Source organism: Cervus elaphus, chromosome 7 (genome assembly GCF_910594005.1).
Source record: "Cervus elaphus chromosome 7, mCerEla1.1, whole genome shotgun sequence".
Taxonomy (NCBI): domain Eukaryota; kingdom Metazoa; phylum Chordata; class Mammalia; order Artiodactyla; family Cervidae; genus Cervus; species Cervus elaphus.
This window is the reverse complement of record NC_057821.1, coordinates 12,356,138-12,644,495: the sequence shown is the minus strand read 5'-3', so window position 1 is coordinate 12,644,495 and position 288,358 is coordinate 12,356,138. Positions and strand designations below refer to the sequence as shown.

Here is a 288,358-nt window from a genome sequence, read left to right as displayed (position 1 = left end):
GCTAGTGTTATAAGGAGGAAAACTAACCACTAAAATAACCAACCAACAAGATAAAGGAATGAAGAGGGAGGTGATGCTTTAGAAGAGTGATCAGGGAAGGCCTCTCTGAGAAGGCATCATCTGAGCCAAGCTTGAGAAATGAGAGAAAGCCCATTGCGTGGCCATCTGGGCACCAGCACTCCAGGTCAAGGTCACAGCCTTGAAAAGTCCTTGAGACAGGAATGAGCTTGGGGTACTTGGAAGAATGCGATAGTGGCTGAGAGGGATGGCAGGATAAATCCGAGAGGCAAGGCTACAGGTCCAGACCAATAGGCCTTGTGGGCCAGGGAAAGAAGTTAGATTTCATTCTAAATGCACTGGCAGCCCCTGGAAGATTTTAAGCAAGAAAGTGACACAAACTTATTTATATATATTTTTTTGTCTGGCTGCAGCATGCAGCGTGTGAAATCTCAGTTCCCCAACCAGGGACCGACCCATGGCCCCTGCAGTGGGAGTGCAGAATCTTAACCACTGGACCACCAGGGAAGTCCCCACAACCTTATTTAGATTTTAAAAGGTCATGTTAGCTGCCTTTCTAGAATTCATCCATCCATCCTTCTATCAATTCATTGACAACATTCACTGCACACCTACTGCGTGCCAGTCTGTGCCAGGCGCTGGTGGTTCGGAGTTGAGCAGGCCGTTACCCTCCCCTCGTGGAGTTCAGCTGGAGACAAAACGAACACAGATGTGCTTTAAAGGCAGGGTGGCAAGTGGCATGGTAGAGCTGCGTACAGGATTTGTCCCTAGAGGTATGGACTGGGGGTCTGGGGTTGGGAGCAGGAAAAGCTGTTTGTTAGAGCAGTGGTTCTCCAAGTTGAGTGGCATCAGAAACCACTGAGCCCTTGTTTAAAACAGATCGCTGCTGACGCACCCTCCCACCACTGATGCTGATGCGTTAACTCTGGGGTGCGGCCTGGGAATGTTCACTGCTAGCTACTTGCCAGGGGTACTGGTGCTCCTGGTCTAGGGACTGCACTTTGAGAACCCACTGGATAGGAGGCTGTCAGCTCCTGTGACCAAAAAATGCTAGTTCCCGGAATCCATTTCAGAACTGGAGGCCTGGACAGCTCCCAGCATCTCCGTTCAGTGTTTATCTTCTGGCCATGCCCGAGACAGGGGAACCCACTGAGGACAGCCATTTCCCCACCATCTCCCTCCATTCATTGCCCCGCTGGATTCCACTCACAGCCCCTCTTTCCCCTCTCCCTCCTTGGGAGGCACGTCTTCAAACTTTGTCCTGAAACTGAAGGAGCAATTTCACTCTCAGTTGCCTCCATTGATTCCTTTCAGGATGCAGAAGACCTGTTACCACTCATCCCAGCTCCCAGCCAGCCAACCAACAGCCCTCATCTCCCTCCTTCTCAACTCAGTGCCCTGGGTTGGGGAATTCCAAGTCCCTCAGCCTTCATCTGCTTGTTGCAGCCTTATTCACCTCACACCCCAGTAATTCTGCCCCCTGCCTTTCTCTGTGCCCTGAACGTCCCCTTCTCTCCCTCACCAGCCCCCACCTCCCTCACCCCTTTGCCTATCCCATCTGTGCTAAATTTGGCAAGCTCTCCCATGGAAACTTAAATTGCCAGGTTCCTGGTAACCTCAGCCCTTAGTCCCTCAAATGGATAGGGCTAAGGCTTCTAACGTCAATCAGAACCCCAAATTTCAAAATTTACAAAAAATTCCTCAGTTGGGGGTTTTCCCAACTATCCTTCAAGACCAGGGTTCTCCCTGGATTTTCAGCAATCAGCTGACCCCACTCCCCACTCCCCCTACCCCTAGGAGATTGTAAACTCCCCAAGAACAAGGAGCTTGGGTTGGCCACTCAACTCTGAGATAATATGCTCAGCACAGTACTCAGTAAACACTCAGGAAATAGCCCTGTTACCATTACCATTGCCGTGAGTGCATTGTTTGTTGTTTCTGTCACCTCCTCGCCTCGTGCCTTGCCCAATGCCTGGCACGCAGGGTCTCAAAGTCTTCCAGGTAAACATGTAACAGAATGCAGAGTTGTCATTCTCACCTCCCTGGTCTCACCTCCTACTGCTTCATTCATCTGTAATGGCTTCTCCCTCATTTGCCTTTTTTTTTTTTTTTTTTCTTTTCTTTTCTCACTGCCTCTGTGTTCTAAACTGGAGCCTTTGAATGATTTTTGTGCAATAACTCCCCACCCTCAACAGCCAGATTTTGGAGGCCTGAGAGATGAGTGTCAGGAGATTTTGGTGGGTAATGTGTTCCGGGCAGTAGAAAACGGCCCCCCTTACAGAGATGCAATTATACAGGTTACACTTCCTTAGCTTCAGACACAGCCACAGAACCCAGGAAACCTGACGTCAGCTCAGAGGGTGCATGGGGCCACATTATATGGAATATTCTCCACTTGTTGTAAAGCTGTTGACAAATACATAAGAAACAAGATGGTTCTCGTTTTCTTCTTTTTTTTCATCCCTTTTAGCCAAACACTGCAGGCCCTCGTGAGTCACAAAAGTTTTGAGATATTACTCAGGAATGTAGGAGGAAAACTCCATATTTTCCCCTGTCAAAGATTTGGTTTTCTTATTTATTTACTAGTGTGCCACTGGGTAAATTGAACTCTGAACAACATTAAAAGGAAATAAACATATCTCTCAGCTGCTCACGGACTTGGTGCTCGCCAGGGAGTTGGGTTATCAACAAGCCTCCCTAGCCAGGGATAAACTTGCAGCCTGGAGGTGGGGTGGGGGCCTGGGAGCATGCAAAGCGGGAGACCTTCCACTGCCCACTGCAGGCATGATGGAGCTCTTTTCCATCCATCGGCTGGCAAGACCCAAAACAAACACCTGCATTCAGCGCCCACAGTAGCTCTGGGCAGACAGAGCTGATTCCCTCTTATGGCCACCTTTCTAGATCTTGTGCTTCTCACCAACCTACTACACCACACACACACACACACACACACAGACACCAGCAATGACAAACAAGAACCACAGGAGGAATGTCATCTCAGAGTCACATCTGCATGGTTGAAATCAGAGGGTGGGATGCCTGAGAGCATTCTTATGACCTGTTTACAATTACCGAGAATTGATACTTACTTTTGGGAAAGAAAAAAAAAATATATATATATACACACATACACACATATATATATTTGTGGTGGATGGATGGATCCCTCTCACTCTGAAAGCCATGACAGATGAGTTTTGTTCACCTCTCTATGCATTTTAAAGGTGCCTTTAAACTCACGAAATTAGAATCTGGGTTGCTGTGGCACCCATCCAGCCCTGACCTGGCCTCCGCTCTTTCTTAGCGGGGTGGGGGCAGCCAACCAGGGCCGCATTCAGAATTCTATCTCGCCTGAGTGGTGTGACGGCTTCTCTCTCTGCTCAGTTTCCGTGATGAGAAAAGCTGGGTCCTCTCCCCAGGGGTGCAAGCTAGGCTAGGTGGGTCTACAGGGGTGAAGGCAGCAGCCCCACTGTCCCATGGTCTTCCCAGGCCCTGATCCCACCATAGCTGTGACTCAGGGCTGCTTGGGATCAGGGCAAGCGGCCCCCACAGGCTCCAGGACTAAAAAAATATAACACTCATTCTCCTGCTCAAGAACATGCAGTGGTTCCCATTTACCCACAGCAACTAAGTAGTCAGGGACTGCCTGAAGCTTTGGATTGAAAAGGACTCTAAGGCTGCTGTCAGATTCAGCAGGGAGAATGCAGTGATTGACTCGTGATGTCTGCTGTGAATGGAGGCAAGAGGTTGGAGGCACTCGTGCTGAAGAGCTGGCTTACAGAATAAAGTTCAAATACCTCTGCTGCTTGTCCACGTCTCTCCATCGTCAGGCTTCTCCAGCACCATTGCTTACCCCATCCAATAAGCCTAGTTACGCCAGGCTTCACAGCACACCTGGCATGTGCCACCTCGGTCCAGCCTCTGTGCATCAAGCTGGTACCCCTCCCCTCCTGCCCCTTCTCCATCTCTTGTGTATGAGTTTAATTTTTACTACTTCTTGAGGTTCAGCTCAAATCCTCCTCTCCCATTAAGCCCTCCCTCACAGGGACCACAGCCCCCTTCCCCTCTACACATATAGACCACAGCTGTTCTGCCCCGCCCTCCCCAGTGTGGCCACCACGAATGGTGATTACAAAGATTACGGGAAGATATCTGTGGCAAAGTTCAACGCAGAAAGCAGGCCACAGCTCAGCATGAGCAGGGAGAGCAGCATCGTGTAGGAAACGCTGGGAGACCACATCCAGTAGAGGCTGAGGGGACAGGCTCTGAAGCCAGACTGCCTGGGTTTAGACCTCAGCTCTGTCTCTTCTACCGTATGACCTCTACGTGTCATGTAACCTTCCAATGCCTCAGTTTCCCCTTCTGTAAAATAGAGATGACTAACATGAGTGCCCTTTCCAGTGAGTCAATCTTCAGAAAGCATTAAACACCATGCTTCATATCACTATGGATGCCACTGGGATGTAAGCTCTGAAAGGTACAGACTTCTGTGTCTTTTATTCACTGCTTTAGCCTGGCACCTAGGATAACATCCAGCACGTAGGAGGCATCAACAAGTGTGTGTGAATGAGTGAAGGGGGGGTGGGGGAACAACACATGGGCCAATCAGAGGCTGCCACACATCCACCCTGACAGGAGAGGCAAACACAATGTGACCGTCTACCCAAGTCTGTCCACATACACTGAGCGCTCAATGAGCACCGGCAGGAGCACAACACAGGGATGAAGGAGGCCAGGGCCCTGTGGCAGAGGTCGCTACTTACTGTCCTTCCATTCTTCCCTTCCTCCCTAGTCCTGGAACTTTTGACTGGCCACAGAGTCAAACAGAATAAAGACTACATTTCCCAGACTCCCTTGCAGCTAGACAGCCATGTGACTAAATTCTGACATATACAGTGTAAAGGGAAATGTCAAATGATGGCTTCCGGAATTCTCCTCAAGAGATAACTGATATTCACTCTTCCTCCAGTTGACTGGAAAGTGATGTAATGGCTGGAATAGGGGTAGCCATGTTAGACTGTGAGGTGACCTTGGTCATGAGAGCCCCCCATCATAGAGCCACAGGACAGTGGAAGCCTGAGTCCCAGAGGACCATACGGAGCAGAGCTATCCTATCAGCCCTGAACTCCGAAAGCTTCTAATGCTTAGGCCAGTATTTGGGAGTTTGCTGTCACCTGCAGACCATCTCAGTCCTAACTGATACTGACTCCATCACTGAAAACTCAGTCAGCTGGGTGTAGCACAGAAGGAAATAGACCTACTCTGCCAAGTGTGGCGGTAATAGCTCTACACAAGATACTGTAGGAAAAGGCTCAGAGGAGGGAGGACTAGGACCCAGCTGGGAGAGGTGTGTGCGGGAAGGGGATCCAAGAAGGCTTCCTGGAGGGAGTGACACCTACACTGAGATCCAGGGAATGGGGAGGGATTTTCAAGATGGTGGGATGTTGGGGGGGGTTGGTGAATGTGGCGAGAAAGACTTGGACAAACCAAGGCTGGGGGGAAGGGCGCTCCTGGCTGAGGCAGGGCAAGTGCAAAGGCAGAGGCTGTGGCTGAACGACAGGGGTGATCTGGTGCAGTCTAGGCACAGCGTGCGCAGGGCTGGGGCAGGAACGGCGAAGGAAGGAAGGTGAGTTACGAACGTCTTCATCCTTATGTGGACCAAGACTTGGAAGCCGGGCACAGATGCCGAGTGTGTACCGTGCACGCATGCGTATACAGTCGCTCAGTCGTGTCTGACTCTTTGCGACCACATGGACTGTAGCCCACCAGGCTCCTCTGTCTATGGAACTCTCCAGGCAAGAATACTGGTGGAGTGGGCTGCCACGCCTTCCTCCAGGGCATCTTCCCGACCCAGGGTTCGAAGCTGCATCTCATGACTTCTTCGTTGTCAGGCTTTACCACTAGCGCCACCCGGGTGGCTTAACCTCACAACAACGTGTGAGACAAGTACTCTCATAATCTCTTTTTGCAGATGCAGAAGCCAGGCACAGAGAGATTAAGCCTCTTGCCCCAGGCTTCACAGCAGGGAACGGCGGGGCTTGGACTGGAGGCTGGGCAGTGACCCCTCAGCCTGGGGCTCCCCTGGGCCCCTCTGCACTCTCAGCAGCATGGCTTTGCCGAAGCTACTCTCAGCCCTTTCCATCTACCTACCCTGACCCCCTCTCCCCTATTTGGTATCGTCTGCGGGCAATATTAGTGCCTGGCTGGCTTACAGCAATACTGTTGCAGTGGGCTCTTGTCTAACACTCGGAAATGAATTGTCCAAGGAGACATAAGTGCTGACAAAGCAAGAAACTTTATTGGGAAGGAGCGCCCGGGAGGAGAGCAGGAGGGTCAGGGAGCCCAGGAGAACTGCTCTGCCACAGTTCACAGTCTCAGGTTTTCTGGTGATGGGGTTAGTTTCCACGTTGTCTCTGGCCAATCATTCCGATCCAGGGTCTTCCCTAGTGGTATGCCCATCACTCAGCCAAGATGGATCCCAGTAATGAAGGACTCTGGGAGGTTGGTAGGACATATGGACGGATGTCTCCTATCTCCTTTCAACCTTCCTTGAATTCTTCCAGTTGGTGGTAGTTTTGCGTTCCTTAACTGATGCAGGTGGTTACTGTGGTGCCTGGACAGGGTGGGCTGTTTTGGATAATGGTTCCCCTAACAATACCAGGAGATTTTGATCTTGGTCCTGAGGTAAAGAGAATTGAAGGGGCTCCAGGGAGCAGAGAGAAAGTCCAGAGCAGCCAAAGAGAAAGGCACATCTGAAAAGGGGACCCCAGATTCATTCAGGCAGGGTCCTCCTTTCATTTTAGGGGAAAGATTTCCGTCAGGAAGCTTGTGTCTCTAATCCTGTGTCTATAATAAGGAAATAACCATCATCCACATATTACTGTTTTTCTCATGTTATCTTGGGGTTTTCCCGGTGGCTCACACAGTAAAGAATCTGTCAGCAGAGCAGGAGACCCAGGTTCAGTCCCTGGGTTGGAAAGATCCCCTGGAGAAGGGAATGGCAACCCACTCCAGTATTCTTGCCTGGAGAAGTCCAGGGACTGAGAAGTCTAGAGGGCTGCAGTCCATGGGGTCGCAAAGAGTCGGACACAACTGAGCAACTAAGGACCCATGCACGTATGTTATCTTATTTTTACCCTCCCATCAATCCCATGAGTGACACACTTCCCATCATTTTACAGATAAGACAAGGCACAGAAATGCTAAGTAACTTGCCTGGCTTTGCTCAGCTCATAAATGACAGGGCCGAGAACTGCCCCTGGTCTGCATGACGCCCAAGCCCACACCCACAGTCGCCTGGCTCTTCCAAGTCCTCAGTCAGAGATCTTTCTCTCCGTGACAGAATTCTGTTCAGACGCAGCTGCCTCTTCCCTCAGAAGCTCCCCTCCCCCTCCCATCCTGCTCCCACAATCTGTAGTCAACATATGCCTTGAAAAGGCGACAAAGCCACAGACGTCCTCAGAGGTTTTTTAAAATGTAGTATTATTATGCAAAGGCTGAGCGAATTGTTGCTAGAAACACCTCTTGCCTTACTAAGTCTGGGCACGTTCAGAAAACCCTTCCTAAGACATGAATCTGAGCGCCTTCGGGCACCAAAGACCTTGGACTGGTTCTCCTGCATCCCCTGCCTCCGGGAAGGAGGCCTCTTAAATGCTGCTCAGCTGGAGAAGGGCCTTTTCCGAGATGGAGATGTGGGCTTCCTTCCCTTTGGCCATGAGTCTGTAATAACCTCTCCACGGGCAGAGGCCACGCAGCACAACCCCAGGGGGCGCCGTCCCCATCGAGCACAGCGTGCTTCCGTCCCTGCGGTCGGCCCACCTCTTCAGCAACTGGCCTCGGCCTTCCAGCACCCCACTGCCCACGCCCTCAACCCTTCCGGGACATTGCGCTGGCCTGACGCCCGCCGGCTCCAGGCCCTGCGGCATCTTAAACCCCAAACTTGAGCCTGACTGATGGCTGGATGCTGGGCAGCCCGTGTGTCTGGAGTTCTTCCCGGGAGAAGCCCCAAATACAGCCCAGTAAATCAATAAACAAATTAATAAGCAAATACTGCTGTCTGCTGAGCCGGACTGGGACTCCTGGGCGAACAGATTTCAAATCAACAACAGACGGCCACAAGGCATGCCGGGAACCAGGGCACCATTTCTTGGTGGGATTTTCAAAGCCCCCCATGGCTCCCAGGACTAGAAGCAAGGTTGGGGGGCAGGGGCCAGCAGGGAGCAGTAGGCTGTTGTCAACGAAAACGCCTTTCTGTCCTCAGCGTCATCTTTCATCCTCACTTGCTCTAGCTCGCTCTTTCCTGCCGAGAGCAGGGCTTGGTGCACAGCTAGCAGGAGCTTTGATCTGGGTACCAGGAATGATGATGTGGGTGACAAAGGAGCCCCGAATCACAGAAGGCACCAAATAGGGGAGTTGGCCCTTTATCGCTGACTCGCAGCTACACGGCAGTAGCAACCCCGTAGCTGCTTCTGCTCCCTCGGTGGGTCGAGGGAGGCCAGTAGGGAACTGATCTCTGTGGATGCCACCCCCATCATCCCCTCAGCTCTGGGCAGCCGGCATCCGGTCCTCCAGGCCGGGAGACCCTGGCAGAAACCTCCCTGCCAGCCCCCTCTGCCCCCCACCCACTCAGGCATGCAGAGGCCCAGGGGCCAGGGTCAGATGCAAACAGAAGTGCCTGGCCGGCTGAAAATAGACCCAACCGGACCTCAGGAGAATCTCCAGCCAGGAGGCCTGCAGCGCCCTTTTCTGAAAGGGCCTCCTGAATGCCTGCGTTCTCTCTTTTGTGCTCACAAATGCCACCCAATCGCAGCAAGGCCACTGAAGCTGAATAAAAAGAGAGTGTCTGCCTGGGGCGCTGGGCTCTGGGCTGTCTGCCAGGGCTGTCAGGCTGCCCAGACTTCAATACCAACAGAGTGAAGGGACAAGGAAACAGCTCCGGTAAAGGCTTGGAAGTCGGGGAGGGAAATGACCTCTCTTGTGAGGCAGCAGAGTTCAGTTGCTCAGGGCTTTCTGGCACGAGGCTGTCGCGAGGCCCCACGCAGCCAGGCTCCTCTGGCGGGTGGGCACAGACGGTGCCCGTAGCCAGTGGGGCCCGCCCCGAAGCCCTGCCTGTCTGGCTGCCCGAGGCTCGCACGGCTAAGGAGCCTGGGCCCACCGTTTCCTTTCTGACCATCGGGAAGGGGGTCCTGTCAACTGTCACAGGTCTTGGCAAACACACTTCAGAAAGAGGGGATGATGCCTCCCCTCCCCAAATACCCCGGGACACCTGGAGAATTCTGGTCTTGAAATGCACGTGCTGAAAAACCTCTGATGGCCCACAGAACAACATCAGGACTCACGAGCATCCCTCTGTTCCTTTACTGGTTCAAACAATCCCCGGGTGCCTCTCCGTGCCAAGCACCTCTGAGGAAGGTGTCCAGCTGGTGACAGTCAGCAGGACAGACGTGGTTCCTACCCTCCCTGAGCTGGCAGGGGAAAGGGGAGCTGCTGCTGCTGCTGCTGCCAAGTCGCTTCAGCCGTGTCCGACTCTGTGCGACCCCATAGACGGCAGCCCACCATGCTCCGCCATCCCTGGGATTCTCCAGGCAAGAACACTGGAGTAGGTTGCCATTTGCTTCTCCAATGCGTGAAAGTGAAAAGGGAAAATGAAGTCACTCAGTTGTGTCCAACTCTCAGCGATCCCATGGACTGCAGCCTACCAGGCTCCTCTGTCCATGGGATTTTCCAGGCAAGAGTACTGGAGTGGGGTGCCATTGCCTTCTCCGGGAAAAGGGGAGCCTGGCTCTCAAACTCAAAAGGTGGGCTGGGGAGGCAGTGGGGAGATACTCCCTAGAGCAGTGGTCTCCTGACTCTGGGATCTAGTGCCTGATGACCTGAGGTGAAGCTGATATAACAATCATAGAAACAAAGTACACAATAAATCATCCCCAAACCATCACACATACACACACATACCCAATTTTCTGTGGGAAAACTGCCTTCCACAAAAATTGGTCCCTGGTACTAAAAATGTTGGGGACTGCTGTTCTGGAGGGAGGGTGAGATTTCAACTGGGCCTGGAAGGCCAGCTAGGCTGGGGGCCGGAGTGCATTGCAGAGGGTGGAGAGGGGATATTGGCTGGGGGCAGAGGTTGGGAGGAGCCAGTCAGCCAGGGACAGAGAAGAGGAGGCCCGCTGACTGGAGGCTGGAGGGCGAGGCTGGGGCAGACACGCACGCTGGGTGGCCGTGCAGAGGGCCCCGCCCCAGGCCTGACTCCGGCTTCTCAGGCCACTTGCTCTCAGGTGGCACCCCACTGCCAAGCCTCCCACAGACCACCGTCAACCACCACCAGCACATGAGAGGAAGAGAGAAGGCAGGTGGAGACAGTGAGAGAGAGAAAGAGACCGCTTCAGGGGCACAGGCCAGGCCCACTTCCTTCCTGGCCCCAGGGAGTATCTGAGAGAAGCCCCCACAGCCTCGGGCCAGAGCTCAGACCCTGGGGCCACATCCTGACTCTGCCTCTTCCTGGCCGTGTGGCCTCGGGTGGATCGCTTCCCCTCTTCATGCTCCTTGTGGCACTTCTTCTTTGGAAAAAGAAGGTAAAAATAGTATCAGTGTTCTGAGGGTTGTTGTGGGGATTAAAGGAGTTAATGCATATTAAGTGGCTGGAGCAGCTCCCAGTTCCCAGCAAGAGCCCTGTAAGCGTGACTCTATTATTACCCAAGAGAACAAGGTGTCGGCCTTCGCCAGAGGGAGGTGCCCCGGCCAGGCCACTTCAGCAGCGTGGGGACCCCGGGGACATGAGTGAGAGGAGCAGAAAGGGAGAGAAATGGCCCTGGAACAACAGGCCACTCTAGACTCCTGAGCAAACTGGAGAAAACTGGGAGCCCGCTGGGCCCAGAGGTGTGTGTGTGCGTGTGTGTGCGTGTGTGTGTGTGTGTGTGACTGACATGCAGGCAAATGCACTCATCTCTAAGTGTCCAGCTTGATCAGTTTTTACACATTTCCATCACCCCAGAATGTTCCTTCAGAGTCACTGGTCCCCCACACAGGCTGCATCACAGCAGGGAGCCTACACTCCAAGGGGGCGTGAAATAATCTTTTGGGGCTCTACTTCTATCTCTTGCATCTTATTCTTTTCAATTTCCCCTCTTGTATGTACTTTATAATGTACATAAGGTATTAGCTCAGTTGTGTGTGTTTAGAATTTATTAATAAATAAACTTACATTTGCTGGAGTTATGAACTTACTATTTCCTGCTTGTCCCCTCAGCCCACCTTCACCCGGTCCTGAGAATCCCTGCCCTAGGGTGTCAGGGAGGATTTGCCTAATGGGAGACTTAATGGGAAGAGGAAAGTGCAGTCAGGGGCTTTATTCCCAAGGCTCCCTCCCTGCAGGGTCACCCCAGGTGTCTGTGTCTCTCCAAACCCGGGTGCTTCACTCTCTCCCCTCCACTGTGGACCGAGGCATGGTCACAGCCCAGTACCATCCCTTGTAGCTTCTCTACACCCACAACTTTATAAAGAAGTTCTGGGGCTTCGCAGGTGGCACTAACGGTAAAGAACCTGCCTGCCAATGCAGGAGACATAAGAGACGTACCTTCGACCCCTGGGTTGGGAAGATTGCCTGGCGAAGGGCATGGCAACCCAGTCCAGTATTCTTGCCTGGAGAATCCCATGGACAGAGGAGCCTGGCGGGCTACAGTCCATGGGGTCACAAAGAGTCAGACATGACTAAAGTGAATTAGCACACACGGATGTAAATAAACTTGCTTGAATTACCCTAAGTTAAATAGGACATCTGTTTCCTGCTGGGACCCTGACTGATATACAGACACATCCTCAAAAATGTTTTACCCGCAGGGGTGTGTGATCAAGATATTTGGAGATCACTGTTTGCTGCCCAGCGTGATGCCTGTTTGTGGATCAGGTCCCATCGAAGTGGTCTTCTCCAGGCTTAGAAGCAGCAGGCATTCAGGTAGTCTGCTGTGTAGGTGGAGTTGACTGGACTCCCACTCCCAGCTCACCGGGGGTCCCACCCTCTCAGAGATGACGGCCAGGGGGTGACGGCAGCACCCTTTTGCTCAACCAGCCTGTCTCTCTCGGTTCCCGCCACTTCCTGCTGGGGATTCAGCTGTTTCTCAAGTGGCTGCTACTTGATTAGTTCAGGGTCTTGGGAGCAATGAGATGGCAGCCTCACCCCAAATGACATGAGGAGAGTTTAATAAAGAGCTTGTTTGCAAAGGTGGAGAATCAAGGCTTAGGGAAGCTGATAAGGGGTGCTGCAGTACCCAGGGCTGGCGAGTGTGGGGAGCCCCGGAGAGAGCTGCAGTGGAGGGAAGGGCTGCCTGGTAGTGGGTAACCGTGGGCAGAGGGACACGGCCAGCCCATGGTGACCTTGCGGGGAGGAAGCTGGGGTAATAGATTCCCCGGCCTCACTGCCTCCATTCCTGAAGCCCAGCCAGAAGCCAGAGGGCAAAGGAGCCCTTGCAGGTGTCCAGAGAGGCAGCAGTCATCCAGGCCAGGCAGCCGGGTGCTGTAAACTCACATCCCCGCAGGCAGAGCCAGGCAGGCAGCTAGCTAAGCCATGGTGTGGCTCACCCCAGGCTCCAGCCTCACCACTGCCGAAGGGAATCCAGGCAGGTGTTGGAAGGAGGGGTGCTCCAGCTCTCTGATTCCTTACAACCTCAAAGAGAGGAGGCGAGGGAGACGGGAGGCCGTAGATAAAAACACTGGTGCCTCCAGCAAAGCCGTTTAGGAAGAGCTTCCGTGAGCCTTTGTTCACCGCAATACACACAGATCAAGTTCTCGCTTCCTCAGGAGCGGCGGGGGCGGGGGGGGGGGGGGAGTCTGAGAGAGAGGGGAGGGGTTCTCTCCCTCATCCCTGGGAAAACTCAGCATCCTCAGACCCAGCTCTGCCCGTGTCTAACTGTAGCTCCAGGCAGGATCCCGTGTTTCTCTGGATCGCAGTGTCCTCCTCTGGAAAGTGGCAATAACAGCACCCGCTTCCTGGGGCTCCTGGAGAAGTGAGTGTGACAACACTTGGGGAAGCGTATGTTCCTCACCAGAAGAGACGTGGGATGGCGGGCACGTGCCATTTTATGGAATACCCAAAAGGAGTACTCATCTCTAAATGCATCTAGATGAAATGACAGAACCTTTCCCTCACCCCCAAGGGTCTACTGAACATCTTAACGGGCACACTGCCTTGCGGGCTCCTGGAGGGAAGGAGGGGGTGGGAAATCAAACACCGACATGAAACAACGGGAGAACTCTGGGCTAGCGACAGGCGGGGTTTCAAGGTAGTATAAGGAATTCTGAAAGAAATATTGTCCCTCAGTCGTGTCCGACTCTTTGTGACCCCATGGACTGTAGCCTCTCAGGTGGCTCTAATGTTAAAGAACTCGTGGAAGAGACTCGGGTTTGATCCCCGCATCAGGAAGATCCCCTGGAGGAGGAAATGGCAACCCACTCCAGTATTCTTGCCTGGAGAATCCCTTGGACAGAGGGGTCTGGTGGCTCCAGTCCATACTGTCACTTCAGTTGTGTCCAACTCTTTGCGACCCTTGCACTGTAGCCCGCTAGGGTCCTCTGTGGTCGAAGCAGGAGCCTGGAGCACCAACAACACCCGAGAGGGAGGCAGGGCATGGGTGCTCCGTGTACGCTTCCTATTCTTCCATCCTGCCATCCTCAATTATGTCTCCTCATGATACGAGGGGGCTGCGGCAGTTCCAAGCCTCGCATACATTCTCAACAGCTTCCCAAGTAGAACTGAAGGGGTCAGACAGAGAAAAATGTGGGTGGATTTCCCTGGTGGTTCAGATGGTGAAGTGTCTGCTTACAATGTGGGAGGCCCGCGTTCAATCCCTGGGTTGGGAAGATCTCCTGGAGAAGGAAATGGCAACACACTCCAGTATTCTTGCCTGGAAAATCCCATGGATGGAGGAACCTGGTGGGCTACAGTCCATGGGGTCGCAGAGAGTCAGACACGACTGAGCGACTTCACTTTCACTTTTCAGCGTAAGACAAGAGGATGACTTTCTTCTCACATAGGTCTCTTATGGAGGAAAAGAATTTGCTAGAAGTCCCTGCATATTATTTCTTATGTCTCATTGCATTAATGAGGCCACATGTCTACCCCTAAGCCAATTACTAGAAGAGGGAGATGGATGGTCATCATGGATTTGCACCAATCATGATTCAGCTGGGGGCTGGGCACATTGACTCCCGGAGAAAACAGAGCTCTCCTAGCAAAGGAGAAGGAATGCTGTGGGATAGGCGATGGACAGGGTCTGCCACGTCCATCCCAGCTCCCGCTGCGCCCCTCTTGGAGCACAAAGAAAACACACCACTTCAGGCTCCTTCAACCACCTGCCTGTCCTCCCACTTTATCTCTCATCCTTCCAGCTGCACCCTGGAGCCCAGCTCTCAGGACCACTGCTCCACAGAACTCACCAGTGTTCTTCCAAAACCTGCCACTCTGCTGATGGCTTTCCTGTTCCAGCAAATGGCAACACCATCCATCGGTCCGAGGCAGAAAGGTGGGGGGCTTCCTAGACTCTTCCCCCTTCCTGACTCTCCACGTTCCCTCTTTTCTTCATCTTGCCTGCTCTGGGTCTCTGTTGTCGTGCGCGAGCTTTCTCTAGTTGTAGTGTGCGGGCTTCTCATTGCAGTGGCGTCTCTTGTTGAGCACAGGCTCTAGGGTGTGTAGAGTAGTTGAGTCACAGGGGTTTAGTCGCCCAGGGGCAGGTGGAATCCTCCCAGACCAGGGCTAGAATCCATGTCCTTTGCGTTGGTAGATTTCTTAATCTCTGGACTACCGGGGAAGTCCCACATTCCCTCTTTAATCACCTCCTTCCTAGGTCTTCAGGATGTCACCCCTTCCCTTCCCTAGTGTGATTGCTTTGGCTCAGGCCCTGGGCCACTGCCACCCCCCTTAACCAGGTCCTGCCTCCAGTTTCATCCCCTTCCAGACCGGGGCTGAGAGTAAAGTGAGGCAAGCGAGGCACCTGGGGGGCAAGATGTTGTGTGGTAGCTCTGCTCCCTGCTGTCCTCCACACCGCAACCAACTGATGCTTCTAAAACACTTCTAAAATCTGACTGCAATGCCATTTATGCTCAGACCCGCCCGAGAACTCCTCTCTACCTTGGTAAGGAATCAGACTCCTTAGAACGGTCTTCACCCATCTTCTGTTCTCCCCTAACTCTTTTTTTTTTTTTTTTTTGAGATATTTAAGACCTACACAAAAGGTGCAAATCATAATAAAGTGAATACCCTTATACGGGCACCATCATTCAGCTTAAGAAACAAAATATTACCAACACAGTAGAAACCACTCGGGCACCTCTCCTCAGTCACATCCATCTCTCCAGTTACGGAGATAATCACTAGCCTGTTTTTTTTTTTTTTAAGTGCGGAGTCTTAATCACTGGACTGCCAGGGACGTCCCTAGCCTGCTTTTTTCTTCTTTTTAATAAATCTACTTTTAAAAATAATTCTACTTATTTATTTACTTTTGGCTGTGCTGGGTCTATCGTTGCTGCGAGGGCTTTTTCTCGAGTTGCGGTGAGCAGAAGCTACTCTCTAGTTGTGGTGCACAGACTTCTCCCTGCAGGGGCTTCTCTTGTTGCTGAATACAGGCTCTAGGGCACTCAGACTTCAGTAGTGCGGTTCCCCGGCTCTAGAGCACAGGCTCAGTAGTTGAGGCGTGCGGGCTTAGTTGCTCTGTGGCATGTGGAATCTTCCGGGATCAGAAAAGGAGCTCATGCGTCCTGATTGGCAGGCAGATTCTTTACCACTGAGCCACCAGGGAAGCCCCTCAGCCTGCTTTTGATGTTTGCTATTTAAACAGCATATGTTTGAGTAGTGAAGCAATGTATAGTATTATTTTGAATATTTTGCATGTTTTAAAACTTTAGGGAAATAGTATCATATGGCTTATGTTCCTCTGCAACTTGTTTTTTTCAAACAACATTACATTTGTGAGATTTATCCATGTTGATGTGTGTAGCTCTAGATCAGAGGTCGGCAGACTTTTCTGGAAGAGAGAGATAATAAATATTTTAAACTTTGTGGGCTGAACAATCTGCTGCAACTACTCAACTCTGCCACTATAATGTGAAAAAAGCCACAGACAATATGTAGATGGGCAAATGCAACTGTGTTCCTATACAAATGTAATTACAAAAGCTGTAATTTCAAAAAGAGCATCAAAAAGCAGGCTGGATTGGGTGTACCTTGCTAATCCCTGCTTCAGACCATCTTTGCTGTATAATTTTTCATTGTATGACTACACTGCAATTTATTGATCTTTTTATTCTGCTGATTGATATAGGCAATTGAATTATTTTCCCAACTCTTCCGTTCACAACTACATAAAACTATACATGCACATCCTTTGCCATACAGAGTGGATGGAGAACCTATCCCTACCCCATTAACTTTGAGTTTGGCCTAATGGAATTTAACCAATAGAATGTTAGAGACATGTGATGCAAACATCGCTTTAAGTGATTTAATTTGGTCTCTTGCAGTCCTGCCATTTGTCATGAGAAGAGCTTGCTCCCAGCAAACTGTTCGCCCTTCAGCCTGAGTCCCCAGATGAGAGATACAGGGAGCAGAGGCAAACATGGGCAGAATCGCCCCGGCAAACCTGAACTCCTGTGAGCAAGGAGCCCTCCCCGGGCTATGGCCCGCCCATGATGAAGGAAGGGGAGCCCGACGCCGCGTTTGAGGCCATTCTGGACACTGTGGATCCAAACAGGGACAGCCACGTCTCCCTGCACGAGTACCTGACCTTCATGATCAGCTGTGAGACCGAGAAGGGAAACCGAGAAGCTTCGAAGGGAAGCCTTATGTGACCCAGGGAGGAGCTGTACCAGAACCTAACTCGGGAATAAGCCGACTACTTCGTCTCCCACGTGAAGCCCTACATGGACGGCAAAGGCTGTGAACTCCCCACTGCCTTTGACTATGTCACGTGTATCCCCTCGCTCTGCATGAACTGATCCTCTGCTCCTAGGTGAGCCTGGCCCACGCTGCTCACCGTGCCGTGACCTTGATGCTTGTCTTCTCATCTCTGCGCTCTTAAGAAAAATACTCCCAGACAGTGATACTTTCCAACATAACCTTAACCTGCTTAGTTTGGGATAATATTTAGTAGAAAATGGTACTTGGATAAATTGGCTTCTGGTCTAGTCACCGTTGCTACGTTGCTGTGGGGACCCAATTCCTGTCTTAAAACCAGCTGCCCCTTTCCAACTGCGGGAAAATCTAAGCAGCTGGCTAGTTCCCCTTTTGTTCTCCCTCTCCCAATTTTCTGTTTTCATGTAAAAGGAAATGACTTGACTCCTCCCCCACAAAAGGAAGTAAATGTTGTTGTAAGTCACTGAGAATTATTTGTTACCCAGTATGATTACAGCAGTAGCTGATTAATACAATGGACATTTAAGTTGTTTTCAAATCTTTGCTATTACAACAAAGTACATGATTGTAATATGTCAACTGCTGCACCTTCAGCTTTTTTAGTTAACGCTGGTTTGTTTTCCATAGTTTTGTATCAACTTACACTCCACCAGCAGTGTATCAGAGTTTCCGTGATTCCACACCCTTGTCAGTGCTTGGTTTTGTCAGATGTCTGCTAATCTCATGGGTGTGAAATTGTATTCCCTGTCTAACTCTTACTCATCTTTCCTTTCCTCTGAGCCTATTCCCTAACTCCCCAGTGTGAACTAAGCCCAACATTCTCAACGAATTCATAGCTCCTTCTGCTGCAAGGCATGTGGGATCTTAGTTCCTGGACCAGGGATTGGACTTGTGCCCCCTGCATTGGAAATGCAGAGTCCTAACCGCTGGACCATGAGGGGAGTCTCAATCCATAGCTCCTTAAGCTTGCCTCTCTCACAGTGTTGGAGCATGGCGTTGTTATTTATCTTTTAGCCTGTCGCCACACAGAGATCCTGTGTCCCCCAGCCCCAGTGTAGAGCTCAGAATATAATAGGCACTTAATAAATAATTGTTGAATGAAGGTTTGATGAGAAACTTTAATCGGTCTGGTCAGCTCCTGTCCCAGGGGAGAGTACGAGCTGAGACAACAACTCATCACGGGTACAGCACACACATCAGGGTGTGTAAAAGGTCAGAGACTGATTACTTTTCATGTGGTATCTGACTTGGGCTTTGGATGCTACTTGTTTTTATGCTAAAAATGTGATCAGACCAAGGTGGATCTCAGGGGGCTAGCAGTAGCTAGAAAAGTGAGTGAAAGCTAAACCCTAAGGGTCTGGGAATGTTTTGTGAACAAATGCAATCTGAAAAAGCAAGTTGCTTGCATAGTAAATAACTAGCATTTGTTGCACACTATTTCAAGCACTCTATACATATATGGAATCTTATGATAACCCCATGAGAGTGAATATCAGAGAAGGAAACTGAGAAAAGTGATTTGCCCAAGGTATACAGCTAATGAGTGGAGATCGGGATTGATTTGAACTCAGACAGTCTGGCCTCAGTGCCTGAACTTTTAATCACCATCCTCTCCTGCTGTTATGGAAACATTCACACACACCCCCAAGGCAACTGCTCTAGAGATCAAGGGACTTGACACCTCCCAAAAACCCCTTCTCTGAACCATGAGAACGCCTTTGGATGGTATGGTTTCGTGTGGCATACCCAAAAGCCAGAGTTCTGAGAACTCCTTGGGAAGCATCTCTGCTGCCAGTCAATGTGATGGAAAGAACACAGGTCTGGGAGCCAGCAGACAGGTTTTAATCTGAGGTCAGCCACATTATTTTTTTGTTGTTGCAAGGAAAAAAAACAATAATTTCAAAATTTCCCAAATGAAGAGGGAAGATATAAAAGATGGACAAAGAAATAAAAAAAAAAAAAAAAGATGGACAGTGCTGATAGAACACCCACGGGTTGATCCAAGAGATGGACCGTGGATATGACCATGCATTCATTCTGTCCCTTTCTCTCTGGGCTGAGAATAGCATCACATTTCAGCATCACATTTCTGGGAGGTGAAATCTGATTGGCCCAGCTTCTGTCAGGTATCTGATTGTTTTCTTTTCTGGCCCAATCAGCTGTGACAAGGAAGGTGAGATCATATAAACTTCAGAAAAGGGGGGCTGCTATGAACTAGGCAGATGGCTCTAGGTGTCTAACAAAGTTACTAACTTACTGTAGACCTTAGGGAAGCCATCTTTCTTCCTGGGGCTCAGTTTTTCTCACTTGTAAAATGAGAGATTTGATCTGCATCTTGTTCACCATAACATCTACTATGCCTGACACATAGGAGATGTTTAGCAAATGTTTGTTGAATAAATGAATGGATCCTCATGATCTCTACATTACTTTTACTTTCTGATTCTTGTAGTGTCTGTCTTGTAGAATTCTTATTTGTGAGAGGTGTGGGTGCTGGGAGGAAGAAGAGGAAGAGGAGTGCAGATAAACATGTGCTGAAGGTGACCAGCGAAGCCAACTTAAGCAGTCTTTCCTCTGGGCATCTTTCTACTGCCAATCCTCTGTCCTCAGCAAGCTGTCTTCTGGACAGAATTTGGCTTCTCTAATGGACCTTGTCCCTGGAGTGAGAGTGCCCTTTACAAGCTGCTAAACTGGCTTCCTGAGAATAGCTAGCACAGAGCTGCTCGGTAACAAAATCCAAGGGAGAGAACCCTGGATTTGACTCCACTAGCTAGATTCCAGACTCTTCCACTTACTGTTTTTTTAACATTTATTTATTTATTTGGCTGCGAAGAGTCTTAGTTGCAGCATGCAAAATCTTTGTTGCATCGTGCAAAATCTTTCTCTGTGGCACACAGACTCTCTGGTTGTAGCATGTGGGCTCAATAGCTGTGGTATGGTGGCTTAGTTGCTCCACAGCATGTGGGATCTCTGTTCCCTGACCAGGAATGAAATATGTATCCCCTGCACTGCAAGCTGGATTCTTAGCCATTGGATCACCAGGGAAGTCCCCAGACGCTTCCACTTACTAGGTGCTAGGAATGGATCATTTAAGCCCTGCAAACATCAGGAGTCTTCATCAGCCAAACAGATATGAGAATATTTGTTCTGCTTCATTCATAGGCGTTCTCAAGGAACAGTACATGTAAAATTGTCCAAAATACTTGAACGACATTTATGGTGTGCTAATGAGGAACGAGGGCTTCCCTGGTAGCTCAGCTGGTAAAGAATCCGCCTGCAATGCAGGAGACCTAGGTTCGATCCCTGGGTTGGGAAGATCCCCTAGAAGAGGGCACAGTAACCCACTCCAGTATTCTTGCCTGGAGAATCCCATGGATAGAGGAGCCTGGCCAGCCATAGACCATGGGGTCACAGACAGTCGGACATGACTGAGTGGCTAAGCACAGCACAATGAGGCTTGAGGCACAGCATTAGGTGCTGAAATGGATTATTTTATATAATCTTCACAAGAATTTTATGAGATATCTACTATTTATTTTATCCTCACTTTACAGATGAGGCAATTGAGACTCAGAGGTTAAGTAACTTGCCCAAGGTCACACAGTTGACGAGCAGCCAAGTCAGTTGCCATGCCCTGAACCACCAGGCTCTACTGCCTTTGTTTATGTTCCAATGATAGACGCCTGACAGTGTGCTGGTAATTATTATTCTTACTTCCCAGGGCCCAAGCTCCCTCAGAGAAGCTAAACACTGAAATTTAAACATTGAGTGTCCAGAGGTATTAACATCCAGAAAAGCAGAACTTCAAGGTTCTTCCAGAAAGAGCAAACAAAAAAAACTCAGTCTACAAATTATATGAAGTAAGAAATTTCTGAGCAGTGAGTGAGAGAAACACAGCTCAAACTGGCTTACTCAAAAGGGGGGATGTGTTGGCCTCCATCTTTGCTGGCCTCCATCCTGGGAGAGGCAAGGGCGAGGCACCTGGAACCTCAGGTCCAAACATCCACAAGGCACCGTCTCTTTCACAGTCTCTCACTAGCTGCTGCTTTATGCACTCTGCCTGCCTCCCCTCATACCCCACAGGAACTTCTTTTCACGGAAGGCAGCACAACCAGTGGCAGTTCCAGGGTCACAACACAACAGCTCTGCAACCAAAACTGAGAGGTTTCATGTCCCAGCTAGAGATTAAAAATCTCAGTGAAGATCTCCTATTGGCCCAGCCTGAGTCATGAGTTCTCCCCTCTGAACCAATCACTGTGGCCAAGAGCATAGGGTTCTATGACTGGCTACCCTGCTCAGGGGGCTCCATGGCCCCCCATGTGACCAGTGGGAGTGGATTTGTTATCAAAAGGGGGAGGGGGCGGTAGAGATGGCAGCACAGATATGGACTCTGGAGGAATCTCTGAAGCCAATGGTCACCCCAATTTGTGTCCCTTCCAACTTTTCCTCTTTCTCAAGCCACACCTACTAGTAAAAAGTCACCTAGCGGGCTATTAGTTTCATATTCCCGTCTGCTTCTTCAGAAGGGTTCAGGCCATCTTCTATAGGGATGGAGGGGTGGGTCTGTCCTCTTCTTCAGGCCATTTATCCATGGATGTACCTCAGATTCTTTGTCTGCAAAGGGAGGGTGACCGAGCCTGCCCAACCTTCCTTACAGAGCTGTGTGAGGACCACAGAGCTAATGGATGTGAAAATTTGCCTTAGAAAGAACAAAGTGCCATATTTACAAACACAGGATGTATTTATTGATTTATTTATTCTCCTTTGTGTTCTAAAAAAGGATTTGCGGTAGTTTACCAAAATGTACACAATACAGTGGGATAAAAATAGATAAAGTGATAGAACAAAGGGAAAACAAGGGTAGAAAAAGAAAATAAAGCCAAGGAGAATGCTAGTACATGAAAATCTATGCTCAAAATCCCTGAACAAGTTCAGATCTGAGCTTTGTTGTGAGCGAAATAGTGAGAAATATCATCAGTTACAAAAGGTACAGTAGCCATGAGGTAAAATCCTATTAGCAAGCCAGGAAGGGCCACATAGCTTATCTTAGTGCTAATATCTGATAGAAATTTCATCTTATCAAGAAAACATTATGGAATTCCCTGGTAGTCCAGTGGTTAAGAACCCACCTGCCAATGCAGAGGACACAGGTTAGATCCCTGGTCGGGGAAGATTCAACAACTACTGAAGCCTGCTCACCCTAGAGCCTGTGCAGCACAACTAGAGGAAGGCTGCATTCAGCAACGAAGACCTGGCGTAGCCAAAAATAAATAAATTAGTTTTTAAAAATATTATGGGAAGGACCTGTCTGCATATTCAACAGTATTTAGATTCCTGCCCTTTTATTTTCGAGATGTCCCTTGACATCTGCTTCAGGGTGTCACGTGGGTTCATCATCTATTTATGATTTGGGTTAATTTAGCTAACATCATTGGATACCAACTAGGTAGAAAGCAAAAACATTTTTTTCATCTATTTTGCTTTTTTTTTCTATTTATGGGAAAATGAGGTTAGGTGCAGGAGTGGTATATGAGCTCCCCAGTGAAGTGTGGGACAAAAAAGTTTCGAACATCTTGGCTTAGCTGAAACGTATAAAAATCACTAAGACATAAAACTGATCCAAGCAGGCTATAAAGACACGGCTGCCTTTGCCTCAGAACCTGGGCTATAATCTCCTGTCCTGGAACAAAATTCAAACATAAATCAGCCTCCACTGTATTTTTAACCACCTACAAAATTCTTCATTTCCTGCCTGTGATACTTCTGACAATGAAAGATTTCATTCTCCCCCACTCCAGCTCTGAGAAGGTGCCCTTAGGGCAGTGGTAGGGGTCCAGGCCGGGGCCCTATGGGTCCGGCAAGCCCACGATGGGGCTAGGATGGAAGAATAGACCTAGGGGTCTCCATGACCAATTTGCCAGGGCTGTGGCTAGCCAATACAGTGCTTTTGTGCAGGGTTGAAAAGGGCATCCCCTGCACAGGAAACCCTTGGGTTCCCACCTGGAGTGCCGTCTCAACTTACCCAATCTCATTTATCCTCCAAGACCCATAGCCTCCACAAAGCCACCCCAAATATGCATGGCGTTCTTTTTTTACCCTGAGCTCCTAATGCATCAACAGTAAGTACCAGACAGCTGGCTTTTAATTATATGTTGTCTGGCATTCACTATTTCATGTTGTCAGTCTGTTTCTCTAACTAGATTGATAATATCTTGAGGGTAATGATTGCTTCTTGTTTTATATGTCCACCTTGCAGTCAACGAGGGTGCCTTATATCTGGGCACTTTACAAGTAACTAGGCCATTAAAAAAATAATCCTAGGGTGTCTAAGCTGTCTAGTCTCCCCAGTGAGCCCATTTCACAGACAAGAGAATTGAGAGCCAAAGAAGAGGCTTGACCTGCCCAAGGTCAGGAAGTGAGAACCTGACCTGGCCAGGAATGAATCCAGTTCTCCTATTTGCCAGTGTGGTGCTTGATTTCCGTTAAAAATTTAGCTACAAAATTCCCAAACAGACAGTTCAGGACCACAGCTCACTGGAGAACAAAGACAGACAGACGGCCGGCCAACGGTAATTCATCTGCATGTGGGCAGAATTTCTGGCACAAAGCCAGGCCAAGCTGCATTAGGCTCTGCAAACAGCCCCCATGGGAATCAAAGCTGGTCTTTGAACGTACCAGGGGGTGAAAGGACCTCAGTGGGTTACCTGGGGTTCTTTCAACCTCCCCAGCATCACCGTCTGCAATGTCTGGGCACACGAAACCCACAGTTGGTGATCTCAGCAGGAAGGATGAGTAGAGAGGTGAAGAGGGCATCTCCTCTCTGAACAGAGTGAACGTTAGTGGCTGCCTTTTGCAGTAAACTACACATCCTTAATAACAGGAAATAAACCTAAACTCCTAACAGCAGATGTTTAACAATAATATCAAAGTTGACAGAAACTAGTATCAAAACAATAGCAAAAAATATGAATGGCAACAACTGCTAAGCAAAACCCTATAGTGAAAAGCTGGCAGCAGGTGCCTTAGTCCTGCTATCTCTCCTGGTCACTCACAAACCACAGTTCTAACCACTTAGTATTTCTCACAACCCTATAAGTCTGACATGACGAGCTTGTTTTATAGTCATGGGAATCAAGGCTCAGCAAGTTTAAGTGTTTGCCCCCAAATCACACCACAGCTAAGTGGCAGAGCTGGGACTGGAATCCAGGTCAGCCTCACTCCAAAATTCCCCCTTTTACTACAACCCACGAAGGCTCTCATTCCAGCTTCAATTTAAGCATTTTGTCCCATTAGCAGATACGTGGGACAAGCTCTGGTTTGGAAAATCCAAGGCTCCTTGGGGAGAAGGATGACAGCTTGCCCATCAGTTCACCGGGAGTGGGGAAGAGAGACAAGGGACTGACATGAAGCACACCCATGGCTTTTTCTTGGTGCCAAACAAACACAGAAGGAATCACTTTTAAAAGAACACTGTGTTTTTCCTTCTCTTCTCACCTCCCCTGGGCCTGTGCCTATGATAATTGGGAAGCAGAGAGTCTGGTTTTTCTGGGATCAGAACCAAAGCTATGAAGAGTGTTCTGACAATAAATGCTGTTGATTGACAGTTGATGGACAGTGTTCTAGAGTAAATTTCTCCTGGGCTGGGTGTTAAGCTAAGAACTGCACTAAACAACTGCTCAACAGCCTGCTTCCTGTTCAGATAGAATTTACTACACTTTCCTGATGTGGGCCTCAGTCAGGCAGCCAAGCGAGATGGTATCTCAGGTTCCCTCCAGCTCCATCATTCAATGACTCTATCAAGAAGAGAAAACAGATCTGAAAAGACTTTTCCCCCCAAACACTGTCAAGGTTATTATTCACACACAGAAACACAGACTCCAACAGAGAGATAACTGTTCAGAAAATAAGAAGCTGCAATGCTGTTCTCATACTCTTTGACTCAATGATTCCACTTGTGCGAATTTATCTTAAAGAAATAATTCAGAAGGACAGACCTATGTACACAAAGATATTTGCTTTAGCATAATTTGGTGGTAATATCCAATAAAATAATGCAAGAATAAGATGCGTTCACTTGGTGGCCATATACCCCACTGCAAATGTTGATTTCAAAACATGGGGAATGGGACTACCTTGGTGGTTCAGTGGTTAAGAATCCCCCCGCCAATGCAGGGGACACAGTGGGGGAAGTGGGGGGAGGAGCGGGTTTGATTCCTGGTCCCAGAAGATTCCACATGCCACGGGATAACTAAACCCACGTGCCACAACTACTGAAGTCTACATACCCTGAAGCCTGTGTTCTGTAACAAGAGAAATCAATGCAATGAGAAGCCTGTGCACTATAACTAGAGAAAACCTGTGCTCAGCAATAAAGACCCACTCTAGCCAAAAATGAATATAAATTAAAAAAAATTTTTTTAAGCTTTAAAAAAAGCAGGTGGGAAAATATCTATTTCAAATATCCATTAATGAGTCACGAAATAAACTTAATAGGTGTCCTGCCACTAGGTTTTTTCAGTTGAACAGACTGGATTAGAAGACATTTGAGTGCATCATAGGTGGTAAAGGTGTTTATCAGAAAACATTAGTTTTGGTTATATGGGTAACTGGGTTACCATACAAAATTGAAGCCCAGTCAAAGCATTTCAAAGGACGTGGGTCTACAGCATACTGTATGGACAGGACTGAAAGTGAAAATCGGTCACCCGAGTCCAACTCTTTGTAATCTCAAGAACTGTAGCCTGCCAGGCTCCTCCGTCCATGAAAGTCTCCAGACAAGGGGCTGGAGTAGGTTGCCAATTCCTTCTCCAGGGGACCTTCCAGACCCAGGGATTGAACCGGGGTCTCCTGCATTGCAGGCAAATTCTTTACTGTTTGAGCCACCAGCGAGGTACGATAGGACTACAACAGCATAAAATATGATCCGAGACCAGGCCCGGACCAGAATACACGGAAACAAAGACAGGAACTGCACTGAGTGGTAGGATAAAGGAAGCTGCTTTTCACTTAAAAGTCTTCTGTGACGTTTGTAGGCTGTTGCTGTTACAATAAAACAAAAATAAGAACAGGACGAAAAGGAGGAATAACAACAGATCATTATCAGTTCCCAAACGACCAAGGGGCTCAAGATGGGGGCTTCGAGGTGAGGCAGTGCTTCAGTATGGGCCTTGAAGGTCCATAATGAAGAAATGACAGAATTGAAGGGATGGGAGCTGGCTTCCTCAAACAGGGCAAAGTGGTCCCTAAAAGGCTGAAGGGCACAGATGACGATGCGGTGAAAAAATAACGTCTCGAGTGCTGTAAAGTGGCTTTGAGTAAGAAAGGAATGGGATAGCTCCACCCCTAGGCGGGCCATCGTTCCTTCCGGACCAATCCAGGTACTCTCTCCCCACCGCCCTCTACCTGAGGCCACAAAGAAAAGTTGCCCCTCACAAACATGGCTGCACCAAGCTGGCCACGCCCCTCAGCTAGAGGGCGACCGCCAGTAGTCCCGCCTCCCGCCACCTCGGCGGCCAATGAGGGAGAAGCATGAGACTTTGCACATGCGTGGCGCCACCAGTGGGCGCGTCCAGTAATGACTCCGGGAACCCGTCGAGTAACATGACTAAAAAGAAGCGGGAGAATCTGGGCGTCGCTTTAGAGGTGAGGGGAGAAACGGGGGCTGCAGCAAGCCGTGAACTTCTCCCCGCGGCGGGTAGTGGGTCGGCCGGGCTACTGGTTGGAGGAGGGAGTTGGGGGAGGAAATGAGAGCGACGTGGGTTTGGGAGAGGGACGCGAGGGTGAGAGACGGCCCGCTGGGAGAATCGAAGGTTGCATCTGTGCTTGATTTTGAACCGAGGGGTCGTGAGAGGTGGGAAGAGAAGGTGAGGGGACTCCCGGAGGGGAAGAGGCTCGCGGGTAAGGGGAGCCCCAAAGAGGGCGCGGTACGGAGATTTGGAGGCCCTGAGAGGAAACGTTTAAGTGAAAGGGGGAACCCAAAAGGGGCGGGTACTCGGAAGTGAGGGGATCCCCAAGGCGTAGAAATCGGTAGATGAGAGGACCCCGAAGGTGAGGGACCCCATACTGTTTAGTATATTACTGGTGGCCTGAGATGGGGAATTTTTCTTCTGGGGTACTGAAGCATGAAGCTTGAAAAGTACTTTGTGGGAATCTGTAGAGGATTCTGGAATGGTGATGTTCACAAAGAGCTTACAAGTAACTGCATATGGAAGGGAAAGAAAATTGATCCCTGTCGAGCAACTGCTGTTTGTTACTTTATTTGCATTCCTGGTTAACCCTCAGTACAAGGCTGTGAGATTTTTACAGATGGGGAAACTGAAGTTTCAAGTAGAGCCTGAGCGGAAATGGTTGAGGGGCCCAAAATCAAGCACAGGTGATTTGCCTTCTGCGACATCTTGTTTCTCCCGTTTTATGGTACCCTTAGATCATCCTCCCAGTGGTTGCAGGAAAAGTACTGGGTACTTGTCTTGATGAGATGATGATGATGATGAGATGTCGCTCAGTCGTGTCCAACTCTTTGCGACCCCATGGACTGTAGCCTATCCTCAGTCCATGGGATTTTCCAGGCAAGAATACTGGGGTGGGTTGCCATTTCCTTCTTCTTGAACTTACTCCCAATTCAGTGGTTCTCAGTCTTAAGACTGCATTAAGGATCTTGTTAAAATGGGGAGTTGAATTATCCCCTATCCCAAGTAATTCAGTAGGACTTGGGTGTGTATTTTTAACAAAGAATGTATTTTTAACAAGCTACACCTATGCTTAATGCAGGAGATTTTAGTACCACTGCTTGAGAAATATTGGCCTACTCAGTAGGGAACAAGGTTGGTGGAAATGTGAATCTTCTTGTACTGGGATGGCCAAAAATTTTGTTCAAGTTTTTCTGGAAAAAAAAAAAAGTTTTTCTGTAAGATGTTGTGGAAAAACACAAACAAACTTTGGGGAGATTGGGTTCAATCCCTGAGTCGGGAAGATCTGCTGGAGAAGGAAATGATGACTCACTCCAGTATTCTTGCCTAGAGAATTCCACAGACAGAGGAGCCTGGCGGGATACAGTCCTTGGGGTTGCCAAGTGTCAGACACAACTGAGTGACTAACACACAATAAAATCAAATATAGATGCTAAAATGAGATGGCACTCTGAAATGGGAAGAGCCTAGACTTTATAGCCTGTATTAGGGCATGATAAGCTGGTGTAACAGAGAAATCCCCAAATTCGGGGTTTTGTTTGTTTATAAAGATCAGATAGTAAAGTTTTTGACTTTATGGGCTGTATGGTCTCTGTTGCAACTACAGTTGGCCCTCATTGTTCACAGATTACGTATTTGTGCATTTGTCTACTTGTTAAAATGTGCTTGTAACCCCCAAATCAATACTTGAAATGCTTCTGTAGTAATTACCAAACTGACTCAAAGCATTGAGATTTGATTCACCTGAGGCACACATGTCCAGTTACAGTCAAACAAGGTGATAGATAGTGTGTCTTATTTTTCGATCCTTCTGTGTGCTATGAACAAGTATCATTTTTCTGGTCTATTTAGTGCCAAGTTTCTTGCATTTTTGTGCTTTTTGTTGGTGATTTTGCGGTTTAAAATGGCCCTCAAGTGTAGGGCTGAAGTGCTATTTAGTCTTCCAAAGTGCAAGAAGGCTGAGACATGCCTTATGGAGAAAATGTGTGTGTTAGATTAGCTTTCTCAGGCATAGTTATAGTGCTGTTGGATGTGAGTTCAATGTTAACTAATCAACAATATATATTAAATCAGGTTTCTTTAGACACAAACACACAGGGTTTTGTATTGCTCAGCTGATAAAAATGTGACCAGAGGCTCTCTGGAACCTAACCTGGTTCGGTATTTGCTAATTTTTTGTTGGCAGCTTTATAGAACATAACTACCAAAATAATGAGACTCAGCTATACTTAAAAAAAAAAAAAACTAAGCACAAAAGCAGCCATAGGCAGTATGTAAACTAATGAGTGTTCCAATAAAACTTTATTTACAAAAATAAGTCATACATCCAATAAAACTTTTATTTACAGAAACAAATCGTGGACCCACAGGCCATTGTTTGCCAACTCCTGGTCTAGGGTACCAGGATAGTAGTGGTTCTACCATATTCCTTCCATCTTGTGGTTCTGTCCCCCGTGTTGTCACCTCATGAATGAAGCTAGGTTGCACCACATTGAAGTGTTCACAGGAAAGATAGAGTAGAGGAAGCACACTCACTGTCTTAAGAATACTGGACCCAAAGTGCCCTCTTCCCATTGGCAAAGATTGCAGCTAAGCTGCAAGGCCCTTCATCACCTAGGAGACCATGTGCCCAGCTAGGGCTCCATTGCTGTGGAAGAAGATGTACGTGTATTTTACTGGACAGCCTGGGTCTCCTCAGCAGACTACATCTTAACCTCACAGGGTAGTTTTGAGGATTAAATGAGAGAGTATTTGTAAAGTAGCACAGTGGATGATCAATAAACAAGGCTTTCTTATGTAGCCTTCCTTCCATTGTAACTAAGTTTGGACTTTGTAGTTTCCTAATTGGTAACATGAAGGACTTGAACATCACCAGGGGTTGCAGACTCAGTGACTGTGCTCCACATACAGATCATAGATGTTCATAGATGTCTTTTGTTTGTCTGACGTGGGTTTTATTTATTTATTAGAGATAATGCCTTTCTTTTTTTAATATTTATTTTTCTTTGTTTTGGCTGCTTACTTGTGACAGCTGGGATCTTACTTTGGGTCTTTCTTTCAACAGATGAGTTTTTTTTTTTTTTTTTTAAGTTGTGGCATGCAAACTCTTAGTTGCAGCATGTGGAATCTAGTTCCCTGACCAAAGATGGGACCTGGGCCCCCTACATTGGGAGCATGGAGTCTTAGCCACTGGACCACCAGGGAAGTCCCTGATTTGAGTTTTAAAAGTGTTCTGAATATGGTGATGTGCCTGCTGTCCTAGTGCCTTATACCAATCAGTTTTGCCTGTTTTTTATTAGCCTGTCAATGTCAATATAAGTATTTACCCTGGTCATCTTGATGAGGAGGTTACTTTTGTTTGGATATTCTAAGGTTTGAGCTCTGCAGCTGTGCGCATGAGAAAAAACTTAGCTTCTGGCTGTCTCCTCACCTTGCTCCTCCTTTGCCCCCTGCAGATCTGAGTATTGAATGTGCACTGGTGTTCAGGAGCAGCAGATATTGTCCTGTTATTAAAAGTCGTGTGCTCTGAGCCAGTGAAGCGGTGATTTAATAAAAAATGTTTGTTAATCTGACGAGTGCACTAAAACCGCCACGAGTGAGTGATTTCGGCACCTGCAAACAGTCTCCACTTGCTGTAACGAAGCAATCACTGAGCAGGCAGCACTCCCCCTGAGGGCTGGCTCGGGCCAGCTGGACTGGACAGTCACCTCCCAGGACACCAAGGCATCTCTCACCCTCCCCCACTAGTGGCTCCTTTCAAAGCCTTTTTATCCAACTCGTGTGCCATCTTATGAGATGTCAGATTTGGGGAAAAACTGGCTACTGAGTTTTATTCTGAATAACAAGAGAGAATTATATTTCAGATGAGAAATCACCAGCTCTGGTACTGATTTTCAAATTGTGTGGGAGGAGGGAAAGATTGTATTTCCATCTAAACTGATAGAAGGATTCTGGCTGAGGGAAAGGTTGCATTTCAGTCTCAATGAATAGGATTTTGGCTCACGTAAAACCTGTTTGTTTTTTAATTTCTGATAGTAATGACCTGTTATTTGGTCATTGTACTTTCCCGCCACAGCTGGACCATTCACCTTGGTATCTTTAAATGTTTCAACAGTCTTTTTTTTTTTTTCAACAATCTTAAGTTAACAGATGTGCAGTGTCTTGGCTGACATTTAGAGAGTTGGATCTGGTGCCCAGTACAAAAATCTATCAGTTTGGAAAACTTTTAAGCTACAAGTTACAGAAAACTGACCTCAGTGACCTAAAAAAGCAAGAATACACTTTTTTTCCTCCCATCACAAGAAATTTGGAGCTAGGTAGTTACTGACTTTGGTTCAAAAGGTCAGCTATGTCAGGGCTGCTGTTTCTGCATTTTCTTAGCTGTTTCCTCTATTCACAAGATAGCTGCCACAGCTCCAATCATCATATTCAACTTTAAGTCAGGGAAAAAAAGAAAGGAACTATAACGCTCTTTGTCCTTTTTATCAGTGAAGCTTAAGCTCTCTTGGGAGTCTCCCAGCTGACTTCCGGATCATCTCATTGCTTAGAACTGGAACATGACCACTTCTGGCTGCATAAGAGGCTGGAAAAGTATCTTTGAGCTTTTCTAACTTCTATGGTGGCATGCAAAGGAGGAGGGGCTGGGCATCAATGTTGTGTTGACCAACTAACAGTAACTGCTAGAGGGAATAAAAGTGAGTGGTAGTCATTTAAAATTCACTGGAATTCTTATCAGAAAAAGAGGCCAGGATCAGTGATGGTGAAAGACAGGTGGTAGGATAAGAGCAAAAATTGACCAAGGCAGGATGAGCACCAGGAGGAGAGAAGCCTGGACACTTGTGTGTGTGTAGTGTCAGCCGCCGCTGTGAACTCTCTGAGGGTAGTGAGAGACAGCAGCACTAAGTGTGGATGAAGACGGTCTCGGTTCTGGAACAGGCTGGGTACAAGGCTGATGGGAACCTACCAACTTCCTAAGACAAAGGTTAGAAGCAGCCTAGTGGGCCATCAATAAGTATTTACTGAATCGGCCTTGAGAGATAGAGGAGGCATTGAACTCTCCCCTCTGACTTCTGGGCCCAGTTGACTGGTTCATCGGTCAGAGGTCAGGAGGCCACAGTGGAGCAGGCAGCTGGACACCGCCTTGCTGGCTGCCGCCCAGCCAGGGGCTAGGAGAAAGGCTTGAGGTCTGTGGACACAGTTCAAGGGCAACTGACCATTAAATAAACTTCACCTGCTGCCAGGCACAAGCGACAGGTCGCCATTGGGGAGGTGATTTCTCTTGGGCAGACTGTGTCTGGCTCCACTCCACTTGACGGGGGTCAGGAGACTAAAACCTCATTACCTAACGCGGCTGGATGTCAGCGTGTGTGGAGTGGCTGTTTGCCAGCATCTTAATTAATGAATTCATAAGGCGCGGGGTGGATGCCAATTCTTAAAAAGGGCTCTGAGCCTTTCAGCGATGAAGAAGCTTTTGCTAATTTATCAAAAACTACATATTGGGGGAAAGAAGAGAAAACAAGGCTCAGACGGTGTTCTGGCCCAGGACAACCAAAGGCTTCAGGCACAGATTGACATGGCTCTGCTTGTGAGCTGCTCAAAGGCCAGGGGGTCCCGGAAGGCTTTAGAGCGCGCGAGGGCTTCAGCTGGGCCCCCAAGTTCCTGACCTGGGGCAGGGAGTGACTATGCAGAGAAATGACAAGCCCCTTAGCTCTCTGCTTTTCTTGAAAATTGTTCATTGATTAAAAACTGGGTGGGTTTGCTGTCATCTGCCCAGCCTAGAAGAGAAACTTCTGATGATTTGGGAGCAGTGGTGGAGGTTTTTGTTTTCTACCCTCAGAAAACAAAAGAGCCTCCTCCACAGAAAAACATCCCTTAGGGGCCATCAGGGTAATCTGTCCTCTGGGATTTGAGGCTGGTCACCTGGAAAATTAGGGCCCATGACCCTCGTGTGAGTTGGCCGTGTGGCCTCAAGGCCCCAGATGGGAAGCTGGAGACCATCTGGGCTGGCCGGCTGGCTTCTCTCCCCATCATAATACACGTCCTGGGGCTTCCCTGACGTGTGAGAATGAGTGGATTTCCAGAAATCCAGTTTCTGGATTACTGGGGCTGGAGATGAAACAGGTGGCCCCACTCTTCGGGCTGTGGGTTGTTAACAAGTAAGAAGAAAAGCTGTGGGGAAAGGAGGTTTTCAGGCCCAACTCGCCCACCTTTTTCCTTCTCAGACGCATGTTTGTTCTGTGCGCTTGTCAGGGTGCTTTGGCAGCATAGGTCATTTGGGGGAGGGTGCCTTGGCTGTCTGAAGCTCAGAGTTGGAAGGTAATAATTGCCTTCAGTGTGAGGACACGCTGGGCTCCCATCTCACTGTCTCCAGGCAAACAGATTTCAGTCAGGTTCTTCCCTCACAGCGAGTATCTGTTATGTGGACAGAAACCAAGCAAAGCCCTTGTACAAGATTATTCAGAGCAGAGAATCTGTTAAAGCCAGATCAACAAGCTTAGATGGGCTTCAACTGGGATGTGTAATGATTTTGTTCCACAGAACCCTTCTTTGTCATGAATGTTTTCATGAGGGATTTTGGTGAAAGAGCTTAAAGTGGTGGAAGGAGCATGAGCTCTGAAGCAGAAAAACACCGATTCAGACCCCAATTCTGCCACTTCCCAGCGCTATGACCTAGATCGGTTTGCATAAAGTGCAGGAGTTTGCTCCTCTGTAAAAAGGGGAAAGTCCCTTTCTTGCAGCGTCGATGCAGACTTTGGGGAGTATGCGGGAAGCTGCCCACAGACTGGCCCAGGGTGTAAGTGGAAGTTTCACCTGAGACCTGAAAGTGGCTCCAGGCTGGTGGCTCACAGCGCCGACTCCCACCACCCACTCCCTCGGGTGCCGGCTGTGTGACCCTGGACAGGTTACTTCAGCCCCGTGGCCCAGGTTTCCTCATCTGCAGGATGTGGATACTGACACTTCTCCTCACCGCCCAGGGTTATTGTGAGCGTCCTGTGAGGGAGCCGTATGAGGCGTTTAGAGCAGTGCCTGCCCCCGAAGTGTTGGCTGCTCCGGGATTACTGTGGACTCTGGGCTTCCAGGGGCTGCTCTGACTGGCGTGCTGCCATCCAGACACATGTAAGTCCACGATTTGAATTGGGCTCAGGTACCTTGACACCATGCTCGTTATTAAGTCTTGGTGCAGGGAGGATCTGGCCAGGCTGGTGCAGGATATGCCCCGTGACCGCTGCTTGACCCCTTAACTCATTCTCGGCCCCTTGTCACTCATAGCCCAGAAGCTCCTAAGAGCAAGGCCAGCAAGACCGGAAACGACTTCCTAAGCTGGAAAGCACAGTGGCTTGCCTGGCAGCGCCAAGCCCCAAAGGTGCCTCTGCCCTTTTCCAGCAAAAATCTGCCCTTTTCCAGAAGAACGTCTGGCCCTGGACAGTGGCTCCTTAGGAAGTGGGCGGGGGCCACCTCCTGGGCTGTCAGGATGCTTCTGGGAGCACCACTCAGCATCTTCAATAGGAGAATCTTCAGTGGGAGAGCGACAGCCTATAGCTCGTGCTTGTTGGCAGTCCTGGAACTGGCCGCCCGCGGGCTTGGCCTGACCAGGGTGCTGGGTGCTTATCCTTCCCTGCCCCCAAAGGGCCGCTTCAGGACCAGGAGGCACCACACTCCTGAAAAGATGCCCCCTGGGGATCCTGGGGGAATTTTACAGTTTCTCTTAACACAGTGGTTTTATGGCAAATAGGACCCCAGGGAGACTTCCCTAAAGCTGTGAGAATAGGGTGTTATTCCCCAAGTCAGGCGGCAGAGGTGGTTTTGCTTAATACTGAACTGCCTTTAGGGCGCCCAGAGCTGCTTCTGACAGAGGGGCCCTGGCCCAGACGCCGGCCAGCAGGGCTGGGGCCAACTTGGCTGGGGCTGGAGCCTCTTCTGACCTTAGCGTCAGTCTGCTTTCAGAACTCCGTGATCTGCTGCAGGAAACACCACCGCCTCTGGGGAGAATCCTTGGTCTTACAGTTCTCACTGAGCCTGCTCCTCTGCCCACTCTCCAAGCCACTGCCCAGCCTCCAATTCCCCAGCCCGAGTTTGGGTAAGAAGGCAGCAGTTCCTGTTCTGACTGTGGAGGAATCCCTCATGGGCCTTTCTGGTTAAAGTATTGAGTTGGCCAGAAAGTTCGTTCAGATCTTTTCATAAGATGTTACAGAAAAATCTGAGCAAACTTTTTGGCCAACATAATATAGACTTTCTGGCTCCTGTCTCCACGACCTTCTCTGGGGCCCTCAGCTCCCCCCTGCTGGAGAGATGCTCCCTCCCTTTCTCCCCCACCACTGCTCAGACTGGCAGTCTCCATGGGCCAGCTTTAGCCACTGCTGGTCTTGGGGTCAAGAGCAGACTTTACTGTCAGGACACACTGCCTGTTCACCACCTGTTTCCCGGCCCCCCAGCTGCTTGCACACAGGTTTACACAACACCCAGCGGGTGCTGGGCGCTGTGTGACGTGCCAGAAGGCAGACAGTGGTGTGGAGCTCACACCGCTGCCTCACTGACTCCTCGGACCCCTGTGCGGCCATGTCTCGCCTACTGACTTAGACACGCTGTTCTCTTCCCCTGTGTTAAAACGGACATTTGACCTTCTGAGTGTAAATGTAATGCGTGGACATTTCTCTCGTCTGTGTTACTGTCCTCCAGGGGCATCCACTCTCTGCCCCCACACAGCCTGAGTGAGCGCCTGCCTCAGTGCCCACCATAGCCGTTACTGTACCTCTGAGTCTCAGCCAGCAGTGCTGCCGCAGACCGCTCCAGGGAAGTCCAGAACTGAACCAGCGGGGCAGCCAGGCTCCTCCTGCCGAATGCCTACTCTCTGGCCTGCTGGGCAGGAGTCCCAGGAGTTGGTTGGATCTCTGATGGAGCCTCTTTCTACCTGAAGTCCTTCCTGGGCTTTGCATTCCTGCTTCCAGTTTGGCTGAGCACCCGGCCCCAGAGAGCCATGGCTTCAGTGATTGAACCTGGGTGCCAGCTGCCAGCCCCCACCTGCTATTCCGCATCTTCTCAGATGCCTGCCGGGACTCAGACCACACTTGAGTCTGTTCTGCCCCTAGCTGCTGCTCTTGGCCTCTTGACCTCGCTTCCACCAGGCCCAACCTTTACAACATGGCACCGGCTCCAGACCACCACAGATTCATCCCAGGGCAGGGTCATAAAGTCCCCAGCGTGCCGCGTCCCAAGCCAGCTGGGGAGGCTGTTCTGATGTCTGACCCTGCAGGCCCTGCTGACCCTCCGTGGATAGGACGGCCGTACCTGAGCCGGGGGGGCTCCCCTCCCGCCGCTGCCAGCCAGTGACCAACGGGGAGTTCGCTCCATTGCACCCCCGTTTCTCACTTCTCTTACTCTTGCCATAAATTAACTCAATTTTCTTTTTATTCCCTAAAGATCTAGTTGAAAACCATCCTCTAATAATAACAGACACTTGTTAACCCTTCACTGTGTGTGAGAGGCACTGTTCTAATATTAATACCTCGAATGTATTGCTTTGTATCATCTTCACAACTCTTGGAAATAGGAAACATTATTACCTTTGTTTTACACATGAGTAAACTGAGGCACCGAATTAAGGAAGTCACCTAGACATACAGCAAGTGACTGGTGAGCCTAGTCACCAGATTACAGCCCATACTCCCTATTACCACACTTCTCAGGAACTACAGCTTCAGGCCTCTGGGCACTTGGGCTTCCAACTGCTTGACTGCTTCCAGCTCTGACCCTTATGCTTCCAGAATCTTCTTGACATTTGTCTCCTTATTCTGGTCCTAACCCGTGTTATCTCTCCTGGTCCTAACTCTCTTGTCCTCTGTTGCCTTCAGCCTGGTTGCAGAGAGGAAGGAGGCTGATCAAAGACTATAGATTTGTTTGAGGGAATCTGCAAAGTGAGTTACCTGTGTGCTTGTCATTGCTGACTGAAAAACCAGAACAAGAGGCTGGTTTTCGGTTTGCGTCCTGGGTGCTCGCCCCTGTTTTCCGGTTCCGTCTTGCGGACCTAGGCCATCACCCCCTGACTCCAGTCACAACTTAAAAGGTGCATCTTGACCCTTCCTCCCAGCCTTATCGGCAGCCAGTAGGTCACCAGACTATTTATTTATTTATGGCTGTACGGGGTCTTCGTTGCAGTGAGTGAGGGCTACTCTTTGTCTCGATGTGCCGGCTTCTCATTGCGGTGGCTTAGTTGCCCCATGGCATGTGGAATCTTCCCAGACCAGGGACTGAACGTATGTCCCTGCATTGGCAGGCAGATTCTTAATCACTGGACCACCAGGGAAGTCCCTAGGTCACTAGAACTTTTGCACCCATTGTTATGGCTGCTTGAGAACTGGCTTCTGCTTCAGCAAGTGCGGCAGGGTGTTGGACTGCGGGGGCGGGGGGCACCTTCTGAGGATGGGTCTGTGGCCCTGAGGCTGAAGAGCCTCCCGACAGTCCCAGACTGCCCTCACTCTGCCCACAGCAGGCAGCTGGGTTTAAAAGAGAATTTGATGTTTAGAAGGGAATCAGAGAGAGCTGCAGCGGGACATAAATATTCATGGAGGGAGGTTAGAACTTGAGTCCCTAAAACCTTGATTTGTGTTAGTCTGTTTATGCTCATTAAAAAGTGGTAAGTGAAAGTGGGGTATTCATGGAACTGCAGATAAATTGGACTCGTTCAGATAAAGGCCTCCAGCTGCCAGCTCCACAGGCCCTGCCTAGAGCGTGACAGCAGACTGGTTTGCCCACTTGTGGTTTGCCAACCTCAATTTAAAGATTTTGCTTAGCATGATGAGTTCCTGGCCCCTGGTAGCCTTGTAGAGGTGTTTAGGGATGGAAAGCCCCGAAATTCCTCCGCAGAATGACATGCAAACCAGGGTCTGGCCAAAGGGTGGCAGGGAGAAATCTGACCTAGCAGTAATACTTGCCTGGGGTGGTCCACAAAGTATATCATCTTCGTGCATGTACCACTGCTTTTCCTAGCTTCTTTCCACTTCTGTGGGCACGAGGGGAGGGTTTCAGACTCCGGGTGCTACACGAGGCCCAGCCCCACTCATTCCTCCAAGGCTACAAACACAGGGACTGCAGCAGGCCAGGCCTTGTAGTAGCCACAGAGAGGAGACAGATGGCCACCACGCCTTCTGGGCAGGAGCTACACAGTCAGCCTTCCTTAGAGGCCAGGCATCACACACTTAAGTGGAGTGGGTTGATCTAGGTTAGACGTGACCCTGGGATGCAGATTTACATCATCTACCCAAGGGGCTCCCGGAGTTTGGCAAGATGAGATTTGGACACCCACAGCTGGATGACATAATATGCACTTGGCTTCATGAGAAAAGGATTGGCTAATCTGCCGTTCAGGGAAGAAGGCAGTACCTCTCCAGCCAAGGGCCGCAGAAAAGGCCTCATGGAGGAGAGAGTGCATCAAGAATTAAGCTTTGTGTGGGACCCAGCATAGAATTTGGTGCCCTGATTTTGGTTTCTGCACCAGGAAATGGAAACCAGAATTCTTAGGGCCCAAGGGGCGGCTGTGTGTGTTGGGGGTGCTGCTGTGACGGGCGGGCCTCACGGTGGCCTGTCACCTGTTCCTACTGGCTCCGTCTCCGCTAACCTTCACATCAGGCTGTTTCCATTCCCTGAGCCTGGCTCCCCGGCGCTGGTTTCCCTACAGTGCAGGCTCAGGACGCCCTTTGGCCTCCCCAGGCACAGGCCCCATCTCCTGCCTAGGGCTGTTCTCAGGACAGCCCTCCCTTTGGTACCCACTAGCAGGAAATGACACAATTAACCAAGCAATTAACTCAAAGCTCTGCAGTGGCTCCCTCCCACAGAGCCCCGCTTCCAGAGCTGGAGTTGGCGGCAGCTGGGGCTGCAGGGAAGCGGGTAGGTGGTGTGTCATTTGGGCTGAGCGCTGGGACAAGGGAAGAGGCTGACCCAGAAGGACTGGGGTAGGTGCGGGCCAGGAGGAGGGGCTGAAGGTCCAGAGTCTTCAAGGGCAACTCGACACTGTCCCCAGAACACCAGGGATGCCAGCATTGGTCTGCGCAGTCATTGATTTCTGTCTGTACAGGGGCCACTCCAGAAAGGACTGGAGCAGAGAACTGGCTGAGACCTTTAAGGAGAGGGGTGTTCTACCCTGACTTCTCAGTAAAGTCCTTCCATTTGGGGGACCCATTCTTCCATTTGTGAAATCGAAGTGGTATTTGCTATCCCTCCCAGGGTTGTGGTAACAGTGAGTGAGGTCATACGGAAAATCAAGCATGAGCTGAACCCAGGGCACTGTTCAGTCAGCTGCCGTGAGGGACACAGGGCCCTCTGCACTCCCACCCTAGGCTCCACCAGCAGGGCAGAGGCACAAGAAGCAGCAGGCCCAGACCCAAAAAGGTGGCCGATAAGACACCTGGAGACAGATGGAGACAGGTGAACTTTCAAAGCCCAATGCGTGACACCAGGACCCTGGACGATCCAGTCTAGTATTTCATAAAACATTTCCCCATAACAGATTATTTCCCCAAGAACACATCTCTGAAACTATAATCAAAATATATGGGAGAACTGGCACCTTTGGCATGTAGCCTTTCAGGAGCTTAACTATTCTACCACACAGTACAGCTGCCTTGATGCTGGTCAGTGCTTTTGCACAAAAACCAAGTCAGAAAGAAACTTTTGATCTGTACTTTCAGTAATTTTTATTGAATCTCATGGGAAAATGTGTATTATTACAAGTGGGGTTACTTAAATTGAAGTGTACCAATGTGAACAAATGCCTCTGCTTTTTGGCCCCTAGATGTCTAATCACGCGTGGAGTGCTTTGGAAAGGCAGAGACTTCCCATATCACCTCATTGATTCTAGGCTCCGCCTGTGTAGCAGAACCTGCCGCATTCAGGGCTCTGGTTGCTCCTGCTGTGGGGCCCAACTGGGGCCTGTGCTGGGGACACAGCTGACTGAGGGGCTGCTCCTGTCTGCCTCATCCCACGTGTGGCCCAGTGGGTCAGGGCAGCTCGGAGACCCTGAGCAACGCTCACAGGTGTTTCCAGCCGGGCTCAGGCTGTACCACGTGGAGGTAGAGAACAGCAAAGCGTAGGTTTGGGGTGTGGATGCTGTTCTAAGACTCCTGGAGACACCTTCCTCTTCATCCCAGAATCCCAGCTGTCTTGAAAACCGGAAGACTGTGCTACCCATCACTACCTGCTGGGTGTGCTGTGTCTTTCAGATCGATGGGCTGGAGAAGAAGCTGTCACAATGTCGGAGAGACCTGGAGGTCGTGAACTCCAAGCTGTGTGGGGTGGAGCTGAGCTCAGAGGCCAGGTGATGCTCCTTCCCAAGTCCTCCACCCCTTCGTATCTGTCCTGGTCCTGACCCTCAGCTTCCATCCCTCCCCTCCCCTGCTCCAGAGACCTGGGCCCTTGTTCCTCTTGTCCACCCTGCCCTGGCGTGCCCACTGCCCCTTAGGTGGGAAAAAGGCTCTCGCTATTTTGACTTCCCCCTCCACCCCCTCACCGCTCACAGGAGGTCTCTGGAGAAGGAGAAAAGCAGCCTGATGAACAAAGCCTCCAACTATGGTAAGAAAGCTCCTTCCCACTGCCAGCCCCACCCTCCAGTCCCAGGACCAGGAACCGGCAGACAGTCTGGGGAGCCCACAAAGCGATGGGGGTCAAGGGTGCACTTCAGGAGGGGGCCAGCCCTCAGGAGGCCACAGGGCCCCGCTGAAGGCCCAGCAGCCTAGGAGGGGAGCAGGGCTGCTCCTCTGTTCCAAGGGAGACGGCGAGGCCAGAGGGTCCATTCTGTCCTCCCCCGTGGGAGGGAGGGGGCGGCTGTAGCCAGGCTGAGATCCCTCCCACTCCCCCGACGTGGGGGGCCTGTTCTGGCCCTCTCCTTGCGGACCTCCATTACCTCCCAGGAAAACCTTGCGATGGGGGCGATGGTGGTAGGGTCTTTGGGGTCCAGGATGGACAATGAACCTCCCACGTGGGTGCCGTGCAGGGCTGCTGTGGGTGGAGCAATGCTGCCACCTTCTGGGTGCCAGGCACCACGCCAGGGGGAGCCCACACCCGGCTCAGCTGGAGGGTGGCTGCTGCCCCCCAGCACCCCGCTGCCACCCTGCCCTGCGGCCTGGGAGGTAAAGAGTCTGCAGAGGCTCCTCGGGCTCTGGTCTGTCCACCCCGGGGGGCCAGACCTGGCCCGGGATCAGCCCTAGAATAGTCTATACTCAGGGAACCTCCCGGAGGAATTTGAATCACTGTGAGCACAGTGCGGTCACATACCCCTGCCTGGGGCCTGTCTGGCCTGCCCAAGACTGGTTTGCACATATCCCCACTCCCTCACACAGGGAGAAATGAGACGTCAGTTTCCCCCTCAAAGCTGGTGGTTTTCACACAAAACTGTAGCATTTGTCACTCAGTTTAGCCCTCAGTACCAACCGCCTGTGTGTCATGAATGGACACAGTGTGGCTGTGGAATAGCTGGGCTGGCGTCCTCCAGCGGCAGCCTGACCACCCCGTGAGCACAGACGCTAGTTCCTGCTTAGCTGGGCATCCAGCAGAGGGCAGACTGGGGCGCGGCTTGTGAGGCTCTGCCTTGTACCTACTCCCCACGGAGGGCCCAGCTGCCCTATCTCTGCTTGACCAGATAGGACGCCCGGAGGGAGGCACACCACGGGGCCACCCAGGGACGAGCCGGAGGACCCTCCTGGGGAGGCCGCGCCACCACCTTGCTGGGCTTTCGGGTGTAGCCCTTTTGGTGACTCTCCCACACATGCTGTCTTCGGCTACATTTGGAGAGAAACAGCTGAGCAGCATTGGGGGTTGGGGCTTTTTTGGGCCCAGCACCTATAGCCAGAAGGTGGTGAGGATCTGGGCAGATGGAGGCAGAAAGATGTCCACCACCCTTTTTCCTCCCAGAGAAGGAGCTGAAGCTGCTTCGGCGGGAGAACCGCAAGAACACGCTGCTGTCTGTCGCCATCTTCCTCCTCCTGACCGTCGTCTACACCTACTGGGCCGCGTGAGGCTGCGGTTTCTCCCGTCAGCCCTGGCTTCCCCTCAGCTCCGTGATCACGGCCAAGTAGGCCCTTTGAGCCTCAAGAGGACCAAGGTACAAGGGCTGTTTCTCCCTGACCCAGACATTGGAGCAGGGCTTCCCATCAGCCTGGCCCCTCTCGCCTCCCATTCCCGCTGTGGGGCTTGGGGCTCCAGAAGGACTTTGTGCTTAGCCCAGGGGAAAGGCAATAAAGAACCTGTGTGCCGAGGAAATGTCATGACCCGATGGCAGTGGGGTGGCATTCAGGATTCCAGGGAGGAGAGGGGCTGTGAAGGTAAGCCCCCAGCCCAGGTGGGGAATAAGGCGGTGACAAAGCGCCTGCTCAGGCGGAACCACGGTGGGAGCGACGTCGAGAGCTTGGGCTGCTCTGCCTCCCATCAGTGCCGGCCTGTGATCACAGCAGAAAAAGTGTAGCCGGTGCGCTGAAGGGCAACCTGGGACTCCTGCTTGTGTGGTGGTCCCACGAGGGCAGAGTTAATCCATGATCTTCAAGAGGCAGCAGGCCTGGTGAGGCACGGCAGAGCCAGTGGGCATCCGGGGCCACGGTCACAACCAGACAGGCTCACAGTGAGTGGCCAGGAAACCTGGCGGGATTTGCAGGTGGGGCAAACGCAGGCCACCCCGCCCCTGCTCACAGCCTCTCCTCCAGCAGAGGCACGGGAGGCTGGAGCAAGGCCGAGGAGGGCAAGCAGCAGGATGCAGGGGCTTGGGAGCCGAGATCACACCAATTCAGTCAGAAAAGCAGGGAAAGGCATTGTCCTGGGCGCTCAGGCCGTGGAACGGGAAGGAAGGACCCAGGCGGTGTGTAGGCGGAACGCTCTAGGGGAAGACCTGCCGGGTGACAGGACCCGTGGAGAAACGTGCGCCTAGAGCAGAGGGGGCGAGGCGCCCGTGGCCTCCAGCGCAGACGCGGAGCCATGGCTCCCTCCCCGTCCGTGGCACTAATTGGTCTGACGCCTCTGTTGTTTTAGTCACACTGACCGATCCCGGGTTGTCACGGGCGCCGCTGGGAGTAGCTGAGTGACTGGTGTGAGGGGGCGGGGCCTCATTCTCCAGTCCCTGCTTCTCACAGGGGCCACAGCATTTCTGACTCTTCCTTGGGCCCCTCTTTGGCAGCAAGCAGCAGCCGTGGGAGCCCTGAGCTCGGACACGGCGCTGATTAAACCAACCCTCTCTTCCCCCCTCTTCACTGAGGAGAGCTTCCTCCCCTTCACCTCCAGCCCCAGCTGTTTCATCCAAGCCAGCCCCAGACCACAAAGCACAGAGGACACACAGCAGCAGCCCCAGCACAGAACCACACAGGCGTTAAAAATACGTTTGTCTTTAATGATCCAAGGTTCTGCAAGACACACTGATACCCAGAATTGGGTGGAAATACAGCATCTCAGCGGTGCTGCTGACAACCTGGGGGGAGGGGCTAGATGCTGGCTGGAGACCCCTGAGGTGGAGTCAGTTCCAACCTCACGGGAAGCCTCAGTGCCCTCTATCTCCATGGAAACCAGTCTAGTACTGGGATGAGGCCCTAGGGAGCCCCTGTGAGCATCTCCGAGAGGTATTTCCCATTAAAAATAACCACAGGTTCCCTCCCCCACCCAAAGCTACTGCCTAGCTTCCCCCTCCGCCCGCCAAGATAGAGGACATGGAGTGACCACATAAGGACAAACAAAAGCAACTGTGCCTCCTGCTGGGGAAGAAAACAAAGAGGGGGGGAGGGTGGCAAGGTGTCTGGGGCAACCAGGAGTGCCATGATCGCCAGAGGACTGGGTGCCACCAACCCTGGAGGACCCTGTTACGGGGGACCACCACTGCTGGCCACAGAAAACGCAGGTCTTCAAGGCTGCTTCCTCCCCTTCTAGAGCTGCCCAAGGTTTACACTGAGAGGGGTGGGGCACAGAAAGGCTCTACAACCCCAGGAAGCAGTCACACCCACCCCCGGACATGCCACCTGCATCCTATATAGTATCGGACGGAGTCCACATGCTTCCCTTCCCGGCCTGCAGGATGGTCAGAGGTGTGAGCTGGGAAGAACTCCAGGGAAGGCCAGGGCAGGGCAGGGGAGGAGGCAATCTTCTCCAACTTGGCATCAAAACAGAACAAGTTCAAAGAAACAAAGCTTTGATTTATATAGCAGCTGCTCCGGCCAGCCACAACAGTGGGCCTCCTCCCTCTCAGGGCTTGCCCAGTAAAAAGCTGGGCAAGGCAGGGGCACGGGTGCCCTCGGGCAATGCACAGAACTCAAAAAAGTGAGTGTGCGCTATAGGCGAGAACGGCAGAGCCCTGCTGCCCCCGACACATCCCCCACTGGCCCCAGGTGCCCTGGGCCCTGACCTTGACCTGCTGCAGAAGCTGACAGAGTCCTATCTTGCCAGGGCAGACAGTTCCCAGGCAGCACTCCAGGGAGGAAAGTTCAGAGTGTCCCACAGAAGGAACATGTGTCCTCTAAAGGCTCCAACTGAGCTCTTCAGAGGAGCTGGAGGGGCACCGCCCTCAAGGCCGGGCTCGGAAGGACAGGGCGTTGGGAAGGGTGGGCGCACCCCAGGCCCTCAGGCGCTGTGCGTCTGGATGAAGGAAAGGACATCCTCCTTGGACAGCTTGTCTGGGTCCTGGGGCTTCTGGGATTCGTGCACACGGATGCCATCCCCCCACTCCCAGAAGAGCCGGCCATAGTAGCAGATGCTGGGGGGAGAGGGGAGGTCAGAGGCCGCACCCCGGGGAACAGGACCAAGAGACCCCCCTGCCAAACCAGCACCTGTGATGGGAACGATTCCCTCTGGCAGCCAAAACATACCCAGGAAGCCCCACTCCTTCCTGCCTTCCAGAACCCGATTTTCCCAACACCACATAGCTTCTGCTGCTAACAGCATCCTACTGGATCCTCTCATTACTGATATTCCTGGCTTATCTGTCTCTGCTGCTCTAACAGAACAGTATTAGTGTGGTGACACTAATTACAGGCACATTAGGGCTACTGCTGCTGTTGAAACCTATGACCAAGAGTCTGGCAAACAGACACAGGGTCTGAGAGCAAGGCTGTGGGCCTGGCCACGTGCCCACACCCAGGACGCCCACCCAACCTTCACAGCCAGTTCTGACATCACCGCCCTCTCCCTGAGCTCACCACCCAGTCCCAGACACACCCTGCAGAGACCACCATCCCACCCATGGGGGAGGTCCCTGCCTGGGCCACAGTGGGTCTCAGGGCACAGGTGTGCCCCAGGAGCTGGCATCCAGGTAGGAGTTCCTGGGGCTGCTGAGGGGGCAGGGCTGGAGGAGGCCTACTTACTGAAATGGAGCAATGGCATCTGCAGGGAGGTCAAAGGTAGAGTTCTTGGTTTTCTTGTTGTGGAAGAACTTCCTCTTGAAGCTTTTACTGAATCCCATTGTCCATGGCTCTGATGGGAGGAAGGGGAAAGAGGCTCAGAAAGGACACACAAGACCCTTGGGGGATGGGTCAGGCCCTCCTCCCTGGTTCCTCCATGCCTCTTCCCCAAACAGCAGCAGAAAACAGCCTGGGAGGACACAGCCCTCATCATCAGCCCAAAGGGGCTCCAGGAGGACGCCTAAGATGACTACTTCTCAGCAACCCCACCTCCCTCCAGGGTACCATCTCTGGGACCCTGGCAGAGGGAACAGGATTCTGTTAGCCAGAGGGAAGAGGATTCAGCAGGAGATACAAATGGCCAGGTTTGTCTTTCTGGATCTGCCACTGCCGGTGGGGAAGGCCCTTCTCCTGCCATGAGGACACCAATGTACATATACAAGCTGGGCTTCACTCTCCAGCCCAACCCCCGGGACCACCAAAGACACAAGAGCTCAGGGAAGACAGTCCCCCTCAACATACACCTGGCTCTGCCCGCCTCAGTAGGAAGCCCTGAGCGCCAGCCCAGGTGGGGTGTGGGCCGGTCGCCCTGGCTGAGGGAGGGGTCAGGGAGAGGGGCGCATCACCCACCGTTCACCGTCCTGACGATGTAGAGGCCAGTGGGCACGAAGTGCCGGTCGTCACGCCCAGTGTAGCTGAGCTTCGGCGTGCCGCTGGAGCCCTTGATGATCTTCATCTCTAACCTTGATTTTCCCAAGCAGGTGTGCACACAGGAAGTGTGTGTGAGACAGACAGTCCTGACGTTAATCTCTGACTAATGTCAGAACCAACCAACCCAATACTTGAATCTCGGCTCAACATAAGAGAGACTGAGGCAGAGACTTGAGTTGCTCCAGGTCACACGGTGGGGTGCTGGGTTTAGAACTCAGCCTCTGAACTCCCAGCTGAGCCGTGGAAGCAGGGGAATGGCACACACCTCTGCTGTGTTGCTGTTTGCGGGGTGTCAGGGTGACACCAGCTGGGGTGAGATCTGAAACCCCAAGTGCTGCTGGGCCTTCAGTTCACCAGCCATGGTCTCAGCATGGCCACTGAAGAGTTAATTCGGGAGCAGTGAGACCAGGTCTGGCTCCAGTGGCCAGTGGGCACACCCAGGATGAGCCCCCCAGATGTGAGCACCCCGCACAACAGCTGAGAACACGAGGAAGCACTTAGACCCCTCCAACCCCCTGGCTCAACCCCTCTCGGCACTAGGGGCTTGGATTTATAGTGTTTCAGGCAGCTTGCGCTCTGCCTCGTCTGGACACTCGTAACTGTTACAGCATCAATGAGCCCGTATTTCTGCCTGACTTGCGCCCGCCCTGCTCCCCTCCTGACGGTGCTGAATCAGCTCAGCCGGGGACCTCTGGCTGCCATGCAGACAAAGGAGGTGGGGGTTAGAGGGACCATGGGGGCCACTCGGCACTGCGCCCCCAACCCATCTTACAGAAAGGCAGAGGAGGAGTCCTGGACGCTGCCACGCGCCCCACCCCAACTCCTTTCAAACTCACCTGACAAAAATCTTCTCCATCTCCTCCAGCCGATATACCTCCTTCACCCTGTGGGGAGAGGCGCAGAGATGACAGGGCTTCCCGGGGCACTTGTCTGAGCAGCAGGGGGAGGCAGGAGGCTGCGCCTACAGGCCCCGCACCACCCAGGCCACCACGAACATGGACCCAGCCTGGCACTGCGCCCACAGACAAGCCCTAGGGTTCACAGCTGAGCCTGGCCCGGGGCACCTGGGGAGCAGAGCCCCGGCTGGGGAGGACTGAGGAGGATGGGAGGGAGGGAGAGGAAGGGCTGGCGGCGACGTCCCATCAGTGTTCCAGCCCCACGTGGCCATCACTAGAGGCCAGGACACTAAGGACCAGGCCCTTGTCCAGGTCTGTCTACATGAATTTTAGGCTTTCGGGTAACAGTTACTTCCAAATCGTCCTAACAGGCCTATTTCCACCTCGGGTGAGGAGACCCCCTACCCAGCCCCCCAGCCCTGGATGCCGCTGAGCACGCCTTTGAGCCACTACTGGGTAAGCTGCCCAGAGACTGAGCAACCAGACCCCACACAACAGAGGCAGGGTCCCTGAAGCAGCTTCTCAGGACCTGGCAGACAGGACATTTTAAAGCACAAGAAGAAATTACTTTTTTAAGACTTTCAGAAGACTTCTATAAAGTGCATTCTTACTACTGGATTTAATTCTAAGTAAATTTGTATTAAAAAGAATAGTGAAAATTATTTTTTCAGTTTCTAGACACACGAAGCCCCAAAGATCATCACATCAGACCTTGGCCCAGACTGGAAAAGTCTCTTCTCCGTCCGTCTGCTGCCTGTTCCTATCCTCCTCGCCTCGCATGGGGCCTGGGCCTTTCATACCACCTCACATGGCAGCAAACCATGGCCTTCTTTCCATGCACCAAGGAGCCCATTACCTCAAACCACCCTTCTCTTTATCACGTTCAAAAACTCCCATTCCCTCAGCACCCTTTTCTTACCCGAAAAAAATGAAAAGGCCAGGATTGATATGCTAATGATACCCAAGCACGAATGTGTGGCTCACAGGTGTGTTAGCGCCCTCAGAAGCACGAGCATCTGAAATGAGGACACCTGAACCCCGAGGAATGAATCTCTCCTGTGGAGGTTGGCCTGCTGTGACAGGTGGGACGGGGAGGTACTCGGGGCCAAGCAGGCACCTCTCCAGGACCCCCAAGCACATCACTCATCAGGGCAGTCTGACCTCTAACGCTGGCCTGGCCTCCACTGAGCCCTCTCCCACCTCAGAGGACGGGGGCAGGCACTAGCCAGAAAGAAGCAACGGGGAAGGAGGATGGGGGGAGAGGTGATACGCTCACCTGATGGGATTCATGTCGGGCCGACTGGGCTTAGAAACAGCTTTCACAAATTTCTCAGCAAGCTGAATCCTACAATCCAATGGAGTCTCTCAGAGGCAAGTAAGGGTACCTCTATCAGGACCCCTGCCCCCAGAGCATCTTCATGGCACCAGTGGGAGGGCACTCCTGAATCTGCAGCAAAGCTGCTCTAAGAGGCGGCACCCGTGTCCCCCTGAAGGCCCCCTCCTGCCCTTCTCCACCAACGTCATCAGGGAGGCCCGCTCCCCCTCTCTGGATTCTGACCTCTAATTTTACATCTTGGTTGGTTTTCCTCAAGTGTAACTTTGGCTGTGCTCAGCCACCTCCAGCAGAACTTCAAGTATCATCTTTATTGTAAACGTCTGCTCCTTCACCCCAAACCACTGATCCCACAGTGCACCCACTCAGATGAGCCAGCTCAGGAGAGATGTCAGTGGCACGGTGGCGTAAGGGTGTTCTGTAACTCCCTTTAAACAACTGATTAAGCATCTGTGCACAAACGGAAGTGGGAGTTGTGGGACACCGGTGAACTGACACGTGGGGCCAGCCAGCACAGAACACATTCTTTGGGGAGAAGACCCGCCCTCTCCCCGTGAGGCCACCCTCTTGCTCAGCCTTAAGGCAAACATCACTCCTGATCTAAACGGTGGCAAGGTGGAGCCCTGGTGAATGAAAGTGCCAAGACCAACTTCTCACCGTGCCCTAGGAACCAGCTAGTGGGTAGAAGAGGGAAACTAAGAGTGTTCTTAAGCAGACAAGACCTGAGTGAGGAGCCAAGCCACAGAGGCCGCTGCCATAGCGCTGCCCTGGCCCACCTCCCCCTCTGTCCCCCAGGGCCCCGGTCAGACCGTTGGTTAAAGTGCTGCTCCCGCACGTCGCTGCCATTCAGCACGAGGACATCAAGGATGTGGATCGCACTTATCTTCCGCTGGGCCTTCCCCTAGAAGGACAAGGACACTGCCCACCCCGCCAGGCACTGGCCTGGGGCCCACTCCACCCAACGTGGCCTGCTGGCCTCCGTTCAAAGAGCTGGGGGAAGGGAGGTGCTCTGAACACATTTCCCTCACCTCCCTCCCAGTTGATGCTCAGCACCAGACTGGCCCAGGCTTCTGAGCAGACAAGAGATCTGAGGTGCTGGACCAGCCCCCTTAAATCTCAGACCCAGTGAGACTGCCATGGTGCTCTGGCAGAAGCTGGCTTCCCGCTCTGGCCCACTGCTCCCACTGACTGTTCTGACAGTTATGTGTATGGTGGTAATACCCAAAGCTCAGGGGAAATAACAAGTTGCTTCTTTCCCAAGGGATCCTTGGTCAGTAACAATATCTAAAAACTACACAGCAGGTTGACTAGGGCCTTTGCTACCCAGAGATGATCAAGATTTCCTGCACAGAAGGAGACTGTGAGCCTTCCCACCCGAACATAGTGTGGCTTAAAGCAACTACTGGAGGAGGAGGAATAATTACAAAGCCTTTGTTGGGCCCTGGGCCCCGTCAACAACCACATACACTGTAACCCAGTTAACTTGGGGTGTTGGGGGGGGCGGGGGTGGTGAAGGGCCAAGCCCAGCTGTGCCTCAGTTCCCTAGATGGCAGAGCCACAACACATGAGCAGAACCACCTCTGACCTCCCCTTTCAGCTCATGGACAATCTCCACGGAGAGCAGAGTATCCCGGGGTAGCTCTGTCTTCAGGTCCAGCTTGACCCAGCGGTCTGACTGGCGGCCATCCCACGTGTAGATCTGAGACTTCTACGGGCAGAGAGAGGAGGTTAGGTCAGGCAGAAGAGGGACTGAGCGGTCAGAGGCTCAGTTCTCAAAAAGGCTTTCAGTTGGTGGCTCCAGGGTGATGGGGCTGGAAATGGCAGAGGAAGAGGTCTGGAGAAAGGAGCTGGTGACACTTCATACACGAGCAGGACAGTGTTGTCCTCCGCTGCCTCGGCGGAAGAGGAGTGCTCTGACTTGGTCCCACCGGAGAGGGGGGAACGGGCTCAGGCACCATTCAGGAGGCCTGAGTCCATGATCAGTGGCCCTCAGGAAATATCCAGCTTGGTCTATGTGTGAAGAGGGTTTAGTGAAGGATCCAGAGAGCAGAGTGGAGACAGTGAAGAAAGAGAAAGAGAAAATGTGAGAGGACACAGAAAGGAAGTGAGGAAGACAGAGAACTATACAGGAAGACCAGTCAGAGTGGAAGGAGAGCGCGGTGAGGACTTTGCCCGGTTCAGACACAAAACTGCTCTCCCTCACCTCGTGTTAGACTCCAAAGGCACCAGAGTAAGGATAGGTGGTGTCTCTGCCAGACAGGGGTGACGGGGGTGGGGGCGGTGCTGCAAAGAAACGGCTGCCAGGACCCGAGCCGGCCAAGCCTGCTGACCACCCTGCTACCCAGGAGGCTCCACGTCACCAGGAAGGAGGCAGTGCTCCCTTCAGCAACGCACCAAAGTGAACAAGCAAATACATGAGTAAGTGAAAGAATGAATGACACATGGGTGACTCAGAGGAAGAAAGGAAGGGAAGTTTCAAGAAATACCTTCCCTGGATCAAAGCGCCAGCTCCTCAGTGCCAAACAAACACGCGCCAAGTGTGGCAGGCGGCTGTCCAGATTCCCACAGACAGACAGCACGGTTCCACCACCCAAGCCGGGGAGGGAAACAGCTGCAGGCTTACCCCCAGGCCGATGAGGAACTTCTGCTCGCTGCCAGACACCATGCAGCGGTAGTCGAGCACTGGGCGGATCTTCTCCAGGGTCTTGGCAGTAAGCAGCGTGGGCTTATAGCTGAAGATGTCAATCTCAGTGCCCTGCAGCCCCGGGTCAGAGAAAACACGGCTGGGTTGGGGAAGGCACAGGCGCTCAGTACGGGTGCCTGGGGGGTTGGGGGCAGAGGGTTAGGGCAGGCTGGGGGGCGGGGGGCGGGTGGGGACCAGAAGCACTTGCTCTCTGAAACATGCCCCCTGTTCTACCTAAGCAGGAACAAACTGGGATCTAATTCCACCTGCTTGGAGTGTTCCTTTAGGACCTATTAGAAGAGGCTGGAAAAGGAAAGAACACCGAGTCCCTGAGTACAGATCGATTTACCAGAGCTATAAGGAAATGTCACCAGAATATAAAAGCCTCCCCTTCAATAAAACTGAAAGCAAAGACTTGCAAGCAGTTGATTTGAAAGCAGTTAAGTGATCTCTCCACCTGTTTCAGAAAAATTTACACATGCTGTTTTTTTGAGGCCATCTTGAACCTCATTCTCCAGTCCCTGACCTGCACAACAGCTCAAGATTTGGGCCAGATTTAAATGAAGCCCAGGGAAAAGCCGGAATTCAGGTGGTAGGAAAACACAGGGCAGAAGAATTCTGGAGACCACTCACCAGAAACAGACCAGGGAGCCTAGGTCTGGGCCGCTCCACTGTGGAGCTCTCCTGCCACCCCCTCCTGACCCTCTGACCAGCTCCCGGCCTAAGATCACCTCACACTTCGTGTCTCCCCTGCAGCACAGGGCACCCTAAACTTGCCGGGGAGTAAGAGCCAGCACCACGCTTGGGGCAGCGGGAATGCTGATCACAACACATCTCAGGCCAAGAATCTTCAGGCGGCCTGGTGGGCTCTGTGGGAACTCAACACCCTCACCAAAAGTCCCCACCTGAGACCAGAAGGAGGTCTCAGCCCACCCCTGAAGCCCATGTGGTACTTGCACAAGCCCCCTGGAGGCCAGGCACCTGGGGGGTCTCAGTGATATCACCTCTTACCAGGCCTCTCTAACTCTTTATTTTTACCAGACACCAAGCTTACCTGGATGAGCTCGAAGAACTTAGATTTTGGATCTGTGGAAGAAGGAGCAACTCGAGCCTGGTCCGGGATCTGAAACAAGACAGCAAAGAACTTTGGTTTTCAAGCGCACTTTTGATCAAAGTTGTGTGTGGGCCTACACATAGGCTCAGACTGGGCAAGAAGAAATGGCACCCAAGGAAGCCGGAAAGGGGGGGCTGGGGTGGCCAATTCAGTCACTGCTCCCTTTCAGGCCTTGTGGTAACACTCCTTCAAAGCCATTTACCTTTCTCTGGGGCTCTCTGTGGTCAATACTGCTACCCAGGGCCACCAGCAGGAAACTGAGGCCCATTCACCCACCACCCTTGCCCTTTCTGACCAGTCTGCGGGGCTAAACGAGGAGTGAAAGAGCCAAGGAGGTGACTCCCAGCAGTGCTGAGACGTCCAACTCCTGAGTGCTGTGGGCTGGCCTGGCTGGGGGTCAGTCCCAGCCTTCTCGAGAGCTTCCTGCCCTGGAGCGAAACTGGGTCGGGGGGACACTCACCCCCCAGAGCTGGAGGCACTCTTTCCGGATCTCTGCCTGCCGAGGCTCGATCAGTGTCCTGGGAAAATGAAGCCAGTAAATGACTGAAACCTCTGGATAGGAGGAGTGTGCCTCCTGCACACCCATCAGAACCCCAAGAGAGGACGTCGTGTGAATGAACGTGTGCATGCCCACATGAGGCTAAGCCGTCATTACCCAAGGTGCTTATAACACTCACACGGCTCTGCCTCCGGGAGGTGAGGGCACAGGGGCACAGAAACCGAGATGATCTCCTTGCTCAACCACAAAGGGAAGGGAGGAGCCACCCTCCTGGCCACCCTGGATGGCAGGGTCCCCAAACACCCTTCTCCCAATTACCCATCAGAACACACCGGTTCCTTCCCTGACAGAGGCCACAGGAAGTCCATCCCGTGGACGTCACCATGCCCGAGAAAGCTGAGTTAGCTTCTGCTCACCCCCTACCAGAGGTGTTCCTTGACCAGTCCTCCCTCTCCTCACCTGATCACTCTTTATGTCCCCTGAACATTAGATATTCTACACATGCCCCTCTACATTCTCTGATGCACTGGTAACAACTTTTCCTGTATCCTTTGCCTGGGTTACTCTTATCTGTCCAAAGACAGATAAGCTTCTGAGGCCGAGGTTCATGCCATGTGCGTCTTTGGCATGCTTCAAAGAATACGGTAAAGTATGAGATAAAAAAGTAGGTATTTTTAAATGTTTGTAGAAATGAAGTAAAGAGCTCAGGTTGGGGGTGGGGGGTGGGGAACAAAACATAAAGATCTTCCCTTGAAATAGGTAGATTCTGGAAAGGGCAACACTCACGTATCTTGCACAAAGGCACGGATTTTGGCCAGAGCTTTGATCTGCAGACTGCAGTGGCTGGAATTTAAAAAAAAAAAAAGGATTTTATCTCAGAAGAATTACCAAAAAAGACAGCCTACAGTCATGAGGATAGAGAAGTTTAGCCAGAGCAGTGGCTATCTATGTTTGGGGACAGGGTTAAAGTCAAAAAAGAACCCCTTCAACCACAACCTTAAGGAACAGTTACGAGGACCTGATGAAGGCTTAGGGTGAAGCAGAACTGAGTCAAACCCTCCAGACCCTCAGATCCCAAGCCCAGCCATAAGGAAGGTTCTGATCTCATCCTTAAAAATTTGAGGACTTCCCTGTGGTACAGTGGATAAGAATCCGCCGGCCAACGCAGGGGACATGGGTTTGATTCCCCAGTCCAGGGATATCCCACATGCCGCAGAGCAGCTAAGCCTTTGCACCACAACCTCCAAACCCAAGCTCGAGACCCTGTGAGTCGCAACTACTGAAACCCGTGTGCCTAGAGCCCGTGCTCTGCAACAAGAGAAGCCACCGCAATGAGAAGCCCGAGCACCTCAACAAAGAGTAGCCCCCTCTCACCACAGCTAGAGAAGGCATGCTAGCAGCAACAAAGACCCAGAGCAACCAATAAATTATTTAAAAAAAAAAACAAAAAAACTGAAAGCCATAGTGAAATGATTTTTTTTTGGCTGCATTGTGCAGCTTGCAGGATCTCAGTTCCCCAAGCAGGGATCCCCAAACCTGCAACTTTTCAATTAAAGTCCTAACCACAGGACCACCAGGAATTCCCTGAACTGATTCTAAATGAAGCAACAACACAGTCCAGACCTAGTTCAAGCACACATTAAACTGACTACCTGCGCTAAGAGCCGCCCTTACTACCTTAGCCTCCACGACTCTTAGAGACAAATTTTTTCATTTAAAAAGCGAGACGTGATAAAGCTCTAAGAAAATGTGACCCACTGACAAGAGGGAAAACAGTCCAACAGAACAAGACCAAGAGATGATCCAAATGCTAAAATTATCAGACAAGACCTTTAAAATAACTGAAAAGTATGTTAAAGGATCTAGTGAAAAAGGTATAGTATACTTAAAAAGATGGAAAATACTGGCAGATATAACTATATTTTTCAAAAGCAAAAATTCTAGAAATGAAAAATATATTAGAGATAAATGGTATATTAGCGAATATGGTATAATAGCGAATTTATAGAAGTATAGTTGATTTACAATGTTAGTTGCAGGTATACAACATAATCAAATTTTTGTATATTATACTCTATTTAAAATTATTATAAAATACTGGCTATATATCCCTGCAGCTTATATATTTTACACATAATAGTTTGTACCTCTTAATCCCCTATCTTGCCCCTCCCCTCCTGCCTCTCCCCACTGGTAACCAGTAGTTTGTTCTCTAAATCTATCAGTCCATTTCTGTTTTATTATTCATTTTTTTGGATTCCACATATAAATGATAACTTATCTGTCTGACTGATTTCACTAAGATCCACTGCTCTAGGTCCATCCATATTGTTGCAAATATCAGAATTTCATTCTTTTTTTAAATGACTAATATTTCAGTCTGTGTGTGTACCATCAACAGTGTACTAGGGTTTCCTTTTTTCCACTTCCTCATCAACATTTGTTATCTGTAGACTTTTTGACGATGGTCCTTCTGACAGGTGCAAGGTGATCACATTTAATTTGCACTTCTCTGATTATTAGTGATGTTGAGCATTTTTTCATATACCTGTTGACCATCTACATGTCTTCCTTGGAAAAATGTCTATTCGAATCTTCTGCCCATTTTTTAATTGGGTTGTTATTGATGTTGAGTTATATGAATTATTTATATATTTTGCATATTAATTCTTTATCAGTCTTACCATTTGCAAATATGTCCTTCCATTGAGTAGGTTGTCTTTTCATTTTGTTGGTTTCCTTTGCTGTGCAAAAGTTTTTAACTTTAATTAGGTCTCATTTCTCTATTTTTGCTTTCTTTGCCTTAGGGCCTGATCCCTCCACCTCTAAAATTTCTACTCTTTATGTCAGAGTGTTCTGCCCTTGTTTTCTTCTAGATTTATGGTTTCTGGTCTTACATGTAGGTCTTTAATACATTTTGAGTTTATTTTTGTATATGGTGTGAGAAAATGCTTTAATTTCATTCTTTTACATGTAGCTCACCAGTTTTCCCAGCAACACTTATAGTCAGAGACACAAAGACACAGAGACTGTTTTTTCTCCAATGTATATTCTTACCTCCTGCGTCACAGATTAATTGACAAAATATAAACGGAAAACCCTGAAAGCAGTCAGAGGGAAAAGGACACGGACACACTGACGGAGTTATCCCTGTGACTAGTTTATCACTGTCACTAGTTTGCTAGTTTTTAATCATGAGTAGATGTCTAATTTTGTTGAATATTCTTTCTGTATCTATCAAAATTATTATTTTTCCTCTTTATTCCTTTAATACAGTGAAGTACAAAAAATGGTTTTCAAATGGTATACGAATCTTGCATTTTTAGATAAACTCCAGTTGGTCATGAGCATTACTCTTATACATTGCTGAATCTGATTTACTAATTTTTAAAAAATCTTACTTATTTTAAATTTTCGGCTGTGCTGGGTCTGTGCGGCTGCGCAGGATTCTCCCTAGCTCCGGAGAGCAGGGGACTGCCCTCCGGTGGCGGCTCCCGGGCCATACAGCACCGGCTCCGTCGGCGTGGCGCACCTGCTTAGTGGCTCCATGGCTTGTGGGATCTTCCCGGATCAGGGATCAAGCCCATGTCTCCTCCATTGGCAGGCAGATTCTTTACCACTGAGCCACCAAGGGAAGATTTTTATGTATAGGCTCATGAAGGGGATTAATCTATAAATGTGTAGTTTTTTGAAGTTTTGGTGAGACGGTTGGATGGCATCAACTCAATGGACATGAGTTTGAGCAAACTCTAGGAGACAGTGAAGGACAGGAAAGCCTGGCGTGCTGCAGTCCATGGGGTCGCAAAGAGTCCGACACGACTGAGTGACTGAACAACGACAACAAATATGTATATTTAAATGCTATAAATTTCCCTTTACTAATCCTTTTTTAATTCCTTTAAGTATATATATAAAGGAACATATATATTTATCTATTCATCTGTCAATGGACATTAAAAGACATTCAAATTGGAAAGGAAAGCAAAAAATTATTTATTTGCAGAAGATATGGTTATATATGTAAAAAATCTTAAGGAATATACCAAATTATTAGAACTAATAAGTAAATGAAGCATTCACACAAAATATGTAGTCAATATACAAAAATCAATTGTATTTCCATATACTAGTAATGAACAATTAGAAAATGAAAATTTTAAAATACCATTTACATACCCATAAAATTCTTAGAAATAAATTTAACAAAAGATGTGTAACATCTCTATACTGAAAACCATAAAACTGCTGAGAGACATTAAAGAACCTAAATAAAACTTCTAGATGAAACTTCTGACTGATATTCTAGTCAGAATATTTTCATTACTTTAGAACAGTGAAAGTCTTTTAGAGAGACAACAAGAATCACCAAAAAAAAAAACCTGATAAACTGGATTTCAGCATCAAAATTTACAACTTCTTGGCAATCAAACTGAAAAGGAAGAAGCAAAGTTATCTCAGTTTGCAGATCACATGATCTTTTATGCAAAAAATTCTAAAGATTCCACAAAAAACTGCTTTAATAATCAGTCACAAATTCTATATAACAACAACAAACAATCTGAAAATGAAGTTAACTACTCCATCTACAATAGCATCAAAAAGAATAAAGTGCTGAGGAATAAATTAAATCAAGAAGTGAAAGACTTGTACACTGAAAGCTGTGTAACACTGCTGAAAAAAATGAAAAGAGATAAAAATAAATGGAAGGGCATGCTGTGTTCATGGATTGGAACACTTAATATTGTTAACATGATGACACTACCCAAAGCAATCTACAGATTCAATGCAAACTCTACCAAAACTCCAATGGCAGTTTTTGCAGAAATAGAAAAACTCATCCTAAAAATCATACGGAAACTCAGGGGACCCCAAATAGCCAAAACAATATTGCAAATGAGGAACAAAGCTGGGGGCCTCATATATCCTGAGTTTAAAAAAACTTACTACAACACTACAGTAAAAAGTACGGTACTGGCATCAAGACCAATGGAACAGAATAGAGAGCTCAGAAATAAACCTTCACATGTATGATCAAATGATTTTCAACGAGAGTGCCAAGATCATTCCATGGGAAATGCATATAGATAGGCTTCAACAAATAATGTTGGGAAAACTCGATATCCACATGCAAAAGAATAAAGTTAGACACGTACTTCACATTACCTACAAAAATCAATTCAAAATGGATCAAAGACCTAAACATAAGAAATAAAACTATAAAACTTTTCTTTCTCTCAAAACAAAACACAAAGAAAAGCTTCATGACACTGGATTTAGCAATGGATTTCTTGAATGACACCAGAAGCACAGGCAATAAAAGAAAAAATAGATAAACTGGACTATATCAAAATATAAAACTTCTGTGCAAAGGGCATAATCAATACAGTAAAAAACAAAAACAAAACCCCACAGAATACAAGAAAATATTTTCAAATCATACATCTGATTAAGGATTAATACCCAGAATGTATTAAGAATTCCTATAACTAAACAACAAAAACCAAGCAAATCAATTTAACAATGGGCAAAGGGAGGTTTGTCCAAGATGGCACAGTAAGACCCTGGGCTCCCCTCTCACACGGGACACCAAACTACAGCACAGGAACCTGGAATGTCAGGTCCATGAGTCAAGGCAAACTGGAAGGGGTCAAACTGGAGATGGCAAGAGTGAATGTCGACATTTTAGCAATCAGTGAACTAAAATGGGCTGGAATGGGTGAATTTAACTCAGATGACCATTATATCTACTACTGTGGGCAAGAATCCCTTAGAAGAAATGGAGTAGCCATCATAGTCAACAAGAGTCCGAAATGCAGTACTTGGATGCAATCTCAAAAATGACAGGATGATCTCTGTTCGTTTCCAAGGCAAACCATTCAATATCAAAATCCAAGTCTATGCCCCAACCAGTAATGCTAAAGAAGCTGAAGTTGAACGGTTCTATGAAGACCTACAAGACCTTCTAGAACTAACACCCAAAACAGACGTCCTTTTCATAATAGGGGACTGGAATGCAAAAGTAGGAAGTCAAGAAACACCTGGAGTAACAGGCAAATTTGGCCTTGGGAGTACAGAATGAAGCAGGGCAAAGGCTCATAGAGTTTTGCCAAGAGAACGCACTGATCACAGCAAACACCCTCTTCCAACAACACAAGAGAAGACTCTACACATGGACATCACCAGATGGCCAACACTGAAATCAGAATGATTATATTCTTTGCAGCCAAAGATGGAGAAGCTCTATACAGTCAGCAAAAACAAGACTGGGAGCTGACTGTGGCTCAGGTCATGAACTCCTTATTGCCAAATTCAGACTTAAATTGAAGAAAGTAGACCATTCAGGTATGACCTAAATCAAATCCCTAACAATTATACAGCGGAAGTGAGAAATAGATTTAAGGGACTAGATCTGATAGAGTGCCTGATGAACTATGGATCGAGGTTCGTGACACTGTACAGGAGACAGGGAGCAAGACCATCCCCAAGAAAAAGAAATGCAAAAAAGCAAAATGGCTGTCTGAGGAGGTCTTAAAAATAGCTGTGAAAAGAAGAGAAGCAAAAAGCAAAGGAGAAAAGGAAAGATATACCCATTTGAATGCAGAGTTCCAAAGAATAGCCAGGAGAGATAAGAAAGCCTTCCTCAGTGATCAGTGCAAAGAAATAGAGGAAAACAACAGAATGGGAAAGACTAGTTCAAGAAAATTAGAGATACCAAGGGAACATTTCATGCAAAGGTGGGCACAATAAAGGACAGAAATGGTATGGACCTAACAGAAGCAGAAGACATTAAGAAGAGGTGACAAGAATACACAGAAGAACTGTACAAAGAAGATCGTCACGACCCAGATAATCACAATGGTGTGATCACTCACCAAGAGCCAGACATCCTGGAATATGAAGTCAAGTGGGCCTTAGGAAGCATCACTACGAACAAAGCTAGTGGAGGTGACAGAATTCCAGTTGAGCTATTTTAAATCCTAAAAGATGATGCTGTGAAAGTGCTGCACTCAATATGCCAGCAAATTTGGAAAACTCAGCAGTGGCCACAGGACCGGAAAAGGTCAGTTCTCATTCCAATCCCAAAGAAAGGCAATGCCAAAGAATGCTCAAACTATGAGCAAACTATGAGTGCACGATTGCACTCATCTCACACGCTAGCAAAGTAATGCTCAAAATTCTCCAAGCCAGGTTTCAGCAATATGTGAACCATTAACTTCCAGATGTTCAAGCTGGTTTTAAAAAAGTCAGAGGAACCAGAGATCAAATTGCCAATATTCGTTGGATCATCAAAAGAGCAACAGAGTTCCAGAAAAACATCTATTTCTGCTTTATTGATTATGCCAAAGCCCTTGACTGTGTGGATCATAATAAACTGGAAAATTCTGAAAAAGATGGGAATACCAGACCACCTGACCTGCCTCTTGAGAAACCTGTATGCAGGTCAGGAAGCAACAGTTAGAACTGGACATGGAACAACAGACTAGTTCCAAATAGGAAAAGGAGTACGTCAAGGCCGTATATTGTCACCCTGCTTATTTAACTTAGATGCAGAGTACATCATGATAAATGTTGGGCTGGATGAAGCACAAGCTGGAATCAAGATTGCCAGGAGAAATATCAATAACCTCAGATATACAGATGACACCACTCTTATGGCAGAAAGTGAAGAACTAAAGAGCCTCTTGATGAAAGTGAAAGAGGAGAGTGAAAAAGTTGGCTTAAAGCTCAACATTCAGAAAACAAAGATCATGGCATCTGGTCCCATTACTTCATGGCAAATATATGGAGAAACAGCAGAAACAGTGGCAGACTTATGTTTTTGGGCTCCAAAATCACTGCAGATGGTGACTGCAGCCATGAAATTAAAAGATGCTTATTCCTTGGAAGAAAAGTTATGACCAACCTAGATAGCATATTAAAAAGCAAAAAACAAACAAACAAAAAAAATAAACAAAAAAAAAAATAAAAAGCAGAGACATTACTTTGCCAACAAAGGTCCGTCTAGTCAAGGCTATGGTTTTTGCAGTAGTCATGTATGGATGTGAGAGTTGGACTATAAAGAAAGCTGAGCGCCAAATAATTGATGCTTTTGAACTGTGGTGTTGGAGAAGACTCTTGAGAGTCCCTTGGATAGCAAGGAGATCCAACCAGTCCATCCTAAAGGAAATCAACCCTGAATATTCACTGGAAGGACTGATGCTGAGTCTGAAACTCCAATACTTTGGCCACCTGATGGGAACAGCTGACTCACTGGAAAAGATCCTGATGCTGGGAAAGACTGAAGGCAGGAAGAGAAGGGGACAACAGAGGATGAGATGGTTGGATGGCATCACCAACTCAATAGGCATGAGTTTGAGTAAACTCCATGAGCTGGTGATGGACAGAGAGGCCTGGTGTGCTGCAGTCCATGGGGTCACAAAGAGTCGGACACGACTGAGCAACTGAACTAAACAGACCATCTATCTATGAGAACCATGTGAAAACTAGCAGAAAAGATTTCCCAGATATAAAAAAGAAATTACAATAAGATGGGTAGGAGGGGCAGAGATGAGGTATACACAACACCCACAACCCTGGGTGGGTAACTCACAAATGGAAAGAGAACCACAAATGCAGGGGTTCTCCCCAAGGACTGAGGCATCCAAGCCCTGGATGAGACTCCCCGGCCCAGGGACTTTGCACCAGGAAAACGAGCCTGGTAATGTCTGGCTTTGAAGGTCAGCAGGGCTTACTTACAAGAGAGCTGGAGGGCTGTAGGAAACAGACTCTTAAAGGGCACTTGCAAATTCTCACATACTCCCAAGTCCCAGTACTCAGATGGTAATTTGAAAGGAGTCTGGGTGAGACCCACCTGCTGATCTTTAAATTAGAGAGCCTCCCTGAGAGACAGGAGGCCACTGGGACTCCTCCTGGGGACATATGGTTGAAGAACTAAGATCCCATATGCCATGAGGTGAGGCTAAAAAAAAAAAGCAAAATTAATAAACTGAAATGTTACATTTCTATACACTAAAAACAAACTATCAGAAAGAGAAATTAAGAAAACAATACCATTTACAATTGCATCAAAAAGATAAAATACCTACAAATAAATCAAACTTAAGAGGTAAACCAAGAGGTAAAAGACCTGTACTCATAAAACTATAAGACACTGATTCATTCAAGAAACTGAAGATAACAAACACAAATGGAAAGATATACTAGAAGATACCAGAAGAATATTGTTAAAATGACCATACTACCTAAGGCAATCTACAGTCAATGCAAACCCTATCAAAATACCAATGGCATTTTTTACAGAACTAGAATAATTCTAAAATCTGTGTGAAACCATAAAAGACCCCAAATAGCCAAAATCATCTTCAGAAGAAGAACAAAGCTGGAAGTGTCATGCTCCCTAATTTCAAACTAGGAAATATGGGCGATTAAGCTATGACCAAGAGGCAAGAATATACACTGGGGAAAAGACAGCCTCTTCAATAAATGGTGTTGGGAAAACTGGAGAGCTACATGTGAAAGAATCAAACTGGCCTACTTTCTCACTCCTTATACAAAAATAAACCCAAAATGGATTTAAGACTTAAAAATAAGTAATACTTGAAACCATAAAACTTCCAGAAGAAAACCCAGGTAGTATGCTCTTTGATACCAAGCTCAGCAATTTTGGGGGACACATTTCCTCAGAGAAGGGAAACAAAAACAAAACTAAACAGATGGTACTACATCAAAAGCTAAAAAGCTTTTGCACAGCAAAGGAGACTACCAACAAAACAAAAAGGCAACCGACTGAATGGGAGGGAGACAGTTGCAAACAATATATCTGATAAGGGGTTACAATACAAAACATAAAAAGAACTCATACAACTCAACATAGAAAAAAACAAACACCCAGATAAATGAAGAAGATGTGGTGTGTGTGTAGGCACACACACAGACAATGGAATATCAGTCATAAAAAAGAATGCAATAGGGCTTCCCAGTGGCTCAGTAGTAAAGAATCTGCCTACCAATGCAGGAGATACGGATTCAATCCCTGGTCCAGGAAGAACCCAAATTCTGCGGAGCAACAAAGCCCACGCGCCCAGCTCCTAAGCCTGTGCAACTACGGAACCCTGCACGCCCGAGCCCTGTGCTCTGCAACAAGAGTAGCCACCACAATAAGGAGCCCACACACCGCAGTGAAGAGTAGCCCCCCTCACCACAATAAGAAGAGCCCACACAACAACAAAGATCTAGCACAGCCAAAAATAAATAAATTTTTTAAATTATTAAAAAGAAAAAAAACACATGGAAGGGAGAGGCTTCCCACACCAAGTGATTCTCTATAGACAACTTTAGAAAAGAATGAAATAATATTATTTGCAACAACATGAATGGGGCTAGAGATCATTATACTAAGTGAAGTAAGTCGGACAAAGACAAATATCACACAATATTACTTTGATGTGGAAACTAAAAAAATGATGCACAGGTACTTATTTACAAAATAGATTAATAGAAATTGACTCACAGTCATTGAAAACAAACATGGCTACCCAAGGGGGAAGAGGCAGAAAGTGATAAATTAGGAATTCGGGATTACCAAATACAAACTACTACATATAAAACAGATAAGCAATAAGGCCCTACTGTATAGCACAGGAAAGTATATTCAATACCTTGTAATAATGGAAAAGAATCTGAAAAATAATATATGCTGCTGCTGCTAAGTCACATCAGTCGTGTCCGACTCTGTGCGACCCCATAGACGGCAGCCCACCAGGCTCCCGTCCCTGGGGTTCTCCGAGCAAGAATGCTGGAGTGGGCTGCCATTTCCTTCTCCACATAAAACCGAATCACTTTGCTGTACACTAGAAACTAACACAGCATTGTAAATCAACTATATTTCAATTTAAAAAACACTGGATTAAACTATAATTTAAAAAACTGATTAAAGAATAGGCAGAGGATTTAAATATTTTTCTGTGGAAGACATACAGATGGTCAACAAACACGTGAAAAGATGTTCAACATCACTCATCTAATCAGGAAAATGCAAATCAAAACCACAGCATCACCTCCCCCTGTCAGAATAGCTATTATCAAAAAGACAACAAGTAACTGTTGGCAAGGACATAGAGAAAAAGGAACTCTCACGCAGTGTTGGTAGGGATGTAAACTGGTACAGCTACCATGGAAAACAGTATGAAGATTCCTCAAAAAATTAAAGACAGAACTACCATGTGCTGTGTTGTACTTAGTTGCTCAGTCGTGTCTGACTTTGTGACCCCATGGACTGCAGCCCACCAGGCTCCTCTGTCCATGGGATTCTCCAGGCAAGAATCCTCGAGTGGGTTGCCATGCCTTCCTCCAGGGGATCTTCCTAATCCAGGGCTTGAATCCAGGTCTCCTGCATTGCAGGTGGATTCTTTACAGTTTGAGCCATGAGGGAAGCCCAAGAAAACTGGAGTGGATAACCAGCCTATCCCTTCTCCAGGGGATCTTCCCCATCCAGGAATCAAACCAGGGTCTCCCGCACTGCAGGCGGATTCTTTACCAGCTGAGCAGTATACCAGGGAAGCCAGAATTACCATATGATCTACCAATTCCATTTCTGGCTATTTTTCTGACAAAAATAAGATATATGCACCCCAATGTTCACTTCAGTATTATTTACAATAGCCAATATATGGAAGCAATCTAAGTGTCCATCAATAGATAAATAAAGATGCAGTATATATACACAAAGGAATATTACTGAGCTATAAAAAAGAATGAAATCTTGTCATTTGCAACAATGTGAATGGACCTAGACAGTATTATGCTAAGTAAAACAAGTCCGAGAAAGATAAATACTATACAACTTCACTTATATGTGGAATCTAAAAATAAAACAAATGAACAAATATTAACAGAAGAAACAGATTCTTGGATATAGAGAACAAACTGGTGGTTGCCAGAGGGGAGGGGGATGGGGAGTATGAGTGAAATCACAGAGGGAGATTAAGAAGTACGAACCTCAAGTTATAAAATAAGTAAGTCACCAGGACGTAATGTACAGTACAGGGAATATAGTTAATAATATCTTAATAACTTTTTATATTGACGGATGGTAATCAGACTTTGGTGAACATTTTCTAATGTATAAAAATATCAAATTGGACTTTCTGGTAGTTCAGTGGTTAAGAATCCAACTGCCAATGCAGGGCACAAGGGTTCAATCCCCGGTCTGGAAAGATTCCACATGCCTTGGGACAACTAAGCCTGTGGGCCACAGCTGCTGCCTGAGAGTCCTAGAGCCTGTGCTCCACAACTAGAGAAGCCACCGCAACTAGAGGCCTGAGCACCCCAATTAGCCTCTGCTCGCTACAATGAGAGAAAAGCCCATGTGTAGCAATGAAGACCCAGCACAGCCAAAAATGAATAAATAATTTTAAACAATCAAATCATTATGCTGTATACCAAAAACTAATATGATACTGTAAGTCAATTATACTTCAATAAAAAATAAAATTTTTAAAATAAAAGAAAAATGGGCAAAGGACTTGAATATATTTCTTCAAAGAAGATATACAAATGGTCAATATGAAAACATACTCAACATTATTAGTCATCAGGGAAATGCAAACTAAAACTACAATGAGAGCCAGTTCAGACCCACTAGAATGGCTATTATGGGAAAAATAAAATAAAAAAATAACAAGTGTTGGTGAAGATGTGGAGAAATTGGAACCCTGGTGCATTGCTGGTCAGAAAGTAAAGGGCAGCAGCCCCACTTCCAGATGTATACCCAGGTAAAGTGAAAGGAGGGACACAGTCACTTTTCACACCCACATTCACAGCAGTGTTATTCTCAATAGCTAAAACGTGAGGAAAATCCACATGTCCACAGCTGAATGGATAAACAATATGTAGTATGCACACATAATGGATTATTACCTAGCCTTAAAAAAGGAATGAAATCCTGACACACACTACAACATGATGAATCTTAAAAGCATTATGCTAAGTGAGACAGCCAGAGGCAAAAGAACAAATACTGTATGAATGCATTTATATGAGGTACATGCAATAAGCGAATTCACAGAGAGAAAATAACAGAGGGTACCAATGGCTGGGGATAAGGGAAATAGGAGTTGTTATCTCACAGGTACAGAGTTTCTGCTTTGGATGATTAAAAAGCTCTGGAAATGCATTGTGGTGATGGTTGCAAAACAGTGTGAATATATTTAATGTCACTAAATTTCACATTTTAAGAAGAGTTAAAATGATAAACTTTGTTATGTGTGTTTTACACTTTAAAAATGGACTCAAAAAATTTTAACTTTTGCTTATCAAAAGACATCATTAAGACAATGAAGAGGCAAACCACATATTGGGGAAAAACATTCCCAATACATCAGACAAATCAATTTACCAGGCTGCTTAAACACTCTGCAACTGGGAGCTTTGAGAAGACCAGTTCTGCCATGCATCCACGCACACCCGTATGAAACTGCAGCATGGCTCAACAAAAAGAAGTCCAGTGACAAAGTGACAGTAACACTGTGACAAAGTGACAAAGCCTTGGCTTTGCTGATTTCCGGCCCCGGGCCTGCTTCCTCATCTACAACATGCTGAAACTTAGTACGGGCTCCACCTTGGTGTCGATTCTTACATCAAGATGAGAGAGCTTATGTAGCAGTACCACAGAATGGAAAGTTAAAATACTGAGAGATGATGGATAAAGACTTCCTCTCCTTCTATGTTTCCCTAGGGCCACCTATACATTCAACCTTCTCTGGGAGACGTGGGATTCCACTCTTAGAAATGACCTTTCCAGTACATGTTTGGCCCCCTAAGCAAGCACTTCTATTGATTCATTGCTACTATACAACTCTCCAAGTTTCCTCAGAAAACTGTCTGATGAGGTTTGCCCACTTAGAAAACTGAGCTAACTGTCACAACTTTAAATGATCACCATTAACAAGGAGGGGAAACAACTGATGAAGTTTAAAACAAAAACAAAACCAGCATTCAGATGGCCTAGTTGAGAAACTCATGGTCTGGCAAAAGTTTTGATTCCAGAAACTTCCAAAAGCATGTTATATACTTGTTTTCCAGCCATCTCTTGCTTCCATCTAAGGGACTTCATGGGACAGCAAACTATGATGGCCTTCTACAAATGGAAGCAATTAAAGGGAGATTATTCCTTCCTCCAAGGACACAAAACAAGTCTGCCCTCTAGCTTCACTGTCATACTCAGGCTCCCACGGGCAGGACGATGCCAGCCAGGCTCCCATCAGCCACCCTGTGACAGGGCATGGGAGCAGGATCAAAGTCCTCAAGGTGCCCAAAGACCTAGGGAGCCCTGGAGCAAGCAGACTGATCTCAGCTACCAATTCTTCAAAACGGACAAAGTGATACCAAGAGCCAGTCATTCAGTCCTTCATTCTCTTCATCCCTAGGGCTTTCCTGATACCCTAGGGATGCCAGCAAACAACAACAACAAAAAGAAACGAAGGAAAAAACACATTGGTCTGCTTACCCCTCGTTGGACCGTATCATGTAGTCAGTAAATTCATGGTCCCCCTTGATCACCTCCAAGGGGACCACAAGGTTGACGTCAGAATCAGTGTTCCGCAGCTGGTTGAGTTTAATGTTGACTGAGAAGAGGTAATCCCGCACTTCATCTATGCCCACCTTCAGGCCCTTGCACACCACATACCTGAGAGGAGAGACCCTGTCACTCCACTGAGCAACGGCTTCCCTGGCATAATTCCTCCTCCCCAAACCCCCTGCTGAGTCACAAAACCCCTGTCTACGTACCAAGAACAGAGTGCTGCAAAGTTCACCTCAAATCCTTCCTTTTTAGCTTGGGCTGTGTTTCTACCCTCTATGGCATTGGTTTCCAATTACCCTGTGCCAGGCTGGCTGAATCACCATCAGCTGGGGAAGTCTGTTAAGTTAAGGGCAATCAGACTCTCCAGGGATGGGGCCCAGAAATCTGTGTTTTTAAGAAGCCGCCTAGCAATTCGGATTGGCTGAATCTTCTCTCACAAGATGCACTGGCACTGTGTCCCACCTGGGATGCAAACAGTGACTCTGGCTGGCGGCCCATTTGTCCTTCAGGTAACCCTTCCTTGGTCTCCTTCACCCTCCTGGGCCAAGCCAAGGATCGCCCACAAAAGTGTGGTGAACAAGGTTGATGGAGGAGGGAGAAGCTGAATGGCACAAATCCTCTTGGCTCTAATCACTTTTTTTAAATCAGGGTTTTTTAATGTAGCTTGAGTGCTCATGCCAGAGATGTACCAGGTTTTCTTGTTCTGATATTTAGCCAACTAGTCTGATTCAAAGGGAGAGGAAAGCCTCACCTCTCTGAGTTGGCAGGACGGCTGGTAATCGGCTTAAAGAGACATACTCGTTCAAAGCAGCAGTAGAGCAGGTAGATGAGCCCCACGCTGAACGGTGTGAAGAGATCGAAGGTTTTACAGATGAAGTGGCCTCCTAGGTTAAGAGGAAACACCAACGATAGTCAGCAGCTTCCACTCCAGGAAGTGGGTTGGATCATCTCAGGGACTATGACAAAGTCAGGGCCCAGATACCTGGGCCCATTAAAAGCCACAGGCCACAGAAGGGAAAGAGTTGTAGAGGGGACTTTGGGGATTCCATAGCACTTTCCCCCCTAAATTCCTCATTCCGCCTCGTGTCATCTCATACAAGCAGACCATTATTTAACTTTCAAGCCAACCCCAATACATGTTCTTGTACAACAGGGCCTCTGGTGGGTCCTGGATGGGGAGACGGCAGAGAAGTGTCACCTGTCCGGACAACAGACAGCGCCATGAGGAACTGACAGAGCAGCAGCTGTTTGCTGAGGATCTCCTGCAGGTTCTCCTGTCCCTCCACTGAGAAGCCCTGAAACGAGAGCACAAGGATCAGAGTAGAAAAGAGAAGCGATGAGGACTGAAGAGAGTGCTCCTACCTCATCTTCCCTGAGATTTCTTCAGGTGTTTCCACTGATCTCCAGATTCTCTGGTGTGGTCACAGGGCTCACTGTGGTGAAGACAGCACCTGGGACCCGGGCCTGCCTACTGAGCCAGTGCTGTTTTCCTGCTCTATCGCTCCTGGGGATGGAACCAAATCTGCTCCTCCAAGGAGATGGTTCAGAAAATTTTAAAACTCATGCTGGAATCCAAGGGAAGGATACGGCAGAACAGAGGCAAAATACGCTAGTCACAAGCCAACTACAAGACAGGAAACTGAATGCCCTGGTGAGTCTAGTGAGACCCAGGGAGCACGTGTGGTAAATGGGCTCCCTCAGTCCTGGGCTTACCACTGAACAGGCCCCAGTCTGATGACAGGAGAAAGTCTACCTAACTCTGACCATCACAAGAATCTTTCTTTCTCTTCTAACCACAGATTTACTCACAAACCACCCCGCTCCTGTCCCAGGACCATGGAGCCTCTTCCTCCAGCTGGCTGCCTCTCTGGGCAGGCTGTGTGTATGAAGAATGTATGTTGCTGTTCTTGGAGTGGTCTCCCTCCCTGTGAGATCCCAGCAAGGAGCAGAGAGCCAAGCTCACAGGGGAGTGAGACGCCAAGGGCTGTGACGGGAAAAGAGGCAAGTTGTTGTTTAATGGACACAGTGTTTCAATTTTGCAAAATGGAAAAAGTTTTGGAGATCGGTTTCATGAAAGCATGATTATATTTAACATAACTGAACTGTAAACTTAAAAATGGCTGCAACAGTAAATTTTATGTTATGTGATTTTTATCACAATAATTAAGAGAAGCAAAGAGGCTGGCCTCCATTTAACTGGCCCCAGCCTGGTCTCCAGAAGTAAAAATGTTCAGTAATGTCTTCCAGATTTACAGATGCTTCTTAAAATGCACGGCTATTTATAGGGAGAGGGGAAACACACACACACCAAAAAACCCCACGTGGGTCACCAGTCCATGTTGCCTAAGTCAGAAGGACAATCCTTGAGTCTGCCACTCGAGTTGATGCCCTGTATGGCTGCCTCCCAAGCGTATCAGACTCCGACAGGCTCAGCGGAAGCGGCCCCTCCCTTCACTCAAGCCTATCTGTTGTCCCCTGCTAGGCACCAACCTTTGGGGACTGAGGGCACGCTCAGATCCTGCGCTGACATTCTAAACATTTCTTCACCTCTCCACACAGCTACTGCTTGAGAGGCTGCCCAAGGGGCTCCAGAAGCTTTCTGCAACTCTGGCCATTGACCCTGGAGCAACTGCCACGTTGTCTGACCCTTCTCTACACTAAGTTGTAGTTCACAACTTTTCTGGTAGTCCAGAAAAAGACTACCGGCAGCATCAGATTACCAGGGGAGAAAGCTGGGGGGGCTCGCCTCTATGCCTCAGACAACTGCCCAAGAAATGGGTAACTTAAATATCTTCTTCAGCCCAGCCACTGACAGAGCCTCTTGTGGAGTCTTAATATGGAGTCGTAATTAATATGAAGCTGCTGCATTTGGTTCCGTGGTTGCCTATCAGCTGCTCCCAAGGCTGAGGAGTGGCCGTGTACAGGCAGCCTCTGCCAAGTGCAGCACCTGGGTGACAAACAATGAAAATGTCCTTCCCATTGGCTCTGCTGAGTTCATCTTAGTCACGGTGCCCCCTCACCAGGCCTCTACCCTCACCCGAGGCCCATTGAGGAAGTGAGCTGGGAAGATCCACCTGCCCCAAGCAAAGATGCCCACAACAGCACAGCCTTGACAAAGTTACAAACTGAAAAGATGTACAAAAAGAATAAAAACATACATTATCACCCCACGAAGAGCAGGTCACCTACCCCATCGGCCATCAGAAAGTGGACACCCTTGTGATCGGTGTTATCCAGGACGAAATTCCGAAAAGCATTGATGTTCTCCGGGCGAGTGATGTCTCCGTCTCCATCGATCCCACCCTCACCTGACAGAGAGGACACAACGTTCACATTTAGCTCGTCTGCCCTGTGCATCCCTGGCACCAGGACACAATCTCGCCAGGGCTGTGAACACAGGTACCAGGCAGACCTCAAGGCCCAGGAGAAGACCCTCTGTGAGGAGCACCTCACTGAAGGGCCCGCCATACAAGGCTGCCCTGCAGTTATGGACCAGGAGGCAGAAACAGGGCCCTGCTACAGTAGAGGAGAGTTCAGGAGGCGTCAACCAGCCGTGAGCCATCAACTGACACAGAAGGTCTTCATGTTCAAGATCAAACGTGCGTTTAAAGCACCTACATTTAGGAAGCAATATCAATTTCTTAATAAGTTCTGTTAACAAAGGACTTGGGCTTTCCTGCCAAACCACAAAAAGCAAGACAGAGTGGAGGGAACTGCTAGGGGGTTGCTGAGCATCTGGCATACAGGGCTGAGGGTGAGTGTGGATTTGTTATTTGTTAATAACACTGCCAGTTCTCAGCCAGAGATCAAATGGTTTTATTATCTCCTGTCACCACAGAGAAGGAAGGAGAAATTAATATGGATCTGCTGAGAGTTTGCCTACTAGAGAGTTTAACCTGGATTCCACAGGCCTGGGGAAAAAGGGATAGTCAAGAGGAAACCGAGACCTTCATGACATGGGCTGGGAACCCCGTGCTGAGAGACCTGGGACAGAAAACACGGCACGTGGATGGTAACTCCTCCTGATAAGACCTGTCCCTCTCAGTCCCTGGTGGCCTCCTCCATGTCCCTACCGTAGTAGGGTTCGAAGAGCTCACTGGAGGCAGAGTAGAAGTCTTCCAGCTTAAAGTCATTAGGACCCTTCAAAGTCATTCCAAAGCCCTTCGCGTGCCACTTCTTCCTCCACAGCACATACTCCGAGAAGCCACCCGGGCCTGCACAGACGTCAGCAAAGTACAGAAGCTCAGCTTCCCGGTCCTTCACCAGTGGCTTCTGCAAAGGTAAGTGGAAGTCAGGGGAGAAAGAGGGAAAAAAAAATGGCTCAGTGGGGAGCAGGAAAGAGAAAGGAGGGGAGTAAAATAAGCCTTTCAGCAAGCACAGTGCAGAGCTCCTGCTAGAGCCACAACGGCCAGCAAACCAGGCGGGAAACCGGCAGGAAACCTCTGAGACCACTGCCTTCAGAGTCACCTATCCCCACCTCAAAACACCCCTGATGCCTTTCACACCACCACGCCCGGCTCAGACTCCTAATAAAACATCCTAATGGGCACCCAAGTGTGCATGTTTTATTTCTCAGCATCTTTTCCCCACCGCATCCTGCTTTACAAGAGTCCCAACGAGCGGAGTAGATGTTCTAGCCCCCCACAAGACAGACAGGGAAAGAGAGACGCCAAGACACAAACTGACCTGTTCACAGTCTGCAGCACCGCTTAGTCAGCATCCCGTCAGCCTGACCAGGAGACGCAGGCTTCCTGTCCAACTAGAGTCTGAAGGGCTCTCACATCACCTCCTCCCAGCCCAGGGCCTCACCTTCCAAATCACAGCCTCTGCGCCCCTTCGTCCCCTCCTCCTAGAAGCTCCCTTTTTTTCCCCCCCTCCAATTAAGTTTTTATCATGGAATAATTTGAGACGTACAGATAAGTTGCGAGGACAAAGTTCACACATATCCTTCACTCAGTTTTAGTAACATCTTACACGGTCAGTTGTAAAAATTAAGAAACTGACATGCACAGGTACATCACTATGAACTAAACCCCAGACTTGATTCAGATCTCACCAGACCCCTTGTTCTGTTCCATGACTCCACCCAAGACAGCACAGTGCACTGTGCGTCCTCCTTTTTTGCACACCGCCCCCTCCTGCCTCTGCCCCTCTGCTGACCAGGGCCTGCTCGGGGCAGAGCTGGAACCTGACAAGATTGAGAGAACAGGAGACACTGATCTAGGCAGCAATCAGAGCATCCACTCACCTAAGGAATAACTGCATTACACTATCATCATTTGTATTTGATGATCAGTTTTGGCCACTTAAGTGGCTTTAAATTCTTAATATAAAGTGCTGGGCGCTCCCTGGTGGCCTCGTGGTTAGGATACTGGGCTTTCACTGCTGTGGCCCAGGTTCCATCCCTGGTCGGGGACCTGAGATCTCACAAGCCACACAGTTCGGCCAAATTAATTAATTAAAATTAATGTATGCTGAATGCAGATCTAGACTGTGTTTACACTTTTCTACACACCTGGGCCCTCGAGGGTGAATTCTACTTGTCTCAAGCCTCCACGGCAGAGACGTGCCATCTGCACTGGTGACAAGAGGCTGAGCTCCAGAGGGGTGACTGCAGGGGACCCTGACGACCATCCAGCAGGAAGGCTAAGACCGCTCAGCCTTCTCTCCCTCAAAGTCTGGCACGGCGGGGTGCTTGTCCAGAGCGCTCTAACTGCCAGATGAAGATCAGAAGGCTTCGGGGGAAACAGTTACAGGAAAGAAATGGAAATACTAATGCTCACAGTCCAGTCACTTTCGAGGTGACAAGGGCTTTGCCTCTGATGATGGTTAGCTAGCTTGATCACAACAGTGGAAAAAGTCTCTGGAGAAAGGGACTGTAGCTAAAAATACACTTCATCACCCTGTGGCAAGCCCACTCAGTGTGCTGGGACATATCAGTTCCTTCTCCCCTTCCTCTGCTCCACCACCCTAACATTCTTTGTTCCTGAGCCATCAATTATTCATATCTTCCTATTGTATTCATTTGCACACTAACAAAGACCTAATAGCATACGCCAAGAATATTATGCAGCACTTCCCAGGCTGCAAAGCGGTAGTGAGGCAGGCGTCACAAGTTTACGGCCTGCACACACTGGAAAGAGTGAAAACACTGTTCCTCACCACAGGCCATGCCCTAGCCCCAGGCGCCAGCTTCACCAGGTGAGAGGCTGGCCCAAAGAAGACTGTGAGAAGAAAGGAGAATGAATCAATGAAAGCATCTCACCTCCAAAAAGACAGCATAAATATGATCTGTTCTGTAATTTCAAGATGTGTCACCCTCGCAGGCCACGGCCAGAGGTCCTTTCACAGAAAGGATGGCTGGGGTTCTTACCTCTGCCACTTACTGACTGTGCAGTCAAAGGCAAGAACATGATTTATGTCTTTAAGCTTGAGCTTCCTCAACGACAAACTGGAACTAATGTAGGTTATTTCTCAAGGCTACTGTAGGATTAAACCAAGTACCTTATGTCAAAGACCCTTAAAAACTGTACAATACTGAACAAACGTTAAGACGACACGAAGTTCAACTAGATCAGCCAGCTCCTGAGAGTCAGACCCTTGTCCCTCCCCTCCTTTTCTCTCTGCAGAGTCTGGGGCAGTGCTCCACAGGCAGCGGGGACTTTGTAAGTGCTGTCTAATTTCTTCTAAGACAGCGCTGAAACTTCAAGATCTACATTCAGCTTTTGTATCCTGTTATGCTTCACAGCCAATGCTCTCTTACTACAACGATAACCACAGGCACACAAGTCCCTCATGTAACGTTTTGGTTTATATATAATATGCTTCCATAAACCCAAAGAATCTAAACGCCTTTCTCTTCCTGGCCCCTTCCAATTCTTGTTTATGATCTTTTTATTTCCCTAACCTCTTTTCTCCTTTTACCACAACCTGTAGAAGCAGAAACACGCTGAAAAACCTCAAAGACCCTCCCTCCAGCTTCCCATCTCCAACCTCCTCACACTTTCCCAGGCTTCACATTGTCCGCACTCCTACTCTAATTTCCCTGATCCAAGAGCCACTGAGACTCTAGCAAACCTGGGCGTGTGCCTGGGGCTTCTGCCACTCCCATGTCTGCTGGGACTGCTCTAAACACAACAAGCCTGCTGGGCTTGGCTGTCACTCCAGTCCTTGGGGGGAAACAGGGGTGAACAGACAGAAGCAAACACTAGGAGCTGAAGAGAAATCACTTTTATAGTGGAGTGTAGAAGAACTTCTCTGGAAGGGCAATTCTCCACAGCCACTATCAATCAGTGCCAGTCAGGAAGCTGCCTGAAGCATTGTCAACACAGCCACCTTTTCCTACGTAACATCTCCACCCTCTGCCTGAATGGTACAACCCTGGTGCCTACTTCATTTTCCTGACAGCAAAAGACAATAACCAGATCCCAGCTGCTGGGGGCGTTTACATTCAAAAGCCCAAAATGACGCTGTGATTTCCCATCAACCTGACAGAGTTCCTCTGCCAGGCAGGGGTTTAAGGGAAATCATTCGGAGCTCAGAAAATTAAATCAACATTATATCAATGTAATTTTCTCAAGATGCTAATTCCAAGAGCCGTTGTGTACAGCTTGCTGGTACTGTAACGTGGGAGGGAGAAATAACTAAAGGCTGGAGGGGTCCACCTGCCATTCTGCCACAAGGAAAAAACAACCAGGCAGGGGAGGCTGAAGCAATAAAGAACTTGGAAAACAAATTCCTTTAAGCAGTGGACAATCGGGGGCCTAGCAGAAGGAGGCTGAGTGAGGCAGAAACTGGACTGGGAACAGCTGGCTCCTGGCCCTTTCACTGTCAGAGAACTAACAGGGTGAAAATGCTCTGAAACTCTGAAGGGGAAGCTAGAATGAAATTTCTTTTTTTCTTTCTCTATCATACGGAGGGTCTGTGTTCAGAAAAATGAGAGTAGCTGTAGAAAATTATTCCGATCCACCACTTGTAATTAGGATCCCACACGAAGCTTGTTCAGAGAAGCAGAAAGGGAAAGTGGCCACATTTGAAGTCACAGATTTTAGAGCTGGAACAAACCTTAAGAGTCTCTTGGCCCTACCCTGGTCCTCTGGCAGGTTAGAGGGCTAACTTCAGAGATGAGGTAGCTGAGACCCAGAGAAGGTATGAACCTGAGTGACACCACCTGTGACTAAGTGCTGCACTTCCTACCTGCCCCTTGACCATGAACACAGACCTTCAAACATGATACTGATTATACAGACCAGTGAAAGAACCCAGATGCCCACATTTCATTCAACACTTGGACATTTCCCAGAGTACTGCCCACTCATACCAGAAACAGCAGCAACCAAATCAGATGATGTCACAAGATTCAATTTGGAACATTAACTCACTGTAAGGACTGTACACAGTCATCCCTCAGTATTGACAGAGGATTGGTTTCAGGACCCCCAGCAGACACCAGAATTCGCAGATGCTTGAGTTTTTATATAAAGTGGCAGTGTACAGCCGGCCCTCTGTATCTGCAGAGTCACAGACACAGAGGGCTGACTGCACTCAAACTCCACCCCACCCTGGAAGAGGGCAGGCTAAAGCAACTGGTGGCAACTGGCCTCTACACGTCGACGAGCTTGGAAGAGGCTTTACACACACCCAACCCTTACCCTTATCTGCTCTCAAGTCCCCAGAATGTCCAGAACCTAAGCACCATGGGGAAAAGGATCACATCTATGTATTCCTAGTGCCTAGTACTGTGCCTGGCACAATGTAGGGGCTGGATAAATACATGTTTAATCAGTGCAGCAGAGAGGCCATGCCCTCACCTCCCTGCTCCCTTGGCCTATGGAGGTCACACCTGCTGATCTGGTCAGGAATGTCCCTCCTCCACTGCTGCAAGCCCTGGGCACCTCCACCTGGAGTGAAGAGCAGGAGCTGCAGAGTCGGGAGCTGGGACACTGGGCCTGAAGCCCTAGAGACAACTGCTTTCTAAGGCACTCCTGGGACCACAGGAAGCACTGTGGAACCCTAGCTTAAGAGCTCAAAGCAAAATATATCTCATCACAAAATGCATCTCCAGCACCCAGCAGGAACACTCTCCTAGCATTGCACAAATGACAATTTCTGAGCCACTGAAGCTGAAGCCTATTTAGCACTATGAATTCAGAAGCAAAATCTTGTTCTCACCCCATAAGAGTCCCTTGGATTTGTAAACATGCGATCGAACACAAAATCCATGTTAGCCATCTTCATTGCTGCCCTGCAACAAAGCAAGACAGAAAAGCACACCTCAGTTACAGACAGATGGGAGGGTGGAGGCTCAAAAGGAAACATCGACCACTACACATTGGTGGGGGGGGGGGGTGGGAGGGGGTGGGGGGTGGAATGCCAGCAAACCTGTTGAGGAAGAAGACTCCTCGGATCATCTCGTAGGGATTGGCCCGGGTCCGAGCTCGCCGCATCTCCTCCCCATCCAGGACATCAAACACACTCTGCCGGGAGAGAATCAGAACCACAAGGTGAGCATCACCCTCGGGGATGGAGCTTGATGAGCCGGATTCACAGCCCTCTGAAGAGCTAGGCCTCTGCTGCATCCCAACTCTGAAATGATCAGACATGTGACCCCAGACAGGCAGCTCGATCACTCTGCCTCTCAACTACCTCACTTGTAAAATGGTACAAAATAAAAGGGAAGCAAGCACGTGCCTGCCACGTGGTAAGTGGTATTAATCCTACTGGCACTGCTAACCCTCACTGCAAGCCTGCTTCTCCACTCCAGCAGCAACTTGGCAGGGACTAGAGTTTTGTTATGAAGGGTGTACCCAGAAAGAAGGCAGGCAAACCAAGATGAGGCTTTTCTGAGGGCACCTACCTCACAGCAGGGAACCCTTCTCTTTCCTCTAATTCTCTCTGGAAAAAGAAAGCCTCACTTTACCTGAGGATATTTCCAACACTCTACCGAAAAATAAGCTCTGTGAGGCTTGTCTCAGGCCTTGCTTCTTCTCCAACTCATTTTCTCCTCAGTTTCCCTGGCTCACCCTGCCCCAGGGAATGCACCTCCTGACCAAAGTCAGGTCAGGTCAGAAGACATCAAGGGGAGAGTAACACCAACTATCTCTTTTAACTCTCACAACAACACTGAGTATTTTTTTCTTCCCAATTTAAAGATAAGGAAACTCGGAGAAGCTAAAGCAAATGGTCCAAAGTCACTCAGCAAAGAAAGAAAAAAAAAGCTGCAAAACTAGGAGTTGAATTCAGCTCTGATACTGAAGAATGATTAAATCTTTCACTATGCCAGCCCCGCTTCAGGATTACGACGAACCCACCCACTGAAATTAAGTGGTTCCCTTCCTGGCTACTGACCACAGGGACAGAACAACACTGCGGGGCAGGGGAGTCACCAGGAAAAAAGACGTCTCACAGAAACACGCCAGACTGACATCTGCTCTCCAGGAAAAAAATCTTAGCTAAATTTCAGCTTCCCCACAACCAACTCAAAAGAACAAGAAAAGCCCAGCACAACACTCATACAAAATCTTCAGCGCCAGCTCTAGCCACGAGGCCTTACCTTACACTTCAACACGCTGCGAAGCAGGCCTTCCCCACAAAACTCTGTTTCATCTTCAATAATCATCTTTCTCTGCAGGGAGAAGAAAACAACCCGTAATGACCACATGTGACCCCATCTGGGGGTGGGGGGGGGAAACCAGGGTTCTGAGTGAGCAGAGCAGTCCCTGCCAGAGAATGTCAACCCCTGAGGGACGGGGAATGGAAAAGCCTAAATCCCTCCGGCTCAGCTCCAGACAGCCGCGAGAAGGAGCAGCCCCCTGGGGCTCCCCCGAAAGCACCATATGGATACAAGACTCGTGAACACTGAGGCTGAGAAAAGCAAACAGGGAGGAGACACCCAAGCTGTCTGTCCCTAGAGCGTGGGGGCAGAAGGATGGGGGGCATTTGGGAACACCCCAAATGACAGAGGCTGTCCTTCAACCAGGAAGCCTCTTGCTCCGTGATGAGTATGAAGGCAGGACCTCAGGCACTGACTTGGCAGCGTCACAGAAAACAAGGGTGTGGGAGCCTCACGGGGATGAGAGTTCAGCGTCATGTATGAGTGAGGCTGCCTCTAAATCAGTGGTGCTCAAACTCGGTATTCTCAGGTTTTACACTCTGTAAGATCACTGAGGATCCCAAACAGCTTTTGCTTCTGTGGGAGACAGATGTGTATATTTGCGTGTGTGTGTGTGTTTATATACCTTAATATAAGTTAAAACCGAGATGTAAATATTTACTAGTTCAGTTTAAATGAATGTTATATTAATATAAATAAACGTGTATGAAAACTATATTCCAAAAAAAAAGATTGAGAAGAGTGGCACTGTGTTCCATTTTTGCAAAGCTCTCAGCATCCAGCTTACTACAAGACAGTGAGATTCTCCTGTCCACATGTGCACTCAACATGTGATATCACATGTCATAGCTTCTGGAAGACTTCACAGGACACTTGTAAGAGAATGAGAATGAAAAAGGCAAATAACTTGTCAGAATCATGAAAATAACTGCCTTGGAGACCCTCTGAAAGGGTCATGGAGATTCCTGGAAGTCCCTACACTTTGAGAACTGCTCTCTGGAACATGCTAATCTGGTAAAACTATATATACTTAACTCTTACAATTTTACAGAAAGAGAATAAACAAATTCCTTTAGTAACAACTCCCTCATTCTTTTCTGAGGACAGAGGTAGTCCTTTTTATCTACCTGGAACAGTGCCCAGCAGTGACCAGAATATATACAGGTGTATAATAAGCTTCTCTAAAAAGCATCCAAGAGGAAGACAGAAGTTATGCATTTTGTGCTGCCTTGCAAGGTAAATGACTAGGAGGAAAAAAGCCCTGTGTGCCACATCTCCCAGGGGTATATTCATGAAGCTCCTGACACCCTCTTGATGCAGCTTTATTCCTGCCAGAAAGCTCAGATTCACACTTTTCTTAAACTGTAAGTATACAGATACACACACCTGATTTGAGGAGGAGAAATGTCAGAAGTGTCAAGAATTCAGAGTACATTTTCCTGAACGCCTACCTTCCCCACAACCATCCAATCGCTCATTTCCTGAGTGTCAGGAATTTCAGTGGTACATTCTGGGAACCATGACACCTGCTCGCAGGCACTGGGCTACAAACAAAAGACAGGCAAGTAAGTCAGGTAAGGCAGACCCTCAGGGCCATGCCCCAACTCACCAGGGCTTTCCCCAAAACGATCGAGGGGCTCAGAGTGAGAAGTGTCCAGGATGCTGAGGCCAGTGGGAGTGTCAGATCTAAGAACTGAGCCAGGATTCTGAAGTTCAACTTCTAAAGGCCAGGGCCAATTCTGGTTTGAATTCTAAGAAACTTCTCCAACTTTCAAAGTTTCTTTCATTTGTTCCAATATTATTTGATGAACACCTACTGCGGACTAAGTGCTCAGTACACAGAGGTAAAAAGACATGATCCTTAATGCAGGTGGCCTATAATCAGAGCAGTGGGGACGCAGAGAAGAACACAAGTCTACAAGGTAATTACATCAGGAAGACAGTGCAACGAGCCTCACTTCCCGATGCCTTTTATTGCAAGACACAGTAGAAACTGGCTTCTCTAGTGCTGCTTCCTCTGAATTTTTCAGTTACTTTCCTCACCAAGCTAAAACAGTGGTTTTCATCCTGGCCACACTTAGCATCATCTGCAGACCTTTTAAAAAGTACTAATGCCTGGGCCCCCCCCTCAGAGTATATGATTCTGCTGGTCTCAAGTGGGGACTGGGTATAAGGACATTTTTAGAGGTCACCAGGTGATTCTAACGTGCATCCAGAACTAAGTTCACAGGGCTGAAGAGACAACGATTATAAAACCTAAATCGAAAAAACAAAAAAAAAAAAACCTAAATCGGTGGCTAACCTGCATTGGCAGCTCAACATTTTCCCTCCAAGCAAGTGTGGAGAAGAGATTCACCATTGCGAATTGAAGCAATGAGATTAAAGGTAATATTACATGCTCTGAAAAGCATAAAATGGTATCTCAATGCAAGGTCTTGAGGGCAAGCCAACTACCATCAACAGAGAAAAAGTTTAAAAGAAAAATTACTGAAAACTTTTGTCAATGAATCTAGCAATGAATCATGGCTTCTCTTGTTGGTCAAAGCCGGTCCGTTTAGGTATAAAAGTTGTGAATGATAACCTCTACAAAGAAGCTCATACACAGTATGGATGCTCCTTTGGAGAGGAATAGCAGATTCAACCTCCCCATGGAAGTCTGACCATTACGGCTACCACAAAGTGCACTCTGTCTGAAGCTCCACACCTTGCACTCCATATTCCTGGACAGCAGTGCCACTGAGCATTCTCCATGCAGTGCCTCCAGGAACCGGACGTTCACCTCAGGCCACCCAGACTCAACTGCCTTAAAGAAGTGGGACTTCCCTGGTGATCCAGTGGTTAAGACACTGTGCTTCCACTGTAGGGGGCACAGGTTTGATTCCTAGTTGGGAAACTAAGATCCCACATGAGCTGGCATGGTCAAAAATAAGCAAACTGATTTAAATTTTAAAACAAAAACAAACAGAAAGAAGTGGCCACCAACAAATAGTTGAGGCAAACTCTTAACCAAAAGAATATCTTTAAGAAGAAAAAGTGAATTATGGTAAATGGTGATTAGGTCAGCCTTGCCTCAAAAAAAATTATTCATGGAATTCCCTAGTGGTTAAGACTTGGCGCTTTCATTGGCATGGCCAGGGTTTAATCCCCAGTCAGGGAACTAAGATCTCACAAGCCATGTAACAGGGTCAAAAAAAACCCCCTTTTTTTCAATAGCCTGTCTCTATTAAAAACAGATTTTATGAGCAAATTTCAGATTCCAAGTTTAGCAAAGTTAGTTCTAATTCTGCCCTATTGGGAGGGTAGGGACTTTTCACCCACTCTAGATAAATGAGGACATGGAAAATACCAAGGAGTTCGGAGGCATAAACCTACATCTAGCCCCAGTGATCAGTATTTGCCTATTTTGCATTGTCGCATCTCCTTATGACTACAAGGCAACACAGCAGGAACACTCTCAGAATCCATCAACTCCTGGTTTGTTAGCATCTTACTCTGACACTTTATTAGGCTTTTATCATGCACAGGTTCACAGAACTTCTTTGCTGAACTGGAACAACAGGGAGACAAAATATCCATTTTCCAGAGTTCAGAGCAACATTTGAAGCTCAACTTAAGCAACTATATGGAAGGCTAGACATTTGTATTTCATTTTCTCTAGTTTCAACTCTATAATGGTAACATTTTATCATTATTTTTAGATACTTTTATTATACTCACTTCAAATCCTCTGTGGAATAAAGTAGGGCATAAGTAAATCAATAAAAATAAACTTTCAAAAAAAAAATTTCAACATTATCTGTACCATCAGAGGGAATCTCTTTAGATATTCAGGATTAAAACAAACTCACACTCAAGGAGATAAGCAGAATAAACCCACAAGAGAAAAGCTATTTGGCATAAACAAACACCTATTTAAAATCAGGATATCATAAACTTGAGGAGGTGCAAGGACCTTGGAGGGTACCTGATCCAGTTACTCACACAATGGGAGAGTGGTCCTCATTTGGCTCACATGAATCCTTTCAGCAGAGGGAGCTCACTACCTCCTCAGGCATGTTCATCACTGGTGAAAAGCTGTATCTATTTATTCAAGTTCTTTGTGGAGACACTCTGCCTTTCTGTATCTTCTACCCACTGGTCTTAGACCCAGTCTTATACAAAGCAACAGGAAACAAATCCATAGCCCACTGTATCTCCCCTAGGCTCCTCTTTTCCATTTTGAACACCCCCATATCGTCCATGTAAGAAACTAGTTCCAATCCCCACTAACCACCCTGATCATACTGCCTCTGGGGACTTCTAGTTTGTTAATATGGTTTCATAAAGACATAAATGGCCTTCCCGTCTCCTCCCCATACGAGGTACCTCTGGCTCATCTCGCCAGTTCACATTCAGCTCTTGGTCAAAGCCTTGCAGTGTCAGACCCAAGCCTCGTCGACCTTTCTGATTAGAGGCCTCAACGATGTCCTTCCGACCCTGGCTGTATTTACCCAATCCTTCACCTTCCTTGAAGCCCATCTTGGCCTGAAAAAGAGACGTAAATGGTGCATTTATATAAGCAAACAGAAGTGGAGCACTTACATAAATAAACATTTATTCAGTCCTTCTACTGTGTCAGACACTGTATTAAATTGTGAGAAATATAAATGAGTAAGGCCTAAAGTTTTCCTTCTAGCCTAATAACTGCAGTTTGATTGTGAGCCCTGTGGCTGTCTATTCTGGGGGTGAAAAGTCTAGGGCAACCACAAGTTGGATAAATGAGAAGGGACCTCATAGCTGTAATTAAAGGCACCAGGAGTACATAATGAATCTCACTGGACATTTGCACAACTACCCTTCCAGCTAATTTATCTGATTAAGTGAGAAGTAGATCTAGAGCAGAGCTGATAAAGAGAACATAATTTAAAATGGAACTGCTTCCAGCGGCAACTTCTAAACCTTACCCTTAACCAGTCAAATGGCCTTACTAGGGAAGGACAATGAGGGCTTGAAGGAGCCCACTTAATCAAGAGATTAACTGAAAAATCACTTCATGTAAAACTGAGGTATGGAAGGTACTCTAAGACAGGACAGAAACATCTGTTTAAATGTCACAACTAACTAAAAAGCTTACACTAGCGTCCTGGGCCCAGTTACATATCCCTAAAACCCCAAACCCACATACCCTTGTCCAATAAAAGAACCCCAGCCCTAAAGCCCTGTCCCTCTAGAGGCCTGTATTCCCTGTGGAAGGGGCACTACGGGCTCAGCGGCTGGATGGAATTCCCACAGTAGCCACAGACCTTTCCCCAGGTCAGAGTCCGAGTCACCAACCTTCCCATCTCCCACTTCCCCCAAGCTTTTGGCCCCCAAATCAGAATCCTGACTGGGACTTCAGAAGTAGCAGTTCTCATTCTTAAATGACTCCAACAGAAAACGGAGACGTCAACTGTAATATTCGCGAAGCTAGACAGAAGACAAACTTGGATTTCCCTGACCTTTGCACATATACTGAAGTCTGATAAGAGAAGTAAGCAAGTCTTTTCTTCCACCTTCCTCCTGTGGTATATCAACAGGGTACTGAAGGTGGAAAGGAAAACTGGGCCCTCTTTTGGAAGTTAACATAGAAGACAGCTCTACTCCCATTTATTTTAGGAATCTGGGAGTGAGCAGGATTTTAGTCATTTTTTTAAAGATCACTCACTAGAGCAAAAATCTCAGCATGAAGCCTCCTTACCCACCAACACACATCCACGTGCTCACACATGCTCATAAGAACTCACTACTAAGGAGACCAAAGGCCGCCCCAGCTCTGGACAGGAGAAGCAGGTCTGAACAGCCGCTTCCCATGGATGATTCAAATGTGATACGTGTATCAAGAAGGGGTTACGCGCTCTCTGCTGAACTACAGCAGCTGGTAAGCAGAGGGAAAACTTACACCCTCGCTTTGCTGCTTCTCCTGCCAACATGGCTTCCCTCCTCTCCTTCTGCTGGTAGAGCTTTAGAAACCCAACCCAAGCGCTGACATACCATGAGCCTCTGGGACACACTGTTATACATGGAGTAGCGAGAGGAAGTTCCCTCCACAAGAGAGTCTGCCTTGAATGCATCGTCGAAAGAGTCCGAGCTGCGTTGCTTCCCCTCAGTCTCGCTGTCAGACCCACTTAGGCTTGTAGCAGATGCTGGAAAAGAAAAAAAGAAAATGTTTTGGTGTGTTTATGGCACAATATAGCCTCTAAAAAAGTTTCATTTATACAACTAGTGTTCGGTACATGCATTGCACACACAAAGTTCATTAAGTGACCCAGGTCAAATGTATTCTCTACCTCTTACAAACTGTGTAATCTTGGGCAAGGCCACTGAAGTTTCCTAAGGGTATCTGACACACAATGGGAGTTCAAAATATGTCTTCCTTTCCCATCTCTTACAAAACTGGGATGACAATACCTTCCTCATAGAAATGTTTGAAGATTACGTGAAAAAATGTTATTTGGGAGCACATTGTCAAATAAAAAATTTATTAACGATGAGATTATTATTTCTGCTATTTATTAGTTGAACATCAGTTTCCAAACACTGATACCTGTTTTCATTTTCAACAATTCTATCATGGGGACTATCTATCATAGTTTGCGATTGTCTACCTCCTAGCTTCCTGTTTTCATGGTCCGTCAAACTTTTGGCGGGGGCGGGGGGGGGGGGGGGGGGGCGGCGGGTGGCTACAGCACAGCCCCAGAGAAGAGCTGGCTCACAGAGTGAAAGTGGGGGAAGAGAAGGGAAGAAGTGAAGGGGGAGGTGGGGATAGGAAAGAAAGAGGAGGAAGAGAGGGAAGACAGGGAAGACGGGGGTTCAAGCAGCCGCACTGAGGCAGGGAAAAGAGGAGCCGCAACTGAAGGCTCCAGCAGGGAGCTGCCAGCCTGGGTGAGTCCAGCCAGTAGCATCATTTGTCAGCAATTTTGTTGCCCAAAGACTCCAAATAAGACCCACCTTAGCAGCTACTAGAAGTGGTGGGTTACCTGTCTCCTGGCCAAAGGTGGGAAAAGCCACAGTCTAGATAATCACTATAACTGCATCTTTCCTTCTCTTTGATAGATATGTGAACCTCTTAGAAGATTTTAAGGAATTCCCTGGCAATCTAGTAGTCAGGACTCAGTGCTTTCATTGCCAGGTTCGATCCCTGGTCAGGGAACTAAGATCCAGCAAGCTGCATGGCATGGCCAAAAAACAGAAAAAGATATCTCAACCCAATATAGTTTTATTCAGGTAGTTTCTTAGGCAAACCCACCCAAATTTGGAAATAAATTCTATCTCAAAGATCAGTTAAACAGGGGACTACTTTGGTGGTCCAGTGGTTAAGACTCCAGGCTTCCACTGCAGGGGGCAGGGGTTCGACTCCTGATCAGGGAATGAAGATCCTCCATGGTGCACAAAGTGAACAAAGAAAAAAAAATCTGGTAAACAATTTCTGCATATTCCCACTGAAAATGGTATAAACTGCAAGCCAGGAGGAATGCAGAACATGAAATGACAGTGGTAGTGTTCAATCTGATCCCAAGGTTAAAGAAGCTGTACCATGCTCAAAAGTATACAAATCTCATTAATAGGCAACTATGCTTATTTAAGAATAAAATTCTGGGGACTTCTTTGGTGGAACAGTAGATAAGACTCCCTCTGTCAATGCAGGGGTCACAGGTTCAATTTCTGATCTGGGAGAATTCCACATGGTGCCGGAAAACTAAGCCCCTTCCTCCCAGAGCCAGTGCTCTGCAGCAAGGCAAGCCACTGCAGGGAAAGCCCTCTCATCGCAAGGAAGAGCAGCTCCTACTCGTCACAACTAGAGAAAGCCTGCATGCAGCAACAACAATCCAGTGCAGCCCACAATAAAAATTTTTTAATTTCTTCAATTTATGAATATTATTCTTGCAAACATCTCGTAGTTATTAGGATATAAATGCTTGCTATTTAGACCTAAATACTTAACAAACCTGTTAGGTATTTCTTTTGGTATTTTAAGGGCATAGTGAAAAAAGTTAAAGCAACTCTAAGACTGTCAAGAACCAAGAAAACTTGGGAACCTCCACTCTATGTATTGAAATGATGAGACCACCAAGACACGTTGTCAACTGGATAACAGAAGACTGAGACCATATTCATGAGCATGGCATCCTAACTTTCATGTTCTCAAAAAGGACAGTAAGAATAAAATAGAATAAAATTTTTATTTCTTGTAATTACAAAAAGAGCTTTTGGAAGGCAAGATATACAAGACCAACAAAAGTGACTAGCCACACATGTGGGGTTGAGGCACAGTGAAAGAATACCAAAATGATTACTTGGAACAAGTGGAAAAAGTGAAGCCTGACTTCTATTTTTATATTACTAGAGTTTATAGTAGCTATCTTTTATATTTTTTTATTTATGAACCATGTCACTGTATTAGCTATCAAAATTTTAAATAAATGTTAAGAAAAAAAAAAAAACAACCCTAACTTAGCAACATAGCACAATTCTTTTAAGAAAGAAAGGCGGTCCTTGAGAAGAGATGTTGACTCAAAGTTTGGCTGCTTGTGGGAAGTATTTGAGGAAAGGCACAAAAGACAGCCATTTAAAAAAATTCTCTATATACCCAAAATGGGCTTTATACAGGTATTCATAACTTGAGAATTACATTCTAATTCTAAAGCCGGTCTGCACTGATCCATCCATCTCCCTGTGAAAACACAGAGTCGCAAAGGGTTGACATTCAGAAAACCGCGCAGTCTTCCCTAGCACCCAGGCCTGACTTTCCCTTCCACGGAGCTCCAGTAGCACCAGTATTCACACTGTCGGCACAGCATTCATCACACTGCCTGAGAGCTAGTTACCACATGCCACCCCACTGGACACAGTCACTCCTAGGAAGCAAGGACTGTGCCACAATTAACCTTCTGTCTCTAACACTTGAACTGAGGCTTTGCATTAAAACCAATGAACTAGATACTCACTATAGTGAATTTAAAGAACTGGCACCCAGTTGTCATCTTTGCCTAGCATCTACTGAGTGTACAAGCCCTTAGGACATTCCTTCTTACAATGCCTCAAACATGTGGTGTAAGACAACCAGCCCTCAGAAATACAGGGAAGGATACATGCCATTATATATTAGGTTGGGGCAAAAATGATTGTGGTATTGGATTATGAATTTTAAAACCGTTATTAACGAGGCTCAGACACATCTTTATTCATCAAAATAAGAACCATTACAACCAACACATTTTTGCCATTGAGAAGTTGGTTTATTCCTGTAGCATAAAAATCCATGCTTTGGGGTTCAACAAACTCTTGCAAAGCATTTTCTGCCTCCCACTGGTTGTGGAAGCATTTTCCCTGCAAAAAGTCATTGACAGCTTAAAGAAGGGGTATGGTGGATGAGGCAAAACTCAGTAGCTCAATTTGTTCAACTTTTGAATCACTGGTTGTGTGACATATGGTCAGGTGTCGTGGTGAAGCATCGGGCCCCTTCTGTTGACCAATACTAATTACAAGCGTTGCAGTTTTCAGTGCATCTCATCGATTTGCTGAGCATACTTCTCAGACGTAATGGTTTCACTGGGATTCAGAAAGCTGTAGTGGATCAGATGGACAGCAGACCACCAAACAGTGACTATGAGATTTTTCTGGTACAAGTTTGGCTTTGGGAAGTGCTTTAGAGCTTCTCAGTCCAACCACTGAGTTGGTTATTGCTATCACATAAAATCCATTTTTCATCACACATCACAATCTGATCAAGAAATGTTCATTGCTGTTGCATAGAATAAGAGAAGACGACACTTCAAAATGACAATTTTTTTGATTTGCAGTCAGCTCATGAGGCACTCACTTACTGACTTTTTGTACTTTTCCAATTTGCTTCAAATACCAAATGAAGACAGAATGGCAGACGCTAGGTTCTTTGACAACCTGTGTAGCTGTAACAGGATCAGCTTTGATGACCATTCTCAGGTGGTCGTTATCAACTTTCAATGGCCAGCCACTATGATCCTCATCTTCAGGGCTCTTGTCTCCTTTGCAAAACTTCTTGAACCACCACTGCATTGTACATTCACTAGCAGTTTCTAGGCCAAATGTGTTGATGATGTTGCGCATTGTCTCCACTGCTTTATGACTTCAGACTCAAGAAAATAGCTCGAATTTGCTTTTTGTCTAACATCATTTCCATAGTCCAAAAAGTAAAGATAAACAGCAAGTAAAAAGACATTAGCAAAAAAAAAAAAAAGCGAGAAATGTGCATTAAAATGATATATAATATCACATTTGTTAAGAATGTACTCCAGTATCAAATGGCAAATTTCAACAATACAAAAACTGCAATTACGTTTGCACCAATCTAGTATTTGTTCAAATACAGAGTGTACAACATCAAAAGTGAACCATAAAGTTGTGTCAGCACTGGTTCATCAATTCTAACAAATAGCACTCCTGAGAGAGATGTTGGTAATGGAGGAGGCTGTACACACAGGGGCGGGGGTGTAGGAGGTCCTTTCTACTTTCAATTTTGTTGTGAAACAACCTGCTCTAAAAAAAAAAATAAAATGAAGTCTTAAAAAAGTTTTTTAAGGTTCAACAAAAAATTTAAGCATGAAGATGGAATACCTATATCCTAACAGAGAACTGTGTTCCCCTTGAACTACTCTTTAGCACCCTGTACCCCAGAAGGCCAAAAAAGGACACCTTATACTGTTTAATAGATCAGACAACAACTTTGGTTCAGGACCTGTTTTTATAAACGGCCCATGTTGTATACAATGGAGTACTATCCAAAAGTATCAATCCTACTCCCAGAGAGCTTAAAAATCCAACAGCTAAGATAAACATGCATTTTTAAGTATATATAACATTCTGCAAAAGAAAAGCAGGTGAGCATGTGTGAAAAAATTAGAATAAACTTAAAACCAAAAGTCTGGATTCTGAGGAGGAATGTTGGCTGAGAAAATCCCTGAATGAGAGGCACCAGATCGGCCTTCGTCCTCTTAAGGTAACTCTCCAATTCCCTCAACAAGGAGCCGACATGCTTACGTGGGCCAATGCAGCACACATCACAGAGTGCTACTCAGAAGGAAAGACCCAGAACGTTAACAATGAGTAACCATGGAAACTGAGAGGTATGGTGATATTTATTTTCTGTCTTGCCTTTTCTGCATTTTCTGTGTAAGAAATAAGAATATATTATTAGTTTCAAAATTAGGGTTAAAGAAAAAAAACGATAAGGAAATAAAGTCTCATTCAATAAGCCTTGTGCAGAATTTGTTTCCAGAGTAATCTTCAGAGGGCAGCAGATATGAGGGGAAAGACCTGAGCAGCTCAAGACTAAGCCTGGGCCGCTCATCACCCATGCAGAGGAGAGATGTGCGCCCAGCAGAGCTCCCACACGCTGAAGCGCTGAGCTTCCCAAGGGCAGCGTCTTTCTCCTCGGCTGCTTCCCTGCCTCTAATCTGTACAGCTCAGGAGGGGCAGCTCTCTGCGCACAGCCCTCAAGTTTCTCAGGGAAGCCCAGGGATCCTGGGACCAGCTAGCCTAGAAGCTACAATGTTACATCAGTTGTTATTTCTTTCACCAGCCATCTGGAGACACACACATCTATCTATATAAAGGTGAGGAAAGCCTGGTATCCTTCTCACAAGACAATGTGCCCTTGGTCCAGCTCTAGGGAGCTGCCAGGCTGTTAGGTTTGCTTAAGGATCCATCAGTGGGCACCCATCAACAGTATGATTACCATTCCCGGGCATGCAGGGCTCCTGCCACCCTCAGATCCCAAAGAGAGAGAGATCTTTTGTTTTGTCTTCATAACATTTTTGGGCCAAAATGACAGGGAGAACCAAATTTGGGTGCAGGGCTCACTGGGCAAATCCGTGGTGGCTCGGGTGCAATATTCCTGGACTCTAGCACAAAGATCTTTCCACACCATTCCTCTTTCCAAGGTGTCACCTAGAGTACAGCTGTCCCGCCCAGGGTCTGAGAATGAGGTTGAGGGGAGCTAAAATATCCGACTAGGCTTTTCTTTGTGAGATGGAGAAGTGTGCTAGATTAGCAGATAAGCCTTATTTCTCTATTTCATGTGCTATTTAAAGCCTGTTCTTAGCCTGACACCATTAAAGCCAAGTGCCCTGGAACAGTCTTGATGTCCACAAACTGCCACGGCCACTACTCATTTTCACCCCTGGGTCTCTGGGGCCACTCTTTTCAGATGAAAAGAAGACACCTGTCTCGGCTGCAGCAGGAGCTAAAGAGGAAGTTTAGCCACCCAAGACTGGTAGGAATTTGGCAAATATTGATCAGACAATCTTATAATGAGGATATAAATTAACAGGAGTAATAAGGTCGGTCTATTAAAATCATGAGTTTCATTAAGAACTTGCCAAAGCTGGGTGGCATTCCCATTTACTCCCCAGGAGCTTCCCTTCTAAAACCTACCCAAGAGCCCAAGACATTCTTCCGCATTTCACTTATGATTTCTTCGCTACCTGATAGAAATCATTACTCTTAAATCATTTTAAAGACAAGAGGTTTATTTTAGAGAAGAATCAGAGGTTTCCCAGCTACTGACAGAATTTTTCATAATATAACAGCAGGTCAAACATGTCAGGATTAAAAATGACAGGGACAACACACAAGGAGGGACAGCTCCAACACTAATGGTCAAGGTGAGCAGCACACGGATGCAGAAGAATAAATTACGTACTTCAATAAACATCACATCCTGCCTAACAACTGCTGTGGAATACACTCACTCCTGTTTAAAGACTCAATTTCTCCTTCATGCCAGACAAATGGTAACTCGTTAGAGCAATTTAAACAGATACCGATAAAGGAAGTTTTTGATTAAGGTCATGAATCTGGGCTGACAGGAAAACGATGGTGTTTCAGGGGAAATAGCCTATTTAGGGAAGAATTAAACCTGGTGGAGGGGAAGGCACTTTCGGCTGAAGGGGCCCAGCAACTTCCAGAACAACACACTATGGGAGGGCTGGGAGCCCACACAAGATGAGCAGCTGAGGAGAAAAGGAAATTGTCTTGGGGTCTAGACCAACTTATCCAGGATAAGAACAAAATGACTGCCATCTGCCCCTCTTTGCTTAATTTCCAAGTTTATTTAGGCTTGAAAATGCCTTCAAACTCCTCTCAAAATACTCAACACACGATGACCCAGTGGTCATGACAACAACATCCCTTTTCTTCTTTAGTCTGGTCAGACGTCAGTCTCAGACTGGCAATGCAGCTACCCTGTCAATAATGCAAAATAAACAAACTGATTAAACTAAATAGACCTATTAATGAGTCACCACATTGATCTAGCAAAAGAAGCACAAACAAGGCCCAGGCAGACAGAAACAACAACTACTGATTTTTTGTTTTTCTATCTGAACTCCCTAAAGAGCATTTTTCAATCATCTATTCAACAGTATGTCCAGGTAGAAGCAGTTGTAGAGGAAACACACCTGCTTTAATGCAGTGTCTTGAACAGGAAAGCCACAGAGAGCTCTCAGGGGATATGCAGTTTCTGGGGAAGACAGAAAACTACCAGAGCACACTGTCCAGGGGATGTCTGAGAGAAATCAACACAGAAGGAGATGATATTAATGGAAAGTACTCAATGAAATGATCCTCTGCAGACTGGAACAGGGGTGGGCACAATCAAAGAGGTGAAGCATTTTAAGGGTTTTAGAAAAGATACCACTGTTGCTTTCCATCAGTTCTATTCAGTAAATAGTTCAGTTCAGCTGCTCAGTCGTGTCCGACTCTGCGACCCCACGGACTGCAGCATGCCAGACCTCCCTGTCCATCACCAACTCCTGGAGTTTACTCAAACTCATGTCCATTGAGTCGGTGATGCCATGCAACCATCTCATCCTCTGTCATTCCCATGTACTGAGCCATTTATTCCATGCCAGGCATGTGGCGGCAGGGGGAGGGGCACAGACAGCAGTCTTGCTGATGAAGACACCAGACACTCATCCTCAGAGTTTTCTGTGGAACTGCCCCCCCCTAAGATAAGCTCACCGCGGAAGTTAACAATGTTTGCCTCTGCCTCATTTTTCTGCAAATCAAGGGGACCAAATGACCTATTGCCAGACATATACAACATACTGGCCACCTCTAGATTTCCATTCTGTATACACAACAGAAACAGTCAAACCTGACTGAGTCATACGGTGCTACTTCTGAAAAGGTTAAAGCCATTTGGCAGAATTAAGGGGAGTCTGTGGGAGAATGGAAGGGAGGGGGGATAATCGCAATTCACAGTCACATTTTTAAAAGCTTGAAATTTAAATTAGACTGTTTCCCTTGAAAGAGTGTTAAGAAAAAAAAAAAAAGAGTGTTAAGTATACACCTTCATCTCCTGGGAGTCATTCTCTTGAGAGCAAATGTCCCCTGAGATCCACTTAGGACCAGATGCCTCCACCACCTAAGTATTCCCCTAGGCACACATTCCCTTTCCCCCATGCAGGCCATTTCTCCTGCTCAAGACTGAAGATTCTACCTTCAAGTTGCTCAGATCCCAGGTGATAAGCAAAATCCCCTTCCTCAACAGTTGCCAGAACCGATTCGCCCAATATATTTTTGCCTTCCCAAATTAGCAATCTCAGTGACATAAACCCTTTCCCACCCACCCTAAAATCTGTGACAACTTTAAAGGCGCACCTATCCCCACACAGAAGGTTATAAGAAGAGTCTCTTATCTAGCAGGGATCAAGGCCGCACCAAATGCTTCATTAGCTGTCTGCAAGGTCTGTCAAGTTCCTCCCTTCTGGACCAGCTACTCAGTACACCTGATGAGTAACTGCCCTTCAATTAGCCAGCCTCTTGAGAATAAACTGTATTTTCTATAACCCTCAAGGGGATGCTTCACACTATTTCAGTCACCAATCTGTTACCAAATTTCATTTCAATTTACCATTGATCCAGCAAAGGATACAAAATGCAAGACTGCTGGGGGTACTGGGTGTCCAAAACATCATATCCACTCAGCACTGGGAACATGGCATTTGGAAAGAGGGTCTCTGCAGATATAATCGAATTAAGATGAGGTCATACTGGATTCGGGTGGGCCCTTATCCAATGACTGCTATCCTCCTAAGAAGAGGGAAATTTGAACACAGACACACACAGAGGCAAAGACTGGAGTTATGCTGCTGCAAGAACACCAGGAATTGCCAGCAACTAGCAGAAACAAGGAGACGGCAATGGCACCCCACTCCAATACTCTTGCCTGGAGAATCCCATGGACGGAGGAGCCTGGTAGGCTACAGTCCATGGGGTCGCAAAGAGTCGGACACGACTGAGCAACTTCACTTTCACTTTTCACTTTCATGCACTGGAGACGGAAATGGCAACCCACTCCAGTGTTCTTGCCTGGAGAATCCCAGGGACGGGAGCCTGGTGGGCTGCCGTCTATGGGGTCACACAGAGTTGGACACGACTGACGTGACTTAGCAGCAGCAGCAGCAGAAACAAAAAGAGGCAAGGCAGGATTCTTTCTTACAGCCCTGGGAGGGAGCGAGGCCCTGCTGTAACCTTCATTTTAGACTTCCAGCCTCCAGAAGTCTGGAGAAAATATTTCTGTTGTTTTAAGCTACCCAGTTCACAGTACTGTTAGGAGTTAATACAGCTGGAACGCAAGGAAAATGCAAACACGGCTACTGCTAATTGTTTGGTATTTCAGGCAAGCTCCGAGACAGAAAGCTTCACAGAAAGCACCTGCGGAAACTGAACATCTGCAACCCTGGAAAACAAGCAAAGTAAAATGGTCGTTTCAACCAGATCAGTGAAATCCTTAAAGCTTAATGCAAACAGTGAACACAGGGATGCCCCATTCCTTCGGGTGTTTCTGACCATAACTGCCAAGGGAACTAAGAAAACAGAATGCAAAAACCTGAGGGAAATTAAGCCAGATCACCACAGCAAAGAGCCCAGCCCTGTGAAAGAGCCCCAGGATCATTAACAGCTGAGAGCAAGGGGCACTCAAGGCTCACCACTACATCCACCTGGCTGAAGGCAGCAAGTGCCACTCACTGAAGGGCCACAACAGAACTAAGGCACACCTGTAGAAAGTCCAGTATTTTAGTTATAACACATTCCCAACTCCCAACAGGAGAATGGCAAAAGAGAAAGTCTACAGCCGATAATCTCAGTAGAATTTGCCGAATTTTCCTCATGGGGCAGTGGACTGTATTCTGCCCAACTGAGGCATCAGGGATTCAAGCAGCCAGATGGTCAGTGATCTCTGACCACAGAAGCAAGCTTACCTTTTGCTGCATGATTGACAGAGGAGGGAGGCTCATCATCAGATGTGGAGCTGAGGTTCAGGGCAAGCTCAGCAACTCTTTTCTTCTGTTTCTTGAGAGGGGCAGTGCATTCTGAATCATTTCTCCTCTTCATTGTTACTGCAACCATAAATCCAGATAGTCAGCTGCCCTGGTCAGAGCCACTAGGATCACAGCAGGGAATTCCAGAGAGTAAACCATTAATGGGATGAAAGCTGGCAACTCCAAATAGCTGCCAGTGCCAGTGCTTGAACAGCGTCTTCCTTAGAAGGATATCCAGGAAGGCTAGCCAAGCTCTGGTTTTCAATAAGAGCTGTCAGTTTTACTGGAAAATGTGGTGCTCACAGACCCAGAGGTCTCTGGGCCACTGGTGTCAAATACTAAAAAGTCATGGATCAACTCCACAAGCCACAAGGGAAAAAAAGGCCTTAAGGACTTGCTATTCTATAGTTCTGATGCAACAAGGGACACGTGTGACAATAAGTACACTGGAAATTAATCATGAAACCTAATGAATATCAACAACTATTTTCAAGGTGAAAAGACCATCCCAGAAAGACTGCTCCATCGCATTATTTCACCAGGAAAATTAAGAGATCATACAATATGATACAAATACTGGTTTCTGGTTTACTTCAGGATATTTGAAAACATGGGAGAATTGGGACCAAGTTTTTGAATGGAGTAAGGAATGGAAGCAGTGGTTGACTTGACTGAAAAAACGGAAGAGTGGGAAAGTCAGCGGGACCAGACTTATTATATCATAGGACTCAGGTACAAAACCAGCAATTTTAAGAACAGGCACCCGCCTCCACAAAAAAAGAATGGAAGGAGGCGAGGTACGTGTGACCATCATCCATGCCCGTGGGTAAGTATGAGAAGCAAACAGGAGGGGGGAAATGAGATGGAATGAAGTAATAATGAGATTCCTGAAATCATTCCTCAAGGAATGATTAAATTGAAAAACAAGAGTAGGTGAAAACAGAGTGGTTTATACACAACTGTTGGCTATAAGAGGACTCAGAAAAGAGAAAGTACTCAAAAATAAGAGCAAACAGGTGGGTGCTCAGCTGGCCTGCAACTCCTTGGGGAAGGGGAGCTGCCGGGGCACAAGGGCAGGTGAACAGCATGGGTCAGGACAGCAACAGAGTGCTGAAATCCAAAGGTATCACTGATCTCTCGTGATTCAAACATGAATCACGTTTCACTTCTCTCCAGCTCAAGGATGAGCCAGCCAACCCAACACACAATCTCCTCCTTTCTAAGGAGGCAGCCTCTTAACTAGGCACAGGCAGGAGCTATCCTGAGGAAGAAGGAAGAACAGGAGATGCTGAACAAACAAAGCAAAACCAAACTGAGCTACATTTAACTTTATGGCAGGGTCTTAAAAAGCTTCCCCCCACCCCTCCCCGCAACCACCACCACCATCACCTCCAAGGCCCATAACCTAAGCTAAGGGCCCTCTGATTCCTAGCACCTCTGGGGGAGACTGAAGCACAGGAAACTCAAGAACTGTGTTGAGATGGATGCAAGAAAAGGAGTGGAAACTGTGCAAAAGGCAGGAGACACTGGTGCTCCGCCCCTACACATCCTGGATTTGGACCTTCCAAACCACCTTATCCAACCCTCTTTCCTTTGCCACTGCAAGGAACTGAGGCCCGAGAGGGGAAGGCCGCGCAGACAACCGACCTACCCACCACAGCTCAAGTGACCTACACATCCATAAAAATGCAGGGAACTCCTAAGAGGAAGGCAGAAGGCCGGCTTCGACTCGCTGCTCTCCCAGGGAAGGGGTTCAGATCCCCTTTCCATCTCCCCAGGCCTGGGTTTCGCACCGCCACCCCTTATCACGAGAGGGAAGAAATGAGCTCGCGGCCCCCCCGGCCAGCCTTCTCATTTGTAGACAACGTGACTGTGTGAAGAATATGTGCGCAGAGACGTGTCAGCAGCGGCTGGTGGACTGGAGACAGGGCGCGGGGGAAGAGACGGGGGTATAAGGGAGGACGGGAGAGAGAAGGGGCGACGAGGATCACGACCGCCAGCGCGGGGGCCAAGGCGGCGGCGGCGGACGTGAGGATGCTGAGCCCCGCGCGCCCGCCCGCTCGCCGCCCCCCCACCCGGGGCCGCGCGTCGGCACTCACGCTGAGGGAAGAGGGCAACCTGCCAAGGAGCGGAGAGGGGGGGCGGTTAGGCCGCCGATGCCGCCGCCGCCAGGCCTGGCCCAGCCACTGCCAGAGCCGCCGCCTCCTCCCTCAGTTTCGCTTCCCCACTAGCCCGCCCCGGTCCGCTGGCCGCCTTGTCGCGCTCGGGTCCCGCCCTGCGGGCCGCGCAGCCTGATGACGTCAGGGCAGCCTGATTCCCTCCACCCCTCGCGGGCCCTGGCCCCGGGGAAGACCTGCTAGGCTTCGGGCCCGCCCCACCCCCACCCTGCCCCGGGGCGGTCCAGGGCGCCTGCGCAGAAGACCCGACGCGGAAGGACCATAAAAGCGAGAGTAACCTGGTATCTAGTCTTCTGGCTCTAGAGGACCAGAAACAAACGTGAAAAACAGAAAAAGCCAAGTGGCATTGCATCAACTCCTCTCTCAATCTCATCATTGTCTTAATTTTACAGATTAAGAACAAGTTTAGAGAGGTAATGGGTAAAATGGTTTGAAGGCACACGCACCCAACCTTGTTCACTGCTGTTATCTCCAACGTAGAGAAACAGTGCAATCTCTATAGATATTGAAGTAAGGTCCAGAGGAAAAGGAGAGCTGCCTATGGCCTCTTACCGTACGGACACAGATGGCTTCCCATGCCAAGCTTCTCTTCTGATCTTCAGACCAGTGGGGCCAGAAGTTTGCTGAGCATCCTCGGTGTCACCTTGTTACCGGAATCCAAGCTTCCTCTGCTCGCCCCGGGACAGGCCAGTGACAGGAGATCAAGGCTTGAGGCAAGGAATGCAACTTCATTTGGAGAGCTGATTGAGAACCTGGCAGACTATTATATCAAAATAACTATCTTGCCAGGTTTTTTAAAATAGATCAGCGATGGGGGGAGGTGAGGAAACAAAATAAAAAGGCCATTGATCTTGCAAAGATCTCCTAGAATAGCAAGCCTCAGACAGGGGATGTGTTAATTTCTTACCTCTTGCCATCTACAGGGGGACAGGACTCTGAACAAAGGCGCTTTAACAGTCAGGCAGAGGAGCAGGATTCTCTGAGGCAGGACTTACAAATGATTATAATAACAAAAGTAATGAAAAGCAAGTCTAAGAAGCACCTCCAATATGGAGTCAGAGTGGGCTTTTCCCTGCAACAACTTCACACCCATAAATTCAAGTCTGACCTTATGTTCTCCCATAGGCCTGCTCTTTTTCCAGTGAATGGCACTGAGGTAGGAGACGGATGGGCCCCTGGACTGGAAAGCTGGTGTTTTTCAACTGGAGTAAAATTGAAGCTTTGCTTTCTCCAGACACTCCAAGGACAGAAGCTGAGCTGTGCTGAAATAAAGAGATAAAATCACCACTCCTGAGATCAAGGAAAACTTCCCTGTCTGCACATGTGCAGGAAGGCTCCTTAGGGGTCAAAAAAGGAGGGGGCACAACCCCACAGTAAGTGTGGACAAACCCCTACAGGTTTCTGTGGTGGAATGCATCTTAGCAAAAAGTTGTGCATGCATGTTGGGCAGGGTTCTAGAACAGGTCAAGTGTGGGAAAAGAAATGAGATAACTGACCAAAGATTAAAAAAAAAAAAAAAGCAGGAAAGGACTTCCCTGGTGGTCCAGTGGCTAAGACTCCATATTCCCAATGCAAGAGGCCTGAGTTCCATTCCTGGTCAGGGAACTAGGTCCCACAAGCTGCAACTAAAAATCCTACATGATGCAATGAAGACCAAAGATCTACATGCCACAACTAAGACCTGGTGCACCCAAATAAATAAAAATGAAATTAAATATTTTTTAAAAGGTTTATTTTTGCAAATGAAGTTAAACCTTCAACAGTTTTTTGAATCAAGGCAAGAACAATACTTTTTCAAGGAATACTAGAATTCTTCCAGTATGTTTGAGCTAAAACTTCAACTGTAGTTTTTTGTTCAAAGATGAATGAATTCATCTTTGGATAGATCAACATCTTAACATCTTTGATTCAGTTTATTTAAGAAAGAAATGGACTGCATATCTGTGGTTCAACTTAGAAGCCATAAGGTAGAAATAACTTTTGAAAGACTTCTAAAGTGTTCCAGAAATTTGCAGATTTCTCTTTTCAAAAAAATTTGACAGAATTTTATATTACAACTCTGTCTTAGAAAAGCATATCTTCCAGTTTCTTCCTTATTAATCACTTAACTGAAAATGTTTTTTAAATTTTTAAGAAGCATTTATAACATTGACCTCATAACATTGAATTGAAAGGTTTAACTCATTCACATGATCAAAAGTATATGTCAGGTAAGCCATACATGAAAAACAGAACTCTTATAATGTCCCAAGAGTGGATTTTCTTTTCCTTCTTTGTTTTTAAATTTTCTGTTCAAGTAAAAATTCTGCCCTTAGTTTGAAAATGTGCTTGAAGGCATATCCTTATGAAAACCAGCAAACTTCCATGTGGTACAGAAGGAATTTATATTTTGCTCTCATATCTTTACAAAACAAATTTTAAATGCATTTGACTCAAAGATCTGCCTCTGATAAAGTTGATGGCATTGACAAGTGGCTATTGACAAAACCTCTTTATCAGGGCTGTTAGAAGAATCTTTTTGCCAGTGCTTGTCTAAGTAGAAAGACAATGAGTGGTGTGAAGAAGTTTCCTTTCTTATGAAAGTAGTAAAATGAGATGCTTTACCAAGCATCTCAGGGGCTCCATCTGTGCAGAATACAAAGTTTTCTTCCCAACAGGTTTATTTGGTAAACAATATGTTTACTCTTTTCAAAATGTTCATAGCCTTCCTTTGTAGTTTCCAAAAGGACTCACAAGATAAGAATTCTTCCTTGATGGCATCAGAATGAGTACAGGATGCAAAAAGAGGAAGCTGGTGACATTGAGAGCCACATCTTATTTAGATGCCCTTTTAGGCTGGGAAAATGTAAGATGCTCTTTCAGTTTTGCTTACATTACACTTCAGTCCACATTCATTTTTACACATGCACACACACCATTTGTGTTCTAACACATTGGATAATTCAAGTAAAACAATATAATACAAGGCTGTCATCATCAATTGCTTTTCTTTGACATTTCATTTTAAACTGGCTTTGTGAAAAATAGCTGGCTTGAAACTCAACAATAAAAAACTAAGATCATGGCATCTGGTCCCATCACTTCATGGCAAATATAAGGAAAAAAGTGGAAGCAGTGGCAGATTTTATTTTCTTGGGCTCCAAAATCACTGCTGATGGTGCCTGCAGCCATGAAATTAAAAGACGCTTGCTCCTTGAAAGGAAAGGTATGCCAAACCTAGACAGCATATTAAAAAGCAGAGACACCACTTTGCTGAAAAAGTCCCTATAGTCAAAGCTATGGTTTTTCCAGTAGTCATGTACAGATGTGAGACTTGGACCATGAGGAAGGTTCAGCTCAGAACTGATGCTTTCAAACTGTGGTGCTAGAGATGTGACAGTCTGTTGAACTGCAAGGAAATCAAACCAGTCAATCCTAAAGGAAATCAACCCTGACTATTCATTGGGAGGACTGATACTGAAACTAAAGTTCCAATACGTTGGCCACTGATGCGGAGAGCCAACTGACTGGAAAAGACCCCGATGCTGAGAAAGACTGAAGGCAAAAGGAGAAGAGGGTTACAGAGGATGAGATGGTTGGATGGCATCACTGATTCAATGGACATGAACTTGGGCAAACTCCAGGAGATAGTGAGGGACAGGGAAGCCTGGCATGCAGCAGTCCATGGGGTCGCACAGTTGGATAGAACTTAGCAACTGAACAATTGAAAAACAATAATATAAGCACATTGTTTTTATGAACCATTTGAAGTAAATTGTAGGCATGATACCTCTTGATCCCTAAATACTTAAGTGTTTATGTCACAAGAATAAGGATAGTCTCTTCCTTAACTATAGTATAATTATCAAAATCAGGAAGTTAACACTGATATGATATTTTAATCTCCAGATCTTATTTATATTTCACCAACTGTCCCATAATGTACTTTGTAGTAAATAATTTTTTTGGATGAATGAATAAAGAAAAAGTGGTATATTAGAGAACACACATCGTTTCTAGGGGGAAGGGATAGTTAGGGAGTTCGGGATGGACATGTACACACTGTTACATTTAAAATGGATAACCAACATGAAACTTTATATAGAGCATGAAACTTTGTTCAAAGTTATGTAGCAGCCTGGATGGGAGGGGAGTCTGGGGAGGAATGGATACATGTATGTGTATGGCTGAGTCCCTTTGCTGTCCACCTGAAACTGTCACAACATTGTTAATCGGCTGTACTCCAAATCAAAAGTTAAAAAAAAAGATTGAAAATGTGGTATTTACTTACATAGTGGGATAAAGAAATCCTGTCATTTGCAGCAACATAGGTATAACCAGAGGGCATCATGCTAAGTGAAATAAGCCAGATAGAGAAAGAGAAATACTATATGGTATTATTTATATCAGGCATCTGGGGATTGGGTCAATCTCATAGAAACAGAGTAGAAAAGTGATTGCCAGGGGCTTGGAGGTGTGGGGTGGGGGATATAAGGAAAGGTTGGTAAAAGTGTACACAAACTGCCATTTTTAAGATGAATAAGGCCTGGGGATCTAATGTATAACATGGTGACTATAGCTGATAATATTATATTGTATAATTGAGATCTGCCAAAAGAGTAAAACTTAAATTTTCTCACCAAAAAAAAAAAAGCGGGGGTAAATATATGAGGGGATAGATGTGTTAACTTCATGGGGAGGGCGATTCATTCACAATGTACACATAAATCATCACATTGCACACTTTAAATAGCTGAAATTTAATTTGTCAATGATATCTCAATAAGTTGGAAATTTATTTTTGGTCCAGGGACCTATCCAGTATCATATATCAAATTATGTCATGTCTCTTTAGTTCTCTTTAATCTGGAACAGTTTCTAAAAGTTTCTAGTTTATAACCTTGACATTTTAAAAAAGCTGTTTCATGAAATGCCCCCAAATTGGAATCTAATGTTTCCTCATGATTAAATTGGAATCATGTACTGTTGGCAAGGATAGTATAGAAATGATATTGCATCCCTCTTATGGCAGGAGAGGGGCATGATGTCTACCTGTACCATTACTAGTGACAGTAATGTTGATCACCTGTTCAGCTGTTTAAGGAGGTGTCTAAGTTTCTCTACCATGACCTTACTATTTCTTCATTTTCCATTAACAAGTATTTTCAAACTGTCTGCATGTTCTGTTCCTAATCAAACCTTTACCAACAAGTTTTAGCTTTTGAGGATGACTCCTGCCCAAATCAATTTTCACTGTGTAATCTACTAAATGGTAGCCTTCTAACTCCATGATTCTTTCTGACTTTAATGGTCAGCATTCTATTGTAAGAAGTGTTTCTTCTCCCTAATGTATGCATGTATATATGTATGTGGTTATAATAGCATTAGATCATTATACATTACTATTGTTATTTATTTTAATGCTCCAAGTGCCATTTTTGAAAGAATTTTTGTATGGTCTTAAAATAAATTGCTGGCAGCTGCAACCAGGAGGGACGCCACTGGTGCTTGCCGGGGGTTTCTGCGATCGGCCCGCGTGGAGAAGGTCGGGGGCCTCGACGCCTGCCCTCTTGGAGCGTCCGTCATGAGGAGAAGTGAAGTGCTGGCAGAGGAGTCCATACTATGTCTCCAGAAAGCCCTGAATCACCTTCGGGAAATATGGGAATTGATTGGCATTCCAGAGGACCAGCGGTTACAAAGAACTGAGGTTGTAAAGAAGCACATCAAGGACCTCCTGGATATGATGATTGCTGAAGAGGAAAGCCTGAAGGAAAGACTTATAAAAAGCATAGCCGTCTGTCAAAAAGAACTGAACACTCTGTGCAGCGAGTTAAATGTTGAGCCTTTTCATGAAGAAGGAGAGACAACCATCTTGCAACTAGAAAAGGATTTGCGTACTCAGGTAGAACTGAGTAGAAAACAGAAAAAGGAGAGAAAACAAGAACTGAAAATTCTTCAAGAACAAGATCAAGAACTGTGTGAAATTCTTTGCATGCCCTATTATGAAATCGACAGCACCTCAGTTCCCAGCTTAGAAGAGCTGAACCAGTTTAGACAACATGTGGCAACTTTGAGGGAAACAAAGGCATCTAGGCGTGAGGAGTTTGTTAACATAAAGAGACAAATCATACTGTGTATGGAGGAATTAGAGCACACTCCGGACACAAGCTTTGAAAGAGACGTGGTGTGTGAAGATGAAGAAGCCTTCTGTTTATCTCTGGAAAATATTGCAACACTACAGAAGTTGCTCTGGCAGCTGGAAGTGCGAAAAGCACAAAATGAAGCAGTGTGTGAGGGGGCTGCGTGCTCAGATACGAGAGCTCTGGGATAGGTTGCAAATACCTGCAGAAGAAAGAGAAGCTGTGGCCACGGTTATGACTGGGTCGAAGGCCAAGGTCCGGAAAGCGCTGCAGTTAGAAGTGGATCGGTTGGAAGAACTGAAAATGCAAAACATGAAGAAGGTGATCGAGGCAATCCGAGTGGAGGTGGCACAGCACTGGGACAAGTGTTTCTACAGCCAGGAGCAGAGGCGGGCGTTCGCCGCCTACTACTCCGAGGACTACACAGAAAATCTGCTCCAGCTCCATGAAGCCGAGATTGTGCGGTTAAGAAACTACTATGAGGTTCACAAAGAACTCTTTGAAGGTGTCCAGAAGCGGGAAGAAAGCTGGAGGCTTTTCTTAGAGTTTGAGAGAAAAGCTTCAGATCCAAGTCGATTTACAAATCGTGGAGGAAATCTTCTAAAAGAGGAAAAGCAGAGAGCCAAGCTCCAAAAAACACTCCCTAAGTTGGAAGAGGAGTTGAAAGCAAGAATTGAAATGTGGGAACAGGAGCATTCAAAGGCATTTGTGGTGAATGGGCAGAAATTCATGGAGTACATGGAGAACAGTGGGAGATGCACTGGCTGGAGAAGGAGGGCCAAGCAGGAACGACAACTAAAGAACAAGCAGACAGAGACAGAGATGCTCTATGGCAGTACTCCGCGAACACCCAACAAGCGGCGAGGACTGGCACCCAGCACTCCAGGCAAAGTGCGCAAGCTGAACACTACCACCATGTCCAATGCTACGGCCAACAGCAGCATTCGGCCTGTCTTTTCGGGGACAGTCTACCGCTCCCCTGTGTCTCGACTTCCACCTTCTGGCAGCAAGCCAGTCATCACTTCCACCTGTTCGGGGGAAAAAACGCCCTGTGCCGTCAAGCATGGAGCCAACAAGGAGAACCTGGAACTCAATGGCAGCATCCTCAGCGGGATGTTCACTTAATGCTACAGCTTCAGTAGCTTTGCTCTCACCTAAAGGCCTGTCCCCACCACACAGGACAGCCTTCCTACTGATGAAGATGTCTGTGTGTCAGAAGTTGGGATGGCCTGACTCACTGCCAAAGAGGTGACAGGGAGGCTGGGAGCACCTTTGTTCAACTGTGTACAGTTTTGTCATGTGGGGTGATGCTGTGGTCAGCGGGGGGTGGGGGGGGTGGGGGTGGTGTGTGTGTGTATGAACACACGTGCTTGTCTGAACTCTACTCTCTGGGTCCAGCTCCCCCATCCCGGCACCCTGGTGCCTGAGTCCGTCCACCCTCTGCACTTGGTAGCCAAGTAGGGAGGCTGTTTGGTTGGCTGGGCCATTCCTGTTCCTGTCGTGGAGACCTGGAACTTTGCACATGTCAGTACTGGGGAGTTGTTCCTGCCGTAATGTCCACGATGAGGCTCCTTCTTTACCTACCCTATCGATCACTACTGCGCTCCCCAAAGCACTATTATTTATTCTCCCTCTGCCTGCACCCCTACTACTGTCAGCACAGTAAATGGTTCTTGGAAGCTTACAGGTGTGGATTCGGTCTGTTAGTCATGTGTATACATGTACTGATTTTAAAATATATTAAATTAAAATGTATACTTATATTTCAGAAACATAAAAAAAATATATAAAATAAATTGCTTTTATGAACCTATAGATAAATAAGTAATTTGTATGTTAAGTAAAATTGTATTCAAGAAATATGCATAGTAAGTTGTAGAAGATGGCAAGTTTTACACTTTATCTGGTTTCACCACCGTTAATGACTTTTAATCCTCAGACACAGATTATAGCAGTAGTAGCTCAAAAATTGAGAGATTGGTTCAAGATGGCAGAGTAGAAGGACATGTACCCACCTCTTCTCATGAGAGCACTGAAATCACAACTAACTGCTGAACAACCATCAACAGGAAGACACTGCTGCTGCTCCTGCTAAGTCGCTTCAGTCATGTCCGACTCTGTGCGACCCCATAGACGGCAGCCCACCAGGCTCCCCCGTCCCTGGAATTCTCCAGGCAAGAACACTGGAGTGGGTTGCCATTTCCTTCTCCAATGCGTGAAAGTGAAAAGTGAAAGTGAAGTCGCTCAGTCATGTCCAACTCTTCGCGACCCCGTGGACTGCAGCCTACCAAGCTCCTCCGTCCATGGGATTTTCCAGGCAAGAGTACTGGAGTGGGGTGCCATTGCCTTCTCCCCAGGAAGACACTGGAACCCACCGAAAGAGATACCGCACTTCCAAAAACAAAGGAGAAAACCACAGTGAGATGGTAGGAGGAGTAGGAATCCCCAGAGAATGTGACTTTGGAGGCCAGTGGGATTTGATTACAAGACTTCCACAGGACTGGGGGAAACAGACACTCTGCTCTTGGAGGGCACACACAAACTCTTGTGCACACCAGGGCCCAGGGGGAAGGAGCAGTGACCCCACAGGAGACTGAACCAGACCTACTTGCTAGTGTCAGAGGGTTTTGTTACCAAAAGCTTGGTCTCTCTATCACTGGTCCTGAATCAAATCCCGGAGACAGAATTTTAGATGAAGTAGAAAAGGATAACTTTAGTGATTTGCCTTTAAGGGAGGCTTCTGCTATGTCTCAACCCCAGAGGATATGATGAAGGGTTTTATAACAGTGGTTCAGAGGTGGGGTCTCTGACAAGATTAGGGTGTGAGCAGGGTTTACAGTGGATTAATCTCAGGTGGCCATTTCCTAATCTTGATAAGCTTCTCTGGTCCCTTTAAGAGAGTCCCTTGGACTGCAAGGAGATCAAACCAGTCAATCCTAAAGGAAATCAACCCTGAATACTCATTGGAAGGACTGATGCTGAAGCTGAAGCTCCAATACTTCAGCCACCTGATGTGAAGAGCCAACTCATTGGAAAAGATCCTGATGCTAGGAAAGACTGAAGGCAGGAGGAGAAGGGGATGACAGAGGATGAGATGGTTGGATGGCATCACCAAATCAATGGACATGAGTTTGAGCAAGCTCCTGGAGATGGTGAAGAACAGGGGAGCCTGGTGTGCTGCAGTCCCTGGGGTAGCAAAAGTTGGACATGGCTGAGTGAGCAACAACAATTCTTGTTGAGGAGCACAGGCTTTAGGGCATGAGGGCTTCAGTAGTTGTGAAACTATAATTTTTGCACACTGTGTTGAATGGTTTTCTGTCCCTTCCTAGAAATACTGGTTCTTATTTTTTATATCATTCACAGTTTACTCACAAAGTTTTTAACATATATATCACATAGCAATACAGTGTTATAATCTTGTGGTTTTTAGGATAGTTAAGAAGGAAAAATACAGTCTTTCATATTAACCCATGTATATACAATTTCTGGTGCTCCTCATTTTTAGCTATGGATTTGGGTCATTTTTTGGTGTCATTTCCTTTCAGTCTAAATTATTTCCTTTAGTCTATCTTATAAGGGAGCATAACAATGTTTCCTGTTTTTACCTAGTATTGTCTTTATTTTGGTTTCATTTTTGAAGGACAGTTTTGCTGGATATAGAATTCTTTATTCAGCATGCTCAATACATCAACCCACTGTCTTCTCCCTTGTACTGGATTAGATTCAGCCCACAGTTGTATTAATTAATGCTCTCTATATATATGGAGTCATTTTTCTCTTGCTACTTTCAGATTTTCTCTTTGTCTTTGAACACTAGACTAGGATGTGTCTAGGAGTGGATCTCTTTGTATTAATCTTACTTAAGGTTTGTTGTATTCTCGGATATACAGATTCATGTTTTCATCAGATTTGGGAATTTTATGACCATTATTTAAAATAAAAGTTCTGCCCTTTATTTTCTCAACTCCCCTTTGGATACGACCATTAGACATATATTGTATGTCTAATGTCTGTAGGATGTTGTTCCACAGGTCTTTGAACAGCAATCACTGTTTTCAGTTAAAAAAATATCTTCAGATTGGGTAATTTTCCTGACATCTAGAATCTGCTGCTAAGCCCCTCTATTGAATTTTTCATTTAGTTGTTATACTTTTTGTGGTAACTCATACATTGCATATAATTTACCGTTTCTAAAGGTATATAATTCAGTGGCATTAAGTACATTCATATTGTTGTGCAAACTTCACCACTATTCATCTCTAGAACATTTTCATCTTCCCAAAATTGTTACCATTAAATAATAACTCCTTGTTCCTCCTCTCCCCTTAGTCCTTGGAAACCACCATACTTCTATCTATATGAATTTGCCTATTCTAAGTATTGCATTATAAGTGGAATCATATAATATTTGTCCTGTTGTGACTCATTCTCTTTGCTTAGCATAATGTCTTCAAAGTTCATCCATGTTGGAGCATGTGTCAGAATTTCATTCCTTTTTAAGGTTGAATAATATTCCATTATATATATATATATATGTGTATGTGTATATATATATATATGATATACACATATATATCACATTTTGACTATTCATTAATCCATCAATGGGTGCTTATATTGCTTCTACCTTTTGGTTATCATGAATAGACTTCTTTGAAAATGGGTATACAAGTATCTGCTCGTGTCCCTGCTTTCAATTCCCTTGGGTATATACCCAGAAATGGAATTACTGGATCATATGTTAATTCTATGCTTGATATTTTTAGAAAATGCCATACTATTTTGCATAGCAGCTGCACCATTTTACATCCCCACTAGCAATGCACAAAAGTTGCAATTTCTCCACGTCTCCACCAACACTTGTTATGTTCTGGGGGTTTTTAGTGTTTTTTCTCTTTTTTCGTAGCATCTGTCTTACTGGGGGTGATAATGAAGTGACACTGCCATCTCATGGTTCTTATTTGCATTTTCCTAATGACGGGGGGTTTCCCTGGTGGCTCAAACTGTAAAAGAATCTGCCAGCAATGCAGGAGTTTCGGGTTTGATCCCTTGGACAGGAAGATCCCTTGGAGAAGGGAATGGCTATCCACTCCAACATTCTGACCTGGAGAATTCCATGGACAGAGGAGCCTGGTGGGCTACAGTGCATGGGCTAACAGAGTCGGACATGACTAAGCAACTCACAATGATTAGTGATGTTGAACATCTTTTCACGTTCTTATGAGTCATTTACATATCTTCTTTGGAGAAATGCCTATTGAAGTCCTTTGCCCATTTTCCAGTTGGGTCTTTGGGGGTTTTAATGAATTATAGAAGCTCTTTATATATTCCAGATATTAATTCTTTATTAGATATATGATTTGCAAATATTTTCTCTCATTCCACAGGCCACCGTTTCACCCTGTTGATGTAATCCTTTGATGAATTAAAGTTTTTTTTTTTTTTAGCCTCCAGCATCTTTTATTTTTCCTAGAATCTGTATACTATTAACTCTAGCAGTATTGCAGTGCAATACTCAATACTGTTTAAGCCTCACGTTTTAGATTAACTACTTAATATTATAAATGTGAATGCACATCCTCATAACTGGGAAACTAAATGACATAGGTTTACTCATTTATGTCACCGTACAAAATTTTATATGCAACGGGAGCTTTTATACTATAGAATCTGACCTTAAAAACTAGCTTACATATAAAACATAGTTACTAAAAAAAAAACATAGTTACTCTTTACTCATCTGTCCTAACCTAGAAAGTGTTGCACCAATGCTTAAGATGTGATTAAAACAGATGAGTTCTCAACACAAGGTTAACAAACCTGAAGCTTCACCCTAGAAATACAAACCTATAAATCAAAAATTGTTTCACCAGAAATAGGTTATGAGCAACTCTTACCAAAGTAGTACTATAGGGAGTTACAATGTTGACCCAAAGAAGACACAGGATTTTCATTAAACATTTTTTAATGGGTCTCAAATTTTTTTTTTAATGGGTCTCAAATTTTGTAGCAGAGTTTTGGTCAAGTTGTTTTCATTAAAAAGTACTGATTTTAAAAACTAATAACTTAAACTGCCACACACAAAACATATGGTCCACAAAAACATTTTCCTTTCCTCTTGAAGGTTTTACAATGCATTGTTATCATTAACCAGTCTTTTACTATTAAACTTAAATGGCCAATTGAGACAAACAGTTCTGAGACCGTTCTTCCACCGCTGATTAAGACAGGCGTGGCAGGTATTGGGGATAATATTCATTTAGCCTTCTGAGCTTTCTGGGCAGACTTGGTGACCTTGCAAGCCCCAGCTCTCTTCTTGTCCACTGCTTTGATGACACCCACAGAGACTGTCTGTCTCATATCACTCACAGCAAAACGGCCCAGGGGGAGGATAGCCAGAGAAGCTCTCGACACACATGGGCTTGCCAGGAACCATATCAGCGACGGCAGCAACACCAGATTTCAAGAATTTAGGGCCATCTTCCAGCTTTTCCCCAGAACGATGATCAATCTTCTCGTTCAGCTCAGCAAACTTGCAAGTGATGTGAGCTGTGTGACAATCCAGCACAGGTGCATATCCAGCGCTGATTTGGCCTGGATGGTTCAAAATAATCCCCCGAGCTGTGAAGCCAGCTGCTTCCATTGGTGGGTCATTTTTGCTGTCACCAGCCACATTGCCATGACAAACATCTTTGACAGACACATTCTTGACATTGAAGCCCACGTTGTCCCCAGGAAGGGCTTCACTCAATGCTTCATGGTGCATTTCTACAGACTTCACTTCAGTTGCCACATTGACTGGAGCAAAGGTGACCACCATGCCAGGTTTGAGAACACCAGTCTCCACGTGACCCACAGGGACAGTACCAATACCACTGATCTTATAGACATCCTGGAGAGGCAAACGCAAGGCTTTGTCAGTTGGGTGAGTTGGTGGCAGGATGCAATCCAGAGCTTCAAGCAGGGTGGTTCCACTGGCATTGCCGTCCTTACGGGTGACTTTCCATCCTTGAACCATGGCATGTTAGCACCTGGCTCCAGCACATTGTCACCATTCCGGCCAGAAATTGGCACAAATGCTACTGTGTTGGGGTTGTAGCCAGTTTTCCTAATGTAGGTGCTGACTTCCTTAACAGTTTCCTCGTATCTCTTCTGGCTGTAGGGTGGCTCAGCGGAATCCATTTTGTGAACTCCCACAATTTGTTGTTTCACACGCAGAGTGTAAGCCAGAAGGGCATGCTCACGGGTCTGCCCGTTCTTGGAGATACCGGCTTCAAATTCACCAAAGCCAGCAGCAACAGTCAGTCAGCCTGGGCTGTGCCTGTGATCATGTTTTTGATGAAGTCTCTGTGTCCTGGGGCATCAGTGATGGTAACATTGTACGTGCTGGTCTCAGACTTGCACAGGGAGATATCGATGGTGATACCACGCCCACGTTCAGCTTTCAGTTTGTCCAAGACCCAGGCATATTTGAAGGAGCCCTTTTCCATCTCGGCAGCCTCCTTCTTGAACTTTTCAACTGTTCTCTTGTCAATCCCGCCACATTTGTGGACCAGATGGCCAGTTGTGGTGGACTTCCCTGAATCGACGTGCCCAGTGACAACGATGCTGATATGGGTCTTTTCCTTTCCCATTTTTGCTTAGGTTTAACGGTGGTTTTCACGACACGTGTGTCCTGGCAGCAAACCTGGTGTGAAAAAGCTAAAGTTTTTAATTGTGATGAAGTCCAATTTATCTATTTTCTCTTTTGTTGCCTATATTTTCGACATCATATCCAAATAATTATTGCCAGGTATAATGGCACGAAGATTCTCTCCTATATTGCAATATTTTAAGGGTTTTATAGTTTCACTCTTACATTTAGGTCTTGAATCCATTTTGAGTCCATTGTTGTAGGTGATGTAAAGGTCCAACCTCCTTTTCTTGCATATGGATATTCGGTTTTGCCAACACCACTTGTATTTTTTTAAGATTTATTTATTTATTTTTATTTTTTTGGCTGTGGTGAGTCTTTGTTGCTGTGCATGGGCTTTCTCTAGTTGTGGCAAGGGGGAGCTACTCTCTAGGTACATGTGTGGGCTTCTCATTGCAGTGGCTTCTCTCAGCGGAGCATGGGCTCTAGCTGCATGGGCTTCAGTAGTTGTAGCATGTAGGATCAGTGTTTGTGGCTCATGGGCTCGAGAGCACAGGCTCAGTAGTTGTGGCACACAGGCTTAGTTGCCCCATGGCATGTGGGATCTGCCGGGACCAGGGATCGACCTGGTGTCCCTTGCATTGCAAGGTAGATTCTTAATCACTGGACCACCAGGGAAGCCTTCCAACACCACTGGTTGAGAAGACTGTCCTTTCCCGTTGAGGTCCTTTTATCTTTGTCAAAAATCATTTACAATCATTTGACCATGGAGATTTCCCTGGTGATCCAATGGTTAAGACTCCATGCTTCCACTTTAGGGGACAGGGGTTCAATCCCTGGTCAGGAAACTAAGATCCCACATGCTTTGCAATGCAGCCAACAATTTAAAAAATAATTTTTTTTTTTAAAGTCACTTGACCATATGGGTTTATTTCTGGGCTCTCTATTGCAGGGGTCCCCAGTCCCTGGGCCACAGACCAGTACTGATTCAAAGTCTGTTAGGAACAAGACCACACAGCAGGAGGAGAGTAGCAGGCGAGTGAACAAAGCCTCACCTGCCGCTCCCCGTGGTTCACGTTACCGCCTGAACCATATCCCCCCTCATTCCACGGAAAAAATGTTTTCTTTGAAACTCATCCCTGGTGTCAAAAATGTTAGGCACCACTGCTCTATTCTATTCCATTGGTTGATATGTTTGTCTTTATGCCAACCCCACACTGTTTTGATTGCTAGAGATTCCATATGAATTTTAGGATGGATTTTTCTGTTACTGCAAAAAAAAAAGAATGTTGTTGGCATTTGAATAGGGATTGCATTGGTTATATAGATTACTTTGGGTTGTTACTGTATTCTTCAACTCCAGGATATCCTTGGGTTATTATTATTTCTACCTCCTTATTGAGAATCTCTATTATTGATTCATTGTGATCGTAATTTCTTTGAATTCTTTAAATATAATTTCCTTTAGTTCATTGAACATCCTCATAACAGCCTCTTTGAAGTCTTTGTCTGCTAAATTCAGTATCAATACTCACTCAGAGTCAATTTATATTAACTGTTTTTTTCGAAGTATGGGTCATGCATTTCCGTTTCTTTGTGTGTCTTATAATTTGTTGTTGTTGTTCTTGTTGTAAATTGGACATTTTAGATAATATCTTGTAGCAAGTCTGAATTCTAATTCCCCCCTGCAGGCTACTGTTATTTCTATTTGTTTATCTGTTTATTGTTTCTCTGATTAGTAACTTGTCTGGGCTAAATCCATGAAATCTGTCTCTCCAGCAGAATATAGCTACAACTTCTGTCCTTTTTTTGTTATTTTTATTTCTGACTTCCTGAAGTACTTGCTCATGTACTTCATAACTGAGTGACTAGCCACTGATCAAACAGAGCTTGTGTCCAACCACCTCAAGCCACTGAACTAACTCTTCTGTCCTCTACTGACAGATCTGTGTTTTCTGGGGGAGTGTATTCATAGTTTCGGCCACCATTTTCACTCTTACCCAGCTTTCACTTATTGTTATGCCCTTTTGCATTTCCTCTGCACATACACAAAGCCTCAGGGTTGGCCAGGAGCGTGTAGCTGATTGGGCCCTCTCTTATCTCTGTGCATGCATGCAGCTTCATCCTGGAAGCTTGCCCCAACCAAGACTACAACCTTTAGATGGTAGAGCCACTGGCCCTCCTCACTGCTACCTCTGAGATTGTCCCTTCATCAGCAACACTGTTGGGTGTTTCTGATCACTATCCTCTGTCCTCACTGACCAGAGCAGAGAAGGTGCTGGTCCTGACTGTCTTAAAATTTAGAATCTCTGTATCAAATAACTGAGGGAGAGAGTGATGGTGCAGCCTCAGGCCAGAAAATCACAGATTCCCACTCTTCTTACCTGAAGTTCAGCAGTTTTTCAAGCATAAATGCTTCTCAGATTGTTGTATGATTTTGTTTGGTGTCTGGGGAAATGAAATGGGTGTTTTGTCACTTTTTCTTTATGTCAACTACTGCTTTTGTCCCAGTATCTTTTGGGGTAAATGAGATGCCAGTCTCTTCACTTGGCCACACCAGAACATCTAGCCTTCAGTTTTCTTATTTTAAATGCTCAGGGGAATTCCTTGGTGGTCTAGTGGTTAGGACTCTGAGCTTCCACTACAGGGGGCTACTGGTTCGATCCATGGCCAGAGAACTAAGATCCCGCAAGCCACACAGCTAGGCCAAACAAATAAACAAAAGACCTCTCAGTATTTTCTAAGGAAAATACAGCCTGTACAAATACTGCGTGTCGTTTATACCTTTACTTCACAATACAGACAATGTACAAAGAGAGTTTACAGTGCAAAACAAAAGGACTTCTGCTACTTGCAGATTGTGTAACTCTATACATGGCCTATATCGTGTTAACAATACCAAATTATCTTAAATAATATCCTGTAACAGTCACTTCAACCATTAGATAGGTTTGAAAACAACTAGCCCACACTTCTTGACTGCACACTTGCTCACATTACCAAAGGTCAAAGCTGCCTCATGGAGTGTTAAGAATTCTCATTTGAACTGTCTGGTTTGCAAAACCTGAACCAACAATGGAAACAACTTACCTCCTCTGTTTGATCTTGTTTGATCAACAAATAATTTTTGACAGAAATTCCTCAAAAGCAACAAAGATATCAGAGTTATCAGTGTGAGAAGCACATTGATCCCTAGGTCCAGAGTTGCCCAGTAGCTGGCCAACTACATAACACAAAAATGCAAGACCATAATCATGTACTATTGTTGTTCAGCCACTAAGTTGTGTTCAACTCTTTCTGACCCCATCAACTGCAATATGCCAGACTTCCATGTCCTTTACTATCTCCTGGAGTTTGCTCAAACTCATGTCCATTGAGTAGGTGATGCCATCCAACCATTTCATCCTCTGTTACCCCCTTTTCCTCCTGCCCTCAGTCTTTCCCAGCAATAGGGTATTTTTCCAATGAGTCAGCTGTTCGCTGGCCAGGTGGCCAAAGTATTGGAGCTAAAGTGTCAGTATCAGTCCTTCCGTAAATATTCAAGGTTGATTTCCTTTAGGAGTGAATGAATCCTAAGGGAAATTGTGTATTATATAGTAGTAAATCTAATAATACTGTAATTCTGGAGGAAGGATGAGTAGAAATATTTTAAAATCTCTACAGCAACTTAAAGATATTAAAACAGGTATGGTTTCTATCGGTGACAAAGATAATCTAATATTCTGAGGCTTGTTGCCTACTGTATTAGTTATTGATTGCTGCATAACAAATTGCCCCAATGTTTAGTAGCTTAAAACAACACAATTTCATACCATTTCTGAGGGTGAGGAGTCTAGGAGCAGCATAGCTCAGTAATACTGGTTTCTCCTGAGGTTGAATTCAAGCTATTGGCCATCTGAAGGCTTGACTGGGCTGGAAGATCTACCTCCAAGCCCATTCATATAGTTGTTGGCAGAATGACTTGATGAACCCTATTTCATTCTGGGTGGCAATTTGTCCAGCTGAAAAACTTTAATTCTAGTTTCCCTTGCAGCTAGATGTGACATCATCCTACATGCTGGCCAATGATGTGTAATTAGAAGTTGTTGGGTGGAAATTCCAGGAAGCCTTAAAACTTTTGCTGTCATGGGCTACTAGGCAACCCCCAAGGATGGTGAAGGACAGAGATAGGAAGAACCTGAGTCCTTAATAACAACTGAGCCTCCCTTCAGCTTTTATGGGGGTAGGGGTAATGGCTTGTTTAGGGACCTCTATTAGCCTAATCTAATTCTGAAATGCATATACTATCTCATTTCACCTCACAGAAACCCTGAGTGGAAGGATTTTTATTATCCTCATTTCATGGAAAGGAAATGAGGAGAGGTAGCCTGACTTGCCCAAGCTCATATGAATAGTAAAGACAGAGCCAACTGTGTCTGACTCCCTGGCAAGCGCTCACGACCACTGGGCCAGACGGCTGTGTACCCTGGGCAATAATGGTAGTAACAGCAATAGTTCACACAGGAACTCTTGCTATGTTCCAGGCACTATGCTCCAGGCTACTTCTTACCATTTCATTCAGTCTTCACAACAACCCCCAAGACATAGGTATTACCATCCTCATTTTATAGATGAGAAAACTGAGGCTTGGAAAATGTAATTCATTTGCCCATGACTCAAGGAGACACTGGAGAAGGCAATGGCACCCCACTCCAGTACTCTTGCCTGGAAAATCCCATGGACAGAGGAACCTGGTAGGCTGCAGTCCATGGGGTCACCAAGAATCGGACACAACTGAGCGACTTCACTTTCACTTTTCACTTTTATGCACTGGAGAAGGAAATGGCAATCCACTCCAGTGTTCTTGCCTGGAGAATCCCAGGGATGGGGGAGCCTGATGGGCTGCCGTCTTTGGGGTCGCACAGAGTCGGACACGACTGAAGTGACTTAGCAGCAGCAGCAGCAAGGAGACACACGGGGCCAAGACATGACCTCATGTATGCTTTAGAAAGCCCCCTTGGGATAAGGTATGGGGCATGGATTGGAACAGAAAAGAGCAAAGACTAGGCACTTATTTAGAAAGCTTACAGAAGGACTTTGAGGAGAGAAGAGGAAGGGCTGAGCACCAGTGCACTCTGTCCCAGGACCTGGCGTTTACGACGCAGGCTGTGTTGGCTGAGGAGGCTCCTTGTAAGGAGCCATCTGCAAGAGGATAACGTTAAGGACACATCCTCCCTGAGCTTTTAGGAAGTTCCTTCCATTCCCTTTAGTCTCTCCTCTCCTTTAACTTCCAGAATGTCCACTGTCCCAGTCTCACCCAGTGTTTTTGAAGAGAAAACGATGAATGGAAGAGAAGAGGTGATAAATCTATTTGCTTTAGAATGTTATGAACTTAAAATAGAAGCTTCCAGGGACCTCCCTGGTGGTCCAGTGGTTAAGAATACACCTTTCAATGCTGGGGACATGGGGGTCAGTTCCTGGTCAGGAAATTAAGATCCCACATGCCAGGGGGCAACCAGGCCCGTGACCCACAGCTCCTGAGCCTAGTCACACTAGAGACTGCGTGCGGCAACTAGAGAAAGCCTGTGCCCCACAGCAGAGACCCAGCACAGCCAAGATAAAATTAGAAAGAAAAGACAGAGAGAGAGAACCTTCCATAGGCAGGGGGGAGGGGCGGCATCAACAATGAGCAGCTCAAGCTGTCCCTCATACTCAGCACAGACCTTTGAGGGAGGCGTCACCCAAACCCTATAACCAGAGCAGGTCAGAAGGAAGTGCCCTCTTATCTTTTAGAGCTAGTAACTGAGACCTGCTTCATTGACTATGCCAAAACCTTTGATTGTGTGGATCACAATAAACTGTGGAAAATTCTTAAAGAAATGGGAATACCAGACCACCTTACCTGCCTCCTGAGAAACCTGTATGCAGGTCAAGAAGCAACAGTTAGAATTGGACAGGGAACAGCGAACTGGTTCCAAATTGGGAAAGGAGTTCGTCAAGGCTGTATATTGTCACCCTGCTTATTTAACTTATATGCAGAGTACATCATGGGAAATGTTGGACTGGATGAAGCACAAGCTGGAATCAAGATTTCTGGGAGAAATATCAGTGACCTCAGATACGCAGATGACACTACCCTTATGGCAGAAAGCAAAGAACTAAAGAGCCTCTTGAAGGTGAAACAGGAGAGTGAAGAAGATGGATTAAAACTCAACATTCAAAAAAACTAAGATCATGGCATCCAGTCCCATCACTTCATGGCAAATAGATAGGGAAACAATGGAAACAGTGAGACTCTTTATTTTCTTGGGCTCCAAAATCACTGCAGATGGTACTTGCAGCCATGAAATTAAAAGATGCTTGCTCCTTGGAAGAAAAGCTATGGCAACCTTAGACAGTGTATTAAAAAGCAGAGACATCACTTTGCCAACAAAGGTCTGTCTAGTCAAAGCTATGGTTTTTCCAGTAGTTGTGTATGGATGTAAGAGTTGGACCATAAAGAAGGCTGAGCGCCAAAGAATGGATGCTTTTGAACTGTGGTGTTGGAGAAGACTCTTGAGAGTCCCTTGGCCAACAAGGAGATCAAGCCAGTCAATCCTAAAGGAAATCAACCCTGAATATTCACTGGAAGGACAGATGCTGAAGCTGAAGCTCCAGTACTTTGGCCACCTGATGCGAAGAGCCGACTCATTGGAAAAGACCCTGATGCTGGGAAAGACTGAAGGCAAGAGGAGAAGGGGGCAGCAGAGGATGAGATGGTTTGATATCATCACCAACTCAATGGGCATCAGTCTCAGGAGGCTCCGGGAGTTGGTGATGGACAGGGAGGCCTGGCATGCTGCAGTTCATGGGGTCGCAAAGAGTCGGACACAACTGAGCGACTGAACAACAACTGAGACCCACAGAAGTTGGGTAACTGGCTAACGGTCACAGAGCAAGTAAAAGGTAGACTCGAAGCTCAGACTCTTCCCCATCACATCTGCCACCTACACAAGTAATAGAACCTGATGCAGCCAAAACTCAAGCCAAAAGAAAATGTTTTGGAAGGATACAGGCCAGCTCACAGGACTAAGGCAAGGCTTGACCAGGCTGTGTCAGTCTTCTGACTCAGGTGTATGCAACAGAAATGACTTCTGGGTACATTAATTAGAAAATGAATATATTGAAAGGATTCAAAGTATATATTAGAAAGAGGTTAGCAGCTACACGGCTAGTGAGTGAAGTCACTCAGTCGTGTCTGACTCTTTGTGACCCCATGGACTGTAGACTACCAGGCTTCTCTGTCCATGGGATTCTCCAGGCAAGAACACTGGAGTGGGTTGCCATTACAGCTAGTAGTAACACACAAAATTGTACTACAGAACCAGTTTGGTGGTTTTATAGTCACTACTGCCCCCAGCACCTGGGCAGACACACCAGAGCTTATATGGCAGATACCCTTGACCAGGGATCATCCCGCTTCCACAAATGACTCATCAGCCACCTCTCTCACATAACATGATTCTGCTGGTCCCAGCATCTTTGAATCCCATTCCCAGTTCACAGGTTGAGTGTGCCAAATTAAGGCATCCTTTTTATGTATGCAGCTCTAGCCACAAGGAATTTGGGAAAGCAAGTACTGGTATTTTTAGCTTCTTTGTGGAGAAGTGGGCTTTGCTTCATAAGGAAGGGAATTAGTTACTAATATGAAAGTAGTCCGGGTGATCAATAGTCAAAAAAGACAAATGTAGGTGAGATAGATGCAAGAAAAGGACAGGAACCAAAGATTTTTGTAACAGCATCTTAAAATAATGCTTAATATGTTTCGACTGTTGCAGCTGGAGATTAAGGTGGGAAACAAAGTGGGTGATAAAGAGTGAGTGAGTGAGTGAGTGAGTGAAGTCGTTCAGTCGTGTCCGACTCTTTGCGACCCCATGGACTGTTGCCTACCAGGCTCCTCCGTCCATGGGATTTTCCAGGCAAAAATACTGGAGTGGGTTGCCATTTCCTTCTCCAGGAGATCTTCCTGACCCAGGGACTGAACCCAGGTCTCTGGTGATAAAGAAGTAAAGTAAAAATATATCCTCAAAAATGAAGCTCTTATATTTAAAAATATGCTATTTTCAAATGAATATATCTAGGAACAATGTATCAACATATAACATAGAAATATATATAAATTATAATTTTATTATTTAAATAAATTTATAAATAAAACAATAATTATTATATTAATAAAATACATATGATCTATATAATTAAAGGGACTTCCCTGGTGGCTCAAGATAGTAAAGAATCTGCCTGCAATGTGGGAGATCCAGGTACAACCCCAGGGGAGATTCCCTGGAGAAGGGATGGCAACCCACTCCCGTATTCTTGCCTGGGAAATTCCATGGACAGAGGAGCCTGGTGGGCTACAGCCCACAAAGTCACAAAGAGTCAGACACGACCGAGTGACTAACACACGTATATAATTAAAACAAATGAGGTTACTTTCATGAAGGAGAGTGCTCATAAAGCAAAGCCCCATCATTTTGAGATAAGAACATCATTGTTTGGTTGTAGAACTATTCCAGTCTTTAAATACTAAATCCACATATCAGTTCTCTAACTCCCAGCTCTTTCAGACACTGTTCTTTGATCCTGTGGTACCTCTTGCAGGCCCTGGACTCATCTATAGTCTAATTATCACCTCCCTCCTGTCTTCATTTTCCACCCTAACTAGGCTTGAATCCAAAGCTCCATCACTTCAATCCCTCTTCACCCCCACAGGACCCCCTTATCCAAAATCCCATCTCTGGAAATGTGTGGATGAAGGCACACCCACTATGCTGGCTTTTAGGTAGGCAGCACTGCTAAACCACTTCCAGAGGATCTGATAAAACCTTTGTGGGAAGCTTCTGATCTTTTGACCCTTTACTAGCATGTAGCTTACAATGGCTTTTTTCCTTTCGTTTGGGGCATAAACACCTAGAGCAAGACCTAGTAAAAAATGGGCATCCAACAACTATTGCTGAATTGAATTGGAGACAGCCAGAATTCAACAAGCGACTAATGACTGAGAAGTCACTCGAGATTCGAGTATTCACAGGTCTTGGGGAAGATGGACAGCAGGGAGAGTGGGTCTGGAAATTGGACTTGACGTAGGGATCCAGATTAGACTCTGGTAAAGCAACAATCTGAAAATACTGCTTGGACATTAAATTGATGAGCTCGGGTAACCCCTGGTGGGCACACTGTTTGGGGATGCTGCAGACAAAGGAATTTCAGCATCTGGGTATTTACTGTGCAGGATTCATAGGCTCATCTAAAATGAAAGAATCAGATAAACAAGACAGTTCATTACTTTTCATCAATACAAGGTCCCATCTTCTCCCTGGGAGCTCCTACTGCTTCAACTACCATTGATGGAAACAGTTAAAAGAGTTGACCACCCGGGAAGATTTCTGGTGTTCAGAAGAACAAGCGCTTGGCCTCTGGTTACCAGCGGCAGTATTCTGTTCAGATCAGGCCCTGCGCCTGTTAACAAGACTGCTTTTCTGGGTAAGAGACAGTGATACTAGGATTTTAACCATCTTAGATTCTTCTTAGGTTAGGACCACAGTGCAAGTTAGACATTTCCTCCTTTAATTTCTGTGTCAAATAGATTAATTGTAGACTTTTTTTTAGAAGCCTAGGGAAATGAGTTGTTGAGACAGACAAACCTAGGGCACCCCTGATTTATCTTCAGATAAAAAGTGAGGAGATTCTACACAGTCGGGCTATAAAAAGCCAAACAGGCAGTTGGAGAGAGGTGCCCGTCCCAGGCACTCTTGGAGCTGTGGTGACCGCCTGGATGGTTGTTCACAGAGCAGAAAGTAGTGAGAGAGAAGGGCTGGCGGTAACGAGGGGATTTAGGTCCTTCTATAAAAACAGCAGCTTCCAATCAGAAAATCAGATGACAGGTATCCAGCTATCCAACCCACAAAGGGCAAAGTCCCCCACCCTGGCAGAGTTTGATTGCTGGCATGAAGACAGCCTAGAGGTAGAGCGAGCCCTTTCTAGGTTAACATAATCAGATGGATACAGGACACCTGCCACTCACTGCAAAGCGCTTCACAGAGCTCACTGGCTGCATTCATCTGCTTAATAAAGCCAGAATCTGAAACAAACCCTCTTTACCCAGTTTCTCAGAGCCCTGTTGCAGAGAACATGCCTTTAATTAGAGCCAGAATGCACAGTGGTGGGGTTCAGCTATACTGCGGTTTGGTGCTGCAAGGCAGAAAAGTTACCACGTATCTTCCCAGGCAAGCAAAATGGAGATGGTGTTTCATATCAGATATCCCTTCAGGAAAAGAACATATTATGGCTGAGAGAAACAATGCAAAAGTCTGGGTTAATTTTTGGTTTGTGTCCTTAAAAATAATGGAACATTTGTTTCTGAGCAGTGCAATAATTGGAATATTTAGACCTCACAATAACAGATAAGGGTATTTTAGATATGAAGAAACTGAGACTCAGAGAGGATAAGTAACTTGCCCAAGATCACACAGTTGCAAAGAGCAGGACTGGGATTCACACCCAAGTTATTTAAGTCTTTTTTTATTTAAGAACTCACTTTCTGAACTTGTGTGCACCCTTGAAACATGTGTTTTGGAAGAAGACGTTGCAAGTCACTGTGTCCAACAGCCAAGGAAGAGAAGGATCATTCTGTGAGATCAGTCTCTGTAGACAGCCTTTAGGCTCTTGAGTTGAGATGTGTCTCCTTTGAGGATCTTTCCTTCAGTGATGTATAAGGGTGTTCCCTGCAGCACTGTTTAAAACAGAGTAAAAAGAGGGAAGCTACTTGTCCCCAACATGTAAAAAAAAAAGTGGAAGTTAGTCACTCAGTCGTGTCTGCCTCTTTGCGACCCCCTGGACTGTACCTCTGTCCATGGAATTCTCCAGCACGGTAACTACCTGACTATGCAAGAACCAGTTAACTATAGTTTTAACTATACAGCTCACTTGTAGTCACCCAACACAATTATATATCATGCAACACAAATTATAAGGATTTCAGTGGCAATGACACAAATCTTACTAGAAACGAAATTGATTTTCTCAAGCCCGGATCTTGTCAAAATGTAAATGGCTATTCATACCAAGTGATATCTTTTTCTTGATTGGTTGGGAGCAGACTGATTTTACCTTGGATACTCTGCCTTGGTTTTACTGAAGTTTTGTACTGTAGGGTTTGGTGGAATTGGGAGCCTAATAGATTCTGTTCTTATTTCAGTGTAGATTATTGGAACTGCAGATGGAAGTAGTCAGATTACTATGGAACCAGATTTACTAGACCATTACTAACATTTAGAAAAAGCTATAGCCATAATTTTTTTTTTTTTTTTAAAAAGACCGCAACTCCTTGATTTTAATAGAGAACTCCCACTAGGTGAATTTCCAGATTTCCTTTTTTTCATTCTTTATATACCACTTTATGGGGTCTATGTCATTTTTGTTGCTATTATTTTTCCTGTTTGTTTTGGTTGAAAGTATATATTCTGAGATATATTTAATAGGACTTTGACAGTTGTATGAAGAAAGAGTAAAGGGTTTAAAGAAACTTAAGATTTAAAAAGAGAAAAACTGGAAAAACAAATTTATGGTACAAATACATAACAGAATAATAGGCAGCTGTAATACAGAAAGAGAAGATTCCATATGTTCTGACATGGACCAATCATCAACATGTAATTGAAAATAGCAAGGTACAAAGCAGTGTACAATTTGTTACCATTTGTGGAAAAGAAGGGAAAGAAGGCCTACATGTATGTTTTTGCTTGTATGGACAAAGAACATCTCTGGAAGAATATACAAGGAACCAGCACCACTCATCACCTCTGTGCAGGGACGTGTCACTGGGGGACAAAGGTTTTTCACCCTAGGTCCTTTTGTACCTTCTGATTTCAAAATGTGTAACCATATTACCAATGATTTCAAAACATGTGACCCTATTACCAGATGATTATATGCAGATGACATGATTTTTTTTTTACATGGATTTGTTGATATATTTTTGGCTGCACTGGGTCGTCGTTGCTGCGTGTGGGCTTTCTCCATTTGTGGCAAAGAGAGGTTACTCTTCAGCTGTGATGGCTTCCGTTGTTGCAGAGCATGGGCTCAAGAGCATAGGCTCAGTCGTTGTGGCGCACAGGCTTAGGTGCTCCAAGGCACCCAGGGATCTTCCTGGACCAGGGATTGAACTGGTGTCCTTGGCAGTGTGACGTGAATTCTTAACCACTGGACCACCAGGGAAGCCCGGCATGATTCTATACATAAAAAACCCTAATGACGCCACAGAAAAATAGTAGGACTTATAAATGAACTCAGCAAGGTAGCAGGATACAAGATTAACACACAGAAGTTGTCTGCATTTCTTTACACTACCAACAAAACATCACAAAGGTGATGTAAGAAAAAAACACAATAACTTTCAAATATCACACTCCAAAAAATAAAATACTTAGGAATAAACCTGACCAAGGAGGTGAAAGACTTCTACACTGAGAACTATAAAACACTAATAAAGGAAACTGAAGATGACTCAAAGAAATGGAAAGATATCCCAAACTCTTGGATTGGAAGAATTAACATTGTTAAAATGGCCATACTACCCAAATCAATCTACAAATTTAATGCAATCTTTATCAAATTACCCATGACATTTTTCACAGAACTAAAACAAATAATCCTAAAATTTATATGAAGCTGTAAAAGACCCAGAATTGCCAAAGTGATCTTGAAGAAAAAGAAGCAAGCAGGAGGCATAACCTTTTCAACTTCAGACAATACTACAGTAAATTAAAACAGTGTGGTATTTGCACAAAAAACAGACATGTAAGGCTCAATGGAACAGAACTGAGAGCCCAGAAATAAACACACACACCTATGGTCAATTAATCTTCGACAAAGTAGGCAAGAATATACAAGGGGAAAAAGTCTCTTCAGCAAGTGGTGTCAGGAAACTTGGAGACCCACATGTAAATTGATGAAGTTAGAACACATCCTCTTACTATACACAAAAGTAAACTCAAAATGGCTTAAAGACTTAAACATAAGACATAACACCATTAAACACCCAGAAGAGATCATAGGCAAAACATTCTCCGACATAAATCGTACCAATGTTTTCTTAGGTCAGTCTCCCAAGGCAACAAAAATAAAAATGATGCAACCAGTAAGGGGTTAACTTTCAAAATATACAAACAGCTTATACAACTCAAGAATTCAATCAAAAAATGGACAGAAGACCTAGATGTTTCTCCAAAGAAAAAATACAAATGGCCAATAGGTACATGACAAGATGCTCAACATTGCTAATTATTGGAGAAATGCAAATCAAAATTACAATGAGGTACCACCTCGCACCGGTCAGAATGGTCATCATTAAAAACTCTGCAAATAACATGTAAGAGATGATGTGGAGAAAAAGGAACCCTCCTACACTGTTGGTGGGAATGTAAGTTGGTACAGCCACTATAGAAAAATGTTTTGAGGTTCCTCAGAAAACTAAAAATAGAATTACCAGCAATCCCTCTCCTGGGCATATATCCAGACAAAACTCTAATTCAAAAAGATACATGCACCCCCTATATTCATAGCAGCACTACTCACAATAGCCAAGATATGGAAACTACATATCCACTGACAGATGAATTGATAAAGATGTGATACATATATACAATGGAATACTCGTCAGTCATTAAAAATAGAATGAAATAATGCCATTTGCAGCAACATGAATGCAAACAGAGCATCATATTAACTGAAGTAGGTCAGAAAAAGAAAGACAAATACCATATGCTGTCACTTACAGGTGGAATCTAAAATATGACATGAACAAACCTATCTACAAAACAGACTCATGCACACAGAGAACAGATTTATGGTTGCCAAGGGGAAAGGGATTAGGGGAGGGGCTGAGCGAGAGGCTGGGGTTAGTAGATGTAAGCTATAATACACAGAATGGATAAATAACAAGGTCCTAGTGTACAGCACAGAGAACTATATTCAATGATAAAATATAATGGAAAAGAATATTAAAAACAAAAAGTATATACAACTGAAGGAAATGGCAACCCACTCCAGTATTCTTGCCTGGAAAATCCCATGGACAGAGGAACCTGGCAGGCTACTGTCCATGGGGTTGCAAAGAGTTGGACACAGCTGAGTGACTTCACTTCACTTTGCTTCACCACAGAAAGTAACAACACTGTTATCAATTGTACTTCAATTAAAAAAAAATAATAAAAAAACAAAAACAAATAAGCTGTTACAGCTAACCAGAATTTTTGAGTTGGTCTCTGGACATGAGTCTGCCATCTCCCCAGATTGTCAGCTTTTCTGATAAAAGCACCTTTCCTTTCTAAAAAAAGTATCTGTACAATTCTAGAAATATTTGTATCCCATGCAATGTATAAACAAAACACATGGACAGGGGATAAACAGGAGACTGTTACATCAAGATGGTAGTAATTGTCCTTCTATTTCTCCAGAGTTTTTTGATTCGGTTGTAATGGCTATTTTTTTAAGATTTAAAAAAAAATTTATTTTTATTCACTTGGAGGATAATTACTTTACAATATGGTATTGGTTTATAATGCCTATTTTTAAAGTGTTATTTTCTATGTTTAACTTATTCTTCCTTGACAGCACCAGTATTTCAATCAGTAATCCTGTTGAGAAAGATGGAAGTGAAGACTAGGGACACCAGAATCCCAATATACAGAAGATTCAATAACGGAAAAACCTACATCGATATGAAATACCTGTAATATAAGTAAAGAACTACAAAGAACAGTTCTATAGGCAGGCAGGAAAACGGGAGAGGAAAATACTTTTCCATCTGGAAACAAATCACTGAATGACATAATGCACAACCAGCTTCCTGCTGGAGCTCCTTGTTCTAATAACTACTCTGCAGCTGCCTGTGTTCTCCTTCCTTCTCATCACTGGTAACCAAGGATACCACAGGTTTTCCTACGCTTCTGTTTCCCAAACATCAAACTAGTTTTGTTTAAAACAGGAAAGCAGCAAAAGAGAAATGGTTCTTAATTAAAAAAAAAAAAAAAGCATATCAGGTTCTCAGACAATCACTGCCTGTGTTTTCTGACATTAGGTAAAACAGATACTTTGGAACTCCAGCTGAAAGAAGGGAATTCACTCCAGCCCCAAACTAGGAAGCAGTGACTCATCTCTGAAATGAAAAGGAGACACGCCAGTCAGGGGCTTAACAGAGCCATCTGCTGCGGTCATGATCTTGGGCTTGGCTTCTGAGGCAGACATTCACTTGAGTATATCATCTGATACAGTGACTTTCTTGGTTGCGATTTATGAGCTGCCAGTGTTTACTTGTGAGACTGTCTGGAGCTGGAAGGAAAGGAAGATAAATATACCAAAGCCCAGCTGAGCAACTGATCGGTTTTACATTTTATTTTCAGGAAATGACATCTTGTTTTCACAAAGAAGAGGTATGCCATCCTCTCAAATAGGCTGCCTTTGCCTTTGGGGGCAGCAATAGGGGTAATACCCAATTTGTCCCAAACAAATGTCAACAGAGGTGCTTCTGAGGTACCAAAACAATAACAATAACAAACTTAAAAAGTACAACAGAAATATATAACCCATACAACATGTAGTGAAACAGAGTCTCTCAAGTACCCTGAAGCAGTCGGGGCTGCAGACAATGGTGGCAGCAGGGATGGCCCAGGCATAGGCTCGTGATGGAGGGTTTCCTAACTCAGTCTGTCCCAAGTGGCTCCATCCCACGCTCTCAGAGCTGCCCAAGACCTGTCCAAGAGAATCCTCCAGACCGTCCGAAGTTCCCAGTGCCTGGCAGTCTGTCAAACACTCCTGGAGCACCATCTTCAGAACAATCTCTTTCCTTTGGAGAGAAAAAAAAAGAAGAGAGAAATAGAGGAGCCTGCATTTCCCTCCCTGGCCTCCCTGCTGCCCTCCTCAGCCCCTTCCCCACACAGCAGCCACAGTGAATCAAGACACAGATGTGAGATCACATCACTCTGCTCACAGCCCACCCCTCTCTTCTTCCAGAGTAAAAGCTGAAGTCCTTCCAAAGGCCTATAAATCCCTACTCAGCCTGCCCTCTGCCCAACCTTCCGACCTCACTTCCTGTTCTCCTCCCCGTCGCTCATTCTACTCCTGCTACGTCACCTCCATGCTGTCCCTCCAAAACCCTTTCCCCAGACGGCAGCATGGCCACCGCCTTTAGAACGTGACTCAAATACCACCTTCTCCTCAGTGACTGCCCTGGCTGCTCTATCAAAAACTGCCAACACTCCCCCCATCACGGCTGGTCCCTTTCTTGCTTTATTAGCGAGAAAGCACAAATCACATCTAACTAATTAGATTTTCACTTCTTCTACTCCTCATACCTAGAAGAGTGCCAGGCACAAAGCTGATCTTCAGTTAACACTTTCAGAGGAAGGAAGGAAATACATATACAGCAACAGGCACAGAGAGGTGCCCCTTCAAAGTCCGTCCAGAGAGGGAGGGCGTGGGAGGGGCTATTCACTGGCCTCTAGTGTTTTCCATTAGCTTCTGCTTCCTTGATCCCAGGGAAACAGGGATTTTGGCTTACACCAAAAGCAATCTCAAGACTTTGAGATTAAAGTGTGGAATGTTTTGGTGTGCAGATTGAAAGCGTTATTACATTTATATATAAGGGAATAGTAAGGGTTATTGAGGAGACATCCATCAAGGGACAAGGCAAGGAATGACAGTAAGTGATAAAAGAAGGGAAGGAAAAAGGAAGGGGCAAAAATGAGAGGGTGGTGATGGAGAATTATTTTTTTTTAAAGCTTCTGTTAACAAATCTGCTAATTTTTGATCCCATGATAATTTTGCAAAGGATAAATTTTAAAACTATGTGAGTGCATGTATGTGGACACCTGCCCCCACCCCATGCCAATCTTGCTGAGAGCCACTTTATCTTAGGCAAACACTGTCCTTATACCAGGTGGGCATGCTGACTTCATGCACGTGACCCTCTAGGTTCTTGGTGCAGGACTGGGTACTTGTTGGGAATCCCCTAGCGGACCAGTGGTCAGGACTCCGAAATTCCACTGCCGCAGGCACCGGGTTCAATCCCTGGTCAGGGAAATAAGATCTCATCTGCAACCCACAAGGTAGAGCCAAAAAAACATAAAATACAACATCTTGCTAACAAGTATTCTCTCTGGATGAGGTCAGCTTGGCAGACATTGTTACTGCTGCTATTCCCTACACAGTCCTTTAAGAGGCTCTGTCTTTCAGCAGGTGATGATGGGGAATAACCAGGGAAAGCCTGCCAGGTGCTCTCTTCAGAGACGGAGTTTCTCCTGTCCTGTGTCTGGATCACCCTCCTCCTAGCCTACAGGAAGCCGGCAAGAGCCACAGGCTATGTGATCTCACCTGAGCCAATCTTCCTAGAGACCACCAATCTCTGGAGGGACATCTCTCTCATAGATTCAGGAAAGCTGTGGTTCATAAACCTTCCTCCCCACCTCCACACCCCTGAAAGGCCATGGACAACTCCCACTAGCAGCCTCGCTTTCATATTTAGTACCAAGGGAGCTGGGAGCTGCAATTTGAAAAAGTCTCTGGACTGAAAATCACTGTTCTGAAGGACCAGCAAGATTTTATTCTACATAACCTGCTTTTGTCTTTTTGAGCACAACTCAAAGAAACTCCGAGGGAAAGCTTAAAGTGAGAATGTTAACACTCATGTCAACCAACCAACACTTAATGAGAATAGAACAAACGGGGAAGGGGGAGCAACTGACAGAAGACTCAGCTCCAGCACCTCCCCAGCTCATGTCACAAAATGTCTTTCCTTCAGAAAAACCTCATGTCAATATCCCAGAGGGCTGCAACTGCTCATGCGACACACACTTAACATTCATTATCTGCCCCAGCTCCAGGGCACCCTTTCTCCAACACAGGATCTGGCCCCTACACTCTCCTCCTCCTCCCCTCTTCCGGATAATCTGGCCTCACAGACTTGACTGAAGATCTATGGCTAATCAATCATGAGGCATTACTCCTCCCATGGGGATATGGGCCTTGAAGACACCAACCAGTCAGGCAGGCCTGGAGTAGCACTGCTCTTGGTGAAATCAGACAGGCAGACTCTCCTCTCCAAACTCGTGATAAGCACTCCCCTACCCAGGAGGAAAACGGCCCTTCCAGTGTCAGAACTGTGACAATTACAGGCCTGCCAATTCTAGTTCCCAGATCCTACATTTGGTCCTTTAAAAATTCCCATGCACTGGGGATTAAACCGGCTTTCAATTGGCAAAGAAGGTTGGTATCTGAACTGAGAATTCCCTCTACACTCCACATTGCAGCCCGCTGAAGCTGCTGACGGCTCTGGCACCTGTTTCCCTAAGTCAGGCCTCAGCACCTCTGTCTGTCTCTGGAGAAAACGTCGAAGCTGCAGTCGCTGCGATAACTGCAGAAACCGAGGCTGGTGCCAGAGCTGCTCTCAGCCAGCGCGAGCATCAGGGAGGCCGATTCAGTTTACTTCGTCGGCTCCCAGTGTCACCAAAAAGGTACCTGCTTTAGCCTTCAGAGAGAAAAGAGGGGTCTGACACTATCCACCTTGCAGTATTAACTCTGCGTGAGGGGAGTCAGAGACAAATTTAGGACACAGGGTCCTTCTTTCTCTTTCCAATGGCTGCATGCATCTACCGTGTTTGGACCTTTGAGAAGAAACCTAGTCAGTGCGCTGGGTGAAGAAAGACTGTATGGGTGTGTGGAGAGAAAGGAACCCTCCTCCACTGTTGTGGAGAATGTAAACTGGTTGTGGGAATGTAAACTGGTACAACCACTATGGAGAACAATACGGAGGTTCCTCAGAAAATCAAAAACAGAGCTACCACAACACCCAACAATTCCACCTCTGGGTATTTATCCAAAGAAATGAAAACATTAACTCAGAAAAGACATATGCACCCCCAATGTTCATTGCAGCATTAGTGACAACAACTACAATATGGAAAGAACTTAGGTGCCCATCAACAGATGAATAAGGAAATTATACATACATAAATATATACACACACACACACAAGGGGCTACTACTCAGCCATAAAAAAGAATGAGATCTTCCCATGTGCAACAACATGGATGAACCTAGAAGGTACTCTGTTAAGTGAAATAAATCAGAGAGAAAGGCAAATTCCATACGATTTTACTTAAATCTGGAATCTAAAAAACAAATGAACAAACATAACGGAACAGAAACAGACTTATAAATACAGTCTACAAAGAACAATCTGGTGGTTGCCAGAAGGGAGAGTGACAGCGGAATGGGTGAAACAGGGGAAGGGAATTAACTTCCACTTACAAAATAAATTAAGTCACAGGGATGTAATGTACAGCACAGGGAATATAATCAGTAATACTATAATCGCTTTGTACAGTGACAGATGGTAACTAGACTTATTATGGTGATCATTCTGTAATGTATAAAACTATCAAGTCACTCAGTTCAGTTCAGTTCAGTCGCTCAGTCGTGTCCAACTCCTTGCAACCCTATGAATCGCAGCACGCCAGGCCTCCCTGTAGATCAATTTTACTTCAAAGAAAAAAATAAAAACAATAACCTCCAAAAACCAAAAAGCAAAAAAAAGAAAGTATATGGGTATCCCCACCCACACACAGACCCAGCAAACTTAAGCTCACAGGCTTGGTCCAATCTGGGTTCCCAGGTCAGCATTCCTCTCAGGAAGGGAAGAGAGAAGAAAACAGAAGGCATTCACAGCACCTCAAAAGACACTTCCTAAGCCTTGGCCATCCTCGTGCTCCTCTGGCACCATGCAGACAGCATGTCCTGTCTGGGCCACCAAGCGGGGCCCTGCGAGGAACAAACAGCTCACTGCTTCTCACGCCTTTGTGCTTATGCTGATTCCTCTGCTTAGAAAGCAGCATCCCTAGAGCCTTTAGAACTCAGTTCAAATTCACTTCTTCTGTGAAGCTTGTTCCCATACCTCCAACCTGTCCAGGTCAAATTGAATGCCCTCTTCTCCGCAGTTTTCCAGCACCCTATTATGGAACTTGCACCCTACCTACTTGCTTTTCTGTCTCCTCCACAGGTTGTGAGAGCTGAGATAATACCTTATCTCTTTATACCAGTGCCTAGTGTAGTGTTCCTATAAATGGTTAAGGACTAATGAGAGGTGGAGAGAAACAGCAATGGATTCTGCCAGAATCAAGTGGCTCCTAGGAGGTTAAAAAGCAAAAACAAACACCTATGGGGATTCCAAACTGGGCACAAAGTCCAATAGCACATAATTGTCAAAAAAGCAGAAAATACTTTGATTTCAAAGAACCACCTGAGAGCTGTCCTACCCTCCCAAAGGTCAGAATGTCTTCCTTGGGCAAAATAGGCTCCACACCCACCCTGTGACCGGTTAGCTGCCCCTGCAACGGCTCACCAACCAGGGCCGATCCCACACTACAGCTGCTGACAAATCAGCATCAGACTCCTGGCCTGATTCAAAGAGGCTGATATTTGCTGAAGGGCTAAGAGAAAAAAGCAGTAGACAGAAAATCCTGTTCTTAGCAGTGTGGCATTTAAGCCTTTGGCTTCTCTTAATTCAGAAAAGGGTACATCCAAATACATACATGAACATGGCTTCCCGATGGGCAGGTGGTGGGAAGCACCTGGAAGGGCAGTGAGCTTTTGGTTCCTCTTCTCTGACTGGCCCTTTATCTGCAACCAACTGACCTCTCAGTACTCTGGCTCTGAGCTTTCCCAGAGGGTAGAGCTGTACAGGATTTCTTAAGGGACCGAACATGATAATCAGATCCACCCTCCTCCTGTGAACTCTCATCCCTGCCTAATAACCAACCCTTCTGATCCACTGGTTCCCTTGTGCTTTGCCCCAGGACACATTCTTCTGCCACAAGGACATTTAAGTCTCAGCAGAGCAGGCCCCAAATGTGATGAGATCACTCGGGTTGGAGGAGCAGATACTCTGGGAGGATGGTTCCTTGAGGAAACTCACCCACCCCTACATCCCTAATCTCTTTATTCAAACTCTCTCTGAGAAACTTGTTTATTAGGAGCCCAAAGTTAACAGAATAGGATTAAATTCATCTCTTTTTGGCTTAACAGTTATGCCTGATTTGTGTAGTTAAGCTGTGACTCTTACAGATAGAACCTATATGTGTTTTCTTCACATTTTTTGGCATTTTCCAAGTTGTGAATCTTTGACTTGGACACATCCTATTTATAATTTATTGTGTACCCAACCCAAGGTTTCTGCAACCCACCGAGAGCAACAGACAGCTACTGAACTGTCTTGAACGACAGCCCCATCTAGTGACTAGCCTGCAAGTTGTCCACCCGTGTGTTTTTCTAATCCCATCTTTTCTTATCCCATAACTAAGACACAAACACCTAAGCCTGCCCATCCCCTGCTGCTCAAATATTTCACTCTGCCTCAACTCTTTCTTACATGTTTGTTATCTTTAGCTTCCTTTACTTTCCCCCATTTCTTCCACCTCCTTCTTAAGGTCAAGAATCATGTACCTGACTCTTCTGGATCCAAAACACTCTTTAAGTCTGTTGAGGGGACTCACCTCTTTTCATACTCACTCACCTTTTCGTTCCCTGATGAGGACAATTCGTCGTTCTTTCACTTCTGAGTTCAGATTGTCTACCATCTTACTAATGCAATTGTCCAGAACCAGGGAGCGGGTTTTGGACTTGATGTCCTTCCGACAAATGGGGCATTCTACTTTCCGCTTCATCCACTCATTGATACAGTAGGAGCAGAAACTATGGGCACAGTTCAAGGTGACAGCCTATAATGGAAATGTGAACACACACATTAGAACTGTGACGCTTACTTCCCCAGGGCCGTTGTGATCTCAGAGTTAGGGAAGGAGTTAGTTCTCAAGACTAAATGGAAATTTAACCATAACTTCATCTAGAGGGCTTACAAAGGGTATCAGAATCATTCCTAGGAACGTGAAATTTTAAGCTTTACGTTAGATGATTTGTTTTTTCTCTCAAAGTTAAGTTCATAAACTCAGGCTCCAGGTAGGGTGATTTGTCTTATTTTGTTCCACCAACTCAGTTCACACTGCCAACGTGTGTTAGCTACCCTGCAAATAAATGTCACTGGACTTAAGTAGGACTAGAAAGCATGTGAATGTTTGGTATAAATATATCACTTATTCTCTCATGAAAAATAAATTTACGTGAATGGTGAATTAGAACCTCAATTTTAATTCACACAGTGAATACTCAGTATACCAAATGGTAGGAGGTATAAAAGTATATGTAAAAGAACTTAGGCTACGGAAAAAGAATAAAAAAACAAAATCAGAAAAAATGTAATGGGTTCAACTGACAGTGCCTTAAGTAATATCAATAAGCCTATAAGAAGAAAGAAAGCAGAAAAAGGTCCGTATTTGAGGGGCTCCTGAGTAACCCCAATGGTCAGCTTTCTGTCAACGTCCTTATCACTTTCCAAGACATAAACCATACTCTTCGTTACTCTTATTTTTGTACATCTCCTAAGATATAACTTTTCCTGGAGCTCAAAAGTTTTCTTTCTTGCTTTTAGGAAAGCAGGGGGAAATAACACAAACTTTGTATTATTTTCCAAATGCCAAGTGAAGGCCAGAAAGCCAACTAGGAGACATTCCCAGTAAAGAATGAGACATACAAAAAAAGAAAGTAAAAATAAAGAATGAGACAAAATTCTCAATAAACAGGACTAAAAACCTGCTTGACTAAAATGAAATCTCTTTCCCAACACTGATTTTAAGAGATGACCAGCAGGAAAGGTCAGCACATGCTGTAAACCAAACAAAGATCAAGTTACTTGTCTCTTACATGTCGTGCAGATGCTCTGGGTTGGCTAAATCATCACTCATTCCAACCCCTTTTCTTGTCGTCTTCTATTAAGGTGAGTAAGTCATGCTGAAATAATACTGAGTTTCTCCAAAGCAGGGAATCAAATGACTAGAAACTATGGGGGAAATTATGATCTGAAGTCAAAGTAGATCTAAAGCAAAAGAAACAGGTCTATCCAGGACAGATTTTTCAGGAGGCTAATAGACCCAATCTCCTTAAAGACCACCAGATAAAAAGGAAGCTGTGTGTGTATGCATTTTCTTTTTAAATGAGTCTGAAAAGCACTATCATTTAACAACTTTAGTTTAACACTTATTGTGTAAGATGAACTGGACACAAATGGTAGAATTTGTGAAAATAAGAGTCTGTGCAAAAACAAGACAGGGTAACAAATGAAATCCTAGGCGTGATGTTTCATTTTCTTAAGGAGCCTCAGAGTCCCTGAAAAATGTTCCATTGGGCCACTGAATCCCCAGTGATTATACCGCAATGACATTTACCCCCTTGTTCAAAGGCTGCACTGCACGCCCACTCTCAGCACTGTGTCCTTTCAGAGCAAAGAAAGACTAGCTTTATTGAGTAGCTTTATTCTGATACTTCAAATTTCTAATGCCATCTAATTCAGGAATCTGCCAGAATCAAATGGCTCCCAGGAGGTAAAAAAAAAAACAAAAAAAAAAACCTGCAGGAGCTCAACACTAGGAAAAAAAAAAAAAACACAACAAAAACCCAACAGCATATAGTTGTTGGAAATGTAGGAAACATATGACATTCTGACCTGTAGGAGGGTGGGGCAGCCCCTAGATGGTTCTTCAAAAGCAAAGTGTTTTTCCCTCAACAACAAAAAGATAAAGGCTTTATTATAGCCCCAAACACTGATTCTGCTAAAAAAAGAACTCAAGAACAAATGAAGTAAGAAAAAAGCCAGTGGAGGTAAAGAAGACCACAAAGAGAAGTGAGAAGTGGCCACCTCCAGCAGCCACTTTGAAGTCAAATAGCTACAGTAAGTTTCTGGAGGAAAAATCTCTTCAGAATGTTACCCTAGAGCAGAAGCAGTCTGTGTATCTGAGGCTCCATTCAGGAGTGGGAGAGTGAGAAGGCGTGAGCCACTGCTCATCATTACCTCAACGAAGTATTCTGAGCAAATAATACACTGGAGCTCATTCTCTAGCACGTCATTCATGTGGCTAAGAACTTCCTCCTTCTGTGCTTGCACCTTCTCCTTCTCTTCCTGCAAAGACATATAACCCCACCCGTCATTCGGGAGAACTAACAAGAATGCAAAACAGGACAGAGCAGGATTAATAGTCTGCAGTAGGATTCAGAAAGAATCTAAATTAAAAATTTACCCTGGCGTAGTAACACAAGAATAAAATTCTTGCCCCAAGGATTACTGCTTCTCAGAACTGCTTTCTAATATAGGGCACTGTCGTCCTTTTCTTTTTCCTTTCTCGATTTTATGAGTATGTATTGGTATCGCAGTTTCGGTCTTCTTCCCAAAAATAACCAAATGAGAAAAACTGAAGTCAGCATACCAACCCCACCAACCATTTGAGGCCAGAACAAGGCATTAGGTATTCTATAGCACACTGCAGTTCAGAGGGGATACAAAATCATCCTAAGCAGCCAAGAGCTCACTGGATAAGAAAGAAATGAGGAACAGTCCATAAAGGCAGGAAGCTTGAATTAGTGTATAAGGTCCTCTGTGTTCTTTGCAGCTGTCTCTCCTACAAAATAAGGTTAATACCCAAGGTGCCTGGAGGCAGGAGGCTGGAGAGATGACCTGCTGAAGTATCTTCAGGCCTCATGCTCTGTGATGCTTGTTATTCCCCACTCCTGCCGTGCAATTTCCCTGTGCTTTCCCCAAGAGACAGACTGCTTGTGGACACCCTTTTCAAGGAGGATCTAGGTGTGCTCTCTTAAAGTCAACATTTATTAAGTGCCCCTATGCAGGAGAGGAAAAGCCAAAAGAGGGTATGTTTGAGAGGTTATTTTTCATGTTTTATTTTCTTTTCTTATCAAAGCAAAGATTGTGAGACTAATCAGGACAGTGAAGAGGAAATGGACCCATTTATAACTAGAGTCAAGTTCCTTGAAAACTTTTGAATTGCTGGATTTAAAAAGATATGGTGGCGTCTTAGAGGCTGGGGAATAAAGTACTATGTGATTTAAATAGAGAATAAGGATAGCAAACCAAGTGGAAAAAGAGTCCCCTCCTTTCTGTAATCTGCTCCAGATGTGTACCTGAGGAAGGGTGGGCTGAGAGATGTAGTCAGACTCAGGCATTAATTTACCATCACAGGGTGCAAACTGGTGGCCTGTGGACTACATCCAGCCTATAGACTTATTTATTTAGTTTGGCATTCATGGCATCAAAAAACTTGAACCTGTTGCCACTACTTGAAAATTGGGATACTTCACATAAACATCTGAATTTCCATTTTCTGTGGAAAACTCAGATCTAACAACACTGGGCCTTCACTTCTGATTGGCAACAACTGGCTGCTGCAGAGAAGAGTTGCCTCTTGGGGTATGGGTGAGGGTGGAATTCCACCTCACAGCTCCCCACTGTGTTCTCACACCCAGGCCACTTTATTCACTTCTATTATCAGTCTGACTCCAGGGGGCATTTGAGTCTACAGCCCCTAATTTAAGAGTGTCATTGATTTGATGTGAGAAATAATTACACAAATGCATCAAGATGAACTACTTTTTAGTTTGATTACACCACCCCTTAGCCTATGTGAGTGAGACACTCTGAAGGAGCATCTACCACAGACAATGGACTAGACTGCAGGATGCACATTCCCAGCATTTTGCTTCTGAATGAGGGAAGGAAACATGTCTTACAGGCAGAACCTTCTACAGGCCTAAATAATTTTATAGATTATTTCCCTTGAGGCAGGGAATAGCCATACCTCTCCCTTCATTCACCAAAGCAATCCTTGCACTGTTGAAAATGCTGAATTGCATGTACTAACCAAATTCTAAACCTTCTTCTTCTTTCCAGTACCTTGGTCTGCTCCAATTCTTTGTCCTTGGCTTGAATGATTGCTTCAAAGTTCTTCTTGCTGCGATTTAGCTCTTCCATCAGAGCCCGATACTGCAGAAACACAGCAGACACATACTCAAGATGCACAGCACTATATTGTTCCTTTTAGCCACCATGCCTGTCCCTCCCTCTGTCAGCAGTTTGGGTTCAAGAGATCAATGGATTGGGCAATTTCAAAATAATGTTTCTGTTTCTTCAAGACATCCCAGTTAAATGCCCTTTTTTTTTTTTTTTTTCAGGGAAAGGAGCAGATAGGGAGGAAAGCCATCAAATCTATTAATCCCTCTGGAAATAACCCAACCTTCATGGTCACCCAAAGCAACTGAAGAACTTCCAGAGAGTCTGACTTTGTGGGTTTGGCTTGGGGCCCAGGGATGTGCATTAAAAAAAAAAAATTTATTGGAGTATAGTTGATTTACAATATTGTGTTACCTTCTGCTATACAGCAAAGTGAATCAGTTATGGGATGTGCATTTTTTAAAAAGCCACCCAAGTGACTCCGGGAACCAATGCTGAAGAACCAGTAACTAATTCTAAGGCTACCCAGCACTGGGAGCAGCTTGTAAGAAATAATCAGGGATATACAGGATTCAGGAAAACTAGGTAACTGTTTTCACTGAAATTAAAAAAAAGGCCTTTAACCTATTTACTCTATAAATCACACACTATGTGCTGATAAGACAACACTGCCTGAACCCTGCCTTGGCATTCTGGAAACTGGCATGCCCAAGAGCTAATGGCTCATTTACCATGACTCACTGCCTACATCAAATGTCAAGAAATTCCATTTCTATGAAGCATAATTTCTGAGCTCCCTAATGCTTAAGTATAGATTATATTTTAAATTTCATTTCAGATCTTCTTTTAAAGAAGGTGGTTAAGTATTCTGAAAAGATATCACTCAAGAAATACATTTTTAAATGTGTGGGCTAACAAACAAAAAAAAAAGGCAGTTATATTAGAAGTCTTTAGTATTCACCTTGACTACTAATTAGATGCCTGTGCCTTAACTTTCTTATCTATAAAATGGGAAAACAGGTGCCCCTCCTACATCAGGGTTAGTAAGAAAAAACAAAGACATACATGAGAGCACTCAGGAAAGTTTTTAAATCTCTATGTAAAGGCAAGTTGTTATAATTATAGGTCTGGAAAATGAAAAAGAACAGCTTTAGAAGGACCATCAGGTGGAACAAAAAACCACCATGTTTCATTTGAGAGTGGTAAGTCCCCCAGGTATGTTGTCAGAGAACCATGACCTGAAAGTATCCTATTTTAGGTTAATGAAGGGAGATGGGCCAAGAGCCTTATGCTAAATGATAATGTTTTCCAGTCTATCTCAGAAGAGCATAAGGCGTTGGGGGTGCAGGGTACTTAATGGTCCCTCAAGGATTTTCAAGAGCAGAACCTTCCTCTTTTCCAGTCAATTTTATTTGAATATTAATTTAATAATCCTCTAAATGGGAAACATGCCTACCCTCCCAACCTAGAAAATACACAAGCTTAGAAAATAAAATTCCAGAAAGACTGAATTTTTCACCTAATTCTTTCCAAGGCTGTTTGTGAACCCAAGGAAATGAAAGTGGGCAAACTCCCAAGCACGCAGGAATATGTGACTTGGCACTGTGAGAAGGCTGACAGATAGGTAAGCAATAAAAGAACCAAAGGATAAATTCGAAACAAATTCTAACCCAACTGCTCATTTTTCTCAAGAAGATATGAACACTAACCTCCTGACTTAAACTACTAATCATCACACACAGTTGATAAAGACAAAGCAGGTTTTTAAGATGCAAAAGGACTCATTAAAAAATAAACAGAGCGAGGTACTAAAGTTGAATTAAATAAGTAACAGGCAATCTTTTAGGATAATTTTATTCCTGTGAGTCTTGCCTGTTTAGTAAATTGATATGTTTCAGTGGCTGTTAAACTGCAAATTCTCAACCTAACCTAAAATGCTTAATTGGAACATTCTTGAATGGTTTCAGAATGGCTTCAGCTCAGAAATAGTGAGGTAATGGAGGTGTTGCAGGCCCTGGTGGCCAAGTCACGGCTTGCAATTTCCCTCTGCTGCCCTCACCTTTCTGAATGTGCAGTCATTCTCCCAGAGAGCCTCCTAATTGCTACAGGCTCTGTTTCATCTTCACTAGAGCATCTCGTGCTCAGATGAAGATGTAAGCTTTCACGCTGCGGTCTGGCATGTCTGTGAGGTCCAAATCTCAGACCTGATGGTGTGAGCTGCTGCCACCTGCTCTGTCTACAGACTGGAGATGCTGCAGAGGGGTGTGCTAAGTAGCAGAGGCAGCCAGTGGGCACATGAAGCCTGGCTGCCCCCAACTCTGTCGCCCACTATAATCTCAGGACAATAGCAAGACATAAGTTACCTCCTGCAGAGCCTGGGCCAGCTGCTGCTTCAGGTCCTCTTCTCCTTCCTCTTTCTCCAAACCCTGAAAAGCCAAAAACAAAACGGTAGGCTTCAGTGTAGAAAGGGGGGAAAAGGGGTAAAATACAGTAACAAGCAGAGCTGACCTGCTAGCAGAAGCATCTGGAAACAACAGGGGGCATGGAGGGAGTAGAAAATCTCCCATTTTACTTCAAGCTGTTGGCAGTAAGGGACTTAAGCAGAGTTAAACTGCTCAAACACTGCACATCTCAGGGCTGCCACCTTCAAGTCACCATTCAGGGTGTTCTGGAGAAACTCTGGATTAATACTCCAAGTCCCCTCCACTGGCTAATGCTATGACTCTCAAAAGGATGGAAACTCAGAGTTTCTGCATCACCAAGTATCTAAATTGAAATACAATCTCCTGGGCTGGCACTCACGGCTCCGCCATGTTTCCTTCCTCAGTTCTGACCACTGTCTCTCACTCAGAGTCTTCACCACCTCTGGCCCATAAGCTGTTCCTCCTCCACCCGCCTTGGCTGCATTTCCTCCAAGGGCCCCCTCGGGTGTGGATGTCTTCCACATCATCACTCCCCTACATCCAGCACCCTCCACGAGAACCTCTGGGTCCTCCCCTCCTTAAGAATTACCTACCCGCTTAATACACCAACTGGAAATTGTTCTCTAATTTAAATCTATAGACTTTTGAAACTACTGTGATTATTTTGTGTATATCTTGTGTCCTCAACAAGACCTATTCCTTGGTGACAAAAACCATTTATTAAGCATCTTTATAACCACCCAGACCCCAGTATAGTGCCAGGCAACCTGGGTGCTCAAAAAAAAATTCTGTGTGGGAATTCCCTGGCCGTCCAATTGTTAGGACTCTACATTCTCACTGCTGGAGACCTGGGTTCAATCCCTGGTCAGGGAACTAACATCCCACAAGCTGCGCAGTGCACCCACTCCCCGCCCGCCCCCCTCCCCCACAAAAAAATCTGTGTGAAATAACAAGGGTTTAATAAGCTTCTGAGCAAGCAGCATGGGTAGGATAAATTCCTAGGGCTTGGTGACAGAGGAAAATGCAGCTAATAATAAAGGACTAGATACACCTCACTATGAGCAATTTATGTATGACCCTCTCATTCCTAGAGAAATTCCCTAAATGAGTCCTTTTTGCCTTTCTTTACCCTTTTAGTATGGAAAAAGATTTGACAGCTAGCTACATCTTGAAGCATGCCCAGAGCAGCCACAAATATTAATTAACAGTAACTCTTGTTATTGAACATATTAGCCTTTAAAGAGAGTTCTGCTCTGGTGGAGGTGTCATACACTAAATGTGTAGAGATAAACCTCCCTCTATTAATTTCAAGAACCAGTCCAGGCTGGAAAAGGGCAGCAAAAAAGTACATATAAACAAGCAATGTATACCCTGAGAAAGACCTACTTAATCCATGGCCTTTGCTAAGACCATCAGTTCAAGGGGATAGCAGAGCTTAGATGAAATCTATAAATTGTTCAGAAATAAGCCAACACAAGTGGTTGTTTCTTACCCTGAGTAAAGTAAAGGAAAGATAAAAGCTTATTCACTTCAATCCTGATTGGCCCTTCTTAGTTCTAAGTCAACAATGGGGAATTCTTGACATTCAGTCTTACCTGAGGAAGTGGGTGGGAGTAAATCATGTGGTTCTGGCCAGATGGGAACTGACATTTTGAGCAGAACCAGGATCAGCCCTAGCTGAGAAGCTCTGTGCAAGAGCTTATCATCTAAACAAATGACTCAGGGATGCAGACACATTTACTCTCACCTTGACACAGCTAAGACAGTCATTATTTTATCTACTGAAGAGGCAGACATCCTGTGCAAGGTAGCACTCAACCCAAGAACTGAGTGATGGTGTACCTGCCCCCTCCCATGTTGGCTACTCAGGACAGAAATTAACATTTTTGCCTTTCTAGCCTCCCACTTCCTAGGTTAGCTTCAAAGCTAACGAGTAACAGGTAAATCAAAGGCAGAGTAACTAGCTGACCTCTACCTGCCTTGGGTATAGGAATTTGGCTTTGACCTCAGAGCAGAGGAAGATTACTCATGAAAACAACTAATACTTTAATTGGAGTGTACTGTAACTTCTGGGTATCTTGACCTTCATCCAGTGTCTCTCTCAATTCACCTCAGCTCTGTGATGCTTCAGCTTTTACAACCTCATGCATCTTGGCTGGTTCTGCCAGTCCCCTCATCCCATGTTGGCAGCCCAGCTCTGGCTGCTGATCTGATCGTCATGCAGACCTCAAGTTTTCTGATCACATTACCTCTCCTGTCCCTGGCACTAAACATACGGTCCTGACCTAGAAACAGAGAGCTCTGGTCACAGGCTCACAAAGGGCCTGCCCACCCCAAGGGGCATCTTGTCCTTCCCTCCTGTGTGGTACCTGGAGATGCTGCTCTTCTTCCTGGATGGTCTTCTCCAGCTGCTCCACTCTGGCCTGCTGTTGGGCCTGCTCTGCACACAGCTGGGACTGTAAATCCTGAAGTTCCCGCTCCATTTTCACAATCTTCTTTGAGCTCCCTTTTTTGGTCTGCTTTTTCACATTCAGAACAGCTACCTGCTTTTCCTGCATCTGTGTTTTCAGCATTAGAATCCTGGACATGGTTATCTTAAACAGCTCTAAGCTGCTCTGAGATGCTGAAGGATTTGAAGCTTTCTTCTTCTTACGATGAAGCTCTATAACTTTTGCAGGGCCTGGGTTAACATGAGCCCCTGTGGTCTTCCCACTTGGCTCAAAAGAAGTCAACTTAGTATCTAAATATTCAGAAGGTGGACTGGCCACTTCACCCTTCCCATGCGACTTCACTGGCTGACCAAGTTCACAAGACAATTTACTTATTTTGGATTTCAAATTTGAGGGGCCTTCAGCTCCAGAACCCTCTAATTCATCCAAACTATATTTCCTTTTAGTTCTCAAGCCCTTATTTTTTTCCATCATCTGGTCACTTTTGGGGGAAAGACAAGGATAAATCCTCTCCCAATCTTCTTCGGTAACTTCATATTCATACTCTGCATTCTCCTTATTTTCCAGAGGTACCCCAAGCTGGATGTGATCTCCTTTATGGATAGAATAGACCTTTAAAGGTTCTAGACGTTCTCTGTTCAGCCAGACACCATTCAGACTCTGGGGAAAGGGAAAGAAAGACAAAATAAGCTTCATGATTTTCCTCCTCTTAATGGAATTTTTCTCCTGCTGCTGCAAAACCTTCTGTCTTTTTAGGAAGAAAACCCTTGAGAACAAAGAAAAGAAAGGTTCATAAACCACCATTCTTAGAAACAGGATTCTTCAAATAGTGCTTTGGCTTATTACCTATATGACGTTCATGTCTTCAGAGAACTGCCTGTATAATAGGCAGAAATCACCTTATTACTGGAGGATGAATTTACTCAAATAAATGCAGTAGCATTAAAAGAAACTGAAATTGAATAGCTCTACTGACATAAACTAGGGGCAAAGGGCCAAGACTGGAAAAACTGCTATTAGTAAAGGAAGTAGCATTCTAATGATGAGGTTCCAAGAAAGTCATGCAGGCACTATCTCTGGATGTGTGTGACCCCTGAGCACAATGGTGAATTGAAAAAACACTGCCCAGAACTCATAAACCAAGAAAGAAAGTACCGACACCTAGCACTGTGGTCAAATTGAAGGTGGGATCTGACCTAAATAGCCCCAGAGAGGAGACCCAGGTGTGATCCCTGGGTCAGGAAGATCCCCTGGAGAAGGGAATGATTACCTACTCCAGTATTCTTGCCTGGAAAATTCCACGGACAGAGGAGCCTGGCAGACTACAGTTCATGGGGTCGCAAAGAGTCAGACACGACTGAGCAACTAACACTTTCACTTTCAATGGGTAACAGAACATACAGGTTAAGAGCCAGAGCTCTGGATTTATACAAACTTAGGTTTATAGCTCAAATGAACCACCCTGGGCTTCTTAATTGCATGGCCTTCAGCAATTTACTCTTTGTATCTCAGTTCTGTCTGTAAAATAGTACAGTTCCTACCTCATACTACTCCTGTGAGGAATGACTGAGATAATTCATGCAAAACACTTAGCACAGTGACTCGCATATAACAAATGCTCAATATTTACTGTTGTGGTTTAAATCAGTGTGGAGATTAAGAGCATGGACCCTGAAGTCAGACTGCCTGGGTTTGTAATCTGGCTCCATTACTTAACAGTTGCATGACTCAGGCAAGTTTCTTAACTTCTCTAGGCCCCAGTTGCCACATCGATCAAGTGGAAGATAATAACAGTCTCCCTCATGGTGTTTGTGTGGATTTAGAGATAACACATGTAATATACTTAGAAAAGTACCTGGCACATGGTAAGTATTATGTAAGAGTATATGCAAGTGCTCACTATTTTCTGGCTCAGCTGATTTATCAACAAGCACTTCAACCCTATGCTCAGCATCTTGCAAGGTAAACATACCGAGTGCAAAAGCAGAAGATATGAAAACAACTTTTAACAGCTGACTGTGGAAAGAAAAACACAAGGGCATATTTAAGCAAATGTGGGATTACATAGAACAGCCTATAAATGCAAAGGAATATCACGTAGAGCTGAGTTAGCTAAGAGATGCTAAGTGGGGATGACAGGTCCTAAAATAGACTTGAAGCAAATGCAGGATTTAAAGTTTAAAGAGACAAGTGGGCATTTTAACCCAAATCAAGGACTTAACTTTGAGGGACAGGCCGGAGATGAAATTCACATCTGAACTGAGACTAAAGGTTATATTTATTAACAAAGAAGAGGAATGGAGACCAGAGGAAGCGTCAGTTTGAAATTATACACAGGAAAACAGCCTCAGGGAAAGCAATATGACACAAGTGGCCACCTAATGCCAACATTTAAGAAAAACTCAAAGACAAAGACAAGGTTAATAATTAAAGAAGGTTATAGAAGTAGCCTAAGACGGGAGAGAAGGTTATAGAAGTAGCCTAAGACGGGAGAAAGCAAGGATTCCCTAAAAAGCGTGGGCAAACTCTTAAGACCTTTGGCACTAGATCCTCTGCATTAACCTGCCTCCTTCAAAGCCCTTTAGGTCTGAAAAATAAGCTTTCAAAATTTTCCGATCACATTTTATCCTTGGATCCCTCTGTTTACCCATTAATCACTCCTTGGTGACACCTAGTGGTATAATTTGGACCAAAGGCCCAAATCGGGTTCGTTCACAAAGTGACTATAGAAAAGATGAAAACACCACAGCTATATAGGAACAATCAAGTACTGCCCAGGATATGATCTCAAATACAATGGTTTAAATAAATCAAACTCCTGTCAACACTTTCTTGATGCTGGTTTTCATAATCACCAGTTTGAACAATGTCAGCAGCAGCAAAGTAATAACCAAAGAAAAGCCTGTCCAATGTCTGAGTCATCAATGGAATAAGGGTGGAATAATCCTCGGCCCCTTAAATGCTAATTACTTCACTTGATGCTCAATCTCTGTCTAGAGTTTTAATCAGTTGTTGAGAACAGTGGAAACCCAAAGCCAAAAGCCAATGTTTCTGTGCAGTTCCCTAGATGATTTATGTAGCTCATAAATGGTCTCAGCCCTAACTGTATGGAGTGAAATCACCTGGAAATGTTTAGAACAAATAGCAGTGCCTGAGTCTCATCCTCAGACTGAATTAATTGGTCTGAGATGGGAACTAGGCATCAGGATTTTTAAAGCCAGGTTTAGACACAGACACTGTGTAGAATCATATCAAGATACAAGGTCCCTTTGCAGTCAACCCATTCCCAGGCATCTGTCTACTCATCTGGTCTCTACATAGGTCTGCCTTTTCCAAATGTTGTATAAATGGAATCATACACAGTATGTACCCTTTGGAGTCTGGCTTCTTTTGCTTAGCATGATGATTCTGAGATACATTACAGGAGTTTGGTATTTTTATTGCTGAGTAGTACTCCAGGGTACAGGTGTACCAGCTTGTTTCTCCATTCCCTAGTAGTTTCTTCCAGTTTTTGGTGATTATGAATAAAGCCACTAGAAACATTTAGGTACAAGTTTTTATGAGAACATAAGTTCCTATTAATTTGGGGTAAATACCTAGAAACAGAATCACTGGTTAAGTGATTAACTGTTTAACTGTAAGAAACCGCCAAACTGTTTTTCAAAGTGGTGGTACTATTTTGTTTCCTCACTTGCAGTGTTAAGAATTCCAGTTACTTTGCATGCTCATTAGCACTTGGTAATGTATTATTTTAGCATTTCTAATAGATGTACCAGTCAATATTTTAAAAAATTCTTTACCAGAACATAGCTACAAACATAAAAGGGTATAAGTCATAAATGTACAACTATATGAATATCACAAAGTGAACATTTCAGTGTAACTACCACAAGGTTTAAAAAAAAAAAATCCCACATTATCAGCACGCCAGAAACATCCCCATGCCTCCTCCTAGCCACTAACCACACCCTTTGCCCCCTGCCATAAGGTGACTACTAGCCTGGCTTAACATCACACATTAGCTTTGCTTGGTTTTTGAACAATATATAAATGGCATTCAGTTCAGTTCAGTCCCTCAGTCGTGTCCGACTCTTTGTGACTCCATGAACCACAGCACACCAGGCCTCCCTGTCCATCACCAACTCCCGGAGTTAACTCAAACTCATGTCCATTGAGTCAGTGATGCCATCCAACCATCTCATCCTCTGTCATCCCCTTCTCCTCCTGCCCTCAATCTTTCCCAGCATCAGGGTCTTTTCAAATGAGTCAGCTCTTTGCATCAGGTGGTCAAAGTACTGGAGTTTCAGCTTCAGCATCAGTCCTTCCAATGAACGCCCAGGACTGATCTCCTTTAGGATGGACAAGTTGGATCTCCTTGCTATCCAAGGGACTCTCAAGAGTCTTCTCCAACACCACAGTTCAAAAGCATCAATTCTTCGGCGCTCAGCTTTCTTTACAGTCCAACTCTCACATCCATACAAACGGACCTTTGTTAACAAAGTAACATCTCTGCTTTTTAATATGCTGTCTAGGTTGGTCATAACTTTCCTTCCAAGGAGTAAGCGTCCTTTAATTTCATGGCTGCAATCACCATCTGCAGTGATTTTGGAGCCCCCCAAAATAAAGTCAGCCACTGTTTTCCATTGTTTCCCCATCTATTTGCCATGAAGTGATGGGACCAGATGCCATGATCTTAGTTTTCTGAATGTTGAGCTTTAAGCCAGCCTTTTCACTCTCCTCTTTCACTTTCATCAAGAGGCTCTTTAGTTCTTCACTTTCTGCCATAAGCATGGTGTCATCTGCATATCTGAGGTTACTGATATTTCTCCTGGCAATCTTGATTCCAGCTTGTGCTTCATCCAGCCCAACATTTATCATGATGTACTCTGCACAGAAGTTAAATAAGCAGGGTGACAATATACAGCCTTAATGTACTCCTTTTCCTATTTGGAACCAGTCTGTTGTTCCATGTCCAGTTCTAACTGTTGCTTCCTGACCTGTATACAGGTTTCTCAAGAGGTAGGTCAGGTGGTCTGGTATTCCCATCTCTTTCAGAATTTTCCACAGCTTATTGTGATCCACACAGTCAAAGGCTTTGGCATAGTCAATGAAGCAGAAATAGATGTTTTTCTGGAATAATACATATTCTTTAGTGTCTTTTTCTTTCACTCAATAGTATGTCTCTGAGAGTTATCCATGTTGCTGATATAGTAGTCATTCATTCATATAGTGTTTCATTGCAAGAATATTCCACAGTTTGGAAAGTGAGGTTCAAGATGGCTCCTGCGAGAGCACCAAAATCACACCTAGCTGTTGAATAACTATTGACAGAAGGATACTGAAACCCACCAAAAAGATACTCCACATCCAAAGACAAAGAAGCCAGCTGCAACAAGACGGTAGGGGGGATGCAATCAGGATAAAATCAAATGCTATACCCGCTGGGTGGGTGACCCACAGACTGAAGAACAATAATACCAAAGATGGTCTCCCACTGTTGTGAAGGTTCTAAGCCCCACGTCAGGGGGATCTGATTACAGGACTTCCACAGGACTGGGGGAAACAAAGGCTCAACTCTTGGAGGGCACAAACAAAATCTTGCATGCACCAAGAGAGAATTTTGAGCATTACTTTGCTGGTGTGTGAGATGAATGCAATCATGCAGTAGTTTGAACATTCTTTGGCATTGCCCTTCTTTGGGATTGGAATGAAAACTGACCTTTCCCAGTCTGGTGGCCACTGCTGAGCTTTCCAGATTTGCTGGCACAATTGAGTGCAGCACTTTAATAGCATCATCTTTTAGGATGTGAAATAAGCTCAATTGGGATTCCATCACCTCCACTAGCTTTGTTTGTAGTAAATGCTTCCTAAAGCCCACTTGACTTTGCATTCCAGGATGTCTGGCTCTAGATGAGTGATCACACCATCGTGGTTATCTAGGTCATGAAGATCTTTTTTGTATAGAAAGAGCAAGACCCAGTTTTTCCCACTGCCAGTCGCTCCCATGAAGAAGCTTACACAAGCCTCTCTGTCTCATCCACCAGAGGGCAGACAGAAGAAAGATGAACCACAATCCCACAGAGGCTAGAATGAAAACCACATCACAGAAAGTTAATCAGAATGAAAAAAACAGAGGGCTATGCTCCTGATGAAGGGACAAGACAAAACCTCAGAAAAACAACTAAATGAAGTGGAGATCAGGCAACCTTCCAGAAAAAGAATTCAGAAGAGTGATAGTGAAGATCATCCAAGATCTTGGAAAAAGAACACAGAAAGATGCAAGTAATGTTTACCAAAGACCTAGAAAAACTAAAAAAACAAGCAAATAGAGATAACAATACATTAGAAGGAATCAATAGCAGAATAACTGAGGCAGAACAATGGATAAGTGACCTCGTGGTCACTTACAGATGTCTCACATCCGTAAGACAGAATGGTGGCAATCACTGCTGCAGAACAGAATATAGAAAAAAGAATGAAGAAAAATGAAGACAGCCTAAAAGACCTGTGAAAATGAAAAGTGAAACTGTTAGTTGCTCAGAGACCCCTGGGACAACATTAAATGCAACATTTCCATTATAGAGATCCCAGAAAAAGAGAGAGAGAAAAGACACACAAAAAATACTTTAAAAGATAATAGCTGAAAATTTCCCTAACATGGGAAAGGAAATAGTCAACCAAGTCCAGGAAGCATAAAGAGTCCCAGGCAGGATAAACCCAAGGAGGAACACACCAAGACACACAATAATCAAACTGACAAAAATTAAAGATAAAGGTAAAATATTAAAAGCAACAAGGGAAAAATGACAAATAACAGACAAGGGAACCCCCTATCAGGTTATCAGCTGATTTTCTCAAAGAAAGCCTACAAGCCAGAAGGGAATGGCATGATATATTTAAAGTGGTGAAAAGGAAGAACCTACAAACAAATACTCTACCCAGCCAGACTCTAGTTCAGGGAAAACCTAAAACCAAGAATAATACTTTACCCAGCAAGACTCTTGTTCAGATTTGACAGAGAAAGCAAAAGCTTTCCAGAGTAGCAAAAGTTAAAGAGAATTCAGCACAACCAAACCAGCTTTATTTGCAACAAACACTAAATGAACTTCTCCAGGCAAGAAACACAAGACAGGGAAAAGACCTACACAAAATAAACCTGAAACAATTAAGAAAATGGTAACAGGATCATACATATTGAAAATTACCTTAAATGTAAATGAATTAAATGCACCAACCAAAAGACATAGACTGGCTGAGCAGATGAAAACATGTGCATGTATGCACTTCCACTTACCACATCATTCTGCTTGACCCCCCAAACTGTATGTAATTACTTTATATTGTTAGGTTAATCATGTTATCATTGCGATTTGCGATTTGTAATTATCTTTTATTTTTTGTCTAGCTATTGATTGTGAAAACTAATATCTTCTACTATTGTAAAAAAGAAAAGGACAGTGAAGCAAATAAAAGTGAAAATGACAGGGCCCCTCAGAATATTCATGTTCATCATTTTGTAATATCCATCACAGCTTTACTCCACAATCTGAAGAGGAAAATGAGCTTCCCAGATGGCTCAGTGGTAAAGAATCCACCTGCCAATGCAGGAGACATGGGTTCAATCTCTGGGATGGGAAGATCCCCTGGAGAAGGAAATGGTAACCCACTCCAGTCTTGCCTGGTAAATCCCACGGACAGAGGAGCCTGGGGGCTGCAATCCATGGGGTCACAAGAGTGGAACATGTCTTAGCACTACACAACAACAATGTATATATGCATGTATACATATATACACATATATACATACACAACTTTAATAAATAATGACAAATATTTTTCCAAAATAGTTGTACCTATTTATATTTCTATCAAAAGACTACTTGGCTCCATACCCATGTAAATATATGGCATCATTAAAATGTAATTATAGTTACTGACTACAGGGTGTGTCGTGGTATTCCATCATGTATTTCACAGATCAGTAATGAAGCTGAATAATGTTTCAAGGATACTGAACAATCAGAAAGAATCTTCTGTGAAGTGCCTGGTTCTTGCCCATTTTTAAAACTGGATTATCTTTCTTTTTCTTATTGATTTGGAGTTCTGTTTACATCCAGTGGCTCAGATGGTAAAGAATCGCCTGCAATGCAGGAAACCTGGTTTCGATCCCTGGGTTGGGAAGATCCCCTGGAGGAGGGCATGGCAACCTACTCCAGTATTCTTGCCTGGAGAATTCCCATGGACGGAGGAGCCTAGTGGGCTGCAGTCCATGGGGTTGCAAAGAGTTGGACACGACTGAGCAACTAAGAGAGTGTGTGCACACACACACACACACCCCCATCCAAGTATAAGCCCTTCACTGATTATATCTTTAGCAAGTATCTTCCACTTAATCATGCTTTCACTCTCTTAATGATATATTTTGGTGAATGGAAATTCTTAATTTTAATGTGATATCATCAGTATTTTTTAAAAGTATCCCATGTATGGGCAAAATTGGAAACAGTTGAGAACCACTGCTCTAGCTGCTGGGAGGCGGAAAGCTGAATTGCTCCAAGCAGCAAGGTTTGTTCAGACTCAAGTGTCCCCAGAAGGGGTTAAACTAGATCATCTCTAAGGTCCCCTTTTCAGTGCCAATTTCTATTCTGCTCACAGGGCCTTGCCAAGAGTGCCGAACCAATTTACTTAGCATTTATGCTCTCCTTCAACACCATGCCAACTCAACTTAATCCTAGTGCAGGAAGATACTTTCTCCAACAGCTTAAATCTAGCAGTTTTATGCATGCAAAATGAGGCTGCTGGGCAGGCCAGCAGGATACCTGTGATAATCTGAATTATAATAAGAAATATATATATTTGGTATTCATCCCCATTTCTAGCACAGAGTTTCTAAAAACCCTTGAAATTTCCTAAGTGGTAAGAGAGATCAAGGTATCCTTTGTTATGTAAATGAGGTGACTTTTGGAATACCCCAGGGTCACCTATGAGGTCTGGTTGCCAGGGGAACCAATCCAGTGACTGGAGGGCTGGAACTTTCAGTCTATCTTAGTTAGCATCAGATTTCAGTCCCACCCCTCAAGCCCTGGGAGGGGAGTGAGGTTACAGGTTGATCATCACTGGCCAGTGATTCGATCAATTACACATATGTAATAAAGTCTCCAAAAAAAAACCCAAAAGGATGGGGTTTGGGCATGGAAGCTCTGTGTCTTTTCCCATATACAATCCTAAAGGAAATCAGTCCTGAATATTCATGGAAGGACTGATGCTGAAGCTCCAATACTGTGGCCACCTGATGCAAAGAACTGACCCACTGGAAAAGATGCTGGGAAAGACTAAAGGCAGGAGGAGGAGACAACAGAGGATGAGATGGTTGGATGGCATCACTGACTCAATGGACATGAGTTTGAGTAAGCTCCGGGAGTTGGTGATGGACAGGGAAGCCTGGCGTGCTGCAGTCCATGGGGTCACAAAAAGTCAGACACGACTGAGAGACTGAATGAATTGATGCATCTTTTTCATGAGGATGTTCACTTGTATCCCTGACCATATCCTTTTACAGTAAACTGGTAAATGTAAGAAAATGTATTCCTGAGTTGTGAATCACTCTGAAGCTGATTGGAGAAAGCAATGGCAACCCACTCCAGTACTCTTGCCTGGAAAATCCCATGGACGGAGGAGCCTGGTGGGCTGCAGTCCATGGGGTCGCTAAGAGTCAGACACGACTGAGCGACTTCACTTTCACTTTTCACTTTCACGCATTGGAGAAGGAAATGGCAACCCACTCCAGTATTCCTGCCTGGAGAATCTCAGGGACGGGGGAGCCTGGTGGGCTGCTGTCTATGGGGTTGCAGAGAGTCAGACACGACTGAAGCGACTTAGTAGCAGCAGCAGCTGAAGCTGATTAATTAAATCCAAAATGGGAGGTGGCCATGGGAACCTCTGATTTAGCCAGTCAGCCAGAAGTACAGGTTAAAACCTGGACTGCAACTGGCACCCAAAGTTCAAGGACAAGGTCCTTGGAACCTTCAACATATAGCCAGTCGAAGCACAGATGTTAACTTGGGGTTGTGACTGGTATCTGAAGTGGAAAGCAGTCTTGTGGGACTAAGCCCTCTACCTGTAGAATCTGAAGCTATATCAGGTAGACAGATGAGGGGTGGGGAGGGAACTCCCCCACACCTGTTGGCATTGGTCTCAGAATCATCTTAATACCCTTCCTTCTAGCAAGTATCTTTAAAATCCTTTTCAACCAGAGCAGTGCAAAGTGGTGTCAAAAGACATTTCACACTTCCTAATCCTTAACCGGTTACAGTAGAATTTCTCTCACTTCATAGTCTATATTTTCACTGTATTTGCACTTTCGGTACAAACTTCACATATGCACTTTAGGTACTTCCTAATTGCTGGGTCTATACATTATTTCAACTTCCTTAGTATTTGTGGTTTTCAAATTTGTTTCAAGCAAACAAACAAAAAAAAACTTTGAGGAAATCTTCCTTAGAGCACTAATACATAAAACATGTTAAAAGCGAGGGAAAGGGTTTGCCCTGATGAAAAGGAGTGGGGAAAAGAAGGAATAAGTGTAGTCAGCTCAGTTCCCCCTATTCTCCATGCCCTGAATCACAGGTGTACCCTAGAATCTTCATCAGATTCCCAAGGTCTCTGGACCTTTGACTCACAAGAGAACAAATTCACTGGTAACTTAGTCTAATTTCTGGAACAGGACCTCATTGCCCCAACACAGGTGTTCCTTTGCTGTTCAGTCGCTATGTCATGCTCACTCTTTTGTGACCACATGGATTGTAGCCCCAGGCTCCTCTGTCCGTGGGATTTCCCAGGCAAGAATACTGGAATGGGTTGCCATTTCCCTCTCCAGGGGATTTTCCTGACCCAGAGATCTGAACCCTCATCTCCTGCATTGGCAGGTGAATTCTTTACCCTTGAGCCAGCAGGGAAGCCCAGATGTTCCCTACAGAGTAACTTATTTTGGCATAATCTAACCTCTGGCAGCATAGAGAAGCAGTCATTTCTGGGCAAGACAAGTGAGTAGCTATGGTAGAAGATCTATTTTTAAATCTTTTAATTTTGTACCACATATTACCTTTGGGGAGGGAAAAAACCCTACCCTAAAAATAAACAGATAGGAAGGAGATTCAAGAGAGAGGGGATATACATATACCTATGATTGATTCACATTGATATATGGCAGAAACCAACACAATACTGTAAAGCAATTATCCTCCAATTAAAAAAAAAAATCCAGTAAAAGTAACTAGGCTTCTGTGCATTACTGTACCTTGTTGTCCATAATCGTCCACTGACCCTCAGCATTCTGCTTCAAAATACAGTGGTTTCGGGAAATCATCAGAGGGCAGATTTTTGATACCAACTGGTATGTAACACCAAATCCTCGCCCTACAGTCACCTAGGAAGATAATAACAAAGTAAGAGACACAATGAGCCACTGCACTGAAAAAGGAGGTCCTTTGCCATCTTGTCAACCAGCAGTATCCACAAGTCTCGACTTATGAAACCAGACTCCCATGAAACCCAAATAGATCGTTGGCCATCTCCTCCTTCATTTGCCACTGGAGCCACTGAGTAGAAAAAGGCAAAAAGCTGTGACGAGAGTTAGTTGAACAGAGTTAGCCATGGAGTATTAGGATTGGTGATGAGAGTCAATTCCTAGGCAGGTTGATAAGAAGTCAGGAGTCCCGGAGGAGGAGAAAGGGGTCTGGGGCTCTCAAAGCAGAGACAGGGGTCTAGGGTTCTCAAGGAAGAGGAGAGGACAAATTTTTTTTTTTCCTCTACATTTCTTAGTTTTAGTCACATAAAACATTTTTTCCTTTAAGCCAGGAACTGATGATTACATAACAAACAACTCAGTTTAAACTCTGTACTAAGGATTAAAGAACAACAATGTATCCTGCTTGAGGACAGTTTCTTCTTCCTGAAAACCTTCTGGCCAATGAGTCTGAGTAAACTCGGAGAGTTGGTAATGGACAGGGAGGCCTGGCGTGCTGCGATTCATGGGGTCGCAAAGAATTGGACGTGACTGAATTGAACTGAACTCTGTTATCTTAAAATGTAAATTATGGGAGTGGGTTTAGTAAGATCTTTACAACCTTGAGACGTTCTTTTGATTTATTGTAATAACTAATTAAAAAGTATGTAACTCCCTTGCTAACACTGGCGGCGGGGGGGGGAGTCATTCTCCATCCCCTTCTGGTGTCCACATCAGAAGCTTTCCTGTCCCTTTTCACTTTAATAAAACTCTGCTACACAAAAACTCTTGAGTGATCAAACCTGGTTCCTGGTCCCGAAGTTAAATCTTCTTCAGATTCTGAAAGGCCACTCAGGATGGAGGATTCCTTTCTACACACCCCCATCAACTAGTCTTAAACACTGCCAAGAACTATAGCTTCTATACAAGACAGTTTCTCCAATTTTTTAATGGTTCTGACTTGGCCTCTTTCTTTCTATAAATTCCATTCTTTGGCTCAGGCTCTGCTCTGGGCACCACCAGAAAAATCTCCAATTCCCCTTTTCACATGGCAGCTATAAATTATTTATTGAATCTTCCCTTTTCTTGACCCTGTGTTTCCAATTACTTTGATGTAACTCCATGGCATAGGTTTGAGTCTTTTTGCCATCCTATGGGTCTGTGAAGAGACCCCTGGTTTATTTTTATTCCTGGATACCACATCAAGAAAAATAAACCTAATTTTTATTACATAGCCGGATGCAAGTATCACTTTCTCAGTCCTAGATATTATCACTGGAGCATATAAAATGCATTAGCTTTCATAGCTGATATATCACACTGTCAATGTATCTTTAGGCTTAAGAATAATTAAATTTCTTGGTCTAATCCTCCCCTGAAAGAAAGAAGGAAAGAAAGCTGAGCACCAAAGAATTGATGCTTTTGAACTGTGGTATTGGAGAAGACTCAAGAGCCCCTTGGACTGCAAGAAGATCAAATCAGTCAGGAAATCAGTCCTGAATATTCATGGAAGGACTAATGCTGAAGCTAAAACTCCAATACTTTGGCCACCTGATTTGAAGAATTGACTCACTGGAAAAGACTTTGATGCTGGAAAAGACTGAAGGCAGGAGAAAGGGACAACAGAAGATGAGATGGTTGGATGGCATCACTGACTTGATGTTTGAGCAAGCTCCAGGAGTTGGTGATGGACAGGGAAGCCTGGCGTACTGCAGTCCTTGGGGTCGAAAAGGACATGATTGAGCGACTGAACTGAACCCCTCCCCTAAGAATTTTTATGCTAAATCATGTCTCTTCTATCCTATATTTGACTAGTTGGTAAATCTGGATTCCAGTACAGGATCAATTGATTCCTATTAAATTTCATCTTGTTAATTCAGCCTATCATGAGCTTGTCAAGACCTTTCTAAACTTTTCATCTGCCATCAGACATAATCAGTATCTCTTCCAGCTTTGAGTCACCCACCAAAATGATATGATGCCCTCTGTACCTTCATTCAAGACACAGATAAAAAGATTAAAATAGGCTACAACCAAAGGCAAAGCTCTCAGGACAGCCTAGTAAACATTCTACCACACAATTTAGCAATCACCTTCAACAGTTATAGTTCAACCAAAAGATGAAAAAGAAAAAGTCCTTATTTTCCATCTTATCCATAATGAGAGGTTGCAATGAAGTCCCAGTTCACATCTAACATATTTTTTTGACAAACCAGTCGAGTTCATAATAACCCTGTGAAGGAAGGAAATAAGATTCTTCTGGAATCCAGATCACAGAATTTGCTTTTTCTTCTTGGTACACAAGTCACCTCTTTAGAGATCTATAACCCCAACCTTACTTGGGAATATTAAGCCAAATAGTCTGTGGTTTTCTAAAAGCCTCTTTTGTTCCTCTTGAAATTCTTTCAAAATCATGCCTGTCCTCAGTCCCTCAAAAACCACCATAGCTTTTTGCCCCAATCTATTCCTCCCCGCAAACTCTCATCTCAGTAACTCACACTACCACCCAACCCACTGGTTAGCCCCAAACCCAGGAGCCATCCATGGCCCTCATCTAGATCCACATTCAAATCATCAGCAAAATCTACTGGCTGTAATTCAAATATGCCCTAAATCTACTCACTTCTATCAGTGGCCACTATCTTAATCCAAACCACACTGCTTCCTCTAGTTAGGCTGTTTTTGCTCCTGTGCTAGCCCCCATTCTTTACACAGTAGCTAGAGTAGTAATATAAAACCTTAAACCAGGTCTTCTCCTTTCTTAAAATTCTCTAATAATCCAAACTTCCTTCCACACTCTCTAAGGCCCTCAATGTCCTAACTCCCTCTGTCTCTTCAGTTTATCCCACATCATGGTTAGAAACACTGACTTCTACCTGAGGGTATTTTCACCTATCTCCTCTGGTTAGAACATTCTTCTTTCAGACATTTGCATGGGCTCCTTCCCATCTTTCAAGTTTCAGCTCCTCAGAGGCCTACCCTGATTACCTGATCTAAAGTTGCTGCCTGCTCCCTCCCTCGCCATTGCATTCCTTCACATTATTAGCATGTGCTTACCACAATCCAAAATTACCTTGCTTGTTTCATTTATTTTTGTCTACTTTTATTTATTTTTCTACATTTATATTTAGAATTTAAATTTCATGAGCACGGACCTTATCCATCTTGTGTACCACAATATTTCTGTACTCCTTAGAGCCTCTTTCTGCTCAGTAAATATTTGTGAATAAATGGAAAAATAAAGAGATCTTGCTTATGAGTCCTCCTGGATTCCAGGAGATGGGTGTTTTTTAGGTCAGAAGTTGGAAAATGGGTTATTACCACTGGAAACCACGGAGCAGCAGCCAGGAACCTTACAAACCTGACTTGTTTGCCTTTAAAATGTAGTGATCACCTCGACCAAAATCCTGAGTCTGAAGTTTCTCAATGCTTTGACGTTTGCCAGAAATTAATTATAGAAGTTCCTCTGAGCACACATATCCTTTAAAAATGGAATGTTAAGGATTTATCTGTCACCCATATTCAATAAGAATTTCCATTTAGGTAGCTTTATTTCTAGCAAGAAAGTATTCAATATTCCACTTCAATATTTGAGGGGAGACAGACCGCCATTATGGGTAGCCTGGAGAAAATAATACAAAAAAGGGAATAATGAGTGCTTTTTCTGAAATTGCCTATGAACTCTGAATCCAGGAAAGGAAGGAAACACTTTTTTCTCTTTCCCTTCACTCTCTGGTCCTAGACTATACCCTGATATATTGATAATTCATCTACACCCATTCAGGCAAACACTTTGCTACAGTTTTTCCTTCAGTGAAATGAGAGGAACTTTCATTATTATAGCTGAGACTCTGGGGAACTGGGAAGGCAAGAAACTGACCTTACTCTGCTGTTGTAACTAAATGGTATCAGCATACCTCCTAAAATCTTGTGTGCACCATCTTGTGCTATGGTTTGGGGACTGTTAGAATTAGCAAGACATCATTCATCTATTTAGCTTATCTGAATATCCCATGATCATTCATAACATAACAACAAACTATTAACTAACAAGCTATGGGTTGCTTCCATTTACAAAGTTGTGCCAGCCTCTTCACTTACTGACAGTATTAGTCTACAAGTTAATCCTGTCCTTACCCACCTTTACTAACGCTTTCCCCCTAGGCATGACTCCTGCGTGTATGCTAAGTTGCTTCAGTCATGTCCGACTCTGCAACCCTATGAGCTGTAGCCTACCAGGCTCCTGTGTCCGTGGGATTCTCTAGTAAGAATACTGGCGTGGGTTGCCATGCCCTCCTCCAGGGGATCTCCCCCACCCAGGGAGCAAACCAGCGTCTCCTGTGACTCCTGCACTGCAGGCAGATACCACTGAGCCACCGGAGAAGCCCAGGCATGACTCCTACTGCATCCCAAATAACCATCAACTCCTCTCTGATGATCCTTTCCCTTTTAACAACCCTCTTAGGGCTTCCCTGGTGGCTCAGCTGATAAAGAATCTGCCTGTAATATGGGAAACCTGGGTTCAATCCCTGGGTTGGGAAGATCCCCTGAAGAAGGGAATGGCTACCCACTCCAGTATTCTGCCCTGGAGAATTCCATGGACTATATATAGTCCATGTGGTCACAGAGAGTTGGACACGATTGAGTGACTTTCACTTTCACTAGGGCAAAGAGCTTCGTGAAAACCAAATACAAGAGAAGAAAAAAAGAAAAATGAAGATACTATGGTTTTCCCCAAAGGCGTAGATATTTATAGGGCCTGGGAACTAGATAGTTGGCAATAAATCTATTTGTTTTTCTACCAAGCTCTCTGGGCTGGTTTAAGAAATTTAAAGACACCCATTCAGGCAGACACTTTGCTACAGTATTTCCTTCAGTGAAATGAGAGGAACTTTCATTATTATAGCTGAGACTTTGGGGAACTGGGAAGGCAAGAAACTGACCTTACTCTGCTGTTGTAACTAAATGGTATCAGCATACCTCCTAAAATCTTGTGTGCACCATCTTGTGCTATGGTTTGGGGACTATTACAATTAGCAAGACATCACGTCTTGGCTTTGACTCAAGCTCTGCTCATACACACTGCGTGCTGTGTATGAACCACTTCCTAAGATCCGACCTTGCAAATGGCCAGGTCTATGAGGAGAGCCCCATTAGAGGTAGCCTCACAAAAAATTATCCAATAGTTTAAAATATGTATAGGAGCACTTTATAGTCCCCTTGCTGCAGAGGCTTTAACTCTTTCTGTCTGCACCCTCCCCAAGACTCTCACTGCTACCAAGCTACTGAGAAGCAATGAATTAATGCATCACAACTGAAATTTTTTCTTTTTTTTTTTCTCATGGGGGTAGAGCTGGGTGGGCTGTGCATCATGTGGAATCTTAGTTTCCCAACCAGGGGTGAAACCTGTGCCCCATGCATTGGAAGGGCAGAGTGTTAACCACTGAACCATCAGGGAAGTCCCCATGGCAACTTAAAGAATGAATTAACATGACTATTCTAAATTCCTTATAGAGTTGTGTGTGGGTGTGGTACATGTGCAGGGCTTGCACTAGGTGATGTGTGTGAAGCGTTTGGCCCTATAAAAAATAAGGTAGAGTTACTATTATGCAGGTGTTAGTATCGTCATTTGTTAAACTTCCCCAAAGCATGGACTTCCTTGGTGGTCCAGTGGTTAAGAATCTGCCTTGCAACGTAGGGGATGTGAGTTCAATCCCTGGCAGGGGAACAAAGATCCCACATGCTGTGGAGCAACTAAGCCTGCACACCACAACTACTGAGTCCACATGCCACAATGAAAGATCCTGCATGATGCAGTGAAGATCCTGCATGCCATAACTAAGATCAAATAAATAAATGCATAAATTAAAAAAAAACTTCCTTGTGACCCCATGAACTACAGTGTGCCAGGCTTCCCTGTCCTTCACTATCTTCTGGAATTTGCTCAAACTCATATCGATTGGGTGGGTAATGCTATCCAACCATCTCACCCTCTGTTGCTCCCCCTCCTGCCCTCAATCTTTCCCAGCATCACGGTCTTTTCTAAGGAGTCAGTTCTTTTGCATCAGGTGGCCAAAGTATTGGAGCTTCAGCATCAGTCCTTCTAATGAATATTCAAGGTTGATTTCCTTTAGGATTTACTGGTTTGATCTTGCAGTCTAAGGGGCTCTCAAGACTCTTCTACAGCACCACAATTTGAAAGCATCAATTCTATGGCACTCAGCCTACTTTATGATCCAACTCTCACATCTGTACATGACTACTGGAAAAACCATAGCTTTAACTATATGGACCTTTCTGGCAAAGTGATGTCCCTGCTTTTTAATACGTTGTCTAGGTTTGTTACAGCTTTCTTTCAAGGGAGCAAGCATCTTTCAATTTCACGATGGCAGTCACAATCTGCAGTGATTTTGGAGCCGAAGAAAATAAAATGTGTTACTGTTTCCACTTTATCTCCACCTACTTGCCATGAAGTGATGGAACTGGATACCATGATCTTAATTTTTTGAATACTGAGTTTTAAGCCAGTTTTTTCACTTTCCCCTTCACTTTCTCCTAGCAAACTTGATTCTAGCTTGTGATTCATCCAGCCCAGCATTTTGCATGATGTACTCTGCATATAAGCTAAATAAGCAAGGTGATAATATACAGCCTTGATGTACTTCTTTCCCAATTTTGAACCAGTCTGTTGTTTCATGTCAGGTTCTAACTGTTGCTTCTTGACCTGCACACAGGGTTCTCAACAGACAGGTAAGGTGGTCTGGTATTTCCATCTATTTAAGAATTTCCCACAGTTTGTTGTGATCCACACAGTCAAAGACTTTAGTATAGTCAATGAATCAGAAGCAGATGTTCTTCTGGAATTCCCTTGTTTTCTTTATGATCCAACAGACGCTGGAAATTTGATCTCTGGTTCCTCTGCCTTTTCTAAATTTACCTGGTACATCGGGAAGTTCTCGGTTCATGTACTGCTGAAGATTTTGAGCATTACCTTGTGAAATGAGTGCAACTGTACAGTAGTTTGAACATTCTCTGGCACTGTCCTTTGGGACTGGAATGAAAACTAACCTTTTCCAGTCCTGTGGCGGCTGCTGACTTTTCCAAATTTGCTGACATATTGAGTGCAGCACTTTTACAACATCATTTCTTAGGATCTGAATAGCTCAGCTGGAACTCTGTCACCTCTACTGGTTTTGTTTGTAGTAAAGCTTCCTAATGCCCACTTGACTTCACACTACAGGATGTCTGGCTCTAGGTTAGTGATCATACTGTTGTGGTTATCTGGGTCATTAAGACCTTTTTTGTATAGCTCTTCTGTGTATTCTTGCCACCTCTTAATCTCTTCTGTTAGGTCCTTACTGTTCTGTCCTTTATCGTGCCCATCCTTGCATGAAATGTTCCCCTTGACATTTCCAATTTTCTTGAGATCTCTAGTCTTTCAGATTCTATTGTTTTACTCTATTTCTTTGCACTGATCACTTAAGAAGGCTTTGTTATCTCTCCTTGCTATTCTCTGGAACCCAGCATTCAGTTGGGTGTTTGCTTCCCTTTCTCCCTTGCCTTTTGGTTCTCTCCTTTTCTCACCTATTTGTAAAGCCTCCTCAGACAACCGTGCTGCCTTCTTTTCCTTAATACTAAATAAACCACAGCTTGGCACTTGATTAGCTTCTGCATGGATGTTCTCAAACTGCTTCACTGTATAAAATCCTCCTTTTCCCAGTCAAGCAGTGCACTCTTTGAGAGTAGAAGCCATTATTATTTATCCCTCTCTTACTATACCAAACAATGTAAGTACTCAATAAATACCCAAGAGACTGAACCGAGATTACCTAACTTATAGGAAAAATTTAAACATATAAAATTACCTAAAGACTTCTTTGTCCTTCACACAAATGTTTCCAAAACCAAAACGGTTCCCAGTCACCCCAAAATGGTCCCTGATCTAGCCATCCTTTCCAAGTAGACTTAATTCTCTCTTCCCTCTCTTTTCCATCATCTGTAAAACCACCACCCCAGTCCTAGCGGCCTCCAACTGAAACTGTGCCTCACCTCTCAAGTTGTTTTTGTTTTGCATTTATGACAGCATTGGAGAACGTCATAAACGGCCTCTAGAGAGAATTCTCATGTTTCTGAAACCCTACCCCAACCCAGGAGGTGCCAATGGGCAGTACCGAGACTCACAGGAGAATTGTGGCCCATATCAAAGCGCCAATTCTCATGAACTGGAAAAGAAAAAGACACTTTTACGTTAAAGCCTGGGTATTTTAAGGGGCACTATCCCAAGCTCGCAATGGTTTTCAAAATAAACTTGAGAAAGTTTCCTCTCTCAGCAGTCCTCCGAGCTTCCCCCTCAGATGCCGGGCAGCTCCGCCTCCCAGTTCCGCCACCCGGGCGGTCGCCGTCCGTGAGACCCACAGTCGCCTCCTTTCCCCTCGAAACCCCAGCAGTAGTCACAGTCTCGACGCTCACCTCTCGCTCTACCCCTCGACCAGGCTCCTTCCCACAACCCAGACACCTGGCCCAGCTCGCCCCTCGGGCCTAGGCCGCTGTCAGAGGGGCCATCTTTTCTCCCGCGCGGCCCTACTTCCCCCGGACACCTCCCACCTGAGACCCTCCCCGCCCCCAAACCGCTCGCACCAGGCCCCTTTCTCCATTCCCTCATCCAGGACCCACCCCTCACCGCTCTCCTCTACTTCTCCCACCTCCTCTTTCCGGTTCATCCTTCCCGCCCGGACGCGAGGCCTCCCTTGGACCCTGGCCTCCTCCAACCCCCTTCCCTCGCCTCAAGAAGACCCCTCCCCCTCACCTCGTTTCCATCCTCCAGCAGCAGCCACTCGGCGTTCATCCCCACTCGCCGCAAACACCAGCTCCGTTCACCCGCGCCGCCTTCCGTGACCAGGGAGCCGGGATCCCCCATAGTCCACTCAGACCAGGGTCGCAGTCAGCACACAGCGAGACCCTGACGTGGGTTCCCGCCGCCTCTCGGCTTCCTCGCGGGCGCCATACCTACACCACAGACAGAAGCAGTCGCTACGGGCTCACGATCGATGTGAATGTTCGCTTGGGCTCCGCCCCCAGCCCGCCCCGCCAGCGAGCGGGAGTCACTGCGCCTGCGCGAGAGGAGGGCGCTAGGCGGCCGGTAGCCCAGGTGAGGGTGGTCTAGTCCAGGTGAGGTGGTCTAGGCCAGGTGAGGGTGGGTCTAGCCCAAGGTGAGGCATTTGCCCCCCACCCCCCCGCCCCAGGCACTCTAATGCTCCTGTCACACCTTGCACACCCTTTGTAGAACCCTTACCCCAGTCTTAGCCTCTCCACAATGGAGTCTCGTCTCACTTTTCCTCCTTTTTAAAAATTTTGCTTTATAACGCTGTTATTTAAAATTATAACCTACTATTAAACAACTTTTAACTTGTTTTGTTTTAAATCTATTAAAGTTGTTTTAAATAGAACCTCTTTTGCACCATCTCCTTTAACTATTTTTTTTTAAACTTAGACTGAAAAAAAATATTAAAAAAAAAAAAAAAAAGAAGAAAGAAAGGAATCCCTTGGCAGTCTAGTGGTTAGGACTCCTCGCTTTCACTGACAGGGTAGTGCAGTTCAGTCCCTTGTTGGGGAATTAAGATCCTGCAAAAAAACAGATCCTGCCAGCTAGCAGGGCGACTCACCCTTCCCCCGCCCCCCTCCCCGCCCCCGCTTCCCGCCCCCCAGCAAAAAAAGTATAAAAAAAACTTAGAGCTTATTAGGCAAATCTATCCAGGCAGAAAGCAGTTACCTGCTGCTAAGTGTGGAAGCCTAGGGGCTGAATGCAGATGAACTTGAGAGAATTTTCGGAGGTGATAGAATTGTTTAAAACTGGATTGTGGTATACACTGGAACATAATATCCTACATCAATTATATTTCAATTAAAAATAAGTAAATAAATGAAAATGAAACTAGATTGTAGTGATGAGTATAAATCTACTGCAAAATCCTTGAAGCATGCATTTCTGATGGATTTTTAAAAATTTTATTGCCATATAGTTGATTTACATATAGTTGACATATAGTTGATTGACATATAGTTGATTTACAATATTGTGTTAATTTCTGCTGCACAGCAAAGTGACTCAGTTATACATATATATTCTTTTCCATTATGATTTTTCACAGGATACAGAATATAGATCTCTGTGCTATTCAGTAGGACTGTGTGATTTATTCTATGTGTAGTAGTCTGCAGTGGCACATCCCAAGCTTCTAATTTATCTCTCTCCCTACCCTTTCCCTTTGATAACCAGAAGTTTGTTTTCTAAGCCTGTGAGTCTGTTTCTGTTTTGTAAACATTTGTGTTTTTTTTTTAGATTCCACACAAAAGTGATATCATATGGTATTTGTCTTTCTCTTTCTGACTTACTTCACTTAATATGATAATCTCTAGTTTCACCATGTTGCTGCAAATGGCATTATTTCATTCTTTTTATGCCTTAGTAATATTCCATTGTGTGTATGTGTATACATATATATACACACACACACACACACACATACACACAATGGAATATTACTAAGGCATAAAAAGAATGAAATATATATATACACATACACACACCACATCTTCTTTGTCCACCAATGGATGAATTTTATGGTGTGTGAATTACCCTCAACAAAGCTATTAATTAAAAAACAAACAACTTTAGACTCTTTCCTTTGACTCTCCAGTATGGTCTGGTAACTGCTCCCTGTAGTAACTACATTATAACTCAATGCCCCCTTTCATCTTTTAGTTTTTCAGTATGTGGTTAACAATTTTCTTAAATTCTGTTGGCAGAAAATATATATACTAAATAATGAATCATACAAAATGAGATAGTAAATGGCTAACATTTATTGTCCTTTAATACAGTTCATGAGATTCTCATGGCAAGTATACTGGGGTGGTTTGCCTTTCCCTCCCCCAGGGGATCGTATGTTGTCAGAACTCTCCGCTGTGACCCGTCCAGCTTGGGTAGCCCTACACAGCATGGCTCATAGGTTCATTGAGCTATGGCAAGCCCCTTCATGACAAGGCAGTGAAGGAATTAGGGATCAAATTACCAACATTCGCTGGATCATGGAGAAAGCTAGGGAATTCCAGAAAAACACCTACCTCTGTTTCATCAACTCTGCTAAAGCCTTTGACTGTGTGGATCATAATAAACTGTGGAAAGCTCACAAAGAGATGGGGATACCAGACCATCTTACCTGTCTCCTGAGAAACCTGTATGGGGGTCATGAAGCAACAGTTTGAACCCTGATTGGTTCAAGATTGAGAAAGGAGTACAACAGGGCTGTCTGCTGTCACCCTGTTTGTTTATACACTGAGCACATCATGAGAAATACTGGACTGGATGAGTTTGAAGCTGGAATCAAGATAGGCGGGAGAAACATCAACAACCTCAGATATGCGGATGATACCACTCTAATGGCAGAAAATGAAGAGGAAATAAGGAGCCTCTTGATGATGGTGGAGGAGGGTGAAAGAGCTGGCTTATGACTAAATATTAAAAAAACTAAGATCATGGCATCCGGCCCCATCACTTCATGGCAAATAGAGGGGGAAAAGGTGGAAGTAGTGACAGATTTCCTCTTTTTGGGTTCTAAAATCACTGTGGATAGTGACTGTAGCCATGAAATAAGAAGACAATTGCTTCTTGGAAGGAAGGCTATGACAAACCTAGATAGTGTGTTGAAAAGCAGAGACATTACTCTGCTGACAGAAGTCTGTATAGTCAAGGCTATGGTCTTCCCAGTGGTCACGTACGGTTGTGAGAGCTGGACCATAAAGAAGGCAGAATGCCAGAGATTTGATGCTTTCAAACTGGTGCTGGAGAAGGCTCTTGAGAATCTCTTGGACAGCAAGGAGATCAAACCAGTCACTCTTGAGGGAAATCAGGCCTGAATACTTGTTGAAAGGACTGATTGATGCTGAAGCTGAAGCTCCAGTATTTTGGTCATCTAATGCAAACAGCCAACTCATTGGGAAAGCCCCTGATGCTGGAAAAGATTGAGAAGGAGAAGATTGAAGGAGAAGAGGGTGTCACAGGATGAGATGGTTGCATGGCATCATTGATGCAATGGACATGAACTTGGGCAAACTTCAGGAGATGGTGAGGGACAGGGAGGCCTGGTGTGCTGCAGTCCATGGGGTCACAAAGTGTCGAGCAGGGCTGGGTGACTGAACAACAACAATAATATTTATTGAGAGCCAAGTGTCAAGTACTAGACCAAGCAGCCTATGCACTTTATCCTGATGGCTTCTCATAAACAATATGATGACAGTGGCTACAATTATAATTTCTACTTTAGGAATGATGAGAAAAGAGGCACAGAGAGGCTTAATAATCTTCCCAGAGTAACAAATTACATAGTGGTGGAGGCTGCCAGTTCAGGTCCATTTCCAGAAACTAGTTTCCTAACTAGACTGCAGTCCCAGCCTGGAACATTTTGTCTGTGTGCCTTTGAGTCAGGAAAATTGGTGGGAGCTGTGCCTGCACTCATGGAGATGCTTCCCTAAGCTTTGGATGAGTCTCTGTCCTCCCTCTCCCCTTCGTGTTCTGTCCCAGCAGCAGCAAGTGCACCTGAAGGCCATCTTGACATTTAGTTATCACGTCTCCTTAGGCTCTTCTTGGCTGTGACAGTTTCTTGGACTTTCCCTGTTTTTGATGAATTTGACAGTTTTGAGGAATATTAGCTAGGTATTTTGTAGAATATTTCTCACGAGGGACTTGGCTCATATTTTTTTCATGATTAGATTGGGGTAATGGTTTTGGGGAGGAAGACCACAGGGATAAATTGCCGTTCTCATAGCACATTAAGGGTACATGCTATCAACGTGAATTATTACTATTAATGTTAATCTTGATTACCTGGCTGAGGTGGTGTTTGTCACGTTTCTCTGCTGTGAAGTTACTCTTGCCCTTCTTTGCCTGTGTTCTTTGGAAGGAAATCATCGCACAACCCACCCGAGTCGAGAGTGACGCTCCACTTTCTTAAGGGCATGGTATCCACATAAATTACTTGGAATTCTTCTGCAGGAAAAATTTGTCTCTTCTCTCCCACTTATTTATCAAGTCATTTATGACATCAGTATGAACTCATGAACACTTATTTTATACTTTGTGCTATAATACAATACCACTTTGTTACTCAAACTGTTCCCACTGTGGCTGTTGAGAACTCTTTCAATTGGCTACATTGTTTCTTTGGCATACTTCCATTATTGTGTTTTACTGAGGACTTTCTTACTTTCTAGCATAAGATGCTCTCAACTTGGTATGAGCCATTTCCCCAGGGAGCGCTGGTTCCTTTTATTGGAAAATGGTATTAGAAACCAGGATCTAGGCACCAGGTATGCTCATTGCTACTGGGATGTTCTCGCTTCTAGGTTCTCTCAACTGGCAGAGCAATGAGTATATGTCCTGGGAAGCCATACATGCGAATACTAACCCTTTTATATCCATATGGGCTTACCCTGGTAGCTCTGTTGGTAAAGAATCTGCCTGCAATGCAGGAAACCCCGGTTCGATTCCTGGGTCAGGAAGATCCCCTGGAGAAGGGATGGGTTACCTACTCCAGTATTCTTGGGCTTTCCTTGTGGCTCAACTGGTAAAGAATCTGCCTGCAATGTGGGAGACCTGGGTACCGTCCCTGGGTTGGGAAGATCCCCTGGAGAAGGGAAAAGCTACCCACTCCAGTATTCTGGCCTGGAGAATTCCATGGACTGTATAGTCCATGGGGTCGCAAAGAGTCAGACACGACTAAGCCACTTTCACTTCTATCCATATATCAATGAATATGTATGTATGCAAGCATGTATGCTGTGTGTCTATGTAATAACAAGTGTATATACATAAACATGCATATAAACATAAACATATATATCTCCATCTGTGAATTAAACATGTGCATATTGATGTCTTACAATGCTAATGCATTACTGCTGGATCATTCTTGCTTACCTGTGACCTTCCACTACTCCAAAAGTGAGAAGCCTGGCTCCCACCATGTGCCATCCATTTACTTAATCATCATTTCCAGTATACACGTACAGTGGTTTCAAAATTGTTAACCCATACACCCATGGAAAACAACTTTATCAGTTACACTACACAACTTACATGCAGGTCTTTTGCCTTTGGTCTCAAAGACTTAACTCATTTTCAAAGTTACTTAGGTCAGCACCCTTTTCCCCTATCCCCTTCAGAGAGGCTGTTTCATACAGTTAGATTCTTTTGCCACCATCTGCATTCTATCTGAAATTCCCTGACTGCCTAAATGATTTTTTAAAATTTATAAACATTCAAAGTTTCACTCTTTTGAATGCAAAGTTCTACAGGTTTTGGCAAATGTCTAGTGTCATGCATAGCATCACAGAGAATAGTTTCATCACCCTAAAAAGATCTCCCTTGCTTTAGGCATTCAACCGTCTCCCACGCCTGCACCTTACTTGTCTTATTTAACTATATCACAGCCATCACTCCCATAGAAGTATATGCACATTGTCCTCCTTCCCTTTGCAGGTGTATGTTCCTCCGCTGTGCTGAGGTACCACTGTTTGTTGATATATACTTTACTGTATACCTTACTGATATACAGTTGGGTTCTTTTCAGTTTTCACTATCACAAATAGCCCTGCAATGAATCAGTAGGTACATTTTTGAGTACCTACTACATGACTTTTGTATATTACCTTACTTGATTCTCATTTACCATCCTGCACCCATTTACATGTGAGGAACCTGGGGCTCCTGGGTTGCCCATGATGTCATTACCATGAGCTTCTTGAGGGGTTATGTCTTATTTTCCATTGCATTCCTGGCATTTTTATTGAATCATGAGTGACACTCTACTAATAATGGCAGCACAGGGGACTGAGTCCAGGGCTGTGAGGCTGGGTCTGTGTAACCCCAAAGCTGCATTCATTATGGTCCAGCAGCGGTCTCTAAGGTGGGATGTCCACATCTCAGGGAGTGCACAAGATGGGCCCATTTGCTTGTGGAAAGAATATATCAGGATATCTAATTAGGATTTTATCCTGTTCTTTTTAAAAATGTCCACTTTGGGGACTTCCTGGTGTTCCAGTGGTTAAGAATCCTCCTACCAATGCAGGGGACCCAGGTTGTATCCCTGGGCTGCGAAGATCCCATAGTCATGAGGCAAGTAAACCCCTGTGCCACAACTTCTGAGCCCGCACTCTAGCCAGCGAGCCTCAACTACTGAAGCCTGTGCACCTAGGGCCTGTGCTCTGCAAAAAGAGAAGCCACAGCAATGAGAAGCTCAGGCACCATAACGAAGTGTGGCTCCCTCTTGCCCAACTAGAGAAAGCTTGCACGTGTAGCAACAAAGACCCAGCACAGCCAAAAATAAATAAATATTTAAAATGTCCACTTGTGTGAATACTTTTTACTTACATAAAAGAACATAGAGAATATGTGTAGACTTTACATGAATAAGTAAATATTCATTTATGAGACTGTATGCTCAGACTGCTCTGGTGCTAAGAGTGCATGATGAAAACAGTTTGGAGTTACTGCCTTCTAAGATTTGGGGTATTTATTAACTCAACTCCTCCTGTGAAGTGAAAGTGGCTCAGTCGTGTCCTACTCTTTGTGACCCATGGACTACAGTCCATGGAATTCTCCAGGCCAGAATATTGGAGTGCGTAGCCTTTCCCTTCTCCAGGGGATCTTCCCAACCCAGGGATTGAACCCAGGTCTCCTACATTGCAGGTGGATTCTTTACCAGCTGAGCCCCGGGGGAAGCCCCAGAATACTGGAGTGGGTAGTCTATCCATTCTCCAGCAGATCTTCCCAACCCAGGAATCAAAACATCCTACAAACAAGATAGTCCCCACAATAAGAATTATCTAGTCCAAAGTGTCAATAGTGGTAAGGGTGAGAAATTTTGCCTTATACTCATCCCAAGAGGGAGAAATGGAGACAGCAAGAGAGCAGGATGCAGATAAGGAAGTAGGGTGTTATCTATATCTGTGGATCTAACACCTGTCTCATTACATACACCCAATTAATGTTAACTGAACAGAGTTGAGGAATGCTAGAGTTGGCAAAGGAGAGGTTTGGGGAATGGGAAAGGAAAATGACAAGAAGAAGAAGTACAGGGCAGGAAGAAGAAAAGGAAAAGGAGGGGATAAATATGGGGGAAAGTGCAACAGATTGTTTTCCAAGATGATTGCAACAAGATCACCCATGCCCTGCACTTTCATAATGTGACATTGACATTCCTCACATTGCAAGATGGCATCTCTATTTCCTTCCCTTGAATCTGGGTGGGTATGTGACTCCAGCAGAAATAATGCTATGCCATCAATGGTGATATAGCTTCCACCTGGCTTTTTGGGATGCTTTTAGAATCCAGTCAACCATGAGGAAGTGGAGAGGTCACCTGATAAGGCCACGTGTACATTTTCTGGCCAATAGGCTGAGGTCCCAACTAATATGCCAGACACAGGAATGAAGTTACCCCCTAGCGGATACCAGTCTTTGAGTCATTCTGCTGAGGCCCCAAACGTCATGGTCAGTCAGTCAGTTCAGTTAGTTCAGTCACTCAGTCGTGTCCGACTCTGCTACCCCATGGACTGCAGCACAACAGGCTTCCCTGTCCCTCACCAATGCCTGGAGCTTGCTCAAACTCATTTTCATTGAGTCAGTGATGCCATCCAACCATCTCATCCTCTGTCGTCCCCTTCTCCTCCTGCCTTCAATCTTGTCCAGCATCAGGGTATTTGGCCAAAATATTGGAGTTTCAGCTTCAACATCAGTCCTTCCAATGAACACTCAGGACTGACCTCCTTTAGGATGGACTGGTTGGATCTCCTTGCAGTCCAGGGGACCCTCAAGAGTCTTCTCCAACAGCACAGTTCCAAAGCATCAATTCCTCGGTGCTCAGCTTTCTTTATAGTCCAGCTCTTACATCCATACATGACTACTGAAAAACCATAGCCTTGACTAGACAGACCTTTGTCAGCAAAGTAATGTCTCTGCTTTTTAATAAGCTGTCTAGGTTGGTCATAGCTTTTCTTCCAAGGAGCAAGTGTCTTTAATTTCATGGCTGCAGTCACCATCTGTAGTGATTTTGGAGCCCAAGAAAATAAAGTCTGTCACTGTTTCCACTGTTTCTACAACTATATGCCATGAAGTGATGGGACCAGATGCCATGATCTTAGTTTTTTGAATGTTGAGTTTTAAGCCAGCTTTTTTACTCTCTTTCACTTTCACCAAGAGGCTCTTTAGTTCCTCTTCACTTTCTGCCATGAGGGTGGTGTCATCTGTATATCTGAAGTTACTGATATTTTTCCCGGCAATTTTGATTCTATCTTGTGCTTCATCCAGCCCGGCGTTTCTCATGAGGTACTCTGCATTTAAGTTAAATATGCAGGATGACAATATACAGCCTTGACATACTCCTTTCCCAATTTCGAACCAGTCTGTTTCTCCATGTCCAGTTCTAATTGTTGCTTCTTGACCTGCATACAGATTTCTCCGGAGGCAGGTAAAGGGGTCTGGTATTCCCTTCTCCTTAAGAATTTTCCAATTTGTTGTGATCCACACAGTCAAAGGCTTTGGCATAGTCAGTGAAGCAGAAATAGATGTTTTTCTGGAACTCTCTTGCTTTTTCTATGATCCAATGGATGTTGGCAATTTGATCTCTGGTTTCTCTGCCATTTCTAAGTCCAGCTTGAACATCTGGAAGTTCTTGGTTCACGTACTGTTGAAGCCTAGCTTGGCAATTTTTGAGCATTACTTTGCTAGACTGTGAAATGAGATGATCCTAAAACATGATGTTGTGAAAGTGCTGCACTCAATATGCCAGCAAATTTGGAAAACCCAGCAGTGGCCACAGGACCAGAAAAGGTCAGTTTTCATTCCAATTCCTAAGAAAGGCAATCCCAAAGAATGCTCAAACTACCGCACAATTGCACTCATCTCACATGCTAGTAAAGTAATGCTCAAAATTCTCCAAGCCAGGCTTCAACAATACATGACCGTGAACTTCCAGATGTTCAGGCTGGTTTTAGAAAAGGCAGAGGAACCAGACATCAAATTGCCAACATCCACTGGATCATCGAAAAAGCAAGAGAGTTCCAGAAAAACATCTATTTCTGCTTTATTGAGTATGCCAAAGCCTTTGACTGTGTGGATCATAAGAAACTGTGGAAAATTCTGAAAGAGATGGGAATACCAGAACACCTGACCTGTCTCTTGAGAAATTCATATGCAAGTCAGGAAGCAACAGTTAGAATTGGACATGGAACAACAGACTGGTTCCAAATAGGAAAAGGTGTACATCAAGACTGTATATTGTCACTGTGCTTATTTAACTTATATGCAGAGTACATCATGAGAAACACTGGGTTGGATGAAGCATATGCTGGAATCAAGATTTCTGGGAGAAATATCAATAACCTCAGATATGCAGATGACACCATGCTTATGGCAGAAAGTGAAGAAGAACTAAAGAAAGCAACTTGATGAAAGTAAAAGAGGAGAGTGAAAAAGTTGGCTTAAAGCTCAACATTCAGAAAACAAAGATCATGGCACCCAGTCCAATCCGTTCATGGCAAATAGATGGAGAAACATTGGAAACAGTGGCAGACTTTCTTTTCTTAGGCTCCAAAATCACTGCAGATGGTGACTGCAGCCATGAAATTAAAGACACTTGCTCCTTGGGAGAAAAGCTATGACCAATCCAGACAGCTTATTAAAAAGCAGAGACATTACTTTGCTGACAAAGGTCTGTCTAGTCAAGGCTATGGTTTTTCCAGTAGTCATGTATGGATGTGAGAGTTGGACTATAAAGAAAGCTGAGCACCGAGGAATTGATGCTTTGGAACTGTGCTGTTGGAGAAGACTCTTGAGGGTCCCTAGGACTGCCAGGAGATCCAAGCAGTCCATCCTAAAGGAAATCAGTCCTGAATGTTCATTGGAAGGAGTGATGCTGAAGCTGAAGCTCCAGTAATTTGGTCACCTGATGGGAAGAACTGACTCACTGGAAAAGACCCAATGCTGGGAAAGATTGAGGGCAGGAGGAGAAGGGGACAACAGAGGATGAGATGGTTGGATGGCATCGCCGACTCAATGGACATGAGTTTGAGTAAACTCCGAGAGTTGGTGATGGACAGGGAGGCCTGGCATGCTGCAGTCCATGGGGGTCCCAAAGAAGTGGACATGACTGAGTGACTGAACTGAACTGAGTGCAATTGTGCAGTAGTTTGAACATTCTTTGGTATTGCCTTTCTTTGGGATTGGAATGAAAACTGACCTTTTCCAGTCCTGTGGCCACTGCTGAGTTTTCCAAATTTGATGGCATATTGAGTGCAGCACTTTCACAGCATCATCTTTTAGGATGTGAAATAGCTTAGATGGAATTCCATCATCTCCACTAGCTTTTTTGTAGTGATGCTTCCTGAGGCCCCCTTGACTTCACATTCCAGGATGTTTGGCTCTAGGTGAGTGATCACACCATTGTGGTTATCTGGGTTGTGAAGATCTTTTTTGTACAGTTCTTCTGTGTATTCTTGCCACATCTTCTTAATGTCTTCTGCTTCTGTTAGGTCCATACCATTTCTCTCCTTTATTGAGCCCATCTTTGCATGAAATTTTCCCTTGATATCTCTAATTCTCTTGAAAAGATCTCGTCTTTCCCATTCTATTGTTTTACTCTATTTGTTTGCATTGATCACTGAGGAAGGCTTTCTTATTTCTCCTTGCTATTCTTTGGAACTCTGCATTCATATGGGTATATCTTTCCTTTTCTCCTTTGCCTTTAGTTCCTCTTCTTTTCTCAGCCTTTCTTTTCTTGGGGATGGTCTTGATCACGGCCTCCTGTACAATGTCACAAACCTCTGTCCATAGTTCTTCAGGCACTCTATCAGATCTAACCCTTGAATCTGTTTCTCACTTCCACTGTATAATCGTAATGGATTTGATTTAGGTCATACCTGAATGGTCTCGTGGTTTTCCCTACTTTAAGTCTGTATTTTGCAATAAGGAGTTAATGATCTGAGCCACAGCCTGCTCCCGGTCTTGTTTTAGACATCATGGGGTAGATCTAAACCATCCCTGCCATGCCCCATTTGAGTTCCTGACCTACAGAGTTTGTGCGCATAATCCAATGGTTGTGTTAAGCCATTTAGTTTTGGCATAGTTTTTTATACAGTTATAAAAAATTGGAACAGGAAGGGTGTGTGAGGGCTACCTTAGGAGAATTGTCTGCTTTATACAGGCTTCCCAGGTGGCACTAGTGGTAAAGAACCTACCTGCCTGCCAATGCAGGAGATATAAGAGATGCAGGTTCAATCCCTGGGTCTGAAAGATCCCCTGGAGGAGGGCACGGCAACCCACTCTAGTATTCTTGCTTGGGGAATTCCATGAACAGAGCAGCCTGGCAGGCTACGGTCCATAGGGTCACAGAGAGTCAGACATGACTGAAGAGACTTTCCACATACACACTGCTTCACATACTAGTTAGGGTAATGATTGCTGCTATAACATACAAACCCCAAATTTCAGTGGCTCTACACAATAAGGTTTATTTTTTACTCAAATAATTACTCAGTGCAGTGTTCCTGACTGGGGGACAGCCTTCCATTAAATCACCCAGAACTCCAACTTCTATTCCGTGGCTTCTCTATTCCCCAGGGCTTGGGGGAATTTGCATCCGGAAAGCAAAACAGGGGAGGAGAAAGTGGAGAAGGCACACCTACTTCTTAATGGTCTTGTTGCAAAAGGGATATATATTTTACTGGAACTAGTCACATGACACCATCTACATCCAAGGAAGGCTGGAAAACGTAGTCCCTGGTTAATCAGCCAGTTTCCAGAAACAGGGACAGGCCCTCTGGGAAGGGCAGCATGGATTTCAGTAGACAGCTGTCACTGCAGACTTTAGAACTCAAGTTAATGAATTAAAATGATTTGATCATAATGATCAAATCTTTCTCTTTCTTTCCACCTCTCTCATTTCCTTTATCTCCCTGGAATAGAGGTGGTATAAAACAATGGTGTGTAAGTGATTGCCTTTTGCTCTGTGTTTTTTTGTGAGGCCAACCCCTACTCAATTCCTTGGTAAACCAAAGGCTACTACAGCATGGTAGTGAGGTGTGTGGAGTCTAGAGCCAAGTTGCCTGGGTTCAAATCCCAGTTCTGCTACTTATTAGATGTGCGATCGTAAGTTACCTGACCTCTCCAAGCCTCACTTTTCCCATTTTTAAGATGAGGGTCATGAAAATGATGGCATTAAACTTACAGGGTTGTTGTGAGAATTGACTTGGTTTTGGCTGCACCTCCTTACAGTAGAAGTGTGGAGTCTTAACCCCTGGACTACCAGGGAAGTCCCAGAATTGATTTTGTTAATACTTGTAAGATAATTATGCTTGGTACATAGTAAGTACCAATAATTGTTAGCCGTTGATGTAGAAAATGGGTTTCCCAGGTGACTCAGTGGTAAAGAATCTGCCTGCCAATGCTGGAGATGCAAAAGATTCGGGTTTGATCCCTGGGTTGGGAAGATCCCCTGGAGAAGGCAATGGCAACTCACTCCAGTATTCTTGCCTGGAAAATCCCACGGACAGCGGAGCCTGGGGGGCTGCAGTCTTTGGGGTCACAAAGAATTGGACACGATTGAGCCATAGAAGAATGGTCAGTTTCTGCAGAACCCACCCCCTGCAGGTAAAAACTATCTCCTTACACCTTTTCTATACTCCCTTGTCCAGACATAAAAACAAGATGTTTTCTTCTCTTTTAATTGTTAAGTTATAAAGTAGAAGTCCCTTGAATCAATTTTAGGCTCTTTTATTACCCATCTCCACCATGATGGGTTTTTTAAATGTCTAAACCAGAGTTCCCTCTGTGAGCAAGGGTTGATCCACTCTGGGGGCATAACTCTGCCAACTGATTTGAAGCATGGTTCTCCTTTGAGAGGTTCAGTAAGGGTGAGGTGGGACTTTTTCATAGCGTTTTCAAAAGATAGAGCAGAGAAAAAAGGTGTCTTGATGTAGCATCTTAAGTGAGGTCCTGTGTTTCTCCTTAAGGACTCTTTAATCTTGAGATCACAGGTCAATTTTTCAATAGACTGCTACATTTAGTCACCTTGGGGATGGGGTGAACAGTGAGTGCACAACTGAGTCTCTTAGACTTGGAGGAATTCAGGGTGAGTGACTGTTGGAGAGATAAGGCCCCAGATAGGATGATCCAGCCTTTGTCTCTGGGGGCAGGGGGACAGGGGTGGCGAGGTGGGGCTGACAGCTCTACATTCTCTTATTCATTCATCCTCCCATCATCTCTTCTCTGTCCATCTTCAAAATGGAAGACTCTATGCTGAAAGAATCAAGGAAAGATGTCTTTTATTTTTGAAAGGGAACTTTTTAGAAAACCCGAAGTAGGCGAGGAGGGGGAAAGGGACCATCTGCTCTGGATGGCTTGCTTATTAAGTGCTATTTTATGTAAACATGGGGCTTCAAGTATAGAGCTGTAATATATTTCTGAAACCTTTAATCAAGTTTTATTATACTTTGGAAGTACTCAGGAGTCATTGAATTTATTATATTCTGCAGTTATCTGTAATCAGTAATTAGCGTGGATGATTTGGAGGTACTTGAAATTAGTACTGTAGGAAACGAACTTCCTCCTTTTTTGTTGGGGCCCTGGCTGTTTCTTTAAGCATCTACAACCTGGTTCAAATATTTATTACCCATCTGATTCTATTAAAGGGGGGTGAGGAGGTAGGCAAGAGAGAAGGAAAGAAGGCAGTGAGAATCAGCTATCAATAATTACCGCCTTGTTTTCCTCTCCTTGCAGAGTTGGCTTCAGACTGTTATTTTTGGAAGTAATACATGGTATCAAGCATCTAATATAAAATCAGGCCTGGGATGACTTACAATTGAATCAGATCACTGTAAGTTGGCTACTCTGGGACTACAAAAATCACAAAGACTCATAACTTAGTGCACCTTTGTCCAGGGTTGGGGAAAGGGGCAAGAGTGGGGCTGTTCATCATTTGCAGAAGCTTGGGTTCTACAAACCAAGGTAATAATGCAATTTTCATCACATGCTTTTGGACTCATAAATTTATTGCACTATCAGCTCTAGTATTTATTATTCAGGACTTATTGAAATATGCTTACATTTATTACAGCTAGTAGCAGCCTTCTCTCTTTCATTTCCATAATATTTGGAGTTGTGTTTTTCAAACAGGTTAACATTCAGTAATGAATCTTTTAAAACTAAGTATTAAAAAAACCTAAAGGTCATGGCATCCAGCCCCATTACTTCATGGCAAGTAGAGGGGGAAAAGATGGGCATAGTGACACATTTCCTCTTTTTGGACTCTAAAATCACTGTGGATGGTGACTGCAGCCATGAAATCAGAAGATGACTGCTTCTTGGCAAGAAAACTATGACAAACCTAGACAGTGTGTTGAAAAGCAGAGACACCACTCTGCCAACAAAGGTCCGTGTAGTCAAGGCTATAGTCTTCCCAGTGTTCATGTACGGTTGTGAGAGCCGGGCGGTAAAGAAGGCAAAGCGCCAAAGAATTCATACCTTTGAACTGTGGTGCTGGAGAAGACTCCTGTCCCTTGGACAGCGAGATCAAACCAGTCAACCTTGAGGGAAATCAACCCTGGATACACATTGTAAGGACTGATGCTGAAGCTCCAGTATTTCGGTCAGCTGATGCGAACAGCTGACTCATTGGAAAAGTCCCTGAGGCTGGGAAAGATTGAGGGCAGAAGAAAAGGGCGTCAGAGGATGAGACGACTGGATGGCATCACTGACAAAATGGACATGAACTCGGGCAAACTTCGGGAGATGGTGAGAGACAGGGAGGCCTGGTGTGCTGCAGTCTATGGGGTTGCATAGAGTCGGACAGGGCTGGGTGACTGAACAACAAAGAATCTTGACCACTATTTTTGACAAATGGAATACAATAGAACAGGTCAGAGGCCATCACAAATAGTGAGGGCAGGTGCTGTTTGTGAAACGTTGCTCATATTTGTGTATGTATCTATATGGGTCTTATTTATTTATTTTTTTATATGGGTCTTAATGTAAAATGTGGTGTTGTTTTCACTAAAGGTTGGAAGGGTTTTTGGTTCTGGACAAGATGGAATAAGCCCACTGTAGTTTCTCTGCCAACGGTTACAACTAAATATTCTGGACAAAATATAACTACCTGAGAACTCTGCAAAGTAAACAAGCAGGCAAATTAGGGAGCTGGGAGAAGCTATCTGTAATCGCTGAGTGTCTCAAAAATGTTTTCCTTTTTTCCTTCACAGCTTTTTTGATCAGAGAGTAGGCCCCCTGCAGGGGAGTTCACAGTAGCAGAGTCAGCAAAAACTTCAAGAGAAACCTACAGGAAAACAACTCTTGTTTCTTCCACTCTTCTCACAGCTTTACTTCTGACACCAGACCTGTGTGGGTTGTTTTCCACACCAACCAATTCTCTTAACTCTCCAGACACCAACTGGGTGTCCTGCAGTTCAGTTCTGACACTAACTACCTGGAGTTAGTGCAGACCTCAGAGGTTCCGGGCTCATGCCCACAAGGTTGTCCGTTTCAGATGCCAGTCACACATCTCAGGATACCACCTTTACTTCTGAATAACTAGCTACAAATCAGGGGTTCCCATAACCCACCTCTTCCTCAGGTTTGATAATTTGCTATATCAGAAACAAGAAAACAGAACTCAAGGAAACACTTGCTTACCTTTACTGGTTTATTATAAAGTAACAGCCAGATGAAGAGGTACATAAATGGAAGTCTGGAAGGAAGGGAGCTGAACAGAGGAATTTCTGTCCCTGTGAAATTGGGGAGCACCACTCTACCAGCATAGGGATGTGTTCAACTGGAATTTCTCTGATCCTCTTCGGTAAGATTTTTTATGAAGGCTTCATCACATAGGCATAATTGATCATTAATTCAATCCCCAACCTTCCTCCCTTCCCCAGAGGATGGGTGGTGAGGCTGAAAGTTTCCAAGCTTTTAATCATGACATAATCTATCTTGTGACCAGGCCCCCATCCTGAATCTATTCAGGAGCCCACCAAGAGTCACCTCATTAGAACAAAAGATGCTCTTACCACTCAAGATTTAGGAGATCTGCGTCAGGAACTGGGAGGTCAAGATCAAATGTCAGGAAAAAAGATAATCCTAACACCCCTTGTTGTTTTTCGGTTGCTAAGTCACATCTGCCTCATTGAGACCCAATGAACCACAGCCTTCCAGACTCCTCAGTCCTCTATTATCTCAAAGAGTTTGCTCAAATTCATGTCCATTGAGTCAGTGATGCTATCCAATAACCATCTCATCCTCTGTCATCCCCTTCTCCTTTTGCCTTCAATCTTTCCCAGCATCAGGGTATTTTCCAATGAGTCAGCTCATCAGGTGGCCAAAGCACTGGAGCTTCAGCTTCAGCATCAGTCCTTCCAATGAATATTCAGGGTTGATTTCCTTTAGGAGTGACTGGTTTGATCTTGTTGCTGTCTAAGGGACTCTCAAGAGTGTTCTCCAGCAACACAGTTCGAAAGCATCAATTCTTTGGATTCAGTCTTCTTTATGGTCCAACTCTCACAGCCATAAATGACTAGTGGAAAAACCATAGCCTTGACTATATGCACCCCTATCTCTCAAAAAATTAAATGACTTTAGGAGCTCTGTGGCAGGAACCAGAGGCAGAGACCAAACACATATTTCTTTCACAAACCCCATCTCTCTGACCAGACTTGGGAAAAGGGTCGTTCCAAGTCAGAATTCTCATTAACATTTTTTTCTCTCTCTCCTGGACCGGTCCCAAGGGTAGCCCTCAATTCTGGAGCAGTGGTGGCAGCAATATGGGCACCTGAAATTTCAAGAGAAACACTGTCATTCTGGCTAACTGATTGGGAAATGAAGCCTTGGTGAACCAAAGCGGATAGGGAGAATCCAAAAGAGGGGCCAGCTAGAGAAGGGGGGGGGTCCACTAATTTTGTGAGTGAACTGGCACAATTTTTGCATCATCAGAACAAATCCTAAATAGCCGAGCAAAGCCTCTGAAAAACTGAAACGACATTGGAACGACAGCCCACAGCCAAAGTGACAGAACCTGCAGTTTGAACCTGACTGGATTGATTTCCTGCTAAAACAAAACAAAACCAACGTTTTCTAGAGCAGGGGTCAGCACACTCTTTCCATAAAGGGACAGATATTACATAGTTTAGGCTTTGTGAATCATAGCCTATCACAACTACTCAACTCTGCTATTGCTATACCAAAGCAGCAATAGGTAATATGTAAATAAACAGGCAGGGTTGTATTCCAACAAAACTTTACTTATAAAACAGGAGGAGGGAACTCCCTTGTGGTCCAGTGATTAGGACTCTGCATTTTTCACCAGGTTTAGTCCCTGGTCTGGGAACTAAGATTTCAAAAGCCTCGCAGTGCAGCCAAAAACAATAAAGAACAAAACAGGAGGAGAGCTGGATTTTTAATAAGACCCAGAATCTCATTCAGTAGCTCAGCAGTAAAGAATCCGCCTGCAATGCAGGAGACGTGGGTTCAGCCCCTGGGTCGGCACGATCCCCTGGAGAAGGAAATGGCAACCGCTCCAGTATTCTTGCCTGGGAAATACCATGGACAGAAGAGTCTGGCGGGCAAGGAATTGGACAGGACTTAGTGACTAACGACAATAACAGAGGCTCATACACAGTACTCAAAATGTCCAGGATACAACCCAAAATTGCTCAACATAAAAAAAAAATTAAGAAATGTTAGAAGCCAAAACCACAATATTTGAAATTAATATTCCCTGTATGGGTTTAGTAGCAGAATGGAGGTGATGGAAGAGGAGTCAATGAATTTGAAGACAGATGAAGAGAAACTGTCCAGTCTGAAGAAGAAACTATCCAGTCTGTTCTGAAGAACAGAAAGGGGGGAAAAAAAGATTAAAGAACCTAATGAATAAGAGTGTTAGGGATTGTGGGTCTAACATTCTTTAGAATCCCAGGGGATGAGTGAGAGATTGGTGCAGAAAAAAAAAAATTTTGAAAATGTAGCTGAAAGAGTCTCAATTTTGGTGAAAGACAAGATTACAGATTCTTGGGACTTCCTTGGAGGTCCAGTGGTTAAGACTCTGTGCTTCCACTACAGGGGGCACAGGTTCAATCCCTGGTCAGGAAACTAAGATCTTGCATGCTACATGGTGTGGCAAAAATTAGAAAAAAAAAAAGTACAGATTCAGGAAATTCAGTGACTCCCAAACAGGATAAATGCCAACCAACCAAACAAACCCTCCAAAAACCAAAGAAACAAAATGACCCAGTCAGACACATAATCAAACCCAAAGAAAAGAAAAAATATCTTAAAAGCACTCTCAGAAACAAAACAATATGGTGGTTCCTCAGACAATTAAAAATAGAATCACCATATGATCTGTCAATTCTACTTCTGGGTATATACCCCAAATAATTGAAAGCAGGGTCTCAAAGAGATATTTATATACTCATATTTATAGCAGAATATTCACAATAGCCACACACACACACACACAAGAGGAAGCAAGCCAACTGGTGATGAAGGGAAAAACAAAATAAATTATATGCATACAATGGACTACTCAGCCTTAAAAAGGGAAGTCTAACATATGCTACAACATGAATGAACCTTGAGGACCTTATGTTAAGTGAAATAAGCCAGTCACAAAGAGACAAGTACTGTGTGATTCTACTTATATGATGCACCTAAAGTGGTCAAATTCATAGAGGCAGAAAGTAGAATGGTGGCTGCTAGGGGTTGGGCGGAGGGGGAAATATGGAGCTATTAATGAGTACAGAGTTTCAGTTCTGCAAGATGAGAAGAGTTCTGGAGATGGATGGTGGAGATGATTGTACAACAGTGTGAAGGTACTTAACACTCCAGTACACACACACCCCTGGAGGAGGAAATGGCCACCCACTCCAGTGTTCTTGCCTGGGAAGTCCCATGGACAGAGGAGCCTGGTGGGCTACAGTCCATGGGGTTGCAAAGAGTTAGATAAGACTTAGTGACTAAACAACAACAATACTATATATATATATATAACCATGCCACGTGGTTTGTAGGATCTCAGTTCCCTGACCAGGGATTGAACCCAGGTCCTGGCAGTTTTAACCACTAGACTGCCAGCTCATTCCCCAGAAATGATTAAGATGGCAAATTTTATAATATGTATATGCACATTTTGCTACAATTTAAAAAAAGCCAGTCTGGTAAAAATGGTTAATTAGGTATAGAGCAATGATTTCAATTGCTAGGGATTTCTCATCAGAAATTGTGGAAGTGAGAAGACAGTGGGACATCGTTGTCCCACTGAAAGTGGTGAAGTCCCACTGAAGTGCTGAAAGAAAATAACTATATCTAGAGAGAATAAATTCAGGAATGAAGGCAAAATAAAGTCAGTTCTCAGATGAAGGAAAATTTAAGAGGACTACATACTTCCTATAAGAGAAGTGCTCACGGGAGTTTTTCAGGCTGAAGGGAAATAATAGCAGAGGGAAACTTGGAACAGAAGGAATCAAGGAAGAACATAAACGGTCAACGTCTCCTCTTAAGTTCTTTAAAATATATGTAACTATTAAAGCAAAAATTGTAACAGTATCTGGTAAGGTTTTCAATGTATCCTGACATAATTTACATAACAACCCTAACATAAAAGGTGAGAATATACGGTTGAGAGGCATCTACGTTTTACTCAAAGTGATAAAATATTAACTGTAGGTAGTTAGATTTGTGTATTATACTCCTGAGAGCAATGTCAGATATAACCAAAAGTGAATAGACATATTACAATGAAATACTAAAAAATATTCATATAACCCAAAAGTGGCAGGAGAGGGGAGAGATATAAACAAAAAACAAACAGAACAAACAGAAACCAAATAAAATGGTAGACCTAAACGTCAACCACATCAACATCATTTGTAAATGGCCCAAATGCATCACATTAAGAGACTGTCAGATTGGATTGGAGATCAAGACCCAACTATATCCTGTCTCTAAGAATCCCACATTAAATACAGGTTAAAGGGCTGGAGAAAAAGGTTGGAGACCAGTGGCTTGAAGAGAAGGTCTGGGTTCTCCTCTCTCCGACAGCTGGGTGGGGTAGGACAGGTGTGTTAGGGTCACCACAGAGACAGGCTTGGTATCCTCACAGCAAGTTGTGGGGCCTCGGGATCTGGCTTCCAGATTCCCCACCTCCAGCTATCAGTTCAAGAAGGGACTTTCACATTCATCACTCAGGAGCCAAAGCTCACAGATCACCTGCTCAATCAAAATCAACATGGATTCTCCTTGCTTCTAAGAATGCTAATTGAACCTTTGCCAAAATAAGGAGATGCTCTGATTGGCTGTAGCTGTGGCTATCCTGGCAAGTTGGCACAGGCTCCAAAGAGTCTGGTTACATACAACGTGCTGGATGTTCTCTGATCCTGTGTGAATCTCACCTTTCTCATCGTCAGTCTAATAAATTGACTTCTTGGAGTCTGCAGCAGCTTTCAAAATGGTCTTCAACCAGGAAGGGAGAACTGGAAGTCCTGAGGAGAGGTATGAAGGGCTCAGTTACAGGGCCTTAGGTTCTGACTCCAATCCTTGAAGCTTTACAAAGCTGTCTCTGACGTGCAAAGTCCAATCCAAGACAAGCCAAACTCTCAACATGAGATTCACGCCTCTAGGAGCAACGAGGTCACTAGCTGAGGAATATGTGCCACTCTCTCCTCATGGATGAATAAAAACAGAAATAGGGCCTAGTTAACTGTAGAGGTTCTGATTGCAGAAAGAACAGATAAACTGCAGGTCAGAGTATGCCAAGATTTGTCTGAAAAGTTTTCACCAATTTTCTAGTCATGATTAAACATATTTCAGAAAATGCTTAACTTTCTACATAAATGAAAAACAGAATTTTTGAATGAAGCCAAGTCTAGGTCAGTTATTTTCTCTACCAGTCTCAGGAACAATGAATGACCTCAGTCCAAATAATATCATATAGAAGTACTGTCCATGTTTCATGAAAAAAGTTAAATTCTAAGTCTGAGCATCAACAATCACTTGAATTTCAGTCAGATCCATCCCCTATGCTTATCAGACAGTCTGGTCTCCATTTTCAAAAACTCTTATTATAAATAATGCCACTCGAATCCTAGTATCTGTTCTTCCCTTCCTCCATGGTTTCGAATCCTGATTCTGAGCCAGGCATATGGTGTCCTGGAATAGACTAATCCCCTTACCTTGGGACTAAGTCCTAGCCTGTGAGTTGTAAGAGGAGATATTATGGAGCGGCCTTCAGGAACCTTATATAACTGCTCACACATTTCCTACATTTTTTCTCCTTTCTTTAATCCATCTTGTTGCTTGGAAAACGGATGTAGTATCTGGAGTGCTAGCTACCATCTTGGCCAAGAAGACCTGGAGGAGTCCAGGTTCCTAAAGACTTTGTGAAACACATTCATCATACCAGCCCTGGGTTGCCTACTTTTGGACACTCATGGTAGCGAGAAGTGAATCCCCATGCTGTGTAAACCCAGCTGTTATTTCTGGTTTCTGTTACAAGTGGCTGAATTTAATCCTAATATAGCTTCTAGTGACTGAAACCAAGCAACACTCTCCAGTGAATCCTAAGGGGACGTTCTCGGTGGAGAAACTACCATTCCAGTCCATTCTTTGTAGAAGAAAAATGCAGTCAACTGCCTTTCTTAAAACATATCACAGTAAGGTTCCCAACAGAAAAACTACCTACCACCACTGAAATCTCAAAAAAACCCAAACACAAACAAAATGACTCCAAGCCAAAACCTAATTAAGACCCTAAGTGAAGGGCCAGTCTGTGGAAGAACTGTCCTCTGGTCCTCACTCTTGATGACCCTTCCTTGGCCTTGGCCTGGGTTGGGTTTTCCTCTGTGAACAATGAGGGTATTGAACTAGATGTCTTCCTCTGTGAACAGTGAGGGTATTGAACTAGATGTCTCCAGGCTTTCACCTAGCGCTGAAAGTCCAGTCCATTTTCTAACCTCCATGAGGTTATATACTCCTTTTGCATAAATGAAATAAACCTCACATGCTTTTCACAGTGCTTTGCACACGGCAAGGTGCCCTATACACATGAGCGGTGAAGAATCACGAATCACGTTTGCGTCCACAGTATCCGGCACAGAGGAGGCGCTCGCAAGTGTTTACCGACATCCTCTGAGGCTGCCTCCCGCCCTCCCGTCGATCCTGTGCCTGCCCTACAGAAAGCTCGCCCCCCATGCTTACAGGCATCATCACGAGGAGCCTGACAACAGGAGACCTTAGGTTCGGGGTTATGCAAATCCATGGCAGAAAGATCAGCAGTGGAGGAGGAAATACACTATTTATTTACAGTTCTTTCACTTTATCCACAATTTCCCATACAAACATAAAAACTAAAAAAATAAAACCACCACTTGGGAACACAAGTGTCTTTCTTTAATTAGTCCAGTCGAGGGAGGACCACAGCCCTCTCACTCTGTGAAGGAGGCTATTGAGGCACATGGACAGGGAGAAGGAGAGGGCTGGAAAGAATGCCTGAGAAACAGCTCCCGGTGAGAAATGGAACATGCCAGCGCCACGGGCGCCACTGGGAGACTCAGGGCCTCGCCCACAGGGGGCACCGCCCAGCTTCCCCAGAGGGTGCCGGCTGCCTGCCACCTCCCCCTCCACCAGCATCCAACACAGGTCACCCACCTCGTGAGCGGCGTGGGGTGTGATGGTGACAGTGGGGGGCACACCAGATGCCTCTCTCTGGGAAGAGCCCCAGGCCCCAGGAACACACAGGAAACCCTCTCCCTTGGCACTGACAGTCAGTCACAGCTTATCTTGAATACAATGCTGACTTGTAAAAAAAAAAAAAAAGTGAAAACCAAAGCCCTCCCCCAATTCCAGGGGAAAGGCAGGGGGCTAGAAACATGCAGAGGGGCTTCTGCCTCTGCAGTCCTGTCCCTGGGGGCGGGGGGAACAGCTGGGGTGGAGGGAGGGGAGCTCTGACTGCCGAAGATGGGGAAGGAACAGGGCAAATGCGTCTGGAGGCCTGGGGCTGGGGAGGGGAGGAGGAAGACAGGAAAAACTCGGAGAAACTGATGCTGGGGAGAGCTCCCGCCATCATCAGAGCAGCTCCATCTGTCGGCAGTGCTCACTGCGGCCGACGCCCCTTCACTTCCCTCACAGGATGGGCGCCCAGGAACCAACCTGGGGGCGCTGAAGTCACCTGCCTGGCAACTTCCTCTGTGCTAGTGACCTAGATTGCTTTCACATGTTGATGCACGTTATAAATATAAAAATCATATCTGCTACAAAGAAGACATATATTTATACATCTTTACCCATATACATAATAACACAATTTACACATAATAATATCTTGGAGTGGGTCATCACGGAAAAAGGGGGGGGGTTTCGGAGAGGTAATAAGCCCCTTCTCCCTCCCCTGACCTGATCCTTCTCAAGGGATGCGTGTATACTTGGTCACTGGGGCCCTTCCCAGCTGGCTGTTTGACGGGGCTGGTCCGGACACATACGGACATTCGGACGTGTAACTAAACGTTGATGGGTGTGTACACCCACATACACACACAGACGCAGGCACACGCACAGACATCTGTGTGAGAAAAGGAAAAATAAAATTCCGAGCCCTTGGCTGTAGGTCTCTCCCCAGAGTTATAAGCATCAGTGCCTCCTCCGACTGAGAACAAAGCTCCTAGGAAGCTGCCCCTCACTGGCTTAGACTTGGGCGGAAGGGGAAGGGCTAGGAGTTGGGGGTAGACGGGAGGGGACAGGAGTCTTTTGAAAACATAAGGCATTTTTGACCTATGATCAAATCAAACTATGTCACAAAAAAGCAACGGTGTCAGTTGGGGCTGGGAGGCAAGAGACAGCCAGTCCACGTAGGGCAATGTGAGTTGAGACCCTGAGCCTTCCCCTTCTTCTCTCCGGTTTCTCTTAAAGGGGCAGACAACCCTGTACCTCCTTTTCTGTCCTCTCCCAGAGCTGAGCCCATCCACGTGTCATGGAATACTGATAGTGGTCCAGGAGACCCGTCCGGAGACATGGAGTGGTGGACAGGCACGCCAGAAAGTTAAGACCTGGGCGGCGGGTGTGAGCTTTTTACAGCAGGGGTGGCTCCTGGCCGGAGTCCACGGCTCGCACAGTGGCCACAGTGATCAGATTGCCATCAGAGATGGGGGCGGTCTGGGTCCCCCTGGGGAGACAGCACCTATCGGCGGTAGTGATTGGGGGCGTCGGCGAACATGTACTTGAGTCTATAGGCCTCGGCGAGGAGCAGCCCAATCTCTTCGTTGCCCCAGTGTATCGTAGGTAGGTTTTGCAGCAGCATGAGGAGACCCTGGAATGCAAGAAAGGACTTTTATCGTTTGATCACTGTGGGACTACTGACCAAGGGACCCGCAGGCCGTGGAATGGAGCCCCTTCCTCCTCGGTCACCCATCCCCAGGGTCTGGCCTCCCTCCTCCCCTGCGGCACACGGCCCTTGGCCCCTAGTTCTCCTTCAGGAAGCCCTGAAAAGCCTCTGCTGAGTCTCTGATCCACTAACACCTGCCTCTTTAAAAAGATTATTAAAAAAAAAAGATTATAAATAGAGGATGACAACAATACACGAGCATCTTTAAAGGAGAAAAATAATCACTCATCCAAATATAACTCTCTTAATTTCAAAGTATTCCTTTTCTGTCTTTTTTTCACATGCACATTTCTTTAAATAGCTGTAATCATAATTATGATTTTACATGCTTTTTAATCATCCTTTTTTACTATAATTTTTGTGTTTTTCCGCACAGCCTTCAAAAATGATTATTCTCAATGTTAGTACTCCATCATGTGGCTATACTCTAATTTATTAAAACATTTCCCTTTTACTAGATACTTCATTTATTTCCTTTAAGGGAAAAAAAAAAACAAAACACCTTCATGGATAAGACTGCTACAAACCTTTTTGCATTGGACAATCTTTCGCCTAATCCCAATGTTTGCTTGTTAATCACTGTATTTATCCTCTGCTCTGTTCCCCAGAGACTGTCCTCAACCTACTTGTCCAGCTTATGTCCCACTATTCCCAAGGTATGAGCCTCATCCAGCCGGGTCCATTTCAGCCACATTTATCTGTGCCTCCAGGGTTTAATTTAGGTTGTTCCTTTTGCTTGGAACACCTCCTCTTTTTCTCCTCTACCTATCTAAATCCTATTCAGTTTTCAAAGCCCAGGTCCCTCAATCAGCTCCATGGAGAGAGCCTATTAAAAAGGATATTAGAATAAAGAATGAATGTGAAATTTTAGGTTATCTCTATAATTTAGTTACCCTTGCCTTTGCTGCCACTTTGTGTTCTTTCTCTGCCTCTCTTTCCGAACTGGATCTTCTTATTTTTCTGATTATAAAAGAAACAGTAGCAAGACAAAACCCAGAAAGAGACTGACGGATTTGATACAGTTTTGAAACCTCATTATATCAAGGCACAAAAACAAGGTTAAAATAAAAGAAAATTGACTACAGGAAAATATTTATAACACTTATAAAAGACAAAAGGTTAATATCTACAATAAAAAAGGAGTACCTAAAAATCAGTAAGAAGAAAAGGAAAACCACCAACTGGAAAAAAGAAAAAAAAAACGGATGCAAACAGGTAATGTACAAAATGCCAATGGCCCATCAACATGTTGTAACCCTGCCACTGGCCGATGTGTGCCCTCTAGCAATGTTTCGTAGTTTTTAGTGAAGAGGTCTTGCCTATCTTTTATAATATTTCTTCCTTTAGTAACAGAAGTTTAGCTGGGCACAGAGATACACGGGAACATCACCGCTGTGTATGGCCAGTATGATAAGTTCTGGCCAATCTGGGGGGCAGTGTAACTCCTGGGTTCTGCCCTAAACTACTCCTCCCCTTCCTAGAAAATGGTGATGAATGGAGGAGTTTGAAGCAGTCACCTTAGACCCTAAGAATAAAGCTGTGTTGAAGATGGCAGAGCCAACAAGAGAGAAGAAACCCGAGTCCTTGCCACCCTGGAGCCACGTTAGCCCTGGACTCACACTCGGCCTCTTAATGGAAGAGAAGCAAACAGCTACTTTGTTTGAAGCCTCTGTTATTCTCTGGTCTTGGCTTCAGGAGACAAGTTCATATCCTCTTAACAAACTCAGGCCACATCTGTCAAAACCAGAGATGCAGGGACTTCGCTGGCAGCCCAGTGGTTAGACTCAGTGCTTGCACTGCCGGGGCCTGGGTTCCAGCCCTGGTTGGGGAACTAAGATCCTGCAAGCTGCACAGTGTGGCCAAAAAACAAAACCCCAACCAAACAAACAATACGCCTCTCCCACAAAACAGAACAAAAAAACAGAGGGAAAAAAAAACAACAAAGGGGAAAAAATAAACCCAGAAATACACATGGTCTCTGATCCAGCAACTTAACTTCTTAGTACTTCTCCTTGGGAAACATTTGCACTCCTGTACAAGGGCCAGCACCGCACCATTGCTTCAAATAGTAGGGAAGAGGACATGAGGGAGGCGCCTGTCAGTACCGGGCACTCAGAGAAAACAACTCTCCAAATTCTGAAATACAAGCAGCACCTATAATACGAAGCAGGACTACATGTGTCAAGGTGTAAAGATACCAAAAACATTTTTAGGGGCAAAAACAAGCAAGTTTCAGAAAAACAGAGTTATGATCCCACTCAGGTAAAAGAGAAAATACAACTATATGTTTATATATGCACGTATGTATGTAAAATTTTTAAAAGGCTAGGTGGTGAAACTGTTAACACTGGTTACCTTTGGGGATGCGAGACTTGCTTTCTCTCATTATATTTCACCTCATTTTCAATTATTACAATAAAGTCTTTGTATATTACTTCTGTTACAGAACATTTTCCCCCTAGTAATACGCATTTTCTGGAAGCTTGTTTACTTTGTTGAAAATAATAGAGCACAAAATAAACCACCCTTAACTTCATAATCAAGAGGAAGCTACTTTTAAACCATTTGGCATATTTCCTTCCAGTCCTTTTTCTGCACATTTTTATACAGATGAAACATTTTCTCTAAATACTTTTGAATCTGTGTAGCACTTAGCATAAGCATTTCCTCTAATATTAAAAACTCCTTTTAGACATTTTCAATGGTCAAAGAATTTTCCATGATGCAGAAGTACCTTAATTTACTCAGTATCTTCCTGTTTTGAGCATTTAATTATTTCTGGTTTTTCACTATAATGAAATTATAATGAACAGCCTTGTGCATAAAGCCGTATTTTAGATTATTTCCTTGGGCTAAATACCTAGGAATGAAATTACGTGTCAAAGGGCATGAACACCTTAAAGGTACCTAAGACTCATCCAGAAAAAATGCTCATGTCCCGGGATCTCGAACAGGGCTTAATACTCTCATTCAACAAACCTGGCTAATTGTAAACGCTGTCTCTGGGTTTCCAAGCCTGAGAATCGAACTGAAAGCCCCAAGTCAAGGGAATTCCCTGGCAGTCCAATGGTGAGGACTTTATGCTTTAGCTGTTAAGTGCACAGGTCCGATCCCTGATCAGAGAACTGATCAGATACAGCGAGCTGCACAGTGTGACCAAAAAAAAACAAAACTAAAAAAATGAAGATAAATCTGTAAAATGGAATACCCTGCACTCAAGTTATTAATACTTTCACAATTTTTGTATGAGCATGTACTCATGTGATGTGCAAAAAATGCAAAAATGGGGAAAATTATACACATCTTTGCATTCTGACATTATGGAACATCTACTATATTTTGTACCAATGACAAAAGGAGGTTACAAAAACAACATATTTCACAACACCAAACAGAAAAACCTGAACAGGACTTCCCTGGTGGCGCAGTGGATGATGAGACTCCGCCTTGCCAGTGCAGGGGACATGGCTTTGATCCCTGTTCCAGAAAGAGATTCCACATGCTGAGGAGCCAGCTAAACCTGAACGCCACAACTACTGAAGCCTGCACGCTCTAGGACCCGCGAGCCACAAGTGATGGGCCCCTGCACTGCAACTGTTGAAGCCCTGCGCCCAGAGCCTGTGCTCTGCAAGACAAGACCCCACAATTAGAAGCCTATGCACAGCAGCCAGAGAGCTCCCCGGCTCTCCACAACTAGACCCAGCACAGCCAAAAAAATAACTGAAATACAGCGGTGTGTACATGCCAGGTAAGTAAATAAATAAAAACCTTAAAAAAAGAGGAAAATCCAAACAAACTTTCTGGCCAACCCAATATACAGAGTATTTCCATTAAGGGTTATGTTCAGACAATATGTATTTATTCACACAGATCTGCATGGCAAAATGTCTGGAAGGAGATATATCACCTTTGTATGGTAAGATTTCAAGTACCTTCTTTTTCCTTATTGGTATTTTCTAATTTTTCTACAATGGTTTTTGTTAGTCGCTCAGTCCTGTCTGACTCTTTGTGACCCCGTGGACTCCACCAGGACCCCCCCACCAGGTTCCTTTGTCCATGGAATTCTCCAAGCGAGAAAACTGGAGTGGGTATCCATGCCCTTCTCCAGGGGATCTTCCTGACCCAGGGATCAAACCTGGGTGTCCTGCACTACAGGCAGATTCTGTAATGGTTACATACACTTGAATAACTCATAAGCAAAAATGACCAACAGTTGATGTGTCTAGAGGAGAATATTTTCTTCTAGGAGAGAATCTACCTGTAATTTCCAGTTTTTCTAGTCTTGCTAGAAACCTCCCAGAAGCCCTGAAATAATTCTACCCTTGAACATGTCAGCTTCCTACTACCTCTCCCACCAACAGTTGAGGTTTAGGTGGGAGGAACCATTCTGCCACCTGGTGGCCGTACACAGGAACTGCAGCTCGCCCCCCCCCCCCCCAACACAGCGCTGTAAAAATGGGAACCCGGTCCATGCATTGATAAATCAGGGATAAAGAAGTAGAAACTGAATTATCACGGGTGGGAAAAGACGCTGTCAATTACAAATCAGGTACGTTAATCAAGGGGTAGAGAAGAGACACTGCTGGGGTGGGGAACCGAACATGTGTTACAAAGCCAGCTCATGGGAGCACGAAGCATTAATATACAGTCGGCGAAACACCACAGGTGTGAGCAGACAGCTTATGGGGCAAGCAGCTGAGAGTGATTCCAAGTGTACGAGAAGAGGCGGTGGCTTTCAGAGAAGAAAAGCTCGAAATGGCTAGAGAAGGTACCTGAGAATCCAGATTCCAAAGGAAAAAGAGGAAGGATGAGTCATGTGTGAGGGGGCGGAGGGGAAGACAAGGGGGCCGAAGGAGAAGCAGTAGCCAGGAATAAGCAGAGTCCTTGATAAGAAAACGTGCAGGGGAAACTCATAGAGAATGTTCAACGGAAGAATTGAAGAGCAAGGGGGGGACCATCAAGGATAACCACCATCATAGTGGCAATTACCGTTTATGGAGCACTTACTGCTCACCAGATGAGGGTCTTTACATGTACTCTAGCACATTTAAGCACCATATCAACTCTGTGAGGCACATCTTATTATGCCCACTTTACATACGAAACAAGTGAGGGTGAGGAGTTAAGGAACTTGCATAGATCACATAGTGCTGGGCTAGGATCTGAACCTGGGTAATCTGGGCTTCCCTTGTGGCTCAGACAGTAAAGAATCTGCCTGCAATGCAGGAGACCCGGCTTTGATCCCGGGGTGGGGAAGATCCCCTGGAGAAGGAAATGGCCACCCACTCCAGTATTCTTGCTTGGAGGATCCCATGGACAGAGGAGCCTGGTGGGCTACAGTCCACGGGGTCGACACGACTGAGTGACTAACACCAGAATCGTCTGGTTCCAGAGTCTGTGCTTATAACCACTATGCTAAACACCGTGTGCCTGAAACAAGAGAAGTGGGGCACGATGCAGAAGGCACGGAAAGAAAAGAAGCCACAGAAGAAGCTGCTGAAGGAAATCTATAAGAGCTGATTAACGTTACTTGGTAATAAGGGCCACGGACAACCAAATAAGACGTGAAATAATTAATAACAGAGAACTTAAAGGTCACAGAAAATATACACCATTAAATATGACACCGTGGGTGGAATCACCCAGGAAAACTGGCACATTCTTTGCAAACGTTAAGTGTATTCAGGCATGTAAAAATACTTTCCTAGTCAAATAAGTTTTCTCTGTGTGTGTGTGTGTGTGTGTGCACTCAGGGTTCTTTACCTCTCATTGTGAAAAATCACTTCTGAGGAACTGAAACCCCATAAGGTAACCATGACAAAAACACGTTAAGTGCTTTTTTCTTCTTTTTCTGAAAATGGTGACTCAAAGGCAGACTTGTAGACTTGTGGCTCGTAAGGAGACAGAAGGAACATGCAGCCTCTGAAGGGAATTGTTCTAATTATTGCCTAAAAAAGTAAAGTTATACAACTATATTCAAGGACATAAGACAAAGCACTACTTTAAAACTAGGATGACTGAACAGTTAGGTGAAAAACAGCTGAAATAGGAAAGGGAAACAGACTTAAGAATAATCTGAGTTGGGACAAGGATCCATCAGTCCTGGATGCGCCTGGTTATCTGAATATCTTGAATCACAGGGTTTCCTGTTTTACCTTCCACAATGTCTTTGCTGAAATCTCAAATCAGCATTCTCACAGAACTAAATAACAGTTATCATTCTGTTAGGATTCCAAATTTCACTCCAGAAGCCATCAGGATTGTGAATAAATGCCAGGCCTTTCATTTTCCCATCATCAGGTTTCTTTACACACTGGACTCCCAGTTTTTCAAACCTTTTACAAGCCCCGTGAACGTCAGGAACAGCGATTTCAATGTGACCGAATCCCCGAGGGCCTGAACCGCCATTGTGGTAACTCTGATTTCAGTGTCTGCACTGCTCCAACTGTGTGTCAGCTCAAGGGCAGCTTTTCCGGAGATGGCCCAGGATGCATCTTTTATTTCTGGCCACACCACGTAGTATGTGGAACTTCCCTGACCAGGGATCAAACCTATGCCCCCAGCAGTTGGAAGCGTGGAATCTTTACCACTGGACCACCAGGGAAGTCCTTTCATCTTATCTTTTGAGTGTCTTTTTTGCCTTCCTAAACCAAGGAACTGGAGAAGGAAATGGCAACCCACTCCAGTATTCTTGCCTGGAGAATCTCAGGGACAGAGGAGCCTGGTGGGCTGCCGTCTATGGGGTCGCACAGAGTCGGACACGACTGAAGTGACTTAGCAGCAGCAGCAAACCAAGGAACGGTGAAAACTTCCCAGTGGGAAAACCTAATTCTGGGAAACCCAATGACTTCCTAGGATCCCTAATTCGCAGCATCGTCTTCGGCAAGAGGAAATCCTCCCTGCTGGGATCTGGGAAGCAGCAGCAGCTGAGGGTGGTCTTGTCCGTGAGGCGGCTGGATGCACGCTGTGGTTCTGCCACGGCCTCACTGCTATATCGAGGTCGCCAGGAATGCTGCGGCCACCCACACTCATCCGGCCCCCTAAGTAAGTATTCTGAAACAAATCCCTCTTGTTTTGAGAATCAGTGAAACAATTCCCTTGGTCTCAATAAAAACTTCCAAGACACGTCCTTGTTATGTAAACTTTTTCAGCATCACACTTATTCATAGGTTTCCCAGCATCAAAGTACCCAGGACATTTAGTACAAGACTCCCCCTAGAGAAAGTGGAGCCCCCCTCCAATGTTTGTTTTGTTTCTATGTCGAGGAGTCGTGGCCTGCTCTGGGTGGAAGATCTTTAGTTCCCAGGGTACTAAAATCCGGGCACTTTCTGGGGACGATTCAAACTGGCGATTTACTGGATGTCTCTGAAGATGGGGCCTGTGTTGTGGGCAATGTTCCACAATCCCACCCTTGAGTTTCTGCAGAAGTGGTGGGTGGATGCCATCTGGTTCAAAGGCTTTATTTACTCTTAGTTGGGTATTCAGGCTTGGAACAGCCCACAGGCTTACCACTATTTCATTTAACAACTCTGACCTGTCTGCTGCAAAAGTCACTTTCAGGGTGGGAATCTCTCCAAGGTTTTCTTCTATAAGATGAAAGCAAAGGATTGAGACCAGCTGCTCCTCTGGTTTAAGAGTCATCAGCAGGTCCCACCAACTCCTCTGCCAGTTCCCTTTTTATGTATTTAAAGGAACTCTGGTTATTACTCTTGGCGCTCCCTGCACAGGCTTCCGGAGGTCCCTTCTGAGCCATCTGAGGGCTTGTCAGCGCCTGCCCTGACATCTCTGTGGGCCCCGTGCTCTCCTGGACTCCCAGAGATGCTGCTCTTCCCCGAGGGGGATTTTTAGGTTACATGTGACCAGGCATTTGTTCAAATGCCTGTTCTGACTTACATTAAAGAATGTATCTAGGAAATCACTACCTCCATAATAGTGGAGGAGGGGGAGGAGGATGCAAACTGAGCCCCGATGGCCCAGGAGGTCCCAGGCCAGGCCCCGAGGGAGCAGCAGGACACACAGTCCACGCCCAGAGCCTGGCTTCCGGGGCTCCGCCGTTTGAGTCAAGCCAATCCTTGACTCCCTGGGTGACCCTGGCTTAGTCACTTCACCTCAGGTGTGAGTAGGCACACACTGTAGTCCTACTCACTGTGACTCAGTTTCCCCATTTGTGAAATAGGGGTAGTTACTACAACGTTTCTTGTGGGATGGCTGCAATGAGCTAACACAGAGAAGCACTCAGGATAGTGCCTGCTACATTAAGGGCTGCGAAGACGCTATTATTAGATTGAACCTTATTAAATCGCCAATACTTGACTGTGTGACCTATAGACAATTTCATAAAATGCAACTGGACACTATCATCATTATTCTATTCAGGCAGCCCAGGCTGAGGGCCAGGCAGCCCAGGCTGAGGGCCAGAATCACTGAGGCCCCCTCTACCAGGAAAGAGCCCTGGCCCAGCTCTGCCGGAAGCCCGTTTCAAGCAGCCTACGGCCCAGAGGACCGGGCCATTCTGCCCCCTATGGCCCCTGTGCATGGACATGCCTGAGGTTCTCTTGCTCAGAGGTCTCAGCAAGGAAACCTGTTGGAGTGATCCTCCTGTGTGTGTTTTCGGTCCCCCACCCCAGGCAGCATGACCCCAGACAACTGCTCAGCCAGGGAGAAGCAGGTGTCCTTCCCTCTGGGGGCTCACCACGGCCGGGGCACCGCCCTTTGCCCCTGCACCCTCTGAACACCTCCTCCAGCCCCACTTGGTCATCCAGCTTGGTCTTACCCAGGATTAGCCTAGTAGAGCTTACTCAGGTAAGTTCAAAGTCACTAAAAGACTTGGGTTCGTGAAGCTATCCTCATTTCACTGCTTCTCAGACTCAAGAGTACACTGCAGGAACTAATAATATTAGGGTTAATAAACTCACTGCTTTGAAGGCCACAGGCTGAGTATTCCATTCTGACAGCTTCAAGTGCAGCAGTTTGTATAACCCTCATTAACAGCTCTAGAAGGTAAGTACTCTCATCCCATTTTTCTGGTAAGAAAACTTACAGGGCCAGGTTAGTCTGCTGAAGGCTGCAGACCTAGAAAAATGGCACAGCAAGGATTCGACCCCGGGCAGACAGGTTCCAGAGACTGCGGCTTAACCACTCGACTATTCTGCATAGCCCCCAACTTTAGAAGGGGGCGGGGGCCGCTGGTTCCCCTGATATATGCGGCACTGGCTCCCTTTACAGCTAGGTCCCTTCCCCTGCTCTTTAAGGGTGATACATGTCTGGTCTGCCCAAAGAGCCGCAAACTCATTTATTTCTGCAGCTACTTCACCTGGTTCTTCTTTGAGTCACTCAGCTTTCAGCCCTAAAACCTCTCCCGTGGGCTGGGCATGTGAGGCTCTCTCGGACACCTGTATTCGTGGACAGAGTCTCCTCTCAGAGTTTTAGCTGCAGGCGGCCCGTCAGCAGCTGGGCAGTGCGGGCTGTCTTTCTCTGCAGAGGTCACGGGCCCGCATCTCCCAACGCCACACGATGCTCTCCTGCCCTTGTTGTGTCTCCTAAGGGACACCGCTGGCCTGTCCAAGCGCAGCCAGGCGCCCTTCTTCTTTCATTATTCATAGAATTATAGATCTGTGGAGTTGTGGGGAACTCTACAAATTATCATTTAATCACCCATTCCATTTTGTTTCAAGGAAAGAGGGGAGATTCCTCGATTGAGGAGGACTAGCTGAGGTGTTAATGAGTCAACAAAAAGCCCATTGTCTTTCTGTGGGTTACTGCAAAAAGGCCTCAGATCCATCAGATAGAACATCTCCATGTCTAAGGTAGTTTTGAAGTCTCAGACGATGGTCCTACGCTGTCGATGTTGTGAACTGCTACGCACCATTCCAGGAGTCACCTCCCACGCCCCCAATCCCCGAGCTAATCTGGGAAGAGCTTCTATCACATGTGACAAGGCCCTCCGAGCCTGGCTCATGATAAACCAAATTACACTGCGGGCTCCAGATAGCTGCGCCTCCTCAACCACAGTATCGAAACTGACAGCTCACCCAGCGCGTGCCCAGCCAGCCCAGCCCCTTGTTCATCCCGGGCGCCGCACACGCTTCTGGCTGGCAGAAGCCTCAGCGCTTTGCCCGCCGCCCTGACACCTACCCGCAGAGGCCCAATCCTCCCTTTCTCTCCCAAAGCCCTTCCCTGGGCAAGTTGGGTCCTGTCTTTCCACCTATTTGCGGGACAGTTTTCTTGTGCTTTAACCACCTAACACCAATTACAGAGTGGGCCTGCCTGGGGGTCACGTGGAGAGGCTGCTGTTCCTGAGAACGCCCGCAGTATTAGTTAGAACCTAGAAAAATACCCAACTGGCTATTCTCTGGCTTTCCCACCCTCGCATTTTTAAAAGGAATATATGCCCATTTAAAAAAAAGACACCCCACACCCCCCAGTTCAGCAACGTACAAAGCAGAAAAACAAGCCCACTGCCGCCGCCCCGAGAGATTATGACCATCAGGTACCCTCCCTCACCGGTCCTCTCTGCAGACAGCAGAGCCTGGCAGCCGCTCCCCGCAGTCCCCACGCCCCGTCCCCTGCTCCTGGGCCCCTGCGGCAGCTGGCTGGCTTCCACCTCCTCTTCAGTCTTCCTCGAATCCCCACCTCGGGTTCCAGGACACTGCACTCCCACTGGTCACGCCCCCCCCTTGCCTGACCACCTCTCCTCCTTGACCTTCCGTGAGGGAGGCTGCCGGGGCTCAGGCCTGGTTCTCGTATCTCTTCTGTTCACTCCCACCTCCTCTGGATTTCATCCAGGGGCCCGGCTTCAAGGACCATCTAGCCAGAGGCTCCTAAACACACAGGTCCAGTCCAGACTCCTCTCTCTTTCAAGCCCAGACTCACAAGATTTACTTCCCTACTCTACCTCTCCATTTGGATGTCTTTTAACGGTGTTTACAATTCATCATGCCCCAAAATGAACTCCTGATCTTCCTCCACAAACCTGCTCCTCCTATAGCCTTCTTGCAAACTGTGGAGTCGGCCCGACTCATCCCTTTGGTATACTCTATACCTGATTTCTCAGGAATTCCTGTTGACTCTGCTTACAAAGAACATCCAAGACCTGGCCACTTGTCACATCTCCACCCCCCCCATCCAGGTGCAGGCCACCCTCGTGGAGCCTCCAGGGTGGGCCCCAGCATCTGCTGGCCTCACCTGAAGCCCATACTAGAGGGATCCCCTGAAACTGTAAGTCAGATGATGCCCCTCCTCGGCACAAGACCCTCTCCTGGATCCTCTCCCACTCGGAGTGAAAGCCAAAGTCCTGACTCTGGCTACAAAGCTGCCGTGACCTGAGTCCCTATGACTTCTCCGGCCTCTTTCTAACTCTTTCCTCGGGCCACTCTGCTCCAGGCCACACTGGTTCCACAGACAGCTCAGGCACACTGTACCCTTACTGCCTCTGCATGGCTGGTCCTGCTGCCTGGACACTCTCCCCGTGGGTCCCCAGATGTCCACGTGGCTCCCTCAGCTTCTCCCAGCCTTTGCTCACATGTCGCCTTCTCAGTGAGCCTATCCTGACTACTTTATTTGAAACTGCAACCTGTCTCTTCCCTACCACCTAGTAATCCCTTTATCCTTTATATATATATATATATATATATAAAACTTATCTACTTAAAAAAATAAAAATTTACCACCCTCTAATATTCTTTTTAATTTACACTGCTTTTGTTTACTATGTCTCTCCCCAGCTAGAACGTAAGCTCTACAAGAATAGAGCTCTCTGTTCTACCTTCTCTATGTCTTACTCCCTCAGTGGCGCTGAGCACACTGCAGGCTTCAATAAATGCTCGTCATGAACAGCTGGAAGGCCTCTTAGACCTGCCCAGGTGTTCTGCAGCCTTTCCGCTGCTAAGACCCTTTCACACTGAAGAACTCTGGGCCCCCAGAGCTTCCTGCTACGCGTGAGGGGCACCCTCTTCTGAACATCCCCTCACCTTTCCTCTTCCCAGCCAGGTACCTGCTGCGGTACCTTCTCTCTGCACAGCCCCCTGATCGGGATAACGCCCCCTCTGACGTGCACCCCCGGCGCAGGCTGAGCGCAGGCCCCTCACCTGAAAGTCCTCCTCATCCAGGATCTCTTTCCTCCACTTGATCAAGAAAGCTGCACACACGTAGAGATGAAAGTGGGAGAACCCTTCTGGTTCAGACTGGGAAGGGGAAAAAGAAAAACAGAAAGAGTTAGGTCTCCAAGCCCTGACGAGAAGCCGGCTCCAGCCCTCTCACACCCATCCTTCTGCGAGGGGGGAAAGCAGAGCGGCAGCCCTTCCGTGGCTGGGTGCACAGCGGCCCTGCCCTCGAGGACAAGGCAGACAGAGGCAGGAAGGAGGGGGGGGACTTCCGAGCGGCTGCAGCCGGCAGGGAGTCGGGTGCCTCAGGGATGGCCTGGCGTGTGTGTTTGTTGGGGGGAGGTCTCCCCATACCTGGTACGTGTCCCACAGGCGGATGGTGCAGCGAAGGGGAAGCTCCCGCATCAGCAAGTTGTTCATCCAACGGAAGGCAAACTGCAGGTATTCCACCTCGTACCTCCTGAAGTGATTATGTACCTGCTCTGAAACAGGAAGGGTCATTGGCCCCCGAGCACAACCTAGGGGATCGGACCGTGACTCACATAAACCAAAAAGGCAGTTTCTGGTTCCTTTTTTTTTTTTTTTAAAGTATTTGTTTATTTAGCTGTGTCGGATCTTCACTGCGTCATGTGGGATCTTTCGCCACAGCGCTTAGGCTTGGTTGCTCTGTGGCATGAGGGATCTTAGTTCCCCGACCAGGGATTGAACCTGTGTCCCTTGAATTCTAAGGTGGATTCTTAACCGCTGGACCACCAGGGAAGTCCCAGTTCCCATTGCTTTTCAGCTGTTCCCCCCGGGGGAGCCCGGACTAGAGGGGCCAAACTGGCACCTGAGTGTCCGGCGTTTGATCCCACCACCTCACAGCAACGCTGCTTGGTTAGCTCAGCCCCGCACGTAGGAGAACTACTTGAACATCCCACAGTGACGTTTTGGGGGCCTTTCTTCCTTTGCAGGGCTGCTCGGGCCATCAAGCGGGGGAGACATGAGGCTCTCTTGGCTGCTTGACCTTGTTACACATCACAGAAGGAGACGCACTGGAAAAGAGCTGTGTGGGTCACCTTGGCCACCCTCCCACCGGTGAGGATTCCTCTTCAGCATCTCTGACAGATGGCAGCCAGCAGGGACTTAAACAGCCGGGGAAAGAGGTTCACTGACTCCACTCAAGGGCAGCCTCTCCCACTGATTAAGTGATTCACCACAAAGAGCTTTGCCACATTCAACAGACACCAGCTCCCCCCACAACTCCCACCCCATGGTGTGGGCGTGGTGTTCTGGAGCAACCCAAACACACCTGACCTTCAGATACTGCCTGAAAGGATTAAAAAAAAAAAAAAATCACCATCCTCCTCAGTTCTCTAATCTATAAATGGGGATACTCATTCAAACCTCAGTAAGTCTGGGGGCGAATAAAATGAGAAAATAAAAGTGTCTACAACAGCACCCTCATGTGGTAAATACTACAGCTTTTGAAAGAGTAACTATCAATAAATGGTTATTTCTAGGGAGCAAAATTTAAAGGAGGAGGAGGATTTTTACTTTTGCGGTTTTTTGGAACTGTCTATATTTTTGAACTGAGTATTACTTCTATAATTCAAAGCACAAAGATATATACATTTAAAAATATACTATATCCTAACATACTATGCCTTTATTTATCAGATATTTTTGATGGCAGAAGAGGACAAAACAGGCCAGACCAGACAGTGGAAAAAACTACAGCACAGGCCCTCTGGAAGCCGGTCCCTGTCAGACAGCTCAGCATACGCCCCGTCCTAGGAGCCAAGTGAGGGAGGCAGGAGAGCTGGGTGTGGGCTCGGCATGGAGCTGACCGCTGGGCCAGGCAGTGGGGCAGAGAGATAAAAGCATCCCACATGCAATGCATGGGAAAGAGCAGCAAATAATCAAATCAGCTCTAGGGACTGAAATCCTAACTTGTAAAAGGAAGCTGGAATGAATGGAACAAATCAGGGAAGGTTTTCAAGGGAAGAGGACCCAGGAAAGGAGAAAGATATGCAATCTCCATATGGCGGGGGGTGGGGGGAGATGGGGGCAGGGATGAGGAATGCACTGGTGAAGCAGAAAAATCCATGATGGAAAACCAGATAAAGGAACTTATTAGTTGTGTAGCAACTGACAGAATTAACTGGTGCTGGGCATTCCACTTAACAGAAGACCTTGCTGTTAGACCTGTACGTGATCTTCATGAAACTTAATTTCAACTTCTCTCCCCGGGCCTCAGTTTCCTCATTAGTCAACGGCAGGGCTTCCTGACTTGCCTTCAGTTCTAACACTCCAGGATCTCACGGTGGGGCCAGGACTTACTGCAGGGCTCCTGTTCCTCAAAGACATTCTGCTTCGGGAGGCTACGACTCCTGTTCCCCACTCAGACCGGTCACAGGGAGCTATGGGATGTCCTGCTGGGGTACCAGGCGCACCTGAGGACCCTACATCGAGCCCAGAAATCCTGGGTCACATCACAGCGGGAAGGACGAGGTCAGACTACAGACTTGGTGCTAAAAGCAATGGAGAACATGGGCTTTCGGAGCAGAAGCGGGATGTGACCGGAACAGAGCTCTGGGAAGACGGAGGTGTGTGAGAGGTGTGCGAGAGGGTCGAGGATGGAGGAGGCGAGTGCTTCTAGGAGGAAGCTGGCTGGACCAGAGCTGTGGCTAGGGCCATGAAGAACAAAAGGGTGAATTTCAGGAGAGATGCTGGAGGAGGACTGGCAGAACCTGGTGACAGGAAACAAAGGCGGGAAAAGAATGTGACCTAGCAGCAGAGCTCTCGGGCACCTTCCCAGTGAGAGTGTGGAAGGATGTCAGCGCTGCCAACAGCACTGAGGGAACTGGAAGGGGTCACGGCCAGGACAGGGGCCGAGGAGACGCCCCCCGCCCCCAGCACCAGCATAATCACACTGTGTGTGAGGCACACTCGTGTCAGAATCACACTGCTAGAGAGTTCTTCCTCTGAACCTACCATCGATCCGACTGACAAGCTCTTCCAGCGCCTTGACCTTCTTCTGGATCCCTGGTTGTGCAAAGGTGTAGTTATCCTGCAAATAACACAGAACTGAGGCCGAGCAGGGAACAGCACACCGTCGGGCCACCCCTTCCCCAGGGTTACTGAAACATGTTTCAAAGCACAAGCTGTTTCTCCAAAGCTGCTGCCAGCAGCTGCTGCTGTGGGGAACAAAGGAACCTCACAGAACAGCAGAGTGTGGGGAAAGGCATGTGCTTTGGAGGCAAACTGCACGGCTGGGAGCACAGCAGAGCCTAATGAGAAAGGCAGAACAACACGGAGACTCCCGAGACTCCAGGGGACATGAGACCATTGCCTTTTTTTTTTTTTTTTTCGCTGCACAGCACAACTTGCAAGATCTTAGTTCCCCAAGCAGGGATCAAACCCGTGTCCGCAGGACTGAAAGCGCAGAGTCCTAACCACTGGGCCGCCAGGGAAGTCGTCTAGGATCACTGCCTTTTGAAAGCTGTAAAGCTAATGAATGAAGTAAAGATGGATGGAACAAAAGGGGAGGAGCCATGCTGGGGCCGGTGGCAGGGAGGGTGCTGTCTGATGCAGAAGAGCAACAAGGAACCCAAAGGGAGCCCCAGGCAGGGCATCCCGAAAGGGCAGAGTCGCTCACCTGGATCCCGTCCAGCAGTTTGCTCATGCACCAAAAGCTGTCGGCTTCTATGCTTCGCAGCATGTCCTGAGACAAATTGGTCACGTCAAAGTTCTCCACATCCTCTTCTGTAAAACAAAAGGTGAAGAAAGTCCAGAGGTTTTCTCTAAAAAAATGGAGAAAGAGTCTAGTATCTTCAACAGGTCCCTTAAGGCCCGGGGGGAGCCAGCTCATGTGAGGCCAAGAAGCAGGGGCCTGCCCCTTCCGTGCCCTTGCCAGGTGGGCAGGCGTGTCCCAGGAAGGCGCTCGAGAATCTCATACAACACTGGACAGGCCATTTCTCACACCGGGTTGGCTGAGTCCAACACATCTTTCTCTTCCACTGCATTTTTCATTTAGTTTGAGGGGAAAAACCAAAAAACTTCAGGCCTCATGTTCAATGAGCTATATCCAGCCCCCTGGAGATGGTCTGGAAAAATTCTTTATTTCAGAAATTCAGTGAACTAACATACTCCCTCTTATGGGCAGTGAGAACAGCTGGGATCAGGGAGCCCCCACAGGTCCTTTTAAAGACAGAATCCCCCCATTCTGACAAGGCAGACACAGGGCCTCAGCCTCAGAAGTGAGTTGTGTGAAGGAAGATGGCCCAAACCCATGAAAGCGTCCAGGATTTAATTTCACCAAGCTGGCAGTTATCAAGCTGGGTTCTGCAAAAATCTCAATCCTATAGGATACTCAAGTAAAAAAGGTTCCATGGACAAACACGGCTGAGAAACATTGCATTATATATCCTCATCTTGGAGAGTCATAAAAGGATTCGAGAAGTTGTTAGGAATTCTGCATTAAGAAAATCTCCTTCATCTGGCTTACTCAGCACTTCCCCAGTTTCTTTAGCCTTGGCCTGCCCATGAGCGTGTCAGGGAAACCCCACACTGAGTGACAAGAGTGACAGGCTGTCCATCCGGTCTGAGATGCGAGAAGGGAGAACACAGGAGTCTTCCAGAAGAAGGAATGTGTGATGGTTCCTTCCTGCGGGAGACAAGGTGGACAAGACAGGCCACCTCAACCCACAGGCCCCGCATGCCCGTCAGAGGCCACACATGGACACTTGCGGGCCCTTGCATTCTGTGTCAAAGGCAGCTTCTCTCCTTGGAGCCCTGTTTGAAAACAGCATGTTCACTGCAGTCCCTGGTGCCGCAGAGACATGACACAATGTATTCAGAATCCAGCCCTTTCCTTTATGAGAATTATCACTCTATCAAGACTTACAACTGGACTTTCTCTGGATGCTGTGGAACAACTCTCTGATTCTCCTCCTATATAATCAGTGTTTTTCTAATGGACCTCAAGAGATGTAAAAACCCTTTTGGGGAGGGTGGGGTGCTTTGTCAGAAAAGCTATGAGCCTGGCAACAGTGTAAAAACTCCACAGTTAATACAAGTAAAGTGTTGACAACAGACCCTGGTACACAGTAGGCATGATATGGTTAATTTTAGGTGAGGTTTATTAGGAATTTGTAATGACATGGGGAAGCACGCCACAGCGTTGAGGGAAGGGAGTAAAGTACAAAGTTATTTATGGTTTACTCTCAACTACTGTACATACAATATTTATGTGTTTGTATAAGCACAGAGGAAAAACAAAATATATCACAAGGGTTTACAGTGCTTATTCCCAAGGTAGTAGGGATAAAGAATTTTTATTTTCTTTAAGCCTTACTATTCAAAATTTCTAAAGCATAACTTTTAGTCAAGAAAAAATGCACATGAGTCTAGAAAAAAGGAGCTACCATGGACTACATCTGCCTTTTACTACCAAAAAGAGAACAAGATTTTGTAAAACAACATTGAGCCTGCAGAAATGAAGACTTCAGATAATATATAAAGGTCTATTTGAGAAACCACACCAAAAAATCCTTCCATGAAATACCATCTTTCTTTTTTTTCTAACTTAACCATTTATGTAGTGGGTGTTTTGACAGAGTGGGGGGTGGCCATATGTATACTATTAATTTAATCAAGTGATACTGGGCTCCAAGACCCAGCTTAGAGCCTTCCTTTTTCTTTTTGCTTCATCTTCCATTTCTAAGATCCCTCTGTGTTGCTGTTCAGACCTCTAGTTCACTGCCCCACACAGGCCACCACCTCTTTACCTATCTGTTCCCCGCCAAGGATGGATACCTAGGGGCCTCCAACACCCACTACCACAAATAATGGCTGGAGGAACCAGATGAGAACTGCTGTGGGCCAAAGGACCTAACCATGGGTACCAGCAGACCACTCTCCAGGAGCAGGCTCCCTGCAGTGTGCTAGGGAACCACGTGGGCTCTCCCCTTTACTGAGTGTGGCTGATCACACTAACCAGCCCAGGCAGTAGCTTCCCTTTCTCTGTTAAAAAAAAAAAAAAAGAAGAAGCCCATAAGGAAGGCTCGAGAAAAAAGCTCTCCCACTATTTTTATGTGTTTCACAAATGAAGATCCCGAGCTCCACAATAATCTGAAGGGTCTTGTCCTACCTGGGCATGCTACCATTCCAGGACACTGTAGCAGAAATGTCACTGGGGGTGGAAACCACACACAGCAGAGTAACTGGGGGAGAGAGCCAGGCTCCCCGAGTACGATGGGGAGCAGGCTGCCACATGAGCCCTGGGGACCTGTGGCTTTTTTTGTCAGAACAGCCAGCGGTCAGGAGCACTGACTCTGAAGCCAGGCCGTGCAGCTAAAATCCTGGCTCTGTCACTCACAAAAGCTCTGTGACTTTGGGCAACTGACTTTACTTCCTAAGCCTTAATGCTTCCTCTCTGAAGGTGGTAACATCCTACCACCAGTGGGGCACAGTGTAAGGATTAAACAAGTCAATACATGAAAAGTACGAACAGTGCCTGGGATAAAATAAGCATTACGCAAATGTTAAGTATTACTGTCATTAAAGTCTCTGTTATTTTAGATCTCTGCTATTTGCAACCAAACCTAACCTAATTCCAAACATACCTTAAAAAATAAAAGACAAATTTCAAAGCTTTCCATTTCCACCTTTGGCTCTTAAGGAAGAAAATCGAACAACATGAGGTTCAAGCGGATAAGAAGCTGCTCTCAGTAACTGTGCCAGTTCCCAACCTTAGCTGTCCCGGGGAGAAGGGGGTCAACAGAGGACGCTGAACCCTCTCTTGGGGCCTCGCAAATTGGGAGCTGTCCTTTCCCAGTGTTCTGCCCTCACGCCCCGCCTGTCTGTTGACTCTTGGCTTTCACAGACAGTAGGGGAGCTCACCAGCACTTCAGAGAGTGGGAGGAGGGTTTAGTTCTAGTGTTCTGCCTGCTGGGACGATAAAATTCACACATTCAGTCAAAAACTGTGAGCTAAGTGCACCAGCAAAAAGCAGCAGAGAAAGGGAGGCCCACATGCTCTCGGGAAGGGCTTCATTCAGCATAAACAGTCTGTTCAGAAGGATCATTAAACATCCCACTTGAGAAAATTCAACATATAATTGAAGCTGGAATGGGAAGCCACGCCAGCAATGCCGTCTCAGATGAGGGCAGCGTCTCTGGTTGTCATTATGGAGCATTCAGCAGCCAGGACTCAGACTGGAGGGAATGAGATTTTTAAGGGATATTTTATGGCTGTTTTAAGAGGCAAAGCATCCAAAAAGAGGAAACCCAACAGCTCTTTATAAAAATCGAATGGCCCACTCTAGGCTCGACAAGAACATGCTGTCAAGCCCAGTGTTATTACCCGATAAATGTACCTGAGTGGTGGCCCCAGTCAAGTGTTCATTTTTCTCACAACTCCAGATTTCGGGCCTAAAACTAGCCTCACCTGTGCCTCCAACACTCCCCAACAGCTTTTGGAAGAACTGGTTTTGCTAAAACTGGAAAGAGTAACTCGTCCACTCAGTGCTTGAGGCAATTCCCAGAGAGCATCTGTGATTGCAGGGCAACTGCTAGATTTTGTGATCTGTTGGGTTGGAATCAACCAGCCCGACCTGGCGACACAAGAAGATTCAAGGCTCCAAACTACGGACAGCCCTTCTATTTTCCAAAGCCTCTGGCTTACCTGATTCCTGTCTGTTTTTTTAACTGGACTCATGAGAAGAGCTTGCATAATATTTTCTGACCACAAAAACAAACTGCTTGAGAAAAGGAAAAAAATAACTCTTTTCAGCCATACATCTAAAGAACCTCATAAAAGAGGAATTAAATCTTTTATCCAGAAAAACAGTTTTAAGAAAAGTGCCAAGCAATTCATCTGATCACCTGAATACAATAATTTTAAAGTGGTTCAAGTGCTATAGAAACTTGTTGGGTATTACTCATCTGGCATTTTTCAGGCAAGTATCTGTGACAAGGCCGCCAGAGCTGAGTATGGACAAGGCGGAGGACTCCTCGGTTAAACCCAGTGAAGTCAAACCACTTGACAAAGAAAGGAGAGTGAGGGCAGGGAAGAGGTTTCTACAGAGCAGAAACCCACAGGAGCGGGTGGTTCTATTTCATGAGAACCCTGTTCCAGACTGTTTGAGAGGAGACATGCTGTTTCCAAGAGAGAGAAGCAGCTGACCACAGAGCCCTCCCCGACACAGTGCTGGTCAATGAGGGCAGCGGCTAAAAGGTAAACACCAACGCAGAACGATCTCTGGCCATCCACTGCTCAGCGTGGGGCACCTGGCTAAAACGAACTTTAAAAACCAACACACCACCAAACCGACTCTCCTTTCCTGAGGTTCCTGTATTACTTCTACTTTTATTTAACGAACACTAATGGCTGCTGGTTAACTCAGCCTCTTGGCGCCCGGATTACAGGAACCCAAACTGTGTGAGTATTCCAGTTAGAGGGGCATGGGAGGGGTCAGGTCCGGCACACACTTGGCCTTCTAGGACCTGCCCAAAGACCACCCACAGAGCCAGGCAGCGTGTCACCAAGACTCTTGTATGCCAACAGGCCCTGGGGAGTCCAGGGTCCCCAGAGCCCGTGGTCAGCTGCCCACAGGCTCCTCATCTAGGCTCAAACGTCTTGACTATGTTGGTTACCTCAATTTCTCCTGTCACAGCGTCTCACCTACGCTCGGGTCAGATAAGAGAGACAGCGAGTGAGCATGGACACGTCACTTGGCTCACTTCCAGGAAGATGGCAAGCCACAGCTTGCCCTTGGAGCGCTTACCTCTACGAGGGAGGAAATCCAGCCCTGGATATCCCACCAAATGCTCACACTGCTCTCAACTGCCCACTGAAAGTAACCCTGCTCAGCACTCTGACTGGGCGTCTCCACATAAATGTCTGTTGCTGGAAAGAGCCTCAAATATTCTTTGTAGCACGTACGAGGCTGCTTCGTCTATGAAGACGGGGCCGGGAGGCACCTTGAGGAAGGGGGTAAAGTGCCAAACAGGGTTGGGGCTAAAAATCCAGCATCAGCCCCACTCCCCAGTTCCCTCCAAACCCAGAGCATGAGAATGAAAATTGGAATATCTTTATTCTAATGACTCAATTTATATAAAGTTTCAGTTCAGTTCAGTTCAGTCGCGTCTGACTCTTTGCGACCCCATGAATCGCAGCACGCCAGGCTTCCCTGTCCATCACAAACTCCTGGAGTTTACTCAAACTCATGCCCATCGAGTCGGTGATGCCATCCAGCCATCTCATCCTCTGTCGTCCCCTTCTCCTCCTGCCCCCAATCCCTCCCAGCATCAGGGAGTCAACTCTTTGCATGAGGTGGGCAAAGTACTGGAGCTTCAGCTTCAGCATCAGTCCTTCCAATGAACACCCAGGACTTATCTCCTTTAGGATGGACTGGTTGGATCTCCTCGCAGTCCAAGGGACTCTCTTAGAGACAGGCAAAACTAACTGAGGTGTCAGAAGTCAGTAAAATATCCATAGTTACCCTTGTGTGGGTGAGAAGGACTATATGCTTTTATTTTCTGTGAATAAATATCTAGAAGTGATAGGCAGGGATTTTTTGTCCACTTTGTTTATGGTCATATCCCCTGTGCCTAGAGCGGTGCCTGAATCAATAAGCGGTGTAAGAATCAATAAGTAACTGCTGAATAAGTGATGGTGCTCCACCTCTACTCCTTACGAAAGAGAAGAGACGAGAAGAGAAGGGAGGAGAGAGAACTTTTGGCTAAATCAGCACAGTATCAAAATGCTGTGATTTACTGCCCTCCAGTGGCCAAGGCCAGCAAAGCTCTACTATTTCCTGAATATCTTAAAACACTATGAAAATGTTCATTCTCTCATTCATTCAGTGCTAAAGAATCTGCCTGCCAATGCAGGAGACACTAGAGACGCGGGTTTGATCCCCAGGAGGAGGGAATGGCAACTCGCTCCAGTATTCCTCCCTGGAAATTCCATGGACAGAGGAGCCTGGCGGGCTATAGTCTGTGGGGCTGCAGAGAGTCAGACACGACTGAGTGAGCACTCACTCTTAATCGAGACACGTATGGAATATATGGACACCAAAATGAAAGCACCGGGAATGTTAAGATGTTTCAAATAGTCTCTGGCCTCAAAGAATCATAAAGACCGGCGGCAGATGGCAGGAGGGAAACACCATAGCTGGTGTGGTAGAATCCTTCAACGGGGAAATGCACAGAGTTACGGGAAGAGTGCCGCTGGGGTGCTGGTGGGAGGAGGAAGGGAGGAAGTCTCAGGGCAGGCTTCCAGGAGGAAGGGGAGCCTTAAAGAACGCACATGGATTAGCCCAGGGATAAGGAAGTGGTACAGGAGAAGGCTTTAAAGATGTCAGTTTTGGATTTCTGCCTTTAAGAGGTGAGGCAGAAGTAGAGGACACAGGGTCTTGCACAACAAGCTACAGAATGTGGACTTTTTGTCTGTGCTGTGTGGCTTGCGGGGGTCTTGGTTCCCTGACCAGGGACTGAACCCGGGCCACGGCAGTGAAAGCCTAGTATCCTAAGCATTAGGCCACTAGGGAACCCCCAAGAATCTGGACATTTTTAACTGCAGGTGATGAGATGCTAGTGAAGGGTTTTAAGCAGAGGGGTGGAACAGGCAGGTCTGTGTTTAAATGGTGTGAAAGATGGTTTTCAAGGGGATAAAAACCAGAGATGGGAAAACACACCCGGCCATTTCAGCAATCCAGGCCTGAGCTAGAGTGGTCATAGGAGGAATGGAGAGAGAAAGAGATTCAAGAAATAGAACATGAAACCATCAGAGCTTTGTAACTGATTGGATATGAAAGAATGAGAAAAAAGAATCATTAATACAAACAAGTCTTAGCATTTCTGGGCTTCCCGGGAGGTGCTAGGGGTGAAGAATCTGCCTGTCAATGCAGGAGACATGAGAAATGCATGTTTGATCCCTGGGTGGGAAAGATCCTCTGTAGAAGGAAATGGCAACCCACTGCAGTATCGTTGCCTGGAAAATTCCAAGGACAGAGTCTGGCAGGCTACAGTCCACGGGGGTTGCAAAGAGTTGGACATGACTGACTACGCATGCACACACTTAGCATTTCTGACTTAAGAGACAGGAAATGCTGGCAACTGAGAGAAAAGGATGGCTGGGCATGGGGAGAAGAGGAATTTAGTCAAACACCGAGTCCGAGGATCCAAAGGACAGCAAAGACCGTTGTCATCCATAAATACCTACTACCACCTCCTCCTCAATGAAAGGGCACTTAAGGGTACTGGCCACCTGGGATACAGACTGTGTTTTCCAGACCCACTTGCAGATGGGAATCAACCTAAGACCCAAGTTCAGATGAAACTCTCTGAAGATTCAAAACCAAGAGTCACGTACTTGGGAAGTGTCTTTCAATGGAAAGAGTTATGTCTTTCTTTCTTTCTCCCTCCATATTGGCTGGAATATAGATATGATGGCTAGAGAACAAGCAGCTACCTTGGATCACGAGTAGGAAAACACATGCTGAGAATGGCAGGACAACAAAGACAGGCTGTATCTCTGATATCATGGAGCCTCGGACTACTCACCTCCTTACTTTTAATGTGGGAGAAATAAACTTTTCTCTCTTGCTTAAGGTACTGGTATTTGGGGTTCCCTGTCAAGTAGCCAAGCTAATCCTAATTGGTCATTTATGACATGTCATTGTTCTTCAGTCACTAAGTCGTGTCTGACTCTGTGACCCCCATGAACTATAGCACACCAGGGTTCCCTGTCCTTCACTATTTCCCAGAGTTTGCTCAAACTCATGTCCATTGAGCGAGTGATTCCATCCAACTTTCTTATCTTCTGTCACCCCCTTCTCCGGCCCTCAACCTTTTGCAGCATCAGGGTCTTTTCAAATGAGTCAGTTCTTCACATTAGGTGGCCAAAGTATTGGAGTTTCAGCTTCAGCATCAGTCCTTCCAATGAATATTCAGGACTGATTTCCTTCAGGATTGACTGGTTTGATCTCCTTGAGGTCCAAGAGACTCTCAAAGAGTCTCCTCCAGTACCACAGTTTGAAAGCATACATTCTTCAGGGTTCAGCCTTCTTCATGGTCCGATGCTTACATTTATACATAACTCCTAGAAAAACCATAGTTTTGACTAACCACAGCTTTGGGCTTTGTGGGCAAAGTGATGTCTCTACTTTTTAATACTCTGTCCAGGTTTGTCATAGCTTTTCTTCCAAGAAGCAAGCATCTTTCAATTTTGTGGCTGCAATCACCATCCACAGTGATTCTGGAGCCCAAGAAAATAAAATCTGTTACTGTTTCCACTTTATCTCCATCTGTTTGTCATGAAGTGATGGGACTAGATGCCATGATCTTAGTTTTTTGAATGTTGAATTTTAAGCCAGTTTTTTTCATTCTCCTCTTCCAACCTCATCAAGAGGCTCTTTAGCTCCTCTTTGCTTTCTGCCATTTGGGTGGTATCATCTGCACATCTGAGGTTATTGATATTTCTCCCAGTAATCTTGATTCCAGCTCGTGAGTCTTCCAGCCCAGCATTTTGCATGATACATTCTGCATAGAAGTTAAATAAGCCAGGTGATAATATACAGCCTAGTTGTACTCCTTTACCAATTTTGAACCAGTCTGCTGTTCCATGTCAGGTTCTAGCTGTTGCTTCTTGACCTGAATACAAGCTTCTCAGGAGACAGGTAAGGTGGTCTGGTATTTCCATCTCTTTCAGAATTTTCCACAGTTTGTTGCGATCCACATAGTCAAAGGGTTTAGTAGAGTCAATGAAGCAGATATTTATTTGGAATCCCCTTGCTTTTTCTATCTTCCAACAGATGCTGGCAATTTGATCTCTGGTTCCTCTGCGTTTTCTAAATCCATCTTGTACATCTGGAAGTCCTTGGTTCACATACTGTTGAAGACGAGCTTGAAGGGTTTTGAGCGTTACCTGTGACATATCTGAGCATAAATGTCATGCAGGGAACATGAGTCAGAGGTTTTAAGACTTCCCTTCTGGGACTTCAATTGCTACTGTGCTTCTAAGAAAAACCTGAAATGAAAATCCTGCTGTAGTACTTCATGCAGAGAAGGGGGAGAGTTATTCATTAGTGTTTCATTTTGCAATGAAAGAAATCACCAGCCATCGCTCTTCTTTTGAAAACAGAACATGTCATGGGTCCCTCTCTTCCAGACAATTCCTCATTCACATCGCTTACACAGTTGCTGTTACACAGTTTATTCTGGTGATGACTCTACTATCAATTACATTATGTTCTGAATTAGATCAATAGTGCCATCTAAGTCCAAAAGGGTTTTGGAGAGTCTGGAGGTATTTAACTGTCTCAGGGGTCACGGTCCAGAGACTGTATCTCCCCAAGGGTGATCCTCCAGCACTGTCACCGCTGGACCCAGACACAGCTGGCTTATCCACAGTGGACCCACTTCAATGCGAGCTATGGGTTTCAGCAAAAAAAAAAACAAAACACACAAAAACGGGAACTGAGGGGGAGGGGGGCTAAGTTAGGTACAGAAAAATTCTCTCAACAGAGGGGAGTCACCGGATCTCCCCATTTTCAGCTATTTTACAACAAACATGACACGAAGCATGAAGCAAGCTCAGGTGCTACTTTATAAAAGTAACGGAGAAGAGGGACTTCCCTTGTGGTCCAGTGGTTAAATATCTGCCTTTCAACGCAGGGGATGAGGATGATCCCTGGTCAGGGAACTAAGATTCCATGTGTTGTGGGCAACTAAGCCTGTGCGCCTCAACTATGGAGCCTGTGTGCCCTAGAGCCTGATGCAGCAAAAAAATAAAATAAATACATATTTTAAAAAATGTTTTTAAAGAGTAATAGAGAACAGATAGCGGAGAAGAAAGGAGAGAGGCCAAACAAGGTCCTGTGTGTCCCACAGCTCTTCTAGGGCACATCCTCCGTGCTACAGCTCAGGCAGATGAGGCGGTGGGCGAGGCTGCCTGGGGACACCTGCCTGGCCTGTTCCCTGGGTGAAGGATCCCGGAGGCCTCCCGTAGTAGGGAGAGTCATAACAAAACACCTTTCACAGCAGCTGCCTTCCTGGGATACGGCACTATTAGAGCAAGGGAGAAGAGCAGCATTATTCCTCAGACAAGGGAACTGCTCTTGGAGGCCACAAACAATGCTGAGTCTGTGTTCAGGAAAGGCCTTGAGGCTGGAGAGAAGTCTGTATGCCTTGTTTCTTTGAAGCTTAATTTATATCCAGCAACTGATGAACAGATAAATGAAATATGGTGTGTTCATACAATGGAATACTTATCTGACCATAAAAAAGGAGTGTAGTACTGACACAGGCTACAACCTGGATGAATCTCAAGAACAAGTTAAATGAGAGAAACTAGACATAAAAGATCACATATTATAGGATTCCATTTTGATGAAATGTCCAGAAAAGGCAAATCCACAGAGACAGAAAGTAAGAGCGGGTAGGAGTAGAGGGGGTTGGGGGGGCTTGGTATTGATGGATATAAGGTACAGAGTTTCTTTTGGGGTTGATGAAAATATTCTAAAATTGACTGTGGTGATGGTTATACAACTCTATAAATACACAAAAAATTATTGAATTGTACATGTTAAATGGGTGAATTATATGATATATGAATGACATCTCAGTAAGCTGCTATCAAAAAAAAAAAAACCCCACAAAACTAATTTGTAAAATTACTGCATCTCCAATAAAAATTCTTCTTACCTCCTGAAGTAGGTAGGTTCCCTATTTCCTGAACTAGGCAAGTTCATCTGGAAGAAGAGTCAAGACAATTTTTTAAAAAGGATGATGAAATAGACCAGTCCTGAAATACTAATAAAACACCCTCTAAAGCTCAAATATCCAAGTTGTGTGGTACATGCATAGTACGTGTGTGTGCGTGTGCACGTGTGTGTGTGTGCGCGCGCGCACACTCGTGCGCGCTCATTCATGTCTGACTCTTTGTGACCCTGTGGACTGCAGCCTGTCAGCTGACCATGGAACTTTTCAGGCAAGAATATCTGAGTGGGTTGTAATTTCCTACTCCAGGGGATCTTTCTGACTCAGGGATTGAACCTGCATCTCTTGAGTCTCCTGCTTTGGCAGGCAGATTCTTTACCACTGAGCCACCTGGGAAGATGCATAGAAATAGAGATAAATGGAATAGAAACAAGCAAAACCATGTAAATAAAAGAATTTATACTATATTATGAAGAGAGATTTCACACCAGTGAACAAAGTATGTACTATATATAAACAGTGATAAATAATGAAGTATCCAGCTGGAATAGTAACTTTAAATATCAACCCCACTGTAAAAGAAAATAAATTTTACTAATAGAATTTAAAAATCTAAATGTAAAATCAGAGCCACAAGAGTACTAAAAGAAAACATGAAAGAGCATCTTTATAATATTGCGGTGGGGAAGGTAAAACTTCCTAAGCAACATACCAAATCTAGAAACCTCAGAGGATGAGGTATTTCTCTCATGTCATGCTTTGCAATGACTTACTTCTTTGTGAGCCCCTCAGCTCCCCACTAGATGGGATGCTCCATAAGGGGGAAGGGCCCACACCTGTTCCCTTTATTCACTCTATCCTCTGGCATAGAGTAGAAGCTCAATGAACACCTGTTGAATGGACAGATTTGACTACATAAAAATTAGGAAGAGCTATATAAAGAGACATAATAAAAGTTGAAAAGATAAATGATGATCTGGGAGAGGAAAAAATACTAGGTTGAACCATAAAGAATTCCCATGGAGTGGGTGTGTCAAAAAAGGTTGAATACTAGCAACACATAACAGATGAAAAATGAGTATATCTAATCCACATAAAGCTCTTAAAAAACGAGACCAACAGTACAATAGAAGAAAAAAAAAGTGTAAATATCTGAACAACCAGATGACAAAAGAAACAAATGCTAATACACAAAAGATAAACCACCTCGCTGACGAGTAAGTGGCAATAAAAACTGAAACACAAACTGCAGTTTATCTGCCAGACTGGTGAACCACAATTAGACTTGCTAATAAGGATGTGAAGAAAAGTGCACCTAAACATTAGTGGTTGGAGTACAAACCGCCGTAAACCTCTCTGCAGTGTGAGTTAGTGGCATCTATGAGGCATGCTTTTAGGACTAGCAGATTCACGTCTATGGACGCTCTTTCAGAAAAACATGTATTTCAAGACAAAGGTATAAGAAAATATGCATAAGGATATTCATTAACATGTTACCTATAATGGCTAAAAGTTATAGACCATTTAAATGCCCTACTATAAAAGAACTGCTCACTGCACTATAGTAAAGCTAAGTGAAAATAGATGGAATTGCTGAAAATGACAACACAGACCTGTATGTCAGAACCTGGAAAGCTGGCCAGATACTTGTGAGTGAAAGCAAGAAAGATTGAGAAAAGTATGGATAGTCTGATTCTATTTTTCTGGGCAAAACAAAGAAAAATAACATATGCAGGTCTGTTCTCACACATGAAAAGGGCTGGAAAAATACACATCAAAGGGTGTTATCTCTTGTGGTGGAGGGTACGGGTGGGGTAATAACACTTCTTTATTGTTTTGATCTTTTTTTTTAAACAAGCAAGTACTTCTACTGTAATTTTTTGCTTATTTTGTTTTTTTGTTTGAGGCAAGGAGTAACAAGAAATGTGCCGCCTGCTCTGCAGCAGAGAATGGAGAAGATACATCTAAACTGCGATACCGCCAAGTCATACAAAGAGCACAAGTGAAAGTGAAAGCCGCTCTGCCGGGTCTGACTCTGCGACCCCATGGAATGTAGAGCCCATGGGATTCTCCAGGCCAGAACACTGGAGTGGGTAGCCTTTCCCTTCTCCAGGGGATCTTCCCAACCCAGGGATGGAACCCAGGTCTCCTGCGTTGCAGACGGATTCTTTACCGCTGAGCCCCCAGGGAAGCCCAAAGAGCACAAGCATTCAGGTTAAAAGATGGAGGCTTGAGTTTGGGAAGCTCATTAAATATTTTAGAGTTTTCGATTTCTCATACTTGTAAAATGGGTTCATATATCTACTCTAAAGAGATACTGGGGGCTACTAAAGGAAATCAGGTCAAAGTACTTTGCAAATGGTAAAGTGTTTTAAAAAATCATTGTAATATTACTGGTTGGCATGGCAAAGTCCCAGTTTGAAAACTGGGAAAATAACAGAGATGGATGGGAATTGATAGATTGAGACTTAAGAGATATATCAACAAACCAGTAGAATGTGTGGACCTGATCTGAACCTTGATTCAAACAAAATGTTAAATATATTTATGGACTCAAGAAAACTTGAATACTGCTGTATATCAGACTATATTAAGGAACTATTATAACTTCTCAGATGTAATAATTACATTATGGCTGTGAGTTTCTTTAACCATGATCTTCGAGTGACACATATGGAAGTATTTATGGATGAAATTATATGTTGCTTGACATTGAGATTTGCTTACTCACAAAGGTGAGTGAGTGAAGAACTGACAGAGGTGTGAAGTTGGGTGGCAAGTGTATGAGGATTTATGCTATTGTTTTTTCTACTTTTACATATGTTTAGAAATGTAATATAATTAAAGCTTTCGTAAAACATGAATGGGCTCCACTTTCCTAGCTCTGGGAGGAGGTACCAAAGACCTATCTGAAGGCTGCTGCAGAGGTGAGGCTGACTGCAGCCTTACTCAGAAAGGCCTCCTTGCTGAGGAGGGGAAGAGAAGCCCACACTTTGCTGTGTAAACGCTGTAGGCGAGCAATGATTCCACTGGTCAGCAGGTGGGGCTGACAAACCAAACACAGATCAGAATGCAGTCATACCTATCAGAGAAAGGCACAGCGCACAGTGGGGCTGATGGAGTTAAGGTAGTAATGGGATGGGTGCCTATAGAAGGTGGAGGAAAATTGGGGACAAAAAAAACCACACAAATGACAGCTCACAAGATAATTAACAGCCAACTAGAACTGCAGCTGCTGAGGATTTCCTAAACTAGCATAATATCTGGCAATGCTGCATGCCAGTCTCTAGGCCTCAAATGTAGATTAATGAATGGATTAATATCTTCCTGGGCTCATCCTTGGGTTCCCCTGGTGGTTCAGTGGTAAAGACTCCATCTGCCAATGCAGGAGACCTGGGTTCAATCCCTGGGTTGGGAATATCCCCTGGAGAAGGATATGGCAGCCCACTCCAGTATTCTTGCCTGGAGAATCCCATGGACAGAAGAGACTGGTGAGCTACAATCCATGGGGTCACAGAAGAGTCCAGACACGACTTAGCAACTAAATAACAACAACAAGGCTCATCCTTCAATACCATTTCAGAAAAGTACTCCTGCAAGAATCAAATCCCAAAGCGTCAGCTGCACTGCTCTTTATAATTAAGTTACACACACAGAATGAAGGCACTTGCAAAAACTGATCAATTGATAAGAGAGGAAAATAAAAGTTCTCCAGCAAAAGCTTTATTTATATGCTTTTGCTTAGGGTGACTTGACAGTGTGGACAAGAGTGTGACTTTCATCCTTACTCCCAGGTCTGCCCTGGTCGCTGTCACTTAAGGCAGAACAAGGAATGACATCATTTGGTTGCCTTCCTTTTCAAATCACTAAAAAAAAAAAAAAAAAAAAAAAAAAAAGGTGCCTCATGAAAGCCCAAAACACCATCCCTTTGGTCCCACCAGAAAACCTGCAAGGGAAAGATCAAGTGAGACATCTCTCATGCCCCCCACTCCAAGGGACTCTAAGCCAGCCCCCTTCTCATGACTGACCTACCCCCTGCGATGGCATCATCTCATTACCTACCACCCCCAAGGCCTGAAGAGAAGGGTTCTAGTCCCAGCTCTGCCACTAACGAGGCAAGAAAAGGGGCGGAGGAGACGGATAGTTTCCTAAAATCCTTTCCCACGTTCCGATTCCCACATGAGCTTCTTTTTGACCGATAAGAGAACAAAAACATCAGGCCGCATGACAGATGGATTTTCCCGTGAATCTCGAAGCACAAGTATTAGGGAATTAAACGGTCTCGTTTGGCCTCAGAGACAAAGCAGAGCAGGCCTCTGACCTGCATCCATCCTGCCTGGACGCCGCCCTGACTTCGTGCTGTGAGTGCAAGTCTGGCAGCACCACAGATAAGACGGGGCTGAATTTTTAGACTGTGGAGCCCCTGGACGGGGTCTGGCCCACTGAGCCCCAGGCGTAACGACATTCCAAGTTTTTCACAACAAAACAAACAGCATTAACATGAAACCAGAGATGCAATTTGCTCACAGATTGATGACGATATCAGTTTGCATCCTGGGATTATAAGCGGAACCCTGAAATGGAATTTTTGAAGTCTCACCCGTGCAGGGGATACGCTGCCTGGACCTTTGCCCAACTAAGACTCCAGATGTGCTGTGACACGGGACTTCCAGGGCTGTTTGAGTTTATGGATGTTGGTCAAAACCCAACTTGATGATATATCCTCTGCTATTTCTATTTCTCTTTTCTTTTAATGTTAGTATATTGAAAGTAAGCGATATAATTCTCTAATAAATATTGAAAGTGAAAGTCATTCAGTCATGTCCAACTCTTTGCAATACTATACAGCCCATGGAATTCTCCAGGCCAGAATACTGAAGGGGATAACTGTTCCCTTCTCCAGGGGATCTTCCCAACCCAGGGACTGAACCCAGGTCTCCCTCATTGCAGGCGGATTCTTTACCAGCTGAACCACCAGGGAAGCCAAAGAATACTGGAGTAGGTAGCCTATCCCTTTTCCAGGGAATCTTCCCGACCCAGGAATCAAATTGGGGTTTCCTGCACTGCAGGCAGATTCTTTACCAGCTGAGCTACCAGGGAAGCCTAATAAATACTGGTATTGTTTATTTGAATATAACGAGTGGCTTCTTTTGTTAACAAATCCTTTGAACCTGAGACAAAAGTGAAAACTTTCTGCAAAACAACAAGAGATTAAGGGAATCAACAGGAGAAGCGGAGAATCCTCAACGCCTTTTGAGACTGCCTGATTTAGGCCTGGCTGGAGTAGTGTGGCTGGCACTGTAAGAAAACCTAACTGCTGGGGACTTCCTTGATGATCCAGTGGTTAAGAATCTACCTGCCACTGCAGGGGACATGCATTTGATTCATGGTCCAGGAAGATTCCATGTGCCACGGGGCAACTCAGCCTATGTGCCACAACTACTGAGCTTGCCCTCTAGAGCCCATGAGCCGCATGCTGAGTCCACACGCCACAACTACTAAAGCCCCTCGCGCTGGAGAGCCCGTGCTCTGCAACAACACAAGGTCCTGAAATGAGAAGCCGGTGTACCGTAACTGGAGAGTAGCCCCCACGTGCTGCAACTAGAGAAAGTCCACAGGCAGCAATGAAGACCCGGTGCAGCCATAAATTAATGAACTTTTTAAAAAGAACTATCTTCCTTAAACTTAAAAACAAAAAAAAGTGACAAGAACACAGTGAGGTAAGGGGCGAAGAAGGAAGTGGGAGAAACCAAGGTCCTGGAGCTCTCCTTGGCCCCTTTCATCGCCTCCAACGTGAGCTGAACCTGGCACCACCCTGCCGCCTCTGCAGACCCATATCCTGCTCCAAGATACGGCGTGTGAATGAACGCATGGAGGCCTGATGTATAATCTGAAATTCCAGCTTTCACAGGTGAGGGCCTGTGTTAGAGTCAAGTTCAAAATAATCCTAAAAGAACCTCAGATGAAGGATCAAACCATCTGTTTATGGTGGAACATAAGTATGCCAACTTGGCCATTCTTGTGGCAAAGCAGGTCTTTTTAGCAGAGATCTGTGACCATCTCGAGAGATAAATTCCAGGCTGCTGTTGCTGTTAAAACAGGTTCAGCTGTGTATTCTAAAGCCACTATCTCTTTTTTAGCAAGATGTGCCCACTGGCTGCACTCTTGGGAAAAACAAACAGACCACAGATGAAAAAAGAGCAAAAGCTTGTTCAACTTGGGACTCATGCTTCTTACCCACATATTCTGAGAGGAAGACGACAAAGAACGGAGTGACCAGGTCATTAATTCCCTGGACATACCCACTGGCGGGGTGTCGGATGGCCCAAATAAATAGAATTCTTTCGAAGATCTAGGAAAATGAGAAAGAAAGATGTCATGACGTTAAATAATGGGGATACCCTCCCTCCCTCCATTTACCTCCCTCGCAATTTAACTCAGCACTGCCGCAGAATTTGTAGGAAAAATTTAAAAATTACTGTGGGACAAAGGAAGTCTGTAAATACAGAAAATTTCTAAGATACAAATTGCTTTTAAGCAGGAGTTGGTGAAGAATCCATCCGCCAAGGCGGAGATGCAGGTTCGATCCCTGGGTCGGGAAGGTCCCCTGAAGAAGGGAATAGCAACCCACTCCAGTATTCTTGCCTGGAAAATCCCATGGACAGAAGAGCCTGCGAGGCTATAGTCCATGGGGTTGCTAGAGTCGGACATGACTTAGCAACTAAAAAACAACAACAATAACAACAGGTACTTCTTGCCCTTTGCTTCTCTTTCTAGTATCTAGTCATCGTGATATACATTTGGGAAACAGAAAGGAGAGTGACATGGGTGGCTTAGGGAAAGGGTTGCTATGGATGTCATTAATTCAGGCCACTGTGTTCATTTATAGATGCTGTTTCTCTATTTCCAGGAGCAAGATACCGGAATATCTAAGTTCTGATATGTTTTCTAAATCTCTTTTGCTCATTACAGTACAGAGAGGAAATCTCTTCTCTGTCAACCCTCCTCTTTCTCCCTGCTGAGATGGAAGGAGACCTAGATCTGGATTTACTTCTAACCCAGTCTGACTAGGAACCAGTGACAGACAATACATGCGGGAAGTCATTTCACACATCAGGATGCAACCCAGATGTTTGCTGGGGATAGGAAGTCAAATGAACCAAATCCTACAGCTAGGAAAGCCTCTGGGGTTGAGTATATTAGCCACAAGAGGCCAGAGGCTTAGTCTGGAGAGAAAGAAAAGACCCTTATGGTTCCCTTTACAGAGTCTCTTACCCTCCTCTCTGCTTTCACTAGACCCTCAGGGCTTCCCCCTGTCTTCTCTCAACCTGCTGGTACTCGTTCTGGCTTCAGCCTGTTGACCACAGCTCCTGGGCCCAACACATTCCTCAGACTGGCTCTGACTGGACTGTCTCCTGTCTCTGGACCACAACAGAGGGATGACAGAGGTGATGATGACCACGTGCAGGGGGGACAGGAGATGAGGGGGCCTCCACTGCATGTGTACTCTGCGGAGCCCCATCAGTCAGCTCTGCGGGCAGAATGAAGAGGCCTCCCGGAGGTCAGGCGCGAGGGAGCAAAAACTTCCCAAGGAGAAAAGTGAAAAATAGATGGTTGTATGGTTTTGGAGTTGGTTAGCCAGTGTAGGAGAAACATGGAGAATCTAGAGACAAAGGATGTTTCCCAGCCCAAATCCCGTGCTGAGTATGCCTTACAGCTGGCCAAGCCAGCTGAGAAACACTCCCATCATTAACACCCTTGTCCTTGCAGGCAGTGTGAGCAAGGCCCTATCTGGAAGGAGCTGGCCTCTCTGCCTCCCCTAGAGGGGCCTGCTTGCTCCCTGGGGCTGAGGGGAAGGGCGTGGCATCCTCATTTGTGTCAGGCCCAGCATTCCAATGGGGCCACTCTGACATTCTTTCCTCTGCTGCTAAACACCCTCCTCCCTCCCTTGAAACTAGGGCTCAAGCAGACCCACCAGGTTCAGGAAGCTCTCAAGAGTTTCCCAGCCCACTCTGAATCCTCACACACCCAGTGGCCCGTGCCTGACTGGACGTCTCTATTAAAAGCTCCTCCAGCTCAGCCCTTCTGAAGGACTTATCAGCGCTTCTATTTCAAACTATCAGTTCCTCGTAAATACACACATCTCTGGTGAGTAAGTGCAGGGAGGCTAGCCATTCAGAATCAGGAGACCTGCAGTCATCCCTCTCTAGTAAGGATGGGACAAGCAGACATACACGCCATGCAAGTGGAAGTGCCAAAGAGATGGGAACTGAAGAGCGCCAAGCCTGGTGACCTGGGGAGACCATGGAATCTTCACTACAGAACAAGGCTGGGACAAGCCTCTCTGCCTCTGAGACACCGCTGCTACTAGTGTGGGTAATTCTCACTATTCTCAATCCTCAGGTATCTTTCAGGTTTGTAAAGCAAGTCTCTCAATAGTCAATGTTACCTAATTTTCTGCTCCCTGGTTGGCTATTCTGTTTATGATGGCTATAGTTTGCTAGACGGAAAGGTGATTCAAGGAAAACTGGAAAGACGGCAGTTTGAGTTTCTTTGTCTGTATGCCGGTTCCACTGCCTGGAGAATCCTTTTAAATGAAGTACTTTGCCCTATCTCCAAGTTTAAAGAATGCATGCACAGGTGAGAGATCTGAACATCTTCAAGTTAAAATGAGGAATAAATAGGGTTGAGCCAAGGGAAACTGAAAGGGAGACACAAAGATAACCTGAGTGGGTTTTCACCTTCCTTTGAGCTGATTCTTACAGGTAAAACAACGGCATGACCCTCAAAACCTTCTTTACGCTACTGGTAAGTTATGAGGGATCCCATCATTAGACATATCTATATTTAAACAGAATTATGAACATAATCTAAAGTCAAAAAGAAATTATTCTGAGCATTTTAAATCACATTCTTTACTCTGAGGATGAGTGAAAACATAATTCAAAGAGCACTTCCACCCAGAGTCCTAGCTACTATTAAGTCGTAAGGAAATCCCTAATCTCAAGGAGTTTATACTTCTTGCTTGGTCAAAAGATAATAGTCCCACTGAAACCTTTCATGTGCTTTGCTAACTGCTAAATTGTTAGGTCTCAACGTATCACTACTAATTTGACTTCTGGGTATGTATCTGAAAAGAATTTAAAATGGGGACTCAGACGCTTGCACAGCCACGTCCATAGCAGCACTGCTCACAATACCCAAAAGGCGGAAGCAACCTGAATGTCCGCTGACAAACAGCAGATCGACAATGTCTTACGTACGTACAATGGAACATAAGCTCGCTTTTAAAAGGAAGGAAAGTCTGACAACATGAATGAACCTCAAAGGTATTATGCGAAGTCAAATGAGCCAGTCACAAAGCGACAAGTACTGTATGACCCCATTTATCTGAGGTACCTATAACAGTCAGACTCACAGACACAGGAAGCAGAACGGCAGCTGCTGGGGAATGGAAAGTTACTGCGTCACGGCTACACAGCTTCAGCGTGGGGAAATGAAAAAGTGCTGTACAGGCGAGTGATGGTGACGACTGAACAACAATATGAATGCGCTTCCTGTCACCAAACTACATGCTTAAAAATGGTTACGACAGTAAATGTTACGTTTTGTATCGTTACCACACACACACACACACACGCACTCACACACCAGTCACTACTCCCAGCTTTATCAAGTACAGCAAACACAGGACTAGGAATTCTAGCAGCTTCCAGTCTTCATTTGGTCACCAGGTGGACTCTGACTCTGGGCAAGTCCCTTAAACCCCTCAAAGCACTATTCAGCCCACAGGTTTGTTATGAGGACCTAATGGGAACCCACAAGAAAGTGCTCTGAAAGACAGAAGCTCCATCTGGAGTACCATCAGGATTAGCCATAGCGCCCTGAGGCTGGAGGTGGGGCCGAGCACTCCCCCAGGGACAGCGCTGCAGAGGCGTGTGCGGTTGGGGGCGGCCGAGCACTCCCCCAGGGACAGCGCTGCAGAGGCGGGTGGGGTTGGGGGCGGGCGACCGTGTGAAGCACTCCCTCACCTCCTGCACAAGAGGCTGCTGGAACAATGGAATGAGAGGATTCGTCCTTGGAATGTCAATGTGAATCTGAAAGAGAGAAGCCGTTATCCAAAAACACAAATGCCACTTTGTTCTTTTGAGAAGTTATTTTCTTAGGATCTGGGAATCAAAGGGAGTAAGAATGAGAGTCAAATTTATCTTTAGAAAGAACTTTAGAAGGCTTTAGAAACCTACCTGTCCATGTGGAATACATTCCCATGACAGCAACACCTAACTGAACAGTAATGAAACCTCCCTGAACAAACCACTTAACACCAAACAGCAATAGGCAGTTTCACAACTGTCTCACAACTCAGGAGAACCAGCTGCTTTCCCCTATTGTCTGGCATCTGTTTTACTCTGGGCCTGTACTTAAATTTAACAGATAGGATCAAAATGTGTACACCTCTTTCAGATTCTTAATCCTCAACAGTCCATAAGAACTAAAAGAGCTCGGGAAGCTCCAAAACTGTACCAGGATAGGGAACCAGAGGGAGTTGGCGTTGAACAACTGGCACTGAAAGTTCTGGTTTCTGTTACCAAAGGTGTCATGATGATTGGTTTTGGGATTTACCAACGTCTAATAACCCACCAGGCTTCCCTGGTGGCTCAGTGAGTAAAGAACCTGCCTGTCAATGCAGGAGACACGAGTTCAATTCCTGGGTTGGGACGATCTCCTGGAGAAGGGAATGGGAACTCACTTCAGTATCTTTGCCTGGAAAATCCCATGGGCAGAGGAGCCTGTTGGGCTACAGTCCATGGGGTTGCGAAGAGTCAGGGACATGACTGAGGGACTAAACCACAGCAACAGCCCCAAGGACTGTATCAACAGCGGCTGAGCCTGCTTCAGCTCTTGGGGCCCATTGCAGACAGCTGCCCACACCAGTGTCTTCCCCTCTGCAACCATCAGGCCCCTTTTCACACCTTCCACCTTTCCACAGGCTGTACGGACCACTATGGGCAATGGTTAGCCCGGCTAAGGCTGCTGATGGCTATGGCTCCTACAAGACAGACAGACAAAGCCAAAGAGGCACTGCAGCTGTCAGAAGGACACAGTGATGTCACAGGCCTGAGGGATGGACTCACTGAGCGAACTCATCCTTCATCTTGTGTCCCAACACCCTGACTATTCTCGCAAGGGTCGTCTGTGGACCAGCAGCGCTGGCATCGCCTGGGAACTCACTGGAAGCGAAGGGCTTGCCCCAGATCTCCTGAATAAGAATCTGCATTTTACCATAATCCCGAGTTGGGATTTTATCAAAATCCTAGGTGATTTCTATGCATATTAAAGCCCAAGAAGCACTGCTACTGACCAGGGACTCCCCCAAATCTATCTGTTGAAAATGTCTAAGGACTTCCCTGGTGGTCCAATGGTTAAGATCCCAAGCTTCCGCTGCATGGGTTTGATCCTTGGTTGGGGAACTAAGATCTCACATGCCGTGTAGCACAGCCAAAAAAAAAAAAAAAAAAAAAAAGGCTAAAATCAGAGCTACTGAATTAGAAAGAGGGGATACAGTTCTGGGAATAAATTTAATTCCTAACCACCGCAGCCTGAAGACTTGGCAAACCTGTACCCCAAGAGCACCTTCCAGGAGCCACACCTGAGGATTATGACTAGTGGGCAAAAGGGCAGCAGGTGATGACGTACCTGTCTGTAGGTATCCTGGTGATGTTCCTCATTTCGGGAGTCATAATACTGCTCAATGAAGCCAAAATACTCTTCCCGCTTCCGCTGCAAGGTCAACTTCCTCCTCTCAGTGTTTGCTGGGAGATAACCCTGTAGATAGGACCGCTTGTCAGACGGGGACAGGCACTGGTTGGATGAATCCTTAACTTTTACTTTAGCCAGAGCAGTGGCTTTGAAACTTTCAAAGGAAGGGAAAGAAAGCTGCCAAGAGGACAAGGGTAAATCCCTTTTTGGTTTTGGCCACCCAGGGTTTGCCCTTTCCTCATTCAGTGAGACACACGTGTGGGCAGATAAAGCCCGGCCGGGTTTCTCGGGGTTATGTACTCCTGCAGCCCCGGGAGCGGGTCCTGCTGGGGAGCACCGCAGAGCTCCGGGCCTGGCACAGTAGAGTAGCGAATGTAGGTCAGTGGGAGGGAACTGGACCCAAGTCAGGACTCCTGGGGCTGTGTGTGTGTGAGGCAATCCTTCCCAGGGTCACGGAGAGGTGGCAGCCTCCGCGGCGCATCTCAGTGGCGAGCCGTGTGAGCTTGTGCTAGTTACATAATTCTTTTCCGCAGTAATGTTGAGAATTACCAGCTTAGGAGGCTGAATGGAATCTGTGACACAGCAGCTGCAACGTCCAGACACAGAACTTCTGGCAGCAGCCCCTCGCTCCTGGCCCCAGCTCTGGGCCATCCCTGGTCTAGATCCCACTCTCAATTCTGACATCTCTTGTTCCCCTTCCATTCTCACCGCAGCTACTTCTAATAGCATTTGGAGTTCTTAGAAGAAGCAGGGGCAGTGACTCCAAGGCTACGTGAGTCAGGGGTGGGGGCCGATTAGAAGCAAGAGTCGTCCTCTCACAGGCAGGGAAGGGACACGTCCACAGAGCAAGCAAGCGCCTGGCGAGCCGGAGCTGTGCGGGGCCCACCTCTGTGTATCCTCACAGCACCTGGCATCATGCCCGCTAAACAGCTTGCCCTCAATAAATCCTTATGAATGAATGGATTTTACGAGCTCAGGAGATCAGAGTGTTCCTGCCACAGCGGCTGGCACAGGGCTCCGTGACTTAGTGAACGTGTGACGACTGCAGGCTTCTGAGGGAGGCCCGTTTATCAACTCTTCACGGTTGGGAAGTGGGTTTCAACCCCCTTAGTCATTCCTACTGAGAAAGGAGGGAAGCACAGGGAAAGTGGGACCTGCCCACACGATAGCTGGCTCACCCAGCCTCACTGGACGCCTCCTTGGTGCTGAGAAGGCGAGATCGGGACTATCCACACAAACCTATGCTCTTCAAATGAGTGGGAACAAACTATCGAGGATGTGATTCTTTATGCAGAGACAGGACTTCAGTCCCATATCGGCTAGGATCAGAGAAGTCTATGGGGCAAGACCGATGTGCCCAGACCAGCCCCCACAGGCAGGCGGGGCCGTGTGAGGCTTGCACTTCTCTACCCAGTGGGCAGAACTCACCGACAGGAGTCTCCAAGTTACAGGCCGAACCTCCCTGGGAACCCCCGGCCAGCTACACTTCCTCAGCTCATCTGCAAAAAGATGGAAGGTGTGGTTGGACTTAGCCCTTCCCATGGGGGCCCTGAAACGGGCCTCAGCCAGCGCTGCCTGGAGCCTCCCAGCGTTTCAGTAGGATGACCGCCATCGCCACTGCCACCAGCACCGCCAGCTACCAACAAGCACCGGTGAAAAGCCCAAAACAACAGCCCTGAGCAGCCAAGGTCATAGCTCTGCAGCAGTGATCCAGTCAGCTCAGAGATTAGAGTTAGAGGGAGGAGGAAGACCAGGAGGTGTGGATTTCAGGAGGAATCGCCTGGAGGTAGAGGAGACTGAAGCCAGAATGGGTGCACTAGGGTCTACAGGCCACGGAGTCCAGTCCCGCCTAACTTGGCCCCTGATTTCTAGTTAATGTATTTCTGACTGCGATACCTGCGTGTCACTTCAATGGGCACCAGATCAGGAGATGCTGGAAAAGTAAAAGAAGGAAGAATAAAGAGCAATAGCTTCCGGGTCTCTGAGAATTCCAGTCACCGAGAGGTCCGAGTTTGCCCAGGGCTCACGGGGGTGGGGGGGGGACTCACCCAGGTCAGTGTTGTGGCTGGAGAGAAGCTGACGGAACTTTTCCAGGCGCGTTTTCTCCCGGACGGTCATCGGGGGCGCCCCAGAAGCGTTCTGGTCTGAGATGCGGGCGACGAGCGGGATGACGGGTCGGAGAGGGAGTGACTGCTGTTTGTGGAGCGGGTTCCTCAGGCATGAGTCACCTGAGGGGTCGTTTGAGAGAGAAAGAGGACAGGCCGTGTGACGAGCGCAGATCCAGAGACAACTCAGACCTGACCGCTGGGCACGGGGCTCCTCCAGAGGCACGGCTGCCAGGTCGCCCGCAGCGGGGCTGCCAGCCAGTGGGTGGAGACCCAGCCGCCCTCCGACAGCTCAGGGAAAGGGCTGCGTGTTTATCATACATACCAAGGCACCTTCTGCGCAGAGACTCCAGCTACTGAAGCAAATCTGACAGTTTTTTTGTGACTTCAGGGGAAAAAATCTATTGTTTTCTTTTTATCCCAACCTGGAACTTTTCTTGGTGTCTAATAGTGAGTTTGGGGCTGGAGGGGTTGGCAACATAGTCAAAGGCAGTATTAGACTTCCCTTTCCATGTCTCAGAGCACGTAGAAAATGACACTGTAAAAGCACACCACGGAAAAAAAAAGGTGATGGCTGCTCTCCCGAAGCCCCAGGCCCCAGCCGGCTGCCCCAGGGGCTAAGAGGGTCAGTATTCCTCGCACAGCTCGCACCTGTTTTTGGCCCAAACACGAGAGGCTCTGGCCTAAGGCTAGCCCTCCGTGCTTCGACATTTCTCGCCAAAATGAACTGGCTTTTAGTTCTGCCGGGATTATGACTGAAATAACAGGCACACGGACTCAAGCTGAACTCTATGTCTGGTTCTAGACACTTCTGAACAAGATGGTGGCTAGGAGAAATGAGAAGGATAGCGCGAACATTTACTGACTGCTCACTAAGGCACTGAACTGGTCACAGTTACCTACGTTCTCTCATTTGATCCTTATAACATACTAAGCAGGAATTTATCACAGTTTTGAGGGAACTATAGCTCAGAGAGGTTAAGTAATTTGCAAGGGAGAGCTGAGTTATCTTGGGTCTGTCTGACGCCAAAACCCTTATTTATTTTACTCCCCCAAACAAAACTCAGTTTTAAATTCTGACCATCCTTTCATGACTGTTTCATATTCTTTACATATTTGGGCCTTAACAAGTAGTCGTCACAATTAAACAGGGAATCCTCATCAACCAGCATTAGGAGGTTTACAGACTCAACGGCCACAGGGTACTCGGTCTGGATGCCTAGTGTGACATGGGGCTGAGAAAACGCAGACCACACGCTACAGAGCTGAGACTGAAGGCTGCTTCCGGTCATCAGTGACTGCCTGACCGACGCCCGCAGAAGGAGCCCCGTGACGGGAGCGTGCCGGGTGGTCCTTGCTGCACAAGGGCAGCGCGTCAGGGATTGTGGTGGGGCCTCCCCTCACACTGGGACCCTCTGGAGACCCTCGGTCTCATGTGAAGACACTTTCCACATCCAGGAGCTGTGGTCACCTGGGGGCACTGAATGCCTGTCTGGGCGCATCACTGGGGCCCAAATCAGAGATGCGAAGTGACTGTGGAATGATTTTCCAGGCCTTACAGCCTCCTTTCTGGAGGACATCCTTGTCTGAAACTGTAAAAGAAGTTCTCCTAGAACAGGAGCCAGGACACGCACCAGGGCTCTGATATTCTACTTCCTTTTCACCTTTTACCACAGTCAGCTGTTTCAACTCTCCCCAGCATGAGGGCACTTCCCCCTCCAGCTCAGAACTGACTCCCATAAAATGCGTTAGGGCAACATGAGACATAGCAATGGATACTAAAAAGAGATGTCTCCAAACATCTCATAAAACCTCCATCCTCTCAACCGGTTACTGCTGCCAGTTTCCCGAAAAGAAGGTGGGATCTCCTCCTGCGCCACCCAAACCTGGGACTCCGTTCCTGAGGAACAGCAGAGAGACGACCTGCTGCTAGGGGCTCTTCCCCAGAGCAGAGGAACGGTGCCAAGCATCTCTGAAATTCAGCCACTAACAACTTCAACTCCATTTAGTCAACACACTTCAACCTGACCAGGCCCAAAGAAACGTGAAGCAACCACACCATAAGTGTTCTGGACCCCAGCACAGGGAAAGGAAGGAGAGAAGGGCAGGCAGCCAGGGGGTGTCGGCAGTGAAGCCCCGGGTCCCAGGGCCAGGCAGCCATCCGGGCGGCGGAGCGAGCACACTGCCCAGTGAGGTTCCCTGAGGGCCCTCAGGCTCCAGCTCGCTTATGGATCACCCGGTGGACGATGAGGGATGCCCCGCCCCCCGCCAGAACCTGTTTTTATTTAAAGTGCGCTCTGCTGAAAAGGCTGAGCCTATGGCGGGGAGCTGGACCGACTTACTGGAATTTCTGGACAGCTGGGCGTCGCTGCTGGACTTTATGACCTTGTAGCTGGCAGGTACATCGGATGTCGTTGACTGGGACCGTTCTGGTTTCACCCTCAGCTTGCTGTGGTTTTCCAGCACTTGGGCAGCAGTCGCCAAAGCAACTTTTGAGTTCAGAGTTTGGAAAGCAGGGGATGAAAAGTCCTCTTCCTCATCATCACCAATGTCCCAAGCATCACTGGTGTTCCGGGCAAACTCGTGAAAACTGGAGGCTTTCTTATTTTTCAGAGGAACCGTGCTGACTTTTGACCGTTCTTTAATGAAGCTTTAAGAAAGGAGACATTGTTACCAAGGAACAGTCTGACATATCTGACCACTTTCTCTTAACAGATTATTAACAGTGTTACAAACTATCTCATACACAATCATTACCCTCTTCCAATAAAAAATATCCATATCCATTCCTTATCTAGAAGCATCTAGACCAGCATTATGCTGCAGAACCAGATGAAACAAAGACAGCATAATTCACCAAATATTCCACGTGCTCCTCTATACTTCCCAGCCCCTGTACTTAGGTAAGGCTACTGATTCTGGCCAATGGGCTGAGGAGAGAAGTGAGGCAGTCCCTTCTGAGCCAAAGTGTAAAGAACAGGTGTGAGTTCTCCCTCTTTTTTTTTTTTTGCCACACAATGGGCATGCAGAACTTCCCCTGCCAGGGATCGAACCTGTGCCTCCTGCAATGGAAGTACAGAGTCCTAACCAGTGAACCATCAGGGAAGTCCTACGTGTGAGTTCTCTGTAAGCCTTCTTCTGCTGTGATAACTGGCGAGGCTCCAGGTGGTGGCACCTCTTTTGGCCTGGATGACAGAGTGACTATGTGGAGCAGAGCCTACCTTCCACACCCACTTTACCCTCCCTTGGTCTGGAAGCATGAGTGAGAAACAAGCATCTGTTGTGTCAACCCACTGAGATTTCAGAGTTAATCTGTTACGGCAACATACCCTAAAATATTTTCTAGAGCAGGACATCTCCTGGTAGAACAGGAGATGATTTTAGGTAGCCCACATGTATTATTATTAAACATTGAGTTTCAAAATGAACAAGTGGTTCTTTTTATTCTGTTAAAGTCCTGCTGCCCTTGGGGAGGGATCTGAGTTTGACACCACTCTGTCTTTAGGACTATTTTTTAACAAAGTGAGGGCAGCCTCAGGTTCAACATTTTGTAAGCAACAGGATCTGGCTTAGAATTTAATTAATAAGACTGTTTCGTGTTTCACTGTATCTCTAAGGTTATTTTCTATTTTGGGCAAATGACACTGGTTTTCCACTTACAGAACTAATAAGATTGATTTTAAAAGTAAATCTAATTGAGTACATAAGTTTATTTTTTCAAGTGCATTTAATAAACAATAGTATAAAATATTGCAAAAAAGTCGTGAAGATGGTACATGACTTGAGTTTGGGAAATACTCAATTAACTTGTTGAGGAAAGACAGCCTAGTCCTAAGGGTCAGGAAGACCATTCCAACTTTCCTGGAATTTCCTCTTTTTTTTTTTTTGGCTGTGCCATGCGGCATGCAGGATCTTAGTTTCCCAACCAGGGACTGAACCCACGCCCCCTGCAGTGAAGCATGGAGTCTTGACCACTGAACCGCCAGGGAAGTCCCCCTGAAGTTTTCTTCTTTCTGTGAATCCCTTAAGGTCTGGTGGCCCTTATTCTGGTTCCAGGGGACTACGTGGTTGGAATGTTTCTATAATTCAGTCTTATCTAGCATCCCTCATACCCCAAGGAGGGAATCAAAGAATACAGCCTCCTGTAAATTTACACCTGAGGACTGGAAAGCAACATCATTAAAATGCCTCACTATTTCCCTCGGCAAGGCAGGGCAACTCTAGTCTAAAAACCAGGCTCTGCCAGAAGACCTGAAGTGCCCCATTTCCAAGAGATATTCTTCCCTTTAGGTAGAGGAGGCTGGTCTAATACCTATGACACCTCCCAAGATATGTCCAACAGTCATTCTGAAAGATAACTGTTGTTAGCATTGATAAAGACAGACTGTTAACTCACACAGCTCATTGGAATGACCCTATTATTAACACCAAAAAAGGAGTAAGATATGACAGGCATATTTTCAAACACTGACCTCGCACAAAGTAAAGGAAAACATATCACACAAGATGCAAGAGATAACATGAGATTACACAATGTAACAGTTCAAACGTGATGGAAACGAGAAACCATTTTCCACCCACTAAATTAGCAAAGATTCAAAGACGTATCCTCTCGGTGCTGACCCAGGTGTAGTGAGACCAGCTCTCTAACAGCACAGGTGGGGGCGTATGTCGTACCACCTTTCGGAAAACAATCTAGCAATACACCTACCATAAGCCTTAAAATGACTCATCATCTCTGACCATAAGAAAATAATCAGACAAGGACCTGTTGTGTAGCACATGGAATCTGCTCAGTGTTAACGCGTCAGCCTGGATGGGAGGGGGGTTTGGGGGAGGATGGTTACATGTATATGTATGGCTGAGTCCCTCTGCTGCTCACCTGAAACTATCTCAGCATTGTTTATCGGCTATACTCCAATACAAAATAAAAAGTTGAAAGTATGAGGGAAAAAAAAAGAATCAGAGTCAAACAAAGGTGATCTGAAGTTTATAATGGTATTATGTACTTTGGTTAAAAACTGCAAACATAAACATCTAGAAATTACAAATGATGAAATATACTATGGTTCAGCCACCAGATGCCACTGAAAATCACATTGTGAAGGCTATTTAATAACACTAGAAAGTGATCTCAATAAAGTGAAAATTGAACCAAAATTATGTATTTTTTATGATCTCTATATTTCTTAAAAAGTATGTGCACAAAAAAGACCAGGAAGAAAACGACCAGAAATGTTAACACTGCTTATCTCTGGGCTGCGGAATGATAGGTGACACTTAATTTCTATACCTTCTCTGAATTATTCATGTTTTCTACAATGAGCATATTATTTTTATTAATCACTGGAAAAGGTTGTTTTGTTGGCTCTCGTCAATCCCCAAAGAAAGAGTACTTCTAAACCTACTGGAAAAAAAAATAAAACTGAGGCAACGCAGCACAAAAATCTGCTCATCCGAAATCCACCCAGGAGCCAGAGGTAAATTACTCCTCTGTAGACCCGCTGAGGCTGTACATTCTGGACTCGTCACTGTGACGGCTTCTCCTCTGTGAAGAGGGACCCAGATCCACAGCCTGCAGTAGTCACCTCAGAGGGTCCGCTGTCAAGAACAAACAGGCAGATGTGTCAGAAAGAGCTGCCATCAAAAAAGAATGGAAAAAAGCACAGGAGGATGTTGTTTTCCTCCTTGGAGACCATGTGAACCTCAAGACTGTGCATGCTGAATCCAACAGAGTGATATCAAGTGCTTGGGAAGGCAAGGCTGTTATTTGTTTTCCTCTTGGTTGATGTTTCCTAAATACCCTCTTGAAGTCTTAAGGATTCTTTAGGGCTGTATGGCTGAGTCCCTTCACTGTTCACCTGAAACTATCACAGCATTGTTAACTGACTACACCCCAATACAAAATGCTTTTGGTAAATACAATCTTAAAAAAAAAAAAAAAAAAAGAATTATTTAGGGAATTCCCTGGCGGTCCAGTGGTTAGGACTTGGCGCGTTCACTGCCGTGGGCCCGGGTCCAATCTCTGTTAGGGAACTGAGATCCCAAAAGCCACTCTGCATGGGCCAGAAAGAATTCTTTAAATAAACCATGAATCAAGAGGCTCAAAATCAAGCTGAATTTTAGATCAAGTCAAAGAATGGACTGGATACTGCTAGTCCAACACTGGATGAAGCAATAGGCGCACCCTGGAAAGGATTAAAACACTGTACCAAGAGGTGGGTCATGCTGAGCGTCGGGTTCTGACAGATGCTGAGGTTTGTACACAAGTGAAGAAGGTAAATTAGCTGAGTGGTGGGTACATGAGTGTTTGTTATCTTTTTCCTTTAATCTTTTTATGCATTTAGAGTTTTTCATTATACATTTGAAGCAGATGAAGGTTCAAAATAAGTGAACTAGAATAAGAATTGGAATTAAAAAAAAAAGAACTGGAATTACTCAGATGAACACTTTGCAAGTAGACATTGGAAGGAAACATTCCAACACAGTGGAGAGGAGAGGAGGGAGGAAGGAGAGGCTGCCTTTCCCTGTGGTGAGAAGACACGAGAGAGTCCAAGCTGCCCATTTACAGTCTGCGAGAAATTAGAGACACCTACCTCACAAGAGCCCAAACTCAGTCATCAGCCAGTTAAAGAAGTCAGCTCTGTCCTTAGGAAAGAGACCTTCGTGGAGGAGGGGGTTGGCATCACCTATAGGGGAAGGAGTCTGAGGACAGAATAAGGTTGTAAGAACCGCTCTCAAGAATGAAAGAGGAGGGAATTCCTTGGTGGTCCAGGGGCTAGGACGCTGTGCTTCCACTACAGGGGCTCAGGCTCACTCCTGGTCAGGGAAGTAACATCCTGCAAGTCACGCGGCACAGCCAAAAACAAACAAAAAAAGAGGAGCGTGACAGTGACGAGATACCTCTCAGAGGAAGCAGAAAGAGCTACAGACCTGCAACAGTGATGGGCAGATTTAAAAGCTTCAAAGCTTTTCTAAGTTTATTAATGTTGTTCTCCACAGGGAATAACGTAACTTCATACATACATGGTTCCGCTGTTGTACCCAACTCTTTTGCGACCCCATGGACACATGGGCCTGCCAGGCTCCTCTGTCCATGGGATTTCCCAGGCAAGGATACTGGAGTGGGCTGCCATTCCCTTCTCCAGGGGATCTTCGTGACCCAGGGATCAAACCCGTGTGGCAGGCAGATTCTTTACCACTGAGCCACCGCGGAAGCCCTTATATACACGGTGGTTAACACTATTGGCTGTTCACTAGATGCCAGGCTCTGTACTACCATTTATACACAGCCATTTTTCTTACTAAGGCTCATTCATAAGCCTATGGAGGTACTATTATTATTATTCCTATAGACAGATGAGGAAACTGAGGCTTCCTGAGGTCATGAGCAGGCAGCAAAGTCTGGGCCCAAATCCAGGTCTACCTGACTGTAGAGCCTGCCTATACTTTCTAGGCCTGGAAGAACTGGTTAAAAAGATGAATCAAGTTGAGGACGACTAGGATCTGCAGCCTGGGAAGAGGAGTTACCAGGCAAACTGAGCACATTACACCACAGCCATAATTCCCACGTGTCCACGGCTGACAGCCCGAACTCTCTGTAGGGAGGCTCTGCTCTCTACATGAAACAGGCTGTGTGCGTTGGTAGCCGGAACGGGAAGAAGCCACGTCTGGGGATGGGGTCCTCGGAGGAGAAATGTCTCTCTTCCCCTTGACCCCAGCAGTCACAGTAAGAAGCGAATCCAGGTGATTCGAGCTTGGAGTGCCTCTGGCATACAGGCTGCCTCATTTTAATATGGTCCCAACTTAACCAATAACTAACCCAAGGCACAATAATGCCACAGTGTGGCTTCAAGTTTAACCAAAATTATTTAAACAGAACTACACCAAAGTTACAACCAAACTGGCCTCGTAAAAACACCTCCTTCCAGCTGTATGCCACATTATGGTTTAAAAAGCACTTTCAAAGATACCTCATTTAATCCTCACAACAACTTTTTGAGGTAAGCCTTATTATTTCTACTTCATGGCTAAGGAATCTAAGGGTCAGAGAGGTTGAGTAATTTGCCCAAGATCATGGAGTTAGTAAGTGATGCAGAAAAAGAGATTCAAGAAGTACAGGTGACACTAAAAACTCACAAACACATAATGAATGACCCATTAAGAGAAACTCAGTTGTTTGATGATTAATAACTTGTTAAATGGTAACACAAACCAAAGGATATTTTGGAGGAGAGTGTCTACAGGTTATAGGGGTTAAGAAACAAAAGATCAATAACTCTGTAATTGGATTAATACTATACTGTTTTTACTGATATGGCTGTTCACTTAGTAGAAATATGACAGATTTATTTGACACTGGTAAGGGATGTAAGCAAGTGGGGAATTCAGTAAATCCAGTTATATCAATAACTAGAGGGGCTTTGCATGAACTAGAATTATAACTCAGAACTAGGATATCAATTCAGAAAACAATAAATTTAGAAGCCTGTCATACCATCAGGTAGCCAATGGGGCCACTCTGCGGTAAGACTAGTTTTATCTGAGCAATAAAAATTATTGCAGGCAGTATTACCACTAATGGCAATAATTTGGCAAATGGAAGTCAATACACACAGACGGGGAATGACTGGTTGTGCTTGTGCAGTTTAGATGATTGAAGATCCAACGTAAAGGCTTCTGCTGTGATGAGGATTAACCACTCAGTAATTAATGGTCTAAAGTGGAATGATAATCATGTATCAGAGAAAGTAATAAAAATGTCTCAACAAAGGTACTAAAATAAGCGCAATAAATGTTTTATAGTAACAATCTGGAATTGTAAAATGGTCCAGCGCAGACCCACATGTTATCTCTTACTGTAGAGTGCTAATACCAAACCACCATGTGCACACACACAAAAAATAGGGGATGCAATTTATTTGGTGACAATTATATTCCTCCCAAATTACAGAGCTAAATAACTACTTCTACTGGTCGCATGAATGCAATTCTGCTGAATGACCAGTGGAAACATTCATGGTTTTATATTGTTAACAGGTGCAAAACAAGAGTGTATAAAGTTTGCCTTTGCAGTTTGGGATATGGTGATATTTTAAGACCCATCCTAAATACAGATTTCAAGGAAAACTCAGCGGATGACAGGTGCAGGCAAGGTATGGTGACTCTGAACCAAACATAAAATAGGATAGTACATCCCACTGCCTTACAAACATGGACAAATCCTGGCAGTGAACAGAATTGGCTAAAAGGAACAGAATACTCAACCCTGACACTTAAATTATAAAGACCGTGATGTCAGGGTACTGAGCTGGTGTCTCTACAATTCTCCTGTCTTTCCCTCAGGTTACAAGTTAACTGTTAACAGTTTTTGGCACCTTATTTTCACATTAACACATGCAAAAGCAGGCAATGTGAGTGGAGGCAGAATGTGGCTTTCTTCACAAAATGATCTCTCACTGACTGGAAAAGAAAATCCTGCTAAAAACCCTCCTTCAGGAGACTTTCTTTTATAGCTCACTGGCCAGAACCAACGAGATGAGCCCATCACAGATTAGTCACTGGTAATACCAAGGAATTATTATAAAAGGCTTAAACTAACCCAGATGCCTACTCTAAGTACACTGTTGCCTGTTCAAGAGCTGAATGAAACTATGGTCTTGAGCAAGGAAGAAGCAGGGGCCAGGAAGGCGGCTGGGTAGGTAATTAACAGTGCCTGCCCCACTGGCCAACAAACCAAACGGTCCACTGTGAGTAAAACCGGGAAATAGAACTCATCATGCTTAATGGAAATATCACGCAAATAGCACAGAAAACATGTATCCCCTTGAGAAGATCTAATACAAGATACATACTAAGAAATGTTAAAGAAAAACCTACTATCTAAGTAAATGGAGGGATTTCATTCCTTCTTTCCATAAATATTTACTTAGTACCTTAGGACCTAAAATAAGGGCAATAAATGTTTTATAGTAACATTTACTGAATTTTCTTTTCTGCTTGTCTGGGTGTTAAGGCACATTGGTGAACAAAACAAAGTCCCAGCCCTCAGAAAGCTTACACTGGCGATACCTGATTAAAAAAACAAAACGAAACTGCATTTTACAGAAATGAACAGCAGTCATGCTTCACAGTATTTCAGAAGACTGTTCAGTTCAGTTCAGTTCAGTCGCTCAGTCGTGTCCGACTCTTTGTGACCCCGTGAATCGCAGCACGCTGGGCCTCCCTGCCCATCGACTGTACCTTCTACATATTGGCCAAATTGAAAAAAGAATGGGTTGGTGGAATTAGAGAAAAGTTCACCACACATTCAGCTAAGTTATTAAAAGAATATTAAATATTGATAATGCATATTTGTAAGGTATTTTTCTAGGTATTCAAAATACTTTAATGTGCACTCTCTTTACTTCCCCACTGACTATGAAGGAAGAAAGGGTGGCTATGATGACACAGGCCCCGGAAGGATGAAAATCTAGGTCTCCTGTACGTCTTAAATCATTCAGCTTTCATTATGAATGACAGCTTTCCTAGAGGTAAGACTCTAAGATTAAACCTGCAAAAAGAGAGAGGCCAAAGTTCTTAGAGCATGTGAGAAGATGACCCATCATTTAAACTTATTGTGACCGAACGATGGCCTATGGGAGAAAGGTGTGATAAAGTGATAATTGGGGGTATGAATACACACCCACACATGTGGGATTTAACTATGGCTCTTCTGTGTTTGAAAATAATTTATTAGAATTTTACTAGGAGAAATAGCCTCTAGGGAGCTTTTAACTCCACTGTCTGGCTGGGTTTCCTTGAGTGTGTCAAAGAGAAAAAGGACCTGGAGAATGCCAGCTCCATAGTTAAGTTCTATTTGCCCTGGTTCTCAGACAGTAAGTAAGGAAGAAGGGAGGTGTATCTATCTGTCTATCTATCTATATATATATATATATACAGAAGCATGGTCTCCAGAAGCCAGAAGATCATCAATCAGCCAATTTTAGGACAATATTTACCAAATAAAGACGTTCTCACGGAATAGAGACAAACCCTATATAAACCAACTTCCAACATAAGAAAAAGATCTCTGATGTAACTTAATTTTCCACTTAGTGACAGACTGCTTAGAGGTAAGAAGACTGTTCATCTTCTGAGCCAAAACAGAACAGAGGAGAAGCTAGAAAAGGTCGAAGCGGAAACTGTCACTTCTACAAGGTAAGGGAGGGTTCCACGGGTTTTAGAAGAAGTCCATGCACGAGAGGAAAAATATCTTGACTTACTTTTTGGTGAGCCGAGGGTCCAGAGGAGGGTGCTGTGCTCCATACACGGGCTGGATGCTAAAAGCGAGAGAAAAAAGGAAGACACAAGTTGTCAGGAAGGTAGATATGTTGGGTGAGTACCACCTGCATCACAACACTGGAAGGGACTCTGAGAAACAGGTTACCTCCAAGAACAACTATGCCCAAGCCGAAGGACGGCAACCTGCTCTTTAAAAAAAAGAATTCATCTTCCCTGGTGAGGTCTCAGCCCCCTATGCAATTATCAGGAAGTTCTATCCATAAAGGCAGCATGGGAAGGCTTACAGTTGGAGAGAATACAGTTCAAATGCAGGTTGCGGCATCCACTATAAACTTTCACTAAACTACCTGACCACTTTGAACAAGCTTTCTTATCTGTAAAGCTGGAATATCGCCTACCTCAAAGGACCACGTGGACCACACGACAGTGAAGCACACCACAAATCAAGGGAGGAGCAACCCAGGGGTTCTCACAGCCGCTGGCAGGGGTGTAAACTGATAGAACTACTTAGAAAAAGTCTGGCTAACTGAGGAAGATCAAAATATGCATCCCCTAAGACCAAAGACATATATATATATATATGTCTTTAGAGAGACAAAGATATGTGTATCAGGAAACACATATAAAAGTGTTCATAATCTCAGACATGCAGATGACACCACCCTCATGGCAGAAAATGAAGAACTAAAGAGCCTCTTGATGAAACTGAAAGAGGAGAGTGAAGAAACTGGCTTAAAACCCAACATTCAGAAAACTAAGATCACAGCATCCAGTCCCATCACTTCATGGCAAATAGATGGGGAAACCATGGAAACAGTGAGAGACTGTATTTTTTCGGGCTCCAAAATCACTGCAGATGGTGACTGCAGCCATGAAATTAAAAGATGCTTCCTCCTTGGAAGAAAAGCTATGACAAACCTAGACAGCATATTAAAAAGCAGAGACATTACTTTGCCAACAAAGGTCCATCTAGCCAAGGCTATGGTCTTTCCTGTAGTCATGTATGGATGTGAGAGTTGGACTATAAAGAAAGCAGAGCACCGAAGAATTGATGCTTTTGAACTGTGGTGTTGGAGAACTCTTGAGAGTCCCTCGGACTGCAAGGAGATCCAACCAGTCCATCCTAAAGGAAATCAGTCCTGAATATTCATTGGAAGGACTGATGTTGAAGCTGAAACTTTGATGTTGAAGCTAAATCCAATACTTTGGCCACCTGATGCAAAGAGCTGACTCATTTGAAAAGACCCTGATGCTGAGAAAGATTGAAGGTGGGAGGAGAAGGGGACGGCAGAGGATGAGATGGTTGGATGGCATTACCGACTCAGTGGGCGTGAGTTTGAGTAAACTCCGGGAGTTGGTGATGGAAGGGAGTGCTGGCGTGCTGCAGTTCATGGGGTCACAGAGTTGGACACAACTGAGTGACTGAACTGAACTGATAGCATTATGGATCCTTTTAGCTCCAAGCTAGAAATAACCCAACTGTCTATGAACAGTGAAATAAACTTCCGTGTGTTCATGTAATAAAACACTTTATAGCAATGTAAATAAATGGAGTAAGGTTGCAAGTAATGTGAATGGATCTTACAAATGTCAAGTTGAACAAAAAAAACAAGCAAAGAATAAAAGAGTAAATACTGTATGATTCTACTTATACATATTTCACAAACTGGCAAAAATGATTTCTATCCCTTAGGGATCATCCATACTAGTAACACAATAAAGGAAGCACGGAGTGGTTAACATAAAAGGATGTGGTTATCTCTTGGTGGGGAAGGAAGGAGGTGTGATAGAAAACAGACATGGGGGCTTCCGGGGCGTTCACTTTCTGACTATTTATCAAGCTTATCAAGTTACCATACCACACAATTGTTTCATGTACTTTTCTACAGTAGTTCACAGTTTAAAAAAAAACAACAAAAACAGAGTGACCTGAAATAATTGTATACTAAGCCGAACTGTTGTTTCAAGTACACAGGCAACAGAAAAGCATGCTTCAGCATCTAAGAACTCAGGGAATCTGGTTTCCTTGACTCCTTCCTGAAGAAACTACTAGAGGAAAAACTTCAATTAATAACATAATAAATGGAGAAACTATGGCATGGCAAAAGGCTGTTGGTGGACAAGAATCCGCCTGCCAATGTAGGGGACACAGGTTTGATCCCTGTTCTGAAGAGACTCCACATGCTTCCACACGCCCCGGCGCAACTAAGCCCGTCTGCCACAACCACAGAGCCCAAGCTCTAGAGCCGGAGAATCCCAACTACTGAGCACACACGCTGCAGCTCCTGGAGCCCGCCTGCCCACCCAGAAGCTGGACTCTGCAACAAAAGAAGCCCCTGCACCACAGCTGAACAGTGGCCCCCACGTAGAACCAAGACCCAGTGCAGGCAAGAGTCAATCAGGGCGTAAATTTTTAAAACTGTAAAGACTGAGCCTTAAATTTGAGGCTTTCTGGTTGCAGAAGAGAAGGCAAAAATAATGTAATTGGCAAAGGTTAGAGTGGGATGGAGGAAAAGTGGACTGAAATAAGTAGACTGATTTCCTCATCTTTTACTGACAAGGCTCAAAAGATACTTATAACTGGTAGTTCAAGCAATATATAGGTATGTTGTTGTTGCTGAGTCTCCCAGTCATGTTTGAGTCTTTGTGACCCCATGGACTGCAACATGCCAGGCCTCCTTGTCCTTCATCATCTCCTGAAGTTTGCCCAAGTTCATGTCCACTGCACTGGTGATGCCATCCAGCCATCTCATTCTCTGATGCCCTAATATACAGGTATGTTTAAAGATATAAAACTAAGAAAAATAACTGTAATCAACTAAAAGCAGGTGGGAAGGAGGCAGGAAATAGTACTAATTTCATCATTACTCATGGTAGGGAGTCAACAGACACTGTCTGAAGAAACATGGTATAAACTTACACACAATCACTAGAATAACAAGATAACTCTTTCAAATCATCAGAACCTACACCAGAATACACCCACCTCCCAAAGCAAGTACAGTCCTGATAATGAAAGTTTTTTAAAAGAAAATATTAAAAATAGAACTAAAACCAAATATATCAGTCCCTCCAATAAATATATATGGGTTGAACTTATCTATTAAAAGAAAAGGGACTATTATCAATGGGACTGGTAAAATCAACTACAGTACATCTGTTAAAAAGAATGAGGCGGGACTTCCCTGGTGGTCCAGTGGCTGAAACTCTGCATTGGTCATGCAGGGGGCCTGGCTTCGATCCCTGCTCAGGGAACTAGATTCCACATGCCACAACCAAGACCCAGTGCAGCAAAAAAAAAAAAAAAAAAAAAAAGAAAAGAATGAGGCAATTCTACACCCACTGACATGAAACACTCACTGAAAAAAAGATGCAGAATTATATGCAAAGTAATAACTCCATTTTGTGTAAAAATCTTTAAAATAAAATATATCCACATACTTACATATGATTATGTTTATGTATTTACAGTATACATCTGAAAGAACACATAAGACATCAGAAGCAGTGGTATGGAGGTAGAACTGATGATTGGAGGGTCCTGTGGCAGAGAGTACGTTTTCACTGCAAACCTTTTTATACCTTTCTCAATTAGTATTGTATACATGATCACCTTTCTAAGAAATAAATTAAGGGGAGAGGGGATCGGGATGGGGAACACATGTAAATCCATGGTTGATTCATGTCAATGTATGGCAAAAACCACTACAATATTGTAAAGTAATGAACCTCCAACAAAAAAAAATAAATGGAAAAAAAAAGAAATAAATTAAGCAATCTTAAGAGCACTGGGAAGTTTAAATGAGATAATGTGTAAAAAGTCCTTCAGCACAATTCCTACAGGTAGTTAAGCAATAATAGCTGGTGATGAGGTAAATGCTGGCATACACTCAGTGCTTAAGAAATGTTGGTTTTCTCCCTCCCCCGATTTTTGTAATTTATTCTTTACTAACATTTAGAAAACAGAACAAGTAGGTTTACCAAGTACCTACTTTGACATAAAGATGTGATCCTAAAGTTGCGTTTAAATAAAAATGGAGTCAATCTGATCATTTTCACATTGATTTCACGTTGATTCCAAAGGGAATATTCTTGTATAAATCTTTAGCTATGACTAGGGCCCTGACCTTTTTAGTAGTAAGATTTCTGAACATCTCGGAAGGTTGTTAAGTAATTTGTAAACAAACCACCACATGTACTATTACAGAAATACAAACAATGCTACTTGAATGTGTTTACAGTTTCCCAGGCAAAGGAAAAGAAGAGAGAAAAGAAGGATTAAAGAATACAGGAAAGTTTGGCTGACAGAGAGAAAGCTCAGATAAAACAAACAGCACAAACAAACTAGAAAACCCAAAGGGCAACTGATTTGTATTCAGCATCTGCAAATACTCTTAAGATGAGTACACTTGAACTCTCTAAGTCCATAAGCTTCTATGTTAGCAAAATAAAAAGATCAGAGAATAAACTCTGCAGGAAGATGTTACTGGGAAAGTTGGGTTGGGTGACTGAGTAGCAGAATAAGACAGACTCCTTAGATTCTCTCCATGAAACAGTGTTACCACCTGCCAGTAACACAGCAGAAAGAAAAGCAATCCTAATGGTGCAGGTTTAGGCGCTAAAGGCCATCAATAATCACCCAGGAAAAGGACCTTAACATCACTGTAGACTAATTTTTAAAGATGTCAGCCCAGAGTGCTGGCATAGCCAGAAAGGCCAAGATAAATGACAGACTTTATCAGCAAAGGTATCACAGCCTAAATTGAACTTATTTCTGAACTAAAACCATAATGTATCTGTTAACATTTTAATTAACATATTCCTGAACTAAACCATAATGTGTCTGTACCTGGGACACTCTGGATAATTTATCAGTTTATTGAATCTCAAAAACGAGAGGCAAGAAGTTAGAAAAGGAAGAGAAGCCCAGATGACTAAATGAAGACAAACTGAAAGAGCCTGGTGATTAAGGTGCTCAATTTCCGGGCATGTATAATTCACCTATCAACCTGTACAATACTCTTCTACTAGACCCAAACTCAACTCTAGAGTAGGTTGGTCTCCACACACCCTAACCTCAAACACGAAGCTGGGCTCTTCTCCCCGTTTCACTTTAAAAATCTTATCCATCCTGAAACAGTCCTTCAAATTCTACACCCTCTGCCCCATGAGACCTTCTCTGAACCTATCCCCAGCATCCACTAACCCATGCATGCCTTCACCGATTCCCTAAAACACAGAAATTAAGGCTTATACTGCTTTTAAAGAATAAACTATTTTTTAAGTAAACTAGATTTAGAGCATAATATAAAGTATACCCAGGTAGGTGCTCAACACCTACATAAGAAATAAGATATTATGGAGTCAAAACCCCAGCACAACTCTTCTCAGGAAACCATGGAGTCTGGCATTTTTCATCCTCATTTTTGTTTTTATATTTTCCATGCATGTAACCTGAAACAATATAGAATATTGTTTTGCATGTTTTAAAAACTTCATATAAATGGCATCACACCATATTTACGACTTACTTGGATGCTAAATCATAAATGCTACTTTAAATCTTACTTAATTTCATGGCTGGCTGGCTGATTTCTCCAACACACATTTAAAAAACATTTGCTTTACCACAAGAGTAAAAGGCATTTAATTCACATTTTCAAAAACAAAGAAAAGTATAGAGAAAGATATAACAAACACCCACGAACCCATCACTCTGACTTAACAAATAATTAACGCCTGTCACATTTCTTTTTCTTTTTTTTAATAAAGTGTTAAAGAGACTTCTGAAGTTCCAGGTGCAGTCCCCAGCCCCGTTCCCCTGCCTACCCAAGAGATAACCACTATCCTGAAGTGGATACAAAATCCTTCCCGTCTGTCTTTATACTTTTACATATATTCATGTATCCACAAACATGCAGTATGTTTTTTTATGTTTAAAACTTTTACATGAAAGACTGCACACTGTACATATCGGTCTACGTCTTGCTTTTCTCACTCAACAGTGTGTTTTCACCCAGCTCCACTTCTCAGTTTTTCTGATTACAAAAGTAACATATGCTTAAGTGGAAAAACCAGAAAGACAATAACACTGAGCATCCTCTCCAGGGGGAAGCTGAGCTGCCAAGTACTTTCAGATTCCACACAGCAGCGGTGGGGCCATGTCTTTTGCTGTGGTCCCCTCACCACCTGGCAGAGCATGACTTAACAAAACTCAGTGAGCCAAGCCTGGGACGATGGAGAACCCCGGCCTCTGTTTAAGCGGACTCCTGTCTAGCTACGCCTCAAAATGAAGAGGCAGTCACACTGTATCTCAGAGAAACCAAAGTGCACATACAGAGAAAAGAAGGCCACGGGCTGCGCCACAAGAAAGGAAAAAATGAAGCAGAAGTCTTGGTCAACCTCCATCGTTCCCCTCAATAAACCAACACTGCAGAACGTGTTGGCATAGCTGGCTGCCGTAGTTGGAACAGTGCAAAAAGCCTGATAGGAAAAAAGATCAACAGGTGTTTGTTCAGCACTGTCAGAGGAGCTAAAGCAAACAGGGGAACAGAGCTATTCACTTTGAAGCCAAACACGCTGGCAGTCAACGCAGGGTCACACGCTCACTCGATGGAAGTCTTCCAGAACTGGGGATCCACGCTGCTGCGGTGGTAATTTAGCATCTCCTAGTCACTGACTTAATCAGTAAAGCATTTCCAAGCTAAGAATAGGTTGTAATGTACCTGCTCAGACAGGCTGGGACCATTACACTGAGTCTACTATCAGATTCTTTAATGTTATGAAAAACGACCAAATGACAGAGAAGGTTTCAGTTAAAAATCTACGGGCTCCTAAGTAATTCAAGGGGTCAGACACTGCTCAGTGTCACTGAATATTCAAAGAGCTCCTTGACTTTAATGATAAACGTGCATATGTGCTAAGTCATTTCAGTTGTGTCTGACTCTTTGCGACCCTGTGGACCATGGCCTACCAGGCTCCTCTGTCCATGGGATTCTCCAGGCAAGAATACTGTAGTCGGTTGCCATGCCCTCCTCCGGGCGATCTTCTGACCCAGGGGTTGAGCACCCATCTCTCATGTCTCCTGCATTGGCAGGCAGGTTCTTTACCACTAGCACCACCTGGGAAGCCCACTTTTGCTTAAAAAGAGGGAGAAGCCCTTCCTAGAAGGATTGGGGGTGAGACTGTGGGGAATTAGCCATGGTTTGGCTCACATTTGTCTCTTCTATTCCAAGTCTCATTCACATTTTCACTGGAAGCGTCCATACCCTTGAACCAGATGAGGTGCTTGGACAGAGGGTTATTTACCATCTTAGCAGAGACTGAGGGAAGGGGGAGACAGCAACAGAGCGTGGACCAGGAGTCAAGAAATTTGCAGTGTGATTTGGGGCTACTTTCCCTCTCTGGCCTCGGTTTCCTCATCAGCAGTGCTTTCAGGGTTGAATGATAACATTCTATAATTTCGTGACACTCAAACGTGCGGTGGGGCCAGAAATTCACCACTTTCAAAAGCATAAGATAGAAAAACCTACCTTCAGTGCTCCCTGCCCACCCCTAAGCTATTCTTACCTATCAATCATGCCTCTGTGACTGACAGAGCAGAAGAGAAACATTCAGTGACATGAGTTGGAACTGGCAAGTTTAACATTCAACTTCAGAACCAGTAAGAGCCTCAGAGCTCACTTAATCCAGACTTCATTTCATAGATAAGGAAATTGAACCTGGAGTAGTTAGCATGTTGTCCTAAACTGTGACTTTTTCTGAAGATAGGACACCACTATCTTACCTGACCACCTAAGCCAGAAACCTGAGGGTACATCCCTTCAGCCCCTCTTTCTCCCTCACTCCCCAAGTCCAAGGATTTACCAAGTCCCAAACTTGTCCTTTATTGCTATTACCCCAGTCGAAGACCTCATGGCCTATCCGTGTACTAACTGCAGCAGACTCTTAACTACAGCTGATTTAAACAATGGGGGTTAGGGGCACCGACTCCACTCACAGCCCAACCCAGGGATCGAACCCAGGTCTCCCGCATGGCAGGCAGATTCTTTACCAGCTGAGCCACAAGGGAAGCCCCCACTCACAGCAGGGAGACCAATGAGGAAGGTACAGCAGTGGTCCAGGCAAGAGAGGACTCAGTTTGATCCTGGGAGTAGGGAGTAGAAGTGATGAGAACTGCTCATATTCAGGATATATTCTGACAAGCCAACACAGAACCTGCTAATGAACGGGATGTAGCAGGAAGAGAAAGAGAATGAAAGACATTAGGATTTTTGGTCCGAGGGACTTGGTGAATGGCTGGACCACTTACGTGAGACTGGACAGAGTAGATTTGCAGGAGTGGGCAGATGTGGAAATCAAAAGTTCTGCTTGGATGCGTTACGTGAGAGATGCTATTAGAGAGCAAAACAGAGATGCATTAATTGTTCAGTATCCAGGGACTTCCCTGGCAGTCCAGTGGTTAAGACACCATGCTTCCACTGCAGAGGGCACAAGTTTGATCCCTGATCCGGGAACTAAGATCCCACAGGCCACAAGGTGTGGCCAAAAACAAAAAAAACTGTTCAATATCCACTGAGGAAAAGCATCCAGCATCAGAAATCAGGTTTCTTTCAATCTAATTCAAGGCTCTTTTCTCAGTGGTTCTCAAAGTGCAGCTCCCAGATTAGCAGGAGTGGTACCCTCTGGGAACTTCTCAGAAACTCAACTTCTGGTGCTCCACCTCAGATGGACGGAATTAGAAATTCAGAAGTGGGGCCTGGCAATCTATGTTTTAACAAGCCCCTCCAGGTGACTCATTAAAGTTTGAGAAGCACTGCTCAAAATCATACCCCTCATAATGAACCTCTGGCAGTCACAGTGACCCTGCATTAGGCTCTTTTGTGCTCCCATAAACCCTCTGCCTAATTAACAACAGGCAGTATTTTTTCCACCCAGGACTCGCTGGGGGCCTCCAGACGTGCCACTGATCAAAGTTCTTCAATTCAAGTTTCTGAAACTAGAGCGAGGAGGAGAAACAAATAAAAATAGAAGCTACTGTAATCACAACTAGCATTTTCATAATGGCTTATGTTATTGAGTACCTTCTATGCACTTTCTATGCATTACCTCATTTAATTCTCATAACGGCCTTATAAGGTACTCACTCTGCCCTCATTTTACAGGAGGAAACTAAGGCACCAAGAGGTTAAGTAATTTGCCCAAGGTCACACAGAAAGCGGCAGAGCTGAGATTTGAAACCAGGCAGTCAGGTTCCAGAGCTTGCATTCTTTCCCATGTTTTCTCCCTTTTTGGAGATATAATTGACACATAATCTTGTGTAAGTTTAAGATGTACATTCTGTTGGTTCGGTACACTTACAGTCTCTCTCTGAAGTTTGGTCCACAGTTGGTTGAATTTGTGGATGGATGCAAAACCCATAGATATGCACCTCATATAAAGGACTTGAACATCTGCAGATCTTGGTATCCAAGGGGGTCCTGGAACCAATTCCCTCCCAGACACTGAGGGACAGCTCTACTGCAATATGATTACTACTGTCGCACTGGCTAACACTTCTATCATGTCACATAATGAACATTTCTTCTTTGTGGTAAGAACAATTAAGAGCTAGTCTCCTAGCAACTTTGAAGATTATAATACAGTGTTGTTGACTATAATCACTATGCTGTCCATTAAGTCTCCAGAACTTATTTATCTACTAGTTTCAAGTTTCCAGAGCCTGTATTTTTAACCACATGGTACATACTGCCTCCTGCCTTCCTAGGCATCCACACAAGGACCATTTGATATATTAAGCACACGGGGCTCTTATGAATAACTGAGAGCACTTATAAAGATGCTTAATTCCATCAAATGACTATATGAAGCAATTCCACTTCTACATATAGTCAAAGGAATGGAAAACATACTTTCACACAAAAAAACCTGCACATGGATTTCACAGTTTTATTCATAAGAGCCCAAAAGTGGAAACAGCTCTAACGTCCATCACCCAACGAATGGATAAACAAAGCGAGGTGCATACATACAAGGAATGTTATTCAGCCGTGAAAGGAATGAAATTCTGATACATGCCACAACAAGAATGAGCCTTGAAAACACTACACCTAAAAGAAACCAGTCACAAAAGGCCTCTTACTACATTATTCCATCTATGCAAAATGTTCAGAATAGGTAAATCCATATAAACCAAAAGATCAGTGGTTGCCAAGGGCCAGAGGGAGTGGGGGGGGTGGGGGAGGAGGAGTGACTACTAATGGATATGAGGTTTCATTTCGGGGTGATGAAAATACTCTGAAATTAGTGTTGATGGCTGCACAAAACCATTTATACTCTAGATGAATATACTAAATACCACCAAATTATATACTTCAAAAGGGTAAAGTTTTATGATATGTGAATTATCTCAATAAAGCTGTTATTTCACTAAAGGATGTTTAATTCGTTTTGAACTTGAGGCTATTTTACTACATAAAATTCCTATTTGCTGTAATTAAGGTTGATGGATCATGATCAAAGAAACTGGAAGTCATCTGCTATCATTTTGGATTTTTACCTTTCAATTTGCAAAGAGGAAGCTAGCCCCGCTTCTAAGTTGCCATGGACCGAGACAGTTATCTGTGTCACTGCTCCACCCAGACAAAGTTTTTCTTCACTATGACCGAGAGAGTACAAATGCAAAAGTTCTATTCTTGAGAAAATGTACTAATACTTTCCTTACATCAAAGCACTTTTTTATTTTCTCCCATAACCAAGGGCTCCTAAGGCTTCCTTGCTAAACACATAGTTGAGCAATATTTCTCTTCAACAAGCAAGGTACTAAAAACCATTATGAATCATGGCAACATTTTAATGTCTTAAGATAAACAATGAACATAAATACCTCTTACTGGAATAAGGATCAGAGAAACATTTTAAATGTATACTTTCTCTAATAATAACAGAAGTATTAATAGCTAGTATTTATTGAGCAACTATAATGTGCTAAATATAAATAAACATTGTTTTAGGTTCTTTACAAATAAGATGTTTAATTCAATCCACACCGGACTCCTGAAAAAAGTATTTATATCCTCTTTTCACAGATAAGGAAACTGAGGCTTAAAGAGATTCACTGTCCTTGCTCACACAGATAACACTCCAATAATAATCCAAAGCTTTCAGAATTCAAATGTTCTCTCCTCTATCCTTTCATATTCCTCTTCAAAATGAAAAAGGAAGCCACAAACTTGAAGAAACTGAAAAGATTCCTCTTCCTATCTCACAAAAAATAGTGCTCTGCAAAAAAGATGACTGCTTCTACAATCCAAAAGAGGAAATATAGAAAATAAACACTGTTAGTAACAACCAGCAGTTGGTAGGCACAAAAAGACTATGCCATGTCCCACACCTCAAATACTGCTTCCTGATTTAACAGTTTTCCCATAGATTCTGATGATCACTTTTGATGTCAAAATTTAATGATCTCACCATGGAAAACCCCGGAGAACAGCAGTTAGCCAGACTGGAGAGCTCCCTAGACCAGGAAGGAAAAGGAATCAGTAGGCAGGAAGTGGTGCCTATCTAAAAACATAGAAGTCTTTAGCATTAGCACTGTTATTCCATATTTCAATCTGAAGTTATTTCTGAATTCCCTTACCCTATTTTTTACTATATTAAGAAAAACTGATCCCCGACTGTCTAACAGGATCCTATCAATAAATAAGTCCACTATATAGCCACCACTGACCCTGATTTCTCTCTTGCTATTGATAAACCAAAAAAGCTACAGGTTTAAAGGATTATCCCTTTATCAATCAGCTAGGAAGGGTAGCACATGGGGTACAATCAATTATGAATTTCATTATCAAACAGACTGTGCCTGGCCAAAATCTTAAATTTAAGACTGAAACATACACTCCTCCTTTTACTTCTCAGCACTACCCCCAAACAAATTGAAACTATAAACCAACAGTAGACTGATGAATGGACAATTGTTAACAGTCTCAACGTATACCAAAAAAGGGTGGGACGGGACAGGAGATTATTTTAGAAATAATCTGTTCTCCAGCTAAACAACTCTAGAATGAAAGAATTTAATGCATTTGCACAAGAAGTACATTACATTACCAGGCAGAGGAGAAGAGGCCACTGGGGTATGACAAATCCTTAGAAAATGCTAAAGAAATCATCTCGATTCTAAGTTACCCTGTAATAATTCCTAATGGGAAAGGACCAACTCAAGATATCTTAAGTGAGGTCGAGTTGAAGAATTTTCCTCACTTTTTGTGTCCACCCCCTCACACCCCCGCAGACGGTCTCAAGCTCCCACCAGAACCTTTCTAGGAGTCCAGAAGAAAAAGTCGTACGTGCAGAAGTGGGGGAGCAAGTGAAGGGGCCATCCTCGTGCAAACAACCACCTGTGCGTGGTGAAGACCCCCGCCCCCTCAAGAAGGAGTTCTGTTTAAAGTGAGAAGCACCTCTGAGGATAGCCTTCCAAACCCAGAACCAACACTGATTACTCACCCAACTCCACTGTCCCCTATGCGCGAACTCCGGCCACCTCCCGGCAGAGGGAAGCCCCTCAAGAGCCCCACGCCCCCGGACCCGGGTCTGCTCCCACACCCAACCATCTCCAAAGCTCGCCGCCCACTCCTTTGCCTGACAGCCGTCCAGCCGCCACTAGGCAGTCCCAGCTCTCCCCCGCCCCACGCCCAGGTTCTCCAAACCAGCATTCTTGGATCGCTGGCGCCCCAGGCCCGCGGAATTTAGGGCTTAGGATTTAGGAGGGTTTGGTCCAATCTCCTCTTCCTCTCAGGGTCCTGGGCTCACCTCCCCGGCAGCTTGGCGCTCCTCTTCCAAAACTGCTTGCTATTCTCGGCGGCCATTGCTCCGGCCCGGGGAAGGCCTTGTAGGCGGGCCAGGGGGTTACCCAGCGAAATGCCCCCAGGACCCCGCAATCGCAGGGCCAGCTCAGGCCGCTTCCCCGCTGCCGGTCACCCGCTCCCAGCTCCCGGGGGCGCCATCTTGGATGTGGGCACCCCCCAACCCACCGCCGCTGCCATTGGTGGGCTGCGCAGGCTGTGGGAGACGGACCAATCGGGAGCCAGAATCCTGCAGGCCGCTGAAGCCGAACAGTGACGTCAGGGGCTGGGCACACAGGTGAACCGAGAAGGCGGAGCAAGAACGAGCTGGGAGGCGGGGCTGAAAGTTCCTTCGCCTGGGCCGGGGAAGAAGCAGGTAAAGAAAGCGACCTTTGGGAAGAAGGAGAAGTGCTGTTTTCTTTGGGGGTGATGAGGTTCTTGAGTCAAATGTTTTTTGAAAAGAGAAAGCATATATATTTATGTATATTAATCTTTGACCTAAATATAAGGGCCCATGTATTGGTTGCTGCCCATTTTTAACATCTCCCAATTCAACGACACTCTGGTTATTATCCTCCCCACTACCCTCGTTCCGTTCGGACTCTGATTTTTTCAATCGGTGGAGGAAAATCAATAACTGACCCCGACGGTCCAGCGTTGTTAACTGTTCAACACAACACGTGACTAACGGTTGGTTCCTAAGAGCCTCTCTGTCCTCAGATAATTGATCCCTGTAAAAGGACTTGTGCCATGCCTGAAATTCAGATGATCAAATCTCTGTTTCAACCAGTAACCGTCACTTTCTGACCAAGAGAACCTAGATGCGGACAAACTGTTCAGGAAATGTTCTTCTTTTATCTATCCAATTCAGACCGCCAATGGACATCCTTAATCCCTTATTAATCTACTATAAATCTTCACCCTTGATTTTATTTTCGATCTAGTTTTGAATTAGAATGATTTTTAATATTAGCATTTTGAATCCTTTGAAAGTCTTGTCAGCGTTTTTTGCCCTTTTTGAGTTTCTGTCTTTGTATACCACAGTGATGGGGGGCCCGGGGAGGGGGGGAGGGCAGGCAGCGCATGCTAGTCCAAAGTAGTTTCTGTCCCATCAAAGGACTCTTGAAATGGGCTGATTGTTCCTCACCCGCGACTCCTGGTTATTGCTAGCACAGTCCTTCCACATACTGGAAGGTCTAAAGGACCTTTTTTAATAGGCCCGCTAATGGCCTCTTTCTTCATAGATATTACCCCCGTTTTTAAGCTGTTTTTGTCCCCTAATTTCACAATCATGAGATTTCATGAAAAGGGCTATTTTAATTTTCTCTGAATGTTTCATGTTTTTGTAGACGTTCATCTTGTTTTGTCTCAGATATTCATATTTATAGACATATCCCCCATCAAACAAAAGTCCCTCTATCTTTTTAATCATTTTAGTGGCCTTTCCTTGGCTGTTGTTTTTCATAGGATGCAGTGACTAGCACTGCATACTGAGATCCATAAGGGAGTTCCTGAGGTTTTTGTTGAAGCTGAGGTTTTTGTCATTATTCTGAAACCACCAGAACTTTTACTGGCATTTTGGATTTTACAAGAGCTGATGTCTTGAAGGAATAACCTACAGCAGTTTCTGATCCCTTTCCTTGGGGGCAGCTGGCAGTCCAGAGTTCATTATCTTAAAGATGTCACCTGAATTGTCTCCTCCTATGTGAACTGCTTTAGAGTTGTCCACATAGCAAGTCATCTGCCACTTTCCAGCCTAATCATATAGCTTTAGAAATGTTCCAAGAGACACTCCCAATTGACTTGACATTTCACTATGTGGAAAGCAGAGTATAATTTGTGTACCTAGAAAAGTCTCAAAGTATTCCTTTTTCTTAATCATTTATGAAATGTTAAATAACACTGATTCCCAGAGGATGCTATTAACATTGTTCAACCCTGAGAAGCCATTAATATTCCTACTTTTTATTTTCTACTTCTAAGCCAGTTTCCCGTCCAAGACTAAAAAAAAAGAAAGAAAAAAGTTGTCTAGTGATAACTTTTAAAATTGTCTTTGTTAGAGAAGTTGAAATTCTTGAGCCTTTTTTCATCACCACCACCACTGTGACCAACCAAATGTAGACCAACCACATCCTTACAGCAGCCTGCTGGTAGGCCTCTTTCTTCCACTCTTGTCCCCTTAGAGTCTGTTCCCCACACAGCAGAGGGGGAGAGAGAGAGCCCGTTAGAATGTCAGTCAGGTTATATCACTCCTCTGCTCAATACCCTGCAATGGCTCTGTCTCACTTGGCATAAAATTCCAGCTCCTTAAAGACTCTCTATGGTTTGGTTCCACTCTCTTCTTTGCTTAATCTGCTCCAACCACACTTTACTGGCTTTTTGTTGTTCCTTGAACACTCCAATCATGTTCCTACCTCAAGGCATTAGACACTGCCTCTGCTTGGGATTCTTTCCCCTCAAATATCTATTTTTTTCTTTAAAGTGTTACCCCTACCTGCCATATTTTATACCTGTTTCTTGTCCATCTCCGTCCCCTAGAATGTAAATTCCACTAAGGCAAGGATTTTGTCAGTTCTGTCTCTGCTCTTCTCACCTAGAACAGTGCTTGGCACACAGTAGGTGCTTAATATTTGCTGAATGAGAGAATGAAGAGTATAAACTATTCTTGTCTTTTGGTTCTATGTTGTTCACGTGCATTTGTTGTTGGAAAAGATGATAGAAACCATTTTTCCAATCCCTGGCAGGTGTGTCCACCTTACCAAAGAGCCTATAAGCTTGTTTATGCTCTTTGTTGAAAAACAGCCTTCCTTTCCTGGGAGAAAATGTCCTCTTAAACCCTTTTGCAGCTTCAGAGGGATGAACTTGTACCTAAAATGATGAGGGACAGAGGTCATCCACCTAGCCACCTGTCCATCAAAAGATGATAGCTATGGCAGCAAGACCACCCTCACAGCAAACTTAAGGTGAAAAATCATTGGTTTGAGGTTTCCAAGGGGTGCATGGAGCACTTTTGGTAGAGACCCTTAGTGATACGCACTGACTGGTCCATTATACTGGTGCTTCTTATACTTTTTAAAAATGTATTTATTTTTGGTTGTGCTGAGCCTTTGTTGCTGCATAGCAGGGGCTGCCTTTTGTTGCGGTGTGCATGCTTCTCATTGCAGTAGCTTCTCTTGCTACAGAGCACAGGCTCTGGAGGGCCCGGGCTCAGTAGATGTGGCCCAAGGGCCTAGCTGTCACATGGCACATAAGATTCTCCCGGACCTGTGTCCCCTGCATTAGCGGCTGGATTCTTAACCACTGGACCACCAGGGAAGTCCCTCTCATACTTTAATGTACATGTGAGTCACCTGGAGATCATGTTGTAAGTCTAGATTCTGATTTAGTAGGTCTGGGGTGGAACTTATATGGTAGAGGATGAGATGATTGAATGGCATCACTGACGCAATGGACATGAGTTTGAGCAAACTCTGGGAAATGGTGATGGCCAGGGAAGCCTGGCATGCTGCAGTCCATGGGGTCGCAAAGAGTCAGACATGACTGAGCAACTGAACAGCAGCAACAGCCGCCTCCCAGGTGACCCTGATGCTTGTAGACCTCACTTTGGAGACCTTTTGCTCGTGAAACAGAGTGACCTATGATCCTTAAATTTATTTCAAAATTTATTTATTATTTTGAAACTGTAAGTAGAAAACTCTCAATGAATGTTGTCTGGCTGCAAGTTTTTAACTGTTCCCTCTTTAACTTCACCTTCATTTAGAAGAGAGTAAAACAACTCAGATTGGAGCAAAGAAGAGTTTGGAGCAAAGGGAATGAGCTATGTCTGGGTTGAATGTGGACTCAAAAGAGGTGATTCTATCTCAATCCTTAGAGAAAGTTCCATGGAAGAGTTAAACCGAGAATGGAGACATGCAGGGAAAGAAAAAGACCCGAAGGACCTTTCAGAATAACAGCTACAGAGGGAGATAAAAATCAAGGGAAAAAAAAAAAAGCCTTTGGACTAAGTTCCAAAGAGATCACTAAAAGTGAAAGTGAAGGGTCTGACTCTTGTGACCCCATGGACGATAGCCCGCCAGGCTCCTCCATCCATGGGATTTTCCAGGCTAAGAATACTGGAGTGGGTTGCCATTTCCTTCTCCAGGGGATCTTCCCAACCCAGGGATTGACCTCAGGTCTCCCACATTGCAGGCTCTTTACCATCTGAGCCACCAGGGAATCCCAGAGATCACTAGCAGACTTTAATCTCAGAGTAGGAGTCGAGTGGACCCTGTGCTGAGAGAAGAGTTAAGAAATGAGAGCAAGAAGCAGCCTTCACAATGTACTGCAGAAAGTTGGACCCCCCAAAGGAATGGTGAGGCCAAACTGGAATCTAACAGCAAAAGGGCTTTTTCAGCACCTAAAGAACCACTGAGAGAGTCAACTGAGAGAGATCAGTTATGTCAGGGAAGGCAGAAGGCTAAGCAAAATGACTGAAGAAGCAAGAGGTCATAGGAGTAAAGAAAGAGAGAATCGAGTCTGAAGGGGTGGAAGGAAGATAAAGCATTTCTTTCCTAGGAACTTATTCTAAGAAAGTCAGTTAAAAAGAGGGAGGGGGAAAGCTCTGTATACAAAGGTGTTCTTTGCCTTGTAACCAATAACAAACGGGGTAAATCAAAAGATTGCAAAAGGTTTAAACATGAGAAGGTGGTTAAACAAATTATGGTGTGTGGTTTGTAAACTTGAACCATGCTATGTCATTAAATCTTGCAAATTTGCATGCTACATAGCACGTCAGAGAGGTTTACGAAGTGATGTCCAGCAGGGAAAAGGCAGAATGCAAAAAATCTTTGCCTGATTTCAATAAAAATACATTTGACTCTTTTATCAAAGAGTAGAAGAAAACATGGAAAATTTTAGCAACTTTTGTTAGTAGAATTATGCATCTTTTTCTTTCTAGAATTCTTCTCTAATGCTACCATATTTTTATCATTATAAAATATATGTCATATAATAAATTAGGGGTGTTGAGACTTCCTTGGCAGTCCAGTGGTTAAGACTCTGTGCTTCCACTGCAGCGGGTGTGAGTTTGATCCCTGGTCAAGGAACTAAGATCCCACATCCCACATAGTGGGGCCAAAAAATATAAGTAAGTAAGTAAGTAAATAAATAAGTTAGAGGGTGGCAAACCTTTTCTATAAAGCGCCAGGCTGTAAACAGTTTTCAGCTTTTCAAAATTAGCAAGGCTGTGTTCCAATAAAACTTCATTTGTAACTACAAAAATTGGAATTCTATGTGACTTTCCCAAGTTACAAAATATTCTTCTTTCAATTTTTTACAAATATTAAAATATGTAAAAACCATTCTTAGCTTACAGACCATGCAAAAATACTGTACCAGATTTGGCTACGGGTGCAGATTGCCAACCCCACAGTAAAGAATAAAGAATAAATAACATTTGAGAATAAGATTAAGAAAAAAACCTTCCAAATCCCCATTTTGCCCGTCCTTGATCCCATTCCCCTCCCTCTCTCCAGTGGAAACCACAATCCACTCTCTTCCATGTTACACACTTTTACTATATATGCGCGTATCTATAAACAACATGTTTTTCATGTTTTGAAACTTTATAAATAGCAACACACTGTACATATGCTTCAGCAACTGGCTTTTTTCACTCTGCATTCTGTTGATACAAGGAGCTCTTGTTTGCTCATCTTAACTGCCCTATTATGTTCCATAATGTAAATATTCCTCAATTGTCATCGCCAGTTATTTCTATTTTAAGCTGTGCTCAATTAACATTCTTTTACACATTACCATATGTACAATTTTCTCTAGTGTGGTGTTTTTTAAAGGACAGTTTGTCAACTGTTATAGTGAGTTGAAATACATTTAAAAATTGGAACCTTTAATGAAATAGAATAAATGGGGACATTTATACCTGATTGGAGAAGGAAATGGCAACCCACTCCAGTACTCTTGCCTGGAAAATCCCATGGATGGAGGAGCCCGGTAGGCTACAGTCCATGGGGTTGCAAAGAGTCGGACACGACTGAGCGGCTTCACTTTCACTTTCACTTTATACCTGATACACAAAATTGACAATGTTGTGTCAATTATACCTCAATTAAAAAAAAAAGAATAGACAGGATTAGAAAAGATCAGAGTGTTGCATGTAATAGGAAAAGGCATTATTGTGCAAAAATTTTATTTCCGCTTTTTACACACTTATACATATGTGTGTATGTGTGTACTTGATTATAATGTAAAACATATATCTCAGTAAGAGATTGTTGTCACAAAGCTTGAAAAACCACTGCTTTTAAGGTGCTGAGCAAGGGATACCCAAGAAAAACATGCTGGATCATAGAATATGCACAATTTCTACTTAACTGGATACTGAAAAATGCTCTCCAAAATGGTTTTTCCTATTTATACTGGTCCTCACGGCAGTGGCTAAGAGTTACCATTGCTGCACATCCTCACCAGTAGTAGGTTTTTCTCATGGGATATTAAATACACCACATACACAAAAGATTGTATAACACTAATATGTATAGTTTAATGAATAATAGTAACATTTCCCTGAACGTCCCCCACTCCCCACACTATGCAACAGGACATCACCAGTACCTTAGATGCCTCTTGGGAGTCCCTTCCTATGGGCACTTCTCTGCCTTCAAGTGTATCCACTGTGCAGAATTTTGTATTAAACATCCTCTGTGTATGTATATTTTCGACCTGTTTTTGTAACCTTAAATAATGTGTTGTTTATATTAATAATTTAATGATATTGTATGGTATTCATTCTCCCTGTTGCTTGCTTCTTTTAGGCAACAGGATGGTTTTGAGATTTATCCATGTTGATAGATTATAGCTGTAATTCACTCATTTTCACTGCTGTATAATATTCCATTTTATAAATAGCACCACTTACCTATGTCACTACCAGTGAGTATTTAACTGTTCCAGGTTGACCTGCAGCCTGAAGCATAGTGAGAAAAATAGATGCTTGTGGTTGTAAACCACTGAATTTTGCGTCACTAGGGTGGCCATAACTGATTATTACAAAGTGAAATGGAAAAAAAAAGTAGAAGGGGAAAGAGAGCTAGGAGTACCCTTTCAAGAAACTTAGGAGTGGGGAATTCCCTGGCAGTCCCATGGTTAGGGCTCAGCACTCTCAGTGTCTAGGACTGTGTTCAGTCCCTAGTTGATAAGATCCCACAAGCAATGCAATATGGCAAAAACAAACAAATGAGAAACAGCTTAGCTGTGAAGCGATTGAGAGGCTAGTTTCTTCCTCTTCCTCCCCCTCATCATTGTTGTTCTGTTGTAGTTCTTTATAAGGGTATGATATAAATCCCTTCCCCATGTATGGAGAATTTTTCACTCTATGAAACCTTGTGGGAAGCAGAGCCCACCTATCAGGATTGTAGCTAGAAATGGCAGCTACTTACTTTTCCGCCCTTTCTTGTGAACTAAGTCAAGTGCACATGTCATAGGCGCTGCTAATGAAATTTTTCCAAAGTATACTTTGAATCAGGAGGAGCTTATGATGCAAACAAAAAGAGAACAAGAGAATTCATTCTTGGTGAGCAGTAGCAGTTGTGACAGTAACACCCAACTTAAGGAAAAAGCTCTGGCAGCGGCCATACCTAGAGTCTTGTGCCAGAAGGCCTCTCAGTGTGACTTTGGCATCAAACGCTCATCACTGGCAGTGGCCTGGCTCCGTGGCATGATATTGGCTGCCATCCTGTAAGCAAAGCCTCCGAATGTGGTGTGATAGATGGTGGTATTAACGCCCTAATTCTTCACCTCTCCCTGCATCCGTGTTATCTTGTGGGACCTTCTCATTCTAACTCTGGACTCAGTCTTGTGACTTGCTGTGATCAAGGGATTTTAGGAAGCATTATACAAGCAGAGGGCTTCCCATGGGCACTAGTGGTAAAGAACCTGCAGGCCAGTGCAGGAGACATAAGAGACTTGGGTTCAGTTCCGGGGTCAGTAAGATCCTCTGCAGGAGGAAATGGTAATCCACTCCAGTGTTGTTACTTGGAGATTCCCACGGACAGTGGAGCCTGGCTGGCTACAGTCCATAGGGTTGCAAAGAGTCGAACTCAACTGAAATGACTTAGCATGCACCCACGCATACAAGCAGAAACTTGGAAAACATTCATGTGGCTGCACTTGCTCTCTGTCTTAGTCTGTGTGCGATTATATAACAAAATTCTACAGACTGGCTTGTAAACAAGAGATATTTATTTCTCACATTTCTGGAGGCTGGAAGTCTAAGATCAGAGTGCCAGCATGACCTGGTTTTGGCAAAGGCTGTCTTCTGGGTTGCAAACTGCCAACTTCTTGCCATGTCCTCACACAGAGGAAGGAGCAAGGGATCTCTCTGGTACTTGTTCATTCAGGAAGGCTCCACCCTCCTGACCTAATCAATTCCCAAAGGCCCTACCATCTAATACCATCTCATTGGGCATTAGGTTTTCAACATATGAATTTGGGGAGGACAAAAGCATTCAGTCTGTAGCACCCTCACTGCTGGCCTCTGCCATTGCAACATGCCTAGGCTAGCCTGTTGGATGATGAGAATCACATGGACCTAGGCCAAGTCTCTCTGAGTTATCCCAGCTGAGGCCATCCTAAGTCAGCCAACAGCCAGTTGACCCTCAGGCATATGAATGAACTCAGCCAAAATCAACAAAACTGTCTAGTCGACCAACAGTTGACCCCAGATGTCAAGTAAGTCCAGCTGAAATCAGCCCAGCTCAGCCCAGCCCCAGAGAAGCCGAACCCCACAGACTTGTGAACTAAGTATTGTTCATTGTTACACGCTGCTGAGGTTTTGTGGTTGTTTATGTAGCATTGTTGTGGCAATAAATAACTGGCCCTTTGCACACATCTATGAGCTATGACTTTTCTGCTTAAATCAGCCAAGAGCCAGTATTTGTTGCTTGCCCTGACACCAAGATTGAATGTAAATGAGAGAGAAACACAGGGTCAAAGGAGAGATTGTTTGAGCTGGAAGAGACTTTGGCATGCTTACAGGAAAAGGATTGGAGGCAGTTGTGTTTGTTAGGACATGAGTTTGGGTGCAAAATAACCGTGCTTTAACCATGACGGAGGGCTTCCCCGGTGGCTCAGCTGGTAAAGAACCCAAGGAAGGAGACTCAAGAGACAAGGATTCGTTCCCTGGGTCGGCAAGATCCCCTGGAGGAGGGCATGGTTACCCACTCCAATATTCTTGCCTGCAGAATTCCATGGACAGAGGAGCCTGACAGGCTACAGTCCATGGGGTTGCAAAGAGTTGGACACAAGTGAGCGTGCATGTGCGCGCACACACACACACACACACACATAACCATGACAGAAGTTTATAGTTTCCCTCAGTCATGTAAGAGCCTAGGTATGAGTGGTGGCCCTGCTCTGTGAATCTTCAGAGGCCTAGATCCTTCTGTGTTTATCATGTCCTTGTCCAGTTGGTCCAAGGTCACCCTCTATTCCCCCTACTCCATCCACATTTCAGCTATTGGGAAGAGGGAAAGGAAAGATGACTTTCTCCTTAATACATGGTGTGTGCATGCTTAATCATGTCTGACTCTTCGCCACTCGATGGACTGTAGCCCTCCAGGCTCCTCTGTCCATGGGATTCTTCAGGCAAGAATACTGGGTTGCCATGCCCTCCTCCAGGGGATCTTGACGACCCAGGGATCAAACCCATGTCTCCTGCATTGCAGGCAGATTCTTTACCCCTGAGCCAGCAGGGAAGCTGGTCCCATTCATTTCTCCCCCTTTAAACCTATTCTCAGGAATTGGTCATATGGCCATATTCAGCTGCCAGGGAGGCCAGGAAAGGCAAACCTTATTCTGGCCAACCATGTGTATATCTAAACATCCTGCTTCTGTGGAAGGAGGGGAAAACAAATAATAATAGTTCTTCCCATGTCAATGAGGAAGAAGGGATAATTAATGGAACAGGATCTCTATGGTTGACTTTATTAGCAATTTCCTTCCTTCTTCCTTGGGAAGGGGACTCATTTGTTTTGGAGAGGTGGGGCAACTGTGTTCCCAGTTGGCATGAATCATGATATGTCTTAACCAGTTATGGCAATCCTACTGAGCTTGTCAGAAACTGATTTCCACAGCCTCCCCTGCAGTGTTGGGTGACCCTGTGACCCAGCTCTGGCCAGTGAGCCAGGAAAAGAAGGCTGCTGGGGGGTTCTGGGAAGTGGTTTCCTTCCTATGAAAGAGACAAACGCAGAAGAGAGCTTGTTGGTGCTCTCCTGCTTTTGCTACCAATGTGAGACTTCTGACCACAAAAGAAAGGTCAAGAGAATCACAAATGCCAAACTAGAGCCCTGGCACCTTCTTGAGGATTCACATGACCTTGAGGGATGAGTATGAATGAGCCCGGTGGAGAAGGGGAGGAAAGACATCGGAGGAAATGAGAGTATTATATACACAAGAAGGAATGCACACAGGTGTTCCTGGAAAGTTGGATTGGAGTCAGATGGTGAGGACTTTGTAAGCAGCAGTGTGATTTATTGTCCAAATTGCCTCATTCGTAGCTGGGACTGGTTTCCTGTTTGTTGACTGATTTACCACAAAGCATGACAGGCATCTTCCTTTTGTAGGTTTAAGAGGACTGCCCATCTCTTCCCCTATCAGAGAGTTAAAATACTTTTGCTTTGGAAAATCTAGGCTCTCAAAAGTAGAGATCTTGATTATGTGGGTGGGTGGGGGGATAGATCTGAAAAGATGAGGGAGCAGGGAATCACTTCTGATTCCTACAGTGAATGGGGTTTCCCTACCCTCAGGGAATGGAGAAGTGCCTAGTTCTGCCCACCTTGGGACCCATGTTTGACCTCGGAGTGACAGGATGATTGATGGGTTGGCTGCGTGGACCCCAGGCTGGGGACTGAGCTGTGAGCCACAGCCTTTGAAGCTATGAGCAGTGGGACCACTAAGGCTAGGACATGAAGCCTCTCATACCCTCACATGACTGACCACACGGCCTGAAGTCCAGAGCCCTTCCATGAGATTCTAGAATTGGGTGAACCTGGGATTTCAATATGACTCCATCAAGGGGAGAGAGAAAAACACTTTGAGATAGAATTTCTCCCTAACTCCTTAAGACAACTGAGTCCAATTTTATATTATTAAAAAAAAAAAAAAAGAAGAGGGGGCTTCCCTGGTGGCTGAGTGGTAAAGAATCTGCCTGCCAATGCAAGAGACATGAGTTTGATCCCTGGTCCAGGAGGATCCCACATGCCGCAGAGCAGCTAAGACTGTGTGCCACAAATATTGAGCCTGTGCTCTAGGGCCTGGGAACCACAGTTGCTGAGCCTGTGAGCCCTGGATCCCGTCCACAGCAAAAGAAGCCACCACAATGACGAGCCTGTGCTCTGCAACTGGAGAGTAGCCCCCACTTGCCACAACTAGAGAAAAGGCCACACAGCAACGAAGATTCAGCATAGCCAAAAATAAACAAGTAAATAATTTAAAAAATAATAATAATAAAACTGCTTTCTCACACTAGAGTGTCCAATTATGGTACAAATTCCTTCTGTGGTATACAAAGCCAAAGGAGAGGGAGTGAGAAGTGTTCATAAATTATCTCAGCAGTTCTTTTTTTTTTTTTTTAAGTTGATAGATTTATTTTAAAGAGAATGTAGAAGATATATCTCAAAGAACTCAGGCTCCTATATATGCAAAGTATCCATTTTCATTTTTAAAAATCCAATTAAATTGGCCTGATACTGCCAGGCTAGGAGGAAATCCAGCCTCCATTATGACCAGAGCTCCTCTGGCCCTCGGGGATGCCTCAGAATCCAGAGGTAGAACCTGGTGCCGGACACAGGGGCCAACCTTTTACCCACGGCCGTCATGGGGCTGCTGGCAGCTGCCTTGTGCAACCCACAGAACAGAGACTTGAAGCCCACCAGCCCCTGTTTCAAACCCCACGTAAGGTGTAGGCATTTTTACTGAGGTGTTAAAAAAAAATTCTTGAGGGAATTCCTTGCTGCCCAGTGGTTAAGACTGCACTTTCGCTGCTAAGGTTAAAGGTTCCCCAATCCATGATTGGGGAACTAAGATCCCACAAGCCGCATGGCACAGCCAAAAAAAACCACAAAATTATGACAAATATGTTCTAAACCAGGGATGTACATTTACTTTTGGTGGGAGAGTGAATTTGTAACAAGTGTTTGGTGTTTTGCTTATAACTAGTATTTTTATAATTATATATATATAGCTCTGGGACTTCCCTTCCTATACGGAGTGTGCAGGTTTGGGCCCTGATCAGAGAGCTAAGATCCCAATGCCTCATGCCAAAAAACCAAAACCTAAAACAGAAGCATTATTGTAACAAATTCAATAAAGACTTTTTGAAAAAATGGTCCACAGGGACTTCCTGGTGATCCTTGCTGTTCTGGGGACTCAGGTTCAGTCCCTGGTCGGGGAGCTAGGATCCCACGTGCTTCGGAGCAGCTGAGCCTGACTGAACACCACAACTGTTGAGGCCGTGCGTCTCAAAGAAGGACCTTGAAAGACTCAACGAAGATTCCAAATGCCACAGCTAAGATCCGATGCAGCCAAATAAACAATTTTTTTTTTTAATGGTTCACATCAAAAAACAAAACAAAACCTTTTAATTGACATAGGTGACTTAGGCTCTTCTTTTTCTTTTTTATTTATTTGGCTGCACTGGGTCTTAGTTGCAGCATGTGGGATCTAGTTCCCCGACCAGGGATGAAACCTGGGCCCCCTGCATTGGGAGCACGGAGTCTTAGCCACTGGACTGCCAGGGAAGTCCACTTTATAATGTGCTCATTGCCATTGTTATTTCCCTGCCTCAACCCAATAATGCCAGAGATCCAGCTGAAGGGAGCTGGTAGCAACATCCTCTGTTGGAATCACAAGTCAAATTGTGAAAAGAATGAAAAATATTGAGGGAATTCCTTGGCTGCCCAGTGGTTAGGATTCTGCACTTTCATTGCTAAGGATAAACGTTCAATCCTTGATTGGGGAACTAAGAACTAAGATTCCCCAACCAAGAACTAAAGTTCTTACCATAATTGTGTAAGTCTAAGATATTATCAAATGAAAGATGCATTAATATTTCAAATATCACTGAGAGAAAAATACTATTAATTAAATTATGCCTTCATGCTTTCTTGCCATTTTGTATTTTTATTTTCTACTTATCAAAATGATTTTAGACTTATTTATCTTTTATTTATTTTGGCTGCACCAAAGACCTGCATGAAAGGTCTTAGTTCCCTGACCAGGGATCAAACCCATGCCCCCTATAATGGGAACGCAGAGTCTTAACTACTGGACTGCCAGGGAAGATAGTTTTAGATTTATTTAGGTGTAGATTTTTTGGTATTTTTTTGTTTATTTATTTAATTTTGGCTGCACTGGGTCTTTGTTGCTTTGCAAGGGCTTTCTCCAGTTTTGGCGAGTGGGGTCTACTCTTCATTGTCATGCACAGGTTTCTCAATGCAACCGTTTCTCTTGATGCAGAGCTCTAGGGCGTGGGCTTCAGTATCTGTGGCTCACAGGCTCTAGAATTTGGCCTCAGTAGTTGTGGAGCATGGCCTTAATTGCTCCGTGGCATGTGAAATCTTCCTGGGCCAGGGATTGAACCCATGTCCCCTGGGTTGGCAGGTAGATTCTTATCCACTGAGCCACCAGGGAAGTCCCTAGACAGAGATTTTTAAAATCACATATTGATATTTATAAAAATATTCAACTTTAGAAGTAATCAATAAAATACAAAAAGATGCTCTCTCAGTGTTGACATCCTTAGCATATTTGCTTTTGTCCCTATGCCTGTTGCCTCATGGTAACAAAATAGCTGCTGAGGTTCTAGGCATCATACCACATTCAAGCTAAAAAGAAAGAAAATGTAGAGATAGTGTTACCTCAAAACTGAGTTTGCTTCTTGGTGGGTGCCAATAGACACAACCAAGCCAAAGATTGGGAGAAGGAAGGATTTATTATTACTGGCAGCAAATAAGAACACGGGATCTTTTCCAAAGCAATATCTCCCTGAACAGCGAATTGGGGAAGTTTTAAGCTCGGGGTACATGCATATTCATGAGAGGGCTTGAGCAGAGGAGAATTCAGCATAGAACTGGGGCCAAGGTTGACAGAGTCCAAGCTTTAGTTGACCTAAAGTAGACTTCTGTTAGCAAAGAAGAGGAAATGGGTATTGGGAAGGAAGCTGAAGATATTTTCTGCAACACAACTTAATAAATAGTAGTTTTACATGCATAATAAATAGTAGTTACCCCTTGGTATAAAGCAAAAATGACAATAGCAAAAACTCTTATATAGTACAATGCTTACCATGTTCCAAACACTGTCCTGAATATTTTAAATATATTAACTCGTTTAAGCCTCACAGCAACCTTATAAGGTAAATACTGTTATTATCCTTGTTTTATTTTAGTGTTTTTTTTTTATCATACTTCATATGCTCACGGTTAGACTTATCATAATCTTTGGTGCATGACATAGCCCTAACTGATCTATGCATAACTCCTTTATTTACTTTAAAAATATTAGTTCTTTTTAATAAAGTAACATTTACCCTCAAATCCTCTACCTAAAGTAAAATTAGGATCTTGACAGTAAATCAGATCTGACTATATGATCTCCCCAGCCCATTTCACTTCCTCCCCTGACCCAAGGTGATGGTCGTTTAGAATCCTAAGTTCATCATTCCTTTATTTTCCTTATATAGTTTTGTAGTTTTATTGCATCTATATATACAGTCCAAAAATTGTGTATGTGTGTGTATGACATACCTATAGTTGCTTTTATTTATTTATTTATTTATTTTTCTATAGTTGCTTTTAATTGTATATCTTCTTTTGGTACTTTTTCACTTGCTATTATATTACTAAGATTCGTTCCAGTTGTTCTGTGTTGCTACAGTAATTCATTTTGATGACTGCTTAACATCCCATCGTGTGAATATGTAACAGTTTATTCATTTTCAAACCATTTTTTACTGAAGTACCTATTATGTTCTTAGTGATTTTTTTTCTTTTCTGGTTATCAACTGCACTAACTCTATCATATCCAGGATTACTAAAGGCCTCATGTAATTTGAGCAGTTTTCTTCATCATTTTTAATCGCTGCATGAGATCTTGCAAGACTCGCAATGATGCTTTGCAAATTATTTGCTTTGTGTCATCAGCTATTTACGTTGGGCTCTCAGAGAGAGGCTGAACAATAAAGACTTGATTTGATGGGTTTGGTGCACACACAGAACCCTTAGTTGCAGCCTAGAGGAATGTTGCGGTGATAGGGGAAAATGGGGAACATGAGTTCATTGGTGAGTATTTCCTTGTTATGATCACTTTTCCTTCCGTGGTCAGCCTGGCAAATGTGGAAGTTTGGATTTTGACCACTGAGATAACAAGAATCCCCTGCACCTCAGAAAATTCCCTAACACTCCTGACACAAAAGGTAGACTCCATTTCTCCTCCCTCTGAAAATGGCCTAGCCTTGGTGATTCACAAGAATAAAGTGCAGCTTTGTTTACAATAGCCAAGACATGGAAACAACCTAAATGGCCATCAACAGTTGACTAACTAAGGAAAATGTGATATATATATATATATATATATATATATATATATATATATATGATATATATCATGGAATACTATTCAGCCATAAAAAAGAATGAAATGATGTCATTCGCAACTACATGAATAGACCTAGAGATTATCATACTAAGCAAAATAAGTCAGACAGAGGAAGATAATACCACATGATATCACTTATGTGTAAAATCTAAAATATGACACAAATGACCCTAGCTACAAAACGGAAACAGACTCACGAACGTAGAGAACAGATTTGTGGTTGCCAAGGAGGAGAGTTGGATTGAGAGTTTGGGATGAGCAGGTATAAACTATTCTATATAGGATGGATAAACAAGGTCCTACTGTATAGCACAGGGAACTCTATTCAATATCCTGTAATAAACCAAAATGGAAAAGAATATGAAAGAGAATACACACACATACACACATAACTGAATCACTTTGCTATACATCAGAAACTAACAACATGGTAAATTAACTATACTTCAAAAAAAGAGAAAAGAACAGAGTATAGTAGAAGCGACCCTGTGCCGTTTCCAAGGCCAAGTTTAAACAAGGTGAAACAGCTTCCCCTAGTTCACCCTTCTGGGGATATTCACTCTGGACAAGCCAGTCAGCAAGAGGTGAAGAAACCCAAATGAATCCACACAGAGAGACCACATGAAAAGTCTTATATGGAGAGGGACTGAGACCCCCAACTGACAGCTGGCAGCAGTCACCAGACATGTGTGTGAATGAGTCTTCAAGGAGAGGTCCCCCAAATTCATGAGTGGTGACAAGATTCCCTGGATGTGTCCTGTCCAAATTCCTCATTATGCACAGTGTTAAGCTAACCTCCAGAGTCCTCCACGCACAGAATCCACATGCATAATAAATAGTTGTCTTATTTGTCTTATGCTGCTAAGTTTTGGAGTAATTTGTTATGTTGTTGTTGTTTGGTTGCTAAGTCATGTCAGAAGGCTTTGGCGACCCATGGACTGTCGCCCACCAGGCTCCTCTGCCCATGGTATTTCCCAGGATATGATACTAGAGTGGGTTGCCATTTCCTTCTCCATGGGATCTTCCCAATCCCAGGGCCCAACCCTCATCTCCTGCATTGGTAGGCGGGTTCTTGACTGCTGAGCCACCAGGGCAGCCCATACTTTGTTATAATAATTAGTAAAATTACAGAAAGAGAAAAAAGTAACGAGTACACCCAAATTTAAAGATGTGGGGACTTCCCTTGGTGATCCAGCAGTTGAGACTCTGAGCTCCCACTGCAGGGGGCATGAGTTCAATCCCTGGTTAAGGGACTAGGGAACTAGGATCCTACAGGCTGTGTGACACAGCCAAAAAAAAAACAAAATTGTGGAGGGAATTCCCTGGTGGTCCAATGATTAGGACTGCATGCTTCTATTGCAGGGGGTACAGGTTCCATCCCTGTAGCTGGGGAACTAAGATCCCACAAGCTGTGCAGCAAGTCCAAAAAAAAAAAAAAGATGTGGAAGCCGAGGCCTGGCAAGGATAAGTACACAGTAAATGGAGAAGCTAAGCAGAAATAATATTCTTGCCTGGGAAATCCCATAGACAGAGAAGCCTGGTGGGCTACAGTCCATGGAGTCAAGAAAGAGTCAGACAGAACTTGGCGACTAAACACCAGCTTATACTTTAAAATGGTTAAGGTGATGAGTTTTATGTTATGTGTATTTTACCACAGATAAAAATAAAATTTAAAAACTTAAATAATTCCAGAAAGTGTCACAACCATGCTTGTTTCATAATGTGGTTTTTTTTTTTTTTTTTGTAGTTCTGTTGTTTCTGCTGGTTCTCCTAGTGCCTTGTTCCTTACACACTCAGTTATTTTTCACCATGTACTAATCATTGTCCCTGAAGAATTACTAAGGGAGTTCTTTAAGGACCAGCACAAAGATGTATCCCTCCAGAGGGGATGTGAGCTTGTTTCTCCCAGGCACTTAGAGACACTTCCAGGTTAGGACTACTGTGTTTTTTATTTTATTTTTGGCTGCACTGGGTCTTCGTTGCTGTGAACGGGCTTTCTCTAGTTGTGGCGAGAGGGGCCTTCTCATTGCAGTGACTTCTCTTGTTGCAGAGCACAGGCTCTAGGACACACAGGCTTCGGTCCTTGAGCTTCATAGGGCCCTGGCTCAGGATGTGTGGTGCAGGGCTGAGTTGCCCTGCCGCATGTGGGATCTTACCAGACCAGGGATTGAAACTGTATGCCCTGCATTGGCAGGCAAATTCTTAACCACTGGGCCACCAGTGAAGTCCTAGGACTACTTTAAACTAGATTTATTACTTAAACGTTTTTATTTAAATACTTCATGGAATTTGGGCTACAAATCTGTAAAAAGTTAGTTACAGTGATAGTGTCTCAAGGAGAGTTTTCTCCTGAAATGTTCAGTTAGTACTAAGTACTAAGTTAACTTTCCCTGGAGTCTGCTGGGAGAAGATGGGGGCAAGTTTACTTCTGATTCCCCTTTACTGTAATCATAACCCATGGGGCCATGACTAATACAGGGAAGGCCTTCTAATAGACTCCCCACCTTGGTGGACACTGAGCTTTAATTTCATTCCACGTTACGCTGCAGAGTTCTCAAAAGGAAATTCAAGTTTGCCCAGATTGGCAAAGGGGCTTCCCAAGCGGCGCTAGTGATAAAGAACCTGCCTGCCAATGCAGGAGACTTAAGAGATGTGGGTTTGATGCCTGGGTCGAGAAGATCCCTGGAGGAGGGCATGACAACCCACTCCAGTATTCTTGCCTGGAGAATTCCATGGACAGAGAAACCTGGGATCACAAAGAGTCAGACACAACTGAAGCAACTAAGCACGCACACACAGATTGGCAAATATCCTCAGAGCAAATTTGACTTTCATGCTTGCTTATCTCTCCCAGTTCCTGAAGTCCTATAGTCTTTTGTCTCCTACTTCCTATCTTGTCAGTGCTTCTGTGCTTTCAAGAATATTTAAGAACTATTTCATCCAGCAGTTTTTAGTTTTTTTTTTTTTACTCAGCAAGTTGGCTCCACTAACCTTAGCAATCAGAAGTCCCTCTACTTTATCTTTTCTTTCTTTTTATTGATTTCTGTTCTTTTCTTTGTTTTCTTCCACCTATCTTTTTTTATTCTTATCATTGGTTGGATTTTTTTTCCCCTAACTCCCTGAGTTGAATGCTTAGCTCATTACTGTCTTTTCTTTTTCCATGATAAGGCTATTCCATTTTAAGATTTTAAATTTCCGTTAAAGTACACCTGTCATTGTATTCCTCAAGTTTTGATACATAGTGGAGGAGTGATTACTCAAAACCTAATGTTTTCATCCACTCACCCAGCAAGGCCATTGTGCTGCTACCCCGACTTTTCTCCCGAGATGCCTGCACTGAAGGTCTGGACAATGCGGCCAATTTTCCCCATCAGGGGGCAGCAGTGATAACCCAGGGCAAAACTGGAAGAGACAAAGAGCACAATTTAACTTTCTTTATTCAGTATTTTAGGCTTCCCTGGTGGCTCAGATGGTAAAGAGTCTGCCTGCAGTGAGGGAGCCCCGGGGTTCGATCCCGGGATCGGGAAGATCCCCTGGAGAAGGAAAAGGCAACCCACTCCAGTATTCTTGTCTGGAAAAATCCCATGGATGGAGGAGCCTGGTCGGCTACAGTCCATGGGGTTGCAAAGAGTTGGACATGACTGATTCTTTCTTTCTTATTCAGTATTTTCCAATACTGGCTACAGATGAAAATCACTAGGAAGTTTTTAAAAATGCTGATATCTGGGTCATACTCAGAGAATGTTCTAGCTGGTGTGGGGTGGGACTGTCAGTGATTATAACGTGAAGCCGGGGTTGAGAACTACTCCTCCAATTAATCTGCTCACTGCCACCAGCCTGGGACTGCCTCCTCCTTCCTCCCCACTCAAACTCCCAAACAGTTTTAAACAGCCTGCTGTCTTCTCCAAGCTGTTACTGCCTGGTGTCCATATTTCTCTCTGTTGTTTCTCCAGGTGAATTGGGGGAAGGGGGCAGAAGCCCTGGGTAATTTCCCACATTGGCAGGAATCTGAATTATCCCGGCCCCCGCTATTGTCTGTCTTCACGGGAGGTCTCAGCATGAAAGAGCAGCACTGGTGTGGCATGACCGCTAGAATGGGCTCCCTGTTGTCAGGGGTCTTCACCATCACCGCTGTGGACTTGTACCTCATCTTCGAACAGAAGTACTTAAGGAGAAACAATTGCACTGAGCATGCGTCACAGATCAAGAGCGCAAGTATCCTGATAAAACTGTTCATCATCTGCTGGAGCCTGACTATCGTCTTCTTCCTATCTTTCATCACCATCCTCGTCAGCTGCTTGCTCCTCTACTCAGTGTACGCCCACGTGTACAGGGGCCTGGTAATCTACATTGTTTGGATCTTTTTCTACGAGACGGTAAACATTGTGGTACAATGCCTTACCAATGACGACTCTTCCGTTGGAGAGGTCAGAGTCATGCGCTGGTTTGGTCTGGTGTCCCGTATATGCATGCACTGTTTCTGGATGTTCTTTGTCATCACTTACGCCTACATGATCTACAAAAATAAAAACCAGGGCAATATCATCTCCTACAACAGACGTATTTCCAGCAGCAGTGGAGACTTCCCACGGCGGAAATCCAAAATACTCAACTTTTCCCGCCGCTACAGTGAGTAACATAGCCCTATTCCACGATGGCAGGTTCTCAAGGTAGTTCATTTTCCATCTCATTCACTTTTCAGCAAGTAGAGACTCCACTGCCACTCTTTTGGGGGAGATACTGCCACTCTTTTGGGGGAGATACGGTGAGAAAAGGGATTACCATCACAACTGGAACACCTTGCTCATAGAGGATGTTTAATTAGAAGACATTGTTATTTATCAAGCTCTCCTTGACTTCCTCTTTCCTTTTCTTGTCAGTACCACCTTATTGATCAAAATGAAGAGAGGCAGGGATGAAATGAAGCTGAATTGCAGTCTGGCAATCCTTTGATCTTGCTGTGTCTTCATCAGCCTTCAATCCACAGCTCTCTGACGTAACCCTACAGGCAAACCTGTATTTATATCTCAGATTGTTGTAGCAAAAAATATATTGTTGGGGTCTTGAGGTGGTTTTTTGCTGTTTTTCTCTCCCTGTATCATCTATACTATATTCCAGATAAGTAAAAGAATAAAAATAGAGCCAAATCATACTTCATTTTCTGTCTTGATCCCTCCATCCTCTCCCCCAATAAACACTGTCAAGGAGCACAAATGCACTTGTGATTAATCAAAAGCTATTTGTTAAACTCTTCTGTCTGTCACTGTGCGGGACACACTGTGTATATCTCCACTGCAGGAGGATACAAAAAAAGTATAAGATATAATTCCTGACCTTGAGGATTTTGCAGTTTAGTGGGAGAGATTAAATCATGTTTATGTTTATGAATTGATTAGCCAACCACATAAGATGGTACAAGATTACACATTATCACATATCAACAAACTTCACTTTGAGTTCAGGGGTCAAGAAATGTCAGAAGCAGTTTAAGAAGCCAGGATGGAAGATACACTGAGGAAACCTCTACTTCAAACATTATAGACATTATGTTAGAGGTTTACTAATGGCTTTCTTGAGGTATAATTGATATACAATATATAGCACAGGCTTCCCTGGTGGCTTAGATGGTAAAGAATCTGCCAGCAATGCAGGAGACCTGGGTTCAATCCCTGGTTTAGGAAGATCCCCTGAAGAAGGAAGTGGCAACCCACTCCAGTGTTCTTGCCTGGAGAATCCCCATGGACAGAGGAACCTGGAGGGCTGCAGTTCATGGGGTCCCAAAGAGTCGGACATGACTGAGTGACTAAACCACAACCACAACAAATGCATGTTTAAAGAATACCATTTAATAAGTTTTGGCATAGGTATATCCCAGTGAAAACCATCACCATAATTCATACACATGAACATGTGTATCACCCCCAAAAGTTTCCTCTTTATCCCTATCTCCTGCCACTTCCTGCACTGCCATCCCCTACCCTGCCACCACAAAGCACTGATTTGCTGATTTTCTCTATATGTTAGTTTGTATTTTCTAGAACTTTACATAAATGGAATCATAGAGTATATAATCTTTTTTGCCTGACTTCTTTTGCTCAGCCTAAGCCCTTGAAGTTTCATTCATGTCATTATGTGTATTGCTAGTTCATTATTTTTTTAATACTTATTTATTTGGCTGCCCTGAGTCTTGGTTGTGGCATGTGGGATCTTTAATTATGGCATGTGAACTGTTAGATGCTGCATATGGGATCTAATTCCCTGGCCAGGGATGAAACCCGGGCCCCCTGCATTGGGAGCTTGGAGCCGTAGCCACTGAACCACTGGAGAAGTCCCTATAGCTCTTTTTTTTATTGCCGAGTAGTATGCCATGGCAAGAATGTACCACAGTTAATCCATTTGGTCACTGAAGGACATTGAATGGTTTGTAGTTTGGGGCAATTATGAATAAGAATGGTATAAATATTTGTGTATAAAACTTTGTGTGGACTTAAAATTTCATTCATCTTGAGTAGTGCTAGTGGTAAAGAACCCTCTGGCAATGCAGGAGATATTAGAGACAAGGGTTCAATTCCTGGGTCCAAAAGATCCCCTGGAGGAGGGCATGGGGCACTCCAGTATTCTTGCCTGGAGAGTCCCATGGACAGAGGAGCCTGGCAGGGGTCAGTCCATAGGGTAGCAAAGAGTCAGATATGACTGAAGCAACTTCAGTTCAGTCGCTCAGTTGAGTCCGACCCTTTGCAACCCCATGGACGGCAGCACTCCAGGCCTTCCTGTTCATCACCAATCTTCCAGAGTTTACTCAAACTCGTCCATTGAGTTGGTGATGCCATTCAACCATCTCATCCTCTGTCGTCCCCTTCTCCCACCTTCAATCTTTCCCAGCATCAGGGTCTTTTCAGATGAGTCAGTTCTTCACATCAGGTGGCCAAAGTATTGGAGTTTCAGCTTCAGCATCAGTCCTTCCAATGAACACTCATGACTGATCTCCTTTAGGATGGACTGGTTGGACCTCCCTGCAGTCCAAGGGACTCTCAAGAGCCTTCTCCAACACCACAGTTCAAAAGCATCAATTCTTTGATGCTCAGCTTTCTTTACAGTTCAACTCTCACATCCATACATGATCACTGGAAAAACTAAAGCTTTGACTCTGCGGACCTTTGTTGGCAAAGTAATGTCTCTGCTTTTTAATATGCTGTCTAGGTTGGTCATAACTTTTCTTCCAAGGAGCAAGTGTCTTTTAATTTCATGGCTGCAGTCACCATCTGCAGTGATTTTGGAGCCCCCCAAAATAAAGTCAGTCACTGTTTCCACTGTTTCCCCATCTATTTGCCGTGAAGTGATGGGACCAGCTGCTATGATCTTAGTTTTCTGAATGTTGAGTTTTAAGCCAACTTTTTCACTCTCACTTTCATCAAGAGGCTCTTTAGTTCTTCTTCACTTTCTGCCATAAGGGTGGTGTCATCCAAATATCTGAGGTTATTAATATTTCTCCCGGCAATCTTGATTCCAGCTTGTGCTTCATCCAGCCCAGCGTTTCTCATGATGTACTCTGCATATAAATTAAATAAGCAGGGTGACAGTATACAGCCTTAAAGTTCTCCTTTCCCGATTTGGAACCAGTCTGTTGTTCCATGTCAGTTCTAACTATTGCTTCTTGACCTACATACAGATTTCTCAGGAGGTAGGTCAAATGGTCTGGAATTCCCGTCTCTTTCAGAATTTCCCACAGTTTGTTGTGATCCACACAGTCAAAGGCTTTGGCGTAGTCAATAAAGCAGAAGTAGATGTTTTTCTAGAACTCCCTTGCTTTTTTGATGACCCCATGGATGTTGGCAATTTGATGTCTGGTTCCTCTGCCTTTTCTAAATCCAGCTTGAATATGTGGAAGTTCATGGTCCACATACTTTTGAAGCCTGGCTTGGAGAATTTTGAGCATTTCTTTGCTAGAGTGTGAGATGAGTGCAATTGTGCAGTAGTTTGAGCATTCTTTGGCATTGCCTTTCTTTTGGATTGGAATGAAAGCTGACCTTTTCCAGTCCTGTGGCCATTGCTGAGTTTTCCAAATTTGCTGGCATATTGAGTGCAGCATTTTCACAGCATCATCTTTTAGCATTTGAAATAGCTCAACTGGAATTCCATCACCTCCACTAGCTTTATTCATAGTGATGCTTCCTAAGGCCCACTTGACTTTGCATTCCAAATGTCTGGCCCTAGGTCAGTAATCACACCATTGTGATAATCTGGGTTGTGAAGATCTTTTTTGTGTAGTTCTGTGTATTCTTGCCACCTCTTCTTAATGTCTTCTGCTTCTGTTAGGTCCACACCATTTCTGTCCTTTATTGTGCCTGTCTTTGCATGAAAAGTTCCCTTGATATCTCTAACTTTCTTGAAGAGATCTCTAGTCTTCCCCATTCTACTGTTTTCTTCTATTTCTTTGCATTGATTGCAGAGGAAGACTTTCTTGTCTCTCCTTGCTATTCTCTGGAACTCTGCATTCAGATGGATGTATCTTTCCTTTTCTCCTTTGCCTTTCGCTTCTCTTCTTTTCTCAGCTATTTGTAAGGCCTCCTCAGACAACCATTTTGCCTTTTTGCATTTCTTTTTCTTGGGGATAGTCTTGATCACGGCCTCCTGTACAATGTCATGAACCCCCATCCATAGTTCTTCAGGCACTCTATCAGATCTAATCCCTTGAATCTATTTCTCACTTCCACTGTATAATCGTAAGGGATTTGATTTATGTCATACCTGAATGGTCTCGTGGTTTTCCCTACTTCCTTCAATTTAAGTCTGGATTTGGCCATAAGGAGTTCACGGTCTGAGCCACAGAGGAGCTTCCTAATTCCCACAAGCCTGACACCAACAGGAGTACCCTCTGTGCCACCTTAAAGCATAGCTGCCACTGAAACCGCAGAGCTACCTGAGAAGTATCCCAGGTCAATGACGCCCCCACTTCCCAAGGATGTGCTCACCTTTAGCTAGCGAGGCCAGAGCCCACGTGCCTTGACTTCCAGCTTGTTGCTTGTTCACCCATCACTATTACTGTTAGCTCTTCCGTTTACATCTAGTGGCTTGAGGATTTGCCTCAGGACAGCTCTGCCATCTCATCGGGTATCACCACAATTTTTTTTTTTTTCTCCTGCAGCCGATGTTTCTGGTAAAACAAGTATGAAATGAATGACAGGAAGTACTCCATCGTGACAGGCACCTTCTGTTTCCTCAACACTGTCCAGTTCCTCATCTTTGAAGTGAATGAGGTTGCCTTCTTTGGCTACGAAGAGACGTTCAGTGTCTACCAGGAGACCAGGTCTGAGCTGGTCTCTTGGGTTGTGACCCACAAGAAGAACATCAGCGTCGGCCTGTCCACCGTCACCCTTCTGGTCTGCTCCTTGCTCCTCTACTGCATCCACACCAAGAACTACGTGGGCATGCTCTGCTACAGCGTGTGGATTATCATCTATGAGCTACTCAGCCTCTCCATCATCCTGCTCACCAACAGGGCCATCAAAGAGCAGTTCAAGGAGCTGAGGTACCTGCGCTTGACCTTCCAGATCTCGCGGATGCTGCTGCACTTGTTCTGCGTGCCGTTCGTCACCAAGTATGGATACTCCATCTTCAAGGACCCCAGGGCTGTAAGCAAGATTGGCCAACGCAGACGCTCTAGCGTCAGTACCATTGAGTCGTGGCCACCCGTCAGGATGGGAAGCTTGTACTGCAAGATGAACTGAACCGTGCCAGGAAGAAGGACGTGAGGGCAACAGCACTCCCCAGCGATGGCTCCCACTTCCCTGCCTGCCTTGGGTTGATTCTTGCTTACCTTTTCAGGGTTCTTGAGTTTTAAGTGCTTAAGAATGGCCTTTGGGGGTGGGGATGGGGGAAGGGAGGACTGCGTGGATCAATTATCATACAGGTGTGTGTTTGTGACTTGTTTTAGCCTTTAATTGTAGACCGCCTTTGTGTTTATTTAAGCATCTCTTTGGTGTATGCTGTGGTCTCTCTCGGTACCCTACTCTCTGCCCATCCTAAGTTTCTAACTTTTCTCTTATGGATTGTCCCACTGATGCCTAGTTCTGCTGAGTCCTTTATGAGTCCCTTAGTTTCTGCTGCTCGAGAGAAAAATCTGTGCTGATGGGACTGTTGAATATCAGTGCTGACAGCTGTTCACATGTGGCTATTGAGCACTTGGGGCATGGCTATTAAAATCCAGGAATCAAGTTTAAAACTTTATTCCACTTCAGTTAGTTTCCATTGCAAGAGCCATACGTGGCTGGCTGGTGGCCACCATATCAGAGATTTTCAGTAATCTGCAGCTTCATTGTCCTCCTGAATATTACTGTAGACCCCCTTTCCAGCTTCATGCATCACTCTGCTTTCCTCATGATGTTCAAAAAGCAGTTCCTCATGTTGGTTCATAAAATGGCAAGAAGAATCCCCATTTAAGAAAGTCCCATGATTTCTCAACTAAAGCACTGTTGACATCTTGGCCTGGATAATTCTGTCTCATAGAGGGCTGTCCTGTGCATCGTAGGATGTCTAGCAGCCTCCCTATCCTCCATCCACTAGATGCCAGAAGCATCCCCCAGCCTTGGGACAAACAGAAATATCACCAGGCAACCCAGAACATTCTCTGGTGGGGGGCAAAACTGCCCCCAGTTGACAACAACTGTTTTCAAGAAATGTACTCCAAGCCCACGGAGAGCTTAGGCCACTACTCTAATGGAGAGCATCTTTTACTGGGAGCTCTTTACATTCACCACCGTGTATAATTTTAACCCCAATGTTCCCATTTTATGACTTGATGAAATTTGAGACTCAGCACTTAACTGATACGATCAAGATCATACAGTATCAAAACTCAGCATTTGAATCTAGATCTTGTAACTTCTCATGGGAATGTCCTACTCGGTTCCCTGAAGAACTCTTCAGTTTCCGTCCAGTCGTTCAGTCGTGTCCGACTCTTTGCGACCCCACAGACCGCAGCACACCAGGCCTCCCTGTCCATCACCAACTCCTGGAGTTTACTCAAGCTCATGTCCACTCAGTTGGTGATGCCATTCAACCATCTCATCCTCTGTCGTCCCCTTCTCTTCCTGCCTTCAATCTTTCCCAGCATCAGGGTCTTCTCAGATGAGTCAGTTCTTCACATCAGGTGGCTGAAGTATTGGAGTTTCAGCTTCAGCATCAGTCCTTCTAATGAACACCCAGGACTGATCTCCTTTAGGCTGGACTGGTTGGATCTTCTTGCAGTCCAAGGGACTCTCAATAGTCTTTTCTAACACCACAGTTCAAAAGCATCAGTTCTTCGGTGCTCAGCTTTCTTTATATTCCAACTCTCACATCCATACATGACTACTGGAAAAACCATAGCTTTGACTGGATGGATCTTTGTTGGCAAAGTAATGTCTCTGCTTTTTAATATGCTGTCTAGGTTGGTCATAACTTTTCTTCCAAGGAGCAAGTGTCTTTTAATTTCATGGCTGCAGTCACCATCTGCAGTGATTTTGGAGCCCAAAAAATAAAGTCAGTCACTGTTTCCACTGTTTCCCCCAACTATTTGCCATGAAGTGACGGAACCAGATGCCATGATCTTAGTTTTCTGAATGTTGAGCTTTAAGCCAACTTCTTCACTCTCCTCTTTCACTTTCATCAAGAGGCTCTTTAGTTCTTCTTTGCTTTCTGCCATAAGGGTGGTATCATCTGCATATCTGAGGTTATTGATATTTCTCCCAGCAATCTTGATTCCAGCTTGTGCTTCATCCAGCCCAGCGTTTCTCATGATGTACTCTGCATATAAGTTTAATAAGCAGGGTGACAATATACAGCCTTGACGTACTCCTTTCCCTCTTTAGAAACAGTCTGTTGTTCCATGTCCAGTTCTAACTGTTTCTTCTTTCTTACCAAGCTAAGAAAGGGGCTCTCCTTTTAGAATAATTCCTTTTCCTTCCAAAAATGTTGGAAGTGAAGTTGGGGACACTGTTTTGACCACACTCCTCCAAACTGACGGCAGCCCACTTTTACTGAACACAATTTGTGCCTGGTGGTATTTGAACAACTCGCTCAGTTGTTCCCACCACCCTGTGCACAGATTTAGATCCAGGCCAGGTCCCAGAAGGGCTTCCCAGGTGGCACTAGTGGTAAAGAACTCACCTGCCAATGGAGGAGATGCAAGAGATGTGGGTTCGATCCCTGGGTTGAGAAGATCCCCTGGAGGAGGGCACAGCAACCCACTCTAGTATTCTTGCCTGGAGAATTCCATGAACAGAGAAGCCTGGTGGTCTACAGTCTCATGGGGTCGCAAAGAATAGGACACGACTGAAGCGATAGAGGAAAACAACAGAATGGGAAAGACTAGAGATCTCTTCAAGAAAATTAGAGATATCAAGGGAAAATTTCAGGCAAAGATGGGTTCGATAAAGGACAGAAATGGTATGGACCTAACAGAAGCAGAAGATATTAAGAAGAGGTGGCAAGAATACACAGAAGAACTCTACAAAAAAGATCTTCACGACCCAGGTAATCACAATGGTGTGATCACTCATCTAGAGCCAGACATCCTGGAATGTGAAGTCAAGTGGGCCTTAGAAAGCATCACTATGAACAAAGCTAGTGGATGTGATGGAATTCCAATTGAGCTATTTCAAATCCTGAAAGATGATGCTGTGAAAGTGCCAGCAATATGCCAGCAAATTTGGAAAACTCAGCAGTGGCCACAGGACTGGAAAAGGTCAGTTTTCATTCCAATCCCTAAGAAAGGCAATCCCAAAGAATGCTCAAACTACCGTACAATTGTACTCATCTCACATGCTAGTAAAGTAATGCTCAAAATTCTCCAAGCCAGGCTTCAGCAATAGGTGAACCGCGAACTTCCAGATGTTCAAGCTGGTTTTAGAAAAGGCAGAGGAACCAGAGATCAAATTGCCAATATCCGCTGGATCATCGAAAAAGCAAGAGAGTTCCAGAAAAACATCTATTTCTGCTTTATTGACTATGCCAAAGCTTTTGACTGTGTGGATCACAATAAACTGTGGAAAATTCTGAAAGAGATGGGAATACCAGACCACCTGACCTGTCTCTTGAGAAACCTGTATGCAGGTCAGGAAGCAACAGTTAAAACTGGGCATGGAGCAACAGACTGGTTCCAAATAGGAAAAGGAGTACGTCAAGGCTGTATATTGTCACCCTGCTTATTTAACTTATATGTAGAGTACATCATGAGAAACGCTGGGCTGGAAGAAGCACAAGCTGGAATCAAAATTGCTGGAAGAAATATCAATAACCTCAGATATGCAGATGACACCACCCTTACGGCTGAGAGTGAAGAGGAACTAAAAAGCCTCTTGATGAAAGTGAAAGAGGAGAGTGAAAAAGTTGGCTTAAAGCTTAACATTCAGAAAACTAAGATCATGACATCTGGTCCCATCACTCATGGGAAATAGATGGGTAGACAGTAGAAACAGTGTCAGACTTTATTTTTTTGGGCTCCAAAATCACTGTGGATGGTGACTGCAGCCATGAAATTAAAAGACGCTTACTCCTTGGAAGGAAAGTTATGACCAACTTAGACAGCATATTAAAAAGCAGAGACATTACTTTGCCAACAAAGGTCCGTCTGGTCAAGGCTATGGTTTTTCCAGTGTTCATGTATGGATATGAGAGTTGGACTATAAAGAAAGCTGAGCGCCGAAGAATTGATGCTTTTGAACTGTGGTGTTGGAGAAGACTCTTGAGAGTCCCTTGGAATGCAAGGAGATCCAACCAGTCCATCCTGAAGGAGATCAGTCCTGGGTGTTCATTGGAAGGACTGATGCTGAAACTGAAACTCCAGTACTTTGGCCACCTCATGCGAAGAGTTGACTCATTGGAAAAGACCCTGATGCTGGGAGGGATTAGGGGCAGGAAGAGAAGGGGATGACAGAGGATGAGATGGCTGGATGGCATCACCAACTCGATGGGCATGAGTTTGAGTAAACTTCGGGAGTTGGTGATGGACAGGGAGGCCTGGTGTGCTGTGATTCATGGGGTCGCAGAGTCGGACACGACTGAGTGACTGAACTGAACTGAAGCGACTTAGCATGCAGGTCCCAAAATGACCACCAGATGGCAGTCAGCAACAAGCTTTTGCTTAGTCCTGTTTGCCATCTAAACCAGATCCTCTGGGGGTGGCTGATCTGGGACTCAGGGAACCTCAAGCTGATGGCTGAGGATTTGTAGTGTGTGTCTCCACTCTAGTCTTACAAGGTGTGTGTGTGTGTGTGTGTGTGTGTGTGTGTGTGTAGAAGTGGTGGAGCAAGAAGCAGAGTTCTAAGAATCAGCTGAAGAGTCACCTGCTGCCTCAGTTACAAGGCTGTGCTCCTCCTTGACACCAAGGATCCTTGGGAAGTGTTGTGTTCATCTCCACTTCCCAGCCTCTGGTCCTCTCCAGAATCCCTTCCACTCCACAAGACCACTCTTGTTCTTGTTTTTTAATCTTTATCTGTTTATTTGGCTGAGCCGGGTCTTAGTTGCCGCACGTGGGAACTTTCATCTTCATTGTGGCATGCGGGATCTCAGTCAAGGCATGTGGATCTAGTTCCCTGACCAGGCCCCCTGCAGGGATTCTCAGCCACTGGACCACCAGGGAAGTCCCGAGACCACTCCTGTTCAGGTGACCTCCACACTACCCAGTCCTGAGCTCAGCCTTCTCTTGCCAGACCTCTCCATGGCTTTTGTCCAGCTGATCCCCCCCTGTCCTGCAAACAGGTCTCTCTCTTGCCCTATGAGACACCAGGGTCACCCCTCTCTGTTTACCACCTATGTCCCTGGCCCTTTGCTGGCCTCTCTGTACCTCCCTGACCTGCAAGCATTGGCAAGCTCCCGGGCTCAGCCCTTGGTCCCCTTCTCTCCTCCATCTCAGCCATTCCCGGCTCTCCTTGTCCAGGCCCCTCGTAAGTAGCCTCCATACAGACATCTCCGGTCTGACCTCTCCCTGAAACATGTGCTTGTTGGTCCCGTTGCCTCCATACTGTGGCAGGTGCCCCTGCGTGGTTCCCAAAGGTCCCTGCCAATTGATATTCACACTCATCACCTCCCTTTGAGTGCGAGCTGGACTAGCAACTCTCTTCTAACCAATCAAACACAGCAGAGGTGATAGGATGTCATCTCTAAGATTAGGTTACAAAACCGCGATGACCTCAGGGTGGTTCACTCTCTCTGAGGGAAGCCAGCTGCCGCACTGGGAGCATCTGGAGAGTCCAGCATGGTCAGTAGGACATCGCTAACCAACAGCCCCCAGGGACCTGAATCCTAGCAATAACCTCCTAAGTGAGCTTGGCAGCAGACCCTCCCTTAGTTGAGTCTTGAGGGGGCCACAGCCCTGGCCAGACACCTCCACTGCAGGTGAGAGCCCCCAAGTCAGAAGACCTGTGCCATTTGCCCCTGGGTGTCCGATTCACAGAAACTGTGACATAAATGTGGGTTCTCTTAAGCTGCTAAATTTGGGGGCAATTTGCTACCAAGCAGTTGATTACTAATACATGCGCCCAGGTGGCGCTAGTGGTAAAGAACCTGCCTGCCAATGCAGGGGACGTTAAGAGACTTGGGTTCGATCTCTGGGTCAGGAAGATTTCCTGGAGGAGGGCATGGTGACCCACTCCATGGGTAGTATTCTTGCTTCGAGAATCCCAAAGACAGAGGAGCCTGGTAGGCTACAGTCCATGGGGTCACACAGAGTTGGACACGACTGACGTGACTTAGCACACACGCACACATATCTCAAAACATGTCGAGGGCTTCCCTGGTATCTCAGTGGTAAAGAATCTGCCTGCCAATGCAGGAGACATGGGTTCCATCACTGATCTGGGAAGATCCTACATGCCTCAGGGCAACTAACCATCGAGCCTGTGCTCTAGAGCCTGGGAGCTGCAACCTCTGAGCCCATGCGCTGCCAACTATGAAGCCTTCGCACCCTAGAGTCCATGCTCTGCAACAAGAGAAGCCAGCTCAACAAGAAGTCCACGTGCTGTAACTAGGGAGTAGCCTCCACTCCCCACAACTAGAGAAAAGCCCACGCAGCAGTGAAGACCCAGCATAACCAAAAATAAATGGAAAGGTGTCACAATCCGTACTGTGGTTCCCCCCCAAAAGCTGCCTTAACTCCCAGTCTGTGTCACCTCCGCCCTTCTAGTTGCTCAGGTCAAGGACCCAGGAATCATCCTTGGGTTCTCTCTCTCTCTCTCAGCTTTTATCCAGCCCCTCAGCAAGCCCTCCCAGCCCCACCTTCAATGTGCACTCAGATCCCACCGCTGCTCCTCACCTCTGCTGGCACTGCCCCGGCCCAGGCTGGCACCATCTTTTGCCCAGGTTATTGCAGTAGCAGCATCCTAACTGGCCTCTCTGACACCACTCTTGCTCCCTCTTCATCAGTTCTCCACCCAGCAGGCAGAGGGATCCTGTTGCAACCCAAAGCAGATCTACTCTGCTACTCCCATCCTGCCAGGGCCCCCTGCCACACTCGAGGAAAACTCCTAAGCCATCATCATAGAGTGTTGAGAGCTGAGTGATCCATTTCCCTGTCATCTGTCCGACCTCCTTCCTCACCACCCTCCTCTCCCTCCCTCTGCTCCAGCTGCCCGGGCTGCCTTGCAGTTCCTCTTACGCACCCAGCACACTCCAGCCCCAGGACCTTTGCACCTGTCTCTTTCTTACTCCAGGTGTCCACTGGCTTCCTTTCTTGTTTCTTTCGGGAGTCTGCTCCAAAGCCATCACAGAGGTCTTCCCTACCAACCCATGTGAAGCGGCCCTTCCCCCACCCCCTCCAACCCACTTACCCTGATTTACTTTTTTTTTTAAAAGATTGCTTTATTGTTTTTGTTTGTTTGCCTCATGACTTATGGATCTTAGTTCCCCAACCAGGGATTGAACCCTTGCACTCAGCGGTGAAAGCACAGAGTCCCAAGCACTGGACCACCAGGGGATTCCCTACCCTGCTTTACTTTCTCCTCAACACATATTATCACCTGCCTTACTGTATATATTGGGTTTGGTCAAAAAATTCTTTCAGGTTTTTCCATAACAGAAAAACCCAAATGAACTTTTGACCAGCCCAATAGTGTGTTCCCCCCAAAATGTAAGTGCCATATTTTCTTCAATGCTATTTTCCCGGCACTTAGAACAACACGCCCCCCACACAGCCAGTGCTTGATAAATATTTGTGGGATCAGTGGACCCACCCCCTCAGCAGAAGAAGGTGTTCCTTGATTTTCAAATGATGCTTATGGTAGCTGGGCTGGCGAGGGGCAGATTATGACCGCTCCTTTGACCTCCTCTTCCTACTCCTTTTTTTCTCCTCTCACTCACGTCTGGAGACCATGGTGAAGACTGTGGATAGTCACAGAGTTATAGGTGGGGGATACACACGAAGGATACAAGGTCAGCTTCCTTGTCCCTTTCCTCTTCCCCTAATTCTCTCCCTGTTCCAGCTGCTGGCACTAGAAATACCGCCTCATCTCCCAGCCTTTCGAACAATGCAGGAGTCCCTGGGAAGGGCGGAGCCCTGACCTCTGTCCCCACCCCCGTGACAGTCCCTGACTTTCCATCTTCGCTTTCTTCACCACGTTTGCCGAGTATCTACTGCATAGAAGGCCCTGAGCTAGGAATGGGGGATGCCCTGAAAAGTAAGTCACAGCCCAAAGGACTGTGGACACATTCCAAAGGACTCCCAACCTACTGAGGGGTCCTTGAGGGGCCATTTGGACCCCCAGTATGATCGGTACTGAGGGGGAAGCCCTGGGGGGCCACAGGAGAAGTCTCAACTCTTAGAAGTTGGAGAGTCAGGGAAGTCGTCCTGCAGGAGGAGACCTTTAAGCTGAGTCCTAGAAGAAAGCTTGATTGAGACCTGAGAAAGGAGGAGAGGAAATGGGAAGTGGGAGCTCGAGAAGGTGCAAATCCCCCTGGGATAGTAGAGCTGTCCTCTCTTTCGCGGTTTCCACATCAGGGTGAAGGCTATGCACAGGGGAACAACGGTGTCAAGAGGAAGCAAGCAGGTCGGAACTTCCCCAGAGAAAAGAGGGTCTCCCCTTTTCCCACGGCCTCTGCTGGCTGCTCCCAGGGGCGCCCGCTCTGAAGCATAACAACCACGGAATATTTCTGAACGTCTTTCCCACCTCACTGCTGTTACCTGTAAGTCCAACGTCCTACGGAGGACACACTTCATACTGTGTTGACTTTTCGCCACCGGTTTCAAGATGTGTAAATGTTTCCATAGGTCTTACTTCTTTTTTCCTCCTAGCCCTGGGTCTCCATTTCCCCTGCTTTCTTTCACCCCAGAAGTCCCCACATCGAGTGTTACTGTTCTTGGCCTTTGAAGCCCTCATTTTCCCCTTTCTTCAGTCTCTTCTGACTATCAGGGGTCTTGGCGCAAAGGCTGATGCTATTCTTTTCTTGTTCCAATTACCCTGCCCCCCCAGCAAGTGGTTAACGAGGGCCCCTGAGAGCCAGCCGCCAGGTGAGCCTGCCCTGGTGACGACGGCTGAGCTCCCGACCCTGGGGACAGACTTTCACTGAGCGAGCTGCCCCTTGAAACCCTCCTCAGCTTCCTTCCTCTTCCCTCTGCCCCTCACCACTTGTTAGTAAAACAGATTTTTTTTTTTAACCATTGAAGTGCTTAAATTAAAAATAAATAAATTAGGATTTTCTTCCCTGGCAAACAGGTTTTACAAATAGCTTCTGACTGTATTAATTTTGTTTCATAAACAAGGGCTTTGCTTTAGGTGTGCCTATTTGTGCATGTGATTTTGTCTGTGTATCCGTGTTTGTGAAGGTATATGTTTGTGTATGTTGTGTGTTTGCATATTTATTTATGGAGAAGGAAATGGCAACCCACTTCAGTATTCTTGCCTGGGAAATCCCACAGACAGAAGAGCCTGGCAGGCTACAGTCCGCAGGGTGGCAAAGAGCTGGACACGACTGAGTGACTAAACAACAAAAACCAACAAAAAGGCTGAGGTAAGCAATTATTTGGTGATTGTCAGAAATAGCTTACATATTCAAGATACAAAAAGATTGAAAAAATCATTAAGGCTTTATATTTTTCTAAAATCTTCTGCCTCCTACCAATGCTTCATTTCCCTTCCAAAATACATCCTACAAGGGGAAACACTGGATGCATCTTATTTAAAAGGGGATGTTTGGGGATTTCCCTGAAGGTCCAGTGGTTAGGACTCCAAGCTTTCACTGCCGTGGCCTGGGTTCAGTTCCTAGTTGGGGAACTAAGATCCCACAAGTTGTGCAGTGTGGCCAAATAAAAAATAAAAGGGGGACTTCCCCAGTGGGTCAGTGGTTAAGACTCCATGCTTCCAATGCAGGGGGCGTGGGTTTGATCCCTGGTTGGGGAACTAAGATCCGACATGTTGTGTGGCAAAACCAAAATAAAAAAATTAACATAAGTGAAATATATGAAAGGGGATGTTTGTTTTTCCTCTTATCCCGACAGCATGACACACGTGTATTTTATGAATGATATGCAGAATGGAACTTCCATCTGTCTTGCTTCTCAAACAATTGGGAACAAAAGAATCCCATTCAAAAGAATTGGGAGAAAGCAGTTGTAAAAAGTGTCCAAGCAACTAGAGGTCCTCTGGAGTCCACTAGTAGACACTTAGCAGCTTCTTTTCAAGGATTCCCAGCTTCCAGCATTTTCCTCTGCCCAGGCTGAGACTCCTACTGGCTACCTTGACTCAACCTGACCCCACCTGCTCCTCACTCTGATCCAACAATCACTTGCATTTTCTGGCCTGATTGAGATGATTTTATTTAGCCTTGGAACACTTTTGTGCAATAGCCACCCTCCTTCTCCACATTCTGACAACTTGGAACATACTTTTGCTTCCTAAACATGTGCATTCACGCCTTCTTTCTCATTCATCCATTCATCAAAATGCAGGGCTTGTCAACTATGTGCTGGGCTTTGTGCTAAGAAGTGAAACAAAAATAAAAAACAAGATACAGTCTTGGCTCTGAACCAAGAAGGGTGCCCGTGAGGGAGTAATTACAATATTATATGATAAATCAGGTAACAGAGGTTAAGTCCAAAGTGCTATGTTCTGTTTCTCAGTGGTTCATTCAACAAATGTTTATTGAGCACAGGCATGTTAGATGTTGGTGCAGGAATGAAGAAAATGAAGTTCCTACTCTCATGAAACTTGCATTCTGAGGAGGGAAGACAAGTGATAAGCTGGTGAACAGGTAAGTGTTTATATAATAAATTCATGGGACTTCCCTGGTGGTCCAGTGGTTAAGACCCCAAGTTTCCAATGTGAGGGCTACAGATATGACCCCTGGTTGGAGAACCAGGATCCCACATTATGTGTGGCATGGCCCCCCAAAAAGTATAAATAATAATATCAGCTAGTAATGGGTATTAGGAATAAAATTAAGCAAGGTGATATAATAGAGTTTTATCCCAGATAGTGAGATTTAGCCATTCTTAGTAATTCTATCCTCTTGTGATTGACTGTTTTAGAAACAGGCCCAAGACCCAGTGGAGAGGGGCATCTAGGAGGTCTTTGAATGACGAATGTCCCTCTGGGGAGGTGGTGCTTTACAGGATGGAGAAGATCTGTGAGAAGGGACTTCCAAGCAGAGAGAACAGCAAATGCAAAGATCCAAGCACAGAGAACAAGTTTTGTTGTCAAACTCATGTCCATTGCGTCAGTGATGTCATCTAACCGTCTCATCCTCTGTCTCCCCCTTTTCCTCCTGTGTTCAATCTTTCCCAGCATCAGGGTCTTTTCCAATGAAGAGTCGGCTCTTCACATCAGGTGGCCAAAATATTGGAGCTTCAGCTTCAGCATCAGTCCTTCCAGTGAATATTCAGGGTTGATTTTCTTTAGGATTGACTGATTTGATCTCCTTGCTGTCCAAGGGACTCTCAAGAGTCTTCTTCAATACCACAGGTCAAAAGCATCAATTCTTCCACTCTCTACCTTCTTTACGGCCCAACATCAGTACATGACTACCAGAAAAACCATAGCTTTGACCATACAGATCTTTGTTGGCAAAGTGTTGTCTTTGCTTTTGAATATGCTGTTTAGGGTCATCATAGCTTTTCTTCCAAGGAGCAAGCATCTTTTAATTTCATGGCCGCTTATCATGTTTTAGGAACAGCCAGAAAGCCAGTGAGTGAGCTCACTTACCAGAGCTCAGTGAGTGAGGGGATGGGGATATATGGATCAACTGGTCCAGCTTCCCTCTCAAGCCCTCCATTGTACCTTCCTGGGTATCAGAGGGGAAAGCTACAATCAACTGCCTCCCTTGTGGCTGTGATCCTGAAGGCTGGCCGTGAATCGTGAACTTGGGAAGGCAGAAGTGAGGTAGAGGCCATCGTCTTGCCACCTTTGACTGCATCTGACAAACAAGATCGTGAGTCACCCTGTTTCTCTGCAGCCATGTTCCAGTGATCTGTCACTAGCTTATGGGCAGCTGTAACCTCTTGATCCCTGGATTATTACTGTGGTGGAGTTTTTTGGAAATCAGTAGTTCCAAAAGTGGCCTCCTGATTGCCACCTTCCGGAGGAGGGTGGTGGCACCAGCTCTCTTGGCAGGCAGGTTCAGCAACGTTTTTGCAGAGGTCATCCCAGAGACCTAGTACAGAGCCTCTTGTCCTCTTCCAAGGATTTAGAAGAAACCAGTTCATTTTTCAACCTCCTTTTGCCTCAAATACCTGGAAAGGTCTCTGCTTTCCTGCATTTGGCCCTGAGATACACGGGGGTTTGGGAAACCCGGCTCTCCGCTTTGGGATGTGTGTGTACATTAGTCACTCAGTTGTGTCTGACTCTTTGTGACCCCGTGGACTGTAGCCCTCCAGGCTCCTCTGTCCATGGAATTCTCTAGTCAAGAATACTGGAGGGGGTTCTCCACAGGATCTTCTCGCCCAGAGATCAAACCCAGGTCTCTCACATTGCAGGCAGATTCTTTACCATCTGAACCATCAGGGAAGCCCCCTTTGGGATCAGCTCAGTTCAGTCCAGTCACTCAGTCGTGTCTGACTCTTTGCAAGTCTCACCCCACACTTAAACAGAGAAGTACCCACTGAACTCTACTTTCTGTTTCCCAGGGCAGATTCAACTTCATATTCATAACAAAATATTTTTCCTCACTACCTCAGGGCAGTTTAAACTTGGTCAAACAATTGTTGGCAGTCTTAATAAACAACTCCACCAGTTTCCCTTTGTCTGCCATGCTTGATGAATTGCTCAGAGAATTTAAATACACATGGCAGGCTTGGTTTCCTTTGGCTCTGTCTCCCTGAATAGGTTACACTTGACTAGGTGTTCACTGACCTGCCCTTTATTACGATTCCCACGAGTTAGCCAGATATGGAAATGACACTGGTATGGATTTCCAGGTGACTTGCCAATTAAAGTCAACATTTACGGAGTGCAACCTTGAGCAAGTGTTATACAAAAAGCACCAGGGGAGATGCGAAGCTTCCCTTTAGGACTTCCCTGATGGACCAGGGGTTAA

At 45.3% G+C, this 288,358-nt stretch overlaps 6 protein-coding genes and 1 pseudogene across 10 annotated transcripts; 3 read left to right on the top strand and 4 right to left on the bottom strand.

Annotated features, from left to right (window-relative positions):
* The first annotated feature begins 26,477 nt into the window (after nucleotides 1-26,477).
* On the top strand, nucleotides 26,478-43,304 carry CCDC167 (coiled-coil domain containing 167). Of its 2 annotated transcripts, none has more exons than XM_043907348.1 (4): nucleotides 26,478-26,563; nucleotides 39,819-39,913; nucleotides 40,115-40,167; nucleotides 41,511-43,304. In XM_043907348.1, the coding sequence occupies exons 1-4, from the start codon at nucleotides 26,522-26,524 to the stop codon at nucleotides 42,053-42,055; spliced, it is 735 nt and encodes a 244-aa protein (XP_043763283.1). In that variant the 5' UTR covers nucleotides 26,478-26,521; the 3' UTR covers nucleotides 42,056-43,304. The 2 variants fall into 2 exon arrangements, with proteins under 2 accessions (XP_043763283.1, XP_043763285.1); XM_043907350.1 differs by having other exon boundaries at nucleotides 41,506-41,849.
* On the bottom strand, nucleotides 42,947-95,992 carry CMTR1 (cap methyltransferase 1). Its single transcript, XM_043907347.1, has 24 exons — nucleotides 95,811-95,992; nucleotides 93,652-93,789; nucleotides 83,399-83,550; nucleotides 81,755-81,913; nucleotides 78,841-78,933; nucleotides 77,330-77,401; nucleotides 76,159-76,253; nucleotides 75,949-76,021; nucleotides 70,851-71,049; nucleotides 69,967-70,085; nucleotides 67,976-68,072; nucleotides 67,529-67,661; nucleotides 66,703-66,882; nucleotides 52,983-53,039; nucleotides 52,158-52,215; nucleotides 51,638-51,706; nucleotides 50,524-50,655; nucleotides 49,486-49,608; nucleotides 48,710-48,801; nucleotides 47,844-47,912; nucleotides 46,508-46,555; nucleotides 45,591-45,703; nucleotides 44,925-45,033; nucleotides 42,947-44,317 (listed from the first exon to the last, which is right to left on the bottom strand). Exons 2-24 carry the CDS (start codon nucleotides 93,782-93,784, stop codon nucleotides 44,185-44,187), a joined length of 2,508 nt encoding a protein of 835 aa, XP_043763282.1. The 5' UTR covers nucleotides 93,785-93,789; nucleotides 95,811-95,992; the 3' UTR covers nucleotides 42,947-44,184.
* Nucleotides 95,993-101,430: 5,438 nt separating this feature from the next.
* Nucleotides 101,431-103,781, top strand: LOC122697020 (protein regulator of cytokinesis 1-like). The gene is given in 4 exon segments (XM_043907343.1): nucleotides 101,431-102,162; nucleotides 102,164-102,746; nucleotides 102,749-102,779; nucleotides 102,781-103,781. Coding segments are annotated over 4 exon segments (1,677 nt in total). The 5' UTR covers nucleotides 101,431-101,451; the 3' UTR covers nucleotides 103,133-103,781.
* A 4,247-nt stretch (nucleotides 103,782-108,028) lies between these two features.
* LOC122697022 lies at nucleotides 108,029-109,641 on the bottom strand (annotated as a pseudogene).
* Nucleotides 109,642-125,030: 15,389 nt separating this feature from the next.
* Nucleotides 125,031-161,000, bottom strand: RNF8 (ring finger protein 8). 3 transcript variants are annotated; one of them, XM_043907344.1, is made up of 8 exons: nucleotides 160,742-161,000; nucleotides 151,729-151,857; nucleotides 140,352-141,092; nucleotides 137,923-137,985; nucleotides 135,503-135,592; nucleotides 133,613-133,720; nucleotides 131,225-131,429; nucleotides 125,031-125,502 (listed from the first exon to the last, which is right to left on the bottom strand). In XM_043907344.1, the coding sequence occupies exons 1-8, from the start codon at nucleotides 160,850-160,852 to the stop codon at nucleotides 125,486-125,488; spliced, it is 1,464 nt and encodes a 487-aa protein (XP_043763279.1). In that variant the 5' UTR covers nucleotides 160,853-161,000; the 3' UTR covers nucleotides 125,031-125,485. The 3 variants fall into 3 exon arrangements, with proteins under 3 accessions (XP_043763279.1, XP_043763281.1, XP_043763280.1); XM_043907346.1 differs by lacking the exon at nucleotides 131,225-131,429; XM_043907345.1 differs by lacking the exon at nucleotides 133,613-133,720.
* Nucleotides 161,001-183,299: 22,299 nt separating this feature from the next.
* On the bottom strand, nucleotides 183,300-250,379 carry TBC1D22B (TBC1 domain family member 22B). 2 transcript variants are annotated; one of them, XM_043907339.1, is made up of 13 exons: nucleotides 250,176-250,379; nucleotides 237,344-237,400; nucleotides 228,422-228,729; nucleotides 226,023-226,202; nucleotides 225,403-225,473; nucleotides 223,912-224,040; nucleotides 222,246-222,311; nucleotides 218,452-218,566; nucleotides 201,147-201,253; nucleotides 200,483-200,558; nucleotides 197,861-197,988; nucleotides 197,492-197,587; nucleotides 183,300-185,330 (listed from the first exon to the last, which is right to left on the bottom strand). In XM_043907339.1, the coding sequence occupies exons 1-13, from the start codon at nucleotides 250,229-250,231 to the stop codon at nucleotides 185,202-185,204; spliced, it is 1,518 nt and encodes a 505-aa protein (XP_043763274.1). In that variant the 5' UTR covers nucleotides 250,232-250,379; the 3' UTR covers nucleotides 183,300-185,201. The 2 variants fall into 2 exon arrangements, with proteins under 2 accessions (XP_043763274.1, XP_043763275.1); XM_043907340.1 differs by lacking the exons at nucleotides 183,300-185,330; nucleotides 197,492-197,587; nucleotides 197,861-197,988 and adding an exon at nucleotides 198,002-200,238 and having other exon boundaries at nucleotides 250,176-250,375.
* A 134-nt stretch (nucleotides 250,380-250,513) lies between these two features.
* Nucleotides 250,514-271,057, top strand: LOC122697019 (transmembrane protein 217-like). Its single transcript, XM_043907341.1, has 3 exons — nucleotides 250,514-250,583; nucleotides 269,812-270,487; nucleotides 270,739-271,057. Exons 2-3 carry the CDS (start codon nucleotides 269,917-269,919, stop codon nucleotides 270,750-270,752), a joined length of 585 nt encoding a protein of 194 aa, XP_043763276.1. The 5' UTR covers nucleotides 250,514-250,583; nucleotides 269,812-269,916; the 3' UTR covers nucleotides 270,753-271,057.
* Nucleotides 271,058-288,358: the final 17,301 nt, after the last annotated feature.

Bases quoted from the DNA above. Each gene is read 5' to 3' on its own strand.
- CCDC167 (XM_043907348.1), top strand. From the start codon at position 26,522: ATGACTAAAAAGAAGCGGGAGAATCTGGGCGTCGCTTTAGAG. The intron at 26,564-39,818 runs GTGAGGGGAGAA...TGTGTCTTTCAG, and splicing joins ATCTGGGCGTCGCTTTAGAG to ATCGATGGGCTGGAGAAGAA. The intron at 40,168-41,510 runs GTAAGAAAGCTC...CTCCCAGAGAAG, and splicing joins GAACAAAGCCTCCAACTATG to GAGCTGAAGCTGCTTCGGCG.
- CMTR1 (XM_043907347.1), bottom strand. From the start codon at position 93,784: ATGAAGAGGAGAAATGATTCAGAATGCACTGCCCCTCTCAAGAAACAG. The intron at 83,551-93,651 runs GTAAGCTTGCTT...TTTCTTTTCCAG, and splicing joins TGTCAATCATGCAGCAAAAG to CATCTGCTACAAGCCTAAGT. The intron at 76,254-77,329 runs GTAAGGCCTCGT...CTCTCCCGGCAG, and splicing joins GCAGCGTGTTGAAGTGTAAG to AGTGTGTTTGATGTCCTGGA.
- RNF8 (XM_043907344.1), bottom strand. From the start codon at position 160,852: ATGGGGGATCCCGGCTCCCTGGTCACGGAAGGCGGCGCGGGTGAACGG. The intron at 151,858-160,741 runs GTGAGGGGGAGG...TTATCTTCCTAG, and splicing joins TGCTGGAGGATGGAAACGAG to GTGACTGTAGGGCGAGGATT. The intron at 131,430-133,612 runs GTAATGATGAGC...TTTCCATTATAG, and splicing joins GCTCAGAATACTTCGTTGAG to GCTGTCACCTTGAACTGTGC.
- TBC1D22B (XM_043907339.1), bottom strand. From the start codon at position 250,231: ATGGCCGCCGAGAATAGCAAGCAGTTTTGGAAGAGGAGCGCCAAGCTG. The intron at 237,401-250,175 runs GTGAGCCCAGGA...TCTCGCTTTTAG, and splicing joins AGCGCCAAGCTGCCGGGGAG to CATCCAGCCCGTGTATGGAG. The intron at 224,041-225,402 runs GTGAGTTCTGCC...TCCTATCTACAG, and splicing joins TAACTTGGAGACTCCTGTCG to GGTTATCTCCCAGCAAACAC.
- LOC122697019 (XM_043907341.1), top strand. From the start codon at position 269,917: ATGAAAGAGCAGCACTGGTGTGGCATGACCGCTAGAATGGGCTCCCTG.